At 43.6% G+C, this 288,358-nt stretch overlaps 4 protein-coding genes across 6 annotated transcripts; 2 read left to right on the top strand and 2 right to left on the bottom strand.

Moving 5' to 3' along the window:
- The first annotated feature begins 123,773 nt into the window (after positions 1–123,773).
- Positions 123,774–171,257, top strand: Nphp3 (nephrocystin 3). The gene is made up of 28 exons (XM_041677077.1): positions 123,774–124,155; positions 125,679–125,804; positions 126,865–127,015; positions 128,906–129,058; positions 129,770–129,903; positions 135,590–135,750; positions 139,601–139,757; positions 140,300–140,374; positions 142,368–142,541; positions 144,895–144,998; positions 145,375–145,489; positions 146,906–147,049; positions 147,484–147,581; positions 148,639–148,741; positions 150,163–150,245; positions 152,208–152,346; positions 153,944–154,108; positions 156,403–156,497; positions 157,241–157,363; positions 158,505–158,691; positions 158,845–159,086; positions 160,175–160,250; positions 161,240–161,367; positions 162,276–162,516; positions 163,489–163,614; positions 164,213–164,328; positions 164,935–165,111; positions 171,007–171,257. Exons 1-28 carry the CDS (start codon positions 123,775–123,777, stop codon positions 171,029–171,031), a joined length of 3,999 nt encoding a protein of 1,332 aa, XP_041533011.1. The 5' UTR covers position 123,774; the 3' UTR covers positions 171,032–171,257.
- Uba5 (ubiquitin like modifier activating enzyme 5) lies at positions 168,502–191,109 on the bottom strand. Of its 3 annotated transcripts, XM_041677078.1 has the most exons (12): positions 190,393–191,109; positions 188,017–188,062; positions 187,814–187,903; positions 184,790–184,899; positions 183,481–183,567; positions 182,367–182,451; positions 175,459–175,563; positions 175,170–175,297; positions 171,827–171,962; positions 171,501–171,579; positions 171,194–171,300; positions 168,502–169,744 (listed from the first exon to the last, which is right to left on the bottom strand). In XM_041677078.1, exons 1-12 carry the CDS (start codon positions 190,533–190,535, stop codon positions 169,661–169,663), a joined length of 1,200 nt encoding a protein of 399 aa, XP_041533012.1. In that variant the 5' UTR covers positions 190,536–191,109; the 3' UTR covers positions 168,502–169,660. The 3 variants fall into 3 exon arrangements, with proteins under 3 accessions (XP_041533012.1, XP_041533013.1, XP_041533014.1); XM_041677079.1 differs by lacking the exon at positions 188,017–188,062 and having other exon boundaries at positions 190,393–190,460; XM_041677080.1 differs by lacking the exons at positions 188,017–188,062; positions 190,393–191,109 and having other exon boundaries at positions 187,819–187,903.
- A 122-nt stretch (positions 191,110–191,231) lies between these two features.
- Positions 191,232–267,156, top strand: Acad11 (acyl-CoA dehydrogenase family member 11). The gene is made up of 20 exons (XM_041677237.1): positions 191,232–191,414; positions 202,188–202,287; positions 204,116–204,241; positions 204,790–204,951; positions 206,873–207,037; positions 215,952–216,093; positions 216,433–216,554; positions 217,460–217,566; positions 218,718–218,844; positions 224,612–224,689; positions 225,432–225,570; positions 229,782–229,889; positions 231,722–231,820; positions 250,735–250,801; positions 251,597–251,682; positions 253,439–253,510; positions 254,308–254,462; positions 262,313–262,429; positions 263,197–263,306; positions 266,007–267,156. Exons 1-20 carry the CDS (start codon positions 191,272–191,274, stop codon positions 266,119–266,121), a joined length of 2,340 nt encoding a protein of 779 aa, XP_041533171.1. The 5' UTR covers positions 191,232–191,271; the 3' UTR covers positions 266,122–267,156.
- Ackr4 (atypical chemokine receptor 4) lies at positions 232,809–237,569 on the bottom strand. The gene is made up of 2 exons (XM_041677238.1): positions 237,492–237,569; positions 232,809–234,462 (listed from the first exon to the last, which is right to left on the bottom strand). Exon 2 carries the CDS (start codon positions 234,451–234,453, stop codon positions 233,401–233,403), a length of 1,053 nt encoding a protein of 350 aa, XP_041533172.1. The 5' UTR covers positions 234,454–234,462; positions 237,492–237,569; the 3' UTR covers positions 232,809–233,400.
- Positions 267,157–288,358: the final 21,202 nt, after the last annotated feature.

Genomic DNA, 288,358 nt, shown 5'->3' with positions numbered 1-288,358 from the left:
GAGATGATTAAGTCTACCTACAGAACCCTCCTGAATGTGTTCTTCTAAAGGACACTGAAGGGAGCTGCCTTGCCCTTTACCACACGGAGATGAAGAAGAGACCATCGCTGAAACTGGGAGCAAACTTTCACCAGACACAACCTGCTGGGCCTTCATGTTGGTCTCCTCAGCCCCCAGAACAGTAAGCAATGAATCTCTGTGGATTATCGCTTACATAGTCTAAGAGGTTCTGTTGCAATAGACCAAGAAGATCGAGACACTGTTGTGTTTTGTTTTGTTGTGCAACATCCAGCCAAGGATGGTGTGGTGTACGAGTTGTCCTGTCCCTTTAATCTCCCGTTCTTCATTCTTTTTCTGCCTTTCTAATACCTTGGCATCTCTGAGAGTCTAGGTGAGTGGATTAGTAGAATTCCCCCTCAAAATGGATTTGTCTGGCTGTCTCCTCATAATTAGATTCGGGTCCTTGTGTTCAGGAATAGACTGAAAGAATGAGATCGCCTCTGCATTCTCAAGGTTTCTCGCAAGCCAGACACTGTCCAGCTGTCAAGCCCCCTCCCCACCCCTTTATTACTTTCTGTTCCCCACCTTTGAAGGCCTCGTCAAAGTATCCTATATGCTCAAGCTGCCTCTCTTTCATCTTCTGCACCACCACCTGCCTGCCATGCCCTTCCCCTCCCCTGCCCTCTGCTCAATTTGGTGAGCATACATGCGTGTTATATGTATGTAGCCTTAAACATCACTTTACCCGGGAGTCCTTCCTTGATGTGTGGACCAGCCTACCCATATGCATGTTTAACTACCTTTCCTTTGTTCCGCTGGTCTTCAAAACCTGATCCTTAGATCTGGGGCTCATGAATTCAAACCTATTTTCATGATAATACTCGCATACTATTTCTTTTACTGCAGATATTTTTTCACATTCTGCGCGACAAAATGGAAAGTTTTAACTGAGCTCTTTTGCTGCTAAAGTGGATGGTGAGGTCAGAACGCTGTGTCTGTTTGGATTTTGAGCTGGACCAAGGACTCTTTCCATGGAGTATCATTGTTAGCTGAAGGGATAAGAGGCAGTTAAGCTACAGTTATTGATTTGGCAAATATTTTCTCAAAAATTAACTGAGCCTTGCAGACAAAGACAGCTCTTTCCTTTCCAAACTGTTCAGACTTATAATCACACAAAAACTATATTAATTACAACGCTGTTTAGCCAATGACTCTAGTGTATTCCTAGCTGGTTCTTACATCTTTAATTAGCCCATTTCCACTAATCTGTGTATCACTGGTAAGGTTCTGGCTAGCAGCTGGCGTTTTCTCCTTTGGCAACTACACGGGGACTCTCTGACTCTGCCTACTCTCTGTATATATCTCTGTTCTGATTTTCCACCTGGCTTTACTCTGCTAAGCCATTGGTCCAAACAGCTTTATTCATCGACCAATAAAAGAACCACATATACAGAAGGACCTCCCACATCAGAGCCTGTTGTATCAAGACAAACAACTCACATGTCCTAGAGATGCTCAGTTGGTATGAGACCTGAGTTCATATCCTCAACATACATATAAAAAGGCAGGTGTGGTTGATTACTGAATCCCAGAGCTGGAGGGCAGAAACAGGAGGAACCCTGGAACCACTGGTTAGCCCATGAGTTCCTGGTTCAGTGAGAGAGCCTGTCTCGGGAACAGGAGGAAAGCAATAGAGGAAGACATGTGATGCCAACTTCCGGCCTCTACGTGCACATGCCTATATGTACACATGCATACATACACCACACACACGTGTGTGTGCATGCACACATGCATGTACACCACACACACACACACACACACACACACAAACATGCACATATGCATGCCCATGCAGATGAAAGAAAGGACGGTATAAAGGAGTCAATCTGAAGTGTATCAACCCTGGTAAAATTCATGCACCAAATAAGAATTAGGGTTCCAAAAAGATTGTCTCTATCACAACTGGCTTCACAGTTTCCTGGTACTTGATGGGTTTTCTAAATCAGTCAGTGTTGGTATTAATGAGTATGATTTTAAAATATGGTATAATGAAATGTGTCAACATTGGAAAGTTCTTACAGCTCAGTGAATCAATATTTTCTAAATGAACAATGGGTGTTGTGACAGAAAACACATGTAAAGCGCATTGAAACCACAAGGTGACATAATGAATGCTAATGTAATTTTTAAATAGGAAAAACGTATTGCTGAGGTTTGCAGCCAATCTTTATGAAGTGCTCACCCACTGGACTTCAGAAATACATGAGAAAGAATTTGCAGTTGTCTGAATTGGCTTTTTTTTTATTTATTTATTCAGGATTTCTGCCTCCTTCCCGCAACCGCTTCCCATTTCCCTCCTCCTCCCCCAATCAAGTCCCCCTCCCTCATCTGCTGGAAGAGCAATCAGGGTTCCCTGACCTGTGGGAAGCCCAAGGACCGCCCACCTCTATCCAGGTCTCATAAGGTGAGCATCCAAACTGCCTAGGCTCCCCCAAAGCAACATGGGAGCACCGGACAGAAATCTCAAGGTCCAAATCAGGAGCAGAAGGAGACGGAGCACGAGCAAGGAACTCAGGACCACGAGGGGTGCACCCACACACTAAGACAATGGGGATGTTCTATTGGGAACTCACCAAGGCCAGCTGGCCTAGGTCTGAAAAAGCATGGGATAAATCTGAATTGGCTTTTAAGAGACTTCTCTCTTTTCCAATCACACGTCTGGGGGAGGCCAGATGTCCTTCACCTACTTCATCCAGAACAACAACAAACACAATCTCTCTCTCTCTCTCTCTCTCTCTCTCTCTCTCTCTCTCTCTCTCTCTCTCTCACACACACACACACACACACACACACACACACACACACACGATCCCCCACCTTGTTTTTTATTAAGCTATGCCCTACAGAGGTCAGCAAGCATGGAGCAATGCCATTCTTCCTAACAACTTCCTCTTTGGGGAAATGGAAGATAAGAACACATTCTTTGTATCTCATTACACAAGTTTAAGAAGAGTGGATGAATAATACTCTAATTTCAAGTTGTAATTTCTTCAACTTTTTAATGACTTTGTTGTGAACATTTCAGAGGACGACTTGAAGATGTCCATTCTCTCCTTGCATCACGTGGATCCTGAGGATCACACTTGGGTCTTCAGTCTTGGCTGCAGGGGTCTTTCCTTATTGAACCACCTCACCATTTTCCAAGTTTTCATTTGTAATAAAATGAAAATAGATAGTTACAACCCATATAAGCAAAGGCTCTCTACGGCAGTGTTACAGGATCATAAGACTAAAAGAAGACAGAGGAGTCCCACTCGAGACTCAACTTTGTGAGGGCAGAGCTGGGTTTGCTTTGGCCATTAAATACATCTCCTCTAATGGAAAGTATTTGAAACATGGCCAGTCATGCTTGTTGAAAAGGTGACTGAATTAATGAGAGAGAGAGAGAGAGAGAGAGAGAGAGAGAGGATGACACTTAACCTGAACCTCACAAGGCATTCCAGACAGAAATAAAAAGCTGATTTAAAAACAAAATAAAACAACAACAACAAAAAAAAAAACAGATGGGGTCAGTGGGTCAGCATGAAGGAAGGATATCAGGAAAATTGAGTGATTTCATGTGGCAAACAGCACAGTGGCTAAGGCATAGGCTAGGGAAACAAACAGTTCTGAGTTCAGAAAATTCTGGCTCCAATCCTTGTTGGCAATGTCACTCTGGGCAAATCAGCTACTCTGAGCTTTAGCTGATGAACTGTGTGAATTGGTACAAGTTGCTACCTCTCTGTGCCTCTAGTTAGCTCCAAATAGTCAAGTGCTAAGAGCTACACCATTGCCCATGGTAGGCTGACTGAGAAATTAAAATTGTATTTAATCTTAATTGATTGAAGCAACGCTTCCTGTTTTAAATTGGCAATGCAAGTGAGACTAGAAAATAAAATTTTGGAAAGTTTTAATTTATTCTTTGACAGTTCCATACACTGATCATATCCACCTTCAAACTCCTCCTTCCCACTCCTCCAAACACCCCCAATACAAATGTCCACCTTCATGTCCTCTGCTTTACTTTCTTTTTCTCTTTCTTTCTTTCTCTCTTTCTTTCCCTTTCATTTTGCAACCCATTGACTCCAATAGTGCTGCCTGCGTGGTTCTTGGCTGATCTTACTGCTTAGGGGACCACAGCTGCTGTGAATTCATGAGCGCTTGGACCACAGCTCTTTCATTCTATCCCCTCTTCCGTAATGTTCCTTGAGCGTGTGTGTGTGTGTGTGTGTGTGTGTGTGTGTGTGTGTGTGTGTGTTGGTATCAATGTCCCAATTTTGTTAGAGAACTCTACAGTTATTTATTCTTAGCACTTCAACTAGTTACAGGTCTCTACATTAACTGTTGCCCATTTCAGGAGCTCCTCTGGTCAAGGCTAAAAGCCATCCTAATCCATGGGCATAAACATAAATATTTAGAAGGTAGTTTGATAATGTGCCCATTTAGGAGACAACAGTAGTGGGTCATTACCCTTGCAAGGCCTATGATCTCCTTAGTCATGGGCTTTTGAATGAGTTTACAGTATCAAGTGTGAATTCTCTGCCTTTGGAACTGGCCTCAGATCCCATCAGAAAGTGTTTGGTTACTCCCATAACCTTCATGCCACTGTTGCACCTCTGGGTCAGCTCACCTGGAAGGTTTGTGCTGTATCATTCATAGTTTGCCCCTTAGCAATATCATCAGTGGCTTTTCTCCCACAGGTGCTTGCCTTTGCACCTTCTGGCACTACAGAAGCTAGCCATCAGAGAAGTTTTGGGTCAGCTCCAGATCAACTTCTCTTTGTCTACAACAAAAGCGTGTTTGTCTTCACCACTTGGAGTCTTACCATATAGCTATGGTGTGAAGTGTAAAGCAATAGAAATAGCCTTTGTTCGGGAGTGCTTGCGGCCTTCTTAGCCAGCATTTCAGTAAGAAAGTTCCTACACCTGGCACCAAAGTTTTCATTTAATAACCTGTGTTTTCTGGAGAAAATACCCACCTATGAAAAGGAAATTGCTTTTTGCATCAATTCATGTACTGAAATTCTAAGTGTGTTTGGAATAACAACTTGTGTAAATTATCTACTACTCTTACTGTGCATTTTATGAAAGCTAAGATGCTGATCACATATTTTCAAAGAAAATTAGCATCTAAATTGAGATGTGCTGTAGGTATACGATACCGATTACTTCAAATGACTTGATATTGGAAAGAGGAATAAAATATCTTAGTAATAATTGTATATTAGTTATATACTCACTGGAAAAATAGGTTATTAAAATCAATTGCATCTGTTTCCTCTTTTAATGTGGTTATTTAAAATCTAAAATTAGACATATGTCACACATATCCTATCTGGACAACAGTTTATTATATTTCAAGTATGATATAAAATGTAAACAACATTTATATTATTATTGATATTTGCTTTGATGTGTTTATTTCTTATTTTTATTGTATTATGATTTATGCGCATGGGTATGGGTGTGTCAGGCATCCATTTGGCAGAGGACAACTTTCTGGAATAAGTTATCTCCTTCCATCTATTACAGGAGATTCGTGGATTCCACTCAGGCATCAGATTTGCACAGCAAGTACTTTTACCCATTTAGCCATCTTGCCAGTGCCCTGTTCTTATTATTTATTGTATAAAATCTTATAAAGACGAAATGTGATACTATGGGGAAACTCTCAGTGTGCACTAAGGGCATGCGGTGGTAACTTTGCATTGGTGAATGCAATTCCTGGAACAGTCCTAGTGGACGATGGGATTGGCACTCTGGGTGGGGAAGAGGTGAGGTAAAAGTTTGGAGAACCAGGCAGAGGAGCTGGGGCTTAATTCAGCTTGGAGCCACAGAAGCATGATTGGAAATGTGTTTTAGAACGCTAACTCTGACAGCGTGTATCCTCAGAAGGGGGGATGTGGGCTCTGAGAAGAATTCTCAGGCATTTGGAGCCCAGTCTGCTGAGCAGGTTGGGTGATCAAGCTGAGAAACGCTGTCGGGAGTCACGCGCTGAGTCTCAGCTTGAGTGATGAGTCTAGTTTCATGGACGGCTCCTAATCCAACATTGTGGCTAATTCTGAAAGAGCACTTTTGAAAAGTGACAGCATCGTTGCCTTAAATAAATCACTTTCCACAGCGACTACTGTATGCCAAGATGTGTGAGTGTGTGTTGATGTGTTTAAGCAAGCAAGCAAGTCCACGGTCTTGTCTAGTCTGCTTGTTACAGCAAAGCAGGGGCTCTTACAGCAGAAAACTCCCTGATCTCCAAACCCCAATCTGTTCTAGTTCCTGGTTTTATATTAATGAGCTCACTCTTTCCGAGAAGATCCAGACCACCCACTCAGGCAGAGCTGGCCTGTGTGTTGCTATGGTACGTACACTGTATTTCACCTAGACAATTGTTATCTTGATTCACAGCTTTTGGATAGTTAGGAATGTGGTTCCATAGACCTCCATTTGTGTCCTTGCCTAGGACTCCATGAATATTAGGTATACACAAGACTTTAGTTCCTGATTCTGGGGAAGAGGGGCATTTACCTGTGTATTATGTTGCATTATAATTGATTATAATACAAACACTGAAGCTGAAAAGGATGGGTGAAGGCCCATGGTGGTGGCTTTTAGGATGTGCTCTGTCTTAATGTGTATTTATAGGACATTTCCCAAGACTAAGAAGCCATAGCTATCAGTTAAACACGCGTGCACGTAGTATATATGTATTAGAGTAACTACTCTACTTCAAAATTATTATAGTTTAACTTTTGCTTTACAAAATGAAAAAAATCATTTTCAAGAGACTACAACATTATTGAAAAAAATTGTACAGGATGCACTTTGGGATAGAGAATTATGGTGATCCCTGTCGGTCATCCAGATGGGTTCCTCTTACTGGAGCGGTGTTTTGATGTCCCAGGCTCTTTGGGTATTGGCTGTTGACTGACAGGGGCAAAGTCTGTTCCCTTCTCCAAAGCATCGCCCATGGCTGACAGGATTTAATTCCCCCAAAAGGCTACTCTCCACCCCTATTCCACCCTATAAGCAGATGAAGCGCGGTCCCCTCCTCTGGAGGTGGAACATCTGTGTAGTGTTGTGCTGTACAGTTCCCTGTGGGTAAGAACAAGGCTGCTCTTCATCAGAGACCACACCTTTGCCGAATTCTTCCCCTGACCCACCTTGACTCCCTCTCTTCCCTATGGATTTTTCCTCACGGTACATTCAGTGCATCTGGACACCTGAATTCCTGACAACTGACAAGACCATTAGGTTTAGTAAGGTACAAGATAGGAGTGAGTTCTTCCATGTCTCCATCGGACACCTATTTTGGTGATTTCACACTCTGAATTTAAAACTTCTCCACTAGGTACAAGGCATGCCGAAGCCCCTGCAATGTGGAAGGAAGCAGAGGGAAGGTGGATTTCATCATTTCTCTTCACCTTTTCTTCCACCCACAGTCCTGTTCCAGGCTCCCCATGGAGTGGGATGGACCTAGATAAAGAACAGCAAAGCCTGCCCCTTCATGGATTTAATTGGGGTTTGACTCCACTGTCTCTGGGTGGGAAGGGTATCCAAGAGTTGACTCTCTAGTGACACTGTCTTGGTTTTTGCTTCTGTTGTTGTGTTAAAATATCCTTCCAAAAAGTTACTGGATAGAGAGAGGATTAGTTTGGCACACGATTCCAGGTTAGGTCCATCTGTGGAGAAGTGAGGGGAGCAAGAACTAGTCAGAATCCACCCATAATTAAGAACAGGGAGCAATGAATTCATGCATGAATGTGTGTGTGTTCAGTTCCCTTTCCCCTCTTCATGCATCCCAGATCCCAGCACTTGGGAAGGAGGCTCAGCCCAATAAGAAAAATCCCTCACAGGCAAACTTGTGGGTCTTCCTAATCTAGACAATTCATCATTGAGACTTCTTCCCAACTGATTCTACATTGTGTCAAGTTGACAAAACTAACCACCACAGACATGTAGACACACACACACACACACACACACACACACACCAGGAGTTAAGGGCGGAAGAGAATAGAATGTCTTCAATTGCTGTCCCTTTATGTGCTGACACTCCTGTCCATAACCACTACCCCACTCTCAGCTCCTCTGTGTAGTGGCACCCAGTTCCTTTCTGCCCAGTTCTCCTCTTCCTAGGAAGAATGCTGTTACTCTGGCAGGATGCATTCCTTCTGAGAGTTCTAGGCCTCCTCCCTCCAACTCCACACAGTGTCTTTCCTCCCCGTGTTTCCCTTCTGTTTAGTCTGGTCTGGCCTCTTTGGCTCCAGCACCCTCCTCTAGGTTTTCCCAAATATGTGTGAAGTGTTTTTCCTCAGAGGGCACAGGCTAAGCTCTCTGGGTAAATTACTAGACCATTATTCTTATGTTTTGACTGTGACACTGATGAATCTCTTCTCCCAAAGAAACAGAGGCACTGCAGTCCTGCAACAGTTCTTTCTAAAATCTTTGATGCCCCTCACTTGATTTTCAGCCTTCCTGCATCTAACAGAAACCAGCTCTTGCTGCCTCCTTTTGCAACATAGGTGGTCTGCCCTGGCTAGTATCAGAACTCCTGTTAGGATATGGGGCTCTTGACTCAGTGTTTGGCTTACAGGAGAACAGCCCCAACACCCTAATCTATATGATGATGACAACAGCTCAGCCTGTCTCATGCTTACTACTGCTTCAGATTCCTAATCTCTCCCCGCATCAAATCGCCTCTCTATGCCTAGCTCCAGCTGTCATCTTCATTTTACAAATGTGGAAAACAAGGCACAGAGGAGTCAATACGTCCCAGGGAATAGACTCCAGGTTCTCCATGAGTAGAATCCAGACAGTGGGCCCTGGTTCACCTTCCCTAGGTGACCTCTGAGCTAGTTCGTCCCACTGAGCGTGACCTTCCTGCGAGGTGCCCACAGAAATAGCCAACCATACACTGGAATCCTCCTTGAAACACCCTGCTCCTTTTCCACCTGGAATGTCCTTAAACAAAACTGCCTGTCAGCACTTGGCACACAAAGAGTCGCTACCAGTTTTCCATTAGTTTTAGAGAGTATGTTGAGCTGCCTTGTGAAAACTTTCTTTTTCCAAATCAGCAGCTTCTCTGGGTGATGAATGTCCCTACACCCATATGGTCGCTGGGGTGAGAACCCAGACCCCTGACTACACAGAAAGGGGCCCTCTGCTCTGCAGTTTGGGGTTGGAAAGAAAAGCTGTGCCCTTGGCCAAGGCAGCTGAGGACCTTCCCACATCACAAGGAGAAGACACGTGGCTTTCTCTCCTACTGTTCCTTTTATTCACACCCTCCTGAGCCAGAGAACTCTGTGGCATAAGTACAATGTGAACCAGCTTATAAACATGGCAGAAGTCATCTAGACGTTGAGACAAGAAGGAAGACTTAACAGATATGTAAAGCAACTTCCCTTCAAATTATGCTTCCAATAACCAAATGGCTAGAAAGACAAGTACACCATATAAAAATACATATGTTGGGTTTGTGGGGGGTAGGTTGTTCCTATGTAGCCCAGGCTGGCTTTAGGTTTGCACTGATCTTCTGCTTCAACCTTTCAAGTGGGTGGGATTACAGTTCTGAGGCACTATAACTAGCTAAAACATTTGTTATTGTATATACTAGCAAACTTACATGTAGTCAGATATAATACAGCATGCATATGCAATATGAAATATGCATTGGGCAACAAAAAACAAATATGGCTAGCAGAGTTAAAAATGAAGGCAGAATTGTTGCTTCCCTGGAGAGGAAAAGCTTCAACGAGTCTCTGAGCATATGCGGGAGCTCTATAGGTCTACTCAAGCAGAAACTGAATGATTTGCACCAGTAAATTGGATGAGTCTGAGTTCAGATCTCTGGCTGTCCCAAGAAACAAGATGACTTTTTTCTGTCCTTGCCTTGTGCCATAGGGAGCCTGATTTCAAACCAGTCTAGAACCCGATTGTCCATTTTTTGCAGTGAGGCCTCGATCAGTCAGTAGATACCCAAGGGCCCGAAGCGTAGCATGTTGCGCTTTAACACTCTTCAGCGGGGAAGGAAAACTCACAGGCCAAAGACACAGAAGCAAAAGGGACTGCAGTAGCATGGGAGATGGGAAGTGAAGCTGCGAAGTCTCGGTCTGTGAGGTCCAGGTCCCTGCTAGGCTCTAGGTCTTTATTGCCTGAGCAGGAAGAGAGAGGCAGGTAGCCAGAGTCAGACTCTGGCTGCATAAAGCTCAAGTTGGATGGGCCCATCTGCCCTGTGATCTGGAAGGGAAAATGGCATCTTGGCAGTAGGCTTTCTGTTCCCAGGCCCTGTGTAGAACATCACAGGATAAAAGCAGAACCTAGCCCCGAGCCACATCCCCTAGGACTTATGTGTTGAGAGCTTTGGGACTGTCAGAACCAGCCCCAAATAGATCCCGCTCCAAACAGGATAACCTTCAGGATTCTCGGGGAAGATGGACTCTCTGACGTCTAACTTGATTCTTAGGAGCAGTGCTTTGAATGTGTAGTGGGAGACTTTCTGGGGTTCATTTCTCTGATCTCTTAATCAGCACTGGGTGTCAGGTCCCTTGCCATTTGTTGTCTGAAACCTTTCCGACAATACCATCCTACAGCACACCCTGGACCCAAGCAGTGTGACCTCTTAGCTGCAGAAAAGAAAGCAAGACAAAAGCCTCCACTCTTAGCACCTACCTAAAATCTTCCAAGATTCATTTGGGGTGGAGGGGGTGGAGTTAGAAAGCTTTTCCATATCATGGACACTTGCAACTCCATACTTAACTACAAACACAGGTCAAGAGAGCACAGTGGGAGTGGCTCCGAATAGCAGCCCTGAGACCCGGGTTCTGGTCTGGCTTGGTGATCCTATGGTCGGGGTCAGCACATGGTGACGGTCAGTAAAAGACAGTGTAAATTCTCGTTGTTACTCAGCATACCTGACCAGGTACTCAACATCCCTACATCGTGGTCAATCCCACCAAATCACAGATGTGAATGGGACCCTGCTCCTCTACATGGTGAAGCAGCGTACGCCCAGCCTGGTTACAGGGGGTGTCTAGTGTCATGGAAGACAAATGTCAAACCTTCAGAAGGTAGAGACTAGGTACAAATGTGTTCATTCTGTGCCCTTGTCAATACTTCATATGCTATTGTGCTGTGCCATGAAAGGTATTGGGGCTCTCGTTTATACGAGACTGATAGAAAAGTAAGCGTTAGTTCTAATCATCAAGTACACAATGCAAAATGATAGTCCTGCTTCTCAGAATTTGTGATGGAATGCGATTCAAAAGATCCAGGTAGAATCTCTCAAAGATGAGTTCTTTGCTTCGAAAGCCCTTCTTGTAGATGCTGAGCCCATCCTTGACTCAGACGCTAACCCTCCGTGGTTCTCCCCTGGCTTGGGAAAGGAAATCCGATGCAGTTGCTTCCTCGTGCTAACCTCCTCCCGCACCTCCATCCAGGATCCTGCTCATCCTGCGAGTCGGTGGAGGGGAGGCATCCTTACAGCTCCTTGCCTATGGTGCGCAGCAGGCCTCCAGTGTCCCTGGCAACATGGAATTAACCACCATCTCCTAGCAACCTCCTCAAATGTTGTCCTAAAGATACTTCACAGCAAGCAGGGGAAATGCCAAAGACAGAGGTGAGAGATTACAGTTGGAGGAAGAAATAAAAGCATGCTTAGGAGACAGGCCAGATTAGAGAACGGAAGGCAGATTTTAAAACCCTCCTTCAGCGTAAGACGGCAGTGGGGGTCCACCACAGACTGCAGTGGGGACATACCGCAGCATGAATGCATTGTGTATGAGCATAGGCCCCTTGCAAAGCACTTTGATGGAAGCGAGGTGTGGAGTGATATATATATATATATATATATATATATATATATATATATATATATGATACACACGTGAGCTTGAATTCACCTGCCACAAATATTCAGACACTAGTGAATGTTCATGCTAAACATGGCGAGAGCTGCCTTCTAGATATTCCTCAGGCTTTTCAACCTTAGCATCTTTAAGATCTTATTAGCCTTTATTTGACCTCTGACATTCTGCATTTAATGCCTGGTCAGGACACCACTGGACTCAAATCACCATGGCTATAAAATGCAGCCTCTTGATCATCTGTCACCATCTCCACACCCATGATGGTTAACTGACCTCATCACTACCCAGACTCCTTTTATGGGAAGGTGTAGGGGTATTGGTAGCCCAGACTCTCATCTTTGCTTACCTGACCCCTGTCTGCAATCTGACTCTTCCCTTTCCCATCCATTGTTTACAGAAATCTTTCTAGAGAACAGTCGCTGTGTGTTCAAATACCTTCAGTAAGTGTGTTCTTCCTGGAGTTCTTTCCCCCATGCCATTGCTTAGAATCCTTCACCAGGTAACGTCTGCCCGACCTGTAAGACCCTTCCTGTATGAAACACCTCCAGCCTCCACATCTCCTGGTAAGCAGGCAGCTTCAGGAGCTTCACCAGTCCACACCTCCATGCTGTAAGCACTTGCTCTTTTAAACCGAATCTACTACCAGGGCCAGTGTGTAGACTGTTTACCTGTGAGAAGATGTGGAGCTGGCGTGAGGCTCAATGGTAGGGTATTTCCCTGGCATGCATAAGGTCGTGGGTTCAGTCCCTAATACCGTAAGAAGAAAAGAAGAGACGAGAGTAGAATAGAAGTGGAGGGAATGAGAGGGCAAGGGAGGCAGGGAAAAAGAGAGACTGGGATCAGGTATGTTCCTGTATCTACTGCCTAGCAGAACTGTGGGCTCACAATAGCTACTTCCAAACTTCAATTCCTTCATATTTCCTCAGCTCCAGAAATAGCATCGATCTAGAACAGAACATGACCAGACACCTAAATCTATTTGATGAAGACAAACAGAGGTGGGCAGAGATGGAAGCCCCATGCCCTGGACACACGATAGGGCTTTGGGCTGCAGCTGTATGTGGCCGACGCTGAACTGGGACAGCCAACCTGATATTGACACTGCCTTTGAGGTGAGCCGTTTTGACAGGCATCTCTTTCCAAGTGAAAACTGTCTATGGCAGACGCTGCATTAGGGTAATTATCTTATACAAATGTAATCAATTTCTCTGCCTGCTTTCTTTCCAGAAAATGGTTCTATGCAAAGCAAAGCTGAGTGCTTTGGCTTGACAAGATGCCTTTTTCCAGGATGGCAAAAGAAATGGTCTAGAGACCTTGCCAGAAATCTCCAGGTATCACCACACGATGTTGGTCAGTTTTCATTGGCTCCCACTTCCCCAGGCAACTCAGTTCCCTAGCACATCCTCCCTTATTCCTTCCATCTGCCCACTGAGGATGGATTAGATTATCTCCAAGATACCTTTCCTGCCCTTAGAGTCTAATGTTGCAGGATTCTTCATTCTGTTTTATACCTGATCCCTTGAAAAGTCAGTGGGTGGTACTGAAAAACTGGAAAAATAAATTAATTTGGGGATTATTCTTTGTACAAAACGAATCCTTTTTTGCTTTATAGGATTTACCTCTATATCAACCCCCTGGCTTCTTTGAAATAAGATTTGATTATAGTACTTGACTTGCATATCTGACCTTTTTATACAAAGCAACACTTATTTTCATGACAAGTCACATGACAGGCGGTACTCAATAAAAAATAAAAATGCCAGGTTCTGGTTTGAAAATTAACAAAAGTTTCAGGTTGTGATAGCAGAACATTAACCAAGACAGGGCCTTGTGTGAGGAGCAGTCCCTGAGCGTCTGCCAGCCCTGTTCATCTAGGCTAATCTCTGTAGACTTCAGTTAGGCAGCTAAACTGCCATTAGAAATAAATCTATATGATCATTCCCCCCAAATGCTATGCTCCAAGTAAACCTGATGATTAGGAATAGAAATTCACAGGGTAAGAGCAAGAGATTAAAGTTGGGCCACGATCTAAGCTCCTATATGCACATTCAATAGAGAGCCCTGCCTGAAACCAGCCTTGAGGGTCATGTGTAGCTGGTCTCTCTTGCATGAGTATGGCTGATTCCCTGGATTCTCTGGCCACACGGTTTTCCCCTCAGTAAGTAAGGGCCCTTGGTTTTAACATCAGAAGTCTGTGATGCTCTTTCTGACCCCAAGGCTCGTCTCCTTGATCATGTGTTTTTTATACCTACAGAAGAGTGTTCATGTTGAGTGTGCTGAGCTTATTGGGTTCTTATAAACAGCACGCTGATGCAAACAGACCCAGAGTCAAAATCTAGAAGACCCAGATCTCAAAATCCCATCACGTGCACCTCCAGGCCACAGCTCCTAGCTCCCGTAGGGTGCTAAACAGGCTTTTAATAATCTGTCTCAAACTTGTTCATCGTTGAACTTTAAACACGTTGGATCATGAACTGTGCATGCATCTGGCTTCTCAGGCTTGTATTAGGTTTTATAATCAGACACAGTCACTGTGGGTCCGTGATCCGCTGGTTGCTGAAGTGCACCCTGAGGGCCTCCTACAGGTGATGGATATCCTGATAGGTCTCCCTTAGGGCTGCTCATGTGATTTTGTAACTTCCTAAACATATCTACCATTTCTGATTCTCAATAATTTTATTATGATTGAAAATCACTTTACTTTCTTGGAATTTTTGAACAATGAACTGGAAATGCCTTTATTTGGGATTTTCACAAATCTTTGACACTCGTTCTTTATAACCAAAAGTGAACAATGGGCAGAAGATGAAGTTCTCATTCCTCTCCTTCCTTCCAAAGCTCACATGCTCTATGGTAAGCCTAGAGCTTGCATCATGGTTGCTCTAAGCCGCTATCTCCATCCATTCCCCTGCCCATGACTGGCACTTGTCACAAGACCCTGTTCTGGCCAAGATAATAGGAGGCATGCATCTGGGAAGTCCTCGAAAATTTTTTCACTCAGGTAATAAAAAAATAAATCTACTTAAGGGGCTGCTGATACATTTGTAACTAGAACTGTCAATATTATCTTGTGGTCCACAAAGTTACTGTCTGGAACAAGCCTTTGAGACTCCCCAAGGCCATTAGCCGATCCCAAGCAAGGAGAGACTGAGGCTCAAGACTGCCTGAATCATAGCCTTGTCTTTTGTGTTATGTCAGGTTTATTCCTGCTTCCGAGTGCTCCATCCTACAGCTAGAAGGGAACTGCCCCCCCCCCCTTTTTCCTATTTAAAACTCAAGATTCTTCTCAAATACCCATGTTTTTCTGAGAACCTTTGAAATACTTATGACCTTTAAAAGCACACCTCTTTGAACCTAAACACATTTTATACTGCTTAGATCATTTGAGGTGTGCTAATCATTATGCTCAAGACATTTTTCTGATTTTTCAAAGATTTCTTTGTAATTTTGCATTATGTGTTTGTGGGCGGTGTGTGTATGTGAGTGCAGTTGCACAAAAAGGCCAGAAGAGGGCGCTGGATTTCCCCAAGTGCTGGAATGACGGGAGGTTGTGAGCCAACCAACAGGGATACAGTTGAACTGAAGTCCTTTGTAAGAGCTACGTGCACTCCTGACCACGGAGACATCTCTCCAGTTCCTAAGGCAATTTTTAATTTCTTCCAGGAAGGAAATTACTGTTTGTATGGTTTTAAGATGGAGCTACAAGCCTTGATCCGTCTTTAGACTTTCACATGTGAAGCCCGAAAGGTCTGAAAACGGACTTATTTATTGGTGTTACTGTCCGATTCTGCATGCTGCCTTGTAGTTTAAAAATAATACCGACTGGAAGATGTGTTAGACAGAATTTAATCTTCTCGTTTGTTGTGCTGCATGAGAAATAAGGCAAAGGTTTAATTAGTTTTTGGAAAGTCCTCTCTTTAGATCCAAAACTAATTCTCCCCCCCCCCCTTTCTCTCCCCCGGGTGTGTGTATGTGTGTATATACCTAAAAAGACATGCAAATATACAAAATTACCCAACCTTTTAAAAGTAAATTTTATTTAGCTGAAGAAAAACTGTGAAATATTAACCGCAACTATATCTAGGTGGTTGAAACATGACTCATTTGTAGTTTATCCCTTCTTGTATGTCTTAACTTTCTATCATAATGGGGTTAATTTTTATAATCAGAAATCAAAATAAATTCTTTCGAGATACCCCTGCTTAACTCCTAAAAGAAATGTTGAAAATCTATAGACTTGCTCAAATCAGTTACCACCACTGAAAAATGGCTCATATTACAATGGTAATAGCCACTTTCTTCCCTATATATGACTCAAAATTCATCTCGGATACCAACTTTCTTCTGAGAACCCTTAAAATATTTGTGTAGAGAGAGCCTATTAGAAAAAAATCCCTGTAAATAGTGCTAGGTTGTCAAGTTGTCCCTGAATGGATGTCTTGTGGGCCAAATATTTCATTTTTAGCAACTCTGGAAATACAATTTCCAAAAACACTTCATGTATAACTAACTGTACATATAGGTGAATATGTAACTATTTTAAACTAATGATATCTTAGTTTTCTGAGATGGACTACGTGGGTTTGATTGGGCAGTGTTCCCTAGTTGAGGTTTGTAGAGTCCTTTCTGAGAAGTTTGGCTTCTATCCTTTTAATATCTAAGTCAGAATCTTTTACCCCTAGTGGGGTACACATGAGGAAGTTGTATCGAGCTTATGTGGGTCAGGACTCTGTAATCACAGACCCCAGAATCAGAAAAGCCTTAAAAAACAAAACAAAAACAAAGAAAAAAAAACATTTCTCGTGTCTTCTTTTTCAAAAAGACGTTTCCTGATTGAGACTTATACTCAGCCTGGAAGAGTGGGGGATGGGAATCAGATTCTGCCTCTCATTTGATGAACCAGCAGAGAATATCCAGCCGGGTTTAGATGTCTAAGGTCAGAGGAGCCGCTATGGAGTTTGTTAGGGTCTCAGTGATGCTGATACAGCCATGTCACAGAGAAGGCGAGAGCAAGGACAACAGGCTGTCCACTGAATGGTATGCCTCTTGCCCTGGATGGTTGCCCCTGAGCGCTTCAAGCATCACACGGCCTTGAATTGAACGGAGAGGCATTGGCATCAAGCAGCTCTGAGTTCAAATCCCAGTTCCGCCACTGACCCTTTGAATCACTTTAAGCATTTTGTTGGGTCACCCCACTACCTGGGAGGGTCCAACACTCCTTAAACTCCATAAAAACACACAGATGAGAGATAGCAGCCAATTTTACAGAATTTAAAGAAATTGGAGTCATTCCATGAGCCTAAGTTCCTCAAGAGAGAGGTTATAAACCTCTCTGGGACGTTTAACAAGTTCATAGGCTAACCTCGCAACTCTATATGTTCATCTCTGTTCTGACATTTCCCCCCTTCTATTTCATTACAACTCAAGTTCCATCAGAAACAGTTGAATATCCAGCAGGTGAGATGCACCGTTAGCCATCAACAGTGGATTATACCTAATACCTGTCAAAACCAGTAAGGTTTCCAGAAAATTCTGGGTTTATTGTCATCTCGTCATATTCAATGGATAGGTGGACAAGGTTTAATAGATTCATTGGGAGAACGAAAGTAAAGATAAAACATATTTTATTTTATTCTATTTATTCTTCTCTCATGCAATATATATCCCAACCACAGCCTCACCTCTCTCCCTCTCACCAACCCTCCCATCTCCCCTCTCCCGGAGATCCACTGCTCCTCCATTTCTCTTCAGAAAAGAGCAGGCCTCTCAGTGATATCAACCGAACTCGGCATAACAAGATGTGATAAGACCAGGAATATACCCTTATATCAAGGCTGCACAAGGAAACCCAATAGGAGGAAATAGTTCGCACAAGCAGACGAAAGAATCAGAGACACCCCCTACAACTCCCATTGTTAGGAGTCCAATAAAAACCCCAAGTTAAAGAACCACAGCATGTATGCAGAGGACCTGGTACAGACCCAGGCAGGCTCTGGAGTTGCCGGTTCAGGCTCCACAAGACCCTTGTAAACCCAGTTTGCTAGGCCATGTTCACCTGGTATCCTCAAACCCTCTCACTCCTACAATCCCTCATACCCTCTTCTTCGAAGTTCCCTGAGCTCCATCTAGGGTTAAAGTCAATGGAATGATTCCTAATGTATTCTGCTCTATTCATAGGATTGGTACCTAGCCCAGCTGCCATCAGAGGGGCTTCGGCCAGTAGCTGATGAGAACAGATACAAAGCAAAACATTTAAAGGGGAAATATGGATTATTATATGTTAGCATTCTTTAACATGTGAGGAAGTGCGGAACAATAGGACCAATATTGTGAGGGATATGTCCATCTCAGTGCAAGAACACAGGCTTCACTAGTAAAGAGTAATTGCAATCGAAGGCTCTGTGGTAGTTTGAATGAGGAGTGTGACCCACGGGCTCAGTGCTTTGTCCTTAGTTGAGGACTCTGAGGACATGTAGGAGGTGCAGCCTGGTGGCGGAAGTACACTACTGGGACGGGCTTTAAGACAGCATCTTCTGACCATAACTCTAGTTGGCTCCTCTGCTTTGTGTTTACATATGAGAACAGGAGCTCTCAGATTCCCGCTTCTGCCACCATGGCTGGGGCTTGCCGCCGTGCTTCTGGCCAAGATGAACCCTTACCCTCTAGAACAGTAAGCCAAATAAAGGCTTCCTTCTGCAAGTTGTTTATGGTTAAGGTGTTTTTTTCACTGCAACAGAAAGAAATGACTGATACAAGCCCTCAAGATATTGGACAAGAAGATTGAATTGGTTTCCTTTAACATTTGATCCAGAGTTCCCGTGATGATTCAGAATACCATCTTCCTTTCTTTTCCTCTGCCCTCTGCATTGGGTAAGGGCACATTTCAAGGAACCTTCTCTTCTGTGGCTTTAGCATGGCTATTGGCAGTTCCTAGCACTAACATTTTCTAGGTTTAAAACTATAGGAGATCCCCTGCTGTTTCTCAGAATTACAGAAAAAGTCAAAATCCTCTCAAGAAGACAATAGACATTAAATTTTATATAGAAAGGTTCAAGAGGCAGAAGAGCTGAGAAAAGTTAATAAAGACAAAGAAAGTTGGAAGAATTGCATTATCCACTATCAAGAATTACTGGAAAGTTGCAAAATCAGCACAGAATATTTTGACAAAAGGACAGGAACACAGATCAGTGGAATGGAACTCTAAGGGAGTTCAGAAATAGTCAAATAGGGCTATTTGATTCTTGACAAAAAAACAATGTCAAAAAACTCACCTATCCAAAAAAAAATTGGAATCCAAAATATACAAAGAACCCTCGAAACTTAGCAATAAGGATATAACTCAATTTTTTTTAAACAGACAGAGTTTAGAGATTTCTCTAAAGAGGAAATAAATTGTCAAATAGGCTCATGGGAAGATGTTTAACACCATTATGGAAATACAAATTAAAGCTAATATTCTGACACTAGACGAAAAGAAACAATTGTGCATCAAAATGTGGCACAATTAGAACTCTCACAGGATATGGACGAGAGCTGTAATAGCAACATTACGTTCACGTTCTAGCATGCTGCAGGATTTACAGAAGCATCCCCACTTCTCCCCAAAGCTTCCCTGAAAATCTATGTCAGCTTCTCCTTTGTCATATCAAGATAATGACAGCATCGGTCTTACTGAGTTATTAAGAAAAATATATAAGGCCGGGCAGTGGTGGCACATGCCTTTAATCCCAGGACTAAAGAGGCAGAGGCAGGTAGATCTCTGTGAGTTGGAGGCCAGCCTGGTCTACAAGAGCTAGTTTCAGGACAACTAGGATTGTTACACAGAGAAAAAAGAGAGAGAAAGAGAGAGAGAGAGAGAGAGAGAGAGAGAGAGAGAAGAAGAAGAAGAAGGAGGAGGAGGAGGAGGAGGAGGAGGAGGAGGAGGAGGGACGGAGGGAGGGAAGGAGGGAGGGGGAAGGCAGGCAGGCATGAAGGAACGAAGGAAAAAGAAAAGTGTACACAAATATTCTGGTTCATAACAAAAATGTAAAATTATTTGACTGCCTTGTGTTTAGCAACTTATGACTTGCCTGAACTCTATCATGTCTCCTTTTTCTCTAAGTGTGAGCACTTCCTAAATTTGGAATAACCTAAAGCTGAGAGCAGACAGATCTATGTTTTTAAAGAGAGAAGAACAGGGTCACACAATGTCACAAGGGACACTCCTGGGATGTGGTAGCCTCCAACAAATAGAAAAGCCTGTTTATGAGATATATTTTATTCCTATCATTTAATGTAAATGTCCTCAAGAATTTTTAAGATAAATATATTCTCTCTATATTCCCATAGTTCTATATCCCCAACATCCCATGGTGTGCCTTCTCCATGGATATCATAAGCAGCAAGTGAGACAAACTACACAAAAATGTATTACTTTGGGGAGTTTTTTGTTTGTTAGTTTTTTGTTGTCTTATTTTTTTTGCCATTGTGATACATACCTGTAAGAAACCATTTAAAAGGATGAAAAATGCATTTAGGTCACTGTTTCAAAGGTTGTACTTCAAGGTCAGTTGCACCCTTTCTTTAAGTTTGAGGTAAGACAGACTATCAAGTATGAGAATGCCTCATGGTGCCAGAAATCAGAGCAGGGTAACAGAATGGGGTCAAAGACAAGATACGTCCTTGAAAGCCACAACCAGGAGACCACTTCCTCCACCCAGGCACCATTTAGTTCCACAATTCTGTCACCTCCAAATAGTCTACAAAGATTTTGAATCCATCAATGGATGAAACCATTCACTAGATTAGAGACCTTGTGGTCCACCTGCCTCTGAAAATTCAGAGGCATCGCCTTTGTTAGGGACAGTCAGATCTCCTAAGTGTCTCCCAATCGAATCACATTGATCATCAAGACTGACCATCACCACACACTTGCTCTTTTGTCCAAATACCACTTGCCTACCAGTTGCTAAGCCTCAAATGCAATCCCAGGTATACAAACACAGATCGGTCTCCATCCTGACTCTACCCTGAGAGCACAGTTATGGGCTGTAATATGCCTGTCACTCACAGATTCTTAATAAATCACATGTAAACAAAATGCAACACAAGGGAAAGAAAAAAATGGAGACCCTAGAAGATCACTGGAAAGAACGTAGGTGAGGGACTGTTTGGGACTTCTCGGTCTTCTAAGAGAAGTGTCAGGGCCACTGCAGAGAGGGAAAATGGCCAGAGTGATGTTCCTAGTAAGAGAAGTTGGTCAGGAATGAAGCAGAGACACACAGTAGCAGCAGGGATGGCCTGAGCAATGCTGGACAACATGCCCTGGGATCAGAGCAGCAAGGCTTTGAGCTTCCCTTCAAGAATTTTTGGCAGTCCCAGAAAGCAAGATATAAAAGCTGCTGGGAGTTGCCAAGAGCTGGAGCTGGCACACATAGCAAGACAAGGTGGCACCAACCTTTCTAACCATCCAGCACTCCCATATCCGATTTGTGATGCTCACGGTGTTGGGTGCCTAATGCAGCCTGCTTGTTTACGAAGGATATTCTCAGAAGCCTTGCTAAGGACTGCCGAGGGAAGACATCCATCTCAGTGGTACAAGCCAATATGCTCATCTCATCCAAAGGCACAGACCACAATGTGATGGAAGAACTATTCTTGGAGATCAAGGTCAAAATGTTTACTTCGAGCTCTTTGATTTTCTGGGGGTACATGGGAGGCCTTGGAAGACAGCTGGAGGGAGGATCAAGGGTGGCACTGGTTATCAGTGCCCTACAAAGCCTGGGACACGTTATCTCCCAATTCCTCCAGTTTTATCACAATACTCCTAAAACCTTTGCACCAGCAGAAATACCTTGGATGCTTGTCTAACGAGTCCTCCACTCCCAGCCCAGAGTTATGATTTTTTTAGGTCCTGGCTGGGTCTTGTTCTCTTTCAAATTCATGTATGTATATATGTATATATTAATGTATGTGTGTATATATGTATGTACATACATACACACATTACTAAATACAACCTGCGCAGTCTGTATGTTACTTGTATGTATATTTTCAGGACTACCCTTCTGGTATTGGATAAGCAATCAGTGTACTCTTCCCTGGGGAAGACTATTCCCCTCACTCTCAGCATTCAAGACATTTCTCGAGTGACTTCTGTATGTACTTACTCTGACCCAGGGTAGATACTGCTACCTACTGGGGACACTAATGAGTAATGAGCAATGTGACTGACATAATCCAGGTCCTGATGGAGCTTACTAATGACAGGGTTCAATAACTATAACCACCACCACCACCACAAATTGCAGTGTCTATAAAATAAAATTACAGAGGGTTGTTAAAGGGCCTATGTGGTGATTTGAAAGAAATGCCCCCCCGCAAAGAGAGTAGCACTATTAGAAAGTGTGGTCTTATTGGAGGAAGTCTCTCACTGTGGAGGTGGGCTTTGAGATCTCATATATGCTCAAGCCACACCCAGTGAGACAGACCACTTCCTGGTGCCTTCCAGGCAAGGTGTAGGGCTCTTGGCTCCTTCTCAGCACCATGTCTTCCTGCATGCCATCATGTGCCACCATGGTGATAATGGACTGAACCTCTTTGTAAGTAACCCAATGAAATGTTTCTCCTTTATAAGAGTTGCCATGGTCATGGTGTCTCTTCACAGCAATAGAAATCCTAAGGCATCCCAGGTTATGAAGGCAGGACTTATATGATGAAATGAAAGCGTGAAGTCACCTTGAGGTACAAGGACTTCATAGAAAAGTACAGACCTTATGGCACATACACCTCTTCTTCCCTCTGAATCCCACAGTGTCCCCTGTAGTAGGAAACCAGCAGTGAGCTTTGTTAGCTGATGGAGGAAGGCATGCCAACCAGTGAGAAGTTGGTGGACCTGGGCCAGTAACTGACACTCCTTGGGCTTTAAAACTCTCATCTTCAAATTTCTATAATTGTTTCTGTGATTTCCCTAGGGTCAGGCTTCTGGAGCTTTTTGGGAGCTGGAATCAACCTATTGGAATCTTCTGGAATGATTTAAAAAGAACTCTCTCATCTCCAGATACTGTGCACTTCACCTTGCTGGGTAAATATAGAATATTATGAATATGTTATATTATGAATTGTGAATATAGAATATTATGCAATTTTATTCAACTTGAGCTCTTCCTGCAGTGCAGTGCTCCACAGAACTTGACTATGATCGAAGTTTCTTACTAGAGTCTGTGGGTCCTACTGATAGCACTTGTTATCATTTTGTTCGAAAGTTAGGAGCAGCACAAAGCCAGCACCAGGAGAATTAGCTGAAGACACTCCTCTCTCTGCAGTTTGCCTGGGGTGCTTGTTTTTCAGAGTTAGTGGAAGCTAGAAACTAAAACTTTGACACCTTTTTATTGTGTCTCAGACTTAAGCCCATCCTGTAAATGTTTCCCATCCTGACATGGGCTCAGGTAGAAGTCTACAGTTCCAGGTCATCTGCCACTGGTTAGCTTAGGGCTTAGCCACAGGACTAACCCTACTGTTGTGATAGCTAGCACTGTTTTGCCTTGGTCATAGTGACTGTCCACCTCCTCGCCTTTGTTCCGATCTGACAGTGCTACAGAGTCACATGAGCTTTTACCAGCCAGAGCTAGCCCTCCGCTTAGGCAGAAGAAGACAGTCACTAGGATATTCTTATTTGGTATAAGTTGCACTCTTTAGCCACCTTTTCCAAAGGCACCTTCACATCTTCATCCACCAACAAAATGCATACCTGCCTCAAGCCTTTCCACCAGTTCAGCTGAGAAGGCTGTGGTGCATGAGAGGCTCCAGAAAAACCCTGGACCCTTGGCTCAGATTCACACATTGCCACTATTAAGTCTCCAAGTGAATCAACTCTCAGAGTTGCTTGTCAGTAAAAGTGAAGTCACACCCGTCCACTCCCAGCACTGCTGAGCTCCTGACACAGGAGCATCAGAGTAACCTGAAGAGAGGTGGCACCGTGTCTCTCCCTCACACTCCGAGTGTCTGACCACAGCTCTGGGTGGGAAATGAGCATCTGCAGTACCAACAGGCTCCCAGCGATGCCTCGCAGAGGCCGACTTAAACGCAATAGGTGTTCTTTGCCTTATCCGAAAGAGAATCCAGCCTTCAGAAGATTAGAACAGGGGTTGCACAACCAATCCAATTATTGTTCGCCTTGTTTTAAACTCAGAACTTCCTCTCGATCGTCACCTCTGCAAAGATCATTATATAGGTAAGAATATCAGGTCTTTGTATCATTACACATCTCTTCTTCACCTGCAGATCTCACACCCGCTGCCTGGACTATTCCCTCTTCTCTTGGTCCCCAGACAACTCCATTTTTCCTTCAGACTCCAGCTCAGTTGTTACAACAGCAGAGAAGCCTCCCCTGACCTGCTACCTAGATCAGATTCCATAAGTCATCCTCTCATTGTGCTGTGTGTCCCCACCTTGAGATACTTTGAGTTTGTGTCACATTTAAAGCTTAGTGTAAACCCATACGGTGGAAGATCATAACTATATTTTCTCAAACACTTCATACTCTGTCCTTGGTAGCATGGTATACAGTAAGTACTCAATAAATTAGGACTTCTGATATCTTAGGACATCTGGCATCTTGCAGTAGCATCAGAGGAAGCTGCAGACCCAAGGTGGGGACCAGATGTGGCTCTGGGTTAGTCCATAGGTATGAGGAAAGCGCCGCATATCCCAGCAGCTCCAGAAGTTGGTGCCTACCCCTGGGCAGACTTATCCTGAGCAGCTCAGACCTCATGAGAGATGCGCTGGGTGCTCACCAACACAGACACTCACAACTGGTCCCAGTGCAGAGAAGAGGATGCTCTCAGTCACAGATGGGACATCTATGTCACCTTCCTCTGTAAAGCTCAAGGACCATCACAGGAGAGGGAGTCAGGTAGAGCCAGAGGTCAGGGAGGATCAGAGAGGAACAGTGTTTTCTGGATATGACGGACGTTTGCACGCATGAGCTCACGGCAGCTGTGGTCGCCTGCAGAAGACCTGCACAGGATAGAGCCAGTCAACAAGCTAGCACTGGGGGTGCTCACGAGCCCCCTACTCCTAACTGAGGAACCACTGACAGATAATGGCTTCTGGGGGAAGAAGAGTCAGTTTTCTTTAGTGGTGTGCCCCGGTAGGTTGGCCAGCCTACAATGTATGGATAGCACACATTAGAGTCAATGGGGTTTGGGGGATTTTACAAGAGACATGAAGTTGGGGGTGTAGGGAGGTGGGGTAAATCTAAAAGGAGTTAAGGGGGGAGTTGGAGGTGAAAATGATCAAAGTAATTGTATGAAATTCTCAAAGCATCGAGAAAGGTAGTTTGTTTTAATGGGGACTTCCACATTCGGGATTTTCCTGTTGATTATGAATTGATTCCTCCAGAAGAGGGGCAGAAATACTTTACTTTTCTTGTTATCTCTGTTTGACTAGTGAGTCAGAAGCACCTGTGTATTGGAAACCTGTACAATTAATGCGTGTGGAACTGGACGATCAATCACTGCTGACTGGGTCACAGTGCCCTCCCCACCCCACCTCCTATCTCTATGAGCCTAATAAATCCCTCTGGTAAAAGATAAGACACACTGAAAACTCACATAGAATTGGGGAGACGGTTCGGTGGGTGATGCTTGCTGTGCAAGAGTAAGGACCTAAGGTTGGGTCCCCAGCATCTATAGAAAAGCTGGGCAGGGCAGCAGTCAATGGTAGCATCAGTGCTTGATGGCGGGGGGGGGGGGGTGAGAACAGACAGATCCTGAGGGGCCTGAGGGTGCTGGCCTGCCAATCTAGGGAGCTTCTGGTTCATGAGGTAGAGGAGTGGCTGAGGAACATAGTCAACACCAATCCCTGACTTATATACACATAAACAGTGGGAAGGTGTGGGAGAAATACTCGTGTAAAGTTTTCTAGGAAGAGAAAAATGAAGAAAGGCACGAGCTACAGTCTTTAAGCAGCTGCGCTCAGATGTCTGGGTTGGGAAATGTCAGATCAGAGTCCCCAAGACCTTGGAAAGGACAGATATGACAACCTCCACGATTACATAACCAATGCAGAACTGCGGCCGTCTTTGTTCAGTCTCTCCCTGCTAGAGATAAGCAGGCATCAAAGCAGACTGACGATATTGCTATTGGTTTAAAGCTGGGAGTTTAAGAAGTGGGCGCCTGTTTGACTTCACATAATAAAACATTAATTGAACTTCACAGTTGAGAAAAGCAAGGATACGCTTTCTTGCATAATGAAGGCTGTCTCGTGTCTTCAGGAAATCTTTGATATCAAGACTCAGCACAGGCTTCGTGGGGATGGTGGCTGGACCAGGGTGAGGCTGCTATTTAGGGAAGCAGCGGATTGGGGTACTTTCCCTCTGCCAGCTTCTCTTTGAAAGCGTCAACTGCAGACTTAATCCTGCAGGCTGCTCTGTGCTTATGTTGTATGATTTGATGGGAGAGGCACAGTGTGCCCTAGTTTTGGCTGAAGTATAGTGTCTCAAACTCTGTCTTGGCAATTTCTACTCACCTACAAGGACAATGACATACACTTAGGTTTAATTGCCTCTGTGTTTGTCCAGAACCTAGAGTCTGAGTTTATCAGCAATGAACAGCTCTAAACACATCCTACCTTAATGAATCCTCTCTTCCTTGATTCCTAGTACCCCCTGCCATCTCTACATCCTTGTGGATTGGTGGAATGAGGGCCAAGGCATGGAAAGAACCTCACTTTGGATGAGTGAGGGCAGTGAGAAGTTGGGGTGATCCAAATAGCTGTTCAAACTGCGGGTCATCTGGGTGTGGTGGTGCAAGCCTGTAATCCCAGCACTTGGGAGGTAGAAGTAGGCCAGTCAGGGGTTCAACACCAGTCTTAGGGACATAGAGAGTTGCAGGCCAGCCTGGACTACAAGAGACTTTGTAGAAGAAAAAGAAGATGGAGGAGAAAGAGGAATTGGAAGGAAGAAGGGGAAGGGAGGAAGAGAGGAAGGAAAGGCAGAGGAAGAAAGGAAACAAAAAGACCCAATGACTTAAGCCACCCTATCCCTGCTTGCACTTGACCCTGCAAGGGGACAGTAAGAACCATTGCGATAATTTGGATATTTGCAAACTGAAGTAATAGGGGCGGTGGGGCTGCGTTCCCAGCACCCCGGCCGCCTGCTCGGCTAGCTTATGCCCCAAAATAATTACACAGACCCTGTATTCTTTTAAGCACTGCTTGGCCCTTTAGCTCTAGCACTTACAGGCTAATTCTCACATCCCGATCAACCCATCTCTAATAATCTGTGAGAACCGGTCTTACCGGGAAGATTCTAGCCTAGTCCATCCTGGGTTGGAGCTTCATGCCGTGAGCGGGGCATGGCGTCTCTCCCAGGCATCTGCTCCAGAGAGGAGAGCTGTCGAGACTGAGCTCACTTCCTCTTCCTCCCAGCGTCCTGTTCTGTTTACTCCTCCCACCTATCCTCTAACCAATAAAATGGGCCAGGGCAGTGCCTTTATTAGCCAATGACCTTCCTCCATCATTTCCCCTTTTTCGGTTTAAACAAAAAAAAAAAAAAGCTTTGACTTTAACATAGCAAAATTACATATAACATAACAGTTATCAAGTAAAAGTTACAATAATCTTTATCATGACTAAGGAAAACTATAACTATAACTAACTATTCTTAACTCCATCAAAGACTCCAGAAAGATATAATATTACCTAAGTAAACAAGAACTAAGAAACTTCAAACTCTAGAAATGACAAAGACATCTCGCTGCCTGGACAGTCACCCAAAGTTCCTCTGTACCGTTGGGGCATCCATCTTCAGCCTTCAGGCCCATGGTATCCAGCAGACATTTCCATAAAGCAGGAAAATTCAAAGTCAGTTCAGTCACTATCTGTTGTGTCCTGCAGAATGTCTCACAGACTCTTTCAAAATGAATCAGGAACCCCGAAAGATCATCTCACCTTAGGCAAGTTCAGTAGTCCTCTCTCTGCGGGTTCTCTGTGTCCAGTTTATGCAATAGTCCAGGCAAGAACAGTTTCTTGCCCAAATGGCTATCAAACTCCATAAGGATCCTCTTTGATGCCCATCTTCCTCTCGAAGTAGATTGGTGCTGCCAGGAGCAGAGTGTCTCATTGTCATGAAAAGTCCTCAGTTATTAAAACATTAAATGTCCTATTCTGTAATCTTTGAAAGACATGAAGAATGTCTATCTAAAATATATCTCTATATATCTAGAAAATCTAACTAACATGACTACAAGCTTTACTATTAACGATGATTATCCATTAACAACCTATATTTCTTAATTATACATTACATATTTAAATGAACTACACAATCATAATACCTTAATCAAAATCAGAAACACTTATACATATAACAAAATTGACCTTAAATCTCTATCAATAAAGCAAAATCTATACTAATGCAAATTATTCATACCTATATCATATCCCCCTTTAAATATAAAAGAACATTTATAAACCATATTTGGGAACATGGGCGCAGTTTTTTCTCTCCAAACTGCTTCCTGCTGAATGGGGGCGTCGTTAATTAGGTCTTTCATGGTATAACCTGTGTGCTAGTTTCATCTCAGTTGGTAGTTGAGTGAAGCAATTTTTTGAAGGCGTGCACAGGAACCATTCAGGAGGACGTGGTCCATCATACCAAATCGGAATAGAAGAAATGAACAGCGTCTCATCCTCTGTGAAAACAAAATAAGAAACTCCTTTCCAAAGTATCATATCCTTAGATACAAATTCAAAATATCTATGTTGGATTAGTTCAGCAGTATTTATAAATAAATATCTTTTAGCAGCTGTTGCTCCTTCCTCAGCATTCAAACGATTCAAAGAGAGCATAATAGCATACAGTATCAAGATTCTCTGTGTATTTTCCATCTTTGTTCATTTTATTTTAACCTCTATTTTGTTTATTTTTACTTTTAACTTTTTGCTTTTTGAGATAAGTTCTCTGTATCTTTGACCTGAAGTAACTCTGTAGACCAGGCTTTCCTTGAACTCTCAGAGATCCGCCTGTCTCTGCCTCCCAGGCATTCGGGATTAAAGGTGTACACTACTACACCTTGAACTCACAGAGATCTGTTTGTCTCTGCCTTCTAGGCACTGGGATTAAAGGCGTGTGCTACCACATACAACTCTCTTCCTTTATTTGTTTTTTACTTTAAGAACTTCAACTTTTAGTCTGCATATATTTTTAACACACTTCAAACCATTTAGAAATTTTCTTTGTCTTTGAATCTCTCTTTACTGTATATCTCTCTTTTTCTGACCACACGAGTCTTTAATTTACCAAGCAATATCAGTAGGATTAAAGGCGTGGCTTTGCCGGCTGGATCCAGCCCATTCCTTAGCTTTCCAGCCTCATGGCTGAGGTACTGGCTGTAGCCAGCAAGCAAGCTTCAGCAGCCTGTGCTTGCAAACCGCACAAACCGCCTGTGTAAAAGAGTCAGAGTTTGTCCTGGCAGGACAGCCCAGAAAGCTGGCATTTTTAAACGGCACAGCTTTTTTCCTGCTACGGCTGAAAACCGAAAGGCATGCGTTCAGCTTTTCGTCAACACCGTTTAAGTGTTTCGTGGCAGGACCTCTTAATGAGCTACAGGCTTTGCAGCTAAAGCTGAGTCAGGAAGCTTCTCTTAGAAGAAAGCGCATGCTTGCCTCTAACAAGCAGAGCAGACCCGAGAACACAGCGAGTCTAGTTGCCATCAAACTAATCGTAGCACTTTACTCCAAATGCTCTATTCAAAAGCTCTGTCTCCCGCAGGAGCCAGACAGAGATCGCAATGGCGGCACAGCCCCAGGAAGTCGCGCTTTAAAATGACACAGCATTTTTTCTGCTACTGTTGCTGAATCAGGAAATCTCTCTACAGCACACCACCAACAAACAGCAAAAATCTGTGTTAAACTCTCTCTCCCTTATTTTTAAGTCTTGTCAGGTTTTTTAAGTGGATTTAGTCCATCACGTGGGGCGCCACCGCCCTTACTACTACAGCAAACCTCATGGAGTAATGAGTAAGTTGTTTTAAAGGACTCTGGGAGTTGATCGAGTACGCATATAGCTGTATGGATATTGCTTTGTGGCACATAGACTCAACTCAGAAGAGTAGATGTCAGAGGCACGCAGTCTCAAGGATAATTTTCCCTAAAATGATACAGATGATGAAGATGCTTGTACATAGATCTGTGGGTATATAGAGAAGATAAAAACCAAAGGGAGCCAAGGAAAGCTGCCACACAACTTTAGGATAAAAATTAAACTATTTTTAGACAAGGGTTAATTGCTAAAGTGTGTTCCTTGCTGCTTTCCCTGCTTCCAGTGGGAAATGACTCACTCGAAGCAGCCCGCATGGTTTCAGTGGGGCAGTGGGAAACAGCAACCTCCCAACACAGGCCAATAAGACTTTGTCTTGGGAATCTGGAACCAGAACACAGAGATACCATGTGTTTTCATTTCTCTGTCTTTAGTTGTGACGCAAGCCTGGGAGTTGCCAGTAGTAGCTAGTAACCTTCCATATGTTCTAAAGGACAGAGACAGCTGGGATAAACCAAGTAGAAAAAGAGATGCAGGTGTACAGAGAAAAATAGGGACCTGAGACTGGAAGTTTTCTGGTCCCCATCCTCTTCTACACCTGGATTCCTGAGACCCAACAGTAACCTTGTACTTGGATTCTGTGAAATGCACCTTCTGTCTTTGGGTTCATCCCACATCTGGCCAGGCTGACCTGTGAGCCTTCTTGTTGTAAGCTACACCTATGGAGTATTCTGCTTACATGTATGGTAGTTAAGTACTAGCTACAGTACCAAGAGTGCCCTGTGAAAATAAACCAAGATCATCCTAGTGGGAATCTGAGTCTGTTTATTCACTTTGATATAGAGGGAGCCAGCCACCATCTCCTCAGGCTTCAGAGGCAGACAAGGCAATAGGAAAGCTTTATGTGAAAACAAGATAGGATGCTGTGCTCTGATTGGAGGACAACTTTCATAATTTATATGGGTAAGATTTTTAACTTCCTCTGGTTGGCCCTGAGTTGGAGGATGGGAGGAAAGGGAAACTGGGAGTTATTGAGTGGGTCTTGACAATTCTAGGCTGATTACTGTGGGTAGGAGCTCTACTGTCATTCAAAGTCTGACTGCTATCTGCTTCTGTATTCTGTCTCTGAGGACATATATTCACTGAGTAAGTTTTGAACCAATGAAACAGAAAAATTTCTGGAGGTCCCTGGGCAGCCAGTGTAGCCAATCAGTGAGCTCTAGACTCAATAAGAAACCCTGCCTCAAAAGACAGTGTATAGAGTGTTAGCGGAAGAGATTCAACTTCAACCTCTGACCTTTCCACTCATGTATATGAGCACCCCTGTGCATGTGTGCACATAGATACAGACACTCCCTCACACACATACACAACCATCTGACAGTCTCACAGCTGAACTGGCTGAATATGGGAATAAGTGGGGAAGTCTTTAACAGCAATACCTGATCCAAATTAAACCAGACCCTTTGAGACTACAGCCTCAATTTGTGTTCTATCGCTTTTCCAAACGATTCCAAGGCACAGCCATGGCTAACCAGCAAAGGAATGAAACCTGAGCACACTCTTCAGCAAGGATGCTGCCTTCTTTGCTGACCGCTGCCAAAAGACACATGATTGGCAAGGACTTACAAAAATGCAGCCTGCTGGTAAGACTAAGGGGCCATGAAATGAGGGAAGTGGCTTCACCAGCATGAAGCAAGCTCTTCCTAAGCATGTGCTCCAGAGAGTGCATGCCCCACTAATGCTGTGCATGTATAAGCCTGTTCCCTGGGGAAAGAGGCTCCACGGGGCTCTGAGAAGGAGGTGCGGAGGATTTCACACCATTCCTGTCCTCTGTTCGGCACATTCTGCGGTCTAGTCATTCTACCAAACATTTTTCCCATTGTATACAGAAATGGAGAGGTGACCCTCGGGTACTATTTGTTTCCCATTTTAGATAATTGGAGTATTTAATTAGCGTTCACTTACTTAGCACTCCCTATGTGTCAGCATTCTGTCAAACGCTGGAATATGGGAGTGAGAATGATAGGCACTGCTCTGTCTTCCTGGAATGCTGTGGGATGCTGTTCTCTGAGTATAACAGCATGGCCATCTCCCCCAGAGTGGCTCTGGTGACCTGACCTGTCAGAGACCCTTGAGACTAGACCCACAGACATTACATCAGAAAAGGGAGGTAGGCAAAATCACCCAGCGGGTGGAGGTACTTGTTACTAAGCCTGATGGTGTGAGTTCAATCCCCATGAATGCCCAGAGTTGCCCTTTGACCTCCACACATGCTGTGACACATGTGGTCTAACACATACATACATACATACATACATACATACATACACACACACACACACACACACACTTTACACACACACAAAGTTAAGGGGTTGTAAAGAGAGGCATTAGCTATGGCTGCTCCCTACTACCTACATACACTTTTTCTAGCTATAGGTAACTCTGCCTTACTCACATGTGGTCTCAGTAGATACTGGAATATCTAGAAAGTGAGAGGTTGACTGAAGTTGGGGAGCTCCACTTACACAGCCATGGGGAGGTAACCTCATGCTGGATTAGGAATTTTCAGTGGTAAGAGCTCTTTGGGGTCACCCACACTCTGTAGATAATCCCTCACCCTTGCTCCTAGAAGTCAGGCTAATAAACTCACTGCTTTGCCAAGCTAAACCTAAGTGGAATCATTACTCTGACCTGACATTTGTCCCTACTCTGAATAAATATATGTTTCATGTATTCCAAGGAAAAGTTACACAACGTGGAGCTTAATCTTCAAGTGTGAGCAATTACCATGAATATGTTAAATTTTTGAAGACATTGCTATTTGATTGTCCACAACATTTATAACTCTTCCAATGACCTTCTTACCTCCAACAATCCATCTCAGCATCCCCTGGAAACCCACATCTGAGACTTAATTATTGCCAAACATTTTTCACAATGACTCTAAGCGTATTTGTCTTTATTTATGATATGAAATCAGGATTAAACAGTCTCTGCGGCCACTATTCACTCTGCCATTGTGTTTTAGAGCAGCCATAGGTGATATGTAAATGAGGGAGTGTGGGTGTGTTCCAATAAAACTTTATTTGTAGAGACAGGCAGGCTGGCTGCATTTGGCCCAGCAAAATGACAGAGAGCAAACTTCTCGAAGTGAGAGGAATCAGAAAGAAGGATATGACGTTAGATGTTAATCCCATCTTGCCATTCAAGAACCAGGAGAGTCCAATGAATGGATTTTTCTGCAAACCTAACTCTGAAATGTCAAAGAAAATCACATTATTGTCATTTTGGAACTTTTTAAGTCCACGGTATCTTTAAAGGATCAAAAACTGTTGCATGTTCAATCTTCTACTGTTCAGTTTTAGTCAATTTTATCTAACACTAAGTTGGCTATTACAATATTTTATTTCTATCAAGTATATCTTCAAATAATTCACAAAAGATAATCTTTGCTTAATGACTATTCCATAGATTAATATTTTCATTTCACTTTAGTAATAGGTTTATATGTTTGTATTAAAAATGTATTAAATATTAACTTTCCATTTTCAATCAAATGAATTATTGAAGTAGCTATAACTCATTTGATGCTTATAGCAACCCTATGAAGTGGCCACTAGTATTTTCTCTAATTACAAATGGTACTGGGAACTCAGAGAGGTTAAGAAACTTGACCAAAGTCACACAGAGATAAATGGCAGGAGTTGAGGCTTACAAGCTAGACTTTTGGTCATCATCAGTCCATGTGTTTGGCCACTGTGCTAAGTTGATGTTCTCTGAAAAATAAACAATGATGTTAGGGATTGAAACAAATGCTGCTACTGCTGTATAAGCATTGCTATTTCATCTGTCTGCCGTAGTTACTACATTTGAACTGTGGGATGAGGTTCCTGGAGTCAGGGTAGCCACACCATGTTGAAGATTCTGTGAGGGATTGATTGGGACTTCCTGATTGGGGAGAAATGGAATGTTATGGATCCAGAGCCTAATTATCTTGAGCCATCATTAGTTCCCTTGACAGCTATTCAATGCTCACCACTGTGTTGGACCTTGCATCCTTTGGACATACAGATAAAACTTTTGGAATGTATTCTTAGTCACCAGCTTCTGTCAGCATGGTCTACAAGAGTTAGTTCCAGGATAGCTAGGACTGATATACAGAGAAACCCTGTCTTAAAAAAAACAAAAAGAAAGAAAGAAAGGAAGGAAGGAAGGAAGAAAAAGCAAAGAAAATGCCCTATAAGCTGGGTCTTATGGAGGCATTTCTCAGTTGAGGCTTTCCTCTCTGGTGACTCTAGCTTGTGTCAAGTTGACATAAAAAACTAACCAGTAATATAGCTTTATTTTTTGCCCACACTAAAGCTCCAACTATACACCAACATCATGGCAATGGCCCAGATGAAGACTGTCTTGTTATTATGAATGTGCACAGGTGGCCACCACCAGATGCCTCCTTTCCCTTTCCTTCCGTGGACCATTGGGACTTTCTAATTGGGGAAATGCAGAGAGCCTGGATATCATTGTGTTGTCTTTAAATTTTTTGATAAACAATAGCTGTTGGGAGACATTGGATTGCGTAGACAGCTAAATTAAACCAACCTTTATATTTTAAAAATGTCTTAACTTCAAAATGGAACTCAAAAAATGTGTTGCACTGGAGAAGAGGTTATGTATTGGTTTCCATAGGAAATAAAAGAGTGTGGATTCCTTCTGGGTAAATAGAGATCAGATTTGATTGAGGGGACCTCCTGAGTATCTTGGCTACAAACATGGGGGTGGAAGCCAAGAAAGACTACAGGACAAGTGATGTGTAAGCTGATCCTTCTGCATGGGAACAGTTCAGAGACAAGATGAGACATGATAAATCTTGTTGGCTACAGAGTCTTCGTGATTTATTATTACATACCATCCTTTCATATGGCATGGATAGAGATTTATATTACAGTTATTTATATTGGTTATGCAGTCCAAACAGACTCATAAAATTGACAGATGCCTTTTCACCTGCTCAAACATGAAACAAAAAATTCTTAACTGACTTGTACACACCACACCTGGCATACTTGTGTTAAAGCAAATATTATGTTACCTTTAAAAGTTAGGGTGTTTTCAGAGCAAGGGGACCAGAAACGAATGAAGACAAGCGGCCCAGGTGAGTCAGCCTCTCAGAATGTCTCTGTTATAGTTTCCTCAGAGTTCTACATCCAGAACAGTGTCAAGGCTGCTGGCTGAGATGGTCCAGCCTCACAGACTACTCCAGCCAGGACTTCAGATAAACCTTTCACTTTCCCATTACACAGAGACTAGACAATGAGTGATACAGCTAGCTCTCCTAGGACTTGACCATTATCCCAATCTTCTCAGAGTCCCTAAAGATACCAGTGCCCCCAGACAACAGTAAGCAGTCTGTTCCCAAGAGGTGGGTGGGTGTTTTTTGGTCATTCAATGGGTTAGGAATTTTTGTCATTGTTTAGGTGGTTGGTTGCAAGTTGTCATTGGTAATGGTAATAGTCAGGAAAAGGCTGTACAAAGGAGATTGGAGCCAGAGATCTCATTCTGAAAAGAGGGGATACATATATAATAGGATAAAAGGATAGATTATTGTATTTATATTTAAACTAAACTACTACTCTTTTAAAAATATTTTAAATTGGTATGGATTTTTTATATTGGTACAAATTTAAGTTTATTTTTATTATACTGTATATGTGTTTCTACTCTTGGTTTAAGGTTTTTTTTTATACTGATACAAATTTAAGGTTATTTTTGTTAGAACATACTATACACACATTTCTACTCTTGTTTAGGGTATTGTACCTATGCAGTGCATTTAACAATGTAATATAAATTTCTAGTCCGTGAAAGTTATTATTAAAAACTATTTAGGATAATAAAGAAATTCAGGTTAGTAGTTGATCACCTATAACAATCAAACATGTTAAGTATATTTTCCATGTCAAGCAGATATATTTTAGATAGACAGGTGGTCTTCAAACACTTCAGAGATGTACAAAATGTGACACTTAAGATATTTTAATAACATAAGACTTTTCATGATAATGATACATGTCTCTTCCTAGTAGCTCCCATCTGTCAGATATTCTAGGCCTGTAAGCCAAAGATAGATGCCCCAATGTTACAGAGAAACCTTGGGTGACTATCCAGACAGTCAGATGTTTCTGTCATTTCTATAGTTTTGGAAATTGTTTGCTCTGCACTTCCTGTTTACTTGGGTAACATTATATCCTTCTTGGGTCTCTGATGTAGTTGAAGACTAGATAGTTATAGCTACAATTTTCTTGTTATCAAATTCAGGAAAAAAAACTCATGAAAAAGGTATAAAGTGTATAAGGTTGAAAGACATAAAGACTTGAATTGCTTATCTAAGAAAATGTTTCAAGACTAAAAAAATAGTTTTGGGTTGGTAATAAAAGTTAGTAAAGAAAATGAATTAGGAACAAAACTTTGGACTCACCAAAATAGGATAGATAATGGAATATTTTCTCTGGATTTGCCAAATGCAAATGGAATAGACATTGTAAATAAATTTTTACTTGATAATTCTTATTGTATATAATTAATTTGTTAAAGTTATACCTTTCCTTTCTATTTAGACACTAACTGATAATTGTTTGTATTGTATATAGTTTTACAATGTTAGGAATAAAACCCTTCCTTTTTCTTTAGACAAAAAGGGGTAAATGTTGTGAAATAATTTTGCACACTGTGAAGATGGTGTTTCTCTGATTGGTTTAATAAAAAGCTAAATGGCCCATGGCTAGGAAGAATTTTTGAGGTACAGAGAATGCTAGCGAGAGGAAGGACTGAGTCACCATCTAAACACAGAGAAAGCATGACTTGTAGGAGATGAAGTAAGAATCTATGAGCCATGTGGCAGCATGCAGGTTAATAGAAATTGGTTAATTTAAGTTATAAGAGCTAGTTAGAAACAAGCCTAAGATATCAGCCAAGCTTTCATGATTAATACGTCTCCATGTGGTTATTTGGGAGCTGGCAGGCAGGACAGAGAAAGACTTGCTACACTTCTTATTTGCTGTAGTGACTGCAGTTGCAGGCTGAAGCCCTGAGCCCCATCCTCCACCCACTCACTGCAGCCTGGATCACCTCAATCTCCCACAGGAGATGGGGAGCATCCCTCCATCTCCACAAAGGATTTACTCCAGAACCATGCAATAATTTCCCTTCCCCATCCTGATGTCTTATATTGCCTTGAGGATTCTAATATTTAAATCTTGATTATTACTTTGGGATTAAATCGCTGAAAGTGTGACACTTTATGTTGCACACGCAGCCATCATTCATTCATTTTTTTGTATTCATTCATCAAACATGTCTGTTGTAGGAGGCCACTTGTTTATTCCTGGCTGCTCAGCCCCAGATTAATCATACAGAAACCATATCATTTGCAATACTGTTTGGTCCATTAACCCTAGCTTCTTGTTGGCTAGCTCTTACATATTAATTTAACCCATTTCTATTAATCTGTGTATTGCTACGTAGCTGTGGGTTACCGGGTAAAGTTCCCACATCTGTCTCCAGCAGGGCTGCATGGCTTCTCCTTGACTCTGCCACCTTTCTCCCAACATTCAGTTTAGTTTTCCTCCTGCCTACCTCTATTCTGCCCTGCACAGACCTAAGACAGTTTCTTTATTAACCAATGGTATTCACAACATACAGACGAAAATCCCACAACACGTCTTCAGTGTTTACCCTCCACCATCCTCCCTGCCAGCCAGAAAAGAATAATCCATGCACTACCTACCCATCAGCTCGGGAGCAGACTCCTAAGCAGATCATTAGAACACAGGGACCTTGGCAGTAGGACCACCTCCTGGATTTTGTTCTGATACTTTGCATCAAGCTTCTGTTGAGGTAGATTGCAGTTCAAATTTGCTTTTCTGGCATGTAGGCTGCATTTTATGAAAGTGTTTGTAGAACTATTTATTATCAGAAACCTTGATTTTAGAAAAATTGTTTGCGAAAACAAACAAGCCTTGAAACTGGTTTGGCAGCTGAAGCCAGAGCGATCAGCCACTTAACACCTGGCCAATCTATCATGTCATGGAACAGCTGTGGAGGAAGACGTGCTTGTCTGAAGCAATTAGTGGAACATTCATCTTTAAAAAAAAAGAAAGAAAGAAAATATAAACAATAATGGGGAACCCACAGAGGGGGCCAGAGTAGCAGTTTTACTTAGGTAATTAATAATCACAAACAAGTGAGTTGAAGACTGCCAAAATTATCAAAATAATTCACCTACTAAACAGTAGGCAGCCCAGCTCAGCTCTGAGGTCAGCCAAGCTGCAACGAATGTAACTCAAGAAGCCACCTCCACAGATGTTGTCCAGAGTAATAAGGTTCTATGAAAAGCTTTAACAGATTCACCAGCTCAGCACATTTCTGAACAGTCCAGAGAATGATCTAGGACAGCCATACTTTCTGTCTTGGGTGAGTGAGGTTATCAAGTGGTAGAGCATGCCAAAGTAAAAGAATAAATAGCAAGGGGTTGATGGATAGATTTTTTTCTTTCTTTCAGGATGGTTTCTCTGTGTAGCCCTAGCTGTCCTGGAACTTGCTACATAGACCAGGCTGGCCTCAGACTTACAGAGCTCCTCCTAACTCTGCTTCCCAGGTGCTCAGATTAAAGGCATGTGCTAGAGCTCATCAAATGGGCACTCAGAAGCTGACGGGGGAAGCTAGAGCAGTGAGCTGGAGTTCTGACTGAGCTTTCTCTCCATGGATGAACTTCCGGGGGCTGAATTTCCAGCATCTTTCTCACTGCAGACATTATATCACGAAATAAGCAATACTAACCTCTACTGGAAACACTCTGGCTTCTGGTTGCTCTCAAGGACACAAGACTTACTCTCAGACTGTTTTGCTCTTCTCTTCCTTCCCTGTCACAGAGTTAGGAGGGCTGGCCTCCCCCAGCAAGGAATCTTGGGAAATACTTGACATACATACAGTCTGCTTGGATTTACAGGGGGAGGTTACTGTCCCCAACCTAGCAACCACCATCTTGGGGAATTCAGCTATACCCCCTGCTAAAGGATTATCCCATCTGGGCCTGTTCACTGTTTAAATCCCTCGTGGATGGGTTGGGGCGGGGGGCAGTCAAGAGACATCACCTGAGTACATAGCTGCTTCCTACCACCTGTTATATGCAACTCTGCTTTAAAGGCTTGTGGCCTGGGGTGTTGAAATATGAGTGGCGGGCTACGTTCCTGGCACCCAGCCGCCCGCATGGCTAGCTTTACCCGAAATAATTACACAGAAACTGTATTCTTTTAAACACTGCCTGGCCCATTAGTTCCAGCCTCTTACTGGCTAGCTCTTACATATTGATCTAACCCATTTCTAATATCCCTGTAACACCACAAGGTGTCTTTCCAGGGAAGATCTTAACCTGCATCTGTGTCTGGTGGGAGAATCATGGCGACTCCTGACTCGGCTTCTTTCTCCCAGCATTCTGCTCTGTTTACTCCACTCACCTAAGGGTTGGCCTATCAAATGGGCCTAGGCAGTTTCTTTATTAATTAACCAATGAAAGCAACAGATTAGAAAGAAATCACGCCCACATCACTAGGGGGACGGGGGGGGGGGAGGCTAGATTATATAAACTTGGGGATGACTGGGGCCAGGAGGAGGCTCTGTCTGCAGGCTCTCCTCACAGCTGGATAAAGGCTTTCCAGGTGGTCAGTCAGGGGAGCAGCACCCACACCTTTATAAGTGATCCCTCTCCTAGGCCGTGAGGAAGTCTAGTAAACTCCCTGGTTCCCCAGAGTGAACGGTGGGAGGAATGGTGCCTCCATTTGTCACTGGAACCTTAGAAGGGAGAGACATTGGTGATATCCTTCCCCTCTCAGAAAGGAATTTTAGCAACACAGCCCCACTTCTGGGGCCAGCGTTGCAGTGAGCTCCAATAGTATGTGTCGGAAGCTCACTAATAATGTACGTTACAGGAGGGCCAGTGCTCCTGAGACTTGAGTTTACTCCTGAATCCACTGGTGGGCTTGAATAACATGAATCTCTAGGCTCACCTCCAGAATTCCTAAAACAGCAATTCTGGGAAGAGTCCATCGGCCGTTCTCCTCCCCCCTCCCCCGCCTCCTGCCCCCCCCCCCCCCCGCCAGACACACATTTCTAATGGGTTCCCACATGGATCTGCTGCTGCCAGCCTGGGGCTGTTCTTTGAGGACTGCGGTTACAGACCCCGACTTTCCAGGAACCTCACCTAGAGAGCTTTTAAAACAATGACCAGGCCTTTCAGAACAATCAAATCAGAATTTGCGAGGCATACCATGGCAGCAGTATACTTTGAAAGCTCCCACGTGATCCTACTGTACAGCTGAAGCTTGAGAACCACTAGGTAGTGACTATGCCAACAGGAAACACACCAGCAACTCCTAATTCACGAGAGAATGCCTATATGGCAGAAAAGAACAGCTATGCATTAAAAGCTCCACGTGAACCCAGCTTGACTTTACTACAGCCATCTTGACTCCTAACTGCCACGATTGCCTCAGGATAACCTTCAGCAATTTTCCTTCAGAGTTCCCTAGCAAACCATTAGATGGTCTATGGAGCTTCCCAACTAGGCCCTCCCTAGCTTCAGGAATGTGCCTGACTCACTTAAACTAGTGAACCTGGATCTGGCTGCTTGTCTTTCAGTCCCTCTATCTGTCCTCACATACTAGGAATAAATTTTTTCTGAATCAGACTCAATCAAAACCCCAGGTGGGGCTTTCAGAAGCTGAACACCATTTTAAGGTAATTCTGATTCTCAGAAAGTTCCAAGCAAAAATGTTTTTACTATGGGAGCAGAAAAAGAATTTACCTAAATCTGATTTGCAATGCAAGGGTGTATTAGCTAGGGTTCTCTAAAATAACAGAACTTATAAGGATTTATAAAATGAATATGTATGTGTATTATATATTCTCTATATATGTGTATATATCTAATAAACCCCACATATATATGTATGATATATATGTGTATATATGCATGGGCTATATGATATATATGTATATATAGTGTGTGTATATATATGCTATTTATTAGAATGACTTACAGGCTATGGTCTAACTAACCCAGCAATGGCTGGCTATAAACAAAAAGTTCAAGAATCCAGAAGTTTCTCAGTCCACAAGGCTGGATGTCTGAGCTGGTCTTCTGTATACACTGGAATCCTGATGAAGTAGGCTCTAATGCCAGTGGAGGAATGCACTTGCCAGCAAGACGAGGGCAAGCAAAGAGCAAAGAGTTTCCTTCTTCCATGTCCTTATATATAGGTTTCCAGCAGAAAGTGTGGCCCAGGTCAAATGTGTGTCTTCCCACCTCAAGATCCAGATTAGAAGTGAATCTTCCTACCTCAAATTAAGAAAAAAAAAACCTCACTGGTGTGCCCTCCATTTCTTAATTTTAGTTAATTATAGATGTTACAGATGTAGTCAAATTGACAACCAAGAATAGCTTGGTTCTGAAGTCACACAAAGGGTGCCTTTGTGTGAAGCCATCACAAAGGGTGCCTTTGAGTTTCTATTGCTATGATAAATCTCATGACCAAAAGCAACTTGGGGAGGAAAGGGCTATTTCAGCTTACAACTCAGGTTGTTCTCTGTCTCTGAAGGAAGTCGGGGCAGGAACTTGAGCCCATGGAAGAACGCTGCTTACTGGCTTGCTCCCTATGGCTTGCGCAGCCTGCGTTCTTATACGTTGCTGGACCGCCTGCCCAGTAGGCTGGGCCCTCCTCGTCAGTCATTAACAAGACAATATCCTACAGCCTTGCCTATAGGCCAATCTTATGGAGACATTTTCTTAATTAATATTTCTTCTTCCCTAAACTTGACCTGTGCACCGGGGAGCTGCGGTTTTCAGTTCCTGTACACTCACCCCAAACTGTTGTCTTTGTGCATTGCACATTGGACGAGCCAATTATTAACAAATAGACATTTTCTGTGTATCTAGTGGTTGCTTTGTACTGAGAGAACAGCTTTGAGATGCGATTAAATGGTAAACTCTGATTCTATTTGGGAGAAACAGAAAAGGATACCGTTAATCTCTAGTTAAAATTGAGCATAGTTTCCCAACTTTTACACTGAAATATCATTTCAGGATGTTTAGATAACTTTGTCTTATGTTTAAAATGCTCTCCCTTCCCCCGATATTATAGTTAGTTCTTTGATGCCTTTTACACTTGGACATGATTGCTCATGCTTTAGATTTGCCAAAATAAGTGCTACTGTGTTTCAAACTTAACTTGCCCCCTCCTACTTTGTTTAAAGAGATATTTAAAATCCTAGTTCTAATTCCGAGCCTGTATTTAGGTATTAGGATATGAGATATGCTTTTACTTCACATTAAATGTAGCTGGGTACTTGAGAAGTCCAGATGATGGCCACTGGTGGGTGCAGTTTCCTAGGACCTGACCAGCGCCTCAGTCTTGAACTTCAGACCCACTGCTAGCTGGTGTAAACTTCACCTGGGTGCATGACTGGATACATTTGGATACTTGTCTTCAACATTAAAAACTTAGCATACATTCATTTCTACAATATGCATTCTTGGAGTTGAGAGCCTTTATTGTTAATTTTGTGATATACTAGCTCATACATCATGTGTCATCCTCACAGGTAAAAAAGATTAAATAATAAATTACATAGTTTTTTCACATTGAAATTATAGAAACATTTGCTAAATTTAAAACCTCAATAAAGAGTGAGCATGGCACAGGAGCCACACACCCAGAATGGTAACGAAGGGATGTGTTGTAGCCTGCCAAGGAGAAGAGATACTTGCAAACTCATATGTCACCAAAGTTTCTGATTCTTTGTTGGAGGGTAAGTCCGTTTATCTCAGTTTCCTGAGATTCTCCAACAGATCAGCCCAGGGTCAGGCTGGTAAAACTGTATCTTCCTGGGTCAGACTAGTAAGACTGTATCTTGGCACTGTTGCTATTACTCAAACTGCCCGACTTTTCAAAACCCAGGAGGGGGTTGGGATCAACCACTATTCAATCTGGGGCAAAGAGAGAGAAATTCAATTCCACAGCATCTGGGCTTTATTCCCAGAGATTAACCTGATACAAGTAATCTTTCATGGCTCCATTGAGATGTCTTCAATTTTTTTTTCTGCTTCAAAGAGCTACATTACTTGATTAAAATAATTCAAGTTCTCTTCTCATATATGTCTAGGTTTGTTTCAAGCTGACAAAAACCAACTAGGGCACAGGTGGTGGTGCCACTAAAAGGAAGGTCCCTTTGACCAATTAAATGGGGTAGAGTTGGAATAAAGTATAATAAAAGCAAATTTTAGACTTAACTGCTGCTAAGGCAAATTCTGCCAGCTCCAACTAGTGAATGGGTCTGGCAGAAGTTGTAGAAATTTGTCAGAAATGTCACCAATTTGTCAGAAATGTCAGAGAGGCGAGCCATTGAAGACAGTTTATTTGGCTGAAGCCCAGGCAACTAGTCGATGAGTTGAAGGTTAACTGGTTGTCTACAGCATTATTAGCTGTTTATACTGCTTCCGGAACACCACCAAAGCTCATTTACTAGGGCTGAACTCTGTTGGTCTTTGGGGTCTAGGGCAGGTTACAGGACCAAGTGCAGTCCCTTCCACCAAATGCTGTCTAATACTCCTGTCTCAGTTGGGCTTTCTATTATAAAATACCATAGCCAAAACCAACTTGGGGAAGAAAGGTTTTGTTTCAGTTTCTAGTTCCACATCATGGTCCATCACAGAAGGAAGTCAGGACAGGAACTTGAAGTAGGAACTGAAGCAGAGATCATGGAGGGACACTATTTACTGTTGCCTGTTCCTCATGACTAGCTCAGCCTGTCTTCTTACAGCACCCAGGACTACCTGCCCAGGGGTGACACCACTCACAGTGAGCTGGGCTCTCTCATATCAATAATCAATCAAGAAAATCCATCATGGCTTGCCCACAGGTCAGTCTTGTGAGGGCATTTCCTCAATCAAAGTTCCCTCTTCCAAAATGACCCTAGTTTATGTCAAACTGACATAAAACTAGACAGCACAAGTACTTTGGGTTGATTCACTATAGAAAGAATTACACAACCTAGAAAAAAAGACTAAGAAATTATCTCTTCCAATACAAACACCCACTGGACAGGAGGGCTTGAAATCTTGATTATGTGAACTTGTGGCCTCCCTTTGTAATCCTTACACTAACGGCAATGCCTGTCGCTCTCAGCCCATTCTGCTGAGGCGTTGCTGCAGACGGATGGGTCTATAGAACCCAGACGTCTCATCCTTGGCCTGCCCTGCTCCTCCAGCCCAACAGTTGTGCCTGAGATGAACATGTGGCACAGAGACAGGGTTCTGCCTTGGAGGTGCAGCACAAACAGGGATGCAGGCTCTGCTGAGCCAGTCAGATCTTTCCTTATTGAATTTGGAAACAGCAGCAGCAATAGAAGGCAATTTATGTAGGATGAAAGTGGGCATAGTTGAGAGATATGAATGCAAGAAAAGTTGGGTCTTCACAACTGGACATCCCCGAAAGTAGACTCCTCAAACTTCTTGAACTTCCTTCATCCCTATCCCTCTCCACTTTCTGGATCTAAGACATACAGATTCTCTGGGTGGATTCAAATACAATTGTTTTTCTTTTGTCCCTGTCTTAGTTAGGGTTTATATTATTGTGGAGAGACACCATGACCACAATGACTCTTATAAAGGAAAACATTTAACTGGGGTGGCTCACTGACAGTCCAGAGGTTCAGTCTGTTATCGTTATAGCAGGAGGATGGTGGCATGCCGGAAGACATGGTGCTAGAGAAGTAACTCAGAGTCCTGTATCTTACAGGCAACAGGAAGTCGACTGAGACACTTGGTGGTATCCTGAGCATAGGAAACCTCAAAGCCCGCCCCCACAGTGACACACTTCCTTCAACAAGGCCATACCCACTCCAACAAAGCCACACCTCCTAATAGTGCCATTCCCTATGAGATTATGGGAACCAATCACATTGAAACTACCACAGCCTCCCTCCTCATGGAGCTGTGGAAGAGCAGTCCCTTTTCTGAGGTTACCTTGTGGTGCGGGAGAATTGTCTGTATTCTGTCAATCATATTTTAAATAAACACTGATTGGCCAGGCAGGAAATATAGGCGGGAAAACCAGACAGGAAGAAGAAATGATGTAATGAGAACAGGAGAATTCTGGGAAGGAGGAAGTTGATTCCTTCCACTCCTGCCCAGATCACCAAAGCAGCAGGATGTGATCTGCCCCACTGAAAAAAGGTACTGAGCCACATGGCTAACATAGATCCCAAAAATGGGTTAATCAAGATGTGAGAGTTAGCCAGTGAGAGGCTAGAGCTAATGGGCCAATCAGCTTTATAGAGATCTTTGTGTGATTTTTCTCTGGGACTAAACATCTGGGGGGCCGGGTGGGACAAAAACCACAACAAGCAAGCCAGGCCTGTCCATGTTACAACCTTGTGAACTAGAAAAGTGGCAGGGGCCTTCCATCACACTGACTTCTTTCACATCTGAGACACTGTCCTGTCTTGTGGCTCCTCTCTTGTCTAAGGACCAGATGTGGATCTGTTGAGATTTGAACCCAATCTGTGGTTCTGAGAAAGTTTGTCATTTTTAAGAGTCTCGTTGGGAGTTTTTCACCCACACAAGACTGCGAGGATGATGTGGAAAGTCACCATGAGCCCTGGAAAGGATTACGAGTCACACAAAATACACTCTGGAGCCAGACTCCTCAGGTTCAACACTCAGCTTGATGTCTTCCTTGCAGTGTGGCTTTTAGTAGGTTACTTAATGGCTGGGCATCCAAAGCTAACAACAAAAGCATCCCCATCAAGGTGGGAAAGTGAACTAGCTATGTCAAAATTTAGAACATAAGAATTTTATCAGAGGTAGCCGTTATGACTGCTCAATTACTGGGAAGTATTTACACATGTTTTAAGGTTCTCTGGAGAGAAATGAGTCTGCAATTAGTGGCTGATACAATGCCTGACAACTGGATTAGTCTTACCTACAGGCCTCTTCCCTTTGAGTTAAAATGGCGGCCACAGGAACCTTCTGGAACTTCTACATAAGCAGCAATCGATCATAGCTGGGCCTCTGAAAGCCTGTATGAGCCCTTCATCTAGGAAGCAAGCCTGCCCCCCCCCCAGCAATTAAAATACCACTGTGGGGATAAGAAAAACCCGCTAAGTAACACATAGCATGTGTGGTCACAGGCAGCTGAACAGCCCACCTGTGAACTTACACTTGCCTCATCCTGAGATTTGAAGCTCCTGGTACCTCCTTTCGGGACTTGGTGCAGACTCCTGGGGTTCCAGAAGGGAAACACAAGCGAGAAGCCCGCCAGGCTTAGACACTTTCATCCCAATACCAGCCTCCTTCGCTGGGGAGCTCACACAGTCGGAAGTGACAGACCCTCACAGCTCCTTGTATAGAAAGGCTGGCTGTGAAGAGGCGGTGACTAGAAACTAAAGCAGAGCTGGCTGGATCTCCATCCGTAAAAACTGCTCTTCTAGGGTCTGGTTGTTAGGTGTGAAGGAAGGAGCTGGGAAGCATGGGAGAAGGGCTCGCAGCTGGGCATGAGATAGCCAAGAGGACCACATAGAAGGAAAGAGAATTCGGAGGGTGGGAGGGGAGCAAAGTCAGTCTCCGTAGGCTCTGGCCAGCGCCTGTGAAATGTCCCCCTTCCCAGGAATACAATCAAGTCATCCTTGCCCTTCTCTCGAGTATACTTCTCAAATGTATGGGCAGTCAAGACTTTCTACATTTTCCTGTATCTGATGTATCTAATTGTAACAGGCTGAATTGTGGGTAAGTATCTAGCAAGTCTTCTAACAATCCAAGAAGGAAAGCAGCCCAGAGATAGCGAAATGGTAGTTGAAGATTTAAGTCCAGATCCCAGGGGCGGCACGTCACAGCTGGCTCTGCTGGACTCTCCTCTGCTCTGGAAGACCATTTCACGTCTGCTTCCTCAGCTGCAGAAAGAAACCTTGCCGTCTCTCTCGATCTCCCTGCCCCTGGTGTGAACCCTTCTTCAGGACCACAAGCACTGAGACTGTCCCCACAGTTGGGCTCAGAGGGCAGGAGAGGGGAGGCCATCTCCTCACAGGAGCAGGATCATCCACTTAAAAACTCAAAATGAGGTTGGAAAACGCACAGTGAAGCTGGAGGGACGGCTGGGCAGTGGAAAGCACTGGCTGCTCGTCCAGAGGAACTGGGTTTGGTTTCCAGCACCCGCACAGTGACTCACAACCATTTGGGGATCCAGTCCCAATGAGTACACCGCCAACCTACATGCAGCCACTCATACACAAACAAATGATCAAAAGAAGTCGCCAAATGCACATGTCATCACTTAAAAGTTCAGGCTTCCTGAACAAGAAGTTAAAAAGGCTTTTATGTCTGGGCAGCTAGATAATTAAAATACAGTGACATTCTCAGTACTAAAATTGAGTTGAGTTTGGATCAGTTTTAAAAGGCTACCCAGGAAGATAGAGGCCACACTGGTAGAATAGTCTGTAATAAGATGTCCCCTATCTGCTTAATTCAATGTGGCAGCAAATGTTTAGCAAAATATGACTAAAGTTATTGAGACACTGTATTTTCACAATTTACTTAATTTTAATTAGCTTGACTTTAAACTTAAATAGACACAGAGAACTAGTGGCTGCCACTTTTGTAGATTATAGAGTTGTTGAAGAACGGTCAAATCCAAGGTCACCCAATAAATGGGTTTGTGTCATTTTAGAATCAACACTTAGCAAGAAATCTACTGATCCTTGATCTTCTCAACACACCAAATAAATCTCTACATGATATCCACACATTTGATCACAATCGGTCAACTGAGCTTTCTGATAGGCTCAGATTTCAGCTAAAAGGGGATTTGACATTTTCATAATGATCAAAAGAATATAACATAAGACACAGAATTCTAAAACTGAGAGAATCTTTAGAGATTATGCCGGGTCTACAAAATTCAGATTGTTTGGATGCCCTGGAAGATATTCAGGGCAACTACAAAACCCAAGAGATGGCAATAGTGAGAAGCCAGGTATGTTAAATGTCCTGCCAGACACAGGGCAGTCTCCTGTGTGCCGCTTCATTTTGCTGAGCTGCCAATTATCCCCCCACTGTTAATACTTTCTGCTCAACAGCTTCTTCCACAAACTGAGGATTAATCCCCAGAAGATTAATAGATCCAGTGGCCGGTAAAACTCAGTTTTCTAGGTCATGGTAGGGGAGGTAGGGGAAGCTGAAGCAAAGTGCACTGGATTTCTCTAAGAAATTGATGTTTCTACCCAGCTTGGGATGTTTACAGTCTGAGTAAAACTCAAGGGAAAAAGCAGCCTTCTGGAAATGTACGATGCCTGATAGCTGGTGCATTGGCACCTAGGGAGCGTGCTCTTCCTTAGTGACAGTGTTAAATGTGGTGACAGCTTAAAGAGTCTCAAGTGTTTACTACTTGTCCCTTTTTTATTCCTGTAATTCTAGCACCTGGGGAGTCTATGGCAGAGGGATCTCAAGTTCAAGACCAGGCTGAGCTACATGATGAGACCCTGTTTCAGAGAAACCAAGTGCTGTGGATATAACTAGTGGTAGAGCCATTACTCATCATGTGTCAGACCCTGAGTAAAATCCCCAACACATGCATACATAGAGTTTACACACTGTGATGTCATTGACCAAACTGCACAGCTTCCAAGACACTGGTACAAGAACCGAGGACTATGGGAGCGTGGCAGAGCTCGTACAACAGGAACCGAGCAGAGAGTCCCAGGGAAATAAATAACAGAGGAAGAAGAGTTGGGCAGCAACATATTAACAGATTCAAAGCCCTAACCCTTGTATCTCACTAAGGCCAATAAAGAGATGATGAAGCCAAAATTAGGTTGTTTGAGTTGAGTATATAGCTCAGTGGTAGAGTGCTTGCCCAGCATATTCAAGGCCATGGGTTTGGTCCTTAAAGACTGAGAGAAGAAAAAGCTAAGATTGTTCACATGTGCCTTAAGACCTAATTAGACTGGTGTCCTCTTAAGAAGAGATGAGGGCAAACCCAGAGACACCAGAGAGCCTATATATAGCAGGGAGAGACAGTAGGAAGTGGTCATCCGCAAGCCACGGAGCCATATCCCAGAGGAAAACAGCGCTGCTAACACCTTGGCTGGACTTCCAGCCTCCATACCAGTAAGAAGTACATTTCCAATGTGTTTAAGACTCAGGCTCGAGCGATGGCTTGGTGGTCAAGAGCATGCTGCTCTTACAGAGTGCCAGAGTTCTATTCCCAGTACCTATGTCAGGTGGCTCATGAACTTGTTACTTCAGCTCTCAGGGATCTGACTCCCCTTTTTGGCTTCTGTGGGTACATGCATAGACACACACATATACATATACACAAACACACAAAGATACAGAAGGGGGAGAAGGAGGGAGGGAGGAAGGCAGGGAGGGAAAGAGAGAGAAAGAGAGAGAGAGAAAGAGAGAGAGAGAGAAAGAGAGAGAGAGAGAGAGAGAGAGAGAGAGACTATTATGACCATCCTTAAAAAAGAGGACATTTTGGATCAGAGAGATGAGCATGGGGAGGTCCTCGGGTCCTTAAAGTGAAGACACTTGTATCAAGCAGTGAAACTGTATCATTGGAGCATTAAGAGTGCAGGAGATAGAGAGGGAAATGAGAAAGAAGAGGGACCACAAATGCCACAGTAGTCACTGGACTCCCTGAGCAGAGAGTGAGCTCAGATTTGGCTTCTAGACTGTTAAGCCTGATGACAGAGGAGAGAGGAGAGATGGAAGATCAACAGGGCAAAAAAAATTAGAATTTTTGAGCATGAAATGAGAACATGAGCTATGGTGTTCCCCAAGGGAAGCACTCAGAGGGAACAGACTGCAAGGATTTGCTTGGCCGAGAGCATTCTGTTGTCGAGGATGGAGAAATTGGCACAGCAAAGCTCTGTCTGTAATAAAACCCTGTGGCCAGAAGCTTGACTATTGCCTTTAACCCAACTATGCATCCATCCCTTGCCCCCAAATTATTGGCAATGACATTAAGAAAGACCAAAAAATTATATTGACCTTTTAAGGTGGATTAGAATACTAAATAGTGTAATTTTTGAATTTCTGAATAGAGGGGAAATAAGGTATTTTATAAATGAGAGAAAGAGATGAATGAAACAGCTATTTCAACCTTCTTATAAGAACAAAAGACAGTCCATTGATACAAGTATTTGGAAGTCTTGAGATGATGGGTTTATGACTTACCAGGAAAACAGAGATGGATGGATGGCAGCATTAAAAATGAGCCAGGATTTTATGAAGCTGGCGGGGGAATTTATTACTCTAATATTTTATTCAAAAATTTATTACTCTAAATTTTCAACAGATGCCAGAGTTTTAAATAGTAACATTATTACTGCACAAAGCAGGAGTGTCTCAGCCTACATGGAAGCATTTGTTCTTGGTAAGGTGACAGTCTTGGAAACTGACAGCCTTGAATCCGCAGATTTCATTTCCAGGTGAAAGGGAGCCAAAAGGAAAACCAGCCTGAGGCCTCGTGGCTCACAGCAGCCTCATCCAAAGGCCTCCCACTTCTATCAACCAGCACAGTTCTTTGTTTGGTTCTGCTACAAATGCCTGGTGAGTTGTCATCAGGGATGTGGGTTAGAGGAGAAGCCCCCCACCGGGTTCCAGTTGGTATGACGGGAGGAAACATAACAGAGAAATATCCCATGACTCTTCATGCTCTCATGGATGGAAATCATTGTCCTGAGGTCTTCAGAGTCTCCCAATCATCTCTATATTCTCTGGGGCGTGGGGAGGTGGGGGGGGGGGCGGGGAAGCTCATGAACTTTTTGCAAGGAACCCATCTTAGGTTATCATTTTAATAAAATGTAGAGGGAAGGCATGTAGCAATGTCTTTTAACCATTCATCTATAATCTCAAAAAAAGTATTAATAGCCAAAAGAATAAAAATGTAATTGCTGGCATTTACTGAGTATCAACTGCAAGCTTGCCAGACCCTATTCTAAGCACTTCGCTTATCCCAGCTAATCTCATCACAATATGCTACAGTATTATCACCACTTTATAGGTAAATAATCAAAGGCATATGGAAATTAAGGATTTTATGAAGATTATATCCATATAAGTAGTAAAGTTGAGCATTCAAAGCCAAGCAAAATACCTCCAGGACATAACTGCTTCATCATTCTGTTTGTACAATTAACATTAAGGAATACCACAGTCGGCGATACGGTAAGGGGAGATGGGGAGAGAAAAGGTAGAAGGGAAGGAGGGGGGACTTGGGGAAACAGGAGAATTGGGATAAAGGAAAGGTGGATAGGGGAGCACAGAACCACAATTCTTAGTTAAGGGAGCCACTTTAGGGTGGGCAAGAGACTTGACCCTAGAGGGGCTCCCAAGTGCCCAAGATGAGGTTCCCAGTTAGTTCCTTGGGCAGCTGAGGATTGGGAACCTGAAATGACCCTATCCTAGAGCAATACTGACGAATATCTTGCATATCATCATAGAACCTTCATCTGGTGATGGATAGAGACAGAGACCCACACTGGAGCACTGGACTGAGTTCCCAAGGTCCCAATGAGGAGCAGAAGGAGGGAGAACATGAGCAAAGAATTCGGGACCACGAGGCGTGCACCCACCCACTGAGACAGTGGAGCTGATCTACTGGGAGCTCACCAAGGCCAGCTGGACTGTGACCGAAAAAGCATGGGATAAAACCAGACTCTCTGAACATGGCGAACAATGAGGGCTGATGAGAAGCCAAGGACAATGGCACGGGGTTTTGATCCTACTTAATGTGCTGGCTTTGTGGGAGCTTAGCCAGTTTGGATGTTCACCTTCCTAGATATGGACGGAGTGGGGAAGACCTAGGACTTATCACAGGGCAGGGAAACCGGACTGCTCTGTGGACTGGAGAGGGAGGGGGAGAGGAATGGGGGGAGGGGGAGAAGGGTGGGAGGAGGGGGAGGGAAATGGAGGCTGGGAGGAGGTGGAAACTTGTTTTTTGTTTATGTTTTTTTTAAAAAAAATAATAATAAAAAAATGAAAAAAAGCAGTAAACTAGATCTACAAGTATTAATGTGGATTAATGTCCTTAATTAGATGCTGGCGTCTGCAATGGTTAATCTTGTTGACTCAATTAGACTAAGGGAGATGCCCAGGCAATTAACAGAGGGCACACAATGCTGGACGGGCTTCCTTAGAAGGTAGGTATAAGAGACGGCGATGTAGAGCAAAGGTCAATGGTAAATGAAACCCTGCCTTGAAGATGAGAGGCCCCATCAAGCAGGCTGGAGAGAGCTAGGCAGCGTGTGCAAGTTCCTTGCTTCTTGAACAAGTACTCTCCATGTCACCATCGTCCATGGACATCAGATGCCAGCTTCTTTAGCCCTCGGTACAGATTCACACCACTGGCTCTCCAAAGAGCACACAGGAAGGCAGACTTGGACTGGGTGGGGCTGCATCATTTGTCTCCCTTCTTCTGAAACGTCTACCTTCTTGGGCTGAGTAACTTTGTGGTCTTTGCCTCTCTAGTTCTTTGCCGCTGCTGGTGACCATCTAGGGCTATTCAGCTTCCAACAATGTCTTTTTGTAAACCAAAAATAGCTCTGCCACAAGACCCAGCAGGACCACTCCTGGGTACTTAGAGGACTCCAAGCCAGCACATCACAGAGACACTTACACACCAGTGTTTACTACAGCACCTAAGCCACAGAACCAGCCCAGGTGTCCTTCTACAAGGAAGAAAAGCGGTGTAGGTAGATACACAGTGAAATTTTCAGTCGTAAATCACTGCAAGTGGAGATCGTGGTATCATGCAAATTAAGTTCATCTCAGAAATGCAAATGCTGCGAGATTTCTGCATTTATGGCCCCTAGATGATATATCATATTCATGGGCTGGACAGAGAGTTCAGCGGTTATGTGCACTTGTTGCTCTTGTAGAGAACCTGGGTTTGGTTCCTAGCAACCACATGGCAGCTCACAACCATCTGCAAGCAAGACCAGCTCCAGATGACCCGAGGTCCTCTTCTCACCTCGGTGGGTACCCAGCATGCACACGGTGCACATACACACATCTAGGCAATGCCTTCACCTTACTAATAAACTAGTGGGTCTAACTTTTTAAAAGCATGCATTTATACATGGTAGAAGAGCAGGAGCGAAATTGCGTAGTGCAGTGCTTCTCAGCTTCCCTAATGCTGCCACCCTTTAATTCAGCTCCTCATGCTGAGGTGACTCCCAACCATAAACTTATTTCCTTGCTACTTCACAGCTGGAATTTTGCTACTGTTATGAATTGTAGAGCAAATATCTGGAAATGCAGGCTACCTGATATGCGACCCCTATAAAAGAGTCAGTTGAGCTGCAAAACAGTCGCAACCCACAGGTTGAGAACCACTGGCCCAGAGGAACAAGGAGAAATAATAAGAGAAGGGGAGGGGAGTGGGGTGAAGGAGAATATGATCAAGGCAAGTTATATAATCATACAAGGATGTCCTTGTGTAAAACAACAGCTACAATGGAAACAATGGAGCAGAGGAACAAATGCCCTTTTAGAATAATATGCTGTATGTGTTCTGTTGACCCAGCTCCTCTAGAGAACCCGGACTAACACAACATGCTAAAAGAAAAAAAAAAATGCTCATTTAACCTAACAGTCACTTAAAAAGTTGGAAGAGAGCACAACAAACAACCATAGCAACCAAAGTTAACTGCATATTTGACTGGAGTAGTATTTCAGTAGTAGGGCAATAAAGAGGGGATCATAATGATTTGATATTTCCTTTATATTGCCAACAACATTTCAATATTCACACATTGTCAGAAAATATACACATTGTTCCTGACTTGTTACATCATCTTCATCCTTATAATAATCAAAAACTAGTTTTTTTAACATTCCATTTCCCTAATGAACTATTTAATATCCCAAGCAGCAAATGTATTTGGTAACTTATGTGTAATTTACCTTATTGGTAATAAGGCCTGATTCCCTTAGATCAAAGTGAAAACCATTTCCTGCTATAATCATACAGTAACCCTCCACTTTCTTCCCAGCCCACCCTTCCCACCCTGTCTCACTCCAACATGACTTCTAGACTGCTATCTTGCACAAAATCTGGCTTCAGTTAAGAGGTCCAGTGACTTTTACAAACTCTCCAGACCATCGGGTAAGTTCCAGAGTGTCTGATCCCACCTCATTAGGAATTGAGTACCCGAAAACCAAGTGAGCCCCATCTATCTGCAAGTGGCTAAAACGAGAAGCAAAAAATCTGGGTAGAGCCTATTAGCAGCCATGTTTTCTTCTCGTGAGAGAAGAGCCATCGGGTAAAATAATAAGCTAGAAATGAGGCAGAAAAATAAAGGCCGCCTCAGCTGGGTTTCCATCGCTGTGATAAGGCGCCATGACCAAAAACAACGGGGAGGAAAGATGTATTTCACCTTACCCTTCTAGGTGATAGTCTGCCGTGGAGAGAGGACGGGGCAGGAACCTGGAGGCAGAAACTGAAGCAGAAGATATGGAGGGGCCCTGCTTACTGGCTTGCTCAGCTCTTTTCTTACAGAACTTAAGCCAGCATGTTGGGACCCATTTGGAGTCCTGGCCTCCAGCTGCTCTTCTCTGCTAGAGATCTTTACTTTCCTTCTGATTTGAGCTACTTAAAGCTGTGTCAAAGTTGTTTACCAGCTCTGCTTCACGAGCGCGTGTCGCCTTGGCCTTGAGGATCAGAGGATAAGATTTTCACCTGTTGGCCCACTTGATTGTTGGGTTTATAAGCCTCCATGGTGCTATTGAATAAAGGGCTTCTTGCCGTGTCTCTGTCTCTCTGTCTGTCTGTCTCTGTGTGTTTCAACCTCCAGCCCCTTGCCCGAAGCTCGGAAACTGTGTGGTAGCGCATAGAGCGCAGACGGGTGTTTGTGCGTGGCACCTGACCGTGATGGGCTGGACCTTCACACATCAATCATTAGTCATTAAAATGCCGCACAGGCTTACCCACTGGCTTCTCTGGTAGGGGGGATTTCCCAGGTGAGCTTCCATTTCCCCAAATGACTATGGCTGGAGTCAAAATGACCAGAATAAACTAAGCAGGACAGAGGCCAAAGGTCAAAGGACCTAAAGGATGTTGGCCACCTCCCCCACCTTCACCTCTGTCCTTGAATCTGTGGGAGGACATATCATCTCTGCTTCATTTACTCTACTTGGCTTTCTATTGCTGTAGCCAAAGTCATTGCAATTACTAAACCAATGTCTAAGATTCCCTATGCACGGCTATACGATTGAAAGGTTTCAAAAGGAAACATATGGGGAAGTGTGTATCCACATTTTGCTCTCTCCCATTGGTCAAGGGTGGCTCACATGAAAAAGTAAGTTCCAGAAATCTCTGAGCTCTAGGCTATGATATCAGAAAAGCCGCATGGCAGGGAGCATGACTATAGTAAGAGCCCATAGGAAGGCACCTTCTAACTCAACCTGCTTGAGGCAGATTAAAGTCTACAGGAACTAGTAATCATAAAGGTAGATTGAATAAGAAGTGGCCCTGGATAACCTTTGTAGGAATGCACAAAACCTGGCCATCCTGAATAAGGAGATTTCTTACGAGGCAGTTTCTGGGAATGCAGATTTTGTTACAAGGCATACGTCTGCTCACAAGCATGCTCCAATGTCCTTGTGTTAGCTGAAGGCAGGTGCAGCATTTCCTTGGGGGCTGTCCTTGCAGCAGCTCTCCTCTAGCATGCTCTTCTAGCATCTGAGAGTTTGGAAGGCAGATGGCATTTTTCTAAACTATATTTGATTGTTCGGTGGGAGTTCAAAGACAGAATATCTCAGTTCGGCAAATATGAGATCATGAATGGCTAAAAATATTCAACATCAAACCAAAAAAGGAATTAAGAAGCTCTTGAGTAATGATTATTTTTATAAAGGGCAAGTAAGAGCATCCAGGCCAAACTGTCTTCAAGACTTAAAAGCAATAACACTCCCTGAGGATTGGTTTGAAATGAGCTGTGGACATCTTATTGCCCAGAGAGATGGCTCAATGATTAAGAGCACTGACTGCTCTTCCAGAGAATCCATGCTTGATTCCCAGAATCCCCACACCACTCACAGTGATCTGTAACTCCAGTTCCAAGGGCTCCAACACCCTCTTCTGACCTCTGTGGGTACTGCACGCAGTACATGTGGGTACACAGTGCAGGCAAAACACATAAAAAAAAAATAAGTCTTTCTTGGTTAAAGAAAATATTTAGCATTTGCTCATTTGAAACAAAGCTCTATAGCAGTTGTCTTAGCTGGGGTTTCTATTGCAGTTAAGAGACATCATGACCATGGCAACTCTTTGAAAACATTAATGAGATAGCTTAGAGTTTCAGAGGTTTTATCATTGTGAGACAAGGTGGTCTGCAGGCAGACATGGAACTGGAGAAGGAACTGAGAGTCCTACATCTTGATCCACATGCAACAGAAGTGAACTCTCTCACTGGGTTTAGCTTGAGCATAGAAGACCTCAAAGCCCACCCCCAAAGTGACACACTTCCTTTCTCAAGACCACACTTACTCCAACAAGGTCATACCTCCTAATAATGTCACTCCCTATGAGCTATGGGGGCCAATTACATTCAAACCACCATAGCAGTCTTGAGAAAAAATCATGACAAATACTGGTAAGGATATGGGGGTAAGAAAATCTTTATATATTGTTGGTGGGAGTATAAATTTGTATAGTCACTGTGTGTGTGTGTGTGTGTGTGTGTGTGTGTGTGTGTGTGAAGTCAGCCTGGACCCGCAGTCTTCTTATAGTGCCCTCCATTCCCTTGGATGCCTGCATTAGCCCAGCCAATCTCAACACTTGTAGAACTCAGTGCTCCAGTATTATAAGAAACCAATATTTCAGGATTAAGTAAAACAACATCAGTAGATGAAATTCAACATCCCCGGTGTGATACTTTGAACACTAAAGACATCTGCTCATGTAAATTCCATGGAAAGTTGATATCAACAGGAAATCTTTGTCAATTATACATCTGATAGATTAATAACCAGAATAAAGAAAGAGCCCAAGAGGTGGGTGGTCCTTGGACTTCCCGTAGGGCAAGGAACCCTGATTGCTCTTCGGGCTGACAAGGGAGGGGGACTTGATTGGGGGAGGGGGAGGGAAATGGGAGGCGGTGGCGGGGAGGAGGCAGAAATCTTTAATAAATAAATAAATAAAATAAAGAGCTGGCAAATTAGAAGACAAAAAAAAAGAACTCAAAACACTAAACATCAAGAAAATAAATATTCAAATCAAAAAATGAGCCATGAAATTAAACGGTGAGTTCTCACAAGAAGAAGTGTGAATGACTAATAAATATTTAAAAGTGTTCAACATCATATCAAGTATGATGGCACATGCCTTTAACCCCAGCATTTGGGAAGCAGAGACAGATAGATGTCTGTGAGCTCAATGTTAGCCTGGTCTACACAGCTATCTCTAGGCCAGCCAGGGCTACATCGTGAGATCCTATCCCAATAAAATAAAACAAAAGTAGTTAACTCTTTAGCCATCAGGAAAATGAAAATGACTTTGCTATTCTGTCTCATGAAAAAAAAGTTATAACAAATGCTGGTGAGTATGAGGGGAGAGAGAAACCCTTTTACATGGTGGCTGGGAGTATAAACTGTTAAAAGTGACTATTTAAATCAGTTTTAAAAAGTTAAAAATTGGACCTGCCCTATGATACAGCCACTCCTTGAAAAATAGAGATACCTACAAATCTGTAGTTATTGCTGCTCTTTTCACAAGAGCTTGGAAGTAGAACCATCTTAGATGTCTCAGATGAGAGGACAATAAAAATATAATACACTTAAACAGTGGTATTCTCAGCACTTAAAAGTAAAATTTGCAAAAAAAAAAAATGCAACTAGAAAATTTACTGAATGAGGCAACCTGAGCCCAGAAAGAAAAGTGCTATAGATTCTCATTCATATGCAAATTTTAGATTCACATCTTCAATAACTGTGTTTACTGAAATGAGTATCAAAAAGAGTTTCATACCAAGGGAGGTGCCATGGGAGTTGGGGGGGCAAGGAAGAGATCTGAAGAGAGGTGTGCATAGTAAAGCACATGATATGGGAAAGTGGGGGGGGGGGACACTAGGGGAAGAAAGGCTGAAAAAGGATAAGGTAGAAGAATAAGAGAAAGATGTATTGACTAAGTAGGGCAGTAGGGAGTTTGGGTATTTTCCAGGAACTGTTGGGAAGTCAGCTAGGTAGGAGCAGGCTGAGTCAGAAGAGAGGGATCGACAGGAGCCATTGTGAACCAATCATGGATTCTGAACCAACCTAAGAAATTTGAATTTTATTCTGAGTGACATCCAAAGCTACTAGAGGATTGTGAGTGGAGAAAGTACATGATTGGATTCGTTATTCTAAGGGCTCATTCTGACTTCTGAAAAGAACTCATGGAAGCCTGGAGACCAGTTAGTAGGCTAGCAGTAGTCTAGGCAAGAGGCTTAGTCTAGGTGAACTCAGCAGTAGTCGGGGGTCATGAGAAGCGGCTGGATTTTGCACAGGACCCACAGGGCTTGCAGGCAGATGCGCTGTTGTTTGTTTCAGTGTTTTCTCTTAAGCCAGTGGAACGGAATCACCATTGACCACGACTGAGGTGGCAGAGAGGGCTTGGGAAAGAGCATCGCGAGTGAGTTGAGATGAACAGAGGTGCTGGAGGGACAGACACATGTGTGAGCTGGTGTTTAGGGACAAGAGTTTTCAGAGATGAGGGAAGGTTGAAAGTAGAGCCTAAAGGAGCATGCTTCAAGGAATGGATGTGTGGGGAGAGAAAAACAGCAATGAGACCTCCCGAGCTGATGACATGTGGGTTAAAGTACAAATTGTTGTGGATTGTTGGAAAGTATTTATTCTGTTCTTATTCTGTTGAACATTCCACGCCCTTTCTAGCCTGTTCTTCCTCTACACATCTGCTATGGAGTCTCTTAATTTTATCTCTAAGATGAACACCAGCACGGCATACCACTTCCTCTGGAGACCTCATAGATTAATAGGCACCGAAACCACAACTGGTCTCTATTCCTTTCAACTCTTTAGAAGTTAAGGAGAAGCCATGGAGGGTGGCATAAAAACAAAGACATCATTTGTGGGCTCTTGGATCTTATCAGTGTGAGGAACCTTCAAAGAGGTTCTGTCCTTCTCTGAGAAGAAAAAGTAAGAAGCAGGCCAAGTGCTTTGCTTTAATCCACAACCTTGGGAGCCACCTTCCTCTTCCAGTCAGAGAGATAAAACTTGATGTTGAGTTGTGTGTAGACAGAAATCATCCCCCAACTGACCTAGCTCCCGTCATATAATTCTCGGGTTGCTTGAAAAAGTCACTCTGCGAATAACAGAAAGATGAACCAAAGATAATGTACCTCCTGTACATGTTTATTTTTTCTTAGTCATTACGGCAGTAGGGACTCCGGAACACCTGCCCTCTGGCTAGAGCCTCTCTCTCTCTCTCTCTCTCTCTCTCTCTCTCTCTCTCTCTCCCTCTCCCATTTTACATACTGCTGACTTTCTAGTGCCCAGAATACTTTCTGCCTTATGGGAGTCACATAAGTGCCTAGAACAGCACAACCTGTTCACGACTGAATCAGTAAAGAACTCAGTGCACGGCCAAGCATCACCTGAGCAGGAGGCCGGAGGCCTATGGACTGCTTCAGTGAAGGCACACATCTGTTCAGCTTGGGTCTCAAGTTGCTCTGAAAACTCTCCAGGGTGCAGAACAGTCACAAGACCAGAGGGTCCCAGATTCCTACCCTCCTACCCACCCCACTAGAAGTGAACTCTTTAGTTCCATGGGTCTGATTCTTAAAAGTCCACATTGTGTTTCTGTTTCCTGAACTATAAAACATAATGGAAGCTACTTTTCATAGGGGATACAGCAAAAATTAAATGAGACGCTCTCTCTCTCTCTCTCTCTCTCTCTCTCACACACACACACACACACACACACACACACACGTGATCATATAAGAGAATCATTTTGACTCAGCCTACTTAGCAACTGAATCTCATATATCCGGATTATAAAGAATGGTTAAGCTAACATATGGCCACACAATTGGGCAAAATAACTTGTTAATTCCTGCTGCAAAACATACTCATCTAAAAGGAAGAATGGACAATATTTTAGCACTCCAAAAATCATGGTTATTTTATTTTATCCTGGTAAAAAAAATGTTGAAAGGTAATATTGTAGCAGTCTTTTTAAAGTGGTAATTGAAGCTCAGAGAATTTAACTAACCTGTCAAAATCCAGTCATGTAGTCAGAAATTAGAAAGCTATTTTCAAAAGATCAAGTCATTCTCTTTATATTTTTAAAATTAGCCTCCTACTAATGATTCTTTCCAATGTTTTGATGTTTAATTAAAATTCACAGAAACGAAAGAGTGCCTGATACAAGAGGATATACGCTGTGTAGCTGCATTGCTGCGGGACTGCACTGCTGCGGGACTGCACTGCTGCGGGACTGCACTGCTGCGGGACTGCATTGATGTGAAATTCGAGATGAGCTGTAGTGATCCGTTTCCATGTGTGGAGGAGCAAGGATGGGCTGGGGAAGGGTGAAGTGAACTTCCTAAGGAGACGCAAATATCATACTGTTGAATGTAGGTTATATGATATATGTGTTTGTCAAAAGTCATCAAAGCATATACTAAAAATATGAACATTTCATTGTACATAGATTACATTTCCATTTTTAAAGTTTAGAGCCATAGAGGAGAAAAATGAATTAGTCTTGAATCTCAAGTGAAAAATAATACCACTGTTTTGGGGAGCTTTTATTAAACCTTAGAAAAAGCCAAGCATAAAACTCCTCTTTGCTGGAAAGAAGCTGAAAGATGGCGTGTTGGGTGACTTCCTGGTCAGCACGGTGATGTGATGAGCCTCTGCCGTCACTGCCAAGGGCTATCCTGACAAGGTGAGACTGGAAGACAGTATTTGGATTCAGTATTCCAAACGGTTCTCATGATCTTAGCCTCTGTGGTGTGGGCAAGGAGGCAGCTTAAATGATAGTACTGAGGACAGACTATATTCCGAGAGGTGATTTAGTAAACAGTCACAAGGACTGATGCTAATCTGTGAAGCCGAGGGATAAAAAATAAAGATGAGGTTTTCTTGCCCATGCCACAATATATTTTATTTCTGCTTATTCCTGTTCCCTGCTATTTAGTACTTTTTAAGATTAATCTCATCTTCGGCTAGTCCTAGGAGGCAAACACATAACTTTCAGTTGAAATGAAGAATAAACTTACATTGGGCAACCACAATAATCTATCTTAAGTCATTTCAAATGAACCTCATTCAAAATCTTGGGGAAGCTTTAGCCGCACTGAACTCTGTGGTCTATTTTTGGTGCCCACAAGCTCTTATTTCAGTTAGGAGAAGAGGTAGGAATAAAAAAATGTCACCGAACAGTTAGGAATCTTACAATGCTTCATTTGCCGGCTGCCCCCTTTCTTGAATGATTGCGTTCTCTACAGCTTCCATATCGAGGCAATTTAAATTCACACAACCATGCAAAGGCATGCAAAAAAATAACTCATATGGATCGGGGAAGATACTCACCACTGTAAAGAAACAACAGAAAGTGAATAACAGACTCTTGCTTACCACGCCAGCCTCCGACTCTGACAGGTAAATAGTCTCTTGATGTTTTCCTCAGGCGGCACAATGAACAGAAGGCCATAAGGAGAAGGCATTTATTTGGCTGAATAAATAGTAGAGTTGCAGGATGTGAATCCCAGCCTCTTAATCTGCGGGCTGCAATGACCACATGTGGGAGGGGTCACATAACTGAAGGTGGGAGTGGCCACATGGTTGGCACACGATGACCAAAAATTGATTCAAAATCAAACAACCAATCCAAGGCGTTTCTGTGCCCCTCAACCATGTTGTACCCAGACGGCTCTACAGCCCTTCTTCTGAACAGACAACAGACATGCAATGCCCACAACGCCGCCTGAAACACTTGGTTCAACGGCTCGTACACTGTGTTGTTTCACTGTACAGACAATATGGCCGCCACTAGCCATACAAGCTAGCAGAGCACTTGAAATGTGGCTAACATGACTGAAGAATTAGATCTTGAATTTCATCTCATTTTAATTCATTTTCATTTCATTTAGTTTTGTGCTGACTGACTTCATGTGACTGGTGGCTGTTGAGTTGGGTAGTTATAGCCCAAGAATGTTAGCAGAGAAATTAACAGTTGGCACTGACCTTATGTTCGGAGGAGCCTTAGTATCTCAATCATTTCCCTCATGGACTTTGGAACATTAGAGTTATGTCTGCATGGCTTTAACAAGGCTATTTGTTGATGCCTGCTATTCCCTGGGAGAGACTTCAGCCATGTCTGAGGAGCATTTCCTCACAGTCACGAAATGGGTTGTGACATGCGGAAACATTCTCCTTCTTCCTTCTTTTGAACCAAGAGACTCCAGAGCATGTCCTTATACATACTTGATACAGCCTTTTGCCCGTCTTCAATTCTAAACTATAGAAATAACAAGGTCTCCCAGTGGGATTCTCGAGAAGAAAATAAAGTAGGCCTGACAGCCTGCATCGCTTTGGCAAGAGTACATTGATCTCCCAAGCAGCTTCCTTCTGTGTGGTCATCTCTCCACATGCCACACCGGCAGAACACCACAGGGGTCCTAGGCTCTGCCTGCCCAGCCTCTCCTGGATAAAAGCAGCTCTTGGTGGGAACCGCCTCCGCAATCTATACATGAAATTCCCTGCAAGTGAGTGAAGGATTAACCTTTGATTTTGAACAAGGTCGCAGAATTAGCTAGAGAAGGAACCAGGTTCTGTTGAATTGACTCGTCATGCTGCCTGGATGCTGTAGCCATTTAGCAATGTCTTCCCATGTTCATAGATAAGGATCTATGTTTGCAGCTTCTGTGCAGCCCCTGTGCCTTCCCTACAGGTTGTGATGCAGCAAAGACACACAAGGGAGTGGAACAACGCAAGCACATTGGCTACAAAACAGCCTAAGGAAGCGCTGCAGGGGCCGTAGGAATGGAGAGAGTTCAGAGATCAATTGTAACAGGAAATGCTGTGGCAGCAGCATGGAAAGATGAGGAAAAGGTAAATAAGGAGAGGGAAGGCATGGCCAAGGATAAAAAACACCGTGATGGGAATCCATGGCACAGCTCAGCAGGTAAAGACACGGACTGCCAAGTCTGATGACCTGAGTTCTATTCCCAAGACCCACGAGATGGAAAGAAAGGACCAACAGCTACAAGCTGTCCTCTGACCTAGACAGACAGGCAGACAGACAGAGAGAGATACAGAGAAAGATAGATGACAGACAGACAGACAGACAGACAGATGAATAAGTAAATAAATGTGGTCTTCAAGATTAAAATAAAAAGACACGGTAAGGAACTGCAAGGCTCCGTGACAGAGCCAGAAAGAGTATCTAACAGTTACTTATCTCGTTGCTGTGACAAAATAACCTGAAGGAAAGAAAGGCTTGTCCTGACTCACAGTTCAAGGGCTCACTTCACCTTAGTGCCGAGAGCATGGTGTCAGGAACCTATAGTGGCTGGTGACATCATGACAGTCCAGAGGCAGAGATGGCTACGTGCTGATAGTCACCTTTTATGCGGCAAAGGATCCTGGCCCATGGACTGGGGCTGCCCCAGTTGAGGGCAATCTTCCAATCTCAGTTTAACTAATCTAGAGAAGCCCCTTGCAGACATCTTTATCTCCAAAGGGAGCCCTGGAACTTGATTAATAATGAAACAAATGCTTTTCATCAAAGTTATAGCTAATCCTCTCTGGTGACTTACCTGGGTTTAGAATCTCTCTCAGAGACACACATCTTTGGGCATGTCTGAGAGGGTGATTCCTTAAAGAGGGAAGGAAGATCTACTCTGAATGTAAGAGAAACAAATATATCTTACATTATATTTATATAAGGCAGAGTGAAGACATGTTTTAGTCTAGCTGCCTAAAATATCAGCTATGTGTATGAGATACTTGGAACAGTGGCAGCCACCTTATATAAAAAACAAGATAACAAATAAAGTTTGAATACACACACACATGCACGCTTGCACACATACACACACACAAGAAAATGATAGTGGGGAAAGATGGAAAAAATGAGTCTTTGGTCATGGGGGAACTTCTATTACATGAAATGACAGATTGTGCTTATTAGGCTAATGTTAGTCACAAAACTGTGTACGCTTCCTACACACATACATATTACAGGGAACATGTATGTGTGCATATATGTCAGGAGCCATTTCCCCAAAAAAATATTGCAGGGACCATTGTCCTGGGGAGTTTGCAGAGAGCCCCACACCGCAACGTATTAAGAACTATTTTGTTGGCAGAGCCTACCCCACACCCAACTATCTTGAGAGCTATCTGTTAGCGGAACCTGCCCCACATTCCAACTATCTAGAGAACTAGGTGTGTCAACTCATGACTTCCTGACCAAGGAATCATGACCTGACCGATCGTAACCGCCTGGCCGATGACCTCGTGACCAGCTTGGACCATCTCGCTGCAAGATCCCTTCCTGCCCTGGTCATGCCCCTGCCCCCCATCCCAACCCAAATTCCTCATCCAGGGGCTATATAAGCCGCAACCATGACGCTAATAAACGGAGGCCTTGACAAGAACTCTGCTTGGCCTCGTTCCTCTCTCTTGCCCATGTCTTTTCAGATAGTGCCTCTTCTGGACCCTGGAATAACGGACCTGCCAGGCGGGTTACAACCCTAGACTAACTGATCCACTGGGCGGTTACACATATATTCTATATGTGTATGTGAAAGACCCAAACAATTCCTAAAAACTGTTACTGAGTTTATCGCCCTGCAACAAACATGTCCTAAACTGGGCCAAACAGGACACCATGGTTCTGAGATGCTGGGAACAGGTAGTACAAGGTCCTAATCCCTGAGAAGGAAACCCAGGGCTTTGACTCATTCACCCAACTCTATTTGGTAGTGCTGTCTTGACCTCAGGGCCAACAGATGAAGGGGGAGATGGGAGTAGTATATTACTTTGTTAGGGACACGCAGGCCAGACTGTAGTGTGGCTGTGTGAAGCTAAATTTTTATGTTAATTTGACACAAGCTAGGGTCATCTGGGAAAAGGGAGAGCCAATTAAAACATGCCTAGAGCAGATTGGCTGTAGGCAAGGCTATAGAGCATTTCTTTGAATAGTGATCCATATGGGAGGGTCCAGCCCACTGTGGGTGGTATCTCCCATAAGCAGGTGCTCCTGGGTTGAATAAGAAAACAGGGTGAGCAAGCCTTGGAAAGCAAGCTAGTAAACAGAGTTCCTCTAAGGCCCCTGAATGAGTTCTTGCCTTGTGTTCCTGCCCTTACTTCTCTTCCTAATGGATAATAAGCCTTAAGCTGAAAGAAACCCTTTCCTCCCCAGGTTGTTTTTGGTCATGGTGTTTCATCACAGCAATAGAAAGCCTGAGACAATGACTGAGGGAATTGGAATGGATATCAGAGAGAATAAAATTGTTCTGTTGTGGGAAAGACTCTGGTTTTTTCCTCTGGTTGTTGACTAGACAGCTAGGCTTCGGGTTTAGGATAAGACCTGAGACGCGACGGGAGGCTATGGTTTACTGTTTGCGGTGGAAGCTTTTCAGTGTTGACAGAGGCACTGAAGCCCTGCTAGAACAGAGAGACTGTAGGGTTGGCTACATAGACAAGGTGGGAGAGCACATACCTGACATGTGCGAGGCGCTGGGTTCACCCATGAGCACCACCGAAAGGAAAGAAAATGATGCCGTCAAGACTTCATCTACTAGCGCAAGTGATCCAGACATGTGGTGCCGGTGGGCAGAGAATTAGATCATTGAGACAGGTCAGAAAGTCCGGAAACAGACTACATACTCAGACTCAAATTGATTTGAAACAAAGGAGATAAGATAATTCCATGCAGTACAAATACATAGAGAACTATGAGCAGGAGATGAGTCATAAGCCTAACCACAAAAGCCACCGAGAGACTAGACAGACTGGGGTTGCTTGTCTTTTGAACCGGTTTCCCAGCTTCTGGTCACACCACTGGCCCACAGACCAGCTTTGCCTTTTATTTGAAACAATCTCTTATGAGTGCCAAACTTTTGATCCTCCTAGCTCAGCCTCCTCAGTGCAAGGATTACAGGCATGTGCCACTAAATCTGGTAAGAAGCCACATTTTTCACTTTGACATCACTTCTTTAAAAAAAAAATTTCCATTTATCTGAACGCCTTGACTGCATGTGTATCTCTGTACCATATGCATGCATCAGATTCTATAAAATTGCACCTATCAACAGTTGTGACTAGAACCTAGGTCTTCTGGACAAGCGGCCAGTGCTCTGAATCTCTGGGCCATCTCCCCATCCTATCCCAGGACACAGTTTTTGGAGATGACTGGGATACTGTATCCAGGAGAAATTTATTGCATCTTTATTGCAATAGTGGCATGCCCCAACTCAGAGAAAAGACAACAATGCATTTAATATGTACCCTTGCTTATAAAGAGCATGAAGCTAAGATATTCAAAGTGATCCCTACCCCTGTGACTGTTTGCTGTGTTGCGTTTCATTGGGAAATACCTCTGTTATTCCCTGAGTTATAAAATGCCCTCTGCCTAGAGATTTTTATGTTACTCTACATTTCTTTTTGCCATTGCTGGCTGTCCCTTCTGTGTCGTGTTTAAGTTGTATGTACCCCTGCTGTCTGCATTGCTGTAGGCTTCTTGCAGCAGCAATGGGCTCCAAACAAGGAAGGAAGCAGCCAGAAATGTTAGATTCTCTTGTAGGTAGATACAAAGGTTGTGGAAGGATTGGAACCAGGATATGGCTCTCGGGAGGTCCTGAATTTACATTCTGAGCCACTGTTTAGTGAGAAATGATTCAATCAGCAATCTCTCCTACCACTTTCAGCCTTGGTTTCCCCGTCTGCAGCATTTCTCTCTTGTGAAAATTAATTGAGAAAATGTACAGGAAGTCCTCAGTCTTTGACCTGAGCCACAGTGAGAACTATATTAAGTGTAAGTAGGGCAGTACAGTGAACCAAATAAGTGAACATTTTTATTATTTTCATAGGGGGTTTTTCCTTAGCCAGGATGAGCATTGAGCTGGGGGCAGAGATGACAGGGCATGAGGGGTAGAAAGGGGAGGTAAAGCAATTGGAGAATTGCTGCAGGAATGTGAAGACATTCAGTCCGTATTCAGTTTCAGGCAGCCAGATAGACTGTTTTAAGCACACAGAGACTCGGGGACTGGATTGGATGTGGGCATATTTGGGGCAGAAGAGGATTTTCTAAATTCTTCTCACTCATCTTTAACAAATCACACAGTACGCCTGGAAGGTGACAGCACACACTGTTACTTGATGTCCGAGAAGGCGAGAAAGAGCATATGGCCCCCAGGAGTCCCTAGCTTTCCGCAGCTGACCCTGTGATTGCTGGAGGACAGCTGGGAGAGGTGGTCCCAAGCCAAGTGCACCCAGCACTGAAAGAAGGAGGGGGCTGCTTGCTCCTTGTCTGGGGCAAAAGGAGATCATCTCATACCACCCCACGATGCCCTCACCAGAGAAGCCGGTAGCTGATCATGTGACAGATACTTAAGCTGAAATAGAACAAGAAAGACAAGATGGGAGCCAGTGAAGACTCCAGAGGAACCATTGCTAGGGAAGTCTGCATCGAGCTCTGAGGTTACCTTAAATGCCCTCGGGAGGTACTGGGCCACAGAGAGGCAGGAAAGCATATTCTAGAGCAACCAACGTGAACAGCATGGGCTCTTGATCCTCACTTATGATGGGGAAGAGAGATGGGCTTCCCAAAGCAGCTGCTGGTCTAATGACTGGCTTGTATTCTGAGCCTTCTAATCACGGCGAGGGAAATAATGGAGGGCCCAGCAAAGCTGAGCCGATTTCAGCCAGGCCATGTGGAACGGGGCCAAAAATATTAGAGAGAAAGTGACTTAGGATTTGAAAACACCAGGAAAAAAATCAATAAGACGGAAATGGCTTAGTAGAAATAAAAACTGTGAGGATGCTTGCCTGTGTCACCCCGTGAGAACAAGTTTTCTGCGTTCCAGTCTTCTCAAGGTTTTAATAAGGAAGTAGACTTAAATTATTTATGCAGAATGGGACAAGGTGGAATTTGATGTCTTCCTAAGAAGAAGAAAGGAATAAAAGCGTGATCCATTGAGCCTTCTCAAATCTAGAATAAAATCTGCAGCTGGGGCTCAAGATGATCCTGGGGAGTCCTGTGTCTCTCACCTCAGAAATGGGTCAGAGGTGAACCAGAGCAGAGCCCCGAATCAGGAAGTGGCTTTGAGACCTTGGATAACTCATCGGTCCACGAAGCCATACTTGAGTGGAATCATTGTACCCGTCATGGTACCCTACGAGGCCATCTGACTCGTTCACGTGTCCCCAGGGAAAGTCACAAAACAGAGAAACTGCCATCGTAAATGTTAATGCCTGTTGGTACAAACTTAAACTTACACCATTATGACTTTAAAGACACGGGTGTTCCCGAACAGAAAAGACTAGCGCCCTGCTGGGCATCAACAGAGACCTTTTAGAATGATGGAAGGGGCCTCTCTTACTCCAGAGGGGCTCAGTCCAGTGGTCTCAGGAGTCGGACAATCAGTGGCCACCTGAAGCATGCTCTGAGCTAGAGTCTTCAGAGTCTGTTGTCTCACTTCTGTGACGAATACGGAACATGAGCATGAGAAGGTCAAATTTATTAAGGAAAAATTTTTAAAAAGGGAAAAAGTCCTCAAAGGGAGTCCCAAGGAAGAACCACCACTGGACAATCAGATACGGAAGTAATTTCTGTTGAGATTTGTTAATTTTCTGGGTACATGTTGGGCTAAGCCAGTAGGGGGCTGACACCATGCATGCCCCTCTAGACCAACAAGGGAGATGATTCCACACTGTGTGCCCAGTTAGGGAGCTGCTTGTGTACCGAAGCCCTTCCCTGTCCATTTGTTCACTTATTTTGTTGCCTGTTGTGCTTTGCACTTGTTGCTGGTTCCCAACCTTGGCTTGTTTTGCTGGCTATTAATAAAACTATATTATCTTTGTTCCCTAGTTACGGGATTGACCTGTTACCATGGGCTCTTGTCTGCCTGTGGGGCGCAGACTCTAGCCTCAGCAGGACTCAGAAGGCTTATAACTAGCAGGGTGCAACCTCTCCAACTCCGCCACGTTCCCCACTTCCATCCCACCACAACGGGCTCCAAACCATCCTCAAATGGTCAGAGCAGGTATTCACAAGTATACAGGCTCCTCTGACTCACAGGCAAGGGGATGGTCCTAGTTCCACTTCTTGCTATAAAGAAACACTATGACCAAGAGCAGCCTTGTAGAAAGAGGGCTTTTTTTTTTTGCCTTTACCATTGTAGGTTATGGTCCATTATTGTAGAAAAGTCAAGGCAGGAACTTAAAGCATCATGTCCATAGTCAAGACCAGAAAGACAAATACACCCAGGCTGCCCACCCACTTTCATCTAGCTCTCTCCGGTCCTAAATAATTCAGGGACCCTAACTAGGGAAAGGTGACACCCATGATAGACTGGACCTTCCTACATCAATCAACAGTCAGTATAATTCCCCATAGATGTGCCCACAGGACAATCTGACCTAGATAGACTCTCTAAAACTCTCTAGGTTTTAGCAAGCTGACATTTAAAACTAACCATCAAAGGGTTCATCTAACCTATCTTGACCTACTATACTTTTAAGAATTAATGAGATGCTGTTAATTATATAGAAAGTCCTGGATTATTCTGAGGAATCAGAGGTACCCTGGTAACAGATTTTTCCACTCAGCTAAATTGATTTTCTTACAGACCAAGGGCAAATGTCATCCTTTACATAAGACCCATCCTTTCATGGAGATCTAGAAAAGGGATAAGGAATAAGAAGAGAGTAAGCAAACTGGATAAATGTGGAGGCTCATCTGTAATTCCAACACTCAGAATGTGGAGGCAAGAGGATTGCAAGTTCAAAGCTAACTTGAACTACATAGCAAGTTTTAGGCTAGCCTGGGCAATGTGGCCAGACTTCTTCAAAAAAAAATTAATGAATTAATGAATGAGAAATTATAAGTGTTAAAGTTCTGAAAGGAACTTTCCAAGTGGATCAAGTGATCCAGTGTCTGGCAAGAGTGGCCAGGAAAACCTGCTTGAGAAGACACTAGGCTGAATGAATTCATTTGTACCATAATATGGGGACAGAGTAGTCCTCACAATGACTGGTCTAGGCAGAGCCTGTAGGGCCTGAGCTGTGGTCAACAGAAGAGACCTTGTGTGTAGCCAACAGATCTATCCCTCTTCCCGGGGTTCATACTGAGGACAGCTTGCAGTTAACATATTGTTGAAACATTCTTTCTGTTCCTGTGCTCCCTCTGCCCCCACTGGTGGTTAACTTAGGGGATTTCCCACCTGCCTGGGGGGATTTCCATTGTGTGGCAGATAGGGATATAAGGTTTTTCTAAGCTTGAATAAATGGCATTTGGCATTCTCACTTCACAGATGACCCATGTCTCTTGTGTGTTCCTTTCATCTCCAGGCCCTTGCCCGGCTCACAAATGGTATAGTAGCACAAACTATACTGTAGAGAGTGATGCAGGCGTTACACCTGTTAACTTGGGAATTGGCTGGAGAGTCTGTACAGGGATAACCCGGCATGGATCACAGGGGAAGAAGAAGACAAGGAAGGGAGCAGATGGATGCGTGGAAATGACACGCCAGAGGAGATGGGGTGGAACCGGAGGACACTGACACACAGGTTTGTCTGTCGGCATACAGATTTCCCTACAACTGCAGGATTGCAAAGAGAAACAGCAAGGAGACCTGGAGTTTGAGAAGTATCACCTGGTAAAGAAAGAATCAAAGGGAATTTGCTTTTAAATATTCACTAGGATCAATTTTTAGAAACTTTTTGTCTTTATTTTTGTACATGTTATGTTCCTATATGCAGAGGCCAAAGACAAGCCTCGGGTATCACTCCTTGGGTGCTATCCACCATGTTTTCTGAGATAGGGTTTCCTCCTGACATGGAGTTCACTGGCCAATGAGTCTCAGGAGTCCTCCTGTCTCCACCTCCCAGCTCTGAGACAACAGGTGCATGATACCAAGCCTGCCCAACTTTTAAACATGATTCAGAAGATCAAACTCAGGTCCTGAGGCTTACAAAGCAAGTTCTGTTACTGGCTGAGCTATCCCCACAATTTGCCGAAGACAATTTTTCTCAGACTAAGTAAAGTTTATAGAAAGGTAGGATTCTAAGGAAGATATGGATTACCCTCAGAAGGAGAAATAAATGAGATCTCCTGGGTAATTGAGGGTGGGAATGGGGCTATAGAGTAGAGGGTGGGGGATGAGAACATGAGGGAACAGGACGGGCAAGTTGGGGGAGGGACAGAGAGAGAGAGCAACGAAAGAGATATCTCGATAGAGGGAGCCATATTGGGTTAGGGAGAAACCTGGTGCTAGGGAAATTCCCACGAATCTACAAGGATGATACCAGCTAAGATTCCAGCAATAGTGGAGAGGATACCTGAACTGGCTTTCCCCTACAATCAGATTGGTGACTACCCTAATTGTCAACATAGAACCTCCATCCAGTAACTGATGGAAGCAGAAATATTACTAAAGTTTAAATTGCACATCAAGTCCCACACACTTATAGTGAGAGATTTCAACACCCCACCCTCACCACTGGACAGGTTAACCAAAAAGAAAGTTAACAGAGAAATAAGGGAACTAACCAAAGTCATGACTCAAGTGAGTTGAACAGACATCTGTGGAACATTCCACCCAAAAACAAAAGAATATACCTTCTCAGCACCCCATGAATCTTCTCTAAAACTGACCACATACTCGGTAACAAAACAAATCTCAACAGATATAAAAAAAAAAATGAAATAACCCCCTGTATCTTACCAGATCACCATGGCTTAAAGTAAGAATTCAACAACAATAGTAATTGAAACTGAGAGGCTTCTGTAAGGCAAAGGACACAGTCAACAAGACAAAATGACAGTCCTCGGAATGGGAAAAATCTTCACCAACCCCACATCTGATAGAGGGCTGACCTCCAAAATATATGAAGAACTCAAGAAACTAACCACTAAAATACCAAATAAGCCATATAAAAAATGAGATACTGATCGAAACAAAGAATTATCAATAGAAGAAATTCAAATGGCTGAAAGACTTTTAAGGAATTGCCCAACTTCCTTAGCCATCAGAGAAAAACAAATCAAAGCAACTCTTAGATATCATCTTACACCTGTAAGAATGGCTAAGATCAAAAACACCAGTGATAGCTTATGCGGGAGAGGATGTGGGGGAAAAGGAACACTCCTCCATTGCTGGTGGGAATGCAAACTTGTATAGCCATTTTGAAAATCAATATGGCAAATTCTCAGAAAATTGGAAACCAATCTACCTCAAGACCCAACAATACCACCTTTAGGCATATACCCAAAAGAGGCACACTCATACCACAAGGATAGTTGCTCAGTTATGTTCATAGGAGCATTATTTGTGATAGTTAGAACCTGAAAACAATATAGATGCCTCTCAACTGAAGAATGGATAAAGAAAAGGGTACATTTATACAATGGAGTACTTCTCAGCGATAAAAAAAAAATTAACAGCATCTTGAAATTTGCAGGCAAATGGACAGAAGTGGAAAAACAATCCTAAGTGAAATAAATCAGACCCAGAAAGAGAAATATGGTATATACTCACTCGTGAGTGAGTATTAGGAATAAAGCAAAGGATGGCCAGTCTATAGTCTACAACCCTAGAGAAACTAAGTAACAAAGATGACCCTAAGAGGGACATATAGATCCGCCTAGGAAGGGGAAATAGACATGATCTCCTAAAACCTTCCTCTTACAACTTTTGGAAGCCCACGGAGAGATGCAGGTGCAGAGTGGTAATTGAGGAACTAAGCACTGGACAAAGCTCCTGGAGTCCTGCCACGAAGAGGGAGGAGTGATAACATGAGCAAAGGGGTCAAGACCATCGTGGGTAAACCCACAGATAAAAAACCGACCCAAGTTAGTGGAAGCTCACTGACTCTGAACAGACAACCAGAAAACCTGCATAAGACTGATCTAACCCCCCGAAAGCAAGTGACAGTGGGTGGCTTGGGCAGTTTGTGGGGTCACTGACAGTGGGACCAGGAGCAGTCCCTAATGAATGATTTGTTTTGTTTTGTTTTGTTTTTTGGAGCACATTTCCTATGGAAATGCTTAGTCTAGACACGAGAGGGAGGGCCTTGGTCCTGCCTCAACGTGGTGATAGGATAGAATTCATTGACTCCCCATGGGAGGCCTTACCCTCTCTGAGGAGCAGATGGGAGTAGGAGGAGGAAAAGTTGGGGAAAGAGGGGGAACTGAGATTAGTATGTAAAAAATAAAATAAAAAGATCATGACAAGGAAAGCCACAGAGAGAGCTAGCCTCGTGAGCTCTAGAGCAACAGCTGGGGAGTCTACGTGAGACAGAATTAGGCCTCTGAATGTGGGTGACAGTTGTGTGGCTTGGTCTGTTTGTGGGGCCCCTGACAGTGGGACCAGTATCTATTCCTGGTGCATGAGTTGGCCTTTCGGAACCCATTCCCTATGGCGGAATGCCTTGCTCAGCCTTCATGTTGGGTGTGGGGAGGCTTGGTCCTGCCTCAACTTGATATGCCAGGCTTTGTTGACTCCCCATGGGAGGCCTTACCCTTTCTGGGAGAGGGGATGGAGAGTGGGGTGGCAGGAGGAAGGGAAGGAGGGATAACTGTGGCTGGTATGGAAAATGAGTAAAAACTTTAAAAGAAAAAAAAAAGAATAGGCAAATCCACGAGAGGGGAGAAAAAAAGGAAGGGAGCTAACTTGATCCTTTAGAGCGACAGTTCCCAACCTATAGGCCTCCACCCCTCAAGGCTCACAGAGTAGATAACCTGCATATCAGATACTTACATTATGATCCACAACAGCAGCAAAATTACAGTTGGTGTGTGTGTGGACCTCGCCTGTTGCTAAAGGCCAAGAATGGCATTGTACTCAGGAGAGAGTATGGCTCTCTTTGATAGCTTTTCAAAGAATATTGGAGTTCAGTACGTATTTATGGATCACCCACTTCAGTCCCTGAGTGTGAGAACTGGGGGGGGGGGCACTGAGGGAGGAGGGCATTTCTCTTTCTTTTATTGTTACTGTTTTCTATCTTGTGGTCTTGGATTCTGTTCTCTGGGTGTCTATATGGCTATGCATGTGTGGAAATGGGAAAGAATCCATCAGATCCTCAGAGGCAAGGGCATCATTACTGCAGCACCTCCCAGCCTCCTCCCCAGGCTATGAAAAGCACTGCTCATACCCTGGCAAGAAGGCGGGCATGTTGCAGGGTTCTCTGTGAAGAGTGCTGCCTGCTTAACAACCATGTGCTTAATTGTGTATTTCTTTATCCAGTGAATATTGATCAAATCTGCTTCCCAGATTCTGTGGGTGTTGTAGGAAACATGCAGACAGAGTGACTGCCTTCATTGCATTTGTATTTGCTGTGGGACAAAGCTCTTCAAATATTAACAGATGTAACTTTCTTGCTATACTCACTTTTTTTCTTTCCTTACATCCTACTTGTGTAGCTATGCTGTGATTGTGGCCTTGGGAGAGAGTTGTGGAAAAAAATAGGGACATTTTATGGGAGTAGACAGGACATTCAAAGAGGCTAGAGTATAGCTCAGTGGTAGGGCATAAACTTAGCAAACACAAGGCCCTGGCTTCCAACCTCGGCTCTACTCACATAAGGGGAACGGTACCAGCCATAGACAAAATATTAACAGACAGGGCTTTAGCCTCACCCAGATCCTATTGGAGGAAAGAAAATTCCCCGGAGCTGAAAGGGAAAGATGAGATCCCAATAAAAATATCAGTGAGGAACAAACCATGACTATAGATATGAGTACAAGGTGTACCTCTGCCAAGGACCAGGAAAATGTCCCCGAGTCTCCAGTGAGGACCCAGCAACTGGATGTTACAACTGGAACAAGATTTGCCTGATGTATGCAACTCAGCTCCCACCTACAAATTGTGATTTTGCATTGAGGATTTGGAAGTTGCATTCGGCTTATCCAGGCAAAGTGAAGTAGACAAAGTCTACCAAGTCACAGATACTAAGTGCCTCCAAAACACAGAGGCTGTGTGACTGAAAGTGGAGGCTGGGAGTGAGCCCCTCAAGCAGCTCAAGCCTGGTAAAGTGCTTCGTGATCACCCTGTTTACATTAGATGATGCATCCTGGAGGAGGACATCCAACTTAGAAGAAAAATGAAAATTGTAATTGTCTCTTATAATTTGTACAGAATGTCCTTATCGACTGAATGTTTGCCTCCCCCAAAATTCATAGGTTGACATGCTGCCAACAAAACAATGGTTGGGAGATGGGACTTTGGGGAAGTAATTAGATGTCACTCCCAGCCTCCAGAACTGTGCGCAATAACTTTTTGCTGTTGGAAAGGCACCCAATTTGCGGTGTTTTGTTAGTTTCGCGGACAGACTGAGATATCAAATGACTAGCTCTATTTTTCAGGGCAATTAACTAGAAAGAATGGTATTTAGACACCTTAACACAAAACTTCTAACAACATTAAATATGATTGAAATCCTTCATTGGGAAACTCTGCCCTTCAGTGCTCAACGAGGGAGTCACATAGAGCTGGAAAGTGGATCCCAGGATAAACCATACTTTGAGCTGTCAGAAAAAGAGACACGCCGCAACTGAAGTGTGTCATCTGCAGAAACCAAAGGCCAACTGGTGGGAGCCAACGCTGTGGTTCCTGAATGCTCTCCTGAGAAGAGAATGCTTTAAACTATGATGGTGACAGTCCCCTTTGTGTGCTCTTCCCTTGCCCTAATAGGGAACTGAGCTCTTTTCTTTCTGTAATTTGCTCTTTCTATGTCACCAGATGCCTTGTGATATTGCACTTAATGGATCTCTTATTGGTAAGTTTCCAGGAGCCAAAAGCTAATTAACTCAGCCTTCCAGGTATGGAAGAAGAGAGTGGACTAGGCTTCATTCATGAGCAACACTGACCAACTGCTCCAACGTCCATGAAAACTTCTGAGGCCGTGTGTGTACCTCGCATGTACATGCTCATGTGTGTGCAGGTGCTGAGGCATGTATATGCATGTACCCGTGGAGGCCGGAAGTTGATGCTGGTGTCTTCCTCAAACACTTTCCGCCTTGTTTTTTTTTTTTTTTTTGTTTGTTTGTTTGTTTGGTTTTTCGAGACAGGGTTTCTCTGTGGTTTTGGAGCCTGTCCTGGAACTAGCTCTTGTAGACCAGGCTGGTCTCGAACTCACAGAGATCCGCCTGCCTCTGCCTCCCGAGTGCTGGGATTAAAGGCGTGCGCCACCACCGCCCGGCTCCGCCTTGTTTTTTTAGACGTGGCCTCTCACTGATTCAGCTAAGGTAACTTTCAGCAAAGCCCAGGGTTCCTCCTTTCTCCACCTCCCCAGAGTCGGGATTGCAGGCACATGCTGATGCACCCAGATTTTGCATGGATGACAGCGATCCCAACTCACACTTGCATAACATAGACTTTACCTAATGAAGTATCTCCCCAGCATGAGCAAATCCACATCTTAAAGTTCTGTGCAACTAGCATAAGCTGAACAGTTCTCCCAGCTTCCCTGAATTCTGGAGGTTGAAGATCTGGCCTTAGGGTGCAAACAGATCTCATGCCTGGTGAGACCTTTCCCAGGATGCAAACCTCTAGCTTCTCCTGTAGCACCCCATAGTAAATGGTAGGAGAGCTACCTCTGTGTCCTTTTTTGTTAGTCCCCATTCACAATGCCTCCGCCCCCGAAGGTCCCACCTCCAAACACCACCCCATCAGGAACTAGAGTTCAACACGTGAACTTTGGGGGCAAGTAAACATTCAGTAGATAACAATAGGGAATCAACAATTGTCCGTGAGCTCTCTACTCAGTCGGGCATATTGCCAAACTCCAAGGATCTAAAGAAGTTTGAGAACTAAGTGTTTTAATAATCTGCTTAGAAGGGAGAATGCAAATCTTACAATGAGCAAAAAAAAAAAATCAGTGTGTGTATAAATACATGTGTGTGTGTACATTCATGTGGTATATATGTGGGTGGGGTGGGTGGATGGGTGGAAATTTGTTAGAAATGAAAATTCTCAGCATCCACCCAACAAGACCTGGCTGCCATCACATGCGTAGGCATTTGGAAATCATTGATTTAACAAAGTATTTCTTCCTCCAGCATAAATAGAAAATGCAGGTAAAGGGAAGGAGGGAGGCTAGGCCTGGTTTGGAAAGAAAGCACTGTAATTTGTACCAGTACACAGTTGGAGAGGGGAGAGGTGGGGGGGGGGAACTAGCTCCAGCTCCAGACCACCTGTGGAGAGGATGGCCCCTCTCAAAGATCAAGAATTATCCCTGTGTCACGCTTAGGCTACAAGGCTCCAACTCTATCTGCCGTCTTCTGGCTGTGGGTCTAGGATTCTCTTCCAGAACCTGAACTGTGACAAATTGGAAGCTGCAGATATTAAACACCTGCTTGCTCCTCGCTGGATTTCAGATGGTTGCAGAGGTCACATCTTAGCATATGGCTGTCTATTCTTCCCTGAGGCTCTTGGCACCCTCGCCGCTGCAGTAGAGTGTGCCGTGTCAGCACCAGCATGAGAATTTACTGAGTGCTGTGTGGTGCCAGCCGGTCCATTTGAGGTTTCTGGCAACAAGGACCCTCAAGGGACTCCGGAGAAGGCAGAGCTCTTCAAAACTTAAAGTCATAAAGAAAGGATGGGCCTAAACGCCTACAGTTCCCTAACCAGAGTCTATCATGAGCGAATGACCTAACTCAACTGCTTTATGCTTGTCTGTGTTCCTAGGGTGACTGTTCTTCACTGACAGGCACAGACCGTCCACTTGACTCACAGGTCTGCTCCCAGGCACATACCCTGGCAATACAGGTCACAAAAAGTTCTTGACAAATGCCCCTGGCAGTACAATCGACAACAGCCTGATGTGGGAATGATACAAACGTCCATCTGTGCTGGCTAGTGTTCTGTCCGCTTGTCAAAGGCTAAGAAAAAGCTTCCATCAGGTTGACCTATGGGCACATCTGTAGGGAGTTTTCTTGACTAATGATTGATAGGGGAGGTTGCCACCCACTGTGATAGTACCATTCAGGAAAGGTGGTCTTGGGTTGAATAAGAAAACAGTCTGAGCAAGCCATGGGGAGAAAGCCAAGCCAGGAAATAGCACTCCTCCATGGCTCTGCACCAGTTCCTGCCTCCAGGTTCCTGCCTTGAACTCATGCCCTGCCCTGGCTTCCCTTGAGAGTTTGATGGACTCTAAACTATAAGGTGAAATAAACTCTTTCATCACTAAGTGGCTTTTGGTCATGTTCTTTATCTTAGCAGTAGAAAGGTAACTAAGGGACTGGGGAAATAGCTCAGTGGTTAAGAGCACTGGATGTCTCCTCCAGAGGAGCCTGGTCCAATTCCCAGCACCTACATGGTGGCTCACAAACATCTATAACCCCAGTAACAGGGAGTTTAATGCCCTCCTCTGACTTGATGTACCAGGTACACATGGTGCAGACATACATGCAGGTAAGACACATTCATATAGATGAAATTTTTTTTTAAAGTAAGAGTAGCTAATATTTTCCATCAGTGATAATTGTTAAGCAAAATGTTATTTAAGATAGTGCACAGGCAATGTTCTTCCAAGATAGAAAAGAATAAAGTATACATAAAATGGATGAGCCTACAAAATACTATGTTACTTTTAAGAAGGCAACAATAGAGAAAAATTATTATATAATTCCGTGTCTATGGGTATCTAAAACAGGTCAGCTTATAAAAATCTGTGGAGACAGAAAGTAGATTCATGGACGAGACGACTGGGATAAGTGGATATGATGTGGCTATCTAAGGGTATGAGGTTTCTTTCCGGGGTAATGTAAAGGTCCTGAAGTCAACCGTGGTGGCATTGCATCTATCTGTATATACAGGAGCCCAGTGGATATGGCACAGCTGAAGTGGATGAGTTTTACAATCTATTAATCATATCTCTGACAATACATTTGACAATTGGCTTACAGTCCTAGTGGACACAGTCCAACATGGTGGGGAAGGCACTGCAGCAGGATCATGAGGTGGCTGGTCACACTGCATCCATATTCAGGAAGCAGAGAAAGAGGGATGACAGTACTTCACCTCCATTCTCCTTCCAGCCCATGGGATGGTCACATCCATCAAGTTGGGTGTTCCCTGAATAAACTTCTCTGGAAACACTCTCACAGATAGGCCTAGCAGTTTATCTCCTAGGTGGCTGTAAATCCTGTCACGTTGACAATCAAGATTAACTATCACACTCAACAAAACTATTATCAAACATGAACAGATCTTTCCCGTTCCCTGTTCTCCCATTTCCCCCAGGCATATAATTAACCATCATTAAGACTGGATGAGCTATGACTCTCACTTTGGGAATGATACACAATCCTACCTCAATCATCATCTCAATCCTCAAACAACTTGGACACAGCATAGATTAGGCCATCAGATAATTGTATTTTGTTTTTATTCGAATCTAACCTCTTAACAAATGCTAGAGGCTGGCTTACTTTTTATGATTATAGTAAAAATGACCATTGTCAGTTAATAGCACATGACAAATTAGCATAAATCATAACATCTGTGGAATGAGCAAATGTCTTTTTCAATTTTTCCTTTAATTCTTAAATTCATTAAACATGAATTATAAACATTACTGTGAATTTTTTTAGAAAAAAAGGAAGAAAAGAAACTCTATCCCTCCTGAAGTTCATTTTTAAATCACACACACACACACACACACACACACACACACACACACACTTTGAAACCCTGTACTAAATTATTCATGTGAAAAGAAACAGTAATCTAAGTAAATTTCTGCAAGACTCCAATGATGAGATTTAACGGCCATCATAAGTCAGGACTTGTGGAGCATGTGGAGAACCTGCAGTAACTGCCCCTACCTACTTTATTTTTTCAGGCTTCAGGTAGGCCAAAGTCATTCATTGTGAACGGTTCCACAACTAATTTTTCCTTAATCAAATCAGGAATGTAAATTCCCTTCCCTGCTAGCACAGAGCCAAAGGATATGATCTTCATTATAGAAGGCTCTGCATGCATGAGAACATTCTATAAATCTGGGCCAAATAATATTTTAAGACATCAAGAGCTAGTAAGAATTTGTATTATATTTAACTGCACATTACAGTAAAATGGAATTGCTAAGAAGAGAACACATAAATAGTTAATTCCTGTTAGTTTATTATACCCTTCCTATCAGGCTGCCCAGAAGTTACATCTTTAGAGATGTTCTTTGCATAATTTGAATATTTGAGGAGATGAAGGATTACATTAAGAAGATACTATTTGGGACAGGAGGGATAGCACAGTCTGTATAATACTTGCCACACAAGGACCTGAGTTTGATCCCCAGCACTCATGAAAAAAGCTGGTCAGGTAGCACCTGCCTATAATCCTATTTGTGGGGAGAGAGGCAGGATTCTGGGGACATGCTGGGCAGCAGAGCCAGTGAGCTCCAAGTTCAGGAAAAGATCTCAAGAACTAAACTGTAGAGTGACTGAAGACATGCAATGTTGACCCCGGCCTCCACACATGCACACAAACACACATCTGTATGTACACACGAGCATAAACACACAATAAGAAAGCTTAAAAATGTACAGGCTCCAACCTCATAAAAACATCAGGAGGCAAAAAAATTCATGTAACTTCAAGGACATCCCAGGGAGTTCCAGAGATACCAAGAAGAATCCAAGAAAAAAATTAAAGAACCAGATATACTTACCACAATACACATCTGGGCTACCACAAAGAGGTGACAACACCGGATGTTAGGAAGGATACAGAAACATGAGAAACTGAATTTTCCATACACTTCAGGACACTGATAAATACATAGCATCTGTACTGTGGCCCGATAATCTCACCCATAGGTATCTATTCAAAAGACTGAAGACACATATTCATACGAAGTCTTATATAAAACTGGGTGCATTATAGAATATTTACATAGAAGAAGTGGTTTTCTGCAAGGACAGGATGCGACCCCTGAGGGGCTTGCTTTCACAAGGTGATCACATTCCCAGGGTCCCATATTCTAGTCTGTATGTTTCAGGAGTTCGTAGTCTATGAATGAACATTTCCAGAAAGAAGTACCACCTCACATTATACCTTCTACAAAGCTGAATAACTGATTAGGATGTCAATTATTGGGAAGAAATTTGAATGTTACAAGTCCAGAGCCTAATTATGATTCCTCTTGAGCTATCTTTAGCCCTTTAATAGCCGCTCCTCACCCACCCCACTGTCTGGTCTAATATCAGTGTGACTATCAAGTGAAACTTTTTTGAATATATTAGTTTTAGCAGACCCATAGTTTTTGTCAGTGCAAGAGCTAAGAAGCCACAGGGTGCCCAGGCATTGGCTCACACATATTCTGGCTATCTAGAAGGCTGTTTTAGAATGAGATGGAGGAGGGAGGGCGGCAGGTGTACCTCCATGATGGAGCCTCATCTAGATCAACATTTGACTCAACACAGCAGCTTGCTCTCCCTTACAGCTGAGACTCAACTAGCTGAAAACCAAAAATGCTTGAAGACAACATCAGTGGACAGAAGGCTGGAGTACCACAAGAAAGGCTGATCTTTCTATAGGGGGATAAAACAGCTCCTGCTGCCTGCCTGTCTTCTTTCGGAGCTTCAGTGAGGAAGCATCCCTCTGGGTCTCCAAACCGCTCTGGACCTGGAATTGCAACATTGATTCTCCTGAGTTTCTAGGTTCCCTTCTATTGTTCTTTGAACTCAGCAACAGCAGCCTCCATTATCCCAGTGTGTGTGTGTGTGTGTGTGTGTGTGTGTGTGTACGCGTGCTCATGCATTGGAATGTGTAAATGCAGGCAAAGATCACAGATTAATCTTTGCCTTTCTCCTAAGTTCAGAGACTCTTTTGTTGTTTGTTTCTGCATACTCCAGGCTGGCCTTTGAGCTTTCCCAACAAGTCTCCTGTTTCTGCTTCCTGTCCCCAGTAGGGGTACTTTGGGGTTACAGATGTGCGCACCACTGCATCTGGCTTTTATATGGGCTCTGTAGGTCTGAACTCGGGCGATCGGGACTTGCATGGCAATCACTTTACCCTCCAAGCCATTGTCACAGCCAGAGCTGATTCTTTTTCATGAATCTATGTATGCCTCTGCATTCGGTGCTGTGTCTATGGAGAACTTTGACTACTACAGGGGCTGCGGCAAAGCAGGATGAACCCAGGATGGGAAAGGGGGCACCCAGGTAACCCTTCCTGGTCCAGAGCAATGATGGGGTCACCCGAGGCTTATGAGTTTACTTTATATAGTAATTGGATTTTATATTCTGATTCATCTCCATTTTATATTCCAACCATTTTATGATTTTCATTTTCCATAGACTCCTGTCTCAAAAACCTGAGAATCCTGGGTAAGTTTTCTAAACACAAATCCAGGGTCATTACCACTAAAAGCGTTCCATAGATGGGCTTCTGCTAGTAAATCTCATTAGTCTGTTTACCACAAGGTCAATTGTCTACATGTTTATAAAAATTACATCAGATCGCTTTTTCTTTTTTTCCTCTCAAGAGTGTTGTCCTAGCAACAGAGAGAATTGGACCGTAGGCCAGCTGCTTGACTTCTGCCCATGCCCCAGGATTGACATGAAGCAGCATACTATAGAGTACCACCCTACACGTAAAAGTTCTCGGAATCTCTAGCCACTGGGGGTTTTACATGAGGGGTCTGGAAGGCAGCTCTAAGCACAGCTATTCCAAGGGTTTGGGAATAGAAGCCTTTGTGCCCATGGTGATTTAGGCAGGAGAGCAAGGAACCCAGTGGCACCTAAACAAAGACGAGAATATTAGAATCTCTGTATTAAGTGTATTCATTAATACAAGCTTATCCTGGAGCACAACCTTTATTCCCCGGTGGCATATTTGTGGCTCAGAGTTCAATAACCTGTTCAAGGTCATTTTTTAGGATTATATATAAACCATGCAGGATGCCATCTGTTATACCTAATTTATTTCATTCAGCATGATTTTAAGGTCTATCTGTGTTGTTGTATTATAAACTGAGTCATCATCATTCAGTTTAAGGCATGGTCCATTGCATGGGGACAGCACACATTGTTACTGGTTCATGCACTCATTGATATGTGGGTGATTGACAGTTTGGGTTTATTAAAATGAAAGCTGTTGTCTGTGAATAGTCATGTTCATAAAAAGAAGCGTAGCTCTTGTTTCATTCTGCATTTGGTTTGACTGGTGTAGTCTGTGGTCTCTGCACAGAACTGCAGCTCACTACTAATGCGGCTAAGCTCTTGGCGAGGCTGTGCTTACAGGTGTCACCCAGGCCCCCCATCAAAAGCCTCCAGTGACTGGAGACAGAGAGAACTTACATTCGGCAAGGGTGGACTGTGGTCCTCAGTGTGTCACTTCCTGTCAATCCTGGGGCATGGACAAGCAGCTGGCCTGTGGTCCAGGTCCCTCCTGTTGCTAAGACAACAGTCTTGAGAGAGAAAAGAAACAAAAAAATTGATGTAATTTCCTTATAAACATGTCAATAACTGACCTTGAGGGAAATAGACTAACAAGATTTCCTAAGAGAGGCCCCTATGGATCTCAGCGAGCCCCAGCAATCCATCTGTCTTTGCTTCCTGAATGTTGGGATTACAAACATGTACTGCCCACACCTAAGGCTGGGGACCCAACTCAAGCCGTTTACTGGGTCATCTTCCCAAACCAGGGAGATGTGTAAAACTTTGAGAGACAAATATTCAGACGTGAAGACGAGTGGTAGCCTTTAGTGGCTGAGTCGTCTCTCCAGCCCTCTGAAGGGTGTTGCCTGTCAGTTCCTGATGTTGGGTTAGTATCAGAAAAGATACACGAGTTTGGCCCTGCTCACTTGGGCATTTGATTCAGTGCTTTGTCTTTTGTTGGCTTCTTGTTGTTGTTTGTTTTGAAATTGGGATTTCCTGTGTCACAAGACTGCTCTTTCCCTATGACCTTCCTGCCTTAGACTTTCGTGCAGTTAATGTTTGCCGGTCTCTACCATCATGCCAGGCTGTGATGTGGGATGTCCTTTTGTATGTGTTGTTTTTATTGGTTAATGAATAAAGCTGCTTTGGCCTATGGCAGGGCAGAATATAGCCAGACTGCAAGGGATCTAGAGAGAGAGAGTAGGCGGAGTCAAGGAGACCCGAAGGAGACAGACACTGTACCCTTACCAGTAAGCCACAACCTCATGCCAATACACATATTAATAGAAATGGGTTACTTTAAGATATAAAAGTTAGCCAGTAAGAAGCCTGAGCTAATAGGCCATGCAGTGTTGTAATTAACATAGTTTCTGTGTGATTATTTGGGTCTGGGCAGCTGGAAAATGAACAAGCAGTCTCCGGTTACAGGGCTGGTCTTACTCTTAAGAAACAAACTGCTCGGGAGCTGGAGAGATGGCTCAGAGGTTAAGAGCACTAATTGTTCTTCCAGAGGTCCTGAGTTCAATTCCCAGCAACCACATGGTGGCTCACAACCATCTGTAATGAGATCTGGTGCTCTCTTCTGGCCTGCAGGCATACATGCAGACAGAATACTCTGTACAAAATATATAAATAGATCTTTAAAAAAAAAAAGGAAAAAAAAACAAACTGGTTTACAGAGTGAGTTCCAGGACAGCCAGGACTGTCACACAGAGAAACCCTGTCTCAAAAAACCAAAAAGAAAACAAACAAAAAAGGAATAAATTAATAGACAAAGTATAATATTTGATGTCAGAAGACCACGTCAAGCTCTGACACACAAGTGTATTGTTTGAATGTGGTTTTTTTATTTTTGCTTTTCTTCATTTCATAGTATCTGCTGGTGCTGAGACAGTGTAGAACTCGGCAGGCAGTAGACTCTCAAACTTTAAGTCATTTCATCCATCTTCAGTCTGGAAACTTGATCCAGAGCTTTTCACTCAATGCAAACAAGTTAGAAGATGTAGACCGACAACCAGCTAAGCATCTGCTTATCTGCTTCTCTCCCTAATTATCTGCTTCTCTCCACCCTAAAGTCCAAGGGATAGGAGTGAACAGAGGTGGTACTCTTTGCTCTCTGGCGAGTATAATCTATGTCCCAAACAACACACAGATTAAAATAATTTCAAACAATGGTGAGCAATTTTTGGACAAAAATAAATAACACAATGTTGCCCATGCTTGGATGTGTGAAGAAAACTCATGAGGAGGAAGAATTCAGATTTGCTAGGGAGGAGTTCCAGGGGTGGTGTGTTGGGGGGGGGGATTTGTATATTTTTTAATTATTAAATTAACAGTCATTTATTCATATATTAAGACAGGACACAATGAACTGAGCTTACCTCTGCTGTCTAAACTTAAGGCAGACAAAAATTAAAATCTTTTTTTTAATTTTAATTTATTTATTTATTAAAGATTTCTGTCTCCTCCCCGCCACCGCCTATTTCCCTCCCCCTCTCCCAATTAAGTCCCCCCCCAAGCCCGAAAAGCAAACAGGGTTCCCTGTCCAGACTAGAATGATTCACATGGAGCTATGAATGAGGCCAATAGGTCCTTAAACTCTTGTGGGGGAGGGGGTGGAGGTGGGTTGAGGGGTGGGGCAGGGGGAAGGGGGCATTGAGAATGCTCCTGGAGTGGGATGTTGGGAGATGAATCAGCAGAGTACCTCTAGCAAGCAAATAAGGACTTCCTGATTTGGTTTGGTTTGGTTTTTCCTTCTGGGAATTCACTTTAAAAAAAATTTTTTTTGGATCAAAATTAATTAACTTTCTTGGTGCCAGGAGCATATGAACTGTTTCTTTCTTTATCCCAGGATGACTTTGGCAGTAAAGATTTCCTGGTTAAATCCTCAGTGAAAATTGCGGAAGGATCCCTCCCACCTAACTCAATCCACTAGACGGGGCCGAGGAAATGTCAACTAAGTTCATCGGAAGAACAAATGGTCTAATCAATAAATGGACAAATGAACAGAACAGACAGCTCTCAAACGAAGTACAAACAACCCGTAAATACGTGGAAACGTGTTCGACATCCTTAGCCACGAGGGAACACAAATCAATACAGCATTGAGATTCCCTATCCTCCCAGTCAAAATGTCTGTCATCCAGAAAACGAGAGAACTATAAACACTCGTGAATGTGGGAGGTCTGAAGAGGAAGCCTTACACACTGCTGGTGGGAGTGCAAACTAGTGTGGGAACGAGCACAAAGGCCCCTCAAAACATGAACAGAATTACCATGTGGTCTAGCTCTATCATCATGGGTGTGAGTCCCCATAGCTAAATCCTGCAACCAGCCTGTTAGAAATACTTTCTAACGCGAGCTCTCCGCCAACGCATAATAATCCCAATCAACCCAAATCAGACCAGATTAAAAGATATCCAGGTTTAATTAGACACCTGCACTCCCAAGTGGCCCTAAGGAAACGGAAAATTGCCAACTCGACCACCGGAGAGGAAAAGGGAAAACCACGTGTTTATTTTCTGGGAAGCAGTTTAAACAGTAGCAAGTGGGAGTGGGCTTGACCTTTCCTAGGGAGGGGTCAAGGCTCCAGGGGAACAGGGGAGGGGCCTCCAAAATGGAGGCCAGAGGCTAGGATTTACATTCCAGACTGTTTGTATAAGGGGTGACAGGAAGTTGAGGTGACATTTATGACCAACATTTTAGGCTCTCTTTGGAAAAAGAGGTGTTGACTCAAGTCTGGCTACTTCCTACAGGCATGGGTGACGTGGGGGAGAGGAGGGCTGGGTGTTGGTGGGTTCACACTCAACAAGAGGTTGACTGGAAAGGCATCCTGTTCACTTCTGTTCACTGTCATCCTGGAGATGGCAGGCATCTGTTTCTTGAGGAAGGTAAGAAGAAATAGAAGAATAGAAGAAAAACTATTGTTATAACCCGTCTTGTTTGTATCACCAGAGATGAGTGTGCCAGGTTGAGGAGCAGGTAGGCCCTTCATTGTGGCATCTTAGAAAGCTGGAGGGAGGAAGGTCCTAACTGCTGGACAGACCAAGTGTCCTGAGTAGGTGCCCACTTGAGCCTGGAGAAATGGTACCAGCATGGGTGTCCCAGGAGCTCGGAAGCCAAGGGCATGGTGAGGATTTCCCTGTGAGGTCCTGTCCATCGAGGTCCTGCGGGATTCTGTTCACAGTTGCGACTGCACAGTGGTCCTCATGATTTGCTGTTTGTATTAGCTAATCTATTGCCGTAACAAAACACCTGACATCACCACTTAAGGAAGGACAGGGTAGGGGACTGGAGAGATGGCTCAGAGGTTAAGAGCACTCACTGACTGCTCTTCTAGAGGTACTGAGTTCCATTCTCAGCAACCACATGGTGGCTCACAACCATCTGTAATGAGATATGGTGCCCTCTTCTGACCTATAGGGATATATGTGGGTATAATACTGTATACATAATAAATAAATAAATAATTTTTTTTTAAAAAAAAAGGAAGGACGGGGTAATTTTGGGCTCAGTTTAAGAAGGGGTAGAGTCCATCATAGCACAGACAGGAAGTAAGGTCAGGAGCTAAACCTTTAACCTCTCCTCCCCCAGCCAGTGAGCCACCTCTTCCAAAGGAAGCTTCATCTCCTAACAGTTCCACCACCCCTTAAAACAGCACCACCAATTAAGAGTCGAGTGTTCAAACACATGAGCCTACGGGGAAACATTTCACATCCAGACTGTTACCTGATTTAGGGATCACAGCCTATGACCCAACAAGCCAGGTTCAGCACTAGCCCTCACTAACCCAATTAAAAGAGCCAGATTAATAGTGAAAAATAGAAAAAGGAGATTTGGTCAATGTGGACACGCTGAGAAGAAAGAAAAGGAAGACTCAGTGATTTACCCCATGGCCATCTTCAGGGGCCCCGACAGAGGATAAGATTTAAATAGAAAGCAAGAGGAATGCATGACAATCAGTCCAGCCAGTGTGTGGACCCTGGCCACCACTGCCTCAGCTCCAAGCCTATCCTACAGGGTCATCAAATGAGCTGTGATGTTTGCTCCAGGACACAATCCCCCTCCAGATGCCACCAGGGCTTCAGCCATTTTTCTTCCTAGGGAAGACTGGGGAAAATCTAATTTCTTAGGTTCATTCCTTCAATAGTCTGATAAGGAAATATACCCTTAGGTTATATTCACCCCTGCCAAACAGGTGGGTTATAAAACCACAGCACTTTTATTATATTCTTGCTATTCCTCCTTAGATGGCATTCTCAGAAGATAAGAAACAGACAAGAACTACTGAAAATTAGATGAATCTCACAGATCATAGCATGTGGGGACCATGTCATCTTTCCGCATCCAGTCTCTTTTCTGCAGGACTGGGCTGAAGCAAATGCCTGGCTTATTTGGCTATGCAGTACTGTCCTGGCTTGGGAACTGCTTGGTGAGCAACCTAAACTTGGCTGCAGCAGGATGAGGTCCCAGAACAACCAGTGAGGAGAAAAGGCTCTGGCTGCTGTCTGGGGATTTCCCCCTCTCTGAGATGGAAGAACAATTTAAATGGCAGAACATTTTGAGATGCTTAGGATGCAAACACTTTGAAACCCAGGATAACCGAGAAAAATTCTTGTTTTTATGATTATAGATAAGAGATTAAAAAAAAAAACTAAAGGTATCTTAAAGCCCTTGTGGGAATGGGGAGAGTATAGCAACATACAATGGTAAAAGTGTAAAGAATCATAATGAGCCCCATTATTTTGTATACTAACTGAAAATTAAAGGGACAAAAACCAATGAAGACCTTATTAATAAAACTATTTAGTGATGCGGGATTCCCCTCTGTATAATAAAGAAACTGTCTTGGGCCTGAGCAAGGAATAGAAGTAGGCAGGGAAATGCTGGGGGGAAGAAGGTGGAGTAAGGGAGAAGCCATGTAGCCCCGCTGGAGATAAACACGGGAACTTTGCTGGTAAGCCACTGCCGCGTGGTGATACACAGATTAATGGAAATGGGTTGGGTTAAATTAGCTAGAGATAATGGGCCAAGCAGTGATTTAGTTAATACAGTTTCTGAGTGGTTATTTTGGGGCTGAGCAGCTGGGAACCAACAAGCAGCCCCCTTGTTAGAAGAATCATTTCTAGAAAAATACTTTAAGTAAATGTAATACACACACATATATTATGCTAGACTAGAAACTCCCTTTTAAAAATGTCTATATTAACAACTCAGAAAGAAATAACTGGTGAGAATCATGTGCTCCGGTTGCTTTAGTTCATCTGCATTCATGTTTCAGACTCAAACCTTCTTTTTCTATCAAAGTTCTCAAATGCAACATTCAGATAATCCACAATAAATATTCATGATATCAATCTAGTTTACTTTGTTTGTATGTGTGTGTGTATATATGTGGTATACATACATACATATATACATACACACATATATAGTCCATGTGTATGCACACATGTGTGTGTGTGTGGTTCCCTGGGCCTGTGTGCATAGAGACCGGAAGAGGACATCAGATGTCCTGCTCTGTCACACTCTACTTCAGTCCCTTGAGTTAGGGGTGTGCCACTGAACCTGAAGCTAGGTCCTCATAATGGATTGTGGGATCTCTGAGGCTACAGAGATAGCTAAATAGTCTATCTGAGTTTGTAAACTCCCTAGGTGTCCAGATTCCAAGAAAATGACAGCTGACATGAAACCAGACCTTGGACATCTAAAGGCTGAAGCACATCCCAGCCCATGCTGTGCACACCTGAGGTCCCATTCCTCCACACCTCTGCTGCATCCTCTATATTCCTGCCTCTCTTCCTCACAGCGTGAGACACTCCCTTCCTTCCCTGCTCCTAATGCCTCAAAGTAGGCTTCTTTATTTTCTATACTCCCTCTGGCATTAAGGCGTGTGGCCCCAAGGGGTGATCTTGGGTCTCATGTGTCTGAGACCTACCACCAACAACACCTTTGTGAAGCAGCTATTTCTTTGCTATTTCTGTTCCTGTTCTCTCGTGTTTAAAAAAGAATTCTGACAAAATACTAAGACTTCAGAGTGCCAAATTGCTTGAGTTTGTATCCACTGAGGGTAATAACCTTGCTGAAACACAAGGTTAGTCGGAAATGGAACAATTACCATGTGAATAAACTAAATTGGTGATTGATGTTAGCAGAGTTGCTGAGGGCCTGGCTTTACCATCCAAATGTGCACAACAACCTAAAATAAGGAGTGAGAGAAGGAACTAACTGCAGAACAAACAAGATGCTGACGAGCACATCCTCCCTTCCAACCCAAATAAAGACTTCCATTTTTTTCTCACTCATATAATTATAATTCAAAAGCTCAAAAAAGAACCCTGTAGAAAATACCAATTAATGTTTTTCTATGGATAAATTTTAACTTGGTATTCTGGAAACATGTGGATTGGTTCCAGCAAAATGGTCTCCCCTGGTTGCTAAATTTCAGGCATGACAAACCTAAAATGCAAAAGAGGAGATGAGGATAACTCAGCAAGGTGCCTTTGGCCACCGGGACTTGTTCAGCCCTCAGAATCCCCATAAAAGACAAGTGAGGGAGAGGGAAAGTTGTGTCCAGTCAAAAGAATAAAATCTCTCTGGCTTGACTGGAGACCCAATGTTTCAGTTGGGTTGGTTCTATCACCTGGCCCCGAGAACACCCCTAGGAAAGCAGCTCACCTTGCCATGCTGAAGAAGCGGGTGGAATGATTCATCCTCTAATAGGAGACTGTGCTTTTCCTCCCCAGAATCCACACCCCAGTGCAGCAGCCTACTGGGTCTCAGGACGGCAGTAACACAACCATCATAGAGCTTGCAAGCCAAGCCTGCTGCTCTTCTGAATAGTTGGGGAAACATAGCTTCTCCTTTTCTTCTTTCTACATCTTTCCTAAGTGTGCCTTCCTTAACACTTCAGACTTCCCCCAACATTGTGGACTTCCCCCCTCTTATCCCAAAGCTTCCATTGCTTCCTTAGGCGGCCTGTCTGCCATGTATGACCTCCATGCCAGCTTAAATGCCAGAGTCTTTTCCTTCTCTCCTCTATTGCCCTCCGCCAGCTAGCAGCTGAAATTTAGCTAGGCTTCCCTGGGGTTTTTCTTTCCCTTCATTATTATTTTTAAATTTTTATTATATTGTGTCTATAGATGTTTGGTGGCTGTGCACAGTGTGCATGCAGTGGCCAAAGAGGCCAGAAGAGGGTGTCAGGTCCCCTAGAACTGGGGTTACAGATGGTTATGAGCTACCATATGGGTGCTAGGAATTGAACCCAGGTCCTCTGCAAGAACAGCCGGTGCTCTTAACAGCTGAGCCATCTCCTCGGCCCTAGGATTTTTCTTTTGAACTCCAATAAAATTATCCTTGAGCTTCCATCTGAGTCTATTCTTAAATTCTTTTAACAAGATATAAGCCCCAAAAGGGAACTCTGACTTCTGTTTTATCATCAGCACACGCCTGTAACCCCAGTGCCAGCAGGAATGGAGACAAGTGGATATTGCTGGCCATCCAGTCTAAGCCAAGCTGGTGAACTCTGCATTTGGTGAGAGACCATGTCTAAAAAAGGAATGTGGAAAGGGATTAAGAAAGATGTTGTAGAATGTTATTTTAACAAGGCAATGATGTGTTACAATTAACATGAACTGTGGTAAGGCATGTTACTTTTGTTTGTGCTGCATTTGTTCAACGATGTAAGGATGTGTGTTTAATTATGTAAAGATATGTTGCATTTGGTCCACGTTGTCTGCCTAAGGCACTTGATTGGTCTAATAAAGAGCTGAACGGTCAATAGCTAGGCAGAGAAAGGACAGGTGGGGCTGGCAGGCAGAGAGACTACATGGGAGGAGAAATCTAGGCTAGGGAGGAACGAGAACGGGGGAAGGAGAGAACTAGGGCACTGTCTGAAGCAAGAGGCCAGGCAGATGCTGCCAGCCAAACATAAAGGTGAAGAGAAAATAAGATATACAAAAGTAAAAAAAAAAAAAAGGAATAAGCCCCAAGGCAAATGAAAAAGAGAAACAGGACGATTTAGATGAAAAGAGCTAGGCAGAAATGTGCTCAAGCTATGCCTAGCATTCAAAACTAATAAGTCTCTGTGTCATGTTTTGGGCGCTGATTGGTGGCCCAAAAGAAAAAGCCTTACAGAGTTATACCCAGTGCCAACCTCTGACCTACATACACAATTACACACTTGAATGTGCACTTTTGTGCAGATATGCCCACAAATAAACACATATAAAAGCAGACAAAATTCAGTAGAAATAAATTCACTCATTGTGACATTGGGTGGTAGTCACCATTTTGTTTGCTAAACTCCCAGAGTTTAAACTCTGAGGCGGTTTCTTATTAGAATGCCGGCTTCGCTGACTTTGCAAGGCGCTGCATCTCTAGCTAGAGTTGTGAGGTCATCAGTCAGCACATTCTTCCGATCTTTGTCAGAGACCATCTTTAAATCTATGGAGTATGTATCTGCACCCCCACTCAACCGTCCTAGGCCAGCAAGACCTTTGATATCCTTCTTGATACAGCCAAGATCCCCATTTCATAGAAGTGTCGTAAAGTACTCCCACAAACATTTCTGCGGCAGCCACTCTGCCGACCCGCCCCTTGCTAATATCAAAGCAAGACTGTGGGGTTCTAGAATGTTCTAATATGGCCTGCCTTTCTTTAATTGTCAGTTAAGCAGCAACGGTTCTGGCTTTTGAATTCTCTCTTGGGAGCACTTCCAAATCCCCTGAGATGGAGTGCAATATTTTTCTTTTGACCTAGAAAAAAGAAACTATAAAAGGTTTCCTGCTGAGTTAACTCCCTAAAAAAGAGCTGTTTGGTAAATTTAGCTGTTTAACAACATCTCTGTTTCCATTTTCATTAAGAAAAAACTGTGGCAAGATGAAAAACAAAAAACCACCTCAGTGTGACCTTGCCCAGGATTGGAGTAGCTGAAACCACCCCCCACTCCTTAGCCTGGGGTCACAGGGTCAGCTCGGGATGGTCTCTAGATACCAACTCCATCATTCAATCTTTCCACCTTCCAAGGACTTCAGAGGGACTGTCTGTCATGGCTGAGTTTATCCACCTTTCAGAGTAGAGTAACTCATGCAGATTATCTACACATAGAGACATTGGCTCAAATGTTTTAAAAGTAGACACTTAATTTAGTAAAATGGCCAAAGCAACTGCCTGTACAGGCACTGCAATTTATTCTGTGAGAATCTAATCGGAAGCTTTAATGTTCTGCAGGAGAATGGGATGGGATCAATGGCAGCTTTGCTAAGCTGAGCTCAATGTCCTAAACACCATGGATGAACTCGGAACACAGTTTACTTGGAGTCTCACTTCTCAATCAATTTTCAGAAAGATCCTGAAAGAATTTTAGATCCACCCATGTTCTATTACTTCCCCAGCTTCTGTCTAGGTGGAATACCTTGTCGCTAATCCACAGCTGCTAGAAATGTAAGTTCCTTGGAAGAAATGGGCCTGGGGTCTTATGAAAATGACCATACGATCCAAACCATGTCAACAAGGGGAAAGGTTTCATTCTTGCAGAAGGATGCGAACCTGTGTCAGATCAAAGGGGCAAGCACGCCCAGCATGGATCCGGCTGGGTTTCTCTTCCTAATGCAAAAAGGTCCTCTGCCTCTCTCTGAGTGGTCAGAGCTCCACCTTGAATTCTTGCAAGAGTGGCCGACTTGAAGCAGCACAGCTGATAAGCAGAGTGCAATTTTGAGCCTGGAGGGCAACCGTGAGCATGTATATTTTGATTTCAAGAAATGCTGACCCTGGCGGAATTTGAATTTCTGCCAGGTGGCTTCTTCGCCTTTCTTATTTTTCAGTATGGAGCTTGTCTCACTTAACCCTTGCGTGGAAACACATTTCGTTTTATTTACACTTCCCACATTACCTATCATAAGATACATCTATAGTGACAGGCTTGCACAGGGCTCCCAGAGAGCCACTTGCTCGGCAAAGGTCAGCGGCGCTGGGCCATGACTCCTGCTCGCCGGTAATTAAGAGTGTGGGGACCATGTGGGCACCGTGGTTGTTTCTTCGTCTCAGCTAGACACTTGGGCAGGCAGAACAGAGCGGAGACTCAAGAGCGTAGCACCGGGCTCACTTCTGATTTAAAAGCTGCATGCCTCTGACAGCTCTGAGCGGTGCTTTTTATGGCTTTGTTTACCTTGTTCTAAAATGAAATGACAATTCATTTTTCACAAACAAGCTGAAGACTCTCTGCAGCAAATATTTCCTTTTCTTTGAAGTAAATTTAAGAGAGGCTCGGGGATGAATTTCTAGTTTCTTCTTAGACAGCAAGTGGAAAATCACCCCCAAAGCTTTGCTTTCCGACTTCCGGTAGGAAGAGCCGCAAAGCGAGGTCCAGTCCATGGGCAAACGGACTCGCTTGTTCTCCTTTATAAACACCATTTTTCACATGCTACGTTGTGGTAGCCCGTTGTATTAGTTATTTTGTTGTTGCTGTGATGGTGGTGTTTTTGTTATTGTTGTTGAGAAAGGCTCTCACTGTGCAGTCTAAACTATCATGGAACTATGTTGCCCAGGCTGACCTCAGATCCTCCTGCCTCAGCCTCCCAATCACCGGGATTCCAGTGTTAGTCACCACTTATGGTAAAATCATTATCTTAGAAGGAAAAGACATGTTAGCACTTGGAGTAGTGGGCTGAGTGCTTCACAGTGCGTATTTGAAGCTAAAAGTACATCCATCGTGACTCAGCCATACCACTCCTTGGCATGTGCCCGTTAGACTCAACATCCTGCCCCACAGATCCTTGCTCAGCCCTTGTTCATTGCTGCTCTGTTCAAATAGTTAGGAAGAGAAATGTCCTTCAGCTGATGAAATGTGTCTTGAATGTGTGTACAAACTGCCCTACAGCCAGGGGAGACAGCAAGCAATTCAAGGTTCTGATTAAAACTCAACCAATAGTTTTTAGGTGTTGAAATACGGAGTGGCGGGTTGTGTCCTGCCACCCGGCTAGCTTTACCCAAAATAATTACACGGAAACTGTATTCTTTTAAACACTGCCTGACCCATTAGTTTCAGTTTCTTATTGGCTAGCTTTTACATATTGATCTAACCCATTTCTATTAATCTGTGTAGCCCAAGAGCTGGCTTACCAGGAATGATCTTAACCTGCATCTGTCTGGAGTGGGAGAATCATGGCGACTCCCTGACTCAGCTTCTTTCTCCCAGCATTCCGTTCTGTTTACTCCGCCTACCTAAGGGTTGGCCTATCAAATGGGTCTAGGCAGTTTCTTTATTAATAAGAAACCACTCCCACATCATTTCCCCTTTTTCTGTTTAAACAAAAAAGAAAGGCTTTAACTTTAACATAGTAAAATTACATATAGCAAAACAGTTATCAAGCAAGAATTACAGTTACAATATTTATATCTATTTTATCTTTTATCATAACTAAGGAAAACTATAACTATCTATTCATTCTTCAACTCCATCAAAGACTCCAGAAGGATATAATACTACCTAAGTAAACAAGAAATAAGAAAACTCTAGAAATGACAGAGACATCTTGCTGCCTGGACAGTCACCCAAAGTTCTTTTGTATGGTTGGGGCATCCATCTTCAGCCTTCAGGCCCATAGTATCCAGCAGACATTTCCATGAAGCAGGAAATTTCAAAGACAGTTCAGTCACTATCTGCTGTGTCCTGCAGAATGTCTCGCAGACTCTTTCATGAGTCATGAACCCCAAAAGACCGTTTCACCTTTAGGCAAGTTCAGCAGTCCTCTCTCTGCGGGTTCTCTGTGTCCATTTTATGCAACAGTCCAGGCTAGAGCAGTTTCTTGTCCAAATGGCTATCCAACTCCATAAGGATCCTCTTCGATGCCCATCTTCCTCTCGAAGTAGATTGGTGCTGCCAGGAGCAGAGTGTCTCATTGTCATGAAAAGTCCTCAGTTATTAAAACATTAAATGCCATATTCTGCAGTCTTTGAAAGATATGAAGAATGTCTATCTAACTGAAATGTATCTCTATATAGCTAGAAAATCTAACTAACATGACTACAAGATTGACTATTATTGATGATTAACCATTAACCTATATTTCTTAATTATACATTACATTTTTAAATGAACTACACAATCACAATACCTTAATCAAGATCAGAAATACATATACATATACCAAAATTGACTGTAAAATCCACACCAATGCAAATTACTCATACCTATATCATTTCCCCCTTTAAATGTAAAAGAACATTTACAAACAATATTTTGGGAACATGGGCGCAGTTTTTTCTCTCCAAACTGCTTCCTGCTGAATGGGGGCGCTGTTAATCAGATCATTTAGGGTGTAACCTGTGTGCCAGGTTTATCTCAGTTGCCAGTTGAGTGAAGTAATTTTTTGAGGGTGTTCACAGGAACTTTTTGGGAGGTCGTGGTCTATCATACCATATCGGGATAGATGTAATCCACAGGGTCTGGTCCTCTGTGAAAACAAAAGAAGACCCTTTCCAAAGTATCATATCCTTAGACCCAAATTCTGAAGTCATACCCTCATGATATCCGTTTTGGTTCCACTTGGCAGCCCATAGAATGAAATGTCTCTCTGTACTTAGCTCCTTCACAGTCAAAAATTTTAAAGAAAACACAATGTACATAATCCAGACTCTCTGTGAATTTTCCATTTTTACGTGGCTTATTTTTCTTTATTTCTTTTAATCTCTTAACTATCTGTACTCTGTCTCTTTAAAGACTTTACCTTTTTTTTTTAAACCATTAACTTTATTTTCTATATTCTTTTTCTTTTCTCTCTCAAGTCTATGTGTATTCATCTAACAGTGTGGTCTTTTATGTCTGAATCTGTTTTATTGTGAATCTGTAACATTTTTTAATATCCAGGAACATTTCTTAAAATGTTAAGCAGTTCTTAAAAACTTAAGTTGCGCCATGTACAGGTAATATGGTACCGCCTGTGTCCTGCCCAGTTGAAACCTTAAATGCGCTGTTTTTATGGTAATTACGGTAGTTCCTGCCTGAGACCAGCACAGTTCAGCATGGCAGAGCTGAGCCAAGCCGCTCCTGCCTCAGAGCCATTTGGTGCCCCTGAGCCACACACAGTTCCAGGCACACAGCAGTCCACATTGCCTTCTAGCAAGCCGTAGAGCTTTACTCCAAATGCTCCATTCAAAAGCTCTGTCTCCCACAGGAGCCAGACAGAGATCACAATGGCGGCACAGCCCAGAAAGCCGGCATTTTAAAACAGCCAGTTTTTTCCTGCTGCTGAGTCAGGACAATTTCTTTGCGGCACGCAACCCACAAACAGCAAAAAGCTGTCTTAAATTTTTCTCTCTCCTTTTTAAGCCCTCTCAGGTTTTACGTGGAGTTCATTAGCACGTTGGGTGCCACTCTGTTGAGATACAGAGTGGCGGGTTGTGTCCCGCCACCCGGCTAGCTTTACCCAAAATAATTACACGGAAACTGTATTCTTTTAAACACTGCCTGACCCATTAGTTTCAGTTTCTTATTGGCTAGCTTTTACATATTGATCTAACCCATTTCTATTAATCTGTGTAGCCCAAGAGCTGGCTTACCAGGAATGATCTTAACCTGCATCTGTCTGGAGTGGGAGAATCATGGCGACTCCCTGACTCAGCTTCTTTCTCCCAGCATTCCGTTCTGTTTACTCCGCCTACCTAAGGGTTGGCCTATCAAATGGGTCTAGGCAGTTTCTTTATTAATAAGAAACCACTCCCACATCATTTAGGAAATACTTGTTTGTGAGAAAACACTGACACCCCAAAAGCTAAGCAAGACATCTTCAAATCTTTCAGGTACACAATGAATTTATGATGTCATAATTCAAGGGAAATAACTTTATATGAGTACAATGTTTTCTATATATGATGAATATTTGTGGATCTGGTTTACCTGGCAACAGAGAGAGCACTCATGGTAAGGCTTCAAAGAGTGTGAGTGATGGCTAATCTCGATAGCCAACTTGACATACCTGGGAAGAGGGAACCTCAACGGAAGAACTGCCTCCATCAGATTGGTTTGGGAGCATGTCTGGCAGGGGGGGCGCATTTTCTTGATTCATGTAGAAGGCTCCAGCCTGTGTAGGCAGTGGCAACCCTAGGCAAGTGCACCTGAGCTGTATAAGATAGGGAGCTGAGCAAACCAGAGAGAGTGATAGCAAGCTAGTACACAGCATTCTTCTGCGGCCTCTGCTTCAGTTCCTGCCTCCAGGTTCCTTCCCTGAATTCCTGTCCTGGCTTCCCTTGATGATGGGTAGTCAGCTATAAGCCGAAATAAACTCTTCCTTCACCAAGCTGCTTCTGGTCATGGTGTTTATCACAGGGGAAGGATTAACTAGGAGAGAGCACAGTGTGTCTTCACATGCTAGGAGAGCATAGTGTGTCTTCAGCATGCTAGGAGAGCACAGTGCGTCTTCTTCCTTAATCTTACCTTCTTTCCTTAATCTTCCCAGCCTATTACATACAATGGCAACTAAATCTGGTTTTGGCAATACAGCTTGTGTCATTGGGAACTGCTTTTTATAACTTAGCTATAAACGTGAAGTGATATGTGCATACCTACTACATGTTTATCTCCTACAAAGATGGAAAAGGGAGGAAGTAGGGCTCGCCTCGTGTATAATACGCACTCTAGAATAACTTAAGGAAGAGCATTTTGCATTTAATTATACTCCCACCCAGGAATCTCGTAAATGTTTAATACTGATCTGTATTTCAGACATAGAGAAACAAGCTGAGGACCAACATTAGACCCATGAATATACATACAGCCATTGCTGAGCAGATCAAACACAGAAAGGCCTCACTTTGCCATCCGCATGGTGACACTACACTTCACCTGTTGACCTTCCCCATCTCTGGGTTCTTACAATTGTATACTCATAAGCATCTTCCTAGCACTAGCAAAAAAATTTACTAGGTCCACTAACAACATTAAACACCCAATCTCACCAAAAACTGAAATAAGTGGTTAATATCCTTCATATGTTTCTGGGATAGACTCAAAAGGAGTAAGGCAGGGTCCCTAAAAGTAAGTAATGCCTAAGTGAACAGTACATATAAATGACCCATTCGGTGAGTTCGAGGCCAGCCTGGTCTACAAGAGCTAGTTCCAGGACAGGCTCCAAAGCTAGAAACCCTGTCTCGAAAAACCAAAAAAAAAAACAAAAAATAAAAAGCTTTTCTGATTCTGAATGAGGAAAGTGAGGCTGATAAATCTACTTTAAAACTTCAGTTTGGGGCTGGAGAGATGGCTCAGCAGTTAAGAGCACTGACTGCTCTTCCAGAGAACTCAGGTTTAATTCTTGGTGCCCATATGGCAGCTAACAATTGTCTGTAGCTCCAGTTCCAGGGGACCCTACACCCATGGCAAAACACTAATGCACATAAAAAAAGTTCCAATTTGATAATGGAAGAAATATTAAGTGACATTGCAAAAAATACCTTCTTAAACACATTAAGAAAGGTAACACTTGAAGGCAGGATGCAATGAGCTAAGTATTATCTTATTGCTCCAAGAAATTGATTTTATTAATTAACTAACTAATTGGTGCTGGGGATTAAACACAGTGCTTTGCATATGCTAAGCACACAGTTTACTACCTAGCTACATCCTTCATCCAAGCTGGAAGATATTTAAATGATTAAAATTTTTTTCTGGAATGCATTTGAGAACATGATGATTATCCAGAGTCTCAAGATATTTCATACCATTTGGCCCAGCAATTCATCTTTGAGAAATCAGTCCAAAATGCACATCCATATGCAAAAAAAAATTGTTGCAAATATTATTGAGAGAGAACAACTTAAATATTGCAAAATAAAGGAAGGCTTAAATACATGCTGTCTTATCTGTGGCCTAGGAAGTCAGAACAGCCTCTGCTGCTACTTAGGATGTCTTTCCATCGATGTGTGAAGAGGGAGATGAAACGGCCTCAGGTAGAAGCAAGAGTCAAAGCTTTGGAAATAGGTTTGTTCATATTAAGATATACTATAGGCCTAAACAGACAAATGAAAAAGAACCTCAAATCTTTTCAAAGGAAGCAGAGACAGCGTTTTTATAATGTTATAGGGGCCTTGTAAACAGAATGTAGACAGAGATAAACAAGAGGAACTTCTTGAAAAATTGGATTTCATCAAAATTTAAAACTCATGCTCATCAAGAGTTAGCATAAGAAAAAGAAGAAGCAGGAGGGCTACCTGAAACAAAGGGACTGAGAAAACGCATTGAAGCCTACTGCCATATAGCCCAATTCAAAACTCATTAAAGGGCTGGAGAATGGGCTCAGCAGTTAAGGGCACTGGTGGCTCTTCCAGGGGTCCTGGGTTCAGTTCCCAGCACCTACAAGGCAGCTCACAACTGTCTGTAACTCCAGTTCCAGGGGTCCTGACACCCTTGCAGATGTATGTGCAGGCAAACCAGCAAGGCACATAAAAATAAACAATCTTAAAAAAAATAAGAAAACCATTAAAAAAATATTTTTTAAGAAAAAAAAAGTAATTCAAAGATAAATAACCCTTGTAGTGAGATAATGCTGTCCCTGGAAGCGGTGACACACTAAGCAAAGACCCCAGTCCCTGGTGTGGGCTGCCTTCTTTGGAGCTGTCGACCAAGTGACCCCCAAAGACCTGATATTAGTTCCTTTTCTGTGGCTGAGATGATAACATAACCAAGAGCAACTTATAGAATGGGGAGTTTGTTTGGGCTCACAGTTCCCGAAGTGTGGTGGTGTGAACGAGAGAGGTCTCCACAGGCTCCAATGTTTGGAAGCTTGGTACCCACTTAGGAGAACTATTCCGGAAAGATTAGGAGGTGTGGCCTTGCTGAAGTAGGTGTGGCCTTGTGAGAGGAGGTGTGTCACTGAGGGTGAGCATTAAGGCTTAAAAAGCCCATTCGAGGCCCAGTCTGTCTCTGTCTCTGTCTCTGTCTCTGTCTCTGTCTCTCTCTCTCTCCAACTTGTAGATCAGATGAAAGTTTTCAACTACTGTTCCAGTATTATGCCTGCCTCCCTGCCTCCCTGCCTCCCTGCCTGTTGTCAGGCTCTCTGCCAAGATGATCTTGGACTAACCCTCTGAAACTGTAAGCAAGCCCCTAAATTAAATGCTTTCTCTTATAAGTTGCCTTGGTCATGGTTCCTCCTTACAGCAATACAACAGTTACTAAGATACTAAGTATAGTCCAAAATGATGAAGAAGGCATAGCAGCAGGCAACCAGAGCAGTAGGCTGGCTGGTCACATCTGCAACCACAAATACAAAGCAGAGAGTTCAAACAGGACATGGATGAGGCTATATAGTTAGGATATAAACTCTCAAACCCTAACCTCAGGGGCATACTTCCTCCAACAAGGTTCCAACTTCTAAGGGCTGCATAACCTCCTCAGCCAGTACCACAAAGTAGGGACCAAGTGTTCAATACCTGAGTCCATGAGAAACAGTTCTTACTCAAATCACCACAGGTCCCCCACCAAAAAAAAACAACACAGTTGTTTTCAGTTGGTTACCCGCAAGAACAAATGATAAGAACTCCATTGTTGATGATGTTACATGCCTTGTTCGGAAGACATGAATAAACCAAAGAGCTGGAAATCTCCTTCCTGCTAGCTTTCAAAGTGTGAAAGCTGTTATGCAGGCTAATTAAGAGATTAGTGGTCTTCTGAAGAAATTGGATCTACAAACTATGATATCAACATGCCATGGAATATGCGCTCACACATACAATAGTGGCACCACTGTTTTGAAGGTAACCAACCACTTTATGATTGGATTTGAGGGAGATCTGCCACAGAGGGCACCTATCTTAATAGTGTAAGCCTGATCAAAAACCCATGCCTCCATAGGTCGTAGGTGTTGGGGAACAAGACTATTGACATTTAGCTGAATAGTTGTAAGATCAAGATGTCTTCTAAATATCTGCCTTTACACCCTTAGACAAAAGCTACTCTCAAGAAGCCTCTCTTTGCAGTGAACCGTGGTGAGGGCAGCATTCACAACTGCCCAGTGCTAAGAATAAGAGCCAGAAGAGGGCTCAACCCTAAACTAGTCATTTATACCATCCTCTCTAAGACTCTGGGAACATTACAGAAGAGCGATCAAAAGAATATAAGAGCCAGAAGACAAGGACAGTAAAACACCACCATCTTGACAAGACACAATCAATGTGGTCATGAACTTACAGCAGCTAAGGTTACTTGCACGAGACAGACCCTTCTAATCATGGACGAAAGAGAGGCTCATGATCCCCTACCCCTTAGTGCAAAACTACAGGTGATTGATAGACTTTAGGTGAGAGGGAGCCACTGACTTCAGTACGCACTCTGGTGGACTTGCCAGACTTCAGTGAATAGTTCCAAGCCCATGTCCATATATATAGTCTTGGCCAAACCCAGAGGGGACACAAACCAAACAAAAAAGACATGAATTTTGGGAAGACAATAGGAGATGACTATCCAGGACTAGAAAGGAGATAACAGGGAATAGAAGTAATGACGTTATATACATGCTTGAGATTTTCCAAGAGCAAATTCCGTTAACTTCAAAAAGAAAGGGAATAGGCATGCCACAGAAATACAGAAAATATCCTAGGCCATGAGTCTGACAAAGGACTTATATCCAGAACATGTAATGAATTGCTACAAGTTAATAATAACGATCAATTGAAAATAGGCAAAGATACCAAAGACATTTCACAAAGGAAAATATACAAATGACTAATATGCAAATTAAAAAGTGAAATTAAAAGTCATTTACATCACTTATTATTAAAAAACTATAAGCTAGAATCCCTGTGGAGCATCACCACACAGCCCATGACTAAACATATATGGCCTCTTTTTCGTATGTGGTAAAAAAAAAAATACATACCCAACAATTCAACAGCTACACATTTACCCACGAGAAATCCAAACTTCTGTGTACTAAACAAATTGTAATAATACTCAAGACAGTTTTACTCACAACAACCAAAAGTTGAGCCCACATGTGCCTACAACTCACCTGAGAACAAATAAATTATAATACATTCATGTAATAGAATACTACTGGTCACGAAAAACTAAAGAACTGTTTACTACATAACAACTTAGTCTCAGAGACACGATACTGAGTCAAAGAAACAACAAAAAGTAATACACTAAGTTGTGTCAGCTCTATAGATTTTAAAAAGAGACGACGCTAATATAAGGTGTAATGGTCAGTGTTAATTGTCATGTTGGCAGAATCTAGAACCACCTAAAAGATGAGTCTCTGGGTATGCCTGTTGGGGATTATCCTGACTGTATTCGTTGACAAAGGAAGATCCATCTTATCTGTGGGCAGGACTGTTCCCTGAGCAGGGCATCCTGTTCCCTGAGCGGGGCATCCTGTTCCCTGAGCAGAGGATTCTGTTTCCTGAGCAGAGGATCCTTCCTGTTCCCTGAGCAGAGGATCCTTCCTGTTCTATGAGCAGAGGCTCCTGTTCCCTGAGCAGGGCATCCTGTTCTCTGAGTGGGGCGCCATCCTGTTCCCTGAGCAGGGCATCCTGTTCTCTGAGCAGGAAATCAATCTTGACCTGTACTAGCATGAATGATCGCTTTCTGCTTGACCGGGGATGAAATGTGTCCAGCTTCCTCAAGTTTCTGACTGTGTGGCTTCCGCCATAGTGGACTGTAACCTGGGACTGTGAGCTAAATGAACCCTTTCTCCCTCAAGTTGCTTTCGTCAGTATTTTATCACAGCAACAGGGGGAAAACCTAAGACATGAGATTAAAAAACTAAACACAAACAAAAAACTAAAACACTATCTGCCTTGAAAGCAGAAAAAGAAGGATGGTCAGGGTGGACTAAGATGTCCCTAGAATTGTCTGGATGGATTAATATGTCTCCTAAGATTGTCAGGGTGGACTAAGATGTCCCCTAAGGATTGTCTTGGTGGACTAAAATGTCCCCTAGGAAATATCTGGGTGGATTAATATGTCACCTAGGGATTGTTTGGGTGGGTTAAGATGTCCCCTAGGAAATGTCTGGGTGGATTAATATGTCACCTAGGGAGTGTCTGGGTGGGTTAAGATGTCCCCTAGGGAGTGTCTGGGTGGGTTAAGATGTCCCCTAGGGAGTGTCTGGGTGGGTTAAGATGTCCCCCAGGAAATGTCTGGGTGGATTAATATGTCACCTAGGGATTGTCTGGGTGGGTTAAGATGTCCCCTAGGGAGTGTCTGGGTGGGTTAAGATGTCCCCTAGGGAGTGTCTGGGTGGGTTAAGATGTCCTCTAGTATTGCCTGGACAGGTTAAGATGTTTCCTAGGATTGCCTTGGTAAATTAAGATGCTCCCTAACCATTTGCTTAGCATGTGTCAATCTTCCAGGACTACTGTAACAAAATACCACAGACAGGTAGCGTAAAGAACATCAGTTTATTTCTTGAGTTTTAGAGGTTGAGAAGTTCAAGCTCAAGATGTTGTTTGATGCTGAGTTTCCTTCTTTGAGTGCACAGGGCTCTGTTCTCCAGCTTTCTTCCTGCAGCCCTAAGGGTCAAAACTCAGTCCTTACAGTCTCACAGACCCCTTATCATCTCCTTGTAGTCTCTGGCACAAACACAGTCAGCCTGGGAATTAAGGCTTCAGTAGTGAATCTGGAGTTGACACAATTTAGTTATTAACAGCAAGGCTATACAGATAGCCTTTTGTCAAAACTTTACAGCTAAGGTTTGTTTTTCAATGTTTATAAATTATTTCTTAAATTTTTGTAAAAGTAACAATTGAGGATTAGAGATTGAGTTTAAGACTATGTATAATAATTATCAATTGAAATAATATCCAAATAGTGAATGGTTTTTAGCTTGGATGATGGGGGGGTCCATTATGATACCTACTCCATCTATATAAGTCATTCTATTTACTTTACATATGTTTGAGATTCTTATAAAAGGTTTAATAAAAAGAAAAAAATGTCATGCATGGTAAACAATGCTTTCTTGTTAGAGATGAAAGTTCTATGTGGCATTCTCCTGAATTAAGATTAACCTCAGCTCTGTCTGTAGTGAGTATCTCAGGAAGGGTTCCTTCTGTGTTTGGCTTATGTACTGATTGCTTTTCTATTGCTGTTGTGAAACCCAGGACCACAGCAACTTATAGAAGAGTCTGTTGGTGTTCCCAGTCTCGGGGGGTTCAAGTCCATGATGGTGGGGTGCAGGCACGGTGGCAGGAACAGCAAGCTAAGGGCTCACACCTCGAACCCCAAGCACAAAGCAGGGAGAATGAACCCAAGCCAGCCTGAGTCTTTAAACTCTCAAAGCCCACCTCCAGTGATATCTTTCCTCCAACAAGGCCACACCTCTCAGGCCTCCCCAACAGCTCCACCATCTGGGAACCAAGCACTCAAATGCCCGAGACAATGGGGAGCATCCCATTTAAACCACAGTTTACTTCTCAGGGATGGATTCATCATACAGAGGTATTAAAACCATGCATAAATTATACATTCTGGATCCTTTTCTTTTGATACAGCTTCTTGTCATGACTTTTTACTCTTTTTTATATTAACTTTTACCTGTGGAGGTAAGATTCTGTGGGCCAAGATGGTAATCGTCTCCCGGCAGAATTGTTTTTTAGTGGAAATATTCTGATTCAGTGGGGTTTCTGAGAGATTAATATGCTTAAGAAAACAGATGACAGTGTGGAGAACGTTATGAAATGAAACAACTATTTCAGTGAATTAAATTAAAATTCTAGTACAATGGGCAAATATAACTAAATGAGTAAATCCAATATATGAATTCAATAGATATTTTTAAGGCAAGTAAGATAAATATTGCCAGAAGCAAAGAGAGTTCATTATAAAATATTCAGACTGTAGAACAATCTTAAAATTCTGGCAGGAAAAAAAAAAGCCAAGACAAACAAAATAGAGTTAAAAGGTCACACATATATTTAACCAAAGAACTAGAATAAAAAGAGGTAGGAAATGTAGTAAAGACGGGATGTGAAGAGGAGCTGGCTGAGAATCTGCAAAAATTGTCAAGCTAAAATATCAAACCAAATTCCAAGCAAGATGCCCGTAGTCTGAAAGTGAGAGATAACAAGAAAATTTTCTAAAGCACCCAAGAGAAAAACAAGAAGCATTAGCTTCAGGGACTCAACAGCAAGACTTACAGACGACTATCAAACAGAAGTAATGGAAGTTACAGGGTTGGGACATAGCCTGTTAAAAATAATAAGGAAGGGGGTGGGGGAGAACTGCCTGCAGGAATCCTACAGCCAGCAAAAGCATGCTTCAGGAGAAGTAAGTGAAACAAAGAGAATTTAAGACCAGCGAACATGGATGCCTAGACTGAAATGCTACAGGTACACAGATTTTCAGGGACACAAAGTGACCCCCCAAAAAAGCAGGGAAATGCTGCAAGGAAGGAAGAGCCACAGAAAGAGGGGTGGGGCATAAATATGAATGAGTCTTGACTACATAAAGATGATTACAGGATAGGATTTAAGATTATTAAATGTGCGCGCGCACACACAAGAAAGCAGGGTAAAGAATATATTTTCAAGTTGCAACATTGCTGAGAGGACTTCAAAAGTTGGTAGCTCACGGTAAATTCAAACAAGCCAAGGACACATGATGAGATGCCTGGGGAAACAATGAAAATTGGAAGACAGGAAGGAATGTGCAGCGAGCTAGCATGCAGAGGAAAGGTGATTTTTAGCACTGATGGTTAATCTAGAGGAAGCTAAGGTGTTGTGATGGTTACTGTGGTCAGCGTGACAGAATTTAAGATCACCTGGAAGACAGGCCTCTCAGAATACCTACAGAGGGATTATCCTGATTGCTTTCTTTGCGGTGTGAAGACAAGCCCACTCTGGGCAGTCCCATTCCCACTGTGGGATTCTGGGTCTTGTTGGCAGAGAAGGGAGCTGAGCAACAGTACACATTCCTTGCTCTCTGTCTCTGGGTTGTGGATACAGTGTGTCCAGCTGCTTAAGGTACTGTGTCTACTTCCTTCCCTAACAGAAGCCACGGTGAACTGCCAGCTAAACCCTTTCTCCTTTAAGTGGCTTCTTGTCAAGATGCTCTATCACAGCACCAAGAAATTAAACTAAGCCTGAAGCGTTCCATTTATTAACTTTTTTCTTTTCCTTTTAAACAGAAGCAGAACTCAAGAATTTGTTAGATGTCTGTATGAGAGGAAAGGAAGAGAGAGATAGAGCATTTACCGTTGATAACAAATATTCAAATATACTAATATATTGACTTATGTAAACATTGTTTTTAAATCCATGAAGACACAGAAGAGAAATGACCCATTATAACTTTCTGATAGAGCTCATAATATGTGGGAAATATTTCTAAGAAAAGAAAAGGAATTCAGAAACATAGCTAGTTCTGGGAAAGCCAATTTTCTCCTAAAAGCCAAAGCCTTCAGAATAATTTAATGTTGTCAGGAGGACAAAATTACTTTTCAGGCAATGATGGGAAGCCTGAAGTTTTATTTCTTAAGGTAAAGATGGATCTAATTTACTCAAAGAGTGTTTGTTTCTATCCCAAGGAAAGGGACTTGATAATGTGGTTCTGTCCTCTGAGGCTTCACTGTGGCAATGTTCTACGAAACTGTACTAGAATTAAAATTGCTTGTGTGTTAGTAATTGAATCTCCTAGTATAGAGTCCAAAGGCAAGGTTCTACTTCAATATATTATATAAAAATCTCTTAGAGAAGGTTATATCCCCCTCCCTTGATATGACTGGAAGCAGCTAGCATCACAGATGTTTTACACACTGAGATTTCAAGATGATTGAAAGTTTTCTGATCAAGGACCACTAGTATATTTTTAGAGAAAACATAGCCAAGGAATGTGGTTCACACGTATAATCCCAGGATCGAGAAGGCTGAGGCTACAGCATTGCCCCAAGTCTGAAACCAGACTGGGTAATATAGTGAGTTCCAAGTCAGTCTGGACTATAGTAGAGTGAGACCCTGTTTCGAAAACCCTTTAAAGAAAAAGAACGATTCTAAGCGACGAATGGCATGCCACAGAAGAAAAAAATAGAGATTTTTAAGTGAATCTGAAGTTTCTACTCGGGTGGGTTTGCTCTTGCTTGTTGGGTTTTTGGTTTTGGTTTGTTTCTCTTTTTTTTCTTAATTTTTTGAGAATTGAAAGCATCCACCCTTCCCACAACCACTGTTGGGATGTCGATGGCCTTGATCTCCTGCTATCACCCCCAGTTCCGTGACAGTTTTGCCCCTATCCTCCCTGACCTCTGGCTCTAAAGATCTTTGCATCCTCATCTTCCACTACCCTAAAGAGAATTGCGAGCAATCATGAAGGAAGGAAAACAACCTGTGTGAGGTACAGAAAAAGGCCAGGCCAGTGGACTCGAATCTCCAAAACTCACTCTAGTGACCGGAAATCTCATAAATTTGCAGAAACTGGCATGAGTAGGTGTTACCAGATCCTACTGATTAGGTCACAAACAAGGACAGGCTACTAGATTTGAGGGGAAAGACTGTGGTTGCTATTGGGGGGACATATTAGAAGACAGGCTTTTGTAGGTTTCATAATGTGAGCATAAATGGATGTTTTGTGGAGAGAGGCCTTGGGCAAGGATCAAGATAAGAATGAACAGAGGGATGAAGTTGCCGTAGGTGGTTGAATTCAAATATCACCTGTACACACATTTCAAATATCACCTGCACACACATAGCAGCCGACCTCACCGCTAAAGATAGAACCATACAAAGCCCAGAGGAGCTGAGAAATGCAAAGGGCACAGTTTGGGGGAGAGTTCAGAGACCCACTGAGTAGATAAAATTTTAATTATAGATAATAGAGATTAAGCAAACTATTCCCTAAGGGTTTTTACAACCTGTAATTTTGTACTAGCGATTAATGCTTAAGCATCAAGGTGGAAACCGTATTCTATCCTGGTTGTGTTTCCTCCACCATAGAACATGACCTGTCTTTCCACTTTCAGGGTAGTGGTTGTGTGTGGGTGAGGAGTGTTGCTTGTTTCATTTTGTAGATAGATTTTTTGAGGGTTTTGCTTTGTAGCCCAGACTGGACTTCTGCTCAAGATCCTCCTGCCTCAGCACCCGGAGTGCTGGGTTCCACCACAAGCACACACCCTCACCATAACCTGGCTTGGAGGACTCTGCTGTTGTTTGTATTGTATTCGGCTTGTCAGTCTGTGTACTGGCTACCTTTTCGTTCCTATTGCTATGACCAAGTTACCGAAAAGAAGCAACTCCCAGAGGAAGGGCTTTTTTCGCCCCAGGACTTAGGGATACATGGAATTACAGGAAAAGCAACTGGTCCAAGAAGCAGAAAGCAGGCAGGATGTGAACCCACGCTGTAAAGGAGCAAGGCTCCACCTCCTGAAGGTCTGACAACCTTCCAAAACAGCAGCTCCTGATAGGCTTTGAATCCCCGGTTATTGGATATCTGCCGCCGATGTAATAAGCCAATCAAACTGAATTATTGAATTCAGGTTTAAGAACAGAGCAAAGCAACTCATGGGTAACCCTCAGGAGGGCATGAGAGGAATCACATGGCAAATAGGGCCACCAGGTCTTAAGCAGCCTATAGGTGTAGTCTTGAGCAACCCCCAGGGGAGGAGCTGGCCCTTGGTGGGCTTTTTGAGGGGCGGGGTCTGAAATAGGAGGAGTGAGATATGAAAGTGGAATGGGGCCCCAAGCTGGAGCTCCCCAAACCCATGAGCCTTTGAGGGCAGTTCACACTCAGACTACAATAATTGCTTATGTCTAATAAAGTGACGTTTGGAGGCAGCTCAGATGCTACCCAAAAGAAACTGGAGGTGCTGGGGGGGTATCTCAGCAGCCAAGAGCACTGACTGGGATAGCTCAGCAGCCAAGAGCACTGACTGGGATAGCTCAGCAGCCAAGAGCACTGACCGGGGTATCTCAGCAGCCAAGAGCACTGACTGGGGTATCTCAGCAGCCAAGAGCACTGACTGGGATATCTCAGCAGCCAAGAGCGCTGACTGGGATATCTCAGCAGCCAAGAGCGCTGACTGGGATATCTCAGCAGCCAAGAGCACTGACTGGGATATCTCAGCAGCCAAGAGCACTGACTGGGATATCTCAGCAGCCAAGAGCACTGACTGGGGTATCTCAGCAGCCAAGAGCACTGACTGCTCATCCGGAGGACCTGGGTTCAATTCCCAGAACCCGGATAGGAACTCACACCTGTCTGTAATTCCAAGATGTGGCACGCCCACACAGACATATATGCAGGCAAAACACCATTGCAAAATAAATAAATAAAATTTTAAAAGACGAAATTAGAGAAAGTATAAGAAAAGTGGACAATTACCCTGTGTTCATGGGAATTAGTAGTTACAACGTCCATAATGACAATCTATAAACACAGAGTGACCCCATTAACACTGACTCCTCACACAAGTAGAAGGGGAAAGAAATTCTAAGAGCCATGTCAAACCACAGAAGACCCCCCAAAGGCAAAGCTATCTTAAGCAAGAAGACCAAAGCTGGAGGCATCATGCTATTGGATTTCAAAATCTGCCATGAGGCTAGAGTAACAAAAGTAATTTTTTAAAAAAGGCAGGAAGCATGGTGCTGGCTTAACATTAGGGATGTAGACAAATAGAACAGAATGGAAAGCCCAGAAAGAAGCCCATGTGTTGGCTGTACTGGCTGCTGACAAAAGTGCCTGGAGCATACAGTCGGAAAAAGGCAATCTCTTCCATAATGGAGCTAGGGAAACTGGGTGTCAACACGCAGAAGTAATGACACTGGACCTTGCCACCCCCAAATGTACAGAAATCAACTGGAAAGGGGGAAAGACTAAAATACAAGAACTGAAGTCATACAACAGTGAGGGAATAGGAGGAAAGCTCCTTGATGCTGCCCTGGGCACTGCCTTCTCAGGAAAGGCGCAGGCAACCAAAGCAAAAGCAGACAAAGGGGGCAACTGGGTGGTTTCTGCGGAGCAAAGGAGACCATCAGGAGAGTAAAGAGAACAGCTAGGAGAATCACGTGCAAACTGGCATCTGCAAGAGGCTAGGGTCCTGAATCCATATGGAAGCCAATTCAACAGCAAGATAACGAACAACTTGCTTTTAAAAAGGGCAATAAGCCAAGTAGATATTCCTCAGAAGAAGTCTGATAGCCAAGAGGTGTGCAATAAATGCTCAACATCACTAATCAATAGGGGATGCCAGCAGCAGCGCAGTGCAGGGACATGGCTCTCCTGTGAACTGCGACCGGAGATGGTGGACGGGCGTTGGCAAGGTTGTGGAGAACATGAAGGGCTCACACACAGCTGGCAGGGATGCAAATTAGTGTTTCCATCAGGGAACACGGTGCTGGGGTTGCTCAAAATATTAAAAATAGAATGAACATGCGATCCAGCCACCCAACTATTGTGTGTGTCCCCAAAGGAAATGAAAGGAGTGTGTGAAAGGGACAGCTGTTTGCCCATCTTATGACATTCTTAATAACAGCCTCAAAATAAAACCAAGCGGGGTGTCCATGCAGAAGAACGAGTACCGCCTAGCCTCACTTAGGTGTGGGATCTGAAGAAGAACTAAGGAGAAGTCTCAAAGCAAAGAGAGGAGTGGCCTCATGAAGGCAGAGTCATCGGCAGGGATTAGAGAGTCATTGACCAATGGGTACCAATTTTCTGTTAAGCTGGAGTGATAAATTCAAGAGACCTATTATGTTATGATGACTATAAATAGAAGTGTGTTATATTCTTGAAAATTGCTAAGAGAATAGATTGCAAGTGTTCTCAACACAAAATTATGAATATATAGCCATTCCATAACAGATAGATAGATAGATAGATAGATAGATAGATAGATAGATAGACAGCATGTTAGACAAAGTGAATATACACAATTTTTATTTATTAGTTAAAGATTAAGAAAAGGCAGGCTCTGGTTATTACAAATAATGCTACTATTATATAGTTATATAATTGAGCACATGTCCTTGTGGTATGATTGAACATTGGGGGTATATACTCAAAAGTGTTATTGCTTGGTCTTGAAATAGATTATTTCCTAATTTTATGAGAAATTGCCATACTGATTCCCAAAGTGGCTGTACAAGTTTGCACTTCCACCAGCAATGGAGGAGTTTTCTCTTTATCCCAGTCCTCTCCAGCGTAAGCTGTCATCAGTGTTTTTGATCTTGGCCATTCTTACAGGTGTAAGATGGAATCTCAGAGTTGTTTTGATTTGCACTTCTCTGATGGCTAAGGATGTTAAGCATTTCCTTAAGTAAAATAACCTAGATACCCCTCAACTGAAGAATGGGGGAAAAAATGTGGTACATTTATACAATGGAGTACTACACAGTGGTAAAAAGTAATGATATCTTGAAATTACAGGCAAATGGATGGATCTAGAAAAACACCATATTGAGTAAGGTAACCCAGACCCAGAAGGACAAATATAATATGTACTCATCATAAGTGGCTTTTAGACATAAAACAAAGAAAAACCAGCCTGCCGTCAACAACCCCAGAGAACTTAAACAACAAAGAGGACCCTAGGAGAGACATGCATGGATCTACATAGGAAAGAGAAAAAGGCAAGATCTCCTGAGTAAACTGGGAGCATGGGGGTCATGGAAGAGCGTAAAAGGGGAGAGTAGAGGAAGGGAGAAAATTGTATAGCTCAATAAAAGCAACCAAAAAAAGAACTCATATATACTTAAAAAAAAAAAAAGAAAAGAAAGGCAAGATGGGCAGGGTTGGCACACACCTTTAATCTCAGCCCTGGGGAGGCAGAAGCAGGCAGATCTCTGTAAATTTGAGGCCAATTTGGTCTACAGAGTAAGTTCCAGAATAGTCAGGGCTATATAGAGAAACCCTGTCTCAAAAAAAAAAAAAAAAAAAAAAAAACGAAAGGAAGAAAGAAATGGTGTTTGCTGACTTTTAACCTCAGAATTCAACAGATTCATCTCTGCAGAATGGTCTTTCTTGTGTTCAAAATAGGATAGCCAGAACCAGTAAAGAGATGCTCTTTTAGGATTTGTTGTCTAAGCGAGGATGCAGACACTCCAGTGTCTGTCAAAGGAGCTGGATCTTAGTGAACTGTCAAAGCATCTCAGTCCTCTGAAGATGGAGTACACCTGTCAGTGTTGCCTTGGGGTTTTTCGTGGGGGTTGCCTGGCTAAGCTTCACAGAGAAAGCATGGAGCTAAAGAAACAGGGTTTAGGGTGGATGTTTAGTTTTGGTCTTGTTCTGTGCATCTTCAGGGAACAAGCTAGGACCAACTCCAAGTTCCTGGTTTGGCTGTCTGTAACTGCCATCAAATGAACTATTCTTGTTCCCATTTTCAGAGGAGGAAACGGAAAGAAGCCAAATGACACACACAAAGAACTTGCTAGAATCTATGCCCCAGAAACTGTAGGACAACCTGTTTCCTAGCCTATCCTCCATATTTCCTCCCTATAACAACTGGTGGGTTATACCCACTTACCTATGTAAGGTGTACTCAGTTGTTAAATTTTTATCCTGTTCTATTTTAATGAAATAGGGCCACATGTGATACCAGCTGGTCTTGAACTCACTCTCTGTATACGAACTCCTGGGAAGCAGCTGATTGCATAGGCCAATGAGGGGTGAGCCTTCATGACTATGGGGAGTTTGGGGTGTTCCTATAACCTAATTGCCACTTCTTTTGATAGCCTCCCCCAACATCCTTTCCTTGCCCACCTTCATATCAGACCTAACATTCTAAGAAACAGATAGAAACTTCTGGAAGCTATTAACAGAACCCTATTCCCCACCCATGGAAGGGCTAAGAATGCCATCAGATACCATCTGAGGCCTGTGGTTGAGGCTCGTCGGCCTGACGTAACTGTCCACTTAATGCTTCCGCCAATGCGTTTTTCAAAAATGCCTCAACTTACAGATTCTTTGTTCTGTCTCTATAAAAAACTCCATGAAAACTGCTTCCATGTTGGAGCACTGCATTTGAGAAGACCTAAATATACGTTCCTGGGCCACGGTCACTCATGTTTGACTGTGGTATGAACTATCTTTTATTGCCTTTGAGGTGAAGCTCTGTTTTTTGCATCAACAGTAGCCATGGGTAACCTTTAGCTCCTGATCCACCTCTCTAATACTGGGATTACAGGTATGCACTCCCATGTCCAGCTCCAGTATCCAGGATCTTCATAGAGCCTAGAAGGCACGAACATGGACAAAGAGCTGACTCAGATTTCATACCCTAAGAGCAGATGCATTGCTGGGTTTTCAGAATTCATCTGCAGAAAGCACACATCTGTGCAATGCGGACAGGGATGGAGTTCCAGTGGTTTTCATTCTGCACTTTCTGTCCATAGTAATTATTCAGCTCCGTGCTGAATCAGCCACAGGCTACCTTGCTTAGTTTGGTTTCCCTGGCAATACACTGAGAGTACTAAGGAAGATTATTGGGTTGGGGCCATGGCTCAGTGAGGGCTATAACTCCCATTCCCAGCACCCATGTTAAATAAAGCTGGGCGTGGCAGTGTAGACGGAGAGTTTTCTTCATCCTGCAGTCCTGCAGTACTGGTTTCTCTCCATCCTCGGGGTCCCCACAGACGCTTATGAAATAACCACTCTAAGGCTTATTATCAGTTATGATTGTTTGGTCAATGGCTTAGGCTTCTTACTGACTATCTCTCTCTCTCTCTCTCTCTCTCTCTCTCTCTCTCTCTCTCTCTCTTATAAATTAACCATTTCTACTGATCTGTGTATCACCACATGGCCATGGCATTACCTCTGTTCTGACATCTTTCTCCTTAGGCTGTTATTGGCATCTCTCTTTTTGGGTGGCTAAAGGGGCATCTTCCTGATTTCATCTTCTCTCTTTCCCTATCTTTGTTTTGATTTCCTGCCTAGGTATATTCTGCCTAGCCACTGGCTGAAACAATTTTATTCATCAACCAATAAGAGAAACACATAGTCACAGCACACAGAAGGACATCCTTCATCAGCAGTGTGCCTGTAATCCCAGCCCAGAGGCAGGAGGATCCCTAGGATTTGCCATCCAGCCCATCTAACCAAATTAGCAAGCTTTAGATTTAAAAAAGCTTATCTCAAAAAAGGAGGGAGATGCATAACATATTTTCATTATTTGTTCTTCTGTGGAAGGCTGTCTAGACTGGTTCCTTTCCCTGCTGTTGTAAATAGAGCTGAAGTGAACCATGGGCTTGCACCGCTTGGGTCTGCTGTCTTCGGGGTGTACCGTTCAAAAACACAGTAATGACATCTAATACCTTATATGCTGATTTTTTTTAATTAAAAAATAGAAAAAACTAAGGAGGAGCATGATTCAAAGAAGATGTCTGCTGTCAACCCCTGGCCTCCGTATGCACCCACACACTCACATGTTCACACACACAGAGAAAAAAAATCTTAAATTAACCATCCAACACATAACACACACGAAAACAAAATCTATCGATCTATGATGATAATTATTAAAATTTTAGTCATGAATGGAGACTATCTAAATGATGAATCCTTCATCATTTAAACTCGAAGTTAAGATCAACCATTTTAACACATGCATTACTTGTGAAGAGATTTAGTGTTCATTTGTCTGTTGCAGATGGAGACAGCGGCCAACTCTTAGTATTGTACAGTGGGTGCTATTTGTGACGTTTCCTCCTCCTCTACTGTTTCCTTTGGTCATCTCCCCTTCCAGGAAGGATGGAAAATTGTTGCAGGAGGCTACTCATTTGTTTCCTGGCCACCAGACTCCAAAAATAAATATCACTCAGAAACCATATTATTTGCAATACTGTTTAGCCAATTGCTTAAGCATATTTTTGGCTAACTCTTATAACTTAATTTAACCAGTTTCTATTAAGCTGTGTATTGCCATGAGGCTGTGGCCTACCAGGTAAAGTTCCCGCGTCTGTCTATGGCAGGGCTGCATGGCTTCTCTCTGACTCCGCCTTCTTTCTCCCAGCATTCAGTTTAGTTTTCCCCACCTAGCTAAGTTCTGCCTTGCTATAGGTTCAAAGCAGTTTCTTTATTAGTCAGTGGTATTCACAGCATACGGAGGGGAATCCCACATCAGAAAATAGGCTAGGTTGTGCCAAGGGGGAAGACATTCCCAGTACCAGGCTTTGGACAGACATCTCTCCCTTTCCTCATCCTCCTTGAGACAAGGCCTTGTGTAGCCTATAATCACTGTAGGGTGTGAAATTACAGATTGTGCCACCACACCGTTTTTGAGGTGTAGTTTTTGATCAAGCATGGGGCTTCGTGCATGCCAAGGCTTAACCAAGCACTTAACCAACTGAGCTTCATCCCAGCCCTAAACGAGCCCTCTCTTGAGAGTACCAATAACCGGAGCCTAAGCTTTCTATTTATATCTTTTACATTGTGGGTAGTTATTCAGATACTGAGAATATGATATTATGCCAAGCTGAGCCTTATCTACAGCTCCCCAAGAGACAGTTAACTTTATTTGGGGCTTAATGTTTCCTTCAGTCACAAAGAGGGTTTTTTTTTATTTTTTGTTTTTATTCCATTGTATGAGCACCACTCACTCATAAATATTTTGATCTAGTAAATTCGATGTACGTAAGTTTTAACCAGTTCTGAAAGCCACCCAGGCTTGAGGAGAATTCCCCTCTTCATGCCAGGACTCGGGCTCAGTCCCGCGCTTAACTCAGCCACTCACTTGTGATTGCACATAAAGCTTTATTGGACTATAACCATGCCTTTCTTTTGTCTATCGGTAGGGCCATTTTGTGATATAATGACGAAATTTAATGATTATGGCAGAGACCATATGATCCTCAAGAACTTAAATATTTCTTACCTATTTAAAAAGAAACGTGGATCCCTGCTCTTGTCTGTTTCAAACCTATTGCTGAGTCACGTTATTACTTCTGATGTAAACTAAGTACAGCAGCGTAGTCATTCGTGACTAACACACCACCCTAGCTGGATACCTTCACTTCAGATAGATGATCCTTCCTAGAGCAGGCGAGATGTCTGCCAAGTTGCTTTTTCCTAAGTTAGACTGCCACCTACTGGTAGATGTGTGAAATCACTGATGGATGAAGAAATCCTCAATCAGTGATTCCCCAAATTGGAGTCTTGCTTATGGACTTTGTAATAAGGAGGCCTCGCTTGCGTAAATGAAAAAGACTGAAGTAATTAAACGGTAAGGTTTTTCTCTAGAAAGACTCAACTGTAGCATTTCCAGATCATGAGGTACTTATTCCAAGGTGCTAAGGATGTTTGTGATAAAGACAGGTGCCTCTTTTTAAGGTTCAAATTAAATGCTATTGAAGGCAAAAACTTTTCAGATTCACTCCCTATCTCAAGATGATAAAGAAAGAATATTAGAGAGAATTAAGCTTACCAAAGGGGACTGTGCACACTAGCAATAAGGAGACAGATGGCAGAGATGAAACCATTGATTTTCAACCTGGATTACCAATTACAAGGCTTGTGGAGCTTTTAAGAAGCAATGGTGTACAGACCCCATTCCTTGGAGATCCTGGCTTAATAGTTCTGGGTCGAGGCCTGGACATCAGCTTTCTTTTTTTCAAGTTCTCCAAGTGATTTTAATGAATGATAAGGCTGAGTCTTTATTCCACAGTAGTGTGTCTCAACTGATGGGGTAGATTCCAACCATCATGATTCCCTGTACTTATCCTGTAGAGTGTAATCCATTAGCTCCGTGATGGCATCTGAGCAGTGAATCCCTATTCAGAGCCACGGTATGGGTGCAGTTAGGGAGCTATCCTACTAAACTCAGCAAGGGCGTAAGTCATTCCTACCCATATTTTAATGCAAACTCGGTAGTGCTGAGATTGTAAAGTAGGTGTGTATCACCTGGGAGTAACTGAGCATGAAGGTTTGAAAAGTCCGGTCTCAGAAGCTCAGTATCTATCCGTTTCTAATAAGTACCCCAAGTAATTCATTCATCATTTCTTTCTCTTTGTTCTTCTTCCTGTTCCTTCTTTTTCTCCCTCCTCTCCTCCTCTCCTCCTTCTTCTTGGGTGTGTGATAGCCTAACACTGAACTCAGGTCAGCCTGGACTCATGGCAATCTTCCCACCTCAGCCTCCTTAGCTAGGAGATCAGTGCTAAGCCACCACACTCAGCTGTCCCAGGGAATTTCAAACCAGAATCTGAGAACCAAATACATGGTGTCATTTCTTCCGAGTCCCATTTTGAAGAGCAGCATCGCTGTTTGCTCATCTGACCTGTCACTCAAATCAAATGAAAGCATTTTCTTTTCCTTCGGGTGTGAGAACAAATTCTTCCAAAAGGTGGTGGCTGGAAGGAAGAGCAGTTTCGTTATATTTCTGCCTTCCTTAGTTGCCAAGTGGCTCTGCTCACTGTGGGGTGCACTGAAGTCACTCGGCACCCGGATACTAAGTGGGCTGCTCAAAACTGAAAAGGTGGCTTCATCACACGTAGTTGGGAAGGGTCACTGGAAGTCTGGGCTCAGCTGAGACTGTCACTGGCTCATGAACTCACAGGCCTGCCAGTCTGTGTATAGTCTCCCAGGGAGTTCCAGGATACTCTAAATGGAGTGGCCATTCTCTCGGAGACTCATCTTAGAAACTGCAACAATGTCACTTCTGCTACAGTATTTTGGTCAAAGCAGTGGTAGCCTCATGTGACCCCATGAAGACTTCCATATGCTGGTCCCCAGGGCCCCACACTCAAAGGGCTGTACTTTGGGGCTAAGACTCTGATGCTGTTGCTTGGAATTCTTCATGCTTTTTTAACAAGGGCAATACATTCCCCTTTGGCACTTGGTCCCACACACATAGCCCCTTCTTGTTGTAAACTGTATCATCTTTCAATGAGCAAAGTGTTAAAACTGTTTGTAACCAGGGTAGGCGTGGCGATGCATATCTGTAATCTGAGCACACTGGAAGTATGGCCTGGAGGAAGCGGGTTGAAGACCAGGCTGGGCTACAAAGTGAGACCCTATCTCAAAAAGACCCTATCTCAAAAAGTACCCACTCTTATGCTATCTTTTTTTTTTGAGACAGGGTTTCTCTGTGTGTCTCCGGCTGGCCTGGAACTCACTCTGTAGACCCTGGCTGGCCTGGAACTCACAGAGATCCAGCTGCCTCTGCCTCCCTGAGTGCTAGGATTAAAGGCTGTGCCACCAGCGCCTGGTTTATGCTATCTTTTTAAATTACCCCGTGGCATGCATTTGTGAGTCAAAGAACAACTTTCAGGGGTCAACTCTCTACCTCTATGACATGAGTCTCAAGAACTGAACCTGGGCCATCAGTCTCAGCAGCAAGGAAGGGCCTTTGCCATTTCTCTGTCCCCAAAGCATCTATCTGTAATCAGTCACAGGCCACCTGCTAGATTTTACTCCTCAGTGCATCTTTCTGTTCAGTGCTATACTTTGAAAATGCAGAATCAGGTAGGTAGGTTCTATTAAGCATTAAGAAGAACAGATGATGAAATTGAGATTAGACTATATTTTTTTTACCATGCTTTAGGATTAATAAACTCAGTGGAAATCTACTACCAGCCCCTTCACATGGTCATCTTTGAGCTCATTTATTTGGTTTGCCTATCTTGGCATTAATGTATGCTTATCCAAGGTGAACATGAATGTATGTATAGTTACTTGATGAAAAAGATGATGTCTTTGTCATTGTCTCTATAGATGCAGACAGCTTCAGGGTCTCAGCAAACCCAGATTTGTGTCTGGAGAGTCTACAAAGCCATTTGACAGTCTTTGAAGATGGTAGTGACAACTAGTCTTGTCCATGAGCTCTGTGAGAACTGAGGGCATATGATGTGGGAAGTCCTTCAGCATGTGTGTTGCTTTTATTGGTTGATGAATAAAGCTGTTTCGGTCAATGGTTTAGCAGAGCAAAGCCAAGTGGGAACTCTGAACACAGATATAGAGAGTAGATGGAGTCAAGGAGATGCCATGTAGCTGCTAAAGGAGAAGGATGCCACTGACACCTCACCAGTAGACTACAACCTCGTGGTGATACATAGATTAATAGAAATGGGTTAATTTAAGATGTAAGAGCTAGCTAGGAGTACACACAAGTCATTGGTCAAGCAGTGTTGTAATTAATATAGCTTCTGTGTGATTATTCGGGTCTGGGCGGCCAGGAAACACTTGAGCAGTCTCTGGCTACAGTTGTAATAGGTCTTCCCAGAGCGTCAGTTATTTGTTCTACTGCACATGCTCAGGAGAGAGCCCATAACATCTGGTGCAGCAACAATAACAACCAAAAGTTACAAAATAAAAATCCCTCCTAGTTAGCAAAATGGTGTGTTAATTTTCTCATTGCCATGACAAAAAGTAACTGAAGGAAGGGAGGGAGAGAGGGAGGGAGGGAGGGGAAAGGAGAGAGGGGAGGAGAGAGGGAGGGAGAGAGGGAGGGAGGGGAAAGGAGAGAGGGGAGAGAGAAAGGGGAAGAGAGGGAAGGAGAAAGGGGAGGGAGAAAAGAGAGACATGAAGGAGGGAAGTGAGGGATGGAGCGAGAGAGGGAGGGAGAGAGGGAGGAAGGGTAGTTTTATTTTGGCTCACAGCTTGAGGGTATAGTCCGTCTGTCAGGAAGGCAGGAAAGTTGTTCACATTGTAACCTCAGCCAGAAAACAGAGATGAATCCTGACTGTCCAGTTGCTCTCTTCTGTGTACTCACTCTGGGGCCCCAGTGGGAAGAATGGTTGTGCACACTTCACTACTGTCAGTTAAACTTCTCAGGAAAATGCCCTCACAGACATGCGTGTGTCTTCTAGAGGATTTCGAATCCTGCCAAGCTGACAGTGGAAATCAGTCCACACAAACGCAGAAGCAGCTGATGCAGAATGGAGTTAGGAAGTGGTTCTTGCACAGGGTGCACCATGATTGCTAGAACTGCTGCCATGAGGGTGAACGCTCAACAGAAAAGCTCATGCAAAACTCTGGATAACTATCAGAGAAGGACACCACATTCTGAAGAAACGGGGTTAGCAGTGAGTACCACAAGGAAACAGCAGCCACATAAGAGGCAGAAGGAAAGTGGCCCAACAAAGGTGAAATACATGTCAAACAGGGTTCATCACCAAAGAGGTGAAGGGAAAAAAAATGGTTGATTTGGGGCTCTTAGTGGGATCTAAGCTCCCATACTGTCATCAATTAGTGTAGCTCTTTTCTGTCACTTTTTGGAAGGGGTGGGTGATGGCACACTCATAGATGTCTTCAGCTGAGCCACATCCCAAACATGAACATTTTCAAGCAAATTGTCAGGTATCTAGAGAATGGGACAGGGACGTGGAACAAATCAGTTCTGTCTGGCAAGCATGCTCTGCTTAAACATACCATGGTGGCATCTAGTGGTAATCACAGCACCTGGGAGGTGGAGGCAGGGAGGATCAGGAGTTTAAGGTCATCCTTGGCTACAAAGAAAGATTGAGGCCAGTCCGAGCTATGGGGCACCCTGGTTTAGAAAGAAAAGGAAAGGAGGAGGGAAGGAGAAAGAAAAGAAATCTGGAGAATGGTTCTTAAATCTCTGATCTAAGTTGATGGAACTGACATCAGAAATTAGCAACCAAAGAGAATTTGAGAATGTAGGGAATTCTTTGGGTTTTATGGCAGAGGAAATATTTCCCCTGAAAAGTCTCATGGTACTACCTGAAGAAATTAATATGTAACCCTTCAACTCAGAAAAATACAAAGGCCAGCAGAAAAGATGACCAGCTACTTCGGTGGAAGGAGTTCAGGAGCAGTTATTGTTCATAGGTTGGATCGGACCGGCATTCCCAAAGTTCTCTGGAGGAAAGACTGTTTGCTATGCGGTAGAGGTGACTGACGGATTCGACTTCAGCCGCTAACAATGCTGTGAGCAAACCACTCTCAGACATCAGTCTCCCCCAGCTAAAGAGAACAGATGACTAGATTAAGCGAAGTATGAAGTCCTAGCCCCCAAACCAATTTAGAACAATCTACGGAGCCATCCCAGCTTTTACAATCTGTGCAGGACAGCCGAGGTCCTTGTCGGGAATGCGGCAGAATGCAATCTCTCCTTCTGCCCAGTCTCCCTGCTTCCCTTTTCCTGTCGCAGGTGTCGGGCCCAGTGTTTCACTGTAGATGTCTTGTATGGTTATCTCAGCTTTTCAGGAAACCTGACGGTGTCTGTGAGTCAGATGGGACCCTATGGTCACGCGAGTCACCATGCAGGAAGCTCTGCAAGGACACATGCTTAAAATGCCACTAGTTTCCTTGCAACCAGGGAAGGAGTAAGCAAAAGCTGAAATAAAATTATATCACACTTGGGCAAGGGAATTTCCAGTAATCAGAGAATAATGGCAGATAGGAGAGAGTGGCTGGCACTTTAAAGAATTTCGGTACTTCCTAAGAAGGAAAGGACATGCATAAAGAGTACCAGCTCACAGCTCACAACAGTGTCAAGCAAAGACATTTCTGCCCTTTTTGTCCCCTTTAACTTTGGGCACCAACCTGGAGTGGGTAGGAAGACAAGCTAACAGACCAAGGGCAACCAGGAACAGAATCTAAAATGATAGCAAGTGTTCCCTTCCTGCAGACTCTATAATTGTAATAATTTCCTTTCGTCTAGTCTACGATCCCCAGCGTCCCAGGTGCCTTGAGTTATAAAACCTGATCTTATCAAAGGATGGACCCCGTGGTCTCATGTGGTGACGCTTTAAAGTTCTTTCCTGGACAACATTATTTGTTACATGCATACTGAGAGACACAGTAGGCCCTGAACTGCCTCTAGGGAGAGGAGACCCTAGTTTGGGGCAGCAGAGACAGCAGCGGTGGAGCAAGAGCAGGTGGGTGTGGGATCTAGTTCTCGCAAAGTAAGCGAAGCAGCGCCCTTCGCCCTTCTCGCTTTTAGCCTAGGTCCTAGTCTGAAGTCCTCCCTTCTAGACGTCCTGGAGTATAGCTCCTCTCCTGGTCCTCCCCACCCCCCCACCCCCACCCCGGCTTGCCCAACTCAATCCTGCAGCCTGTTACTGAAAAGCCAGCTCTCAGGCCGGACAGCTCCGGTCCGTGTTACCAACTCCGCTCTTCCCCCACGCTCCTTTCTCGCAACCCTGCCTCGTCCCGCCCCTCTCTGCAAGCCGCTAGCTCCCCAGCAGAAGCTCCAGCCCCACTAGAACGGCCTTGCCCCTGAAACCTGGCTCCGCCCTCTGGGTGCCGTTCTTTTCTCCTGCAGATACCCGCCCCCACCCCAGCTGTCACGCCTGGACCCTCCCACTCTGACTCTCCCCGGCTGCCACAGCGCCTCCCACTTACCCGGTCACGTCCCCAAACCCCGGCCCCACCTCCACTTCGGGCCCTGGCCTCACCTGACCACGCCTCCTCTCGCTGCCACGTCCCACCCCTCTCTGCAGACCGAGTCCTCTCCTGCAGCCGCAGCACGCCCTGCTTGTTTGTTCACGCCCCTAAGGCCTGGCTCCGCCCCTCCCTGGACGCCTTGTCTTTGAAACCACGCCTCCTCTCTGTGTCACTTTCCTCTCCCCTTCTCTCCAGGCCCCACTCACTACTGCTCTGCTCCTCTCTCAGCCCCCCTCCGCCCTCCCCGCTTCTGCACCCCGCCCCACCATTCGGCCACGCCCCACCATCTGGACTCCGCCCCTCCTGGCCCCGCCCTTGCCTCCTGGTCACACCCCCTCGCCGCTGCGCTCCGCCCTGCTTTCCAGGCCCCGCCCTCTTGGCCCCACCTCCTACTGGGACCCAGCGAGCCGCCTCGCCTGGCCGTGGGCACCATGGGGACAGCCTCATCTCTGGTGAGCCCTGCTGGTGGGGAGGTGATCGAGGACACGTACGGGGCGGGCGGCGGCGAGGCCTGCGAGATCCCGGTGGAGGTGAAGCCCAAGGCCCGCCTGCTGCGCAGCTCGTTCCGCAGGGGAGCGGGAGCCGGGCCCGGGTCGCTGCCTCGCGCGGCGGGCGGCGGCGGGCTGCTGGGAGCCAGCTTCAAGTCCACCGGCTCGTCGGTGCCAGAGCTGGAGTACGCGGCAGCCGAGTTCGAGCGCCTCAAGAAGGAGTATGAGATCTTCCGGGTCAGCAAGAACCAGGAGTTGCTGTCCATGGGTCGCCGAGAGGCCAAGCTGGACACCGAGAACAAGAGGCTGCGGGCGGAGCTGCAGGTAACGCGGGACAGAGTGTGTTGTGAGCGGGAAGCGCTGTTTGGGAAACTGAGACCCGGGTGTGCCGCTCAGCCACTTGGTGGCACCACCATCCTGCCCCAGCCTACAAATCTAGTTGTTTTCCAAGTTGGACAGAAACTTCTCCTTGTTTACGAGGAATTATTTGAATCTAAACTAATTTCTTATCAGGTTCTTTCTTCCCCCTTTTCAATTTCCGGTTCATTCATCTAGACACCTTGAATCAATCATCCCAAGTCCTGAAGCCACAAATGCCACACTGTGATGAAACTTCATACAACTCCTCCCCATTTAACATATCTCCAACATGGAGCGCTTGGCTCAGTTTCTTTGCGACGTCCTGAAGTTTTGGGTTTTAATGATATGACAGGAATTTTTATGGAAACCTCCTGGTTTCACCGTTTTTAACTGCTGTGGTTGAAAACCTTCCTTGAGAGTACTCAAATTCCCGTAGTCCATTTGGCTAATGGACTCAATCGTTATTTTGATGCTTTGTAGGCCTTATAACAGATCGGCTTTAGTTCATTCAGATAGTAGGTAAAGCAAAATTTCTCAGAGCAAAAAGTCTGGGACTTGATGCCAGGGGCCCGGAGCCTCTCTGGTGGTCGTATGTTTACTCCTTTCTTTTCCCTGGGTGAGATCTCTGATAGCCCAAGAGCTCCAGGGCCCATTGAAGTAGGCATTAAATAAATAGCTCAGGCTTTACATAAAAGAAGGCGCCTTCTTTTAGTCAGGCTTCATTTCCATCATTATCTAGTATTCCATTAGCATATTCTCTGGGAAGATGTTCCTCGCTGCAGCTCCTGCTGCCCTCGGGTTCCACTGGCTGACCAATGCACTTGCCCATATAAGGTGGACCTGTGCATTTCCGGTCTGATTTCATGTGCGTGCACTACTGCCAGCTGAGAGTCATGTGGATGGCAGGTAGGAAGGGGCAGGATGAAGAAGCCAGCTTAGAGAGGGCTGACAGACCCAAAGTCACAGGTCACTGGTCAGCAATCCCACTTCCTTATATAACCTGCTGTTCTTTTCTTGCCTGTATAATCTTGAGGAAATTTTCCCACATTTATTTCACTCAGCTGTGTTGACATTTACTGGAGGCCCGCTGTGGAATCAGACTGAATGGCTCAGCGGACAATAAAAGGATTAATCTATATTGTCGCGGAGCATGGAAACTTTCGTAGTTAATTATTCTTCAAGCTGAGCCTTACAAATTGCATTTCTTAGTCTCTTAGAAAACCTGAGGCATAGAAGACTTTGGGAGCTGGTGCAGTATTTCAAAGAAAAGGTGTTCATGTACATTGAAAGCTCATTGCTGCAGAATCTGCTTGCTAGGATTCAAACATGTTTGCATTTTTTTCTATTTTGCATGAATAAAATGATGACATAGACATGCTTGATAGTTGATAAAAATAATGAGTAGAGTATTAAATCCTAACACGTGTAACATATATATCAGAAGGCAAGGCTGTTTTTGTTAAGAGATAACAGGTGAATTATTCCAGGCACTTCAGAAAACTTATCAGAAGATACTGCGGGAAAAAGAGGGGGCCCTGGAAGCAAAATACCAAGCCATGGAGAGAGCAGTTACATTTGAACACGACAGAGACAGAGTTAAAAGGCAATTCAAGGTAAATTCCTTGTATTTCTACACGCCTCCAGTGTCACAGATTAAAAACTATTTTTTTTAAAAAAGTGTTCCTGCCGGGTGGTGTTGGCGCCCTTTAATCCCAGCACTCGGGAGGCAGAGGCAGAAGGATCTCTGTGAGTTCGAGGCCAGCCTGGTCTACAAGAGCTAGTTCCAGGACAGGCTCCAAAACCACAGAGAAACCCTGTCTCGAAAAACCAAAAAAAAAAAAAAAAAAAAAAAAAAAAAAAAAAAAAAGTGTTTATTTGATCCAGATGTAGCGGCCCATGCCCTTAATCCCAGCACTCTGGAGACAGAGACAAGCAGATTTCTGTAAATTCAAGGCCAGTCTGGTCTACATAATGAGAACTTGTCTTGAAAAACACAACAGAAAAAAAGTTCATCTGCTATCATGATGAACAGAGATAAATGAAGTAACACGTATGAAGGTCACAAGAGCTGGAGAAGAAAGTGTTTCGTGTTTTCAGTTGGGTGTTGTTTATTTGATAGAGAGATAATCTGGAAAGTGAACATTTTAGATGAGATATTGAAAGATTAAAGAATGAATTTTTATTTCTATTTTTAATTGTGTGTGTATGTATATACAAACACACATGGATGCAGTGCCTGTGGAGGCTGGAGTCATAGGATCTCTTGGAGCCAGAGTCACAGGCCAGTGTGAGCTGCCCAACATGAGTGTTAGGAATCAAAAGGAATCAAAACTCAGGTTTGCTGCAAGAGTAGCATGTATTCTTAGCCACTGTACCCTCTCTCCAGCCTCTAAGAATGTGGTTCCTTCGTGAGATGGAGCGTTTGAAAATGTTTGGTATTTGGTATGAAGGAAACAAATTTGTTAGACGTCACATAAGACTCACCTTCATGCTGCTAGACTTCCAGTGGGTTCAACTGGGAAGCAATAAAAGGTCTGAGGACGTCATCTCAGAGGAGACTAAGAACCAATAAAAACTGACTTTATGAATGAATGGGTTTCCCCCCTGAAAAGTTGGTGGCACAACTTTGTGATTATAAAAAGAGTCTCAAAATTAAATTCTACGTTTTAAAAGATTTTTAGGGAGACCAAAGAAAATGAAATCCAGGACTTACTGAGGGCCAAGCGGGAACTGGAGAGCAAACTTCAAAGGCTGCAGGCACAGGGTATCCAAGTTTTCGACCCTGGAGAGTCTGATTCTGATGACAGCTGCACAGATGTCACAGGTAAGCGCATTTCATGTTCACGTTACCCTTTCTGCAGGGCCGCTGTGATGCTCAGAACCGACTGCCGTATTCCCTTTGCTCTCTGTGTGCAGGATTAGTGCGTGCCATGCTCTTACACACAGAAGAGACCTTTTGGTACTCTCTTAGCTGCTAGGACCTCCTGTCCTTGGTAGTTCTGGTTAGACTTTCTCTTGTCCTCATGCTCTGCCAACCATCCTGGTCCATGGTGTACATGTGCGCTCTCTCTCCACACGCCAATCCCCACCCAAGGTACCCACGGCGAGTCACACCTACATTTTTCTAGCAAGAAAGAAAAATCTGTAATCACAGAATTCAAGACATTTCCCACAATTCAAGAAAGTATTAATGAGCTGTGATTAGTACAAGGTAAAGGAAAAGCTTCCTGTAGGTATAAGGAGATGTTGTTGTGATCCTCCTGTTTATAAGGGTGGTATTATAGCCTTACAAAGGGATGCACTGGGGAGTAAGATACAGCACCTGGCTGTCCCTGACTTATTTTCATTTTATTCTCAATGGTTGTGAGCAGCATTTTGAGAAAAAGATGCAGTGATCCCAACTGACCAAGAACAGCCTCCTGTTGTCACATGACTTACTGACTGCTTCCATTCCATATTGGCTTCTTCATATGTATAATGTATCAAAGTTACTGTAATGTCTTGGCAAGTTAAGAGACACAAGCTAATGCTGCCTTCTTGGTCCTTCTCATTGATACATCAATTTAAACCTGAAGGACACAAGTTATCAATGCCCTGATAGTCTATGTTTAAAGCCCCTTCAGAAGCTGGGCATGGTAGCATATTGTAGGCAGAGACTGCTCGTTTGTTTCCCAGCACTCAGACCTGAATAATCACACAGAAACTATATTAATTACAACACTGTTTGACCAATAGCTTAGGCATATTTTTAGCTAACTCTCACATCTTAAATTAACCCATTTCTATTAATCTGTGTATTGCCATGAGGTTGTCACCTACCAGTAAGGTTCTGGGTGGCAGCTGGCATCTTTCTCCTTTGGCAGCTACATGGCATCTCCTCGACTCCACCTACTTTCTCTATATATCTCTGTTCGGATTTCCTTTCTGGCTTTACTCTACTAAGCCATTGGCCAAAACAGCTTTTCTAATAACCAATGGTAATAAAACATATTCATAACATACAAAGGAGAATCCCACATCAGCATATGCCATGAATTTCAGCACTCAGGGAGGAGAGGCAGGTAATCTATGTGTGTTGGAAGTCAATCTGGTCTACATAGTGAGTTCCAGGACAGCTGGGGCTTCATCTTGGGGGGAAAAAAAAATTCCTTTACATTTTAACTGATGTGTAAATGTCCATTTGCAAGTATATTTTTAGACTTGTTTGTGGTGTTTTTAAACTGCCTCTTTTTCATTTCGTTTATTTATCTTGAGTATATGTATGTGGGTATGTATGTGTGTGCATGTGGCTGGAAGTGCACGCGTGTGGAGGTCAGAGGATAATCTGAGAATCAGTTCTCTTCTTCTGCCAATTGCACTCCAGGTATTGGACGCAGGTCCTCGGGTTTGGTGGCAAGTGCCTTGGCCTACTGAATCATCTCACTGCCCTAAACTGCCTCTTACTAAAATTCCTTTGTCTCTTTTTGACTTCCTTCTTTCCTATTTTAATCCTTTCTTTGAATTTGAGATGATAACCAGAATTGTGCTAACCAGAACTGAAATGCTTTGCCAAAAGTCAGTGCCAAAATATTTTGAAAACCATTATTTGAATGTTTGTTTTATTTTTAAATAGAACATCTTGACATGAGAAATACTATTATTTGACATATGTAGTGAGTTTTAAAATATTTGGTAGCTTGGTTGTTTTTGAAATTCCAATTCCTTGTTGCAACAGCTACTGGAACCCAATGTGAATACTGGGCCAGCAGAGCCTTGGGAAGCGAGCCTTCCATAGGCAGCATGATCCAGCTTCAGCAGTCCTTCAGAGGCCCTGAGTTTGCCCACAGTTCTATAGATGTGGAAGGACCCTTCGCAAACATCAACCGAGGTAACCAGCCCCTTGCCTGTGACTGTTCGTGCTCTAGAATCTTGTGCATATGAAGTTGGTGTTCTGGTATATTCCATTGGCAAGCCAGCACGCACAGAGGCTACGACTGACCAAGCTGAGGTGACACACTTTTCATCAGGATAACATGGCCCTCCTACTATCCTGGCCACCCAGGTTCTAGTAGCTGTGCTATTCTCAGAATTCGCAGGTGCTTTTGTTGAGCCACAAGCATATGATGTAGTTTAAGTGAGAAACAATATTTTTATATTTGTTATTGCCTGGTATTTCATAATTTTTCCTTCCCACTAAATAACATAAAACTACTTTTCGTTTTACACCATTCTCAAACTCTCTTTTAGCTTCACTGGAGTTCAAGCATAAGAAGGCAAAATGGCACATCACCCTGGGAAGGCAGACTCCCTTCAACTAGCAGAGCAACCGAGTGGCTCATGATAAATAGAATCACAGCCACTATCCTGGGGATCCATTGTCTCCAGGGGAGACTACTGACCTTCATTACCTCAAATCCCAGAGGAGAAGTTGAGGCTAGGAATTAATTACTTTCTAATACATGGTTCCAGCTTTGTTGGTATTAACACGACGGCAGGTTCTAGTCTATGTCTGTTATTTTTTTTTCAGACTTCCTTGGCATTATTTTGTCAGGGGTATGGTGGTAAGGTTTTCATCGATTGATGGACATTTTACTTCCAGATGACTGGGACACTGCCGTGGCTGGCTTATTGCAGGTCACGCCCTTGTTCTCACGTTCCCTGTGGAGTCACTCTGTCAGATGTTACCTCATCTACACAGCCGAAACCCAGCCTGAAATGGAACTTTTTCTGAAGGTGAGATATTCATAAATTGTGTATTAACTCATTGAGAATACAGAGTCTGGGGCTGGAGAGAGGCTCAGCAGTTAAGAACTTTAGCGGCTCTTGTAGAGGACCCGGGTTTATTTCCGGCACCCACACAGCAGCTAACAAATGGCTATAATATAATATAATTCCTGTCACAGGACAATGGATGCCCTCTTCTGGCCTCTGTGGGCACCAGGCATGCTCATAATGCACATGCAGGCAAACACCCATATGTATAAAAAAAATTTTAAAAAATCTTAAAGAGAGAGAGAAAGAAAAGAAACTGCAAGTTAATAGCTGAGGTAGTGGCACATATCTGTAACCTCAGCACTCAGGACAGAGGTAAGAGGACTGAGGTGAGTTGGAGGCTAGCCTGGACTACATAGTGAGATCCTATCTCAAAACACAATACAAATTAATGTTGTATCCAGAATATAATTGCATTTAAACTAAGTAGTTCACTATCTATGAGATTATCCAGCTGAAAAAGCTGAAAGCATTAATAAGGCTTTGCTTATGATGCACTTTGGTTCCGTATTCACATGCGTAAGCTAGACATTGTGATTGTGTTAAGGCTCATAGTTTTCATTTAATTTACTAGTAAAGCAAGGACAGGAGCGAAGGCATGAAGACGAAACTAAGATGTTGGAGCATTCTGGCTACTTTCTATTTATATCTAATTTTATACCTAAAATAGATCATTAAGATTCTGATGTCTTAGTGGTATACTCCTTTAATTCCTGCACTTGGGAGGTAGAGGCGGGTGGAGCTCTGTGAATTCAAGGCCAGCCTGGTCTACAGAGTGAGGTCCAGGACAGCCAAGGCTACACAGAGAAACCCTGTCTCATTCCACAAAACAAAACCAAAAACAAACAACAAAACAAGATGCCAATGTCTTAATGTAAAAGTACAAAATATAGTTAAGAATCTGTGTATTAAAATGGCCTTTTCATATTTGATTAGCTATTGTCTTCCGTGTTTGAGCCCTTCGTTGGCCTTATCTGATGTAGTTGCTGTCCTTAAAGCTGTTTCAGATAATACTAAAGTTTAATCCTTATCATGACTTTGAACTTCTCAAGGCATCCCATGGAGTTATTCAAAAGCAAAATTAGAGCTCCATGGACTACAGCCTGTGGCCACTTCTGGCTTGCTACCTGAAGTATGACCCAGAACTAAGATTTGTTTTTATATTTTAAATTTTAAATCAGTGGTTCTCAGCTTTCAGTTCTTCATGTTGTGTGACCCCCAGCCATAAAATTATTTTTGTTGCTACTTTTGTGAATCATAATGTAAATATTTTTGGAGATAGAAGTTTGCTAAAGGGCAACCCACGGCTTGAGAGCCACTGTTCTAAATTATTGGAAAAAGGAAACATAAGAAGACTATTTTGTTAGGTAAAAATTATATGAAATCTACACTTTAGTATCTATTTAAAAAAGTGTTATTGGAACACTCCCAGGCTGTGGTGTGTGTGTGTGTGTGTGTGTGTGTGTGTGTGTGTGTGAGAGAGAGAGAGAGAGAGAGAGAGAGAGAGAGAGAGAGAGAGAGAGAATGTAGTAATAGGAGCGGCAGGGCTGCGTCCCCGGCACCCCAGCCGCCTGGCTAGCTTATGCCCCGAAATAACAACACACAAACTGTATTCTTTGAAACACTGCCTGGCCCATTAGTTTCAGCCTCTTAACCCATTTCTATTAATCTATGTAGCACCACAAGGTGCGCTTACCAGGAAGATTCTAGCCTACGTCCATCCTGGGTCAGAGCTGAATCACGTCTGTGCCTCAGAGAGCAGAGCTATTGCATCTGCCTGGGAGAGGGGAGCATGGCGTCTCTGAGCTCACTTCCTCTTCCTCCCAGCATTCTGTTCTGTTTACTCCACCCACCTATGTTCTAACCTATGTGGCCAAGCAGTTTCTTTATTATAATTAACCAATGACCATCCTCCATCATTTCCCCTTTTTCTGTTTAAACAAAAAAGGAAGGCTTTAACTTTAACATAGCAAAATTACATATAACAAAACAGTTATCAAGTAAAAATTACAATATTTACATCTATTTTATCTTTATCATAACAAAGGAAAACAACTTATCTATCTATCTATTCTTCAACTGCATCAAAGACTCCAGAAGGATATATTACCTAAGTAAACAAGAAATAAGCAACTTTTAAAACTCTAGAAATGACAAGGACATTTTGCTGCCTGGACAGTCACCCAAAGTTCCTCTGTACTGTTGGGGCATCCATCTTCGGCCTACAGGCCCATAGTTTCCAGCAGACATTTCCATGAAGCAGGAAATTTCAAAGGCAGTCACTATCTGCTTGTCCTGAAAAATGTCTTGCAGACTCTTTCATGAATCAGGAACCCCGAAAGATCATCTCACCTTTAGGCAAGTTCAGTAGTCCTCTCTCTGCGGGTTCTCTGTGTCCAGTTTATGCAATAGTCCAGGCAAGAGCAGTTTCTTGCCCAAATGGCTATCAAACTCCATAAGGATCCTCTTCGATGCCCATCTTCTTCTTGAAGTAGATTGGTGCTGCCAGGAGCAGAGTGTCTCATTGTCATGAAAAACCCTAAGTTATTAAAACATTAAATAGCATATTCTGTAGTCTTTGAAAGATATGAAAAATGCCGATCTAACTGAAATATATATCTATATATTTAGAAAATCTAACTAACATGACTACAAACTTGACTATTATGATTATCTATTAACAATCTATATTTCTAATTATACATTACATTTTTAAATGAACTACACAATCACAGTACCTTAATCAAGATCAGAAACACATATACATATAACAAAATTGACCTTAAATTTAAATCACTAAAACAAAATCCATATCAATGTAAATTATTCATATCTCTATCATATCCCCCTTTAAATGTAAAAGAACATTTATAAACCATATTTGGGAACATGGGCGCAGTTTTTTCTCTCTAAACTGCTTCCTGCTGAATGGGGACGCTGTTAATCATTTCTTTCATGGGATAACCTGTGTGCCACGGTCATCTCAGTTGGCAGTTGAGCGAAGCAATTTTTTGAGGGTGTTCACAGCAACCTTTCAGGAGGGCGTGGTCTATAATACCATATAGGAATAGAAGCAATCCACAGACTCTCACCCTCTGTGAAAACAAAATAAGAAACTCCTTTCCAAAGCATTGTGTCCTTAGATCCAAATTTCAAAGTCAAGGCATTTTCAAAATATCTATGTTGGATTAGTTCAGCAGCATTTATAAACAAATATCTTTTAGCAGCTGTTGGTCCTTCCTCAGCATTCAAACGATTCAAACAGAGCATAATAGCATACAGTATCAAAATTCTCTGTGTATTTTTCATCTTTGTGCGCTTTATTTTAACCTCTATTTTGTTTATTTTTACTTTTTATTTTTTGCCTTTTGAGACAGGTTCTCTGTATCTTTGACCTGGAATAACTCTGTAGACCAGGCTGTCCTTGAACTCTCAGAGATCCGCCTGTCTCTGCCTCCCAGGCATTCGGGATTAAAGGCGTGTGCTACCACACCTTGAAGTCACAGAGGTCAATCTCCCTCTGCCTCCCAACTGTTGGGATTAAAGGTGTGTACTACCACACCCAACTACTCTCTTTCTTCCTTATTTTTGTTTTTTACTTTAAGAACTTTAAATTATAGTCTGCATATATTTTCAACACACTGTAAACCATTTAGAAATTTTTTTTGTCTTTGAATCTCTCTTTACTGTATATCTCTCTTTTTCTGACCACATGAGTCTTTAATGTACCAAGCAATATCAGTAGGACTAAAGCCGTGGCTTTGCCAGCTAGATGTAGCCCATTCCTTAGCTTTCTGCAATTCCAACCTTGTTGCTGAGGTACCGGCCAGAGCCGCATTCAGTGCTACAAGTCTACAGTGTTTCAAGGTCCTTGCCATCAAACAAGCTGCAACAGACAACACTCAAGTCCTCTCTCTGTAGCTGGCCCTCCTGCCTCCAACAGTCAGAGTTTGCCCTGGCAGGACAGCCCAGAAAAACGGCATTTTAAAACAACACAGTTTTTTTTTTCCTGCTACTGCTGAAAACAAACAAGCATTCAGTCAGCTTTTATCAACACCATTTAAATGTTTCGTGGCAGAACCTCTTAAGAGCTGCAGGGTTTTACAGCTGAAGCTGAGTCAGGAAGCCTCTCTTAGATGAGAGTGCTTGCTTGCTTCTAGCAAGCAGAGCAGACCCGAGAATTCGCTGCTACCAAGAAAACATGCTTTACTCTTTCCCAAGCTTTCTCAGGCTTTCAGTGGATACAGTTGTCCACACGTCTGGGCGCCATTCTGTTGTAATATGAGCGGTGGGGCTGCGTCCCCAGTACTCCGGCCGCCTGGCTAGCTTATGCCCCGAAATAACAACACACAAATTGTATTCATTTAAACACTGCTTGGCCCATTATATCTATCCTCTTCTCTGCTAACTCTTGCACCTGGACTAGCCCATTTCTAATAATCTGTGTAGCATCAGTTTTACCGGGAAAGATTCTAGCCTACGTCCATCCTGGGTCGGAGCTTCATCGCGTGTTCCTCAGAGAGCAGAGCTCTTGCTTCCACCTGGGAAAGGGAAGCATGGCGTCTCTCTGAGCTCACTTCCTCTTCCTCCCAGCATTCTGTTCTGTTTACTCCTCCCACCTGTGTTTTAACTTATCAGGGCCAAGCAATTTCTTTATTGCTTAACCAATGAAATCAACAACTTGATATATGACACTCCCACATCGAGAGAGAGAGAGAGAGATCCATAGCTGCACTACCAAAGCAGTTAACTGGGACAGAAACCAAATATTTAAAAGGTCCCTACTAAAACAGATGAATTATTGAGCATTATTATTTTAAAAAAATATTTACAACTGACCTTTTGTAAGAGAACTCTATCTCTACTGTCTCAAGTGAATTTCAAGTACATCTTCATGCCCAAGGATAAACCTGCTAAATCCATGGTCTACAGACTGTTAGTAGATTTACTTAACACTCCTTTATGATATTACTCAATCTTGGTAAAATTCTAGAATATTTTATAGTTCACAGCTTCCATCTCGTAGTTGGATATAAGTTCCTCCCAAAGACAACTAGAGGCATCTGACTAATTCCTTTAATAAAAATCATCATTATTTGCTAATATTCTTTGTTGTAGACTGATTTTTTTTTCATTAAGATTTTTAACATTTTATGTTTCTGCATTGAAATCTCGGGCTTTTTTATGCAAGGCAAGCCTGCTGTCATTGAAACTGCGACTCCTAGCTCAGATCACCGTATTCCACACGCACACAACACACACACACACACACACACACACACACACACACACACAAAGAGATTTACCTTTGAATCCTTTAAAACAAGAAAGCAAATTATCCCTGATAAAAATAATACCAAGAAATACCAAGTCAAACTAACCTACTACTTTCTTCTGTTGCTTGATTGTGAAATAAATAAATCATTATATGAGCTAGAAAATAGTCATGTTATTAAACTATTAATTTTTGTGCTAGAGAGAAATTTACTTTTGCTCTGTAATATTTTCTTTAAAATGTGATCTTTTTGTATTAGGTTACTGCTTAGAATACAGGCTGTTTAAAATATGTCTTTTGAGTAATAAGATCCTCTCTGTACCACTATCAGTTAAATATATCATGCTTTAATATATCCTAATTCATTTTTAGGACCATTCACCTAAACTTAAGAGAATGTGCGAGACCATGGGATATTTCTTCCATGCCATTTATTTTCCAATAGATGTTGAAAACCAGTACCTCACCGTAAGAAAATGGGAACTCGAGAAGAGTTCTCTAGTTGCTTTATTCCTTCATTCAAAGTTACCAAGGTAAGCTGGAAAAGATCTCTAGTTTACTGTCACATTAGCTGTAGAGATCACTGCCAAAGGAACTTCAAAGGACTTACCTAATTCCATTCTCATAGTCGAAAGCAGTGTGTGAAATCTAATAAATATTATAACTCCCTCACACTCAAATAAAAAAAAAATGTAAAGCTTTATACCATTAGATCTATCAGCATCATTAATATAAGAATTGCTTTGGGCAGCAGTTGGCAACAGTGGCCCAGGGCTAACCCTGCCCATTGTCAGCTTTTGTAAATAAAGTTTTATTGGAACACAGTCACATTCACTGATGTTTTTAGTAGCTGCTTTCATACTATAACAGCAAAAGGGAATGTTCACAATGGAAACTGTCCTACACAGCCTATTGTTTATTGTCTGAATTACAGGAAAAGCTGGTGGCTTCCCATATCAGTCCACAGGCAACCCCGTTGTTGTCTTTCTTAGGATACAATTTGAGAGACATGAAGTTTCAATGTGAATATTATTATAATATAATGAATCTTACCTGTGGGTGTTTTTAATCAATCAAATATAGATGGTGTAGATAAAAGACAAAATGGGACAAAAAGGGGCGTGAGCTGTTCCATCTAGCCTTGTTTTCTGACTGGGTTTAGCCTTGCAGAGTGAGTTGCCCTTGACTTTAATTGCCTTAGATGTCCATTTTCACCACTTTCCCTGCAGTAAATCCTGTCCTTGTCTCTAAGACTCTGCCTTGAGCTGGGCCTCTCAACTGCTCAGCAAACTGACGCAGGATTGCAAGTTGCAGCCTAGCCCAGGCAACTTAGCAAGATCCTGTCTCAAAACAAGAACTCAAGGTCTAGATATGTGGCTCGGTTGGTGGAGGACTTTCCTGCCGTGCACAAGATTCTGGGGTCAGTCACCAACACCTCAAAAAATCTGGCATTGTGATGCACGCCTGTAATCCCAGCACTCAGGATGGGGAGGCTGGAAAAAAGGAGAGGAGAAAACTCAGTGGTAGAGTAATAATTATTTTGTGTGCATAAAGCTTTAGATTGAATGCTGAGTTACACACACAGAAAAAAGAACCACATATACATACTCACACCAGACACACACACACCACACACTCACTCACATATACACAACACACACTTGTTCACACACCCATACACAACACACACACTCACTCACAACACACACACTATACTCATACACAACACACACACATCCCCACGCATACAAACACACAAAAGAAAGAAGGGGCCTACAGACAGTTTAGCGGCTAGGTGGAGAAAACTAACAGTTTCTCCAAGTGTGTCTACAATGCCCTTCAACTGGTTGCCCTCAGCAGAATCCCATTTCTCTCCTGTTCTCTCCTTGCTTTTGTATTCATTAAGGGTGTATCATTTTTAATACCTGATGTTGGGGTTGTATCTTATGTTATTTGGTAATACATGTCCTTCATTGTTAAATTACTCTTTTTAATTCTTATTCTTAATCTGCTTTTTCTTTAAGACATTCGCTTGTTTAAGATAACTCTCCTCTTTATGCTTTAGCATTTGTTTTTGTCTTCCTCATTTTAAACTTGAGTTCCCCCTTCCATTTATTTTCTATTATTTGTTATCTCCTTTAACTAAAATTTTGATTTTCTTAAATGATTCTTTTAGTCAGGCAGTGGTGGCACACAGCTTTAATCCCAGCACTCAGGAGGCAGAGGCAGGCAGATCTCTGTGAGTTCGAGGCCAGCCTGGTCTACAAAGCGAGTTCCAGGACAACCAGGGCTGTTATATGTTACACAGAGAAACCCTGTATCGAAAAAAAAAATTCTTTTTAAATAATCAGAATTTTAATTTCTTACATTTCTGCTTCAGCTTCATTCTGCTTGAATTTCCCTCATTTTATTGCATTCTTTCCTCTGTTCCTTTGGACTATCGTGGTGGTTGGGGCTGCGAGTGCCGCTCGGTGGTACAGCACTTACCTTGCATGCACGAGGCCTGGGTTCAATCCCCAGGGAGCTTCCCTCTCCATGAACAAATACACAGAAGTGTGACAGGAGCAATGAGCATCAGGTCACAGATACAGCTGCTGGGGCCTTTGTTCTTCTCAGATTACTCTGCTTCTGATTGGCTGACTCTCGCAACTTCCCAAAAGACGAATCTAGGAAGAGCAGCCCAAATAGCTTGGGAGCTTCATAGGGGAGTACCTTCATGATCAATAATTAGTTGCTCTGTACATATGGGACGCACAGAGTTACTTCAAGATGCCGTTCGTTGGCTCTCACGTCATTCTGTACTCTCATAAGAAACGCTGTCATTAAAACTTCATGGTCTTTAGGTGTGAGGTGAATGAGTTTCATGAATCTGCTTCATTATTTTTAGCCATGCACAAACAGTATTTTTTTTAGAATTTGTATGCTTAAAATAAATCAATCATGAAGCTTTATAGCTTAAGGCATAATTTATAGGTCTTATTCTCTGGCTAGTGAACACACTGTATTTTTAAGACCATGTTGTAGTAATAAGGGCGGCGGGGCTGCGTCCCCAGCACCCCGGCTGCCTGGCTAGCTCATGCCCGAAATAACAACACACAAACTGTATTCATTGAATCACTGATTGGCCCATTTCTATCTAGCCTCTTCTAGGCTAATTCTCACATATTAATTTAGCCCATTTCTAATCATCTGTGTAGCGCCCCTAGGTGCGCTTACTGGGAAGATTCTAGCCTATGTCCATCCTGGGTCGGAGCTTCATCGTGTGCGTCTGCCTGGGAGCTGGGAGCATGGCATCTCCCTGAGGCGTCTGCTCCCGAGAGGAGAGCTGTGGAGTCTGAGCTCACTTCCTCTTCCTCCCAGCGTTCTGTTCTGTTTACTCCTCCCACCTATCTTCTAACCAATGAGGGCCAAGCAGTTTCTTTTTATTTAACCAATGACCTTCCTCTATCACCATGTAAGAATAGTAGACACAGACTCGGAAGAGCAGGAAGATAATGCCTGACATGAAGAACACACTGCTGACCCTGACACTGATAAAAAGGAAAGAAAAAAAATGGTCAAGGAAGCCCAGAGAGAGAAGAGGAAAAATAAAATTGTGAAACATATGAAAAAAAGAAAAGAATAAACAGCCAACACCGAGAAAGGCAAATAGAATGAAGAGCTGTGTTGTGGGCATTCCTCAGCTACTTTTTAAACCCCAAGTAGAAGTTGTAGCTGGAAGATGGCTTCTTGACTGTACCTGAGTCTTTACCATCTCTCTGTTAAGATGACTGCAGTGTGGTCATGTAATTGCTCCAAAAGCCCAAAGCCCATAATGTCGGGATCCAGCCACTGGTTCTACTTTTAATAGATTTATTAAAGTACTATTTTAATGAGAAAAAAAGTACTGTAAAATGACCCAATTTTGGAACTGGAAAGATGACTGAGTAGGTAAAGTGTTTGCTATACATACATGAGGACCCGAGTTCGAATTCCTGTACCTACATAGAAGTTGGATGCTATGAAGATCTATAATTTCAGCACAGGGGAAGGAGAGAGGAACACATAGATCCCTGTGGCTTGTGACCAGCCAGGCTTGCTGACTCAGTGAGCTCCAGGTTCTGCAGAGAGTGGCACTGGAAGACATTTGACACTGATCTCTGGGCGCATACGCGCGCGCACGCGCGCGCGCGCACACACACACACACACACACACACACACAGAATGAGAGAGAGAGAGAGAGAGAGAGAGAGAGAGAGAGAGAGAGAGAGAGTTTGAAAGCTTTTTTCCCTTTGTATCTGAGCCCTTTCACTATGGTAAAGTCCATTTGGGCACTTAGACTGGTCACTGAGAATCTGCTGCCCAGTACAACATAACTCTAGAGATGATGATTTCCAATCTAGGTTTCTACTAGAAGACTGCGAAGAAGCCTTTCTGCAGAACCCAGAAGGAAAACCACGATTAATCTACCATCGTTTGGAGGATGGGGAAGTCATTTCCGACTCCGTCCAGCAGTTCCTGGATCAAGTTTCTAACCTAAGCAAGACCAACAAAGCCAAGGTAAAACACAGAACATATGTCACAGAACATGCCTGGCAGAGTCAAGCCAGAGCCAGGAGGTGGATGAGCATGGGAAAGGAAGCCAGCATGTCCAGAGAGGGCACATACAGCAAGGTGGCCCAGTTAGATCAGTCCTGAAATACCTCAGAAGCTGTTTAAAGACCTGGCGTTTTCCGTTGGGGTGGGGCTGGGAGTATTGGTTGGCACTGAGCAGAATGTCAGGGCCTGGTGTGAACCTCTGCCAGTGATGTCCATGGTTTTGTGAGAATAGAGTAGTCTGGAGGGTAGCAGGCGTCTAGATGAGAGATTCCGGGGGTCCTAACCCAAGGGAGAGGTTGAAATGAGACGCCCCCACCATATTCCTGTGTGGCTTCAGACCAGCCTTTTAACTTACCTCGGTTTCCTCTTCTGAACAAGGTTACAATCTAGTATCTTTGTTGTAAGGAGTTTGCTGGGATAAAAAAGTTAAAATGTTGAAAGACTTCTCCTTCTGCTGCTGCAGTTACTGCATGTCCATGTTACTTCTGAGCCCTTTTCCCTAGATCATCCATCACTCAGGAGATCCTGCGGAGGGAGTGTATAAAATTTACATCAGTGTTGAAAAGATTATTAAACAGGTAAATATGCTTTTCTCTGTAAGCTTTCATCTAAAATACCCTAATAGTATTTTCTTTAGTTTTCCAGACAAAGCTACTTGTGTGTCATTTTTGAGACTGGCTCCCCAGGAGAGCACTATTGTTCTTTGGGAGTTGGTCCCTGGGTGAGACCCTGATGTTGTCAGGATGTGCCTCACAGAGCTGGCTGCCTTCAACACCTGCTAGGTGTAAACATATTGCGAACACGGAACTCCAGAGGAGGCATTTGAGGACAAATGGGCATTGTACTCCTCAAAGAGGCTTCTTGTGATCTTTGTGGAGTTGGGTTTTTTACATATTTGAGATGCCCCCCCCCCCACCTTGCCATTTCTAACAGCAGAGAGGACACATTTTGGGAGAACAGGATATGAAATGAACCATGGAGGCATCTGGAGCTAGAAGTTTCGTTGAAATCTCGTATTTTTTTTAATGCATATGCTTTCCGTAGCTGCTTGGTCTTGTGCCTGAGCTTATTCTTTACGCAAAAAATCATTTCAGAATTGTTTCAGCAAAAGCACCAATAACTAATATCAAAAGGCTGGCAGCACTGTTATCTCCAAGTGAAAGGAACATGATGGGAAGGTGTACCATGTTGGCCTAAGGATGCTCAGCTCTTCCCTGGAGCCAGAGACCTCACCGGAGAAGGAGGGGGTGTCACATCATCTTCTGTTTTGTTTTTTGACACAGAGTTTCTCTGTGTACCAGCCCTGGCTGTCCTGGAACTCACTCTGTAGACCAGGGTGGCCTCAAATTCTTAGAGATCTGCCTGCCTCTGCCTCCCAAGTGCTGGGACTAAAGGTGTGCTCTACCACGTTCAGCTTCATATTTTCTATTTAAATTGGATTACAGATATGGAGATTTGTCATCAGAGAAGAGTGAGCCCAACACGTAATGAGGCAACCTATGGCAGCGCATTTGCATGCTGATCTCGAGTAGAAAGATTGCCAGGATGATTCTGAGCTTTTCAGTCTTACAAAACTTAGAACCAAGATAAGTAAAATGAAATAAGCCCTACCTATCATCAATATATTTTCAGTGATCTACTAGAGAAATTAAATGTCATGGTAGAGAGGCCTGAAGTCAAGAAAGTCCATCTCATGCCAGGCGGTGGTGGCGCACACCTTTAGTCCCAGTACTTGGGAGGCAGAGGCAGGCGGATCTCCAAGTTCAAGGCCAGCCTAGTCTACATAATGAGTTCCAGGACAACCAGGCTACACAGAGAAACCCTGTCTCGAAAAACTTTTTTAAAAAAAGAAAAAGAAAAGAAAGAAACTCGATCTCGGAAATTCAGTCTTATACTGTATTTCTTAGGCATTAGTGTGGCCTTTGAAATTATTCAGTAGTGGGCTGAAGAGATTGTTCACTCTGTAGAATGCCTGCCTCATACACATAAGGACCCGAGCTGGAGTCTAAGCACACACTTAAAAATACCAGGCCTGATGGTATGTGCTTGTTATCCTAACACGGGATATGCAGACAGAAGGATTCCCTTAGGCTCTCTAGCTAGCCATGGTGAGCTCTTGCCAGTGAGAGACCCTATCTCAAAGGTGGTAAGTATTCCTGAGGATGATGCCCAAGTTAGTCTTTGTCTCTTGGACTCCACACTTACGCACACACATACACACACGCACGCGAGCACACATATACACACACTTTTTAAAAAGTGATTCTCTAGCCAAACATAATTACAACTATTACATGGCATTTTTCAGAAAACAAATCCCATCACACAAATAGTACTCTGCTTTTATTTTTAGTTGAGAAGAACTCTTAATCTTTATATTTTAGTGTTTTTATTTTAAACTAGGGTTCTTATGGTTGCAAATTTATTCTTGGGGGTACTTTTAATAACTCTTGTTCCTCAGAGCCTAAGTCTGGACTTGCCCGCCCTCGGCAGGTAAGGCCCAACAAGCTGACCCCAGCTTCAAAGTCTCTGAGTTTTATTTGTTTTCCTGTACTTGTTCTTTGTGCTCAGGACATCCTCGGCCTTGAGATCACAGACGTGGAGGTGAAGGATGCAGGCAGTGAGGATTCCACTCCAGAAGAGGACGATTTGGGGGATGTGCTGTGGGACATACACGATGAGCAAGAGCAGATGGAAGCCTTTCAGCAGGCTTCTAATTCAGCCCATGAACTGGGATTCGAGAAGGTAAGCTTCTGAGACACTGGTCCTATCAGCGATCAGGTGCTGGCCTGGGGGTGGCACAGCTGGGAAAGTTCTTCTCACGTAAGCATGGTGGCCCAAGTTCAGATCCCAAGACCCATGTTAAAAGTCCAGTGTGGTGGCTCATTTCTGTAACCCCAGTGCATGGGGAGGGCAGAGGCACAGGACGATCTAGGGAGCTCATTGGACAGTCAGCTTAACCAATCAGTGAACCTGGGCTCAAGGAGAGACCCTATCTCAAAAAGTAAGGTGGGGTGTGATAACAGAAGACACCAGATGTTCGCTTTAGGACTCCACATGCAACTGCACACACACATACACATGCACACGCACACATACACACACAATTAAAAATAATAAAAATAAGTTATGGCTTATAGGTTGTCATCTAACAATTCTTTCACCTGAGTATATTTGGGTTGGTGACTGTGTTACCTTCTCTCAAGGCTGGATGACCCATGTTGGAATGCGCTTAGATTTGTATCACGGAAAGACTATGTGACTTTGACATGTATTATGAACACCAATATTGCTAAAGATGAAGATTCATCAGCCACGCACCCATTATGCTGCCATCTGTGACTCCCCCAGATCAGGCTAGGGAATGTGATGGTAGCAAAGCCAGGCTGTTGTTCTTCCTAACTGTTAAAGAGCTAAAGTGCCAAATGTTCAGAAAATAAACTCTGGTCGATCATTCAATAGGCAGAGCAGCCTTCCACTTTTGGTCTAATCAGCATTTATAAGGATCTAAACAGATTAACAACTTGACATCTAAGAAACATGTCCAACTTAAAAAACACCGAATAATATCACAAAGTAATGTACAAGTCAATTTTTAAATTTAGGTGACATTATGTATTGGGGGGCACACATGCCGTGGTACATGTGAGGCTATCGGAGAACAACTTTAAAAAGTTGGTCCTCTGCTTCCACCATGTGTGCCCAGGGAATGAAGTCAGGCCATCAGGCTTCATGGCAAGCACCTTTAATGGGCTGAGCCATCTCAACTTGAGTCTACAAATTAATTTCCAAGGCTGTCACAGAAGTTAATGTGAGCAGACATATTTTTATAGAGTTCTTAGAATTTAGACTGTGCTCATTGCTTGGTTCTGTCAAATCTCTGGTCACTCTAAACTTGACCTTCTTATCCGCAAATGGAGAATAGCTAGTGTTCCTTCTCTCGCAGGGCAATGTTGCAAATATTAAGCCTGATGACACCCCTAAAACAGACAGCAGCTGGCATGAGGGTAATATTAAGTAGTGGTTGTTTTAAGAGAGATACTGATACTGCGGTATAGAAGAAGAAACTGAAGTCTGACATGATTTCCCCATGAGCATACATGGAATAAACATGAACTGTAGTCCACATTCTTGGCAGCAAGAAGCCCCAACATGGGACTCTAGACCTTTAAGTGGGTTTCTATAGAACCATGGACCGAGTTATTGGGATAGTTAGGGTAATAAATCAACAAGGCCTCCCTCTGTTCCTTCAGATGCAACACCGCTCTGAGCCATTGGGGATCCTTGGCAATTGATTCGTGTCTCGGTACCAATATCTACACCACAGATGTTTCCCTGCAGTTGAGATTTTACTACTATAAAGCCATCCCAAAGCCCACCACAAGCTATTATGAGTTTAAAACGTCATCAGCAGTCATTAAGATGTTGGTAGACATAGCAACACTAAGCTGGCTCCGGGCACTCCTAAGAAGTATTTTGGCGTTTTACTTTTCCAATCATAGCCTTCCTGGTCTGAGCATGGTTTTGCATGGCTGGGAAAGGCCCGGAAAAGATGTGTTTTTGGATTTTGCAAAGATTCAGTTTCATGAAGATTTCAGACAGCCTGACCGAGCTTGGCTCTCCAGGGCAGCCTGGAAGACTGGGGGGAAGGGGTTCAGAAGAAGCCTGAAGCCTCCTTTTATTTGGACCCCTAAGCCCTGGAAACTGAGGCAGGCTCCGAGTTCATTCTTCTGCTGAGGAAATCTAGGGTTGCTGCCTGGGACTGCACAGCATGGGGACACTTCCTGTGGTCGAGGGGCTCCGGTGTGACCGATGTCTTCTCTGCAGCGTTTCACCAAACATCTAAACATTGTGAAAACCCGCCACAGTCCATACTCTCCCTCACTCTGTTACAGCAAAGCCACGGGGCTCATTTCCTGCTTTAAGCAGCCATGTACAGAACAGCAGCCACGCGTGCTGTTGGCCCTCCGCAAGTCTGTTTTCTCAAACAGCTTCCTCTAGTGTCTTCAGAGGACCTACAGAAGCTGAGTGCCAGTTCTGCTTAGTGTTCTCAGAGACGTGTGCAATCTTACAGTGTAAATCCTTTTTTTGTTTCTAGTATTACCAGCGCCTGGATGATCTGGTGGTGGCACCAGCCCCGATCCCACCCCTCCTGGTGTCTGGAGGACCAGGGTCTGGAAAGTCCCTTCTTTTATCAAAGTGGTATGACCCAATGCTACTAAACCATTCTTTTCACTGTCTTATTTTTTTTAGAGATAGGGTCTCATGTAGCACAAAATGGCCTGGTTTCAGCCTCGCTGTATAACTAAGGATGACCTTGAACTCCTCACCTCCCAGTATCCACCTCCTCTAACAGCCTGCGTTTAGTTAAAAGTCAGTGCCCCTTTTATTAACATTTTATGTTAATTAACATAATCTGCTAATTAAGATGAGGCTATTAGTTTAAAAGGTTCTAAAAACAGAGTGGAATCACTAATCTCCTTATTTAATTAAGGACACGGGAGCCACAATTGATGTCTGGCTCTGTGTGTATTTGTTGCTGCAGAGAGTTTATAAAAGTCCCGTGTCTTTCCTTCAGGATTCAGCTGCAGCAGAAGCATTTCCCTAACACGCTGATCCTGTCTCATTTTGTGGGGCGGCCCATGTCAACCAGCTCGGAGCCCTCCTTGATTATCAAGCGGCTGACCCTGAAGGTATGTCAAGCGCGTTCTGAAGCCACCTGGATATTATGCAGATTCTGGGGCTCTTGGGGCTGAGACAATAATAATAAGCATGTTTTCAGGATTGTAGGTAGAACATCACTAATTTGAAATCGGAGCTGCTAAAATCTGAAACATTTTGGTAGTTGTGGAGATTGAACACTGGATCCTGCTAAGCTTGCAGTCGTGCATGCAAGGCAGGCTATTCTGCCGCTGAGCTACAGCCCCAGCTGACATCTGGAGCTTTTTGAGTAACAACATGACAACTCGCGTGGAAAATTCCACGTCTCATCTTATGTGACGTGTCATGGTTAAAACACTGGCTCGCTTTGGGAGGTTTAGAATTGCCCTCAGGCTAATTGTAGAGGGCGTTATGAATTTCATATTTAGACCTCAGTCCTGTTCCCAAGATCACTCACTATCATATGCAAACATTCTCCAGATCCCCACAATCTGAAATCTGAAACATTTCTGGTGCCAAACATCTTGCATGAGGGATATTTAACCTGTGACGGTTATTTTAGTTTTGTGTAAGGTTTAAAAAGTAGTCCTTGGGAGCCGGGCGGTGGTGGTGCACGCCTTTAATCCCAGCACTCGGGAGGCAGAGACAGGAGGATCTCTGTGAGTTCGAGGCCAGCCTGGTCTACAAGAGCTAGTTCCAGGACAGGAACCAAAAGCTACAGAGAAACCCTGTCTCGAAAAAAAAAAAAAAAAAAAAAAAAAAGTAGTCCTTGGGGCTGGAGAGACGGTTCAGTGGCTAAGAGCACTTTCGCCCTTACGGAGGACCCAGGTTCGGTTCCCAGCACCCACCTCATAGCTCATTTCTATCTGCAGCTCCAGTTCCAGGGGATTTGACACTCGCTTCTGGCCTCTGTAGACCCTGTATGCACATGGTACCCAGATGTGCACATAGCATAAAAGTAAATAAATCTTTCAAAACTATGTATGATTTACAGGCTGCACAGATGATCCAGTCGGGAAATGCTGCCATGCACATAGAAACCTGAGTTTGCAACCCAGCATTCATGTAGACACTCAGGCATGGCAGCATGCATGTCTCTAACCATAGCACGAGGGGGTAGATGGAGACAGGAGGGTCCGTGGGACTTTCTGGCCACTAGGCTAGCCAGTCAGTGAACTCCAGGTTCTGTGGGAGACCCAGTCTGAAAAGATAATAAGGTAGAGAAGCCACTGAGGACACCCAACGTCACCCTCTGGCCCTCACATGCAGGTGCACACATGTACACTCACACGCACACACACACACACACACACACACACACACTAGCACTTGACACCACCACCGTGGGGAGTCAGCGCTGATGTACACAGTGAGGCTGAAAGCACTCTCTGCTGTCATGGAGAACAGCTGATTTACTTTGCACGTGGTGTCACCTTGTCACTCCGCAGCTGATGCAGCACTTTTGGGCCGTTTCTGCACTGACACTGGACCCTGCTAAGCTTCTGGAAGAATTTCCACACTGGCTGGAAAAGCTCTCTGCTCGGCATCAGGGCAGCATCATCATCATCATCGACTCCATAGATCAAGTTCAGGTGCTTCTCTCAGTGTGTTCTATTAGCAGATGCCTTAGATGACCAGAGTACCAGCAATGTCTGCAGCAGGCATCCCAGTTCCATGCTGGTGGAAGGGAATGATGCTGTTCCATCCAGTTCCACTTAACTGTGGGGGAAGAAGTGTCTGAATTAAAATTTACACTGTATTTTCACAGATAGTCGCATCAAGTAAATCTACATACTTAGCAAAAAGTATTTATTTTGACATATTTTTAAGGCAAAAATATTTCCTTAGATGTTCAGAATTCAAATTTGGTGATAAGAGTGTTTTGCCAACCTAGGATCAACCCTTCCCAAATAAGAGTTGTGTCCTTAGTAAGGATAGTGTAAAGAGAATGGTACCCTATTGGAGAACTCGGGGATTGCTCTGAAATGCTGTTGTTATAACCTGACTTCCGCTGTCTGTTCTTAAGCAAGTGGAGAAGCACATGAAGTGGCTGATAGACCCCCTGCCGGTGAATGTCAGAGTCATCGTCTCCGTGAATGTGGAGAGCTGCCCGGCAGCGTGGAGGTAGGTGAAGTGCGTGGAGTGGGTCCCTCAGAGGGAGAGTCCGGTCCCTCAGACGGAGAGCTGTTTCCTGGACAGGCAAGGGAAGGTCCTTGGTGTGCATCCTCAGTGAGGCTGGGGAGAGGTGGGTGACCTTCAGGAGAAGGCACCACCTGCAGGACTTGGGGGTGAAGTCAGAGCTGAGGTGGGAGGGAAAGGGAGGAAATGGGAATGACTGCAAGTTGTCTGAATGAAGAAGTGAAAGCTAATTGTGACTTCCTGGGCTGAAAGGGAGACACAGGCTGGGCATGTTTGCAGGGAGGAGCTAGTGGGTTTGTTTCTTGGGAGAGTGTAGTTTGAATTGTGAATTGTTAATCCAGGTAAGGCCACCTATAAGCAGGTGAATTTGTGGGTGAGGGAGGTGGACAGGGGCTTGAGAATTGCGGTCTAGAGACCCGCTATTCTAGAATGCAGGCTCACTTTTATTGACAGCCCTCAGAAAAGTCATATAAGGGTTGAATTCTGGAGAACAGTTCCTTAACTTATATATATATATATATTTTTTACCCAGGGAAAAACCTTGTAAAGGTCCTTTCCTACAAGAAAGCCTTTTTCCACCAATCAAGCCTTTTAAGAAATGTTAATGCTGTGTGTATGCACTTATGTCCGTGTGCATCTATAAGCATATATGTGTGTATACTTGTACTTTGTGCATAAGATCTTTCCTATCCCCAGTCGGTTGCCCTATAAGAAGCTGAGTGCAGAGACCGTCTTGAACTGCTCCTCCTGAGCACTGTGCTAGTTTAACGCAAGTTCTGAAGGTAGAAGTAGAGATGTTCCCTACTTAGCCAGCGAGTATGTAGCTTATGGCACTCTGCTTTGATTATTGGTCAATGTAATGGTAAACCTTAGAATGAATTAAGCAACAATTTAATGGGATTAGCAGATTCCATTAGCTTATTTTATAAAATCGCATAAAAACAACTCATCTAATGGTTTTAAATCCACGGGTTTGTGGTGGATTATGGTCTTTGTTGCATTGTTAGAAATTTGTTTTCTTTTTTTCCTCTTTAAACAAAAGGTTGTGGCCTACACTGCATCTCGATCCTTTAAGCCCCAAAGATGCAAAATCCATAATAGTTGCAGAATGCAGCTCTGTAGACACGACGCTGAGCAGAGAGCAGGTGAGCATTCCCACTCCACTGCTTTCTCTACTGCCAGACTTCAAATTCAATAGAAGAGCTCTGTTCTCATGAGGAAATCTGGATTTCTGTGATTATTTTGGTAATAATTCTTCCCTTTAAACTATGTGTGTGTGCTGTGCATGTGTATACCTGTGTGTATGCGGGTACATGCATCCATGTGTATACCTGTGTGTATGCGGGTACATGCACCCATGTGTATACCTGTGTGTATGCGGGTACATGCATCCATGTGTATACCTGTGTATACCTGTGTGTATGCGGGTACATGCATCCATGTGTATACCTGTGTATACCTGTGTGTATGCGGGTACATGCACCCATGTGTATACCTGTGTATACCTGTGTGTATGCAGGTACATGCACCCATGTGTATACCTGTGTATACCTGTGTGTATGCGGGTACATGCACCCATGTGTATACCTGTGTATACCTGTGTGTATGCGGGTACATGCACCCATGTGTATACCTGTGTATACCTGTGTGTATGCGGGTACATGCATCCATGTGTATGCATGTCTATACCTGTGTGTATGCGAGTGCATGCACCCATGTGTATACCTGTGTATACCTGTGTGTATGCGGGTACATGCACCCATGTGTATACCTGTGTATACCTGTGTGTATGCGGGTACATGCATCCATGTGTATACCTGTGTATACCTGTGTGTATGCGGGTACATGCACCTATGTGTATGCATGTCTATACCTGTGTGTATGCGAGTGCATGCACCCATGGGTATGCATGTGTATACCTGTGTGTATGTGGTGCATGCACCTATGTGTATACCTGTGTATACCTGTGTGTATGTGTATGCATATGGAGGCCAGATTGGAGTCAGATGTCATCCCCTATTGCTCCCCATTTTATTGTTTTGAGCCAGTCTCACTGACCCAGGTGCTCAGCATTTGGTTAAATTAAATGGCCAACAAGCTCCAGAAGCCCGCCTGTCTCTGCCACCCCACCCTACTTCTATCCCACCTCCCACTGCTGGGATTATAGGCATATACCCCCACACCCAGCTTCTTTATGTGGGCTCCTCAGGATCTGACCTCAGGTTCTCATGGAACAAGCTATTTATTCCCTGAGCTACCTCCCAAGTTACCCCCATTCTGTTTTTAATGACAGACATAGAAGAAGCAACCCAAATATTTTGGCACTTAGGAAGAGTATGTAGTGTTAAGAAGGTATTACAAAATGAAAAGTGTTTCTCTATTGGCTGCATCTTCCTTCGGCAGCTGGAAGTCTGGCTGTAGCCAGGCTCCCTCCGTTACACCTGTGACATCAGGGTTAGCAACAGAGACAGTGTCCTTCTGCTGGGACAGCTGTGGCTGGCCCAGGAGCAGTGACCCCAGGCTGCTTTTCTTACTTCTGTTTTGTTTTCTTTGGAAACTGGTGTAGGAGAAGCATCTAGACCAACACTGCCGTTCCGCCGCGACCTGCAACGCCCTCTACGTCACCCTTTTCAGCAAAATGATGGCGTGGTGAGTGGGCGTCTCCCTTGGTTCTGCTGGGGTTCATCTTGTTCGTGTTGCTGCAGTCCACTTTCTCTGCAAAGTGATGGCTGCTCAAACTAGCTTCACTGGCCTCGGATGTCCCTCTGTTTCCTGACGTGACACTCACACTCACTCGGGAGACTGTGGCTCAGTGTTGAGGACGGAGTGATCAGGAGGGGTTTTCCACTGTCTGTTCTAAAGTCTAGCCATAAATAGCTATTTTCCATACCAGGCAGTAATCCACTTTTCATGAGCACTGGATGGCTGGACTTTGGTGTCTTCTTCCATTCAGCCTCACTCTGCATAGTCCTCAGGCAGAGATGTAAGAGGACTATTTTTTAATATTTGTCATAATAGAAATCATCTAGCCCAGCCTTGTTTACAGACACTGAATCTAGCATTCTTGTCTTTTAATTCCACATTCTCATTTTGAACACCAAATCTGAAATGAAAAGAAACTCGTATAAGATTGAGTTTCCTATGACAAGCTCTCCTGTCTTTCCATTGTTGCTTGTGGCAATACAGTGAGAACTGTAGAGAATAGAGAGCCTCTTCCATACAAATGTATGGTGTTTGTTACAAGAATCTATTTTCCCATTCATTAAACAGATTCTTTCTTACACAATATGTTGGAATACAATTTCCCCTCCCTCTGCTCTTCCCAGTTCCTCCCCACCTCCTCTCCTATCCAGATCAATCCCTTTAAGTCTCTCCCTAGAAAAGAACAGGTTTCTAGGTGATAACAACAAACACAGCAAATATAATAAGATAAAGCAAAAGCCATCGTATTGAAGTTAGACAAGACAAGCCAACAGAATAATAAAGAGAAGAGAAGGCACAAGCATCAGAGACCCACGCATTTAAACATTCCGGAGTCCCATAAAAGAATTAAACTGAAATCAATAGTATATGTGCAGAGGAACCAGTGTGCAGACCTGTGTAGACTCTGTGCTTGCTGCTTCAGTCTCTGAGTTCATGTGAACTTTGCTCGATTATTTTAGAGGGTCTTGTCCTGTTATCCTCCATCCCCTCTGCCTCTCCACCCTTTCTGCCTCCTCTTATTGGGATTCCCTAAACTCTGAGGGGAGGGATTTGATGGAGACATCTCATTTAAATCTGTGTATTCTAAGATCTCTCTCTCTCTTCTCTCTTTGATTTATGTCCGAAAGCCAGTTATGAATGAGTACATATGATATTTGTCTTTCTGGGTCTGTGTCACCTCACTCAGTACAATGTTTTCTAGCTCCATCCATTTGCCCACACATTTCAAGATGTCATTATTTTTTCTGCTATGTAGTACTCCATTGTGCATATGTGTGCACATGTGTGTGTGTGTGTGTGTATCACCTATTTGCTCAGTGTATTTATTTTGCAATACTTAAGTCTGAACTTAGAGCCTTATGCACACTAGACAAATGCCCTCCCTCTGAGATGGGGTCTCACTAAGTTGTGAGACTGGCCTTAAACTTACTCTGTACCTAAACAAGTCGTAAGCCTGGGATGTTTCCCCATTGCTGGGGTTACACGCTTGTACCACCAGCCCTGGCTTTTTTTTTTTTTAACTGAATTTCTTTAGTTTACCCTGGTGTTCTCAAGACCCTGGCTCCATACAATTTCAGCATGCATGGCTGTCAATGCTCATTGTTATCTCCTGTGTCCTGCAGGTAGGTGGTGTGCAGGAGGATAAGAGCCAACCCTTCCTCAGTTTTATGTTCCACAGTGAACATTAAATTAACTCTCAGCACATATTCTTTGACATGGATTAAATGGTATAATAAAATAAACCCAATGACTCCGGCAGTCCCAGAAAACTATCGTTTCTCTGTATTTTTATTGAATTCCCATTATAGGTTATAGTGCAAAAATAGAGGTCATTGTTTTTATGTGCCCCAGATTCCTCACAGATATCGGCAGCCTGTATGAGATTCGGTCTGTTCTCAATTCCCACAGTGCCGGGAGAGCAGGCAACTTAGATAAAACCCTTCATCAGTGCCTGCAGTGTCAAGATACAGTTTCCTTGTACAGTCTTGTGCTCCGCTCCATCCAGGAAGCCATGCCAAGTGATGTGGATAAAGAGCTGATGACGCAGGTGAGGAACGGTGCCCCCACCGGAGGGCAGCACCCGCCAGAGGGCAGCACCCGCCAGAGGGCAGCACCCGCCAGCGGGCAGCACCCGCCAGATTATCACTGAGATTTTGCTTTCATGGTTATTCATTGTCCCGTTCCTGCTGTTTTATATGACAGGGTTGCTCTATAGCTCTGGGTGCCCTAGGACCCAGGCAGGTCTCAAACTCACAGCCATCCTCCTGGGCCAGCCTTCCAAGGGCTGGGATTATAGGTTTGCATCACCATGCTTGACTTTTACTCCTTATTAAATTAGGTTTCTGATTCGTCTGTACTTGTTTTTCTTTTAGGATTCATTTTGATTTTTTTTTTTAATTCTGTGTATAGCTGCATGTCTGTTGGGGTGCATAGGTGAATGGTGGTTCCCCAGGAGACCAGAAGAGGGCTCTGGATGCCTTGGAACTGGAGTTACATGTGGTTGTGAGCCTCCTAGTGTGGATGCTGGGAACTGAATGCGTGTCCCCTGAAAGAACAGCAAGTGTTTTTAACCACTGAGCCAAATCCGACTCCTCGTTTTCTTTTCCTTATTGGTCTGAAGTTCTTAAATTTTCATATTGAATACAAATTATACATCCTTTTCCTTTGTGTCTTGTCACCTTTGGTGGTGTTTATTTAAATTTTCATTTTGGTAAAATCAAATTTACCAACAGTTCTGGTCTGATGTGTGTTTTAAAACTTCACTGTTTTAATCTCTTCTGACTTGGAATGCTGCCTGGTAGATATCAAGCTCACGTGAAATTGTGGGTCTGTTTCTAGGCTTTTCTATTCGGTTTAGCTTTTTCTCCAATGATATATTGTCTTAGAACCTTAAAACAAGCTTTGACATTTCATTGAGCAAGTTGTCTTTTTCTGTTATTTCTTGTGATTGTCTTGGCTAAGGGGTGTGTGTGCATGTGTGTGTTTGTGTCTCTGTGTGTGTATGTGTGTGCATGGGTGTGTGTATGTGTGTGCATGTGTGTGTGTGTCTGTGTGTGTTCGTGTGTATGCACATGTGTGTGTCTCTGTGTGTGTATGTGTGTGCATGGGTGTGTCTCTGTGTATGTGTGTGCATGGGTGTGTCTCTGTGTATGTGTGTGCATGGGTGTGTGTGTCTGTGTGTGTTCGTGTGTATGCACATGTGTGTGTCTCTGTATGTGTATGTGTGTGCATGGGTGTGTCTCTGTGTGTGTATGTGTGTGCATGTGTGTGTGTGTCTGTGTGTGTTCGTGTGTATGCACATGTGTGTGTCTGTGTGTGTGTATGTGTGTGCATGGGTGTGTGTGTGTCTGTGTGTGTTTGTGTGTATGCACATGTGTGTGTACCTGGGTGTGTACCTGGGTTGTACCTGTGTATGTGTGACATCTGCATGTACTTACAGGTGTATGTGGGAACGCACTTGCTGGTTGGTACACATGTGGACGTCAGAAGTTGACATCAGGATGACTTCTTCAGTTACTTCTCTACTTTCTTTCTTTGAGACAAAGTTTGGATAAAAAGTTAATAAGTCTTAACGAGTTTTAGAAATTCTCAGCTTTGATCTTTGAAGTGCCCTGTGGTCCCTGTGTGCTCTGCTCTCTGGTTAGATTCTCTGCCTCATCAACGTTAGTCACAATGGTGTGAGTGAGTCGGAGCTGATGGAGCTGTATCCAGAGATGTCCTGGGCCTCCTTGACCTCCATTGTGCATAGTTTACACAAAATGTGTCTGCTGACTTACAGCTGTGGCTTGCTCAGGTTTCAGCATCTGCAGGTAAATATTATTTCAAACATCTTTTTAATGCAAAGGGTTTTTTTTTACTTGTAAGTATTACTGTAGCACTCTATAATATATTATACTATGTTATGTTAAACGTTTCCAATGTTAGCATCAGAAGCCAAAATTTGGCATTACACTTTAGTTTTATGCGTTGGCTTTAGATTGCATGTGAGCCTCTCTGACACTAAGCATTGTCTAGTGCCTTCAGGAGGCAGCTGTTGCTTCAAAGGTGGTGCCAAGGGGCTTTAGTTCTAAAGATCTGCTGCAAAATATTGTCTCTGTCGTTTACAATGGTGTATTGTACACTTACAATTTTACTAAAAGGAACCAGGCTCAGGGGCACATGCCAGCCATTATTCCAGTACATGTGATGTAGATACAGAAGGATCAGGAGTTCAAGACTAGCCTCTGCTATGTAGTCTAGCCTGGGCTGTATGAGATCATGTCTCAAAACCTACAACATTTATTAAGAGGAACTGGGTATGGTGGCACAAGCCTATAATCCTGAGAGGATGAGGAAGGAGCTTTGTAAATCCGAGGCCAGCCTAGGCTACATAGCAAAATGCTGTGGGTCTCAAAAATCAAAACAAAACAAAAAACGCAATTAAGAAGTTATCTTTCATGTTACATGTTACACATAGAATGTTAAAAAAAAAGAAAGGACCCAAATTCAAGTCATAAAACACATGAAGCAAAATCAGGGAGTTTCTTCCTAGGGATGCAAACATGAGGAGAATCAGCCCTCTTTTATAGCCCTTCCGCCCAGCTGAGAAGCTGTTCTGGGCTAGCCCCAAGCTGGGCAGACTTTCCAGCCTCTCACAGGGCTGTGAAGAGACTGGAGAGGTCCTTGAAGGTGTCAGACTTGCTATGGGCTCACAGTTATAACTCTTCAGAAACCGCTGACTAGAGAATCCCTTTCATATGTCTGTCATAACTGAGCAGTGTAAGAATTCTTTCACCCGAGGGTGCTTCATCACATCCGTCACTGTAAATGTTTGTCATTCCACAGCTTTGCTCCTTTGTCACTGTCTTAGTTAAGGATTTATTACTGTGAAGAGACACCATGACCATGGCAACTCAACACACAGGCGTGCACGTGTGTGCACATACACATGGGCACACACACACCAAAACAACAAAGACAAAAACCTCTTCAGTGTAGCCTCAGGCATACTTTTTAGACAAGGGCAGAAAGCAGCCACACTCTTAACCAAAATATCCCAAGAGTGTTCTCTAGGCCAAATATTACATTCTTCTCTGAACCTACTTGAGCCAGGTCCCCACAGTTCAAATCCCCCAGCACCACTGTCTTCCATGCTCCTACTAGTATGGCCCATTAAACTCCATTTAGAGCATTCAACTTCTTTTCTAATCCACAGTCCCAAGGTTTGTAGTCCTCCAAACAAAAACATGGCCAGGCCTCTCACAGCAATGCCCCAGTTCCTAGTACCAACCTCTGTCTTAGTTAGGGTTTCTATTGCTATGAAAAGACACCATGACCACAGCAACTCTTGTAAAGGAAAGCATTTAAGTGGGGCTGGCATACAGCTTGGAGGTTTAGTCCATTGTCATCATGGCTGGAAGCATGGCAGTGTACAGGCAGACATGGTGCTGGAGAAGGAGCCGAGAGTCCTATATCTAGATCCATAGGCATCAGGAAGAGGAGACAGTGAGCCACTGGGCCTTGTTTGATTGTCTGAAACCTCAAAGCCCAGCCACCAGTGACACACTTCTCCCAACAAGGCCACACCTCCAATAATACAACTCCCTGCGAGTCTATGTGGACCATTTTCATTCAGACCACTACAGTCACACATGACTTGGATATAATTTACTCTTTTGAGTTACCTTTCAATCTGCTTTAAAAAAATTTTAAACTTTATTTTGTATTTTTTTACATCATATCTCTTTGTGTAGTCCAGGCTGGTCTAGAACTTACTATGTAGTCAGGAAACCTCAGACTTACTGTCTAGCCCAGGTTGGTCTAAACAAATGTTCTTTCTGCTTTTACCTTTGTGTGATGGATGCACTATTACATACAGTTTTCTGGGATTTAATACACACACGCACACACACACTTTTTTAAATTAAATTGTGCTTTGAATTCTTAATTTTTATACTAAACTGAGTTTATGGCATTAGCATATCCTCAATTTAAAAATATTGTAGGGCTATTTCTACTATATAACTATAAAACTGAAAGAATTAGAAATTGCATTTTGAAAATCCACTGTCAGAAGTACAGTGACTTGAAACAGAATCGGGTGTCCTTTTCCTTCTCTCTCCAGGCCTGGGAAACAGTGAGGCTGGAGTACATGGCAGACCCTACCCTCATCTCTTCATACAGGCAAAAGTTAATCAACTATTTCGCTTCCCAGCTCAGGTACCAGAAATGTCCTCCCTGTTCTTCTGCAACACACTCTGCCTTTGAGTTCTTGTTTCTCTCTCTTAGCTTCTAAGTTAAAGTGTAAAATTCAGCCAGGTCAAGTGGCACAGGCCTTAATACCAGTTTCTAGGTAAACTGAGGCAGGAGGAGTGCAGGTTTGAAGCCTGTCTGGGCTACTGAGTGAGTTCAAGTCTAGCCTAAGTTTAGTGAGACCTTCCTTCCCTATCTCAAAATTAAATAAGTAAGTAAATAAATAAATAAACAAATAAATAACATTAAAGGCGAGAAAGTAGTCCAGTGTCTACCTAATATCAAGAAAAAAATGCCATTTTATGGACATCTTATGATAAAGGTTAAACCTTGGATGACATTGATACAAGATCAATTTGTTAACTTTTACTTTTATTCTGTTTAAATAACTAAAATATATACCATACATGTGCATGCTCTCTCTCATGTGCACACACACAAGTACATGGACCTCTGTGTATGTGTATTAGGTCTTTTGAAGGTTTTTTGCCTTAGTTTAGGAAGAGACCTTTGGCCTATGGAGTTTGAATGCTCTGGGGCTTTTACTTTCCCAACCCTTTCAATGTTTCAGTGTTTTATTTCTTCCTCATAGTGGCCTGGGGAAGAGTCTGCTCCAGAATATCAGGGGTTTATCTCACAGTGGGAATGGTAAACGTTCCTGGTATTGGCGTAGCTGAAGGTCTCACCGTGTGACCTCCTTTCTCCCGCAGTCAGGACAGAGTGACCTGGAGAAGTGCAGACGAGCTCCCGTGGCTTTTCCAGCAGCAAGGAAGCAAGCAGAAGCTGCACAACTGCCTCCTCAATCTCTTCGTGTCTCAGGACCTTTATAAAAGGTCCGTGGCTCCTTCTACATCCTCTCCCCAGAGGGCGGATTTCAACAGTTAGTGGTTCTGCTTAACAATGCTGACAAAATGGAATTGTTTTTACATTTAAATCAGAATAGTTTCAGTAGCACCTGAAATACAGACAGTGGGTGGGGTTCAGGGGATTCCATGACAGTTTATAAATTGTCAGGAGATCTTGTGTGTCCAGGAGGAAGTAAGTTCTGCTTTACAAAAGTCAGCTGCAATGACCCCGGGGCAATTTTGTCTTATTCTTGCAGTTAAGCAGATTTGAAACAATGGGGAGAAATTATTCCTACCATGAGCTTCTTGGGGCTCCAGGCCTCTCACAAGTGCACTTCAAGCCAGACTGGGGGCTCCCAGTGAAACCCGACCAGTGCTAATGTCAATACTGCTCCGGTTTGTCAGCAACTTCTGCTGCCCCTCTGGATACATTTAAATGTGTTAGTGGTGTGACTGCCCTTTCATTAGCCCCGCTTTGAACCTACTAAGCCTCAGAAAGGATTTTTTGGTTGGTTTTTTTTTTTTTTCTGTCTCACTTAGGAATTTAGAAATAGACGTATAATTTGGTTTGCTTCTGAGCAAACACTCACAAATTTCATTCTTGGATCTGTTGAGCTCCATGCCAGCTGCTTATGATTCCTTTGAAGTCAGGTTTGTCTTTGGCCTGGCATCTCTCTCACCCTCCTCAGATGAACACGGTCACACACATGCACACACACACACATACGCATGCACACGCTCACACGCACACGCGCGCGCACACACACACACACACACACACACACACACACACACCCATGTAGAGGCAATCACAAGGTGGATATGCAATGGGAGCTGATCAGCTTCGCTAGTGACGGCTGGCAGCTTGCAAAGGCCTTCCCGTCATGCTGTGCACTCACATAGCAGGTGGGGTTGACATCCCTTTCTGTGCAGACAATGGTGAGGGGTGTGGGGAGGTCAGACAGTCTCCTCCAGGCCACAGCTGGGAGCAGTGGGACAGATTGTCACTGTGCTATGATTGCCCCTGCACAAACTGTCATCAGCTCCCTAGAAAGGAATTCCGGCATTTTTATTCGCTGTAGATTTTAAAGTACGGTTTCCACCAAGTTAACATTGTCTGTTGGAACAGAGGACACTTTGCCGAGTTGCTGAGTTACTGGCAGTTTGTTGGCAAAGACAAAGGTGCCATGGCGGCCGAGTACTTTGAGTCCCTGAAGCAGTATGGGAACTGCGAAGGCGAGGAGAACTTGCTGTGCCTAGCTGACTTGTATGAAACCCTTGGCCGGTTTCTAAAGGATCTCGGCCTTCTCAGCCAGGTAACCTCAGTGATTCAGAGGCAGGGTGACTCTCCCTGTTTCCAAGTTTATATGTCTCTTCTTCCCAGCCGTTTTCTTTCCGGTGCTGAGATCTGTGGGGTTTGATTAGCCCTTTAATTGCCTCATCGATCAGCCTCTGTCCTTTGTTCCCAGGCTGTGGTGCCCTTACAGAGGTCCCTAGAGATTCGGGAGACCGCATTAGATCCCGACCACCCGAGAGTAGCCCAGTCCCTCCACCAACTGGCCAGTGTGTACGTCCAGTGGAAGAAGTTTGGGGATGCAGAGCAGCTTTATAAACAGGCCTTGGAGATCTCGGAAAACGCTTACGGCGCCGACCATCCCCATGCTGCCAGAGAGCTCGAGGCACTCGCAGCCTTGTACCATAAGCAAAATAAGTAAGTCTTCCGTGGTCACACGCTGACATCATGGAGGGGGCGGGTGTTTCTAATGCACGGAACTTGCTTTGGGGCCCTTTATCCCATGCATCATGTTCAGGTGGCATTTCCTGGTCTTCCTGGGATACAGAAAGAAAATTAGAATCTCCGGGTCTTTGGTTTTGGGTTTTCATTGAAGATGCATGAGGGATAGAGTGTGAGTGTGGAAGTAATGTCGTTTGAGGTTTGAACTCTGACTCTTCCACCAGCCATCACTGTAAAGCTGAGCACATCACCACTTCAGGGACCGTGAGCCATTGCCTAGTGGCCAAGTCCAGTTTGGCAAGAAGTTTTATCGACTCCCAGACACATTTTTTTATTTAGGTTTTATCTGTGGTCGACTCTGTGTGGCTTCCTTAGTTTTGGCAGAGGCCACGTCCACACAAAGCCTAAACTATCAACTACAGACCCTTTATAGGAAATGTTGGCTGGAGGAAGTATAATAAAAAGGCTGTCAAAACGAGGGTATACGTCAGCAATAGAGCATCTGCCTAGCTTGTGTGTGTCCCCAGGTGTAATCCCTGATGCCATTTGACTAAGACAATATGCTTTTTTCGTAAGGCTTTTCTACCTACGAGGCACCCGCTGAGTGGCCTCTCTTCCTCTCTCAGAAATCCTTTCTCTTCCCCCACCATTGGAGGGGCTTTCTGGAAATTTTTCTTTTGAACGTCTGTAAGTATGGCTTTACACTAACTTTGTCTGGAGTTTTGCATCTATAGCTAACCAAAAATTAGCCTGTCCAGGTAAAAGGTGCCTACTGCAAACCTAAGTTTGGGATTTTTCAGTGATTTAGACTGCTAGAGATTCAGACTGCATTAAATCAGTTTAAAACATTTCAATGTGAGCCTTATAGAGGACTCTGTGGGTTTCCTCATAGATTTTGAACTGCACGAGCTGCCACTAGACTCCTGTTGTTTTAACAATTGAAACCACTCCAGGCTGTACCAGAGTGTTTTTGTCGCCCTGAATCATGACTATGCTCTTGGAATGCTCTTTTCCCTGACTCATCATTTTCCCTCTCCCCCTCCTCCCTCTTGTTTTTTTTAAAGATATGAACAAGCTGAACATTTTAGGAAAAAATCCGTTACAATCCGTCAGCAAGCCACAAGGAGAAAAGGCGGCCTGGTAATGAGACTGCGTCCTTGTTGTCCTTTGAACCCGAGGGGAGGATGAGACAGGAACTCATGAGTGCGTACACCTCACGCTGGAGAGCTTCAGGTGTCCACAGACTTCAGGCGAGGCCCTGACTGGCCATGTCCTCTTATTTCTAAGCACAGATTGAGAGTGGTGCTGGTGAACAGCCCAACCCCCAGTCGGGCTTTTAGGTTAGAAAGCTCAGCTGAAGGCAGACTCTGGGAGGTGCTGTTCAAGCTACTTTGACTCTTTTTTACAAAGTTAGGGAAGGAAATAGAAGTTCAGCATCTTCTGTGAAATTCAAACGAGAAAACTGTTTCCCATAAGCAAACATAATGTTTTAAATGTTTCTAGGTTGCTGATAGAAACCTAAATATAGCATGTTTGGCTTAAAGTTCCCTGTTCCTGGGTCTGAGGAAATAGTGAGCAAAATGCTTGCCGCACCAACATGACGACCTGTGCTGGATCCCCACCCTCACATTAATAAAATCAAAGGCAGGCCTGCTGTCATTCCTGTAATCCCAGCACTGTGGAGGTAGACACCGGGGGATCACTATCACTTTCCTAACCTAGTTGGTGATCCCAGGTCCCAGTGAGTGACACCATTTCTAAAAATAAGGTGGGCAGAAATTGGGAGTCAACACCGAGGACCTGCCGTAGCTGACAGCTGGCTTCTGCCTGCATGCTGTGCGCACATGCACGGTTATTGCAAACTGAAAGGACCTGATGTTTGTATCTGTAGCACCAGAGTTGGTAAAGATCAGCGAGCTGTTTCTAGTCTTTTCTGAAGTGCTTTGACATATACCATGCTAAAATACCTCATAAAGTTGAATGAATTTGTGAGCAAGATTCCATGTAGAAATAAATACACGTGCTACTTAAAATAGCTGCCATCAAGACGAAAGAGAAAGTTGTTAGGACACCAGTAGATGCTTCCAGAACGAAGGTTGGTGCTCAGTGGTTACGCTTTTGTGTTGCAGTACGGGTTTGCCCTCCTTCGCAGACGGGCTCTGCAGTTAGAAGAGCTCACACTAGGCCAGGAGAAGCCTGAGAATGCCCGCACCCTCAACGAACTGGGTGTCCTCTACTACCTTCAAAACAACCTCGAGTGAGTACCAGGGCATTCAGAGATTAAGTACTCACTGTGGCTCTTTGGTACAAAGCTGTTTTACATGTCAATCAAATCCAAAGTTAGGGAAAACAAAGATTTAGACAAGAGCTCTGCCAGCTTCCTGTTTGATGGTTGTGAAAAGTGGGTGCTCATATATGAAATCTCAGAGGCAACTACAAACTGTGAGGGCCATGGTAGAAACTGTGGCCAGCTGCTGCCTTACCCTTTAGTTCACGTGAAGAGAAGAGCCTCCACACACCTCTACCTCCACTGTCTAAAAGCCACCTGTCAGAAACAGCCAGTAAATTTGAAACTTCAGAAAAGTCCAATTCTCAGCTGATGCCACACTAGTTCAGAATTATTTATGATAAAGGGGTATTTATTTAGGAGTAGACTCACAGATCATAGTCCTAGACTATAGTCCTCTGCACAAATGGGGAACAGGAACAGAGTCTAGCAGCCAGAAGGGAGAGCTGGAAGCCAGAGAGCGAGTGCAGACTTTACTGCTGCATTTATAGTGTAAGAGACCACGCCCAAGTGGGCTGGTATCTTAAAGGCTATTGGCAGCAGAAGGAGTTCCCACAGCATTCATCCACTTCACTTAAATTCTGTTTACTAACAGGTTTTGTTTTGTTGGTACTAACTCCTAAGGAAAAGGAAGGGATGCCAATGTCTTTTATTGGCACAGGTCTGATCACTATAAAGATTTTAGGATTTTCTGGGAGAAGTAGAGGGTAAACTGATGCCTCATGGGAAACAAAGACTGGGGAAGGTGGAGGGCTGGGTTTAGCCTGACTCCTTCACTTTGGTGTGTCTAGGGAGAAACAGGTTTCTGTTCTCCACATCACTAGGGCTTAGGACGCTTAGAGAAGAAATTGTTTAAGGCATTTGGGGGTTTGTTCCAGAACGGCAGAGCAGTTTCTGAAGCGTTCCTTGGAGATGAGGGAGCGGCTTCTGGGGCCAGATCACCCAGACTGTGCCCAGTCCCTGAATAACTTGGCGGCTCTTTACAATGAAAAGAAGCAGTATGATAAAGCCGAGGAGCTCTACGAGCGAGCCCTGGACATCCGCAGACAAGCCTTGGCGCCTGACCACCCTTCCCTGGCCTACACAGTGAAGCATCTCGCTATCTTGTATAAGAAAACAGTAAGTCCCCCCCACCATGCCTGCATGCTTTATAATGTACCAGAGAAGCCATGACTGCTCCAGCTAGTTAGGTTATCCTGATGGGAGGTTATTTCAGGTGAGCTTTTTAAAACAACATTGTTTAATTTCTAGCAGATGAGAATGTGAAGGTTTCTATTGTTTCAGATTTAATTCAATTAAGATACTGATTTAGTTTTCGGAAAATACATTCCAACTACAAATCCACCAACATTGTAGATGAGTTCCTTTCAAATACAAACTGTTTTATCAACATTATGAATGTGATCTCTTTTTATATTACATCTCAGGAATTTTCAAACCCACTAACTGTTCTTGCTATTAACAAAAACACACCAAATGGCCAGCGGCCAAGGCTGCAGATAGTGCCTTATTATTTATTTATTTTTACAAAATTTTTGTTTTATTTCAATCCTCTCTGAGTTTATCAACAATTAAATATCAGCTCTTTGCCTTGGGGGTAAAGTTTGGGTTCTTGTATCTGTGCAAAACAAAAGTTGGCCACAGTCTGCTCTGAGTGGTGCAGTGGCAGAGCAGTCGGCTCTCTTGAGAATTGGGTGGCTCCCTTGCTGGTGGCCCTGGCACCGAAACTCATGTAGTGAGCTCATGTGCTGTCTCTCAGGCCAGCTTCTGTGGCTGAGAAATCCCAGAAACCCCAGAGGGGACTTGACAGTTGGGAAATGGTTTTATTTTGATGCCTCCATGAGTTAAGTACAGCAACAGATCTACGCCATTGGGCTTTTCTCCCACTGCAAACACTAAAGAGTAAATAGAGTGTTTTCCAAGTTATCAGACAATGGCTGAGTTCCCAACAGCTCCATTTGGTCTATTGGGTTTTCAGCTGTAGAAAGTGCTTCTGCATCTTTGTTTGATGCATTTATTTCTGGGGAGAGCTCTGGTCAGACAGTATCTATTATAGCTCTCATATTGTTAGATTACGTTCTTGTTTTTCAGGGAAGAGTTGACAAAGCTGTACCTTTGTATGAATTGGCTGTTGAAATTCGGCAGAAATCCTTTGGCCCAAAGCACCCCAGTGTCGCTACTGCCTTGGTGAACTTGGCAGTCCTTCACAGCCAAATGGTAAGCATCTACATTTTCAGCTGTTTACAAATGAATGATCTGAAGGTTATATATCACATATATGTGTATATATATATGGATAAATATAATATATATGGATAAATATAATATATATATATATATATGGATAAATGCTAGTTAATGGCACAGTAAAGAAAATAATGCTTTTTACCATTTAATGCTTCTCTTTTAAATACCTCAAACATTATTGAAGTTAGAATTATAAGCTGGGTCTCTGCTAAACACCAGCTGACTGCTGGGTTCAGGTTTGCTTTTCACCTTCTGGGGACCCCTGTCACCCACAGGACAGTCTCTGAGCATCTGCCTAAGGACCTGCCGGGTCACGAGCAAGCTTGTGCTTACATTACGGATTCAGGTTAATTGGTACTAGGACAAGTCTAAAACTTAAAGGAGTTTTAACTTTCTAGTGTACCGATTCTCTAGTTAAAACTGGTCATAAAATAATGTTAACTTGCATCTCATAGGAGGATATTAAGATTTTTAAAATGCTGACCAAAATAGGTCAGCTCAATCTAGAATACATTAATAGTAATTTCATAAACAGTATGTTTAAGCGAGCACTATTTTTTTTAATAAGAAAAAGCACAGTGAAGCCCTGCCACTTTATGAAAGAGCACTGAAGATTTATGAAGATAGCTTGGGGCGGATGCATCCTCGGGTTGGAGAAACATTAAAAAACTTAGCTGTGCTCAGGTAAGAACTTTCCTGGCTTCTCATTTATCCCAGTTCTTGAATAGTTTTGACTTGTCACAGAACAGCATGAAACATTCATTGCTGAGAAGTCTTTCTTGGAGAGAGAAGTAGTTGTTTTTGTCTCATGTAGCTTTAGATACTCAAGTGATACTCAGAATCAGGGTGAGGTGGGCTTACTTTTCGTGTATTGTGGCCACTAGTGAGGATGGCTTATCTGGCTACTGCCTCTGGCCTGATAGGGCCACTTACATCAGAGCTGATGAGGTAAGTGTGTTGAGTTTTGCTCACTCCTGTGTGTTCATCTCGGGATACAGATGATAACACTTGTTACCATTACACCATTACAACATGATCTTAATGGTGCACATACAAGAGACATAAAATTCCCCAGTGTACATAGGTGAGTTTGGGAACTCGGGCTAACTGGTCTACCTGAGCGAACACACACACACACACACACACACACACACACACACACACACACGGAGAAAGAAAGTGCAATGGGAAATTATTTGCAACGTAGTTTTCTGTGTCTAGGATGGCTGTTTAGAAAGGAGAGCTGCTTCATGCTAGTAAGCCTATTTCTTGTGTCTTTTTCTTTGAAAGCTATGAAGAAGGGAATTTTGAAAAGGCTGCTGAACTATACAAAAGGGCAATGGAGATAAAAGAAGCAGAGGCATCACTGTTGGGTGGAAAAGCTCCTTCAAGGCAGTCGTCAAGTGGGGACACATTTATCTTTAAAGCAACGCATTCACCTAATATTTTCCTTCCCCAAGGACAAAGGTAACAGTGCCAATTTTTTGCAAGAATACCTCAGGATAAAACAGACATCTGGAGCATTTGAATTCAAAACAGTATTTTTAAAGAAAATCATTTTTCCTATTTAGTGTTATTTAACTGGTATTTGTATGAGGTTATATTGAATTACAATGAATTATTGTGTCCGGTTTAATTGATTAAAGAATCCATTTCCCATGGGATGAGATCCAGGGTGTAGAAATCAGCACTCTAATGACTTGAGGAGTGGGTTGTCTCTGGACAAGAGCTGGCAGGAGCCCAGAGTTTAGGAATTCCATGATTAGCCCTGTCTGCCAGTCACTGGTGGTGTCCCCAGCAGGGCTCTGACCCTGTCCTCTACCTCAAACAATGCCCAAGGACTAAAGGGATATTTATGAAAGATCTGAACAGTCTTCAGAGAAACCAACTAGGTGGGAATTCTTGTTTTTCTTTTTCTGGGTTTGTATGTGAGAATATGCACACACATGTACCTGTACATGTGGAGATCAGAGGTCAGCCTTGTTTTTTTGTTTTTGTTGTTGTTTTTTGTTTTTGAGACAGTGTCTCAGTGACCTGGTGCTCACTCACTTAGCTAGGCAGACTGGCCTTCCTGCATCCTGGTAACCTAACCACCTGTCTCCACCTCCCGAGACAGGATTACAAGCCTCCATCCCTATGCCCAGCTTTCTAAAGGGGGTTCTGGTATTGAACTTAGGTCCTTACGCTCCCATGGCAAACGCTTCACCGAGTATCTCCCCAGCCTCTTACGGGGTGTGTGGGTCTGTGCAGCTCAGGTTGATCATCCCTCCTTGTCCTCCTGGGTGCTGGGATCACAAGTGTACACCTGGCTTTGCTTTCCAGTCTTCCTTGCCGCTAAGCTGCTTTAGTCAGCCCTTGCTTTCTGCGCTCTCTCCAGTGAAGCTTAGCACTGTGCCGCACTGCGGTGTCTGAGGGCAACCACAGGCTCTGTACCACTCTGATCTCACTGTGGCACAGGCCAGGCCCGACTCCCAGCTGCTCACAGGCCTCGGAGTTCTCAAGGACAGACAGAGCCAGCTTAGAGTGAGTTCAAGGCCAGCCCGGGCAACTTAGTGAGACCTTGCCACAAAATAAAAAAGTAGAGCTGGGGACATGGTGGCATCAGCCCGAGTGTAGTCCTCAACATACAAAAAGAAGTCATGACAGTTCTCTTTCCTTCTTAGGTGGTCTAAATCAATCTTGCTTTACCTCAGTCAATTAGCTGTCACTTTTATACTGAAAATTAAATATTTTTATAGATTTTTATAAATATTGCCACATTAGTTTTTATTTGTATATTTATAGTAAAATTTTCATCAATTTAAAATTTTGTAAGATCTCAATAAGTATTATTATGAAGATGATGCAGAAATTGTATTCCATTGTTTTAAAATAAAAGTACAATTGCTAATTCCTCTTTTTTTGCACTCTGTACTAAAGGGCTACACTTTGCACAATTATTTAAAAATAAACATTGAACATGTTTTAGCAGACTTGAATATTGGCCAAGTTTACTCGGTACTTTGACCAAGTTGAAGAACTGTGGTGAGCGCAGGCTGGGCCAGCGCCATTGCCATCCAGAATTGACAGACTGCAAGGCCTTGCCCTGAGCCACTCAGAGGCAGCCTGAGAGCTGGGTGGCCAGGTGACTCCTGAGCCTGTGAGCTTGAGAAGCACCGCTAAAATCTAGACACCATTATGGCGACTTAAACTAGACAGGGATGCACAGAAGAGGCTCAAGGTTCAGGAGGAAAAAGCTAAAATATAAGTATGACTTATCTTTTGGGGTTTGCCCGTTTGTGAATTCACAAACAGATATTGACCTTACAACTAATTTATCAGAGCTTAAAATCTGATTATTTCATGATTAATACACTAAATGTATTGTATTTACCACCTTCAAACAACTTCAGTAATGTGTGATCAGTACTCTAAAAGAATCTTCAAAAAAGCATAATATCCTTTGATCTTCCAAAGTTTAGATTTGATAACTCTGAAGTGTTGGGGCTGGAGAGATGGCCTAGCGGGTAAGAGCGCTGACTACTCTTCCAAAGGCCTGGGGTTCAATTCCCAGCATCCACATGGCAGCTCACAGCTGTCTGTAACTCCAATTTCAGGGGATCTGACACCTTCACACCAATGCAAAGGGATTTTTAAAAAACCTAAAGTGTTGACTTTATGGCACACATTATAACTGAGGTGGTCACTCATATATATATTTCAAATTAAGTATGTAATAAAAATTATTTTATCTATTATTTTTATCTCATTATTTACTAGCAATATTTTTTGCTTTCATGAGAATGCCTAAAACTACAACAAACATTTGTGTAGATCTGCAATCTAAACAGTAAGATTATGTTCACAGTAACATATCCGATTCAGATTACACTAACATAGATGTGAGTCTCAGATCATGTCATTAACATACACCCCACAGCAATGGTAATTTTCAGACCAGTCCCTCATAAACAATTGGTAGGAACCAAGTTTTGCTATAACTTATCCTCAGTACTTTACAGAAAGGGAAACAGGAAAAGCGAAACTGTGATCTGAAGCAATCAAAGCTTCTCCGACATAGTCTCAGAGCTACTGCCTTTTCCTTTTGGCTCACATTTGTGGGCGTCAGCGAGTATTTTCATGAGAAAATACAAAAACCTGAGCAGAACCAGATTGCCATTCTACTAACAACAAGAAACAAAGTGATGACCGGCTTTACTACATCTAGACTCTGGGTGTTAAGACAATATTGGGACTGCTCGCCTTTCTCATTAGGAGAGTATTTACAAATCTGGCCAAACCTCTGTGGTAATTCACAACTCAAGTGTGTTAATTCTTATCCACTACTTGCTACCCCTTAAGTCTCTGTGGCTACAGACTATGGGGTGAGCCATATGGGATCAATTGGTGCCTATTTACTGCTGTATTTTATTTTTACTTATTTTTGAGATGATAATCCAGTAGTTTCTAATGAAAGATATTAGCAAAGTGAGACACGTTAGAATCTGGTACAGCCTAAGAAACCAGAAAGAGCAGATCTGTAGAAGACGGTGGATCCTATGCTATGTATTGTGCCTTAACCAAACCTGAAAGTTAAACAATTTCAAGTTAACCTTAGAGAATTCATGGGCCACTATTTCTAAATATTCTGAAAATAAATTTCATTTTAAAATTTAAAACATGTCTAGTGATTTGAAAAGTTATTCTCCAATCTAATATGCTAAGTTCTGTGAAAATATTTATAAAAATTTACCAAGGTAATATAAATGTTAAGTTTCAAAGTTAAGCATACTCTCTTCCTGACTTCATAATAAACATGAAAAAAATCACATTTAATCCTAGAATCTCAAAGTTAGTACATTAAACTGATGCCTAGACTTGGTCTTTACAACTTTATTTTAGAAATAAGGAATGATACTTTTAACTTTTGTTAACATTTCTCAATACACACAATTTAGACATTTACAGACTCAATTATCTTAAAGGTAAAAATCATCAATGATTCACATCAGTCATCAGTTTACAATTTAAGTGGTCACAGTTGGAAATGGAACCCCTTCCAGGGAACAAATACCTGTCATTCATTACAAAGGCAATTTCGAGTTCATTTTGCCCACTACTCAGAACAAGCCTTGCTGACATCTCACTGTTTAGGGAATCAAGTTGAAGTGTTCAGGAGCAGCCTATATGATATATACAGTCCCTTTGATGTACAGTCTCTATGATGTACACAGTGTCTATGATGTAGTCTCTATAATATACACAGCCTAATGATGTAGTCTCTATGATGTAGTCTCTGATGTACAGTCTCTATGATACAGTCTCTGTGATGTACACAGTCTATATGATGCACACAGTCTCTATGATGTACACAGTCTATATGATGTATGGCACTTGTGCCTGGTATTCAGTAACATGGCGGCTCCAGGCATTTCTGTTCCAGAAGGCAATACCTTTTGGTCAGTGAAAATTAGAATACAATTGATGTTTTTTCTTGAACGTACTTGTCTGTCCACAAAGACAGCTTGCATTTATCTGTGCTTTGTCTTAAATATTTAACTCACAGGTTCACACACTGCCAATGAAGAAGACATATCTCACTGAGAAACATCTGAAGGGACGTTTTATTCTATAGGCTGACTGTGTGAAGTCACTCCTGGTCAGATTAGTAGTAGTGGGTAACTGGTAGGAAGCTATTCAGACACTCAAGACACTTGCTGGCCACAGCCGCCAGGCTAAACATCCCAACCTCCATCTGCACTACTTACAGTCCAGGGCCTCAGTACATAAACAAGGAATTAATTACTGTAAAGGAAATTATGGAATGGGATTGGCCTCTCCTCTCCTTTCTGTGGGAGCATTACCAATTCAGCTGTAGAGGGAAGCAAGAAGCAACCACTAGTGTTCCATACAGCATGATAACTCAGTAAAGATCCACATGCCAGTTAAGGCGGCCCTAAGTTTTATTAGTTTTAATTATTTTAATACCAAGGGGATAAAATAAGTACAGAAAATAAACCAAATGCTAGTCCATGATCTACATGTTCTTCATCTTGGCCATGAGATCTTCCAAGCTTTCACCAGAATCTTCCACCGTTACCTCAGAAACAGAATCCTCTTGCTGTCAACAAAAGGGGGAAATGCAATGAAAACAGAACCATACAAAACTGCATGTCCTTAACAGTTTGCTTTACCCATGCTCAACATGTTTAAAAAGCTTATTTTCTCTGATAAATACATTTTGAAATATTTAGGGGAAATGCAGTTCTTTATATTTCTCACCAAAATTTTGTTCAGGAGGCAGCAATTTCAATATTCTTGACATTTCTACTGAGCGCATTTTTAATATAAAATTACTGTTATATATAGTAGACCATAAAGTTATGGTATGTGTATATACTGTGTGATGTTCACCAGGATAACCATTTCTTTGTAATGAGAACATTCAAAAATCACTCCTTCTACCTAACATACAACAGTGACTACCTGCAGCTACCCTTCTGGACAGGCACCAGAGCTTAATGTTCCTAGAAAGCTGTAACCTACAAGCTACTGGCCAGCCTTCCTCCCTCCTCCCCTACTCACCAGAAGCACTACTCCATTCTCGACTTCTATAACACACGAGTGAGATCATGTGTCTGTCCATCTGTGCCACTCTTATTTTACTTAATTACGTCTAGTTCCATCTGTCTTTTTCACAAGTGACAGGTTGCCCATACTCTTATGGCTCAATAGTGTTCTATTGTGTGTGTGTGTATATCTTTTATTCATCGGTGGGCATTTTGGCTATATATACTTTTGATACATACCGCCCATGAGATCACTGGCTCACATACATCACATATATGGTAATTCTTTTAATTTTTTGAGGAGCCTCCACCATTCTGTTTTCCAAACCAGAGGCACTGCTTTCCATTCCTGATGGCAGTGCACCGCTACATCCCCGGCTCCCTCTGCGCACATCCTTGCCAGCACTGACCTTTCCTCTCGAAGTGGCATGCACCTCACTGTTTTCATCTGCGTGCCCCGATGATTAATAGTGTTCAGCAACTTTTCAATAACGACTGCCTAGCTATCTATCTTTTGCCTGGTGAGCCCAGCCCCTGCTCTGTCTGTATTTCTGTAGGTTTACTTGTGTGCCTGCTCTCTTTCTCGCCTCCCTATCCATGACCTCTGCTTCCAGGTCTTATTACACACCCAGGTGCATCTCCAACTGCAAACCGTTGCCTGCTGTAGCCGCTTATGTGCAGGGCCACAGGCGCACACCGTCACCCTTTTCCAAAGGAATTTTCCATGGATTTGTGGCTAAAATTATCAGGATGTGAAAGTAATATTTTAATTTAAACTAAATGTATTATATTGGATACATCGTGGATTTTTCAGACTCTCCTTTCTCAGTTTCCAATGAGCTGTGCCTGTCTCCTTGGCGACAAGAGTACTTCTCAGCGCCTCAAGGCTGACTGCATACATATCTAGAAAGGAAACACCTCAATAGCCTTCCGATGGAAGATGAAGCTGAAGGAAGATACCTATTTTCTCTTCTCTGATATTTACATATCAGAGTAAATACCTTCTTTGGGACTGTGTATGCCACTGTGATTCCTTCAGGTAAGGTGGGAACGGGACCTGAAGAGTTCTTCAGTTCCTCTTCTGAAACCTCCGACACCAGCTCAATACCTGGAGGATTAAATGTGACCTGTGCTCATTCTCAAGAAACTCTCAGAATCACTTATAGCTCTGTATACTCTTACAACCCACCCCACCCCCGTCCCTGCAGAAAACAGTCTAAGAATTATCTGAAATTTTGTGTAGTCTTATTCTCCCTCCCAGCAAAGAGTGTGCTTCCAAAGTGAGGCCGGGGCACGAAGGCTTCCTACCCCACTCGTTGTCTTCGTGGACTATCTCCTCCTCCTCCTTGGGTACAGCCTCCTGTGTGGGCAGGGCCGCGGCCTTCTTCTGTAGAAAACAAACAGCACCAAACATCGGGATTTCTTCTCAGTTCTCTGCAGCAGCACTCCACAAGAATTCACTTTTATCTTACCGAAAGCAAGAATGGGTGTTATTCTGAAGTATGAGAAATTAACTATAAAACTATAAAAATCCAGAACCATTTATATTATATTGCGAATCTGTTTCTTTTCAAAGTTACTGGCCTTGCAATGTGATCCTCAGACTTCCTAACCAATCAATTGCTTGTGTATACCTTGTATTCTTCTTGTTGCTTCCTGCAGTTTCTGTCATCACACTGAGGGTTTGGCTTCATGGACATGGTAGGGAAAAAATCCTGCATTGCATTGTATCCAAGGTAAAAACTGACAGTGCCAAAATTTAACAGAAACCTGGAAAAGAAAATCAAATTAGCGAGGCACGGTGGGACATACCTTTAATCCCAGCATTTGTGAGGGAGAAGCAGGCAGGTCTCTGTGAGTTCCAGGCCAGCCAGGGGTATATAGTGAAACCACATCTTAAAACACAAAAGAAAAAAGAAAATCAAATTATACTTAATAAAGAAAAAAAAAAGTACTAGAAGTGAATTTCTACAGAACACTTTGGAGTAGATAATGAGTTTTCTAACAAACAACCTAGGAAACAGCAACTTTCTCCACCTTATTTATAAAACTCGGCTCACAGTGGCTGTTTGAGTGATTGCGGAATGAAGAAGGAAAGGCAAGGTACTACTTCCCATCACGGATAATGAGATATTATCTTTGAGCCTCTAAAGATAAACTGCTGGTGAGTAAAGTACGGCAGCTAAACCACAGAGCAGCACACGGATCTCAGGGAAACTGCAGCATGAGACATGTGTTTTTAAACCTGAGCTATCGGGGCTTGGGAGATGGTTCAGTGGATAAAGGACTTGCTATGGGAGCCTGGGAGTCTGGCTCTGGGTCCCCAGCAGCCAATAAGAAGGCAGCCATGGCACCATGAGCTTGTAATCCCAGACTGAGATGGGGAGGGGTGGAGACAGGCAGATCTCAGGGCTTTGCTGTACAGCCAGTGTAGCCAAAATGCTGAGTCCTAGATCAGTAGGATACCGTGTCTCAGAAATAACATGGAACACACCTTCAGTGCAAGGCATAGAGAATGAAGCTGGAAGTGAGCTGAGCCTCTTCCCATTGGCTAGCTTTTGTAGGGCCAGAAGGTGCTCTACAGGCCCCTGTGGAAGAAAAGGCACCAATTGCCTTACCTAGTTGCAATCCCTACATTCAATAATACTACCCTGCCAGGCAAGATGGGCCCACGGGTGAGGTGATGGCACTGCTGTTGGCAGAGGTGTGGGTGAGAACCACCCCCTCACTGACTGGATTTGAGGCCTGCTCCACAAAAAGGAATTCAAACCTACTACCACAAAATGCAGTCAGAAACCTGTGGTTAAAGTCTTAGGCCCTATGGGCAGATTACTACTGCTGTTTAGGTAGCCTAGGCAGCAGACTGTCTTCTAAGTATTTAAGCTTATACCCATAGACAGATGCTCCCCAACCTTCCTGGGAAAAGCCTCTCTACAATGAACAGCATTGAATACAGACACAGAGCTGGTCACGGTGCTGAGGATAAGTGAAGGCTGATTGCTCGGTCCTCAGTAGGCCATTTATACTGCTCTATACTGCTCAGGGAACACTGCAGGAGACAGGGAGAAGGGCTGAAAATACTGTCTGCTGGCAGGGCACCCACAGCAGCTATGGCTATTTGCAATGGGTCTAAACAATACCAACAGTCAGTCATGGGCCAGGAAGGGCTGATGGGCCTATCCCTCTCCCCTGCTGAACTGCTGTCTACGGGTGGGTTCTGAGAAGGGTAGTCGTTGTCTTCAGCTGTGTTCCCACTGAGTGCCCACCAGGCACCAGCAGACGTTCCAAACCCATGGCTGTAGAGACCCTGGCTAAATAACAACAAAGCCATGGATGTGTGGAGATGTGTAGGGGTGACAGTGGAGAAGGAGAACAGAGAAAACGGAGAAGAGGTTACAGCAATCAGACTGCACTTGATACATGCATGAGACTGTCATCAATGAGGTCAGTAAAAGTCATTTTAAAGGTAAAGAAATAGAGGAAGACACAACAGTGCCCTCTGGCCTTCACACACGAATGCACAAAAAAGCATACTTGTCATCAATGAGGTCAGTAAAAGTCATTTTAAAGGTAAAGAAATAGAGGAAGACACAACAGTGCCCTCTGGCCTTCACACACGAATGCACAAAAAAGCATACTTCATACACATGTGCACACATGCATAGCGCCCTTCACACACAGACAAAAATCTGTGTCATACTAAATCTAATTTTAAAAACTGGTATTACTATCAACTATGCAATTTTAAATGCAGTAAACGTAAAGCTAAACTTAGTCACTGATGTAAGTCAAAGAGCATTTCCAACACCCATGGAGCTCCATTGTGACCTCTCCCTGTCAAACGACATTCTAGAGAAAAGCTTCTGTCTTGGTTGGGTTTTTGACACTTAACATAACCTGGATCATCTGGGAAGAGAAAACGCCTCCATCACATAGGTCTGTAGACAAGTCTGTGGGGGCAGTTTTGTGATCAATGATTAATGTAGGAGTGTCCAGCTTACTATGGGTGGTGACACTTCTGGGTAGGTGGCCCTGGACTGTATTAAAAGTAGGTTAAGTAAGCAGTGAGGAACAAGGAAGCAAGCAGAACTTCTCCACAGCCACTGCTTCAGTTCCTGCTCCAGCTTCCTTGAATTCCTGCCCTAAATTCCTTCAATAATGGTCAAAGATGTGGAAGTGTAAGCTAAATAAATCCCTTCCTTCATGAGCTGCTTTTGGTGATGGTGTTTTATCACAGTAACAGAAACTCTATGACAGCTTCGGTATATTAGATTGTGCATAAAACTGAATGAGAGCTGGGAAGATGGTTCAATGAGCAAAGGGTTTGCCGTGCAAACATGAGGACCTGAGTTCAGATCCCCAAGATCCACGTAAAAGCTTGCCAGTTGTGCGTGACTGTAATTCCGGTGTTCCTACAAGATGGGAGGCATCCAGGAAAGTCCCTGCAAGCTCACAGGCCAACTATCCTGGTGCAAGCAAAGGCAAACAACAAAAGACCCCACCTCAAACACTGTGGAGGACTACCGACTGAGGCCATCTACTGACTGTCCCACAAGCAGAACAGTGCACTCCTGTACACACAATCATGAACATATGCATACCAAAATACCTAATGGTACATTCTCATAATTTAGCCTTCTTGCCCAGTGTTGTTCTGCCAATGCTCTGGGTATATAGAATATTCTGTATCTTTTTTTAAAAAGTTATTCCAAATGCAGGAAGTAACTGACATTTAAATAAACATGTATGCGTGCACATACTCACATACATACATACATCATGAATGTGCACGAGTGCATGCGCGCACACACACACACAAACACACACATAAAAGTCCATGTATGTATGATAAACTTAAAAGAAAATTTAAGTATAAGATAACTACTTAGTTGACAATATCAATTCTTGAAGTATTTTATGAAATAGATTTTAATCAAAAGTATACAACACTATTCAGAAAAATCAGCCCTTACTTACTTTAATACATTTTGAACCAAGATCCCTGCAACCACTCCCATGGTAGTGGGGAGACTGGCTGCGCAGACGCCTTCTCGTTTCAAGGTCTTTTCATCAATATTTGCAGCAACTACAAGCGGTGGCGCACACTACATGAGAAAGAAGACAACAATTACAAACGAAATAGAGTAAAACAATCTGAAGTGCTCCAGATAGTATCCCAGCACACTCCTTTGCTCCTCTGACTTAGACACCAGTTACAGGAGATCACTGATGTCCACCAGTGACAGTGAGCCAAGACAATGCCTACCGCAAAACACGCCGACTCTCCGGGGATCATGAGCTGGATGTGCCCGGAAACTGCATTTTCACTGACCCCAGATTCCATCCACGTCTGACCAAGTTCATTACAAGCCTTAACAGGAAAAGGGGAAAACACAAAACAGCACGAATTACTGCCATCTTCCTTTGTGGACTATCAGGTGTTATCTAAACGGATCCTGAGGCTTCGCAGTCCAAGAGAAGAGTTGCAATAATTGAGATACAGGGGCCATATTCCAGACACAGGATGTTCCATTCCTTACACTGAACCATTGCTTCCTAGATTTCTTCAGACTAACAGAAAAACTTACTTTTCTAAATCTTCAATACAAAAATCATAAGAATCATTTAAAAGTAATTCAAAAGAAAAATATTTTATCTTTGGGAAATGTTTTCAATTTACATATTTAATCCTAATAAGACAAAAAGACAGAGCAGACGCACAGAGGCGGAGCGGCGGCTCGGCCAGATGCACAGAGGCGGAGTGGCAGCGGCCAGACGCTGCAGAGCGACATCGCATACAGGAAGAGGCTTTCGGGGACCGGCGCAGCGGCAGACCCAAGCGGCAGGGACAGGCGTGCAATAAGGAGAGCAGATCGCCCTACTACAATTGAATCAAAGAGGTAGGCCTTTGGTTGGCCAGGTCACTGGCACACGGGGAGCCTGGTCCTGTCCTGAAGATCCTTCGGAGGGGTGAGAGGGTTCTTGGCCTGCAGCAGGAACCACGAAAGAGAGTGAGGGCATTTTGTAAGCGGAGCCCTTGGCCAGCAGGGAAACCTGATCTGGTTTTTAAAGGACCCATTGGATAGGATCAATAGGAGGAGATGGGCAGGCGCCAAGGCAAGAATTCACCCAATAATCTGAAAAACAACATGAAAACACCAGAACCCAATGATCTTACAACAGAAGTATTTGAACAACCTAACACAGAAGAAGTAGAAAAAAATCGACTTTATGAAGACAATAGAGTCCCTTAAACAACATGTAAAAAATACCCTTATAGAAATGGATGAGAAGTATAACAAAAAGTTTGAAGAAATGAGTAAATACGTACATGATAACTTGGGAAACCAAGAAAAAAACGATCAAACAGGTAATGGAAACAGTTCAAGAATTGAAAACTGAAATGAAGGCAAGGAAGAAAATACAAACTGAGGACCAGCTGGATATGGAAAATCTAGGCCAACGAGCAGAGTCTACAGAAACAAGCATAATCAATAGAATACAAGAGCTAGAAGAAAGACTCTCAGATGCTGAGGACACCATAGAGAAAATAAACGAACAGATCAAAGAAAACAGCAAAGCCAACAAATTCTCAACACAAAACATTCAGGAACTATGGGACACAATAAAAAAAACCAAACCTAAGAATAATAGGAATAGAAGAAGGAGAAGAGTCAAAGCTCAAAGGCCCAGAAAATATTTTCAACAAAATTATGGAAGAAAACTTTCCCAACTTAAAGAAAGATATTCATTTAAATATTCAAGAAGCATACAGAACACCAAACAGACTGGATCAAAGAAAAACATCTCCTTGCCATATAATAATCAAAACACAAAATATACAGGTTAAAGAAAGAATATTAAGAGCTGCAAAGGAAAAAGGACAAGTAACTTATAAAGGTAAACGGATCAGACTTACACCTGACTTCTCTATGGAAACTATGAAAGCCAGAAGGTCCTGGATAGAGGTTCTGCAGAAGCTAAGAGACCATGGATGCAAACCCAAACTACTATACCCAGCCAAGCTATCGTTCATTATCAATGGAGAAAACAAGACATTCCAGGATAAGAACAAATTTAAACAATACGTAGCCACAAATCCAGCCCTACAGAAAGTAATAGAAGGAAAATCGCAACCCAAGGAATCCAACACTGCCAACACTGCCTACAATAACCCAGGCATCTAATGACCCTTCACGAGCACATCTCAAAGAAGGGAGACACACAATCTCTACTACCAAAAGCAATAAGAATAACCGGAGTAAACAGCCACTGGTCATTAATATCACTTAATATTAATGGGCTCAATTCACCTATAAAAAGGCACAGGCTAAAAGATTGGATACGAAAACAGGATCCAACATTCTGCTGTTTGCAAGAAACACATCTCAACCACAAAGACAGGCACCTACTCAGAGTAAAGGGTTGGGAAAAGGTGTTTCAAGCAAATGGTCCTAAGAAAAAAGCAGGTGTGGCCATACTAATTTCTAACAAAACTGACTTCAAACTAAAATCAATCAGAAGAGACCGAGACGGTCACTTTATACTCATAACAGGAACAATTCATCAGGAGGACGTCTCAATCCTGAATATATACGCCCCCAATATAAAAGCACCTACTTATGTAAAAGAAATATTACTAGAACTCAAGGCAGACATCAAACCACACACACTAGTAGTAGGAGACTTCAACACACCTCTCTCTCCAAGGGACAGGTCAATCAGACAGAAACCTAATAGAGAATTAAGAGAATTATTGGAGGTAATGAAGCAAATGGACTTAACAGACATCTATAGAACATTCCACCCAAATAGGAAAGAATATACCTTCTTCTCTGCAGCTCATGGAACCTTCTCAAAAATTGACCACATACTCGGAAACAAAGGAAACCTCCACAGATACAAAAAAATATCAGTGTCCACCTGTGTCTTATCAGATCATCACAGATTAAAGTTAGAAGGCAACAACCACGCTGCCCCCCAAAAACCGACAAACTCATGGAAACTGAACAGTCAACTACTGAACCACACCTGGGTCAAGGAAGAAATCAAGAAAGAAATTAAAGTCTTCCTTGAATTTAATGAAAATAAAGGGACAACATACTCAAACCTATGGGACACAATGAAAGCAGTGCTAAGAGGAAAGTTCATAGCACTAAGTGCCCACTTAAAGAAAACGGAGAATGCATACATTGGGGACTTAACAACACACCTGAAAGCTCTAGAAAAAAAAGAAGCAGACGCGCCCAGGAGAAGTAGAAGACTGGAAATAATAAAACTGAGGGCTGAAATCAACAAAATAGAAACACAGAAAACAGTCCAAAGAATCAATGAAACAAAAAGTTGGTTCTTGGAGAAAATCATCAAGATCGACAAACCCCTATCCAAACTAATTAAACAACAGAGAGAGAACACGCAAATAAATAAGATCAGAAATGAAAAGGGGGACATAACCACAGACACAGAGGAAATTCAGAGAATCATTAGAACTTACTACAAAAGCCTGTATGCCACAAAACTGGAAAATACAAAAGAAATGGACATTTTTTTAAATAAGTACCATATACCAAAGCTAAACCAAGACCAGGTGAATGATCTAAATAGACCGGTTACTCGCGAAGAATTAGAAATGGTTATCAAAAATCTCCCTTCGAAAAAAAGCCCAGGACCAGATGGTTTCAATGCAGAATTCTACCAGAACTTCCAAGAAGAACTAATACCTATACTCCTTAATGTATTTCACAATATAGAAACAGAAGAGTCATTGCCAAATTCCTTTTATGAAGCTACAGTTACCCTGATACCAAAACCACAAAAAGACCCAACCAAGAAAGAGAATTACAGACCGATCTCACTCATGAACATCGACGCAAAAATTCTCAATAAAATACTGGCAAACCGAATCCAAGAACACATAAGAAAAATTATCCATTATGATCAAGTAGGCTTCATCCCAGAGATGCAGGGCTGGTTCAACATACGCAAATCTATCAATGTAATCCACCATATAAATAAACTGAAAGAAAAAAACCATATGATCATTTCATTAGATGCTGAAAAAGCATTCGACAAAATTCAACACCCCTTTATGATAAAGGTCTTGGAGAGAATAGGGATACAAGGGTCCTACCTAAATATAATAAAAGCTATTTACAGCAAGCCAACAGCTAACATTAAATTAAACGGAGAAAAACTCAAAGCCATCCCACTAAAATCAGGAACACGACAAGGATGTCCACTCTCTCCATATCTCTTCAACATAGTGTTTGAAATTCTAGCAATAGCAATAAGACAACATAAGGAGATCAAGGGGATTCGTATTGGAAAGGAAGACGTTAAGCTTTCGTTATTTGCAGATGATATGATAGTGTACATAAGCGACCCCAAAAATTCTACCAAAGAACTCCTACAGCTGATAAACACCTTTAGTAATGTGGCAGGATACAAGATCAACTCCAAAAAAATCAGTTGCCTTCCTATACACTAAGGATAAGGAAGCAGAGAGGGAAATCAGAGAAGCATCACCTTTCACGATAGCCACAAATAGCATAAAATATCTTGGGGTAACTCTGACCAAGGAAGTGAAAGATCTACTTGACAAGAACTATAAGTCTTTGAAGAAAGAAATTGAAGAAGACACCAGAAAATGGAAAGACCTCTCTTGCTCTTGGATTGGGAGGATCAACATAGTAAAAATGGCAATTCTACCAAAAGCAATCTATAGATTCAATGCAATCCCCATCAAGATCCCATCAAAATTCTTCACAGATCTGGAGAAGACAATAATCAACTTTATATGGAAAAACAAAAAACCCAGGATAGCCAAAACAATCTTATACAATAAAGGATTGTCTGGAGGCATTACCATCCCTGACTTCAAACTCTATTACAGAGCTACAGTATTGAAAACAGCTTGGTATTGGCATAAAAACAGAGAAGTCGACCAATGGAATCAAATAGAAGACCCTGACATTAACCCACAAACCTATGAACACCTGATTTTTGATAAAGGAGCTAAAAGTATACAATGGAAGAAAGAGAGCATCTTCAACAAATGGTGCTGGCAGAACTGGTTGTCAACCTGTAGAAGAATGAAAATAGATCCATATCTATCACCATGCACAAAACTCAAGTCCAAATGGATTAAAGACCTCAATATCAGTCCGAACACACTGAACCTGATAGAAGAGAAAGTGGGAAGTACTCTATAGCACATGGGCACAGGAGACCACTTCCTACGTATAACCCCAGCAGCACAGACACTAAGGGCATCATTGAATAAATGGGTCTTCCTGAGGCTGAGAAGCTTCTGTAAAGCAAAGGACACTGTCACTAAGACAAAAAGGCAACCCACTGACTGGGAGAAGATCTTCACCAACCCCGCAACTGACAAAGGTTTGATCTCCAAAATATATAAAGAACTCAAGAAACTAGACCGCAAAAGGCTAATCAACCCAATTATAAAATGGGGCACTGAGCTGAACAGAGAATTCTCAACAGAAGAACTTCAAATGGCCAAAAGACACTTAAGGTCATGCTCAACTTCCTTAGCGATCAGGGAAATGCAAATCAAGACAACTTTAAGATACCACCTTACACCTGTCAGAATGGCTAAAATAAAAAACACCAATGATAGCCTTTGCTGGAGAGGTTGTGGAGAAAGGGGTACACTCACCCATTGCTGGTGGGAATGCAAACTTGTGCAACCACTCTGGAAAGCGGTGTTTCGGTTTCTCAGGAAATTCGGGATCAACCTACCCCTGGATCCAGCAATACCACTCTTGGGAATATACCCAAGAGGGGCCCTATCATACAACAAAAGTATATGCTCAACTATGTTCATGGCAGCGTTGTTTGTAATAGCCAGAACCTAGAAACAACCTAGATGCCCTTCAACGGAAGAATGGATGAAGAAAGTATGGAATATATACATATTAGAGTATTACTCAGCAGTAAAAAACAAGGACTTCTTGAATTTTGCATACAAATGGATGGAAATAGAAAACACTATCCTGAGTGAGGTAAGCCAGACCCAAAAAGAGGAACATGGGATGTACTTACTCATATTTGGTTTCTAGCCATAAATAAAGGACATTGAGCTTATAATTCATGTTCCTAGAGAAGCTAAATAAGAAGGTGAATCCAAAGACAAACACATAGGCATCCTCATGAATATTAACCTTCTTCAGGCGATGAAAGGAGACAGCGACAGAGACCCACATGGGAGCACCGGACAGAAATCTCAAGGTCCAAATCAGGAGCAGAAGGAGACGGAGCATGAGCAAGGAACTCAGGACCACAAGGGGTGCACCCACACACTAAGACAATGGGGATGTTCTATTGGGAACTCACCAAGGCCAGCTGGCCTAGGTCTGAAAAAGCATGGGATAAATCCGGACTAGCTGAACATAGCGGACAATGAGGAATACTGAGAATTCAAGAACAATTGCAGTGGGTTTTTGATCCTACTGCACGTACTGGCTTTGTGGGAGCCTAGGCAGTTTGGATGCTCACCTTACGAGACCTGGATAGAGGTGGGCAGTCCTTGGGCTTCCCACAGGTCAGGGAACCCTAATTGCTCTTCAAGCAGATGAGGGAGGGGGACTTGATCGGGGGAGGGGGAGGGAAATGGGAAGCGGTTGCGGGGACGAGGCAGAAATCCTTAATAAATAAATAAATTTAAATATATAAAAAAAAGATACTTTAAATCACACATAAAAAAAAAAAAAAGACAGAAAGTGAAAACCAATGGAGAGCTGGCAGGATGGCTCAGCTGGGAAAGATGCTTGCCTCTAAGGCTCATGACCTGAATTTAATTCCTAGATCACACACGGGCTCATCCCACAGAGATGCCCTCTGCAAGCTGCCCTCTGACCTTCACAGGAATATGGTGGTACGCGCACACACACATGCACACACTCTGAATGTAATGAAAACCCACTGGTGACTAGAATAAGCATCATAAAATACTCATCTACTTTAAAACCACAGAGCAGAAACATCTGCTACTTTATACACAAGAGTGTGAGACATCGTAACACGTCACAGGCCAGGCCAGAAGCTCTCATCACACATTTTAAAGCAGGCTGCGCAAACAGAGTTTAAACCTAGAACTACACTCAGCTAGAACACTCAGGTTAGAGCCAGGGCTGCGACCCCTTCCGTAACACTCACTGTATTGATGGCCATCCGAGCTTCAAAGTTGTCCACACAGCTAAGAACTAGGTCAACAGGCTTTCCATCTTCTAAGCCACCATTACTAGAGAAGGAAAGTAAACTGTATTTGAAAAACATGGAGGACACAAAATACATTTCTTTTGTTCTAAGGGTTGGTGGCCAACACCTGTAGGCCTAGCACTTGAGGTTGAGGCAGAAGGACTGTCACTGGTTCCACCATTCATACAGTATGAGATCCCACCTCAAAAAAACAACCAAAGGCAAACTCAAATCCCATGGCCCAAATGAACCCCCACTGATGCTTGAAGCAAGATCTCAAACTGTGATCCTCCTGTTTCCGCCTCCCAAGGGCTGGATTTACAAGTGTTTACCACCACACCCAGTGGAACACAAGGCACACCAACTGAATTTTATTTGTGCAGTCAGTTTTCTTTCATAAGTGTTTGAACACAATTATAACATAGTATTTAATGATAATGACCTCACATAAAGGTTAGAGCATTAATGACTACATTACTAGTAAAGGAAACATGAAGTCTATTCATGGGGCTGTCATCTCTCCAGGGGTTCTCACAGATATTTGTTTTGGTCCAGTTTTTTGGTCCTGTTGGGACAGAAGTCAGGGCCTCAGGCATGCCAAGTAAGTGCCCTGTGAGATACATAGAGGGCTATCTTATTTTATTTTTTTATAGTTTTGAGAAAGGGTCTAGGTTGCCCAGGTTAGCCTCGAACTTATGATGAGATTATAGGCCTGTGCCACTGAACTCAGGGAGTTTCACTGCCTTGTTTAGGCTTCCCTACAAACATACACGGAATAAAGCTAATTGAATCATTACTTCAGGGGTCCCAACAGACTGAAGACAATGACTTTAGAGCACAGAACACAAAGCTGAGGGCCGCCTGTTGAATCACTGTCATTTCAGAGGGATTTTTCCCCCAATTTTATTTTTTGGAACATATATTTGTTTGTGTATAGACTACAGTCTAATACATAAATGTTACACAAAAATTACTTTTCCTAAAAGCTGAAAAAATTGTCAATAGATTTTTCTAGCCTTTGTTTAACTGAGCTGAACATCAGGACGTTACAAAAAACATTCACAAATTTCACCTTATTCTGCTCATGAAGTGCTCAAAGTGCTCCACGGTGGTGATATTGTAGTTGTGAACTTCAAATGCGACATCAGGATTAATGTTCCTGAGAGGGAAAAGCAAATATTCCTAGTAAGAAGAGGAAGGAAGGACAGAAAAGGCTTTTATTTACCAATGTGAGGACAGATGGGCTAGGGTGACACACCTGCACACATCTGCAGACGGCCAGTGCCCGGTGACACACCTGCACACCATCTGCAGACGGCCAGTGCCCGGTGACACACCTGCACACCATCTGCAGACGGCCAGTGCCTGTGACACACCTGCACACATCTGCAGACAGCCAGTGCCTGGTGACACACCTGCACACCATCTGCAGACGGCCAGTGCCCGGTGACACACCTGCACACATCTGCAGACAGCCAATGCCTGGTGACACACCTGCACACCATCTGCAGACGGCCAGTGCCCGGTGACACACCTGCACACATCTGCAGACAGCCAGTGCCTGGTGACACACCTGCACACCATCTGCAGACGGCCAGTGTCCTGTGCTGTTTCTGACAAATAAACAAAGGAAAAGCAGAGGAGAGGGCTGAGGCAGCAATGAGGATTTAAATGGTCTGAAGAAGATCCAAAGTCGTCCTCTGCTGCCGTTGTTGCACTTCCTAGATGAAAACACGTGCATCATTTGGATCCAGCCCTCTGCCCATGTGCTGCAGCTGCTGCAGACGAGCTACAAGAGCAGCTCTACACTGCACTTGTGACTATGTCCTGCTCAAGGCCAATGTTGGACTCCCTAATATGGACTTCTCATAAAAGATTTCAAGAATGCTCCCATTCTAACCCAGAACAACCTCTGTGCTGGGAACAAAGCCTTAGCCCCAGTACAGTCTGAGAGTTTCTTTATGTCTTTTTCAGTTTAGTCCAAAAATGTTTGAAATGTTTGGGATTTGCAAATCACAGCGTATGAGCCAAATCTGGCCACTACCCAGTTTGGTGTGGCCTTAAAGACTAGCCTGGCTTGGGTTTTTGTTGAGTCTATGCCTTGCCAGGCAGCCCTGGTTGGCCCAGTACTTGCTCTCCAGCACAGGCTGTCCTCAAATTTGCACCACTCCTCACATGGCCTCAACTTCCTGTGTGCTGGAATGTGCAGCACAGGCCGCCATATGCCACTAAACAATTCTTAAATGCTTGGAGGAAAATCTTTCTCAGAGTTTAAGTAAAAAATTCATTTTCTAATAAGACCCCACTGCGTGTGGCCCTCTGCTACAACTGCAGCTAACAGGACCCCATTGCATGCGGCCCTCTGCTGCAACTATGATTACCTCAAGGTGTGTTCTGCGGCTTCAACTTTACTCAGTCCTGCTTGATGAGGCTGGAAGAAAAGTCTATTCATGTTGGCCAGTTCCACCTTGTCATAGTCAAAAAGCAGTAACTAAAATGAAAACAGTGGTATTTCAGTGAAAAATGACATGAAACTAGTGGATTTTTCATTTGATAGGCTTAATGGTGGTGGTCTAATAACAATAGTTAATTCTAAGGCACCCGGTGCCTTACAGAGATTTACTAAATGTTCTGTGAGGAAAATGCCCAGCATCTTCTATCCTCAGCTCAGTGACAAGGCGACTGGGGCCTTGCTGAACAGCGCTCAGCTGATGCAGGGCTCTCCCCGACCCCATGCTGTGCTGCTTCTACAGCTCAGTGAGAAAGGGAAGCCTGCTCCATTCCCTTGACTCCCTTTGTATAGCACACCACACAACCAAGCTGAGGCTAAAAATCATTACCAAAGAGAATTAGCAACCAGTTAATTATTCTTTCCTGTTTCTTTCTTTCCTTCCTTCCTTCCTTCCTTCCTTCCTTTCTTCCTTCTTTTTGAGACAGGGTTTCTCTGTAGCTTTTTTGGAGCCTTTCCTGGAACTAGCTCTTGTAGACCAGGCTGGTCTCGAACTCACAGAGATCCGCCTGCCTCTGCCTCCCAGGTCCTGGGATTAAAGATGTGTGCCACCACCACCTGGTTCCTGCTTTATTCTTGTCTACTTCAGTGTTTGCCACCGTACACACATCACCTAAAATGAGCAGATCACATTTCTCTTCAGTATGAAGAGGTCAGTTTTTTTGTTTTTGTTTTTTTTTTTTTTTGGTCAGTGCTGGGGATTGAACCTGTGACCAAATCCATGCTAGGTAACTGCTCTACCACAAAGCTATATCCCCAGACCTGATTTTATGCTTCTCAATACAGAAACTTAAAACAAACAATGACAATACCCAGAGAACCTTAGTATCTTGCAAGCAAAGATACCACTTAGGCCCTTTATAACTCCAAAGTCCCTAAACTATGGCTCACTCAATAATACTTAGTAGGTGAGACAGAGTACTAAATCTGAGTTTGTGGCTCTTATTTGGCTTTGTGAAAAAAGTGGACACTGTAACACTGTCGCTACTTAGCTTAGGTCAACTTTCTGGAAAGCAAAGCCGCTGATGCAGACTTAGTCATCCAGGGAACTGCAGCTACTTGCAGAGATAAGAAATGGGCTCTGGGTTTTCTAGGCACCATTACCCCCCTCCAAACTTAATCAATTAGCTTCTTGCTTATCCGTTTTACAGAAAGGAGAAAGAATTCTGAAACTTAACTGTTTAGTCTGGTTTATAAACCTGGGTATACAGTGGGATCACGAGAAGAGTTAGCGGAAACACAGGTGTCTGCATCTCACTGCCAGAATTCCTAACTGCCTATCATGGGAGTAACTGGACATGGTGCTAGCCAGGTCTTCCTGGTGATGCTCATTACAGCAGTCCTCGGGAATGACTGCTGCGGCCTCATCTAGCAGCTTCTGACCACCTGACGCCGTTACTGGGGCAAAGAGCACTTCCTCAAGACTAACATGCAGCGTCTACTAAAAGATGGATTCTGATCAGATGTATGCACTGCACCTTAAGCCTTCCTTCCTAGCGAATGCCCAGGCAAAGCCCCCAGTGGTTCTCAGTGTTTAGTTTCTGCACTGTCCGGATTGCCTGGAAATCAGTATGACAGTTCTCAAGCTCTGACACCTGCAGGACTAAAACCACAGAACAGGTCTGGCAGTCTGCTCTAACATGGCTGCCACTGACCTCGGGCATCTCCAGCATCCCACCAATCAACCAGGTACTCAAGCCATCAGCAACAATATTTTGGCCTGCTTCTATAAACCACTTCAAAGATATTAAGATTATAATAAGCATTTTAAGTATTTTGTTGGCATCACTTTTATATTGATAAACGAGGGCCAATTCTGCAACTGATATCATTAATATTAAGTTATTAACAAAGATATTGGAGAATGCATGTTTTATGGAAATAACATAGGGCAGATAATTGGGGAAAACTTCTCTATTCAACTAAGTAATATCAATAGTCCTTGGCTTTATACATCTAGGACTGAAATCAAATTCTGGATGAAAGGTTCTACAATTCGAGTCTGTTTTTAAAAGAAAACAAAATGGGCTAAATAAAAAAAATCTAAAACATCCCCGGTTCAAATTTAGTGCTTTCCACTCTGTGTTTAGCCGAGCACTTCATCTGCACTTTTTGTCCACTTAAATGTCCTACAGTCTTTTTATCAAAGTGTCAAATAAGACAACACTGTTTTTAAAAAACTGTTGTGTGTCGGGGGACTTGGAGGAGTGAAGAAGGGGAGGCTGCAGTCAGGATGGATTGAATGAGAGGATATATAAAAAGTAATAAGAACTTTAAAATATATTGTAAAGTGGTCACTTGGCAGAAATTCAAATTCCTCCAGAGTCAGCACTTCTTGAAATCAATATACGCTCAAGGTTGTATCCCGTTCCCAAAAATTGTACTGTGCTCATCAGCTGTGCTATCTGGAGTTAGTAAGCTATGTAAGAGTGTGGGGCTGAACTCTGAGTGGGGCACAGGAGCCCTTACATTAGAAATAAAAACCTAGCAGAACCCCCACTGGGTGAGCCTGCCTGCTTGACTTGGCATAAGCTATACACCCTCCAGCAGAAGTAAAATTTTTGCCTTGCTAAAATACTAGGAATCTATGGGGGGGGGGGGGGGGGACCCTGAACCATTTCTAACAGGTTCTGTATCTAAAATAATTCCAAATTAATTACACATTACACTACCCTAAACAAAAGTTCCTGAACACAATTAAATGCCCTTTGTTTAATTAGCAATAACATGAGCCTTTGTTTGGAGAGGGCTATGACTCAGCCTCTTGAGAAGAGCTATTCCATAAACAAACAGAAATCAACAAAACACTGATTGAGCAGAAGAGGGCTAACTTGTACCTGATTTGCTGCAGGGGTCAACAGTTCCCTACTGGACAGGCAAAGAGAAGTCTTTTTACCTTACCAATGCCACATCTTGTCAGCATTTCGGCAGTCACACTGCCAACTCCACCAACACCTACTATTGCTACAGCGTAAGTACGAATTTTCTGTGAACACAAAATGATACGTGTACTGGTTACTGCTCTTCATTTGATTATTCGCCAGAAATTATTCTCATCCACCGCGATTGCGTTCAGAGGCTGGTAAAGGTTTAGCATACCTCATAGTCACCAACAATCCCCATCCGCTTCAACGCCATCAGACGGCTTCAAGAAAAAAAAGAGGTTCAGAGCTCTTGCAGTCCTTTTTATTTGTATTTTTCATATGTATGAGTAATTTGCTATTATGTGAGTATATGTATGTATACATGTAGTACTGAAGGTACATACAGTGCCTGCAGAGGCCAGAAGAGGGCATCAGATACCCTGGGGACTAGAGTTAAGGATGGTGAACTTCCCTGTTGGTGCTGGGGATCAAACCAGGATCCTGTGGAAGAGCAGTCAGTGCTCTTAACCACTGAGCCATCTCTCCAGCCCCACACTGTAGTGATATTTTGTTTGTGCTCTAACAAATAAAGCTTGCTTGAAGATCAGAGTGCAGAGCTAAGCCACTAGCTAGCCTTAGAGGCCAAGCAGTGGTGGCACACACCTTTCACCCCAGCACACAGAACTCTGTGACAACCTACTGACCTTAAAAGCTAACTTTTACTAGGTAGGAATAAACCACTCGGTAGGTTTAAAAACATGGACTTTCCTGGGCGTAGCCTGTGAAACATTTTTCTTCTAAAGAACATTCTTTATCCTAATGTATAGACAAGATCTACACCTAATAGTTTAATTGTTGAGGGACAACATGAAATGTCATAATTTTCCCGTGCTGTATTAGTATATAGAGAGTGAAATAAGCTCATGGTCTCTGTTCATGATGGATGATGTCTACTTTTGGAAGCATCTGTTGTATCCCAAGGATTCTAAGCACTTCAGCCACTACACATCTGCTCTATTACCTAAGTGTGTGTGTGTGTGTGTGTGTGTGTGTGTACTCTGTGCATGTGTATATATGTGTACACATATATTATGTACATAAAATGTGTTATATAGTTTGTTCTTGATGGCCCAGGTGGATCCAGGGCTGTTAGAAAGTCAGCAGTCCTCTGGCTGGCCCCCTTCTTCCCACTTTCAACTCGATGTGACTGTGTCTATAAATGCATACTACTGCAGTATTTTCACCACTTGCTTTTCAGTCTTCTGAAGATTTCACTGGTAAATGTCCATGACTGCTACCAAATACTTCCCTTGCACCCCTGCAGCTTGGCCATCTTGGCTAGATCATACATGTGCACCGCTGGGTGGCTGCTTTAGAGCTCTCCCTTGCCTCCCTAGCCTCCAGTCCTCAAGGCAGCAACTGTGTCTTCTACCTGCTCTCCTCCGTGCTTTCACTTAGCCTAGCCCCAGCAGGCCTCTAACACGCCTCTGCAGACATTCACCTGCACGAGTTTCCGATGTCAGCACCTGAGAGTGTCTCTAGACCCACTGCACACATTGCTCTCTTTCTAGAACTTCACTTACGTTAAAACCACCCAGTTTCTATCCACACTACTTACAGGCTTACAGACTTATGGGGGAGAAACCTAAGGCACCCAGATCCTATTCTCTACTCCAATCTATCTAAAGCAGCTCTCTAACTCTCACTTCTCTCACCTACGGAATGAGCTCGAAATCACAGCAATCCCATAGGGCTACGGTGAGAAGAAAAACATGTAACCCAAAGGTCTACCTGCCTGCTCCTGAATGCAGTCTTGTACGAGGCTTGCCATGTACAACTGCTATTTTAAGAACTTCACGTAAACTGACTGTTTCAGTCTTCATAACTATGACAGAAACGGGCATTCTTATGGTCCCACTTCACAGTAAGGAATCTGAAGCAGCTTAGCAGCTGTTAGAAGTTACTGGCTATTTGGTATGCTGAAAATGAATTCATTCCGCCTTGATGCTGAGACCTTCTTCCCCTTAACCACTGCTCTGTATTCCCCCTCATAAACTAGAAAGTCCTTTAGGGACAGAAGTAAGCAGGCCTAGCAAAGTCGATAGTCAAAGATGTTTCTGAGCCCCCTAGTAACCAACTCTCCCTCGCCCTGCCTCATCTAAGTTATACTGAAAGGTCTTTCAGTAACTGTAATTTAGCCTTGGCAGCTTTACATAAGAAGTCATGTTCTGACAGAGCTCTCTAGCAATCAGCCTTATGCAGAGCGAGGCAGACTAATAAAGAGTCAAGGGTGACAGAAAACTGGGCATTGAACAGCGGGCACAACAGCTGAACCATATGGATGCCTGCCTTGGATTCTCTTTGAACGAGAAAGGGGTCTCACGATACGGCCCAGGCTGGCCTGGAACTCGCGACAACCCCACTACCTCACCCTCCCGAATGCTGGAATGAATCGTGAGCCACTAAGCTCGGCAAGGATTATCTTCTGACTAGCGCTAAGACGTGGCCTTGCCCATCTAGGGACAGGACAGCCACAACAAGAAAGGTGCCGCAGGTGGCCTGCTGTTCCCCTCAAGAGGAGCGTGGACCTGCCCGCCCCACCATGGATCACCTGTAGGGATTGGAGTCCACCACCTCGGAGCTCATCTTCTCGATGCGGGTCCGGCCGCCCACAACCTGCCGGCTTCTCTCCCGGGAGAGTTCCCGTTCCAGCTCCTCAACCCTCTGCCGCAACCGCTCCACCATCTCGGCCATGGCTGGACCCCCGGCAGCCGCCGCTGCCAGCCTGGGCCTCCGCCGCCGCCGCCCCACGCTGCTCCGCTGGGCCCACGAAGTGCAAGTGGACTTCAGGGTCCCGACAGCCGGGAAAGAGCCTGCAGGCAACCCAGTAAGACACGTCTCCGCCACGCCCGCCGGTCTTCCGGGCGCGCAACTTCCGGTGCGCCACCGCCATGGCTCCCCCAGGCAAAACAGTCCTCAAAACAGTTGCAGTTCTCCTCTAGAACCGCTAAACCAGGTCGCGGCAGGGCCAGCGTCTTGAGTGTCCAGATCAGGCCGACAGCGATTCTGTCTTTCTAATCTAGGAGGCCATGAAGAACACCGAGGTCTTTACTCCGGGACCCCAAGGTCGTGGGGGACCCTCTTCTTAACCGGACCTCACAGGGTTTCCACCTGGTGTGTCATTAATCTCGAGTGGAGGATCTCCCCCGAGTGACGTTTGTGACCTTGTTTTTCCATAAAATCTAGGCCTGTAGCTTTGACGCTGATAGAAAATTCTCATTTGGGGCCCAGAGCAGGCGCTTCCTTCTCCTCCAGACCCCAAGTCACTAGACTCAGCCGCCCACACTGCTTAGCAACGGCGCCCTAACGGTGATTGGCTTCCGCTAAGCCCCGCCCTGGCCACGCCTCTGAGCTCTAAGTGTAGTTCCTACCTCCTGGCTGCCACTTCATTGTCTGTGGATTCTGCTTCACCGTGACAGCAGTGGCAATCATGGAGATGGATGTCACCAGTGACACCGTGGAAGTGCTGCCCCAGCACAAGTTCGATGTCAGGTCCCTGGAAGCCTATCTGAATCAGTATTTGCCTGGCTTTGGGACAGAGCCCCTGGCAGTGCTGACTGTTACTCAATACAGGTATCTATCCATAGCCTTCGCCTTCAGCTAGAGCAAGTCTGTGCTTGGTGCTTTTCTTCTTTGGGCCCTGGGTGGGTTTCTCATTTGCCCAGTCGCGATTGGTTTCCCTGCAAAGACGCTTCTCCTGTATGGCTTCTCTCCTTGAATCCCAGGCTAGTCTGAATTAGAAGGCAGTAGTAGAGGCAGTGTTCATTATGCAATGCAATCTTGTTAAGGACTAAAATCGTTTGCCTAATTGACTGAGATGGATGAAGCTGGACACTTTTGAAGAAAAAGATGCTTTCTGTGACCTTTTGTGCTACAATCTGAAGATTATTTTCTGGAAGACTGGTGCCATTTTAATTGACCGTAGTCACTTGAGGCTAGGTTAATAACACCACTTGAAGTATTTAGGCCCAAGTTCTTGAAAGAAGGGAATTAAATTGGATGAGATGACCCTGAGGTTGCCTTTCCCCACTGGCAAGTGAATCTGACTTTAATCTGATGTTTTGCAATAAATAGTTTTCATTTTTATATGATTCCAGTGTAAAACCATTTTATATGGTTCCACTATAAAACCATTTTATATGATTTTATGATGCTCCCAGTCAATTGTGTGTGGCCTTTTTCTCTGGGGATTTAACTGTAACATAAATTCTGAAACCAAAGTTTCTTTCTTATAATTTGCTCGATCCCATTTGTCTTGGTAAGGAAATCTTGAAGTATGATGAAGTAATGTAGGTGAGAGGGCTTGAGCATTGACATATCTGTATAGAGGTGAAATAAGGAATAGTTGACTCTTATGCTTTGTGTTTTAAACAGACTGAAACAGATCAAAGTTTAAATTTCAGTAGTTAGTCCAGTCCGTGTGGAATTTGGCCAGCTTGTTATCTGACCATCCCATCCTACTCTGAGATAAAGGTCATATATTCTCAGGCTAATGTGGTCCTGTATTATCTTGAAAGTAATTCTTAATTAAGTTGATATTCATCAAAATCATGGTCTTGAAATGAAATTAGGTGTGAAGCAGAACTTATTTCTGAAACCAAGTCTGGTGCTACTGGCTTTAATCCCAACACTTGGAGGCCAAGGAAGGATGATAGTAAGGTCAGCTCAGACTATGTAGTGATCACAAGTCTCAAAAACCGTTTTTCCAGAACCGTTATATAGGCTTGGTTTAACATACATGCATGGAAGTACAGATTCAACACAGAAGACACATTCATTTCCCTAGATGAAAACATTTTAAAATTAAAAATATACTAGGCCACAAAAGTATCAAAAAATCTTTTTGAACTTTGGGCCAGTGAGATGGCTTATCAGGTATGCACCTACTGCCAAGCCTGATGCCCTGTGGTCAGTCCTTAGAAACTGCATTGTAGGAGAGAGCCAGTTCCCGAAAGTTGTCCTCTGACCTCCACATGTGCCCCACATAAGTAAATACAAAAACCCACACATTTTCACAATATAAGGACAAGCTTTTTAACAGGACAAAAACAGCAAACAAATACCATGTAGAAAGTAACGTTCATATGCTGGTGAGTCAATGAGCAACATGGTAATAGTTTGTTAAGATAAATATATACACCACCTGCATTTCTATATCTTAGCAACAATCAGAGTATGACATTCAAAAAGCTCTGATAAGAACATGTTTTAAGGGGGCTGGAGAGATGGCTCAGTGGTTAAGAGCATTGCCTGCTCTTCCAAAGGTCCTGAGTTCAATTCCCGGCCACCACATGGTGGCTCACAACCATCTGTAATGAGGTCTGGTGCCCTCTTCTGGCCTGCAGACATGCACACAGACAGAATATTGTATACATAATAAATAAATAAATATTTTAAAAAAAGAACATGTTTTTTAAAAAAAACAATTACCTAAACACCAGGCTAATAGGTATGCAAAACCTTTGTATAGAACATGACAAAGCCTTATTAGGAATTTTTCAAGAACTTTAGAAATTTAGAAATAACATACATGAAGAGGAAAAGTCAGTGCTGTAATTTTTCCCAACTGATCTAGTATAGGTTCAAACAATGCCAATGAAAATCCTCTGTTTTTCTCTAATTAAAAAAAAAACTTCTAAATTTTCTGCAAAAGACCAAAGGGTTACTAGAAGCATTCCTAATGAAAAACAAAATGGGAGGTTTGGATTAAGTAGCATAGTATTAGCACACAAGTGATTAACTGTGTCGGTGAGGCAAGGTTCACAAAGGACCCATGTTTATAGAACTGGTGTGAGAATGTTGACTCAGAATCAGCTTGGGAGAAATGGGAAGAGCCATAGAAAAAGGCTTTTCAGGAGTTTGTGGTGAGAAAACTACTATCCCTATGAAACATTGCTGGGGTCTACCTCAGTAAATAGAGTGCCCCCTGGCATGGATGAAACTAAGTGTTTAACCCCAGTGCCACATAAACCAGGCACAGTTTGTGGTGCAAACCTGCAGTCCTAGCACAGAGAGATAGAGACAATAAGAGTGGGCGTTCAGAGCCACCCTTAAACAACTTCACACAATTGTCCTCTGGCCTGCTTTTGCAGATGGTGGTGTGCATGTTCACACACATCAGGTACGTGCATGGTTAAGATATGAGACTTTAAAGACTCGTTAAAGTATGAGTCACTGTAACTGCCCTTGACCAACCTTTGACATTATTCTGTAAAACTGAGATTGAGAAAACATGCATGCCCTTTGCCCCAGTGATCATTCTTTCTTAGAATCAAGAAAGTATTTTTACCAGGCTATCAAGAAGTCACCTACAGACTATCCATCGTGTTGCTTATAATGGAACAACTTTAAAACGATAATATTAGTAAAATGAAAGAATAAATTGCCCATGTGCATAGTGGACTGCAATACATTAGTGAAAATGATTCCCCCACAGTTGTACATAACATATATAAAAGCAAGGGACAAATATAGAGCATGTGGCTTAAGGAGTTAAACTTCAAGAGAACAATAAGCATGAAATTCAAGGCAGAGCTACTCAAAGGCCTGGTAATTTCTTCAAGATAGAATATGGCTTTGTTTGCTGTAGCTATTCTGTGCCTTCTAGGTTTTGTAAACATTCTTTTTAGTTATGAAAAAATCTTAGCTTTCAAATATTAAGTCATTTTGGGAATATAAAATATAGTTAAACAGCATTGTAAACATTACATAGCTTGACAAAATAAGCTGGGTGGTGGTGGTGCACACCTTTAATCCTAGCACTTGGGAGGCAAAGGCAGGTGGATCTCTGTAAGTTCGAGTCCAGCCTGGTCTACAGAGCGAGTTCCAAAACAGCCAGAGCTATATAAAGAAACCCTGTCTCAAAAATGAAAACCTTCTGTCTTGTAGCATTGTGCCAAATGTGTATCTAGCTCTGTTGTTGGTCTTCAGCATGCTCCACTCTACATGAAGCAGAGAGACAATAAACATGAATGATTTCTAAGTATTATTTGCAGGTTTATGCTATTTGCAGTGTTATGGGGTGCAGAAAATGTTGAGGACAAAGCAGGAAGGCTACACTGAAAAGGTAGCAGCCCACAAAGACTAGAAGGGGTTGAGGATGAGACCATGGAAGCTTTCAAGGCACAGGGGACCACTGAAGCAAAGGCCAGGTATGGGGAGTGTGGCTCATGTGTCAAGGAACACAGATGAAGTACTGTAAGCAGGGGTAACAGAAGCCCTGTCGACAGCCATAGGGACTTTGCCCCTCACTTTGAGTTGAAGTGGGGAAAATTGGAGATTTTTGAGTAGAGGAGGAAATAATTTGCTGTCCTTATTGTTTTCAGCAGAAACTCTGCTGTGTTGAGTTTGGATGCAGAGAGCAAAGTTGGAAACAAAACCAGTATGTTAGAGTTCCTGCAGAGGCGTTTGTGGCACAGGCCAGGGTGGCGGGGTAAACCAGGTGAGATCAGATCACAGTCTAGGTAGATTTAGAAAGAGCGGCTAATAATTAGATGTGGGTTAGGAAAGGGAGAGATGTAGTTGTTCTCGTCTGGCCGTGCTACCTGAGCGTGGGGTTATCATGAGCTAAAACAAAGGTGAACATAAAAGATGTCACGGTTTGAGGGATAATGTCCCTGCAGGCTTATGCTTTGAACTCTTGGCCCCTAGCTGGTGGAGCTTCTTCAGTGGTTGGTAGAACTGAAGCAGGCAAATGTAGGCAAGACTTAGCCACTTGGCACTCTGAGTGGAGACCCCCTTTCTAATCATGTTCTTCGCACCTGGGAGCCCTACCTGAATAAAGCTGCATGGACCTTCTGCTCCAAACAAGGCAGTAGGTCACTCCTGCCTCGGGAACTCTTGGGTGACTGGCATGTTTTGTTTGGTGTCCATTCGTGTGTGTCTTGGAACATACTGAAAATATCCTGGAACTAGATGCAAAAGGCCAATCTGGTCTGCGTTCGTCTTGGGGGTATAAATACTAAAGCGAATTGTGTTCTCTGGTAAACTTTTAGACTTGTATTTACCGTCTTATGCCTATGCTTGGTTAGGCATGTGTATGAGTAAAATCAGGTTCTTCATGGGAAAGGACATTCACAATAAGCACTTACATAACCCAAGCCTGTCAATCAAAAGCAAAGCGCCCACATTATGCCCCTTAGCAACTAACTCTTCCTTCTCCTGGATCCCATGGAAGAAAGTCCCAAAGAATAACCACTGCTTTGTGGCATTCTTGCTCAAGTAGCCCACCATTTCTCTGTATTAGGCCCAGCGCCATCTCTTTACATCAAACCTCTTGGGCCTTGACATTGATGTGTGCTTTTTCAGTTTTTGTGGGTAAGACACCCCATGCCTGGAAACACCCAGACCACTGACAACAGAACCCTTGGGACTTGTGGCTTAGCTTATAGAAGTGGGGTGTAGGGGACAGGCCTTGACGGTCATGTGTGCTTCTGATGCCACCTGGAGCTCTCTGCTTCCTGGTTTGCTGAGAAGTGGGAAGCAACTGCTGCAATCTCTTGGCACCATAAACTGAACCACTTTGACATGCTTTCCCCCATTGAGACAGACCATATACCCTGTAACTGGGAGCCCCCCAAAAGTGTTTTTCTGTCTATTGCTTCTGGCCGACACTTTATCATAGTGATGAGAAATGCTAGTCACACGGAGGAAATGTGAAGGCAGTTCTGTGCTGTGACTTTGAGGATGGTTCCTAGACACTTCAGTGAATACGTCGGAGTGACCAACTGGATATAGATCAGGGCAGAGGCCTTGTCTAGGCATAGGTTTGAGAGCTGATAGAGAAGGCATTGGAAACCACAATGCAGAAAGGCTTACTTGGAAAAAGAGTCTAAATAAATTGGAGGTTTGGGGTTCCAGCCACAGCACCCCAGTAATAAGAAGTTGGAGAGTTAAAGGGAGAAGGAGTGGCCAGACGGTAAAAGAGTGGCATGGATTGTGCTAGTGATCTTGAGAAGGCGATATCAGTGGAAAGGTGCGGAGGAAGCTTGATTGGAGTGGGTTCAAGGCAAACTTTGATTAAGACAGTTGCAGTGGAGAGGGATGAAGAGGAGCCAAGAAAAGGTTTCGGGAAAAACCAAATAACCAGTGATTAAGAATTTGTGCAAGAGAAGATTCTAGAGCAAAGACCTCGAGAAGGAAAAAAAAAAAGCTCTGGAGGAAAAGTTATCCTGTTGGTCAGAAACCAGGCTTCACCTACAGTTCTGATAGAAAGGTATCCTGGATGTCAGAAGCCAGGCTTTACCTGTAGCTATGAAGGGAATGGTATCCTAGCAGTCAGAAGCCAGACTATACCTACAGCTTTGATGGAAAGGTATCCTGGCTATGTTCTGGTGGGGGTGGTTTCACTGCAGGAATGTTGCAATCCTGCTCCTCTCCAAGAGGAACTCTTACAGCCCAGCTCTGCTCCACCCTGCTGGGAGAGTTTCCCCACAGATATACCCATTGCTTGTCTGCTCCTGCTCCACTCAGGGAGTTTCCCAGCAGAGATGCCCATGGATTCCTTGCTCCAGCGAAAGTTGTTACTTCTCTGCCCCACTCCACTCTGGCAAAAGAAGATTTTCACTCAAAACTCATTCAGGAGTGGCCACCTCTGCCGGGGTGGAAAAAGGCAGCTGCCAACTGAACAGGCACAGGCTTATATGGGGCTTCTTAGGGGCAGTTTTTCCCAGGGTGGAGATTTTCAGGGTGGGACTTGGTTGGATTCCAATCCCTGAGTTTGTATAAGCTCAGAAATGAGCTGGATTTCATGCTCAGGGGTTGGTTGGTTTTGTGTTCGGAGATAGGCTGGTTTTTCTGCTTAGAAATTGGTTGGTTTTGTGCTCAGTTGGTCAGGGGCAGAATGTTTCTTTGACTCTGGTTTCAGGGCCAAACTAAGTGTGTGTGTGTGTGTGTGTGTGTGTGTGTGTGTGTGTGTGTTTTGGCTCTGGCTTCAGGGTCAGAGGGTGTTTCTTTGGCTCTGGTTTCAGAGCCATCATGTGTTTCTTTCACCAGCTCTGGTTTCAGGGCCAGGGTGTTTGGTTTTTGGCTGGCCCTTTACCCCTATACCTTTACCCCCTGAACCTTCTCTCCTGCCTTGTGTCACTCTCTTGAGAAGCTATCTCTGGACTGTCAGAGCCTCCTTTGGCCTGAATGTTGTATCCAAGGTGACACTGAGCCAGTTTCAGGAGAATAACACCTGCACCTTATTTGCTTCAGACAAGACCACTCTCAGGTGGAGAAGTGTGCAGAGTTCACCCCATGTCCAACTCCCACTAAGTAACTTTGTCTAGCAGTGTACCCTTGCGTGGCTTCTTCCCCTCCCTGAGATCTGCCTTGCCCCCTTCTGTGTGGGGATATAATGAGAGGCACCATTTATAAGGAAGCAGGTCATCGCTGCACACCAAGTCTGCTGGCCCCTCCGCTGTGGGCCTCTGAGACTGTAGAACCATGAGAAGTAAGCTTTTGCAGTTTATAAACTACCCAGCCTATGGTGTTTTGTTTATTGGCACACGCAGACTATGGAAGGCTTCTCAACCAGGATAGGACCCACACACTCACCCTTTGCTCCTCACCTGTCACTGCAGGGGTACAGGAGACGAAGAACAAACCCTACATGTCTGATGGGTTACTGCAAGAACTCTGAAAAAATTCATATGATTCTCTCCTGTCTGTATGATATAACTTATCTTTATTTGCTTCTAAGAGGGTAAGGGTGGCATATTAGGGTCTTGTGATATTAATGGATAGCCAGGATTTTATCAAAATAACCCATCCTAGCTGCCTACCTAAACAGAAGGATTCAGTTCTTATCAATAGTCAAAGTACCATGTCTTACAACAGACTTCACTGAAGTAATAAGGGCGGCGGGGCCGCTTCCCCAGCACCCCAGCCGCCCGCTCAGCTAGCTTATGCCCCGAAATAACAACACACAAACTATATTCATTTAAACACTGCTTGGCCCATTCTCTTCTAGGCTAATTCTCACATATTAATTTAGCCCATTTCTAATCATCTGTGCGTAGCACCCCAAGGTGCGCTTACCGGGGAGATTCTAGCCTAGTCCATCCTGGGTTGAAGCTTCATCCCGGGAGCGGAGCATGGCGTCTCTCTCTGAGGCGTCTGCTCCCGAGAGGAAAGCGGTCAAGTCTCTGACCTCACTTCCTCTTCCTCCCAGTGTTCTGTCCTGTTTTCTCCTCCCACCTATCCTCTAACCAATAAAATGGGCCAGGGCAGTGCCTTTATTAGCCAATGACCTTCCTCCATCATTTCCCCTTTTTCGGTTTAAACAAAAAAAAGGCTTTAACATAGCAAAATTACATATAACAAAACAGTTATCAAGTAAAAGTTACAATAATCTTTATCATAACTAAGGAAAACTATAACTATAACTAACTATTCTTTACTCCAAAGACTCCAGAAAGATACACTACTACCTAAGCAAACAAGAAAAAAGCAACTTTTAAAACTCTAGAAATGACAGAGACATCTCGCTGCCTGGACAGTCACCCAAAGTTCCTCTGTACCATTGGGGCATCCATCTTCAGCCTTCAGGCCCATGGTATCCAGCAGACATTTCCATAAAGCAGGAAAATTCAAAGTCAGTTCAGTCACTATCTGTTGTGTCCTGCAGCATGTCTCGCAGACTCTTTCATGAATCAGGAACCCCGAAAGATCATCTCACCTTAGGCAAGTTCAGTAGTCCTCTCTCTGCGGGTTCTCTGTGTCCAGTTTATGCAATAGTCCAGGCAAGAGCAGTTTCTTGCCCAAATGGCTATCAAACTCCATAAGGTGCCTCTTCGATGCCCATCTTCCTCTTGAAGTAGATTGGTGCTGCCAGGAGCAGAGTGCCTCATTGTCATGAAAAGTCCTCAGTTATTAAAACATTAAATGTCCTATTCTATAATCTTTGAAAGACATGAAGACATGAAGAATGTCTATCTGAAATATATCTCTATATATCTAGAAAATCTAACTAACATGACTACAAGCTTTACTATTATCAATGATTATCCATTAACAATCTATATTTCTTAATTATACAGTACATATTTAAATGAACTACACAATCACAATACCTTAATCAAAATCAGAAACACTTATACATATAACAAAACTGACCTTAAATCTCTAACAATAAAGCAAAATCTATACTAATGCAAATTATTCATACCTATATCATATCCCCCTTTAAATGTAAAAGAACGTTTATAAACCATATTTGGGAACATGGGCGCAGTTTTTTCTCTCCAAACTGCTTCCTGCTGAATGGGGGCGTCGTTAATTAGGTCTTTCATGGTATAACCTGTGTGCTAGTTTCATCTCAGTTGGCAGTTGAGCGAAGCAATTTTCTGAAGGTGTTCACACCAACCCTTCAGGAGGGCGTGGTCCATCATACCAAATCGGGATAAATGCAATCCACAAGGTCTGATCCTCTGTGAAAACAAAAGAAGAATCTCTTTTCCAAAGTATCATATCCTTAGATCCAAATTCTGAAATCATACCCTCATGATATCCGTTCTGGTTCCACTTGGCAGCCCATATAATGAAATGTCTCTCTGTACTTAGCTCCTTCACAGTCAAAAATTTTAAAGAAAACACAATGTACATAATCCAGACTCTCTGTGAATTTTCCATTTTTACGTGGCTTATTTTTCTTTATTTATTTTAATCTCTTAACTATCTGTACTCTGTCTCTTTAAAGACTTTACCCTTTTTTTTAAGACATTTACTTTATTCTCTATATTCTTATTCTTCTCTCTCTCAAGCCTATGTACATTCATCCAACACTGTGATCCACTGAGGTCTGTTATGTCTGAATCTGTTTTATTGTGAATCTGTAATATTTTTACTATCCAGGAGCATTTCTTAAAATGTTAAGCACTTCTTAAAAACTTAAGTTGCACCATGTACAGGTAATACGGTACCACCTGTGTCCTGCCCAGTCTAAACCTTAACTGTGCTGTTATTATGGTAATTACGGTAGTTCCTGCCAACCAGCACAGTTCAGCAAGGAGCAGCCGCTCCTGCCTCAGATCCATTTGGTGCCCCTGAGCTGTGCACAGTTTCAGGCACACAGCAAGTCCTCATTGGAGCCGCACTCAGCAGTTTAATTTTGAGACTGAGCATGCAGCACAGAAACTCTTTTTATCCAAGTTACAACCAAATCTGACACGCAGAGCAGTGCGCAGTCTGAAAACACGTCTCTTCCACCATGCTCTTCCGCCTGCCTAAGCCTGATTCTGCCATCTGCCCAGGTGCAGGCGGGGAGCGCTGAGAGCACTCTCCTTCCGATCCCAAGCGGGAACACAAACATCCAGTCCCATAAAATCCATTGAAATGCTTTAAAGCCAGAGTTTGCACTGGCGGCACAGTCCCAAGAAGCCGCACTTTAAAATGACGCAGCTTTTTTTTCTGCTGCTGTTGCCGAATCAGGAAATCTCTCTACAGCACGCCACCAACAAACAGCAAAAATCTGTGTTAAAGTCTCTCTCCCTTATTTTTAAGCCTTCTCAGGTTTTTAAGTGGATTTAGTCCATCACGTCGGGCGCCACTCTGTTGTGTTACGAGCAGCAGGGCTGCGTCCCTGGCACGCGGCCGCCCGCATGGCTAGCTTTACCTGAAATAATTACACGGAAACTGTATTCTTTTAAACACTGCCTGACCCATTAGTTTCAGTTTCTTATTGGCTAGCTCTTACATATTGATCTAACCCATTTCTATTAATCTGTGTAGCCCACGAGCTGGCTTACCAGGAAAGATCTTAACCTGCGTCTGTTTGGAGTGGGAGAACCATGGCGACTCCCTGACTCAGCTTCTTTCTCCCAGCATTCCGTTCTGTTTACTCCGCCTACCTAAGGGTTGGCCTATCAAATGGGTCTAGGCAGTTTCTTTATTAATAAGAAATCACTCCCACATCACTTCACCAATTTCTTTAGCACCAGATATCTTGTTCAAGTTCTTAACTCAAGTTCTATGAGCTCAGTGGTTTGCACCCTGAGGTCATCAATGCTTCCCCACTGCTGGGGTCCTGCTGGGTGGGGTGGGAAGATTTAACCAGTGCTGTGTTGAGGTGGTGATAGTCCCCAGTGCAGGAGGGCTTCTGCATTTGTTTCCTTACTTTGTCTTTGTCAGAACTGGAGGAGGCATTTCTCCTGTTGCATTAGCAGAGTCCTCAGCTGCCAGCAGGCTGCCATCTATTTAGTGTCACCACGAACTCACCCTCCTCCAGCTGCTCGGGGCACCCCTGGGGCCAGCCCAGCCTTGAGATACATTTATGTTTGTCTCTTGTCTTTGCTGACATTTCAGTAGGATTTCAGAAGGAAGGAGACAGTTTATAATTGACCTTTTAAAAACCTTTTTCTCTAGATCAGGACAGTCCAACCCAACCTTTTTCCTCCAGAAAGGACCTCGAGCCTATGTTCTCAGGAAGAAACCACCGGGCTCTCTTCTCCCCAAAGCACATAAGGTAAGGCACAGACACACAGCGGGCAGTTCTTCCACCACAAGAAACTCCCTCTGAAAAACACAACTGCCATTCAAACTGCATTTGAAAGTCTTCTCAGGACTGGAGAGATAGCTCAGAGGTTAAGAGCAGTGGCTATTTTTCCAGGGGTCCTGAGTTAAATTCCCAGCAACCACATGGTGGCTCACGACCATCTCTATGAGATCTTTCACCCTCTTCTGGCCTGCAGGCATACACACAGGCAGAACACTGTATACATAATAAATAAATAAATAAATAAATAAATAAGAAGGTCTTCTCACCATTACTGACTAGTGGAAATGTACTTCTCTTTTAATTAAATATTCGCTCCATTTGTACACCCTCCTGTTTGAAAAAGGGTGAAACCTAAAGCTGTGTTGAAGCTGTCACCCTGAACCCCTCCAGGTCTCCTGTGGGCTTCATTCTTCCCTGTGGATATGATCATTGCTACTCCTGTCTAGATGATCTGTTTTCCCTACAGACAACAAGTGTCTGTAATGACAATCTTTGCCCGATGAGTTACTATAATGTATTTGCTGTGGACATCTTATAATAATCATTCAGTGGTTTAAAAATGACATCAGCAATCATTTATAATAGACTCATCAGGGAGAACTATAAAAAATGTTTGTTACAAATTAAATTTTCTAATTATTCTGAGTTGTTCACTACCTAATAATATCTACATAGACCAAGTTATCATACTGTTGTCGGGGTTTCTGTCCTGCCCCGTTCCTGCAGTCGTTAAGTCCCAAAGAAATCACACAGAGGTCTACATTAGTTATAAACTGATTGGCCCATTAGCTCGGGCTTCTTATTAACTCTTATAACTTATATTAACCCATTATTCTTAGCCACGTGGCTTGGTACCTTTTTCGACTCAGCAGTCACATCTTGCTTGTTCTGTGGCTGGGTCATGACTGCAGAGGAATGGGCTTCCTTCTTCCCAGAATTCTCCTATTCTCCTTGACCCACCTCTACTTCCTGTCTGGTTGTCCCACCTATACTTCCTGCCTGGCTACTGGCCAATCAGCATTTATTTAAAATATAATTGACAGAATACAGACCATTGTCCCACACCATCATACTATATTTTATAAATACATACAAACACAACTTATTAGTTAATTTCTAAACTAAATTTTCCTTTTTTTTTTCAAAAACAGGGATTATCTTGGCATAGTTAGAGAACAGGAGAGGACATAGATCCAAGTGCTGGAGAACATTCTAAGTACTCTATGTGTGTAGATGGTACTGTAATCATGTGCTTTTGTTTATTTCTTTGTTTTCCAAGACAGGGATCCCTACAACAGGCCATGTTCCTGTAAGGGTCCCCATGCTCCCTCCTTAGAAGCATGCTTCTCCCTTGATGTCTAACAGGGATGGGTGATTTTTTTTTGTTCCCACAATCAACACCCACCTCTCCCAGCTCTTATTTCTGACTAGAGGAAACCCATCTTGAGCCTCTTGAGATGTGTGAAGGGAGAGCCAGCAAGCAGGGAACAGGAAGGGAAACAGGATTCTCTAACAAAACCTGTGAAATACAGCCAGACCGTTACCCTCATGCTACAAGAACCAGTACTGAGCCCTATGCAAATGCCTGTCCTTTCACCCCCATTAAATGGTCATGCTTTAGGGCTTCCTACTTTGTAACTGTACTGATCGAACGAGTGTCCTCTGAACAGGGAACTATTACTGTCAGCCCTGGGTTAGTCACTGGCACAGTTTTGTAACCGATAACCTTAGTTGCGATTAGCTCACATGTAGTTATAAAATTTCTATGTTTCTGATTTTTAATAATCCTATCTAGATTGATAGAGAATTCAGAGTCCAGAAAGCCTTGTTTTCCATTGGATTCCCTGTTCCCGAGCCTCTACTGTACTGCAGTGATGCTTCCATCATAGGAACGGAATTTTACGTGATGCAGCATGTGCAGGTGAGTTCACAGTCTTACCCAGTTGTTGTTTTTTTTCAATTATGGGGCTAATTACAACATGACATTAGTTGAATGCTATTATAGTCATAGCTGATGTTGTTTGCTCCACTTTTTAGTACAGTTCCTTTCCAAGGGCTTACAGTTTTGTTTCAAGTACATACAATGAGGGAGAACAGAAATGGACTAGGAGCAAATTTAGTAAGTAGCTCTCGATAACTTGTTCTTAAACACTCCTCTAGGTGTCAGTAAAGAGCTATCCACAACGGCAGTAGCCAAACAGGAAGGCAGATTATGTATGCATTGTGTATGGCGGAGAGGCTCTTCCACATAGAAAGAGCAAGTCATTGAGAGCAAATTCAAATTGTTTTTTAACTTAGAGATGTGGGTTATAACCAGTTTGAAGCCTTCAGGTTCATCCTGGCATGTTCTTGTATTTTGCCTTTGGCATGTAGCCTCTTACATATTTCACAAAAAAAGCTATGCCTATCATACTCTGTACAGTGTATGTTTTGCATGTCAGCTATTTCAACTGGCCATTGTGATCATAGGGTCGCATCTTTCGTGATTTTTCAATTCCCGGAGTTAGCCCAGCAGAACGCGCAGCTATATACGTGTCTATGGTAGAAACCTTGGCGTGGCTCCATTCTCTGAATGTGAAGTCACTGCGGCTAGACGGATATGGTTACGGAGTCGGGTACTGCAAAAGACAGGTAAGCTGTCTACATTAGAATGTACGTCAAGCTCCCAGAAATAGTACGCTGTAAGTGGCTAGTCACAGTACACCCCGTTATTGTGTGGCTCTCTGAAATCCTGCCATTTTAACATCATACTTGGTAATATATCCAGATATATTTTAGCATGAAATAATGTTGTTGTTGTTATTGTTGGTAGTGATGATGATGGTGTGTGTGTGTGTGTTTTGAGCGGGTGTACATGTATGTGCAGATATACATGTAAGTGTGTGCACATGGATGTGGAATGGAGGCCAGAGATCAACCTCAGGTGTCATACTCAAGAGACACCCACCTATGTTTTTGAGACAAGGTCTCTCATTGGTTGACCTGGAACTTCCTAGTTAGTTCAACTGGCCAGTGAACTTCAGGGTCCTCCTGTGTCTACACCTCAGTTCTAGAACTCCAAGCATGTACCACCACACCTGGCTGGTTTTCTTCGTCTTCCTTCTTCCCTCCCTTCCTTTTTTATTTTCTCTTCATGTAGATTCTGGGGATCGTGCTTAGGTCCCCCTGATGGCCCAGCAAGCCCTTTACTGTCTGCGCCATTTCCCCAGACTCTGACTTTATTTTTTAGTTAACTTTTGTTCAGTAAAAGCTTCTGTTTTAGCTCTTCCCTTGGTTTGTCAATGGATTTTCTACTTGGTTTTGCCTCTCTGAGTTGGGCAAAGCAAATATGTCATGTGTTTAATACTTGTGAAATACTTTTTTGAATATCAAGAAAGCAGAAATAGATTTTTGCCCTAAAGAAAGTTGTGGTCATTTTTGAGAGACCCATTCATGAATCGTATATAAACGAAGCTGAGAAATGGGCTATTTCCCTGAGTGTATTACCTGTTTGAAAATTGTTCATTGTTCATCCCAAGAACTGCACGTCCAAGGCATAGAGATTGACATGCCTTTGCTTGGATGGGAAAAACTCTTCAGGCAAGAAATAACATCGAGTGCTAAGAACAAGATGGTGACTCTTGCCCTCAAACACAAGTGAGACCAGCGATGTATGGGCTGCATTCCTTATTTATCCTTTGAGGGTAGGATGGGGAGAGCCAGAGTATATTCGCTATGTATTGTGTCGCAGGCTAAGTGAGCTGTGGACATTCTCTTTTAACTCTCTGCAAACCTCACAAGACATAGGTCTTATCCTCATATTGCAGATGAGGGCTCTGAGGTTTACACTGACCCAATAATACAGAGGTAAGTACTTAGGCATAATATAAACCTCAGTCAGTGAGACCCCATTGTTGAAGACCTTTTCTGTGTTGTGCTAAATTGAGCAGATGTACATTGGGCAATGGAGAGAGAGGAACAGCTCATAATGTGTTCTTCTTTGTAGAGGACTCTGAGAATAGGTGGATTTTGTTTGCTCTTAACTCTCTGAGCAATACAAAGTCTGATCGTTTTAAAATACCTGTACATTTAAAATACTCTGTGGGTGTAGGAAAGGATGTTAAATGGGAAAATTTCTGTCTAGCCTTCAGGTCCCCTTTTCAGAAAGAAACTGTGTGTGTGTTTGTCTGTCTGTCTGTATGTATGTATGTCTGGTCTCTCTCTCTGTGTATGTGTGTCTGTCTGTCTGTGTGTCTGGTCTCTCTCTGTATGTGTGTGTGTGTGTGGTTTGTACGCACCTCGTTACTACACGAGAACCATTCCTGACAGCTATACCAGCATTTATATTTCTTGTCTGATAAAGGCCTAGGCCAGTAAAATGGAGCTAGGGGGAAAGAAACTTAAGTGTTCAGGATTTTAGGCTTTCAGAAGTGTTTCAGGCCTCGGGAATTTCAGCTGGCGAATGTTTTAAGTGTTTAGGAGTGAAGTGGACTTTGGCACAGGAGAACTGGTTTTAGAGTCTCTGGCCCCACATTTCATCTTTACTTCTGCCACTTTCTCATTTGTCATTCAGATAGCCACCTGGACCAATCAGTACCAGGCTGCGGCCCATCAGGACATCCCGGCCATGGACCAGCTCTCCAAGTGGCTAATGAAGAACTTGCCAGAGAGTGACAGCGAGGAGAGCCTGATTCACGGAGACTTCAAGCTGGATAATATAGTTTTCCACCCCAAAGAGGTAGTCAGCTGTGTTTGTGATGTGTTGCTTAGGTCTGACCTGAGTCTCCAGAAGGAAAACGTCCCTCAGCTACCCCCCAGAGTGCTAAAGGAGCCCAGATCAGTCTGTTCCTCCCCACAGCGCAGACTGTCTCCAACTTAAAGCCTCTGAGAATGAGTCCTGCAGATTTTATAGCATAGGATGCTGTCTGCTCTGGGACTGGTCTTACTATCACAGCCATCACGTGAGCCGGACTTGGAAGGTGCCCTGTGTCACTCTTGTCAAAGATTTCGGTCTCCTGAAAGTGCTTAGCTTGCTCACATTCTAGCCCTTCCTTCCAGTTCCCTAACACTGCTTTGAGTTCTTCTGTCCTGTGTCATGAGAATCTTTTATTTGTTTAGTATAAACTCAGGGAGAAATCCCAGGCGCCCCCTTGGGGCTTGCATCAAGGAGTTACGTGAGATTAACCTAACCTTTCTCTGTGTAAATACACACAGTGCTGCTTTGGGTAAAACCCAAACAAATGAGTATTTATAGTTTCCCAAGTCTTACTTCTTAGAGGAAGATTTTCTAAGCTGATTAATTTTCTCAGTGTTAAGTGTTTGTAGGACTTGTATTGCACATGTCCAGGGTTTCTTACTTCCTAGCTCTTCCCTTTAGGAAGAGGACAGAAAGAAAATACTATATAAATTGTATGACAGGCATAATTAAAATTAGAACTACATTAACTGACTTTTATAAACACATATAAGCATATTTTCCAGCAGGACAGTTAAGTTTTCTTAGAGAAACCAGCTTGGATGTGGTTTTATAGCCCCTAACTATCTTACAGGAGGGATATAGCCTGATAGCTAATAGAAGCTGAAGTAGCCTAGTTTGAAAATAAATTTAGAATACCTGATCTACTGAGCATTGTTATTAAGCAGTACAGTCCTCTCTAGAACGTCAGTTGCTTACCTGTGTGTGGTGTATGTCTGCCCAGCATGACAAGAAAGTGCAATGCCTCAGATTGCTAGCAGGAAAGATGAAAGAAGTGTGGTTTATACCGAGTATAAATGATCTCCGTGCCACTTTACAGTCAGAAAACCATTGTCTAACCATCAAATGTAGTGTGTGTGTGTGTGTGTGTGTGTGTGTGTGTGTGTGAGAGAGAGAGAGAGAGAGAGAGAGAGAGAGAGAGAGAGAGAGGGTCTTAGGCACATACCAGACATTTCTGAGGAGGTTAGGGAAAAAGACGCTCACATACTCTCTTGATGGTTTCCTTCAAACCTTTTCTTTAGTCTTACTTTGCATTCTCTATTCCTTCTCTCATTCTTGATGGTTTCCTTCTAAATCTATCTTTCTTGATATTTTCCTTCTTACCCATTTTAACTCTTTCTAATTCTATCTCTATTCTTTCCCTTACAGCTTATATACCCAGAAAAATCTTTCAGGCAATATAAAAATTACAACTCTGCTTTTCAAGTGAATGATTTCAAGTAAAACCAGCGCATGTCTTCCATGTCCCCCGTATGATTAAACATTACATATTACATTATGTATTACAGGTGAAAAACCAATTATTCCACGAACCCAGGTATATCTATACCCAAGCAACTTGTTACAGATTAACTGTGGGGGCAAGCAAGGTGTTCTGGTCAGGTATTTTATTGACAGGTTGCACTTTGCAGTTACAAAGAAAGGGCCAATTACTTTATAATGTTTTATTATCTTGAAAGGTAATCTCATAAGGAATCTTAAAGGAATCACACACCTAAACTTTTATATATGAAAAAGAATCAGTCATCTCTACTTTAAATCTTTGCGGAACATACCAACTCATCAATATTTTTTTTATATCAGAAGATTGAGGGCAGAAATGGGTATAGGGAAATAATTTTCATCTTTGGTCATCAGCCAATCCTAGCACAGAAAGTACATCAGCTAGTAACAATTTGGCTACTTTGTGTTTTTGACCTCAGCTGTGTCCAAGTGAACTTTGGATTGTTTTCTAAGGTTTCTCATCTCAAAGCTATTATCACAGCGTCTGACCCAATCTGAAGTGATTTTAAAACTTTGTTTCAGCTGATGATTCACACTGAGCCTGTGGCTGCATCTCTCAGCATTAAGAGAATTAGGGCCAGCCTGGCTCGTGGGGCTCAGTTGTTTTTCTCAATCATTAACTTGAACTACAGTCTATGCAGCTTCTTAGGTGAAACTCACAGGCCCTGTGTAGCATTTCCTTGTATTTGTTTTTATCCTTTAAAATTCTGTATAAGCTAATGTTATTATTACCAATTAGACAGTACAGCTTAGCGAGGATTCATCCTCATGACAATCAATAGGTAAAAATGCCCATTAAAATGGGATTCTCCATGAGATAAACACAGTACATTACAGGCAGTGGGGGTCTTCACACTCACACCGTGTCAGATACCAGAGAAAGATTACAGTAGCAAACATGTTAAGGCACAGCAGAAGCAAAAGACATTCCGGGGTCTATGGTGTTGGGAGCCTTGTCTAGCCGAGATTGACCTATCAGAGAGTTTCTTCCTGGTGGGCTGACACCTTGAACTTCAGTTACCACCTGCTGCTCCTCTGACACAGCCACCAATGTGTGTGTGTGTGTGTGTGTGTGTGTGTGTGTGTGTGACTTTTTATCAATAGCACTAATTTCTGATATTAACTTTGACAGTTCCCCACCTTAAGTTTAGGAAATAAAGCAGTGCTAATTTTGCCCTGGAGAAATATAACAGCTTATCCCCTAAATCATCAGAATCTGATCCGTCTTTAATATGTATTATTTGATTTATTGATATTTTAGAGCCTGTCTTCCAGTATGCAAGCGTCCTCTAAGGTCTGTAACCCTAGGGACTTTTAGTTTTCATTTAAGGCATGCAAGAAAACAATGTTTTTGACTAAGATACTTAAATTTTAGAATTAGTCCTAACATACTGAGTCTGATAGTAAATTATAGTAAATACTAGATTGTTTTCCTCTTCTGTCACTAATCTCTGACTTTAAACCCATTTATTAAAGACACAAAACACCAAACAGGCATCATCTGTCTTCAGAGCAATGAATCAAATGTCTGGGAAGGGTTTGTTTTTAAAAAGAAAGCAATGGGGATCTGGAGGGATGACTGGGCAATTTCTGCACTGTGGCTGCTCTCCCAGAGGACCTGAGCTCAGTTCCCAGCACCCACTTAGGGAAGCCTCCAACCATCTATAATTCCATTTTCAAGGGAGCCAACATCTTCTTCTGGCATCTGTGGGCCCTGCAAACAGGGCACACACATACGTATACACACACACACACACACACACACACACACACACACACTTAAATAAATAAATATAAAAAATAAATCTTGTTTTTTAAAAAAGAAAGCAGATGCAGATTTTATTTATTAAGCTGCAATCCTAATTTGTTAATGTGTATCATTTCCTTTGAATGTTTTCAGGTTATATGGTAGTTAGTAAAAAATTTTCTCTATCTTATACATAGTACTCTCATAATCATTAGTTAAACTGAATTTAATCAACTTCTGCCACTAGTAAATAGTGTTACTAATTCTTCGTGGAAGTAACATATGGTGGCAGAATTCAAGTCAGCGAGCACTCCCTCGTTACCAACTCTCCTCTGATGCATTCACAGGAAGGAAATAGGCGCATAAAACACAGGTGGAGAGAAAAATAGCTGAGAAGCAGCACCTGACACAAACTGCCCGGCACACACTAAAAATGTTGGAATGGGGGGGGGGGGTTATAAGAGACCCTTAATGGCACTGTAACCGTTCTGTAAGGTTTAAGGTTTGTTTTTAAACTAGTGTTATGTTTTTGTCATTAGAATACTGTGATTGGGAAATAAGAGAGAAACAGTTTTTGGTGACGAACCTCCCAGGAATGTGTGGGGTAAATCAGAACAAGCTCATTACTCAGCCTTGCACGCACTGTGGTTACTCTGTGCAAGGAGGCACAGTAAAGAAACTGCCAACATGACTTCTGTTATTAGGGGAAGGTTTCTATTGCGAATAAGAGATAGAAAATATCCAGAGGCAATTGAGAAAATCCAGAGCGGAGAGAAAGAAATCGTCTAGGCCCCTATAGCGTTATAGACTTAGGGGCTTGACCAGCAAACAGGCATGTCTCACAGTCCTGCGCTGAGGAACCCAAGATTAAGATGCTGGGAACCAAACCCAGGTCCTCTAGAAGGGCTGCTCGTGCTCTTAACTGCTGAGCCATCTCTCCTGCACCTTCCCGTAGCTCTTTCTACCTCCTTTGAGATGCTGCAAATTGCCCCTTCTTCAGACTCTGTGATTCCCAGACGACTTCATTTGACTTTTTACCATGGAGGGGCAATGGTCACAATCTGTTATTTCAAAAACTGTTGGCTTTAGAATTTAGTTAATTAAAATACATAGACTGGAGGTATGTATGAAAATTAGAACATTTCCTGAGTATAGGATACTAAATATTTAAACCTTTCATTAATTTTTCTCTGCATAATATCACATGGGCTATAACTTTATATCTTAATCAAATAAGACTTTTTTTTCAGTGCCTCTGGTTTGAACCTAGATCCAGGCAAGCTCGTTACCAATAACCTGTTTCCCATTCCTTTACTTTTTTTTTTTTTGAGACAGTATCTTTACTCTGTCACCTAGGCTCTGATTCAACCATAGATCTGTGTGATGCAGTTTCCACAATAGCCCGCAACACTACAATGGTGTGTCTGCGTCTTTTCAAAGAATCAAGGGGATAAAGCCACACACACAGGTACTTGGAGGCTTGGCGCCCCCGACTCACACTGCTGTTTCATCTGACAGTGGATCATTTGCCTAAGTCATTGTTACAGTCCCCTCAGCCTGCCATAGAATAGCATGTGAGGTGACTCTTTCAGAATACAAGTCACATGACATCATGCCGCTGTATAGAATCCTCTGAATTGAGGTGTCACTCTCTGCTTTTCACCCCCACCTCAGTTATCCCCCCCCCCCAAGACAGAGTTTCTCTGTGTTACAGTCCTGGTTATACTGAAACTCAGTCTGTAGACCCAACTGGCCTTGAACTCACAGAGCTGAACTCACTTGCCTCTTCCTCCCAAGTGCTGGGATTATAGGTATGTGCTACCACCGCTTGGCCAACCTCAGTGCTTTTAAGTAGGGCATTGCTATTAGTTTGGTGTGTATCGTTTCAAGTTGTAAGTTTATTTGGCAACCTTCAACATTTTTATAAACTCTATTTTCTTATCTTGTGGTGAGCTTGGGGCACACATGCCACTGTGTGTGTGTGTGTGTGTGTGTGTGTGTGTGAGTGTGTGAGTGTGTGTGAGTGTGTGTGTGAGTGTGTGTGTGAGTGTGTGTGTGTGTCTGTGTGTGTGTGTGAGTGTGTGTGTGTGAGTGTGTGTGTGAGTGTGTGTCTGTGTCTGTGTGTGTGTGTGTCTGTGTCTGTGTGTGTGTCTGTGTGTGTGTCTGTGTGTGTGTGTGAGTGTGTGTGTGTGTGTCTGTGTGTGTGTCTGTGTGTGTGAGTGTGTGTGTGTTTGTGTGTGTGTGAGTGTGTGTGTGTGTGTCTGTGTGTGTGTCTGTGTGTGTGTCTGTGTGTGTGAGTGTGTGTGTGTCTGTGTGTGTGTGTGTCTGTGTGTGTGTCTGTGTGTGTGTGTGTGTGTGAGTGTGTGTGTGTGTGTAGGTCAGAAGACAATTTGAGGGTGTCAGCTCTTTGCTGATTAGTTTATATAACTTACTTTAAAATATAATTGCTGTAATAATATATTTATTTTATAGCTAGATTCATCACCAGAGCAAATGCTTCCTTATACATTCTTTTTTATTTAAAAACAATATTTTTTCAGTTTACATACCAATCCTAGTTCCCCCTTCCTCCCCTCCTCCCACTCCCCATATTTCCCTTCCCCATCCCCCAGCCACTCCTCAAAGAGGGTAAGGCCTCCCTTTTGAAGTCAACAAAGTCTGACTTATCACTTTGAGGCAGGATCAAGGTCCTCCCTCTATACAAGGCTGAGCAAAGTATCTCTCCAAAGAGAATGGACTCCAGAAAGCCAGTTCATGCACTAGGGATAAATCTTGTTTGCTTAGGGTCTTAGCTGGAGTCAGCCTTATAGTTTCCTGGGAATTTCTCTAGGGCCAGGTTTCTGCTAACTGTATAATGGCTCCCACAATTAAGCTATCTCTTTCTTGGCTCTCATCTCTGTCCTTCCTCCATCTCGACTATCCCATTCCCTCAAGTTCTCCTCAACCCTCCTCTTTCACCTTCTACTCTCCCTCCCCCCCACCCCCATACTCCCAATTTTGTCAAGGGCATTCAAATTGGAAAAGAAGAAGTCAAATTTTCATTATTTGTAGATAATATATACAAGTGACCCCAAAAGCTCTACCAGAGAACTCCTACAACTGATAAATACCTTCAGTGATGTGGCAGGATATAAGATCAACTCAAAAAAATCAGTAGCCCTCCTTGCTTTTGGTATGATTGCCATTTTTACTATGTTGATCCTTCCTATCCAAGAGCATGGGAGATTCTTCCATTTTCTGATATCTTCTTTAATTTCTTTCTTCAAAGACTTAAAGTTCTTGTCAAATAGGTCTTTCACTTCCTTGGTCAGAGTTACCCCAAGATACTTTATGTTATTTGTGGCTATTGTGAAAGGTGATGTTTCTCTGATTTCCCTCTCAGCTTCTTTATCATTTGTGTATAGGAGGGCTACTGATTTTTTTGAGTTGAGTTTGAATGCCCTTGATCTCCTTTTGTTATCTTATTGCTATTGCCAAAACTTCAACAACTATGTTGAAGAGATATAGAGAGAGTGGACATCCTTGTCTTGTTCCTGATTTTAGTGGATTCTCTTTGAGTTTCTCTCCATTTAATTTAATGTTGGTTGTCGGCTTACTGTATATTACTTTTATTATATTTAGATATGTTCCTTGTATCCCTGATCTGTCCAGGACCTTTATCATGAAGGTTGGATTTTGTCAAATGCTTTTTCAGCATCTAATGAAATGATCATATTTTTTTTCCTTTAAGTTTATTTATATGATGAATTACATTGATAGGTTTTTGTATGTTGAACCAGCCCTGCATCTCTGGAATGAAGTTGACTTGATCATGGTAGATAACTTTTTGATGTGTTCTTGGATTTGGTCTGCCAGTATTTTATTGAGTATTTTTGCATCAATGTTCATAAGTGAGATTGGTCTGTAATTCTCTTTCTTGGTTGAGTCCTTGTGTGGTTCTGGTATCAGGGTAACTATAGCCTCATAAGAAGAGTTTGGCAATGTTCCTTTTGTTTCTATTATGTGAAACACTTTGAGGAGTATAGGCATTAGCTCTTCTTGGAAGTTCTGGTAGAATTCTGCACTAAAACCATCTGGCCCTGGGCTTTTTTTTGGATGGGAGGTTTTTGATGGCAGCTTCTATTTCCTTGGAGTTTATAGGTTTATTTAAATTACTCACCTGGTCTTGATTTAATTTTAGTATATGAGTTAGATATGATATCTATCTAAAAAATTGCCCATTTCTTTTACATTTTCCAGTTTTGTGGAGTATGGGTTTTTTGTAGTAATGGTTCTCTGAATTTCCTCAGTGTCTGTTGTTATGTCCCCTTGTCATATAATAATCAAAACACAAAACATACACAATAAAGGAAGAATATTAAGAGCTGCAAAGGGAAAAGGTCAGCTGTTTGACTGTTTTTTCTTGGTTTTCTTTAAGGGATTTATTAATTTCTTCCAATTTTTTTGTCTGTCTTTTCCTCCATTTCTTTAAGGGAGTTTTTAATTTCCTCTTTAAAGTCTCCATCATTTTCATAAAGTTACGTTTAAAGTCATTTTCTTTTTTTTAAAATTTATTTATTTATTTATTAAAGATTTCTGTCTCTTCCCCGCCACCACCTCCCATTTCCCTCCCCCTCCCCCAATCAAGTCCCCCTCCCTCTTCGCTTCTTCTGGATTAGGATGATCAAGTCTTCCTGTTGTGTGACTACTGAGTTCTGTTGTTATCATGTTGCTTTTTAGGTTGTTGGAGGAATTCTTGCATTGTTACTTACCCATCTTTTCCTTCAAATGAGGCCAGCAGTGTCTTTGCATCTTGTTCCAATCTTTCCAGTGGCTGTGAGTGTTCGGGAGTTTTTCTTGGTCTGCTCTGTACTGTCAATGTCTGTCTCAGAAAGCCTCTGAGGTCTCTATAAGCCTGCTCTCTTGGTCTTCTTTCCTGGTTCATTCTCTGGGTGCTCTCTCTTGGTCCCCTCAGTGTTGTAGCAAGCTCTTTGTTCCCTCAGTATTGGAGCAAGCTCTCAGCTCTTAGGCAGGGTGTTGCTAGTAGCTTGGGGGGCCCAGTGGATAAAGTTGGGTTTTGGGGAATCCTACCCACAGGAAACTCCCTGCTGGCTGGCTAGAAAAGCCAAGGGAGTTGGGGGAGGGGCCTGGGGTTTGACCCACTGTGGAGGTCCTAGAGAGTGGGGTGTCCCACTGTGTGGCTGTTCACTCACCTCTTAAGTCCCCTCAGTATTGGAACAAGCTATGTTTCGGAGTTCCACTGAGGTTGCAGGTGGATAGGCGAGTTTGGGGGCAGGGTTGGGCTAGTAGTTTTTAGGGGCCCCACCCACTAATTATTAAAATATAATTAATCATTAGAATTTCTTCTTTACCACAATTCCTCCAGCTGGAAAGTTTCAGCTATGCTGCATCTGTCTCTTGGAGGAGATGTCAGGGAAGAGCACAGGAGGACGGGCAGCCCCCAGTAGAACCAGAGGCCTTGGCTCTAGACGATTGTGACTGGCTGGCTTTCAGAAATGAGATGTGCCACCGTGGGAAAGGACTCAACTATGGCCTCACGTTGCACATTGGTGGAAATGCGGTTGTTGACTGTTCTATGTCCTCTGCCTCCTTACTCTGTTTGCTTTCACTGCCATGTGTCAGAGGTCTGTGTGCATCTTGTTGCAGAGTCGGGTGATCGCAGTGCTGGACTGGGAGCTTTCCACCTTCGGCCACCCTTTGACGGACTTAGCCCATCTGTCCTTGTTTTACTTTTGGCCCAGGACACTGCCCATGCCAAACGGAGGCTTTCACATTCAAGAGAACACAGGTACAGAGGCGCAGCTACCTAAACTGCTTTTCATATTAATCCTCTTTATTACTGTCGGAGTTGAAAGACATAAATTTCTTGCAGGTTTATGAGGATTGTGCGCCTTAAAACTGTCTCTAATTCATCTCGCTGGTTTTCTGAACCTAACATTTCACTTTTCATAATTTATGACAATACACATTTTTTGTATGTTATTTAGGGAATCAGTATTAAGAACAGGCTTATTGGTGACTGTGTTTGCATTACAAGCCATATTGTATCTTCTGTGCTGTCTTATGCCATTCTGAAGTGTTCACTGGCATTGTTTTTAAAGTTTATGCTCTGTGCTCTTTTTTATAGGAATACCATGGATGGAAGAACTGATTTCAATATATTGCCGTTGCAGGGGAATTGATCCTAATCTTCCTAACTGGAATTTCTTTATGGCCCTTTCTTTTTTCAAATTGGCTGGAATCGCGCAGGTAATTATTTGAAGCAAGTGTTTAACCATTTCTTACTGATGAACTGTGAACAATGTTTTCTGGTTCTGGTTCTTAGGCTACTGTGCTTTTCCAAAAACACATGAGTCAGATATGAGTAACATATAAATTTAGAATTACAAAAAAAGACTTCAGTGGGAAGAAAATTTGAGGCTCACCTGGGCCGTGGCTTTTTTGTAGAGCAAACAAGAGGGACGGTGAAGGAAGTCTTATGACGATAGCATAGGGAGAAGCACATGGGAGCAAGGGCCATTGTGAGTGTCTGCTGTAAAAGCAAACTAAAAGTCTGTGTTGAAGATGCAAAGTCTTCTTCCCTTGTTTAGTCTGGGAACCGCCCACGGCGCCACCTCTTTCTAGAAATGTACTCACAAACACCCAGCAGTGTGTTCCCATGGTGATTCTAAACTGAGTCAGCCTGACAGTGAAGGTGAGCGGTCACGTGGTAGAAGTGGTGTGTTATGTCAGAAGATGTGGAGAGTTGTGAAAAGGCTGATTGGCATTCTCTGACGCTGCTCAAATTGGGAATCAAAGTGGTATTAAACATCTCACCGCCTTCTCCTTGGTTCTAGCATTTGACTCATTTCAACAGCTCTGAAGGGAAAGCAGCGGTCATTACAGATGATGTGGCCTACAGGTCGGCTTTTTGGCAGTGATTGGGGTCATTTTCAAACTTGGTTTGAGTTATCAGTGACACGTCTGCCTAGATTAGTGTCAGAACTATGTGATACGAGCGTGACTCAACTCTGAGTCTGCATGTGAGTTTGCAGGCTTCGTGGCCTGGTTGACATCTCTGGCTCAGTGGGTTTAGCTCATCATGTGGAGGACAAGCTGGAAAGACTAACTGGATAGTTGAGGCCATTTTCAATAGATTTTTATTGTCCTTGTAGGGAGTCTATTGTAGATACCTCTTGGGAAACAATTCATCTGAGGATAGCTTTCTGATGGCCAATATTGTGCAGCCCCTGGCAGAAACCGGATTACAACTCTCAAAAAGGTAAGGAAAACAGAGTCTTTTGTTAGCTCAGTTCATAGCCTCTGTTAGCTAGGTCTCATACATTCCCAGAAAACCAGGAGACAGCCTGGGGACTTCATTCTTTACTTAAATAGTTACTGGAAATGGGAAGGTTAAAACTTTAAGGAAATGGAAAATTATATCTCTGCCCAGACTAGAGCTGCTATTGCCAATCAGGAGAATGTTCTAATTAATCCCCGTATACCTAAAAATAAACTGACCGAGAAATATAAATAAAATGCCCATACTTGTGATGAAATGTATTCTTTGCCAAATTGGATGTATAACCTTTTAAGTATATAGATGAACATGTTTCCTTATAATTTTTGTTACTTACGTGTACCTATTTAAATGGTATTATTAGGTTATTTATTAACTTAGCAATACTACTTTTCCTTTAACATTTTGCAAGTGTCTGTGAAACTATGTCTCTATGAGGGCAGCATTTCTGAAGAGTCTAGCACTCTTTTCCAGTCATATACCTGTCTCTCCTATAATGTATGTGCAGTGCTACCCCCAGGAGCATTTCCTAGACACCCTTACCCTGACACAACATCGGGACAGTTATCCTTCACCACTCATTTCTGGACTGCTCTGTGTTATTTTCCAATAGAATAAGGGACTAGATGTATTTCTTTTTCCCCCCTCATCTTCAGAATGCCCGTGGTCGTTATCTAAGAGAAAAGTGTGGAGAATGGTTGTCAGATTTCTGCACACCTTCCTTTTTTCTTTGAGGTTGTGACAGCTGATGTCACTGAAACTAGCACTGTTTGAGGCGTGTGAAGCTTGTGTTTTCCCAAGTAGCTCGTTAAGCATCCAAGCTTAGTGTTCAGAATAAAGCAATTCTATGTTTACTCCATACTCCAAACAAAACAAGAAAAGGTCCAAGGCTGTAGCGCAGCAGTAGAGCAATTGCCTGGCATCTGCAAGGCTCTGGGTTTCTCCCTTGAGCTGCAGATAGTAACAAGGCAGAATTCAACAACAATAAACCCAAGCCTCCCAGATAAGGCAGCTTCTCCTGAGGATATTTTTGGTTAGCTGGGGGAGATTTTGCCTTGTTTTAAGAAACATATAATAATGCCTTTGGTCATCTTTGTAACCTCCCGGGTTTTGTTTGTTTTCCTTTTGCCAAGGACTTTGAGTACTGTGCTGCCACGGGCCGATCCTAAGAACCAGCTCTTTGCCCAGACTAGGCGAGGCCAGGAAGTTCTTACTAAGGTGAAGCAGTTCATGAGGCAGCATGTCTTCCCTGCTGAAAAGGTAGGGTGTGAAAGGGTGTCAGCGAGCCCTAGCTCCTGGTGGGCAGACAGCCCTCCATCCTCCATGACCCTTAGAGCCAAGCTCTACAGACACTTAGAGCTGAAATATGCCCGGGGGTGTGCATATTTCACACGGGGCCAGAGGGAGCAGGCAGTGAGGACCTGAAGATATGAAGTAGGACCTTACATCTGGGTGCTTTTTGCTGAGGCAGTGACCTTCAACTTTTGTTATTTTACATCTGGATGCTTTGAGAGTTTGAGAACTGTAGTCTCCCCAAATAAACATGAACATGATCTTTGGACTGTCATTCCAAACCACACCAGTCCTACCCTTTCTTTCCCCATAAGCTATTGCTGCAAGGGGTCACATAGAGGTTCATGGGTTGTAGTGAGGCAACATCCGTTCAGTGAAGAAAGATATACTAGGCGCCTTGTGACAGATTGGACACCTGGGGCACAGCTAAAGACAAACAGGGCTTATGCCCTTATGGAGAGATAGGCGGTAAGAGAGGACATGTGCCATGTAGGAAAGGGAGAAGGGAGAAGCACTTTTGAAGGTATGTGAGAACACAATGGCAGGGCTTGGCTCTGCCGTGTCTGCTGTGGGTTGGTGGCCTTTGCTGGTATGTTTGTGTGGCCTAGAAGTACAACAGCAAATCTCATTGTAGCTACCTGTGGTTCTGGGGTTCCAGATGGGACTGGCAGAGTCAAACGGTGGGAGGAGCACCAAAGAACAGGATTCTCCCAGCAGTGCTCAGGAGTAAGATGTGTTTTTAGGGACATCAGTGTTATGAGTTATATGAGCAGTTGTATTGGCAAATATCTGGAGTTGAACATTTAGCATAGAGTAGGATATAGTTTCTTCAAAAATACTGAAGTATTAATCCTAAAATTGTCACCTCTCACATCCGGTGACGTGGAATACTCTGTGTTCTAGCTAGTGTCTGTCTGAACTTGAATTTTAAAATTAAACTTCTGTGTATCAAAAGGGGACAGCCACCCTTTTAATTCAAGATGGTAGTTGGAATTCACCAACTCCCTTCCTCAAATAAAATCCAATTTTAAACCTTTAGGACAATGAAACAATAGGGGGATGGACTAAGTCAGTGAGGGCAGAAAAGGGGTACACCAGGGAAGCGAATGCAAATCAGATTTGGAAACAGTGGTTATATCGAAAAGCAGATCATCATAGAGGAAGAGACATCTTGAAAGAACTTTGGAATGAAAGTGGGCTTTTTCCATAGCAGTGAGATAGGCGATTGGCTGATGAGAAGAGCAAGGGGCAGAGAGAAGTCAAGGCGCTTGAAGTCTTACCCAGTGTCTAGGGCTGATCCCTCAACCACACCCAGCAGTAGTATTTGTCCCAATCCCAAGTCTAGAACACTACTTGAAAACAACAGAACCCTTCATGTCTTACAGAAGCCAGGGCTTCAGCAGGAAGGTGGATACGCTAGAGCAGCACCCGCTACTGTTAGGCGTTGTGTTTGTTTTGTGGGGTTTGGATGGAGAGCCCAGCTCACCTATCAGTTCATCTAATCCTACGTGCTCACACTAAAACAAAGTCTGTCTCCTGCGTGCCCGTGCCTGCCACTGGCCCATGATCCTAAGGGCAAGTCGAGATGGGCAGAAGGAAGCAAAGGGTTTTCTCTTTCACCGGGAAATGTGAGCAGGTGCTCCAGGGACCCTGTGGCAGAGAAGGGAGGGGTCAGAGAAAGATTGTGGTGTCTCTGAACTCAGTGCCTCAGCTGCTAAAAATGTGTAAAAAAAAAAAATCACAATAAAAGTAAAAACAAATAAAACCCAGACAGGCTGTAAAAAGAGAAGTTTGCCCGAGCTTGTGTGGCAAGGAAGCCACCTGGTGTTGGCGGAGCCTGCAGATGGTGTTCCTGCATCTGATGGTGTGCACGACTTCTTCATCCAAACATGTGTGCCAACGTGTGTACTTTATCTTATAGAGAGAACTGATCAGTGCTAAGCCCCAGATGTAGGATGTACACATCTGGAATTATTTGTAGAAAAGTAAATAATTTTTCTAAAAATAAAAGGGAGAAAACCCTAAATTCTACTAAATGTTATTATAACTGACTTGCCAAACCTAAATGGTCATGTCTAGAAAATAAGATTGTATCATAAACTATAGCAGCATTTTACTATCATGTGTCTTTAGCTTCTAAAGCTCTTTATTTAGCTACTAAAATTACTTTTTCTTTATGTTATTATGTATTTTCCAAAATGAAAAAAATTAATTTGGCAGGACTATTTCTATGACCTTTGGAAACTCCTTGGATAGCATAAAATGGCCATAACCCATATCTCTGAAAATGTGCCAAGTCGGTTCTTCCTCTTGAAAATCTGTGAAAAACACTAAAACACACGTGCATGACAGGAACAAGCAACACAGTGTAAGGAGCACACACGGTCACAGTGATAATGTCACAGTGTTTGAGGAAGTTCCCTCATGGTCACCAGATGATATGGGTGACCGGAAGGCCCCTTGTGGGGTTCACAGTCTCATTCTTAAAAGAATGTGTAAGAAGAGACTCGGATGAAAGCTTGGGGGCAGTTTTATTAGACTTAGAAAGGAAAGCATCCCAGGGCAGTCACATGGTACATCTCAGCAGCTGCCCAGAGAGAAGAAAAGACATGCCATGACACTTGGGACAACATAGAAGTCAGCCACATGGTCAGACAGCCACATGGCAGGGAGGAAGGCAAGAGAGCAGAGAGGAAACAATGTACCAGAAAAGGCATGCTTAGGTTTGGGCCAGCATCTGAAGAGAAGGAACTGGCAAAGTTGACTCAGAAAGATGGGTGGACCCAGCTGAACCTCAGCCATGGCTCAGCTCATGGGGATTTGGGCTAGGGGCAGTTAATTCTGGGAAGAAGAAATATAGTAGTTCATTACAGGAGCAATTAATTATTCCTCCTATCTTCTGAGTGTGGCTTCAAATGAAGCCGCCCTCCCGGGGCATGTAAGCACAGGTATAATTTGATTTCTCAGAACTGTGTATCATAAAGAGATCGTCAGAATGGGGACATCATAAACATCTTTCATAATATATTTATTACCAAACACAATAGCATTTACTTTTTATGGCAACTCTAGGAATAGAAATAAGATGCAACCTTAAACAGGAAACCCGATTTAATTGACTTCGTGACAGACGTGACAAGTGCTCTCTCCTGGAGCCTTGGAAAGTGCAGACCTCTGCCTCACACAGCACTGCACCCCAGACCAGCCCTGCGTCCCCAAGAGGAATGTGGTCGTCTGGCCGGAAGCAGCGCATCTTAGAACGGTCTACCATAACTGGGTGATTGATACACGTGAAAAGTTTTGACAATACCCATGGCCCTTAACCCGGTAATTCTCTTAGCCAAAGTGTAAGGAAAGCAGTGATATCAGGATGCTATAAATATTTATAAATGCATCTCTAGACTGTCAGTAATGGTCACACAGTGTTTTCATTGTACTCTTTCAGTTGTACAAATCAGAGGTTAGCGTTTGGCCTAAATAGTGTTACTTAGATTTACCCGTGTTGCTTTTCCTTTTCATTCATTCATTCTTGCAACGTAGATGTTTCTCCTGGAGCCTTGTGCCTTTGCTAAGAGTCGGCTATTGTTTGTTTGTGTGACTGATTTTTGAGGGGATAAATAGTACCTTGCCTATCGATGATACTTTTATTTTGTCCTAATTCTTTGAAATTTGGTGTTATATTTTGAGGCAGGGTCTCCCTAGTTATATATCAGTCTAGCCTCAAACTCGTAATCCTCCTGCCTCAGCTTCTCATGTTTTGGGTTGTACGTATGTGCCACCACCATCCCCAACCAAAAAAAAAAAAAAGTTAGAATATGAATTCTAGGTTGTTAATTACTTTCTCTTGGTAGTTGAAGATATTCACCCATTAATTACTTTTTAACATTATTAATTCATTTGTTTGTTTGGGGCGTGCACACACAGAGGTCAGGTCCTAGGGACTGAACTCAGATCATTAGGCTGACAGCAAGCATCCTTCCCCTGAGCCGCCTGACTGTCCTCTCCCTTTGATTTCACTGTTGCCATGGAAGTAAGCGCTCAGCCTCCATGAGTCTTCTTTAGCTCTTCCTTCCAGTGTTTTTTCTAAGTGTTCTCAGGCCACTTTTCAGCTCTCCACAGACCGGCCTTAGCTAACTCTGGAGAACGTGTTAAATGCATGGAGAGCTTTTAAAGAACAGAAGCCCAGACTCACCAAAGTAACGTAGAAACTGCACACCTGCTCCACTGGACACCGGCTCCATCCGTCCCGGGTCCCCAGGGCCTTCGGTCACCAGTCTTTGAGAAGTCTTGGATGGTACCATTCTTAAGCTTAGTTGCTAAGGTTTTTGTTTGGGTTGCAGTTTGTCCTGTCAGTTTTACTAGCCCATTGTCGTACTTGTAATTCCTTCCTATGTTCTTGGAATCTACCGCCCACAGATATGCTGTGGTGTGAATTCAGTGAGCATTATCGTTGTTTCGAGGAAGCGTGATTGCTTTTGTTGACCCACTCTTTTTGCTGATTCTTGCCTGTGGTGGCTGGTTTCCCGGAGCGATTAGTGATTTGTCAGGGTGGACAGTGGGGTGAAATTTTTTTCTAAGGACTTAAGTGAGCTTTCCTACAATGCTCGTCCCTCCAGGGGCCCGTTTTGTTTCTGCCAGGTGCTGGCAGCTGCTGTGGCCAGAGTATCGTAAATTTGATTTGGGCTTGAGGTTTGGGGGCTGACAGGTTTCAGGGCACGACACTTCTCTTTTCTGTTTTACAGACAATTGAGAGATGTTTCGGTGTGGTGGGAGGCAGAGGGGAGTTTGTCCTCATGGTCTACCTCCAAGGGTACAGATTATTGTGTGTTTCTCTGTTCTGTTTGTTCCTTACTTAGGTTTTATTTCTCCACCGTCCTGGCTTTGGTGGGATGGAAAGATCCCCATGCTCCCTTCTGCTGTTTCCAGCCCCTGGCCTTATCACCTGTGCCCTGCTGCTGTAGCCCTTTGAGAGCCTAAGCCAGCATCCACAGCCCAGAGGGCAGGCATAGCGCCCATCCTGTCGCCCAGAGGGCAGGTTAGCGCCCATCCTCTCACCCAGAGGGCAGGCTTAGCGCCCATCCTGTCGCCCAGAGGGCAGGCTTAGCGCCCATCCTGTCGCCCAGAGGGCAGGCTTAGCGCCCATCCTGTCGCCCAGAGGGCAAGCTTAGCGCCCATTCTATTTATTACTCAGAGGGCAGGCTTAGCGCCCATCCTGTCGCCCAGAGGGCAGGCATAGCGCCCATCCTGTCACCCAGAGGGCAGGCTTAGCGCCCATCCTATCGCTCATCTGAAGGGTAAAGCTGTTTTATTTTCTCTCCAGAACAACTGCACTCTATGTGATAGATCTTTAATTGGTAACATTTCACCCAGCAGGTTTAGTTGAAGGGTTTCTATGCCCATTGGTGTATCATGTTGCTAGAAGCAGAACACTTAAATCTTGGGTATAAGATTATTACTGTCTAATATTGAGGCAGCATAATTTTTTGAGGAGTAAACAATTGGAATTTTTGTTATTCTGCATCTAGTATTAAAAAGAAACATTACTAACCAGGGTGATGATACCAAAACCTGTAATCCCAGTGCGAAGACAGCTGATGTAGAATTTCGAGTTCCGTCCCAGCCTGAGCTACATAGCATGACCCTGTCTTGAAATACTACACACACACCACGTCACGCATGATGTTGTTTATTTCGTATTAACTTGGCCTAATCATTTTCCTTTCACTGTCTTAAGGAAATAGCAGAATACTATGCTCAAAATGGAAACGCAGAGGCAAGGTGGGGACACCCCTCAGTGATTGAAAAACTAAAGGTAAGACAGACAAGAAAGCACTCGACGCCAGAAGATGCTCATGCGAGGATTTGTGAGGGGGCGGGGAGGGAAAGGGAAGGGGAGGGGCAAGGCAGGGGAAAGGAGGGAAGGAAAGAGAAGGGAAGGGAAAAGAGGACCAGCTACTTGGGATCCTGACTGTGGTTCTGATGAAGACAGCCTCTTTATACCGCTCCTTGCTGTCCATCACTGAAGAGAAATGAAGCCGGAGCAGGGCAGTGAGATGTGGAGGCTGGGCTGTATCTTCCTGGAAGAGCTCTCCTCGTGTGATGCAAGGCCCTGGGTTTGTCTAGCAAGGAACAGGGTCAAAGCAGGATGTTTGTCCAGTGTATTGTCAAGTCACACTCCATGTTTTCAGTTCTTCCCTGCAGCACATGTAAGGGGCCGCAGCACATTCCACGCTTGGCAGAGTTACACTCGCTGTGTGTGTGTGGGGGGGGGGGGGGGAGAGGCGGTTGTAATCATTCTGATTGAATGAGAAGCACCAAAGTATGCAAATTTAGTTTTAGAGCCAAATCTAAGGAATCCTGGAAAGCAAGGTATTTCCTTAATTATTAAAAAACTACTGCCTTAATGAGTTAGTACCATCATTTAACATAGTACAGAATACAATGAAATAACTCCATAAATGTTTTTAAATTTCAAAAAAAATTAACAAAATATTTATTTAAAAATAAGCTACTTTATTTGACATTTTTTGATCACTTGTCCATCCCCTTGACAGGAAATGGCCAAAGCAGAGGGCCTGTGGAACTTGTTCTTGCCAGCTGTGAGTGGTCTCAGCCAGCTGGACTATGCCTTGATTGCTGAAGAGACAGGAAAATGTTTTTTCGCTCCAGATGTTTTTAACTGCCAAGCACCAGGTTACTACAAGCATTTTTCTCTGATTGTTTGAACAGTGTTTAAAATATCTTTATTATAAGGAAATTTTCCTATACAAAGTCATTTATTTACAGATTTTTGCCATAATTTTACATCTGCTCTGAATGCAATATAAAGTGGATTTGGATTTCTCAGTGGCTGTCATTTTAATCAGTATCATTACATTAAGAGTGCCAGCAGACGAAAGTAGCCACCAGGAGAAGTGGTTATATAAACACCCACTTCCTGACCGGGTCTGGGTATTTCTATGGCTAGTTGGAAGGGAGAGGCATTCCAGGGCTCTTTGTTAATCCCCGATCTCTCCATCCTGCAAAGCTCTTTCTCCCAAAAGGCTGGCTTTGTTTCTGCAGGGACTTGCGGCTGTCGTTGCCAACACATTGTAAATTTAACTGGCAGGATATCCTATAGTTCCCGTGCTCATGGGTCCTCGGGCTGCCTTTATTGTGTGAGCTGGTGCTAAGGCTCTCCCAGAGGGTTAGTGCCCTGTGGAGCAGACAGAGGGCTGTGTCAGTGTAGTGCCTTTCTGAGAGAAGGGTCCAGGTCTAACCAAGTGGCTCCCTGATAGACTTTGACTTGCTTGCCTGTGAAATTCAACATAGTTCTTAGGCTTCTGGTAATGGTGCTTATCCTGGCATGGTTTCCCTTCTGTCTATACCAGTTTATCACATCGCTGTTGTCCTCCACTGTAATCCTGTCAAGAGGCTGTTGTAAGAGAAACGTGTCCTCTGTCTGAAGAGCTTATCCCGAGTCTACGATGCTGTTAGGACACACTGCACATGCTGTGTGATTTTACAGAACAGGAATTGAACTGCTAATCCTGACGTTCAACGCTCTTCTTCCTGCTCTCGCTAATAAGACATAATTTATTTGCAAATCAATCTGTAGCTTATATAGTTGCACACATAGGTTTGTAGGTGGCGGGATAAATATCCCTCTGTGTTGTTGAAACACAGGACCCATGGAACCCGCTTTCCTTACCACACATAGCATTCAGATATTTTCTAGACCTGGCATCTTCTGTATTGTTTTATTTTTGTTTTTATTTGGTTTCTTTTTCAAAATTTATTTGTATTTTGTGTGCGTTAGTGTTTTGCCTGCATGTATGTCTGTGTGGGGGTGTTGGATCCCCTGGAACTGGAGTCTCAGACAGTTGTAAGCTTCCATGTGATTGCTGGAAATTGAGCCTGGGTCCTTGGGAAGAGCCACCCGTGTTCTTAACCCCTGAGCCATCTCTCTAACCCCCTTGTTATTGTTGTCTGAGGCTCCGAGTCAACCCAAGAAGACACAGAGGTTACTGAAAGGCAAGATTTAGTGCAGGACAGTACAAGAGAAGGGGGCATGAGGAGGGCCTGATCCATCAGGGCTGCAGAACAGAACAGAATAGTGGGTCACACATAGCGCAGAACTGTTCTGTGCCCTGTGACCCCGAATGCCAGTTGAAGCGAATATTTAAGCACAAAAATCACAAACATTTTTTTTGCCAAGGAGCAGTTACAATTTTCACCAATCAGATTAGGGGCTTCCTGGTGTGTTCCATCATTGTCAGCCCACACACATTGCAAGCTTTCCGTCCAACCTGTCAGATTCATTTGTGCTTTCTGTTGTTAGGAACAGCACAATAGTTTAAAGAACTAAGGGGCATAACAAACCATTTCCATTGTTTAAGGAGGAGCTTAGTCAGTCATTGGAAGGTTCCCAGTTTCACTAGGGCTTGGGAACCTGAACTTTGGTTCACCCTACAGGTAAAGTGGAGTCTAAAGTCATTAGGACAGGTGCTTTTATATTATTTTATTTTATTTTATTTATTTATTTATTTATTTGGCCTGTTCCCACCATCACGTTTTTAGCGCGTGTGAGCCATATTCTGTTAAGTAGATGTGTGGCACAATAGTGGGTCCCACATAGCGCCGCTAGGCTGCGGGAAGCTGGCTCGCTGCTCTGCTGTGGCTGCTCCGTTTCACTTGTGGAGGCACCAGACGCTCGAGGAAGATTTCCTAAGTTCCATGACTCTGTTTTTCTGTTTAAATAATACCACAAGATTGTTGAACATTTTAGATTAGTTTTTGACTAAGAAATGACTAAGCAACTCTCTCAAATAGAAAGAAGGAAAATCAAGAAGCCACGAGTCTCCCTTTTGTGATAGAGCTATTGCAAAGGCCTGGCACGCTATGTACTGGGGTGTGTTCCAGGCAGACAAACAGGGCGTTGTGACTGGTGCCAATGACATTCTTCGGGAGTATTCTTCAGTCTGAGTGATTCATTTCTACCTAGGCTCTCCAAAACACTGCAGTTATCAAAGCTTAATAAACATATGTAGCCTTCTGGTGTGTCTTTCTGCTGTCTCCCTTCAAAATGTCAGACAATGTTGGATATTAGAATACTGAAAATAGCTATTTTTAATTTCTAAGCCTGTCACTAAAATAATTTAGAGCCTCTGGGATGAAATTATTTAGGCCTTTCCCTAAACCATAAATAAAAAATTGGCCAGTTTCTCAGAGTAAAGATGATAATTTTAGATTCTTTCTTTCTCTTTTAAGTAAGGTCTCACATAGCCCATACCGTCCTCATGTAGTCAAGGATGACCTTGAACTCTTGATCCTCCTGCCTCTGTCCTACCCCCACAAACAAGTGCAAGGATTATAGATGTATGCCATTACTCCCAGCTTAATTTTGAAAAGTTTTAATTCTTCATTTTGTTTGAACTATAACAAGCAACTCCAAATTTCAAAAGAGCAAACAAAGCAAATAATTCATTTTGTTAACTATAACCGAGGACTTCTTTTCTCCCTCACTTGTTGGGTTTGTATTGATCTACTAGGAATTTTGTGCCTCTCAGTTCAGTATTAGTATCTGAACAGAGTGCAAAGGTCTATTTTAAAGCATGGTTTTAAGATGTAAAAACATATATGTGTGCGAGTCTCCTGAAGAGGATGTAGGATCCCATGGAGCTGGAGTTACCAGCTGTTGTGGGCTGCCTGAAGTGAGTGGTGGGCACTGAACCAGGTCCTCTGCCCTTACCCCCGAGCCATCTCTCCGGCACTTACAAATCTAGCCTGACTTGATTCCAAACTGTCAGTTTTCATCAGCGTTTGAGCAGCCGTCCTCCAAGTCACAGGAGGTTGACACTGCAAATCTTCCTTAAAATCTCTAAAGGATTCAAGCAGAATTCAGGAGATATTACAGGCATGGAAATCAGAGAAAAGCATCTCGAACTTTCGCTCACAATAAACAGTGTGCTTTTCCAGCTGCAGAAGCTGGGGTGTGGGGTGGGCTAGACAGCACCCCTCAGGACTGGAGTGGATCCGTGAGGGTTTCTGCTTCTTTACAAGGCAGGGCTTCTGTCATTCACAAAGGAATGGGGTGCACAAATTAAGATCTGTCTTAGGGCACACCTGTAATCCCAGCATTCACAAGACAGAAGCAGGGGTTTGATGACAGCCAGGACTACCCAGAAAAAAAACCCATCTCAGGAACAAACTGAATCAACAACAGAAACAAGCTATGAAAGGTGAACGAAAATTGCTGTAGCTAAGAGCAAGGAGGTCTTTCAGAGTGGGTAAGTGGAGGTTCTTATGGAGAACGTAGCTCGTGAGCAGTTTCCTTACCCACACCAGCGGACTTTCACAAGGCCTGGCCCAAGCCAGCTTGTGTGCCTGGGGAGCAGCATGGGAGCTGGAGGCTCCTCTCCAGGACCGTGGAAGTCACTCCTGACATAGCATACAAGCACAGCAGGCAGAGTTTAAACCAGGAACAGCCACTTCAGTCCTAACTGAGTCAGACCTCCTTAAAACTGTGGAGGGAACTGGGCGAGCACCCAAGAGTCAAAAAAAGTTAAAGAACTGAAGAGCTGAGTGCCATAGACCTGTACAGCATGCCCTCATTGCATGTTCAGTTTAATGTACGTTTCCTAATATTTTCATCAACCAAAATTTTACTTCAAAAGATATAGTCTGAGCTGGGTGGTAGCGCACGCTTTTAATCCCAGCACTTGGGAGGCAGAGGCAGGAGGATCTGTATAAATTTGAGTCCAGCCTGGTCTGTAGAGCAAGTTCTAGATAGCCAGGGTTACACAGCAAAACCCTGTCTTGAAAAAAAAAAAAAGAAGGAAAAAAGCATCATTTGTATTATCTTCATACATGTGGATTTAATACTGGTAGTTTCAAATGTCAAGTAACACTTTCTTCACATGTAGACACAGGCAACATGGAGGTATTGCACCTGTACGGCAGTGAGCAACAGAAGCAGCAGTGGCTGGAGCCCCTTCTTCGTGGAGATATCACCTCTGCGTTCTGTATGACAGGTAAGAGCAAGCCCCAGCCCTGTCTCCTGGCATCGTCATCCTGGGGTTATCGCGGGTGGATCACCTGAACAGTGTGGGGTGTAGCCAACTGTGCCCACGGCCTGAATGTGTTTGTTTGGAGCCTGGTTTGAAATGCTGGCATCCTTGAATGCTCAGTAGAGACACCCCTGTCCTGTGGGGTGGCTCCAGATGCATTCTGGTAGTCTTCTTCAGCATCAGCAGCGGGGTGATGGCTTCTAAATTGTGCTGTTTCTACAACTGCTGCCCGAGAATATTCATCCTTGAGATATTTATATGACTATAAGCTACTCAGCTAGTCCATAATCCTAGAAAGCCAGAACGTAAACCGATGGGACTATCGCCGGAAGCACGGAGTAGGGGCACGATGACGGCAATGGTGTTGGTGCGTTTGTATATTGGAAACAGGGATTTAACCTCCTTTAAAGACAAAAATCACATCTCAACCTGAGTTTAGAATTAAGTTCAATTTGATTTGGTCATAATGTGAAGTTCATATTGACCTTTCTCTCATGACCAGATTATTTATTTTTATTTATTTTAATTTTGATTTTTCAAGACAGGCTTTCTCGGTATAGCCCTGGCTGTCTGGAACTCACTTTGTAGACTAGGTTGGTTCAAACTCCGAGATCCACCTGCCTCTTCCTCTTGAGCCCTGGGGTTAAAAACATGCACCTCCACCACTCACTAGATTTGATTGTTTTTTTATATAATATACAAATATTATACACACATATATAACTGTTTATATAATGACAAAAGTTCTTTCTACTCGATTCATCAAGAGGTGTTTATTGAACGCCGGCAGAACGGTGTGATGACACAGAGTTCCCACAGCACCAGCCTCAGGCCACAAAATAAGTTCGCCATCCCTTCTCTGAAACCAGCTTCTGGAGCTTGAAAAAGAATCTGTGAAGCATCCCAAGGACCCAGTGAAGAGAGCAGAAAAGGGGCGGGGACACGGCTCAGTCTGTAAAGTCTTTGCCACACAAGCACGTGGACCCGAGTTCCATTCCCAGCATCTTCACAGATGTCACATCTAATCTTACAAGTGCAAGCACAGCACTGGGGTTGGTTACAGGAAGATCCCTGCGGCCCCCTGGCCAGCCAGGCTAACCAGTCACCACCGAGTATCAGGATCATACCAGGCCAAGCCAATGAGAGAGCAGAGGAGGAATGACAACCGAAGTTGTCTGGTCTCCATATAGACACATTCCAGCGTGTGAGCACACATACACGTATAAACATACAAAATAAAAACAAGGACAATACAGGAGCAAGGTCAAAGCTGATTGGTCCCTATATGCCATGCAGTAAAGAGAATCTAAGGATATTTACAGGTGTTGCACAGAGAGCGTTCTGGAGACCTGAGTGTGGAGAAGATCTGGATGTCGCTGGCAGATACATTCCCAGTAGCACCTTCAAGGCACAGGTGGAAGTTGTTGGTGGGAGTAGAGAAACCCAGCCTGCCCTCAGTTAAAGCAGATTCCCACTGGGGAAAGTCAAAGGCAGTATTATCTGGTTTGGGTGACTGGGAAAATACTGAGTTGAATTGTATATGGACTCAGACATCAGCAAAGCCTCCAAGGACACAGTTGTCAGTACTAATCCTACTCTTCATCCCTCTGTCTTCCAAGTCATATTTATCGAATGCTTACAGTGTGTCATTAAGAAAGGACCGAGTAGAAAGGGGTAGAGTGGATAAAAACCCAAGGTGCCTCTGTCCTTGACGAGCTTGCCTTCTCTCGCCCAAGCCTCTCTGGCTAAAGACTGATTTCTGCCTGCCTGATGATCAAGCTGTTCTTCCTTTCTAGAGCCCAATGTCTCATCAAGTGATGCCACGAACATTGAGTGTAGCATCCAGCGAGATGGAGATGGCTATATAGTGAACGGCAAGAAGTGGTGGAGCAGCGGTGAGTGTTCTCCGTGGTTCTGCTACCCCTTTGCCAGAGCAATGCCACGATTCCCGGTCACTGCTTTGCGATCACAGCTTTAAATCAGCCTCTGAAACGCTATCAGAGTTAGAAACAGTACCAAGAGAAAAGGTAATTTGATAAGTTGTGGAGTCTGGGGTATAGTTCAGTGTCGCTAGAACACAGGCTGAGCATGTGTTTGGGGTTCATTCATAAGTGTCAGTAACATGTAAAATCAATATAGTAAATGTATTGATTTTATTGCCTAAAATATGCATGGTTAAATGAAAATTAAGCTTTATATATAGGATAGTATATTTGCTCATCAGTTCTTAGTAATAGGCCAACATACATGGAGAAATTCTTTAGGAACTTATAAAATTAGACTCTAGATAACTATGATTTTTAAGGCTTGCTTCTAGAATGTGCATAATGAACCCAGAATGTATTTGGATAATTTTCTTTGGTGACATCATCAAACCAAATTGCATTTATAGGCACTTTCCAGAATGTGTGAACATCTCAGGAAAGTTTATGGGTTTGGCCTTCTTTTAAAGGTTGGGATAATTGCCATTTTATATTTTATAAAATCGCTTATGAATTATGAAACCAAAAAATTAGAGTAAGTTTGTTGCAATTATTTAAATATTGGAATTTTGCAGAAAAATATTCTTATTAAAATTTAAATAATTACAAATACTTATAATTTCCTCAACATATGTTTTTTTATTAATTGGTTTTAGATCACCTGACTCAGAGCATGATGGGATTTTTTAACTTTTGATTTAAAGTTGCTATCTAGCCAGGCGATGGTGGCGCATGCCTTTAATCCCAGCACTCGGGAGGCAGAGACAGGCGGATCTCTGTGATTTCGAGACCAGCCTGGTCTACAGAGCTAGTTCCAGGACAGGTTCCAAAGCCACAGAGAAACCCCATCTCAAAAAACCAAAAAATAAATAAATAAATAAAAAATAAAGTTGCTGTCTACTCAAAGGAAGTTACAAAATAGTACAGGATGGTCTTGGGGGCTCTTTACCTAGTGACTTATCACACGGGATGGTCCCGGATAACCCTTACCCATGACTTATCACACAGGATGGTCCCAGATAACCCTTACACAGTGACTTATCACACAGGACGGTCCCGGATAACCCTTACACAGTGACTTATCACACAGGATGGTCTTGGATGCTCATTAGCCAATGTTTTATATTTCATAATTACAGTTGCTATCAAAAGTCGGCAGTTGAAATTCCTATGTGGCACACCTAGATTTGAGTAGCCACCACTATAGTCAAGATGAAAACACCCCACTGCCATAAAGGCTTCCTCTTTAGAGTACAGCGTTTTTCTCCTTCCCGCCATGCTGTTTTCCTGTAGTAACTTTAATTTCCAGGTTCTGACCATTTGTTGTTTACTTTCTGGTGTCTGTCTTCGCCACACCCTCACCCTTTGTTATACATTGCAACAACAGTCTAGTGTTGGACATTTGAGTCTCAGTGTAACACAAATATTTTATTTGAGTAAGAAAGCTCACGTGTGTGTGTGTGTCCAAGCAAAAAGCAGAGAGCATTGTATATTTAAATGGTAAAAGAACTGGTTGGATCTGTAGGAGCCTCGGAATCAAAAGGAATTTCCTCTGCGTTCTGTCTCTGTCTTCTCCAGGTTCCATATTTCTTGGCCACTTTCATGATATAGTTTTTGAAGGAGGCCCCCATGAAGACATACAGGACAGGGTTGAGGCAGCTGTGGAAGAGTGCTATGCTCTCTGTGACCTGGATGGCGACATCCATGCGCTTGCTCATGTCACAGTTGGTGATCAGCAAGTAGATGGCATCTATGGCTTGGCAGAACTTGACAATGTTGTAAGGCAGCTGGGTGACAATGAAAACTACAACCACCGTGAGCAGAACCTTGAGGGGGCGAGACTTTTTAATATTGGGCATCTTGACGAGCGTCCTTGCAGTGATGGCATAGCACACCCCCATGATAAGAAAGGGAACCACAAAGCCGATGCAGATTTCCAGCATCTGAATGGATGCCTTCAGGGATGTTCCCAGGTGGTGGGGGAAGATGGGAGTGCACCTGGCATTGTGATTCACGGTATAAAAAACCAGCTGGGGTATACTCAGCAAGGTAGCAGCCACCCACACACAGCCACATATGATCCAGCAGGGTCTCCCCGCTCCTGATTGGCTGGGAGCCTTAGTGATTGCCCAGTATCTGTCAATGCTGATACAAGCCAGGAACTGCATCCCAGAGACGAAGTTTACCGTGTACAGGGCCGAAGTTACTTTGCACATCATTTTCCCTAGAATCCACCCATGGACTGCGTTAACTGCCCAGAAGGGCAGTGTCACCAGAAGCAACAAGTCTGCCACAGCCAGATTCAGGATGTACACATCTGTCTTGGTCCTCTGTTTCTTGTAATAGGCGTAAATTGCCACAACTGTGGAATTCCCTGCCAGTCCGATGACAAAGGCTATTGCAAAGAAGGCAGGGAGGAAGACTTTTGCAAACTGCCTGACCTCTTCTTTTATGCAGATCGTTTCATACTGGCTGTAGTCGTAAGTGTCATTCATTTCGTTTCCCTCGTAGTAGTATTCTGTTGGCTGGCCCTGCTCTAGAGCCATGGCACTGAGCTGGATGGCAGGAAGAACACAAGACACTCACTTGAGCATTGCTTAAAAGGAAGCAGTTTACCCAGCATATGGTTTGTGTTTTCTCTAGAGAATAGCTTGTGGCTATCACATGTGTGAGCCTGGATCTCACTCTGAAAACTTTAATGGGGGCCACATTGAGCCAGTTCCCCCATCCTTTGTTCTTACACGTCTGTGTGCAGGAACTGGCATTTGTCCATGGCCAACAGACAATATCCTAAGGGATTCCCTTAGTTATTACTAAATCCTAGATAAAGTTGAAGACTTTTAAGTAAATATAAGTTGTTTAGTTTTTGGGATTTTTTTGTATGTGTTTGTATGTGTGGTCTGCGTGCATGTGGGTGGATGTGAGGGCACATGTATGTGCATGTATCTACAGGTTGGAGTTGGCATTAGGAGTCATTAGATTACTCTCTACCTACTTCTTGAGGCAGAGGTTAGACCCAGAGCTGACCAGCAGAGCTGTTCTGATAGCCAGCTTGGTCCACACATCCTTCCTCTATCTTCTGAGTGCTGGAACTGTAGGCGGGCCGCAAGCCCACGCCTCATTTTCATATGTGCTAGGGACCCAGACTCGAGTCTGCATGCTTGGACAGCAAGCATTTTAACCTCAGGGCCATCTACCCAGTCTGGTTTTTCGAGTTAGGGTTTCTCTGCTTTAAAGTCCTAGCTGTCCTGGAACTAGTTCTTATACACCAGACTCAGTCTGGTTTTTATAATAGAAAATTTCATCAAAGAACAGAAGAAATGTTGTAATTTTTACAAATAACTTGTCTTGTGGAGTTAGCTATAATAAATTAAAATAAGTTAAGTTGTCTTGCTTGAAAAAAGGAATGTTTTAATTTTTATTCTACTGTGACTATAAATTTAAATAAATTAACTTGGCATTTGTAGAGCATTAATGTTGACTTTTCTACAGGAAAACCTCATTTAGTCAGCTTGCCTCCTACGCCTGTAACTACTCATGTCCCCTGGTCCCTCTCGTGTCCCCTGGTCCCTCTCGTGTCCCCTGGTCCCTCTCGTGTCCCCTGGTCCCTCTCGTGTCCCCTGGTCCCTCTCGTGTCCCCTGGTTCCTCTTGTGTCCCCGGTCCTTTGAAGCTGAAAATTGGCACTGTCCTGGACTTGTTGCTTACCTAGATCCCCTTGTTTCCAGTTAGTCTATAAGCTTGTTCATTCTTGTTTTTGCTTGCTTTATTTTGATTCTTTCCCCTGAGACAGAATCTCACTCTGTAGCCCAAGTTAGCAATCCTCCTGCCTCAACCTCCCCAGTACTGGGATTATAGGTGTGAGCCACCACACCTAGTTTGCATGTTCAGATTTTACCTTGCAAATGGGTCTCAGATCTTCCTGCCCTTGCGGTCTTTAGACTTGTGCCATCTGCCCACTGGGCCCTTCTGATTGTGTACGTGCACGCACGCACACGCACACACACACACACACACACTGCACTGTCTTCTTAGCTGGAATCTGACTGTTCTTCATCTTTCTCACCAACCTTCCTGTGAAAACCGTTCTTACTGCCTGTCGGTATTGTACCTCTGACTTGCCAGTCAATGCCCCCTCATCTAGCTCTGCACCTGGAAGCACCTCCCTTCCTGAGAAAGAGACAACACAGGATCCACAGAGTGGACTTCAAGGCTCCCTCCTGCCTTCTCTCCCCTCCCTGTCCCCACACAGTAGACAGGAGTGTGCTCCGTTGCCAGCTCTTGGCAGACACAGGCTGCTCTGATGCGCATCCCCATCGTTCCCGCCTGCCCTTTACCCAGCACTATTTTCTGCCTTCCCTTTAAGAGTAAGTTAGCTTGGGTTTTCCTCCCCAGAAGATTCACCCTCGATCAAGGATGTGACTCCATCCTGTGGAGAAAATGTATTTCCCAGCTCTAAGTTCTCTGCAGTCTGAGCAGTTTGATTTCTGGTTGTGACTGAAGCATTTATTACATACCAGGCACATGCTAGCTGCTCACTAAATAGCTGTCAGGTCCTGACACAACACAACAAAACATACGGAATGGATGTCGGATGTGTAAGGGGTCTCCTGTCTCAAACTCAGGAATCACGCGCTGGCCAATAGCACTGCAGGGTATCAAGAAAAGCTTGCACTGAATTTACAAATATTACTATGAACATTACAATGACTTTCATTGTTTTTATTGCCTTTTCTTTCTTAGCTTCTCTATCTTGATTGGCCATTTTTGTCCTTCAAAAAATCCCAGGTCTTACAGAATCACTCGTGAAAACAGCATTTTCAAAGCAGTACAGGAAAGAACGTGAAGTTTCTAAAGAGGTCTTTAACTTGCTAACTCTTCTTTGGATGAATAATGTAAAGGTACCCCTTAGGGAAGGTGCTCCCTGAGGCAGGTGCTGCTGAGGGGTTTTCTTTATCATGCAGAAAGCAAGCAGCAACAGTCTGCAGTGGCTACTTTGTTGTAAAGGCGGTGCAGAAGCTGCAGTGGCAGCCTCCTATAGCCTCCACAGTTTCTGCATTAATTATTAACACAATATGACTTGGTTCTTTCCTCTCTGTTATCACAGAAATCTAAAACTTGATGACAAAGAACAACAGAACCAAATAAAATATAGGGTGAATATTTGAAAGTATGACTTTTCCAGCAGTATAAGAAAATCAGAATAGGAATAGAGATTATTTGCAAAAATTACCCTTCTGCAGATATATAGGAAGACTTTCAACTGTTTTTTAAATTATTTTCAAAACAAAAAAAATATTTATTATAATTAGAAGGAAGAAATGATCTGGTAAACTCTATTAGCTCCCTGACAAACCAGCAATGGTATTGAAAATAATTTATTTTTCTTGATATATTCATATTTTCACTTCAAGGTTAAAGTGTAGAGATGTTCTTAAATAGCTTTTTTTGGCCCATGTAAATGTTTAAACTCTCATGCACCAAGCCCCCATCCCTCACTAAAATAAAAATGCAAAATCTTTGGGCTTAAAAATTTTTTTAAATGCATATTTAGGTCAAAAGGAGAAAAAGAAAGAAGGAACCAACCTGTTTGAGCTGGGATTCTGCAGTCTTGAGTGAGGAGGAGAGCGAAGGACCTCTGACTCACAGGACTCTTGTTTTCCCTTTTTACACCCCGCCTTTATCTCGGATCCAAGAGGGCTTTCCTGAAATTTAACCTCTGGAGCACTTGATTAAGTACTCTGTAAAGCCTTCCTGTGGAGTCCAGCCAAATTCTTAAATGTCTGGATACAGATGGAAGGAATTCCAGTTTGGCTCCCGAACTGCAGGATTGTCGGGTCCCACTGAGCTGAGGGGAAGAAGAAAGTGCCTGTAGCTCGCCAGCTCCTGCTCAGCCAAGAGGGGGACACTGAGAGCCGCACCTCGAGGCCAAGGGCGCTGTTGGGGAAAGCTACAGAAACACTTGAGAAAGTTACTTTGTCTAACAGAGGTAACTGAAATGATTTAAACCCCGAAAGTTATCCTTTTGAAACCCAAATTATGTAAGATTAAGTTCCAGGCAGTCCCAGCAGAACTTACTGTTTCCCTTCAGCAGGAGTGCGTGCTTTGTCTACTTCTGCAGTAGGCTCACTGTGGTGTTCTCTCCGGGGTTCAAAGTGTGACTCTCGTGGTGGCTTTCTCTTGTTTTTCTTAGAACCTTTTCATCAAGGGCCAAATACAAGCCTTCAGAAAACCTCTGTGTGGAGAGGCTGTTTTCCCGGGCTGCCGAGCAAATGCGCGGAACCGAAGCGTGTAGAATTGTCCTCCTGCCCTGTTTGACCTCCGCTCACTTCACATTTGCATAGCATTGCCTCGTTTTCTCCTGCACAGCCAGCCCAAGAACCCACCTGCGGAACTTATTTTAGACCCAGGCCCTTTTTGTCCTCTCAGTGTTACAGCTTCCGCGTTGATTCGTGCAAAAAGAGACTCATGTGTATCTGCCTTCAGCCTTATTTCTCCCAGGATATGTCTTGGGGTCAAGGTAGACCTCCTACCCTGCTACCTCTCTTTGAGGAGGCATCATTTATTTGCATGCAGCAAAACCAGCTTACCACTAATTCGTGCCATTTGCCACTTTCCATGGTGTAAGCATTCAACCATAGCCAGTCTGAAGAACCAAAGTAAAGCTACTGAATGAGAAGTCACTAGCAGAGGCACGTAATCAGCGCTTCTGAGCAGGTGCTAGCACCCTTTGTTCTCTTTGTTAATGCTTGTGGGTGGTTTTGCCCGCCTGTATGTCTGTGCACCACATTCCTGCAGTCAGGTCTGCTGGAACTGGAGTTACAATTGTGAGCTGCCATGTGGGTGCTGGGAATTGAACCCTGGACCTCTAGAAGAGCAGCTAGTGTTCCCAACTGCTGAGCCATCTCCTCAGGCCCAACTAGTACTGTTTTACTGGGGAGATAGAAGCACATCAATGAATAGGTAAAGACAATGTACACTTGGGAATGTAGCTCAGCTGGTAGGTACAAGCCGAGCATGGCAGAAAGCCCTGCCTCGGTTCTCAGTCCCATGCAAGGTATCCTGACTTACATCTGTAATCCCATCTCATGAGCCTGAGACCAGACTGGCCTGGGCTATATGAGCTTTGACTAAAAAGAGAGAGGGAGGGTGAGGGAGGGGAAGAGGGTGGAAGAAAAATATATGATAGGTATATAGATATGTACAGTGGACTTCAGTGCTGCCATGAAGAACAAAAGTCTGTCATTTTTAGGGAACTGGATACAGTTATGATCATTTCAAACAAAATAAGCTAGACCTAGAAAAAAATATATATATACCACTAATATATATATATATATATATATATTCTCTTATTTATGAAAGCTAAAAGTCAAAGGGGTGCTAATTGGAAGGAGGAAGGGAAAGGGGGAAAAGAGTAAAGGAAAATGGGGGATGTGGTCAAATACACAATAGACTTGGATAAAGATGGCGTCACACAACCCGTTCGCTTTGTAAAATGTACATACCTGATGTTTTAAAGTGTTCTTTCCCACGGCTGGTCATTCTTCCAATCTCTCACCTCCTTCAAGAGGACACTGCCTTTCTTGCTCCCCTGCCTGGCCTAGTGTACCTGGCCTCTCTTCCCTTTTCTCTAATCTTGTCCTTCTGTATACCAGGGATAGAGAAAGTAGGCATCCAGCCCTCCACGCAGTTAGCAGTGGCTTACGATGCCCCTCGGGTTTGCCTTTTCCAGCCCTTCACGCCCCTCACCTCATCCCAAACTGCTCACTCCTTCGCCTGCCGTGTCTCTCTCCTGGCTGTTACCGGGCACGATTCTAAGGAGGTCTCTGTACTGTCTCTCCAATCTGTCTACATGTGCCTTCTCTCAATATCTACAAGGCTCACGCCCTCGTCCTTAGCTCCCTTTCTTCTACAGTCCAGGACCGTCTGACCAGGGAATAGTGCTGCCCATCGTGGGCCAGACCTTCCTGTATCCATTAGCAACCAAGACAATCTCCCAGAGACATGCCCACTTGCTTGTTTTAAGCTGATCTTGGAAATCTTTCAATGAGTTCCTTCACATATGACTCCAAGTGACAGTTAAAGCTGACGAGGATGCTCTCATCGACCTCACGGCCCACTCTTGGGACTGTGTGATAGTTCCTGTCTTCCACAGCTGTCCTGTCCATTGTGTTTCTCCAGCATTTATGTTGCTATCTTAGTCATGATGCCAGCCTGTCAGATAATAACCATATGGATCAGTGTATCAGTCAGTTTATGCAACATCCTCCTTAGAGGTAGTTTGATACCAGGATTGAAGTTCTCTCTTCACATACGCAATGTTAGACTTTCCCGTTTTACCATGTTATCTCTGACACATTTCTGGTATTCCACGATGCTACCTGTTATGTAATCCTAATATTGCTTTATGTATGAGGGAATATATCCCCTCCTTCTTCTTGTTTATCCTACCTTAAGAAACTACATATTTTCTTATGAATTGGATTCTTATCTTGTGAACCAGTTGTAAGTTTATAATAATCTGTACAGCTTTTGAATTTAAAAAAATCATTTTTTTCAAGCATAAGTCCTCAGGACATAAAGGGTGCCAGGACTGAGCTGGTACTTCTGGCATGGTGCCCTGGGCTCCGCCTCATTTGAGTCATGGTTAATAGACCCTTGGCTATGCCATGCTTTCATTTCTCCAGATACAGCTAGGATTGGTGGTAACGGGAAATTTGATAAAATATGAAAGGCGGCTGGGTGTGGTGGCTCAGGCATGTAATCCCAGCTCTCTGGATGCTGGGACGAGAGGATCATGGGTTCAAAACCAACCTAGGCTATACAGCAAAGCCTGACTCAAACCAAACAGCAGATAAATAAATTAAATACATTAATAAAGAAGGAAGGAAGAACTGGTAGTCACATGAACTGAGGACAGAGCAAACGAGGACGACTTTCAGAGCACTTGATGCATATTCTGTTGGTTTCTTCCCCCTTTAGCCTCTCTTCCATTTCTTCTCAGAATCTTTATGATTCTCGTTTTCTTCAAATGGACTGTAAAACATTATCTCCTGTCTTAACATAGCTGTGCCTCTGGGTTCCCCAAAACGTCTGTCTGCATCCATTTCTGGCTCTCCTGCTGGTGGTACCACTTTGCCTGCTGATAGGTGTTTGACTGAACTACATGCTACCTTGTCACCTAGAACGCCACTGGTGTTGGGCTGTGCACTGAGCATTGCTGAGACAACCTTAGCTCTTCTTTTCTAGTGTCCATATTACATGTTTAATTCATATTATAGGCATTTTTAATGTCCCATTTTTGCTTAAGCTCACTATCAATGAGCTTCAGCAGAAGTAATAAGTTTATTGCGTGATTACCATAGTTTGCTTTATTATTTCTTTAGGAATCTTGCATTTTTTAGTGTTATAAATCACATCTGCAGAGTGATATCTTTGTAGATAGTGCAATGAAATGAACTCAATCATAAGAACTTTGAAGACTGTAATGAGGTATATATACATTAGTCTCTTGTCTTTTATGCCAAAGAGAGTGTCAGCATGATTCGCTTGTATTCATGATCTTGAATCCTTGCATGTTGGTGTGTAGAAAACTCCCATGTTGGTGTGTAGAAAGCTTCCATGTTGGTGTGTAGAAAGCTCCCATATCCCATTAGAGGCCTGTGTTGTGGACATAGCACAGCAAGTTTCCATAGTCCTGTTGTACATTGACTGGACACGCTTCACAGTCAATACTACTGCAGTGAATATTCACGTGTCCCTGCCATTCCACAGAGGGACAGCCATACATTTACAGGATAGATAGATGATAGAAGTTGGGTGGGGGAGCCAGAGACTGCGTGAGTCTGTAGTTTTGGTGGGGTTTGCCAGTTGTGTTCCCTAGGAATGGTTTTACTTTGTTACTCCACCAACAGTGTGTGGAAATGCCGGCTTTCCTCAAAGCCTCCACAATAGACCAAGGTGTAGTAACCCTTTCCTTTCTACCATGCCCAGGCCAGCCCCGTGTGAAATACCAAGTCAAAAGCTGCTGTAAATAGTACTTTTGACATTTAGCTAGAAAATGGTATTTCATTGTTGCTTTATTCCGCTTTGATTTGGGGGACTGATAAAATTAAATGCTGGGAAAGTCTCTTTTAATTCTTTAATTCTTCTCTGTTCCTTTTGTGAATTTGTCCTTTGCTCATCTTTACAGTGGGTCTCAGATATTTTAATGCTCTAAGAAGGTATTAAATATTTCATTTAAAATGCTGAAAGATTTTTCCAGTTTTCTGATATTTACCTTTATCTCTTAATATAAAATAACTTTATATTGACAAATAATTCGATCCTGTACTTTCACTTATAGTTTTGTGGGATTGTTGATTTTGTTTGTTTGTTTTTATCTTTCTCTGTTTTTTTGGGGGGGATTGTTTTGTTTTTGTTTTTTTTTTTGTTTTTTTTTTGAGACAAAGAGTTTCTCTGTGTAGCCTTGGCTGTCCTGGAACTTGATCTTCTGTTAATCTAGGCTGACCTTGAACTCAGAGATTCACCTGCCTCTGCCTCCCTAGTGCTGGGGTTAAAGGTGTGTGCCACCATACCTGGCTGTTTTTTACTTTGGTTTGGCTTTTGTGTTTGTTTGGTTTTACTTTGGTTTGGTTTTATTTTGAAGAAGGGTCTTAGGTAGCCCAGGCTTTCCTTGAACTCAGTGCATAGCCAAGGATGGCACTGAACTCATGATCCACTACCTCCATCAACTAAGTGCTGGGATCACAGGCACACACCAGCACACTTAGCCTCATTTATAGTTTCGATTTTAAAATTCCAACCCAAAGATCTGTGAATATTATTTTTCACTGTTGTTTGTGGGTTGATTCTTTAAATGTTTTGAAAGCTTCAACCCTAGTCTATGTGGAGTTCATTTTGATCTGTTTCCAGCAGCATTTAATACTTAACAAGCATCAGTCTTGCCAAGGCTGACTTAACATGTGCTGAGGGCTGATTGCCCTTTAGAAATGGCGTGAGCTCTGAGAACACACGTTGGATAATTTCCCCCTCAATCATGGCCTTGGACGATAAGCTTTCCCAAGAGGGAATTTTATTATAAGAAGGGCCTTATCTCACAATGTCTTCATCCTAATTTGAACCATTAGTATTAGAGCTGAAGCCACATTAAGTATAAGCGTTTTCACTCAAGCAAGTCCGTATTGGTAGAAGATATAACCTCGAGACCTCCTGGGTGGCTGGCTATGCTCTGTGAGGTACCATGAGTTTATGTCACTTTCTAGCCGCATACACAGTGGTCATGATAATTCTAGTTGCCATTTTTCCTTCTGTGAGAAACTGATCTTTGATTGATAAACATGTGAACTGGGAGCCTCTGAAGTTAAGCTCCTGAGCAAACGTCAAGGGATAGAATTCATAGTCTGACTGGATGCTGGCAGTTGAAACGTCTCGCAATACAGTCTGCTGCGCTGAGAACAAACATCCTTATCTTGGGCATCTGTTTTCGTTCACAAGGCCTGTGACCCCAGATATGCTGGCGTGTTCTCTGGACTCTGCCTTTCCTCTGGCCTGTCTCATTCTGACATTCTGTATCCTGTTCAGTAACTAAAACACAGAAAAGAGGGGATTCTCTTTTCTAGAAGGGCGTTCCAGCTGCTACCCCTGCCAAGTTCTGCCTGGAGCTCGGGGAGCTTGATATATTTATGAGGATTTGCATCTCGTTCTTCTGAATCAGCCAGGTTAATTGCAAAACATTGCAAGTTTTATCAATTGTGTATTCCCCGTCTTCCTCTACTTAACAGTCAGCAGAAGAGCCAAATTAGATGTTTTCTGTTTTAGAATCTGAATTATTCAAAAAAGAATCTGAATTATTTTCCATGTGTTAATGGAAAAGATAAAAATTAAAGAATTGTTTGCCTAATGTTTTGAGGTTTGTTTTTTTTTTTAAATCGATCTGTGATCTATTGAGGGGTTAAATGAGGAAGAGCCTAAAGCATTTTCATTCTGAAAAGCATGGTTTTAGAAATTCTCATTCTAAATAGGAAAGAAAGACGGTTGTGAGCCCCAGTTCCAAGAATGGTCGAGGTTATGCTTGCTTGTCTCACTGACACATAGTCTCCTGTAGCCCAAGCTGGCCTTCAACTCAATATGAAGCTCAGGATGACCTTGAACTTCTGAGCCTCCCCTCTGCTTCCCTTCCCAAGTTTTATGATTAGGGCATACTGCTACTCCCTGTTTTGTTGTATTTATTTATTTATTCATTTATTTAATGCAGTGTTGTGGGTTGAACTCAACTTCACACAGGCTAGGCTAGCACTCTGCCTGCCCCTTCCCCCACCCCAGCCACAGCTCCAGCCCAGGTTGTTCTTCTGACGGCATCAGCTTCTTATAGGACTTGTAATGAAAATGACGTCGGTCTGTCCAGATCCAATCTCCAGCAGTGTGCTCACCAAGAAGGTGCTGTGTTGCATGGGGCATGGAGAATTAGCCTTGTGGCTTATGGGCCTCTAGGTTCTAGCTCTGACTAGGAAAATATTATTGAGGAGTTCAGAGTGAGTTGTTATATTTAAAAAATTTTACTCTGCAATTTCTAAGAAAGAAAGCATGATGTCATAGGGCCTGGAGAGACTGCTCCAGGTTAAGAACACAGGACTGGAATTCAGTTACCGGCACCTACACTGGGCAGCTTACAATCCAGGGGGATCTGTGGGTGCCTGCACTGCACTCATGTGCACCCACACACACACAATTTAAAATAACTTTTAAAATCTGAAAAACAAAGCATAACTTCAGGTGATTACAGAGTCTGTGCAAATCAAAGGGGGACAATCTCCCAGATGAATATTTCCCAAGAAGGAATTGTAGCTAAGGTCCACAATGAAAGAGATTGCCCAGAAACAGTAAAACTCCTCTTTCCTGTTGGTTTTGTTGGTCAATTGTCTGTCACTAAGCTAAGGCCTTGAACTGATTAACATGGAAGAAAGGTTTGTTCCTGCTCAAGGCTGAAGAGACTCTGGTCAATGGTCAGATGGCCCTAGTGCTCTGGACCCCTGGAGCAGATGCTCAGTGGCAAGGGAAGGGGCGCAGAGGTGGCATGGGGACATAGCAGAGCAGAGCACTTAGCCATAGCCATGAGGTAAACAAGGAAGAAGAGAGAACTGAGTCCGTGGTCCTCTTTCCAGGCATATCCAACATGACTTAATGTCTAAGCCCCACATCCCAGGGCTCCACTGCCTCCTATTAGTTAGTGCTCCCCGGCAACAGTCCTTTTTTAACACAGGGACATGAGGGGACATTTAACGTTTAAACCAGGGCATTGGTGACATAAAGCAAGCGTGCTCTGCTGAATTGAAGCCCCTGTTGTGCCATGCCAGCACTGACCCAGCAGGCTACAAACATGGCGATGTGTTTTATTTCAGTAACTTCGTGTTTTCTCATATTTATGCTCGTACAATTGCTTCGTTTTCTTTTAATGAAAAACACGCATTCCTTTTTAGTGTAATAGTTTCCATTTCCCTCTCTTTGAAGCAATTGGATTTAGTAATAAGATTATGTTGCAAATGCCCAGCAGGGTGGAAAAACGATTCCACATATGATTGCCAGTTTTACTATTTAAATTTCCCGTTTCACTTAGTTAGGAGACACCTCCCTTCCTAGTCATCCATAGAGGTCACGTGTACACACCTCTGCGTGTTCAGACAGTTCTGGTGGCCGTTACTGTGGAGACATCGGAGCTATGATTCAGGCACAGCTGAGGTGTGCCCTTGACTTGATGCCAGCCTGAGAATGAGTGGAGGCGCCCACTTTATGCTCACTGCCTTCTCCCCAAGCCTTCCCTTTCATGGAGAAAAGCGATTTTGTGGGTGTTTGTTGTTGTTGTTGTTTATTAAATATTTTTTTATTATTTCACATACCAACCACAGTTTCTCTTCCCATTTCCTCCTCCCCACCTCCTTGGTACACCACCCCGCATCCACTCCTCAGAAAGGCAGTGGTGGTACAAGCCTTTAATCCCAATACTTAGGAGCCTGAGGCAGGAGGATCTCTTTTTGTTTGAGGCCAGCCTGGGCTACAGAGCTAGTTCCAGGATAGCCAGGACTGTTACACAGAGAAAATCTGTCTCGAAAAACAAACAAATAAACAAAATTAGACTAGTTTGTATTTTTAAAATCCATTTAAATGTTTCACTAAGCAGAGTGTGCATGTATGGTTTCTGGAATTACACATAATCACATGTGAGGAAGTGGCCCTCTGTAACAGGAGATGCTCTCCACTGCTTGTGGGTTTTTTGTTCAGATTAAAGAAAAACAGGGAGGGAAAAATGAAAACCACATGCAGCCTCCCTCTCCCAGCCGGAATCTATAATCTGTTTATAAGATGGCAGGCTTGGCTTTGCTTTCCTCCTTTTTGTGGTGGGGATTGTTGAACAGAGTTTGACTCAGTCAGGTTAGGAACTCAGGATCCTCCCACCTCAGCCCCACTCCCCACACAGAGTGCTGGGATGGCAGGCATGTGGTGCCGCACCCAGTTTGGCTCTATACCCTGCTTAGTTTTGTAATATTTTTTAGTTCCTATTATCTAGTTGAAATGGTAACAAATAAGAGCAGCTCTAGCAGCTTGCTCATCCCCACCGCACCAGGTGGCAGTGCCATGCCCTGGGGGACAGCAGTGGCATTCAGTTTGATTCAAGGTGGCCAACTTTTCCCTCATTCTCCATCTGATGTGGGTTTCGCTGCCTGGGGGATCAGCCTCCAGCAGGGCAGGGCTTAAAGTGACTCGGTTTTTGTTTTTTTTTTTTTTAATCTGAAGGGGTTATGGAAAAGACATACATTCCCTTGATGGTTTCCTTCGTTCCTTCAAACCTTTTCTTTATTCTTCTTTTGCATTTTCTATTCCTTCTTTTATTCTTGATGTTTTCCTTCTAACTCATTTTAACTCTGTCATAATATTCTTTCACTTACAGCTTATATACCCCCGCAAAAACTTTCACATAATATAAAAATTATAATGTGGTTACATTCTGTTTTTCAAGTGAATGATTACGATGACTACAAGTAAAAAATAGCATGTTTCCATATCTTTTACATGATTAAATATTTTATGTATTGCAGGTAAAAACAAATTACCCCAAGAACCCTTGTACATTCATACCTAAGCAGCTTGTTACAGATTAATCATGTGCCAAGCAAGATATTCTTCTCAGTCGGGTCTTTTACTGGCAGACTGTGTTTTGCAGTTACAAAGAAAGAGCCAATTACTTTATTATTTATATTGAAAGGTAATCTTATAAGGAATCACAAACCTAAACTTTTATACATAAAAAACAATCAATCAGCTCGGTTTTAAATCTTTAGGGTGCATACCCCCTCATCAATAGTTTTTATATGAGGAAATTGAGGGCAGAACTAGGTACAAAGAATTAATCATCACCTTTGGCCATCAACCAATCCTAGCAAGAAAGAGCCATCAGCGAGTAATAACTGGGCTACTCTGCTCTTGTTTCCTGACCTTAATGAGTTCCTCACTCAACCATGTGCCTTTCTAAAACTTTAGATTGTCTTCTTGGGTTTCTTACCTAAAGCTATTATCAAAACATCTGCTCTAACTTGAAGTTATTATAGGGCTTTGTTTCAGCTAACAATGCATAGCAAAACCCGTGACTTCATCTTCCAGCATTCGGATTAGAGGAATTTGATCCAGCCTGGCTCCTGAGATTCAACTGCTTGTCTTAATTATTAACTTGCAACTGCGCTCTGCGTGGTCTATGCAGCTCCTTAGGTGAAACTCACAGGCCCTTTCTTTGCATTTATTTTTCTTCATCAATACTCTGTATAAACTAACATTATTATTATCAATCAGACAGTACATCTTAGGAAGAAATCATCTGTATAATAATCTGTATTGGTAAAAATGCCCAGTAGAACAGGATGTTTCTGTGAGATAAACACACTATATCACAGGCAGTGGGAATCTCCCCGCTCCCATTCATACCATGTGTAAAGGCAAAAGACATTCTGGAGTCTGTGGCCTTTGACCTTATGTATCCAAGATTCACCCATCAGGGTTTTGCCTCCTGGTGGTCTGACACCCCGAAGTCAGTTGCCATCCGCCTCTCCTCTGACATGGCCACCAACTATAGTGAGCACAGTACTTCCGTCCTCCAGTCTGTCATTCTTATGAGAATGCAAGCTGCTCCATTTAGTCCTTGGCCACTTTCATGTCCTCCTTTCCCTGTCCCTCTGCAGGACTCTGCTGTCTCTATTTTCCTGGTGTTCTTGCCCTCACCCATCTCCCAGATACTATTGGAATCTCTCATCTCTCGGTGGCCACCGACATCCCAACCCTGCTTCACTTCCTCTTTTTCCTTTTCTCGACAGTTTTACCTTCACTGTATTTTGTCATCTCTGTCTCAGTGGGCATCTCAACAGTGTTGGGAGGTAGACACCGTTCTGCATTTTGAATCCTTCCGGACTGTTTTTTAGGAAAACTATCGGCTCAATTTTTGTGTGTGGGTCGTTTCTGGTGTATAGTGTCCTGTTTCCCTGGTGTCTCCTCAGTTAGATTGAAAACCGGCAAAGAGCTACCGGGCTGTACCCACTTTATCCTGCTGCATCTCGAGAGCCACAGACCCAAATGTGAGGCGTTTCAGATGGTGTGAAAAACAGATTGCCTCCAAACCACCCCACCCCTTTTTCTCTCTTCACCCTCACCTTCCAAAGTCTTTTCCCTTGTCCCCTCTGCCTTCATCTTTCTCCCAGGAATGTTTAGCATCTTCTCTGCATCCTCTCCCAGCCCTCTCCAGCCTGAAGAGGGAAAGCAACTGTTTCCGGGGACAGTCTCCACTTGCTGTTCCCAGGCCCCCCACGGCAGCAGCACACTTCTTCCTAACCCTGCCGCACATGGTAATCCTCTAGGAACTGGTGTTGAGTAGTGTTGAGACTTAATCATTTCCAGTTCACAACTAGGCTTGCTTTGTCTCTACTCCCATTCCTTCCTTTTCCAGATTATTTTGAAATAAATCCCAGATGTCACATGATTTTCTCACAGATGTTTTCGTGTGTGTCTCCACAAGGGCTCTTCATAAATATGACCATAATACCATTAGCACACCAGAGCTACTAAATGCTCTAGCAGATCCAGTGAGTGCAAATGTCAAATCGTTTCATAGCTGCCACTAATATTCTTGGCTTTGCTGCATCGAGCTGGGATCCCAGTGAAGCCCGAAAGTCACTGTTGGTTGATGTGCCTTTTAAATCCCTTCTAAATATACAAGCTACATCTCCATCTCCTGGAATTTTATGGATTTTTCAACTATTTGACATAATTCCTTACATGTCTCACTAAATGTTTATTTGATTTGAAATCTATTGAACTCTCTTTGTGGAATTTGATCATCTGAGAGTCGGATAGATATGGTCAGCAGTCTGATACAGTTCTCTTTCACTGTGTGATTAGAAAGTCAGCCAGTTGGTAGTCTCCTCAAGGGACCAGGTACAAAGAATTACAAAGTGTTCTTTCTTAAGAATCTCATTTATGGCCAGGTGGTTGTAGAGCATGTCTTTAATCCAAGCACTTGGGAGACAGAGAGAGACAGCTGGATCTCTGTGAGTTCGAGGGCCGCCTGGTCTACAAAGAGCTAGTTCCAGGACAGCCAGAGATGTTACACAGAGAAACCCTGTCTTGAAAATCCAAAACAAAACAACAACAACAACAACAAAAGAATTACTTTTATTTTGCAAATGAATGCAAGTGTGTGTGTGAGTGTGTGCATGCATGTGAGAGTGTGTGCATGCATGTGAGAGTGTGTGCATGCATGTGTGAGTGTGTGCATGCATGTGAGAGTGTGTGCATGCATGCGAGAGTATGTGCATGCATGCAGGATGCGAGAGTGCGTGCATGCATGGAGGTCAGAAGACAACTGAGTTAACTCAGATCATCAGTCTCGGCTTCCCCCTTACCCTCTGAGTCCTCTCCCTGGCCCTTCAGTGTGCTTCTGCAAGGTCCTAAGGGGGAATTCTCACCAAGCCTGAAGTGTGATAAAATAAGATTTTACATTCAAAGTAGAATAACTTTATGGTGTTTAATTTTCACCCTTAGTAAACCTATAAATAACCCTACCACCTGAAGATGGAATCAGAGCCTAGACGATATTACATCAAACTAATAAAATTTTACAGCCTTTCCTGCGAGCGAATGCCTCAAGTGGCGTGAATGAGAGCGAGGCCGCTTTGGCCTCGCCATCACAGCTGTTTCATGTGGCCTCGCCATCACAGCTGTTTCACGTGGCCTCGCCATCACAGCTGTTTCACGTGGCCTCGCCATCACAGCTGTTTCACGTGGCTTTGCCATCACAGCTGTTTCACGTGGCCTTGCCATCACAGCTGTTTCACGTGGCCTCGCCATCACCGCTGTTTCACGTGGCCTCGCCATCACCGCTGTTTCACGTGGCCTCGCCATCACAGCTGTTTCACGTGGCTTTGCCATCACAGCTCTTTCACGTGGCTTTGCCATCACAGCTGTTTCACGTGGCCTCGCCATCACAGCTGTTTCACGTGGCCTCGCCATCACCGCTGTTTCACGTGGCCTCGCCATCACAGCTGTTTCACGTGGCTTTGACATCTGTGTATTTTGGCACAGCAGCTTTCATTGATGGAGTCCAATCTTGTCCTTGCCTCATTCTTCTTGAATGATGCACAGCATGGACGAAGTGTTATTTTAATGAATCAAATAATTGCCCCCTCCCCTTTTGACGGGAACTGAACTTGCAGAGAGTAGAGCCCTCAGAGTGAAGTGTGAAATAAGAGCTCTCTCTTTGTTCACTCTGCTCCTTTTCTCCTGGTCTTAGGAGCTGGGAATCCCAAGTGTAAAATCGCAATTGTTTTGGGAAGAACGGAAACTGCTTCTGAATCCAGGTAACAAAGCGATTCTGACGGAGAGGGCCATGAAAGTGAGCCAGGTGTTCTTTATGTCCATCTAGTCACTTAAAGTGTGCCACGGGGGCGTCCTACCACAACAGGAGATATGTTAATAATTCATGTTGTAGACCTGCATCTCAATTGTTTTACTTTCAAAATCTATCTGGGAAGCAGTTTAGAGAGTGAAGCTGTGCACTGTACAGGAGTGGCTGCTGCAGTTGGTAGTGCAGGCCAGTGACCTAAATATTCAAGAGGTCACAGAGGCAGCGGATCAGTCGAGTCCAGCCTGTTCCACACAGCATGCTCCAGATCAGCATGTAGTGAGACCGAATTGAAAGGGGGTGGGTAGGGAGGGAGGATAAAGTGTTCATGAACCTTGAAAGATATTTGGATAAGGCAACTAGAAATTGAAATTTTTTATTGCTCAGTGGCAGAGAATTTACCTGTCGTGTCCAAGGTCTTGGTTCAGTCATTGGTACTGTAGAAGAGAGGGAGAGAAATAAAAATGTTCAGAGTTGTCCGAAATACGGAAGCCTTTGGATGTATGTATTAAAGACAATTGTCTTAAAATGTTTGATTTGGGATGTCAGTTGGCCTTTACCATTGTGGAGTAGTGAGGAACCTCTGGGTTTGTTCATTTGTGAACCCTTGTGTCTGTCCCAGTTCGCAGCCTGGGACAGACTGGGCTAAGCACGTACCATTCCAGCCGTCCTTGCTCATGTGATCTCACGTCAATAACAATCGTCTCAACTCTTAGCACCATTTCCCTAATGCTGTCTCTCCTTTCTGCAGACACAAACAACACAGCATGATTCTTGTTCCAATGGACACACCTGGAGTAGAACTCATACGGCCTTTGCCAGTGTTCGGCTACTTGGGTGAGCACTCATAAACAAGCCTGGGTGTCACATGCAGGAAGGTGGAGTCTGCAGAAGCGCGGAAGGGAGGCAGCAGGGCTGCGAAGCAGGCCCGAGATGAGCCCTTAGGAGTCCCTCCAGCCCCATCTGCTCTTCATTGTGCTAGGGGAGGTCCAGACGGAGCAGAAAAGGAGCAGGCTGTGGCAGCACAGCTTCCTGCCTCACTGCTTACACTGTGGAAAGGGCAGGTTGTCCTCAGGATGCAGTCCTGACTGGCAGCCTACTCTTTAAGTGTGTTTGTATACTTAGAAAAGAAACCTCAATTGTGGTTAAAAAAAAAAAAAGAGTCCACATTTAAAACATTGAAAATGAGTAAGCAGTGGGAGTTTCTCATCTTCTCATCCTGGAAATGGATGCCTGGTGACACAGTGGGTCTCTTCTAGGGGAAGAATGAAACATGAATAAACCAGTTTGACATGATCACTAAAATGTTTTATTTATTTTTTTGTCTCTGTGTTCAGTTCTCTTAACCCATAAGAGTTGTTCGTAAGCCATGTGATGGATTTTGATTTATTTGAGTGCAAAACACTTCCCTTGATTCTGCCCTTGGGTGGAATTTCTAAGTAAGGCTACTTGTTCCCTGCCACCCATCCTGAGCACACACCCTGTACTTGTGACACTAAGGTCATCCACTCATCGAGAGCTTTTGTGACTGCAGTAGATCAAGGTCCTTCCACTTGGGAGCTTACACACTGGGGGGATGAAAGACGTGAAGACGAGAAGCATCCCGGCTTATAAACTAGGACCTCACCAGTGCAGACCAAGGGTGGTAGACAGAACAATGACTGTATTTCTGCTTTGTCACCCACTGAGCCTGCCTGTCCCCTTGACCAATTTCCTTGGCATTCTTGAATATCAGTTTCCACAGCAAAATAATAAACAGACAAACAAACTCCAGAAATGTTACTCGCTTTCATGATTGGAGGGTTTTAATTTTCTTAATTTAGTTTCTGTGTGTGGAGTGTATCATGCCTGTGTGCATGTGTATCTGTGCTGTGCATGTGGAAGCCAGTGTTAGCATCAAATGTCTTCCACTACCCTGCTCGACCTTGTCTTTCAAGGCAGGCTTTCTCACTGAATCCAAACTCTGACTCTGCCTGTCTCTGCCCTACCACTGCTGGGGTTACAGATGTCCACGAACATCCCTGGGATCTATGTGGGTGCTGGGGATTTGAACTCAGGTCTTCATGGCACTGGGCAGACCCCTTTATCAGCTGAGCTGTCTCCCCAGCCATCTGTATTGGATTTTTAGATTTTCTTTGAATCTTTTCCCCCCAAACCAACTGACCTTTGGGTCACATGAATGGACATGTGTGCCATGGAACCTTCCATTTCCATAGCTTTACAACCTCAGATGACAGATTACAAACCTCTATCAAATGGTTTCTGAGACTTCTTCTAACTCCAACAGTTGCGTTTGCTGTGACATCGATTGCTGTGTCCTGAGGGCTGAGTTCTACCCTGGAATGTCCACAATATATTCATCTTTGAAATGCTACTTTCACTGAATAATTATGATTCTATTATATAATTATTAACATAATTAACATAAAGTATAATTGTGCAATATAAATACAATAAATATAAATATGTGGTAATATTATATAACTATACCTTATATAATAATGTAAAATATAATTAAACTTTATAGCAGAGTCACTGTGACTTCTTTGCTCAACTTATTTTGTATTTTAAATGATCATTTTCTGTTTTGTAGATAATGAACATGGTGGTCACTGGGAGGTCCATTTTAATCAAGTGCGAGTTCCTGCTACCAATTTAATACTAGGTAAGTATTCCCCCCCACACACAGTATTGTGTATTTCTATTCCCAGATCTGAATCTGTAAAAGATATACATCATTAGTTTAGATACCTCCCATCTTATTCCAATTATCAAGGAAAATGTTCATTCTGTGTATTTTTCTTCTCTAAGTTGATATGGTTTTATCTGAGTGTTAAATGAGAGTCTTGTGTTTTATAACAGCTGGAAACATAGCTGAATACAAACATTATCCAACTGAGAGCAACATGCTTTTTCTAAAGCGAGGTCATGGGCTCCCTACTAGTTCTAAGGAAATGTCAATACTTGCATTGAATTCGGATCCAAGAGAGAATAGACGGAATAAAATTTTAAATGTTCACTACATAACTGAGATGATTTCATCTCTCCATTCACTGGAAACCTCCCAACCGTCACAGAGTGGTTTTTCCTCTCATTTCCACCTGCCCACCCACACACACACAGACCCTGGGATCACAATGGAGGACAAACTGCCCCTCCTTTGCCTTTCTTTATCTCTCTGTGTCTCCCTTATTCACGGCCTTTTTTCCTGGACTCTACATTCCTAAGGCAGGGACAGCGTCTCAGCTTTCTTTGTAGCCATTGGCACTTTACTCAGGGACAGTCCTTACATTAGACTGGAATCCAGATTCCCCTACAGCCTAATGAACTTGATTGCAAACTTGACTCTTTCCTCACCGGAAGATTGTTTATAGTAAGGACAGCTCCGCCTTTCCTAGAAGTCGTGTAGATAAAAGGGACTGGCTGAGTCACCCTCACCACGTTCTGCTTGCCTTCTCACAGGTGAAGGCAGGGGGTTTGAAATTTCCCAAGGCCGCCTTGGACCTGGAAGAATCCACCACTGCATGAGAAGCGTGGGTTTGGCCGAGCGCATTCTGCAGCTCATGTGTGAACGGGCAGTACAGAGGGTAGCCTTCAAGAAGAAGCTGTACGAGCATGTAAGAGGACCTTTCAATGTCCGGGAGCTTGCTGTAGCCTGCTAACCTACTCTGACCTTAGTGAGAAGAGCCTGTGTGCTGGAGTGGTTTCCTCTAAGTGAGCTGAAGAATCTCTGCTGAGGGCGTGGTCACGTCCTACGTGAGAAGCTGCTTTTCCCCAGCATAGAGAGTGTAGAGAGTGTAGAGGGCCTAGGACATCACAGCTCACTGAGGACTTGGGGGGACTGTCATAGAAAAAGAACTAGCCTTTTCCTTTGGGTTTTGGGAGGGAATTAGAACAGATAAGTGTAAACATAGAGGAAAACAGTACATTGTAGGGAGAGTTTTTCATGGGGACCACTGGTCAGCTCTGTCCCACCATCTGACTCCCAAATAACCACACAGAGTTATTGTTAATTATAAATGCTCGTCCAATAGCTTAGGCTTATTACTAACTAGCCCTTACATCTAAATTAACCCATATTTCTTATCTACGCTCTACCAGGTGGTGGTACTTTATTTCAGCAAGGCAGTTTCATCTCCTGCTTGATCCCACCCTTCCCCCCTCCCCTGTACTTTCTGTCTGCAAGTCTTGCCTAACCTCTTCCTGCCTAGCTATTGGCCAGTCAGTTCTTTTATTAAACAAATCAGAAGGCACCTTGGCAAAGACACATCTTCACAGTATACAAAAAGATTATTCCATAACAGTACACAATTTAGAGAAAGAAGAAATATTCAATGATAGATTAAATAATGGGATGAGCTGACTCTGGAGGAAGCCAGTTTGCTACTGATGGAGAAACATAAAAATGGAGCCAGCATTTAATTGGTGGTACATGGTTTTTGAATTTTCATCTATAAATAATATACTGTTGTGTCTGTTATTAACAACCCACTATGAATATTGTTATAAATATACAGAAAAATTAAGTTGTGTGTATCAGGAGAGGGAAGTGGGATAGCTGCAGGCCCTGGAGAACCTACAAGAGAGATGTTCTCTTCTAATTTTTAAGAAACAAGAAACTTAGTATTAGGTGTTTGATCTTACTGCTGCTCAATGCTAGTATTAGGTCTATCCTGTGTTGACAGAGGTATTGTGCTTGCTGCACACATGTGTTTTATTGCATGAGTCCCCTGCACAGCTATAACCTCAGAATGTTTCACAGCAGCTTTTCTTTCTTTCTTTCTTTCTTTCTTTCTTTCTTTCTTTCTTTCTTTTTTTGTTGTTGTTGTTTTGTTTTCCTATATGGTTTCACTGTGTAGCCATGGCTATCTTGGAACTCAGTTTGTAGACCAGGCTGGCCTCGAACTCAGAGAGCTATCTGCCTCTACCTCCCAAGGGCTAGGATTAAATGTATGCACAAGCACACCCAGCTTTCCCAAAGGTTTCTATAAGCTGTGTTTGCCTTGTGAAGCACTCCATCTTCAATGTTGGTTTTGAGAGCAATGCTTGAAATTACCTGGCATGAGTGAGAAGGAAACACGGAACACACAACAAACCTGCTTAGGAGTTTATTAGAGGGGGCATGCACAGGCCCGGGGAAGTCAGTGTGCAGAGAGAGGGAGGAAGGTGGCATGTCCAGCTTTTAAAAGCTGCCTAGCGCATGCGCACAGGGGTTGATGTGGCTATGTCATATGCAGATGACGGGGCTCACGCATGTACACAAAGGTCTAACTGAGTCATACGTGGATGATGTAATCCACACCACACATGGCTCACAGGGGGCCCTTTAACATCCCTGGGGGCCCTTAGGCACTTCCTGCCTGAGGGCTTGTCTGCACATGCATGGCCCCTAGAACCCGGAAGTATCAGCCTGATGTGGCTGAAATCATTACAATGCTGGTACAGATATAAATACAAATGCTAACAATAGTAGCATTGTAGCAGAGGAGAAACTGGAAGGAGGGGTCTGCAAAATACAACGGCAATAGTTACTTAACACTAATATTTGTGAAGTGTTCGTGCTCACTCAACATGGGCATGGTTTGTTCACAACACTGTTTTTAAGAAGAAAGCAGACAGCCTCATACACCATATGCAGTAACGATTTGGAGGAAGCCCCTTGGTGTATAGGAAGGACAGGAATCAGCAGTTGAGGAGCACTGTTGGAAGATACAGAGGATCATGATGAATATGGCCCTGTTAATGCCAAAAAGGTGACTTCTGAGTTGCCGACGGCACTGGCCATGACTTCTTCCCAGTAGCTTTTTGAGCTTGTCATGTAAGCGCTAGAGGACACGCTAGGGTATAAAGTGATAAAGTTAAAGAGAGAACCTGATGGGGTGTCCAGCAGGCCCCCTGATAAAGGCAAGGGAGGACACAGTGGGGTGTCCAGCTCTGCCCCTCTGCCCCTCTGCCCCTGCCTCCCAGTGCTATAATTAAAGGCATACACCAGCACACCTTGTAGTAAGTGGAGCGGCGGGCTGCATTCCGGCTGCCCCAGCTCCCGCATGGCTAGCTTATGCCCCGAAATAATTACACAGAAACTGTATTATTTTAAACACTGCCTGGCCCATTAGTTATAACCTCTTATTGGCTAGCTCTTACATATTGATCTAACCCATTTCTAATATCCGTATTGCCACTAGAGTATGGCTTACCGGGACGAGTCTAACGGGCATCCATCTTGGAGAGGAGAGTCATGGCGACTGCTTGAATCTGCTTCTTTCTCCCAGCATTCTGTTCTGTCTACTCCGCCTACCTAATTTTCTGACCTATCAGGCCAAGCAGTTTTCTTTATTAATTAACCAATGAAAGCAACAGATAGATACAAGACCCACCTCCATCAACACCTGACCTGAGTGGTGTTTTTTTTAATTAATTAATTAATTTTTATTTTATATGCGTTGGTGCTTTCCCATGAGTATTGGATCCCCTGGAACTGGAATTACAGACAATTGTGAGCTGCTATGTGGGTGCACGGAATCAAACCCAGATCCTCTGGAAGAGCAGTCAGTGCTCTTACCCACTGCGCCATCTCTCCAGCCCCCTGAGTGGTGTTTGAATGCTGCACCAGGGAGGATTCCCCCCACCCCCCATCCTTTAATGTATCCTGCTATGCCCGTGAGGGCTTAAAATGTGTCTCCATCTACTGGACCCCTCTCCCATCTGGCTCAAATTAATGGAACTGGCAGAAGCAGAGAGAGAACGTGAAGGCATGTTACAAACAAGAATCCACTCCAGTTCTTTCCTTCAATTTGTAAAAATGACATTTTGTTTCCCTGAATGAGGAGACTCCTTCCAGCTGCCTTCTAGATTACTCCAGCTCTGAAATAGAATTTCATCTTAGTCAATACATCTGGGTATTTCCCGGAGCGGTCAATGTCCACCCCTCAGTGCTCTTCAGCAAATCTGGGGTCTGAGGAGACCCAGCTGGGAACTCGGTCCTTCCTTCTAAAAGCTAAGAAGGAGGAACATTTAAGTCTGTTCATGAAGTTGTGAGTTCCCTGTTTGCCATTCATCAAAAAACAAACAAACAAACAAAAAAAACCTTCAGCTTCTGGCAGCCTGCTTGGAATTAGTTCTGAGCCTGTTTTTACCCACCAGGCCAGTCCTGACCTGAGTACCGGGACCCCAGACCAATGCCATGCTGAGTCTGTGGCTGCGGTTTTGGAAAGTAAGAGGCAGCAGATGAAGTTCTTTCAAAGAACATTTTAACCAGGTGTGGTGGTGCGCGCCTTCAGTCCCAGCACTCAGGAGGTAGAGGCAGGTGGAGCTCTGTGAGTTCGAGGCCAGCCTGGTCTACAGAGTGAGTTCTAGGATGTCAGGGCTGTTAGAGAGAAACCCTGTCTCAGAAAAATAAATATTTTTTTACTTGACCCAATACATGTGATCACAATGAAATCAATATAAAAAATAGGATTAATGAGGTAGTTTGCGTTTTAAAATTGAGTGCATATTTTACATTTTGTGTTACATTTAGACACACTTCAAATCTTAGATGCCACAGGAGGCTGAGGAAGGATGGCTGAGCATAAGATGACTGTGGGAGATTCCCATGGCTTGAATCAAGCGCTGTAATTGCTGAGTAGGCTTAAGTAAGCATCATAAACAATAGTTCTGTGTTTAAAACTGGGAACCCGGAAAAATCCATTTTGATCATCTGGGATCATTTACTATGCCTCCTGGACTCCCATGCTGAATTATGAATATCCAGTTGCTTCTGAGATGATGTTGATGTTGTCATGGATATTGTTAGGCTACAGATTTCCCATCAGCATAGGCTCATTTAGACTGTCCTTTCATGGAGCAAACTCACTTCCCTCTCAACACCACATCTTCATTGACTCCTAGCAACCATGACCTGCTCCACTTTAAGTCCTCTTTCATTCCAGACATGGGATTATATAATATGTAAGCATTTGGGGGTTGACTGTCTCCCTCAGTCACTGTTCTTTGGACAACCACAAGCTGTGTGATTCAGTAGCCAGCAGTACCGCTGAGCATCATCTCTTTGCATAGCCTCTGAACATGAGGGCCTGCTTGTTGGGGTTTCTGTCCTGCCCAGTTCTCACAGTTGTAAGGTCCCAAAGAATCACACAGAAGGTCTACATAAGTTACAAACTGTTTGGCCCATTTGCTCAGGCTTTGTATTAGCTCTTATAACTTATATTAACCCATTATTCTTATATATGTTAGCCACATTTCTCAGTACCTTTTTCAGAGGGGCAGGACACATCCTGCTTCTTCGGTGTCTGGGCAGGACTGCAGGAGGAGCTTTCTTCTTCCCAGAATACTCCTGTTCTCTTTATCCCACCTCTACTTCCTGTCTGGTTTTCCCACCTATACTTCCTGCCTGGCTACTGGCCAATCAGCATTTATTTAAAATATAATTGACAGAATATAGAATTGTCCCGCACCAAGCCTCACTACAGGTGAGTTTTGCATCTGCTAAGGGACACCTGCACTATTTGTGGTTTTATGTCTTGGGTTGTTATGAAGCTGGTAGTGGATGAATACTAACATCATTTCCATGAGATGCATGCCAAGAGAATGGTTTCTGGGCAATGTGTCATTGTCTGTTCAGCCCACAAGCTGTATGTGAGGGGTCCAGTTTCTGTGCATCCCCACCAGCATGTGTTGGTGCCACCGTTTTCTTTATGTGGGCATTCTGATTGGCTTATACTGATATGTCAAATTCTTTATGTCACCCTTATAGGGACATCTTGTCATTATTTGCCACATCCTTCCTATGGGCTTGTGTCTGATGTCCATTGTCTACCTCGATAGTTTGATGTTTTCTACTGAGTTAGCTTACATTCTGGGCACTGTACTCTATCAGCTCTGTGGTTTTCAAGTATCTGCCCCCCCGCCTTGGCGTTTCCCCCCATCCTTTAACAGGGTCTTTCATGAAGCAGAAGTATCTTGCTGTAGTGACCCTCACTTGTCCTGTTGTCTTTGTGGCCTATGTTCGGGCATCAGTCTGAGGGCCTTTGTTTTGCCCATCTGTGCTGAAGGTTTTATCTGACTGTTTTCCCAAGATCTTGCACTTTGTCCTGGAGAACAGCAGTCATAATGTAAGGCATGGGCCTTTAGAGTCCTGTTCCTGTCTATTTGTTTGTTCCAGCACTTGCTGGAGAAGTGTCTTTCCTCCATCTAAGTGCTCTTGTGCCTCTACAGAGGTCAGTCGCTGCTGTTTTATTTCTGGTTCTCATATGTCTGAACTCTCTGTGAGTCTTTGTCTACCAGCACTGCACATTTTTATACAACTTGTCTCAAAATAAGCTGGTCTAAATTCTCTCACTTCACCCTCCTCTTTAAATGTTCCAGGTACTCTAGACCCTTTGCTTTCCCACGCAGTTTTGCTTTGAAGTTCACTTTCCATGCCATCTGATTATGTTTGTATGACACATCTTTTCCCCTTTGTTTTGCATTTTTTGCTATGTCATATTTCAAGAACATTTCTTCAAGTCTTGTAAGAACAGACTTACCAATAGCAAATAAATACATCAAAGGAAGATCAAAAGTGCCAAGAATGCAGGCTGGTACCACTGTGAAATATCTCTGACTAAAAGATTGCTAACAGTACCCAGTGCTTGGGAAACATCTAGAATTGTCAGTTAGCAGTATAAACACTACCTAGTACAACCACTTAAACCAACTCTTTATCTATCTATCTATCTATCTATCTATCTATCTATCTACCTATCTATCTATCTATCTATCTCCTTTTCTTTTTGATTTTTAAAACATGATTTCTCTGTGTAGCCTTCCTTGCCTGTCCTGAAATTTGCTACCAGGCTGGCCTTGAACTCAGAGATTCGCCTGGCTCTGCCTCCCGAGTGCTGAGATTAAACATGTGCACCTCCACTGCCCGGCAGCCAATTATTTCTTATAAATGTTATCCATTGGCAAACAATTCTACTTCTGGTGTTTGCTTTTTAAAACAATATAATGAGGAGGCTGGAGGGATGGCTCAGCGGTTAAGAGCACTCTTCCAGAGGACTTAGGTCAATTCCCAGCACCCACATGGCAGCTAACAACTGTCTCTAATGCCAAGGTCTGACACCCTCACACAGACATACATGGAGGCAAAATACTAATGCAAATGAGATAAAAGTAAATAAATTATAAAACAATAAAACGAAGAAGTCATACTCATCCCAAAGCCTGTATGGAAAGGTTTACAGAAGCTCCGTCAACCAGAAGTTGGCATGGCCCCAGTGTCCCTCGGCAGATGAATGGGCAAGTAGACTGTGCTCATCCCCAGAACAGAGTCATTCTCAGTAACAAGCATCCCTGACAGTTAAAGAACAGATGGACTTGGGTAGAATTCAAAGCATTACACTGGGTGAAAGCAGCTGTTCCCCGTCAAAACCTTGCCAGATGATCTCACTGCACAGCGTTATACACCCTGGAAAAGGCAAAGCTATGGGGCGACCTGTCATGGGGGTTGGGAGTGTGGGGCTATGAGACCAGCACACTGCTGCACTGGGGAGCTTGAGGGATGAGACCTGTGTGTTAAACTCTCAGAGCGGTTCCCATGAGGTCTTCCCGCTTGTCTGGGGGTGGGCTCTGTTTGTTTGTTATGTGTATGGGTGTTTTGCCTGCACTGCATGTGAACCAGAAGAGAGCATCAGATCCTCTGGAACTGGAGTTATAGATGGTTGTAAGCTGTTGTGTGGGTACTGGGAACTGAAACTGGGTCCTCTGGAAAAACAGCCAGTGCTTTTAATCACCAGGCCCTCTCTGCAGCCCTGATTGTTTCGTTTTGTTGACAGGGTCTCATGTAGCCCAGGCTAGCCTTGAACACCTGATTCTTCAGCCTCTACTTCCTGAGTGTTGGGGTTATAGGTACAAGACACTTCTTTAAGGGGAAAGGTCATTTTTAATACATACCATCACAGTAAAGGGGTGGGTCGTCCTGAAAGTGTGCTGGGAATGATCAAGTCTGGTTAGAACCAGTTCCTCCGTTGTACACTGCAGAACGTCAATGGGGCTGTAATTAGTGTTCACAAGGACCACAAAGGGTGGTGTGGCAGTTCAGCCATCATATAACAGCAGAAATTCAGATACCCAAAATAGGCATCTGCCACCGTGCCTGACAGCCTGAGCTTGGAGATCGTGGCACAAGATATGCACACATGTGCGCGCACGCACACACACACACACACACACGTACACGTGCGCGCGTGCATATGCACATATTCTAAAACACCCAAAACAAATTATTTCTGAGCAAGCAACAGTTCTACAGTCTTCTCATTTTAACTGTGGTATTTCACAGGTTTGTAGCTAGGCTGGTGTATATCAAGAGACTCAGATCTATATACAGCAAAAACTTTACAGCAGGGCTTGTGGGCTACCACTGGCCCAGAAAAAGTTGATCAAACTACAAGACCGCACTGATCCTCCCCTCGCTCTCCTCCAGGAGGTTGTGGCTCACTGGATCGCTAAAAGTCGCATAGCCATCGAGGAGGTCCGCTTGCTGACCCTGAAAGCAGCGCACAGTATAGACACCGTGGGCAGTGCTGCAGCCAGGAAGGAGGTGAGCTGCCCACCCACTCCACCCCTGCACCACCAGCTGCAGGGTCCTCTCCGCCTCTCCCACCCACTGGCTGTTTCAGGGTCTGTGACCCCGATGACACTCAGATTACAGGAAGTCTCCGTGTGGTTTTGGTTTAAAGATTGACTGTTTGTCACCTGCTGGGAATGGCTTTCAGGATGCAGAGCGCCTTAAGTCCTGGGCTGTCTGCATACGTGGAATCGATGGTGCCCACTGCACCTTGTGTCCAAAGCGTCTCTAGTATCTCTCTACCTTGGGCATCAGGCTAGATAATGGAGCATATGGGACAATTCCCCCACACTATGAATTCCACCTATTGTTGCCTGCCTTCTCACGGATCCAGCTGATCTGGAGTGAGGGCGTTCTTATTTTATTCTAAAAACTCATAATATTTCTAAGAAAAAAAACCCTGATTAATGGAGCGAAGACCATGGACTTTGTGTGAACACAAACAGTCTGCATATGATTTATACGTCCGCCTGAAATCCCTTTGGAAACAAGGCAGCTTAGAAACAGATGTCGCCTGGAAGCAAGATCCCTTCCCAGAACATCACCGCTGACTGAAATAAAGCCCTTGCTTTAACTCTGCGGCCTTCTGTTGGCCTCCAGCACAGATCCTGTTTAGTGGTGACTCGGGTGTGGGAACGTTTCCTTGTTTTACTTCACAGAGAACTGCCAAATCTCTCAAATGCTGGCACACTGTGTATAGTCTGAGAGACGAACATTCTTTTCCTATCTTGCTTTTGTAGATTGCAATGATCAAAGTGGCTGCTCCCAAAGCCATCTGCAAAATAGCTGACCGGGCCATCCAGGTGTACGGAGGGGCGGGCGTTTCCCAGGACTTCCCTCTGGCTCGAATGTAAGTCATCTAAGAACATTTACACCGGGTGTCGGGAGAGGATTTGGTGGAGGAAATGCTCTCCATGCAGGTGTGCGATCCTGGGTTTGAATTTCAGGCGCCCAGCTAAAGGTGGGTACAGTGTCTGTAGTTTCACTGCTTCAAGCTGGGAGGCAGAGGCAAGGGGAGCTAGCCTGGTTTCCAAAACAGTGAACAAAGGGCAAGGTGAGGATCAGTACCCACGATTGTTGTCCTCTGATCTCCTCATAGGCACCGTAGTGTGTGTGCACATGCGTGTGTGTGTGCACACGCATGTACACACACCATACACAAAAATTTTCAAACTAATGTACTTGAAAATATGAAGATTGAAATAAGTGTCAATCAAAAGATAAAATCAGTTTTTAATCTACAGATGCTTTGATGGTAATTGTTTAGGAAAACAATAAGGATGCTTCCTGTATGTTACTGAGAGTGCAGTGACCTGGGGGGTTACAGTGGACTTCGGCTCTAAGAAAGCTGCTCTTAGCGCAGCTTGGTTAGCTTTTGCCTGAGGGGTGCACTGAGGGCTTCTGTGCTCCAACATGGAGTTCCACCTAGAAGCAGGAAGAAGGGGAGGACCCAGAGTCATGGAGGGACCCAGAGCCACCCTGTGTCCACCCACCAAGAGGCAGCAGCTGAGTTTGCAGTGTTGGCGGCAATGACCGTCTCGTGCTGGCTACTGGGGGACATGATGGAAAGTTCCCTGTTCCCCATTGCCCTTCTCCACACCGGCACTGTGCCGTGTTCTTGTCTCACCGTGGGGGCCATCTTCTACATGTCCATCTTTAACCTAAGGAGCTAACTGCACCGCCATCCTGTCGGCTGCTGTGGCTGCCATCAGAGCTCTTGGTTCCCGTCACGTCAGATAGCGCAGCAAACCACGCGTGAGAGCAGCCCACTTAGGCCTTGTAAAGTTTCGCCCTTTGGCCAGCGTGGTGGCACCTGTCTGAAATCACAGTCCTTGGGGGTTGGGTAGTGACAGGAAGACTGAGAGGGATTTCCGCCTGGGCCAGGTGACAAGTTAGAGACCAGCCCTAGCCACACAGAGAGGCCCTGCTTCAAAACCAAACAGAGCATTCTGCTTTCCCGAGTTGAGGCTTTTATTTAGTAATGTGTTATCTAGTTACATGTGTTAACTGTATATACAGTAGACAACGGAGTTCATTATGACGTTTCCAAATATGTATGCAGCCTGCAGTGATGGATGGGAGTTTTTTAAAAAATATTTATTTGTTTGATTGGACTCTCACTTTTTTTGTTTGAGATAAAATCTCCTGTAGCCCAGGCTAGCCTTAAACTCAACTTGCTCTGTAGCAAAGGAAGACCTTGAACTTCTGATGATCCTCTTGTCTCTAACTCCCAAGTGCTAGGATTATAGGCTTGTGACATCACATCTGGCTCTGATGCAGTGCTGGGGATCAAACTCAGGGCCCTTGCATGCTAGGTGAGCACCATGCCGAAAGGGCTACCCCTAACTTATAGAACTGCTTCCTTTCTCTTCTGGGTGTAGGACTCCCTGACACTTGGTTTGTAAGCCTGTCTGCTGGGCATGGTCCCCAGATTCTGCTTGTTGTGGAAAGCATCTCCCTTCTGTTTCTAAAGGCTAGCGCAGCCCGGTGCTGTGATCCTTTCACGACTGGAATACATCCTTCCTGGCCTGTGGTTTTATGCTGAGGAATCTGTGGATAGTCTGAAGAGGATAGCCCTCCATGTGGCTGGGTACCATTCTCTTGCAGATACAATTCCTGTTCCGTCTTGTACTATTGGCAGTTGCACACAGTCTGCAATGGTGATAGCCTCTCCGGTCATGTCTATATGAGGTCCTGTCTCTTTACTGTTTCACTGAATGGATTTTATATCCTCTGAGCTTTTTCCCCTTGCATTGTATTCTGAAAATGTATTCAGTGGCATCTCCAGAGCCCAGAACTCTCTCTCCTTCCTTTGTATGTCCTCTGTTTGATGGAGCAATACAAAAGAGAGTCGAGAGGAACTTTCCTTGGGTTCGGTTCCCTCCTCGGCTTGCAAGAGTCACAGCTCTGATATCTGGTCTGCTCCCACCACCACACCTATGTGGTTTCTCCCAGTTCCCATCCCTGTGCCTTGTGCTCCCACACACTATTGTCAGGGGCAGATATGAGAGTAAAGAGAGGGTTGATGATCCTGCCTGCCCACATGCAGCATCTGCCCAGGGACCGCTGACTGCTCAGGTCTACACACGCCCGGCCCCTCACTGCTGAGGGCAGGGACCAAAACTAGCAGCAACCCTACTCAAGGAAGTTCCTTCTCTCCCAGTTTAGATCACAGCTTAGGGTTATTGCTCCCGCTGTTGGAGTAGCCACACAGAAAGAAGCCCACACCCAGTTCTGTCTACACCATTGTCTGAACCGCCACAGTGTCCCCACTCCTGCATGGTCTGTGGAGACAGTGGATCAGTCTGATTCTGCCACCAAAGTTCTCAGCCACAGTAAAGAAGTTCCCCTCAGTCCAATTATCTGCACCTCTGGGCAGCCATCTTGAATCTTCCTGAGCTGGGAACGTTAAAATGGCAGCTTCAGAAACCCTTGGCTTTCTCGCGTCGTGTTCCTTGTATTCTTTCCTTTTCTTGGATTGGGGTGAACATGACCTGATAGTATCGTGTTCTTTGAAAAGTCTGTGACCCCCACTCTCTCACCCTTCCAGGTATGCTACAATACGCACCCTGCGCTTAGCAGATGGACCTGATGAAGTGCACCTCTCTGCAATCGCCAAAATGGAGCTTCAGGAGCAGGCCAGACGGTTGACGGCCAGGATGTGAGGGGAGCAGCCTGCCCCATCCCACCGCTGGAGAGGTTGAACTCAAGTCTCCATTTCTGCAGGAGTTTGAGTGCAAGGCTAATTATTCACTGTGGTAAAGATTTTAGTATCTGTTTTGATCATTGGGTTTTATAATGTTAAAGATCACACAGATGTGAGGTAAATAGGAAATTCCATCGCTGTCATCATGGAGAGTAGTACCTAATGGTTTAGTATTTGCCTTATACACGTGACCTGTGATGACCTGTGATGAAGTCGTACAGGGAATGGCAGAGCTATTGCTGGATTGTGAGCATGAAAAGCGATTTGCTTTGACTTTCAGGAACTAAGCCGTGTGAATAGACACCCAGACCCTTTTCATGTTGTCCTGAAAACATATGTCGTGGTGTCGTCCCTTTTGAATAATGTTCTGGAGGTTCGAGTAGCACCTCAGAGAAAGACATAGCTGGAAGTTCTTCCGAGTTCCCCTGCAAAGCCTCTTCCTAACCCAGCAGGAAGCAGTTCTGATTAAAGTTCACAAGAAAATGTAGCATTGTCAGGGGAACACACAATCAAGAGCGCTTAAGTTAAACAGAAAACACCGCCAAGAGCCTTCGCCAGCTGCTGCCGCATCAGAGCTCTTCGGTCCCGTGAGAGCCGGTCTGGCCAGGTCAGCCTTGGGGCTGGTCCTGTCAGAGCTGCCCCTACAGTGCAGCTGTTGCCACCATGGTCCTCTGCATTGAAAGTTTAAATACATATTTTCAGTTCGGTTGCTGGGAAGACCGTTAAATATAGCCAGGTGTTACGTATATAAGGCTCGGGTGGGTTGATCTACTTTTTCAAGTGTGGATGTTTTGAACTCTCAATACAAAGAGAAGTATTTTAAATCAAAATTTGGTATCCAAATAATCACAGGAAGTATAAAATACATATTGGATTTTGAAAACTTAACTGAAAATAATTTAAAATATCTCATGGATAAATACCTTTCTATATTGATCATATATTGAATTATATTTTGGAAATATTAAGTTGAATAAAATATACCTAAATCTTCTCTGTTTCTCATTGCCATTTTATGGTGTGAATACCACTGGAAAAACAGCTGGGATATTTTTAAAATTTTCAAACCAAAGTATTTTCGGTGGTAAAATCATTAACCTTTTCATCAGCAAGTGTGCTCATGGCATTGGATTGTGGATGACTGGAGACGCTGTCTGTTGTGGCTGAGTTTCTTCTAGGGGGCGCTGTGTAGGGGAAGCCGGGTCTGCCATAGACCTGGGCTGGGAGCTGTGTCACGTGGACTTTACAACTTCTGCCTCTGTGCCCTCAGCTCCCTCTGACTCCCTTCCTTTACAATACAGTGGGATCTCCTTTTTAATCCTGGGCGCTTGTTTCCTGAGCTACTGTGAGAATCCCAGGCGCCATGGAGGAGCAACTTGAACCTGGGACCACGGTAAAGCACTTTAAAGTTTCCCCGTCTGCAGCTCATCGAATCTTAGCAGCAAATATACGTACTCTTCACTCGTTAAAGTTTTGGTTTAGGAGATATCAGGGGGATTGTTTGTTTGTTTGGGTACCTGGCCTTGAACTCCGAATCCTCCTGCCTCTGCCTCCTGGGATTGTGAACATATTATACCACCATGTCTGACCTAGGGTTTTCCTCTGTTGGCTCCATTTTGTTTTTTAGCAATCTGAATTAAGGTTCGTATATTAAAGTCTCCTAAGTACTTTCTCTGTCTCTGAGGGAATCCAGCTGCATGGCTGCAATTCATTCCAGCTCATTTATTGTCTTCTTGACACTTTTCCTCAGCCAGGTCACCGCTTGTGACCCACACTGTACACAAAAACCCAATCCAATGTAAAACTGGTAGTTGCTTTCTAAAAGTCGATCCAATAATCTACCTTTTTATCTTATCATATCTGTATCATCCCTTTTTTCTTTTCAGAGTAGATTCTGCCCTTTTATCCTGTCTGTATATTTTAGTAAATAAAGCTTGCCTGAAGATCAGCGAGTACACCCACACTGGTTAGCCACACAGACCAGGCAGTGGTGACACACACCTTTAATCCCAGTAGCCACACTAATTTACCATGGAAGCTGGGCGGTAGTGGTGCACGCCTTTAATCCCAGCACTAGAGAGGAATATAAAATGGGAGGAGACAACTCTCAGACACAGTCTCATTCTGAGGATTCATGGCGGCAGGATCGCCATTTCAGTTTGAGGTAGAGGTAAGAGCCAGTGGCTGGTACTTTGCTTTTCTGATCTTTAGGATGAATTCCAATACCTGTTGCTGGGTTTTTGTTATTTGTGTTACACCACATCTCTTTCCTTACCTTTAATTTACTCAAAAAAAAATCACATTAAAATGATCAAAGGAGCAAAGCCAATAAGATGGCTCAGTGGGTAAAGTCACCTGCAGCCAAGCCTGGTGACTCGAATTCAGTACTGAGACCCACGTGGTGGAAAGAAGGAATCCCATACATACTCATACCACACACACACACAGAGTCATGCACACGCCTGTGCATACACACACAGAATAAATAAATGCAAAAAAATGTCAGAAAGAAACAAGAATTTTTTAAGTGAAAAAGTCCCATTATAAAGTAAGAGTGAGGGACCCCAGGTGTGGTGGGAGAATGAACTTATGATAAGCTTGTGCACTTTAAGCCATCTCTAGGATGCTGTCCCCACCTCCCCCCCCCTCACCCCCACACAACACACGCACCCGAGGCAGTCACCAGAAATCACCATGGCCCTCCAAGATTTTTCCCGTGTGCTTGGTAGCAGAAGAGGATGGGAAGACATGAGCTCCGTGCGGAGAGCAGGCACAGTCATTCTCCTACAGGACACAGAGGGATTGCTGTGTGCTCCCAGGGGAGCAGCCAGTTAAGTTCCTCTGCCCTGCGGACAACATGGAACGGCTACAGACAAGCTGAGCTCTCACCAAGCTGTAGCTATTTAAGAAGGCGTTGCCACCATCAGTCCACACCCACCCCGTTGGTCCTCAGTTGGACTGTACTTAACCTGCCACAGGCACGCTGCTATTTCCCCGGTGAGAGCAGGCAAGTCCCGTGTGAGAGTGTATTCATGCTTGTCTTCATTTATCATCCTCTCCCTTATTTGAGTCAGGGTCTCTCATTGAACTGACTGATCAGAGAGCTCCAGTGATTCACCCCACCCCCACCCCAGAGCTAAGGTTATAGTCGTACACTGTTGTGTATATGATCACATTCTGACAAAGTTTGCTTTGAATCAGAGGGAGGAGCTAGCTACTAGCTGACCAAAGTTAACCATAGAGGTGTTGTGTTGTCGGAGGCTGCTTCTTCGTTCCCGATGCCCAGACTCAAAATAACCACACAGAAACTGTATTAATTAAGTTACTGCTTGGCCTATTAGTTCTAGGTTTTACTGGCTAGCTCTTACATCTCAAATTAACCCATTTCTTTTAATCTGTGTAATGCCACATGGCTGTGGCTTACCGGCAAGGTTCTGGTGCAACTGTCTCCTCTGGCGGCTTCATGGCATCTCTCTGACTCTGTCTACTCTCTTCTGTATTTTTGGAATTCCTGTCTTGCCCTATTCTGCTAAGACACTGGCTGAAACAGCTTTATTCATCAACCAATAAAAGCAACACATAGACAGAAGGACTTCCCACACCAGTGTTAGAGGACTGAGGACTTTTAGAGAGTCAGGAAGAAGTAGGATAGGACCTAGAGAGGATCTGACTGATTTTGGATGGAGGAACGGAAGAGATAGGTGGTCATGGGTTGCTTCTCCACTGCTTCTCCGACCATTCAGGTTCTTACCCCAATATCTGACGCCCGACTTTTTAATGATATAGAATGATTAGATAAACGCCACAGTACCACCATGCCCGGCTTCTTACATGTCCTCATGCTTACACAGCGGACACTTTACTGACTGAGTCGTCTCTCCAGCCCCCAAATGTTGGTATTTCAATGGGCACGAGACTTGCCAACAACTACTTTTCTTCCTTAACCAAACTATGGCATTCTTTAGAAAGCTCAAAAAGACGGGGGGTTGAACCTGTGACATTCTTTTTTTTTTTTTTTTAAAAAAAAACAACTTTATTTAACCTTATTTCATGCACATTGATATAACGATGTCAGATTCTCTGGAACAGGGGTTACAGACAGCTGCGAGCTGCCATGTGGTTGCTGGGAATTGAACCCAGGTCCTCTGGAAGAGCAGTCAGTGCTCTTAGCCACTGAGCCATCTCACCAGCCCCCTGTGACATTCTTAAATAAAGCACATCGTCAAATGAAAGACAGTCACGAAAATGTCTGCTATGATGGATACCGTGCCATTGCATCCAGCCAGGTCGTCTTGCACAGTTTCTCCATTTACAAGTGGAAGGAGGTGGTCCTCAGGGAGGAGCAGGGTGCCAAGGATACGGAGCTAGACAAGACTGGGGTTTCTGGCTTGTCCATCCCTGGCAAGTATTTTTTCACCTTCTTTTGGCCTGGGTTTCTGCAGCTGCCTCCCAACTAAACATGCAACCACAGCCTAACAGTTCGCTGCTGCAGCCCTTGTGAGTGTGTGTCTGGCTTCCCCCTGACCGAGGAGAGTTCTCACTTTGGCTGTCTGGATTTCATCAAAGCTTGTCCAATCCTGAGACCTCATCTCCATTGCCTGGCCCATTCTAGCATCTTCTCCTGGTCTCTGTAGCAGCACACTTGCATACCCAGGCCCCAGAGTCTTGGCTCACGCTGCTTTCTATGTTTGGAAGGATTTCCTGAGATTTTCCAGAAGACCTGTTCAAAAGCCAAGTGTTCTCTCTTGGTCATTGCCCTACACTGGCTCATCCCTCATCTCGTTCCTTCTTTTCTACTCGCGGGTTAGCTCACTCCTATCATATTTGTTTATGGTCTGTTTTCCACGAGTGTATGTGGGCCCCCATGCTCTTCCCCCAAATGTATTTATTTCATGTGTGTGTGTACACATACGAGTGAACACGAGTGTCTGTACGTGTGTGTGCATGCCTGCTCGTGTGCACCTGGCGTCGCCACCACTGACTTGTGCCCAGAGTTAGGCGTGAAGATAAGGCAGGAAGGCCATTCAGAACATGCTGAGGCCTGAAGAACTGCGGTCTGAGCCCCAGGCCAGAAGCGAACTTGGGCAGCTGACCTAGACCGACTTGAGTAGTGAAGGAAAACCAGCCCTAGGAAACAGCAAAACACCAGTGGCCAGAGTCTGGGCAAGGAACTGATGACACAGCTATTAAGTGAGCAGTAACAGCCAAGGGGACATGTGCTTAGCTCTTCTCTTAGTATCTAGTCAGCCTGAGGGCTGCAATCCACTCTGGATACAGGGGAGTCAGGACACCGAAGAGAAACAAAAGAGGTTCTGGTGACGGTTGGAATTCCCCAGGTTCACAAATAAGCGGAATTCTGGCAGAGCCATTCCTTAATGCATTGCAGTTAATAGTCCTACCATATTTCTCATGGTGGCATTTGCGTGTCCCTTTTAAGATAAACCTACTCACAGCTGAGTACGGGCAGTTGTCCGGCTTGTTTTTGTTCTCTGCCTTTCCTTTATGCTGACTGGCGGGTGGACCCAGGGGGCAGCCTGAGCGAGGACTGGCCAGATGGGGGACTGCTGGGAGACAGCTTGAGGCCACCATCCTCCTCTACTTAGGCTGATGCTCCTGATGAGGGAGAGGTGGAGACTGCAAGCGCCGCCCTCCAGTCCCTCTCGCTGGGAAGTCAGGGTCGGTGCTCTTTTTCCTTCCTCTGCACCAGCTGGATTAGCCATCTGTGGCTCCTCCAGGGTCCAGATGTTGCGGGATAATCTTTTTGTACACCATGAAGATGTGTCACTTGGATTGGTTTAATAGAAGTCTAAACAGCCAATAGCTAGGCAGGATTTTCAGTGCAGAGAGGATGCTGGGGGAAAAAGGGAGGTGCTGCCAGGCACACAGAGCCAGCAGCATGGGCTTTACATAGTAAAGGTAACTGAGCCACGTAAAAGAAAGTAAATGAATAGAAATGGGCTAATTTATGTTATAAGAGCTAGTTAAAACCATGCCTATCTATTGGCTGAGCTTTCATAATTAGAAGACGTCTTCATGTGGTTATTTGGGAGCTAGCAGGTGGGATAGAAAAATCTGCCTACATCTGGGCATTTGCTCACCCTGGGGTCTTTGCCGTTTGTTTACCTGAAAGCTTCCCTTGTCCCATTCCATGTGCTCAAGGATTATTCCTGTCCTGCAACTGTGACCTTCCAGTTACTCCTTCTATGGCCTCCTCTCAAACCCTCCCAAACATGTCCATACCCTCCCAATACATGTCCATACCCTCCCAACACATGTCCATACCCTCCCGACACATGTCCATACCCTCCCAACACATGTGCATACCCTCCCAATACATGTCCATACCCTCCCGACACATGTGCAAACCCTCCCGACACATGTGCATACCATTAACCCCTTTCCTTTGGGTTTCTTACAACTTCCCTTCATCGTGTGCACTCTGGATGCTTTTCTTGGGCTTACTAAAGAGTGCATTCTTTTTTATCCTCCCCTCCAGGATCTTGTGATGCCTCCAAGGTTAGCCTTGAATTCACAATCTGCTGCCTGATAAAGTCCTTCTCTTGCCTGTTCCTGGGATCTGAGAAAGTCCCCAGTTAGTATGTGTGTCATGAGTACATGAGGGCTCACCAGCTGCAAAGAGACAGGATCCTGGGGGGTGTCATCAGCCTCTGCAGGAGAAGGGCAGCGTCGATAGGTTCATGTTTTTCACTGGCCACACAGACACTAAATGTTATTTTTTATTATATTTTTAGAGAGGAGAAAAGGAGGGGGAGAGAGAGAGAATGTGTTTGTACACATGTAGAAGTCAGAGAACACCTTACTAGAGTTTGTTCTCTCTTCTACTAGGGACCTAACTAGGTTCTGGGGCTTGGTGGCAGAACACCCCCCCCCCCACTGAGCCTTTTTCCAGCCCCCAGAGCTGAGTATCAGGGTTGCCTGAGGAGCCTGACATACATAAAGCCCTTCCAGCCTCGGTGACTGCAACTTTGGCAGTAACAAGATTCATCGGGAGTCCACTGACACCAGGGTTGAGGTCGAGACTTGAACCCTGAATTTCCATCGTGTCTGTGAGGATGTTTAACCAAGCAGGGACTGGATAATGGGAGTCAAAGGATTAGTGGGGTGGCTATGGGACAGGAAGCTAAGGCTGGGACAGGCAGGAGCCAGGTGCCTGCAGGTGGGATCAGTGGGAGCCCCCTCTGAGGTGAGGACCTCTATCTGCCCAGTCTACCTGAACCATCTACCCTTGTGCCTTGCTGAGATATGAGCACAGTACTCAGTCACATGACTGACAGTCCAGCCATGAGACTTTCTGAGGAAATAATTTGTCCTGTGCTACAATAGGAATATAAAGCAAACTGCACATCTAATTTAAAATTGTAGGTGACATTGTCAGGGAAAGGAGTGCCCCAGAATTTTATGCCTCCCTCTTGAAATTTTCATCCAGGCTTCACATCAAAATTACATTAAACAGTTTTTCCATTAGTCTCAATTTTCCACCCTTGATGAGGTGTTATTTTCCTCTGGGGTAGGAAATCTTTCATGTGGAATTTTTATCTTCTTAAAAAAAGAAAACAAGAAGCAAAGGCCGCGATTATTCTTTCATCTGCTTCTTTCTAGTGGCTCTCGTTCACGTAGTAAATATGTCAGCGTACGTGCTCTGAGGGCTTCCGTAGACAGAGGTAGAGCTGCTTAGACCGGTGGCCAGTGGTTCATGTTTTGTTATTTCATCTTATTTGGGGATGAGATAGCCAGTTACAAATTAATTTAATTTATTATTGCTTTGAGAGTGTAAAGTATCTAAGAGATTTGGGTTATGATTTTTTTTTCCCCTACTACAGACTGAACCCAGTGTCTGGTACATGTTAGGCAATCACTCTATCACTTAGCTGTATCCCTAGCTTGGGGAAATTTGGGGGGGGGGCAGGTTGAGACAGGGTTTCTCTGTAGCCTTGGAGCCTATCCTGGAACTAGCTCTTGTAGATCAGGCTGGCCTTGAACTCACAGAGATCCACCTGCCTCTGCAGGAAGGGAGAAAGTGGAAATATCTGTGTTTGTACATGATACACTTCTGATATGTAGAAAAATCTGAAGTTGTAGATGTATTTTTCTTTTGGGCAATCAGCTCATAAAAAAGCAACATAGAGACTTATTACTAATTATGAAAGCTTGACCTTAGCTTAGACTTGTCCCATTAGCTCATATAATTTAAATTAACCCATATCTTATATGTTTTTATATGTGGCTTTGATACCTTTACTCTGTAATGTTCATCCTGCTTCCTCAATGTTGTTGACTGAATTTTCTGTCCTGCCTGGTTTCTGTCCTCCCACCAGGTCCCACAGCCATTTAGCCCCAAAGAAATCACACAGAACTCTATATTAATGATAAGCTGATTGGCCCATTAGCTCAGTCTTCTTAGTAACTCTCATAACTTATAGCCCATTATTCTAGTATGTGTTAGCTACATGGCTCAGAATCTTTTTAAGTGGGGTAGGTCACATGTTCCTTTTTTGGTGTCTGGGCAGGACTGAGGAGGAATGAGCTTCCTCCTTCCCAGAATTCTGTTCTCATTGTCCCATTTCTACTTCCTGCCTGGCTACTGGCCAATCAGCATTTATTTAAAACATAAATGATAGAATACAGAATTGTCCCACAGCACTTCCCCCTTGTGAAAATCCCGACAGTGATGGATGAGCACACACACAAACACACACAATCTGAAGGAATTTAGTATGTGGTGGTGGGAAACGTAGATACTCATGTGCGTAAGACTGATACTTCATTCTTAATTAGCAGTAATTTTTAGGTCAAAATGGATCAGGTAGCCAAATAGAAGACTTGAAACTGGAGGAGGGGGCAGATGGATGGCGCAAACATGAAGAATCTGGCTAGAACCGCAAACCAGATGGAATGACAAACTAAAAACTGTGCAGCTAAGAAAACAGCCAATGGGGTGAAGACACAGCCTGAAAAGTGGAAGACATATAGGCAGAGCAGTCACCGAGCAGAGGGTTCACACAGGGTTTAAAGACTTGAAACAATCAACAAAAAAAGGAGAAATGGTCTATAGAAAAGAAAAATGCAGATAGCTGACAAATATGCAAAAAACACTCTCACTATTAACATCTGTCAGGGAAACACAAATTAAAATTACACATTACTACAACTGGGGAGTTAACTTGGCAAAGAGCTTGCTCTGCTCTCGTAGCTTCCAAAGGTCAGTTCCCATCACCCACACCGAGTACCCTACAACAGCCTGTAACTCCAGATCTAGGGATCCAGCACCCTTTCCTGTGGGCACCTATGCTCATGTGCACATATGCACACACAGGCAAACACATAAATTACTATGAGTATGCCATTTCACTCTCATTAGAATGGCTATTCTCAAGAGATAAAAAGAGCAATTGAGCATGATGGAACAGACCTGTACTTCCAGTCCCTCAGAGACTAAGACTGGAGGATTGCTGAAAATTTGGGGTCACCCTGAGGTAGGTAGTGAGAATCTGGCAAAGTAGGTAATTGATATTGAGACAAGATACTGAAACACTTTCAAAAACAAAACAAAGAAACTGAAATACTAGTGATGATATACAGAGAAAGGAATTTTTATGCAATATTGGTAGAAATGCAAATGAATACAGCATTACAGAAGACAGCATAGGGATCCCTCAAAAACCTAAAAACTACAAGATCCAGCAATACCACTTCCAGGTGTGTGTGTGTGTACATGAAAAGAAACCATCATAACACAGAGAGCATGCTCATGTTTATTGAGATACTATTCATAATAGCTAAGACATGAATTCAGACATATATGCATCACTAAATGCATGGGTATAGAAAACATCATATATAAACAGCATTCAACCACAAAGAAAAAGGAAATGGCATCATTCGTGGTAAAATGGATAGAAGTAGAGGATAATAGGTTAGTGAAATAAGCTAGACAGAAAGACAGCATCATGTGAAAGCCAAAAATCTACCTGAATATAGAACAGTGGTTAATAAAGAATAGAAAGAGGGCAGAAGTCAAAGTAGGAAGAGAATGGTTAGATTTGATCGGTGAACAACATAGACATCTATGAAAATATTACATAAATGTGTGTAGTTTATAAATTAATAATTTATACTGCACTTAAAATTATCTAGTGCTGTATTAAAATATAAAAATTATTTTCAATCTTATTTAACCCAATATGTCCACATATTATGTCAACATATAATTAATATAAAAATATTTTACATTTTTCCTTAAATTCAGAATGTACTTACGTTCCTTTTCATTTAAATATTTCAATGGAAATACTTGTTCTGTAAAAAATTAACTTCAGATTTCATAAAATTTATAATAAAAATAGGTTTTCATATCTAAGTTGTTCTGGATATTCTTAAAAGTCTCCTAAAACTTAAACTGCTGGTTTAAAAATTTATACATGTTAATTAAAGTAAGTTATTAATTTATTTCCTCAGGCATGTTTAAATGTGCATGAGTGGCATGTGCCCAGCCATATGCAAATGCCTTTGCCCTTGGTTTGCACAGCCTGAGAGGTCATAGCAATGTGAAATCACTCAGTTCCAGTAAAAGACTTGCGGCATCATTAGCATGGGGAAATGATCAGGCAAAGCAATAGTCCATGCTAGTCACTAAGGGTGGAGAGTGATCTGTATCCCTGTCACTTTTGTTTGGAAAAGACTAGAGCCCATATTTTGCATCTAAGAAAGCAAAAATTCAGCTCAACAGGAAGTTGCTAAGCAGGTCTAGTTTATCAAAGACCCAGCTTATAGCCAAAAGCCTGTTGGAGGTCATCTGAGGGCACAGTAAGATTGGTTCATGGTGATAAATGACAAACAAAGCACCTTGGCTCTGATGTCGAGAATGGAAGCCTATGAAGTCTGTGTCTATGATATCATGGTCGACGTAGGAGCCAGAGTCCTCCCAGCTCCATGGGAGTTAGTGATGATCTTGTCATGAGAATAGAGGAAACAGTCTTATAAACGTCAAAACTGTAATCATTATTCTTTCTGAGTCTGTTCTGGGGAAATGGCTTAAAATGACATTTTTGGCTTGGGGGAATTGGCTTCAGAGGACTGACTTGCTGTGTTATTGCGTTTAGTGTAGGCCACACTACTCATCTCTGCCTTCAAGACACCAAGTCAACTTCCTAGTATGACTAAGCTATAGGTGGAGACTATTCACTCACTTCCCGGCCACTCAAACCCAAATAATTATACAGAAACTATAATGATTACAACACTGTTTGGCCTATTAGCTCAGGCTTCTTATTAACTAACTCTTACATCTTAAATTAATCCATTTCTATTAATCTGTGTATTGTCATGAAGTTTTGGCTTATCGGGGAAGGTTCTGTTCTGGCATCTTTCTCCTTTGGCAGCTACATGGTATCTCTCTAACTCTACCTACTCTTTCTCTATCTTTTCCAGCCTGACTATAGTCTACCCTGACATAGACTGAAGCAACTTATTAACCAATGGTAATAAAACATATTCATGGCATACAGGGGAATCCCACATCATTAAGCTATAACACAAGGCTGCTCTTTAGCCATGTAAGCCTCCCCACAGAAGAGCTAACCTTTCCTCAGGAGTGAGAATCAAATAAGCTTCCTTCCTCACTGTGGCCTGGCTTTTGCATGCCAGGCTGGATGAAGGGAGATGTGTTGGTCTTAGCATGACAATTCTACTAGGATGGATGCAGGATACTGAAGGAGCTGTCTTGTGACTTGTGAGGCCCATAGGCCCTAGCATCTGGCAGAGTTAAAGGGATAGCTGATAACCCCTAGGACAAAATGGTATTTCTACAGTAACAGTAGTTATTGTAGAAATGTGGGTTCTGGGAATTTGGAAGGACCCAGTGTGAGTTCAGTCTTTGGAACATGGCAGTCACTGAGATAAGCCAGCTGCCCACATTGGATGTGAACCTGTGAAACACTGTGGAATACTGTAGTCAGAGCTGGTGGCCTCTAGGTGTGGTGGCAGTTTCCTTTACTGTCAGTGGTGTGGAGTTCATGCTGGCCCACTACCCCAATCAGGATTGAAGTTACAATCTGTTTGATTTCCTCTGTGACAGGGGAATACAAGCTCCTCCATCTTGTATTCTTGCTGAGACCATTCAGGCTTAACTAGAATTAGACGTCCTTGATGGAGAATCCCCTGGAAAATTTCCCAAATCTATTCTAGGAACCCAAGGTCAAGATGCTCCAGCTAACTTATCTTAGAGTCTATTAAATGGCCTGACTGTGCAAACCTCCCTCTTTCAGTTACTGATTAACTTGCTTTATGTTAAACTGCATGCTTGAACAAACTTCCTCTGGTAGCTGCTGAGATAGATAATAGGATATAGTTTTTGCCTTTAAAAGTCCCTTGGTCTAAATGCTCAGAGCTACACTTTGGTCCCAAATACTTGAGTGTAGTCCCAGACAGAATAAAGACTTTCAATTGACTTTACACTGTGTATGAGTGGTCATCTCTGGTGGGCTCTCCATAACATTCTGGAGGCCCCAGTAAGATTCCCAGAGAGAGGATCCCAACACATAGGGGCCTTAGGACTCGCAGGAGCAGGACAGAGTGTACTAGCTAAAAAGAACTATTGGGGTGTGCACCCTGAGATATTCAAGGGCCCCAAGGAAACTCTCTCTGACCAAATGGCCAAACATTCTGAAGGCATCCTGACACTATTGCCTTCCAAAATAAGAAAAAGTCATCTGATCTGAATATCTCTGAAGGTAAGTTTGGTCTGTAAGAGGCACTATTTGGAGCCAGGCAGTGGTGGCGAATACCTTTAATCCAGTACTAGAGAGACAGAAGAAGGTGGATCTCTGAGTTCAAGGACAGCCTGGGTTACACAGAGAGTTCAGGACAACAACAAAAAGGCATTAGGACTTAAGAGGAGAGGAGATCGTATACAGCTGCAGATGCTATGTCCAGGATCCATGTGAGATGTTACCAGACTCCCCTGGTATGTTCAGGTGCATGACATGTGGTGACCACCCCTGGTTGTCTTTATTATGTGTCTCTCTGTATAACTATGTCATGTGTTGTGTGTTCCTGTTAGCTCTGTTGGTTGGAAAAACATCTAAAATGGAAGGGGAAGTGAGCTGTTCTGGAATATTCAGTTCACTAACCTGCTGCCCCCAAGGCAGTGGATGATTTCCTGTAAGGTCCTGGGCCATGCTGGGCTGTGGGCTCCTCATAACACCTTCTCTAGTTCTCTCTGGCTCTCACACTCCTCTGTGCTGTCTAGGGTGCCCACAGCCCCTCATTCACTTCCAGATATCAAACTCAAGTGCTCAGGGTTGGTGGCAAACACCTTTATCCACTGAACCATCTCACTAGCCCACAGACGTGTAGTGTTGCTGTTCTCCTAGAGCTCTGTCTTCTAATATTTAACACTAATATATGTTTGTGCTGTCTTCATCTAAAACTGCATTGGTGTTCCCTAGCTTCGATAGCAGACGTGGGAGTTTAGAAGATCAATTTTGAGTAGCAGACGTGAGAGCTTAGAAGATCAATTTTGAGCATGCTTTCCCTTTATTTTCTAGGTAGAGCCTGTTTGTTTCCCAAGGCTGAGGAGAATCCGCTCTATCTAGTAAGGAAGGGTGGGGTTGTTGGACTGAGAGTCCCAAGGACAGAGACAGAGCCATTGTCACTGAGCTTCCTCCATGGGCATCAGCAAACAGTATCAGACTGGCTGGTCCCTAGTCTATATTCATTTCCTGTTGTTTCTCCTCCTGTCTGCCTGTATTGTGTGACTTCATCTGGAATAAAAAATGTATTCATTATAACAGACTTTAAGTAAGATTCATGAGGCAGCAAAGATACCACAAAATGGGAAGGAAACGGCTTGAGTCCCACCCATGCTTGACCCTCCAGGAACTAGGGAGGTCTCTTTCCTCATCCATGGCCTTGGGCTATAACTGCTGGTGCAGGATTCTGGCTTCACTAACCCCAATCGACTGGGAGCTGAGAAAGGTCTCAACCACGTCTGTCTCCTCAGACACGGCTACCAGGCCCCAGTACCACTACCACTCATCCCACAGTGTGGCAGGAGAATTGAGACTGGAGATATCTATAAAAGAACATAAGGGGGCCAGCAAAATGGCTCAGCAGGTGAAGGCATTTGCTACTGAGCTTGACGACCTGAGTTTAGTTCCCAGGACCCACAGGGTGGAAGGAGAGAACTGACTCCCACAAATTATCCTCTGACCGCCACACACACAGTGTGGCACAGGAGCACACATGCATACAAATAATAAGAATGCAATAAAAAAATCAATATAAAATAAGCCAGTTGACATTGAGACTGACAACTCTTCCCTACCAGGTCTGCAAACAAGGCTCAGAGCCTGAATAAGAAAAGCCTGTGATTTACAAATGTAGGAGAGGGGGTACTTTATAAATGACCTATAAAGGTTTTGTGGCTCCCAGCCTTGTGCTTTTGGGCTTTTCCCAGAACTTACAAGCTCACCCCCACTCACTGGAACGCTTCCCTTTTCATAAAACTCTGTCTGTTGTTTTAGTTCTGTGTCTCTGGTCCAGTTCTTTGCTTTGGGATAGAAGAACCACGAAGCCCCATCACAAGTGACATTCAAAGTCAGACCTGTGCTTATAATAGGCTGTAGGAAAGATCTCCCATTGGACGAATGTCCTTGGAATTATGCTTGCTGGTGCCCAAAGCACCTGTCCCACAAATAAATCCAGGCTGGCAGCTTCCAGCAAACTCAACACCACCTGCCCTGACCATGCAAACGTCCAAGAATTACCCAGGTAAAGGTCTCATCCATGCCACAAGATTCTACCATCAAGGTTACCAACACCACAAGCCAGTGGTTGAGCTCTGGTGCTAGGGATGTTCTTTTCAGACTCAAGAACTTCAGATAACAAAGCTCCAAGCTCCAAAATCACTCCTGTTCAAGCTGTGGGACCCATGCTGCCACAGGGGCCTGGAGCTCCTAACCTCTACAATTTCTACTGGAACAGACAGACACTGGCCAGGGAATAGGCTTGGGAAATGGGGTACAGATAGCACACCTCACAGAAAATTCCAAAGTTGGAAGTAGTCTCTGGGGCGTCTATGGGGTGGCGGGTGGAGGATTCCTGCACTAGCACACTAAGCCCCAGGCTGGGAAAGGTTCTTTGTTCGGTGACACATCCTTTGAAGGACTGCAGAGCTGAGTACAGCTCTGTCTTCTGGTTCGAGATTTTCCTTTGGCCTGACCTCCGTGTCCCTGTTATCTCAGCAATTTTGCAAGTGGGAAATGGTGATGGGTAAAGGGAGGAGGAAGTGTCTCTGAATGCCTCTTGCTGGGCCAGGAGATTAGGAGACAGTGTGAAGTCTGCTCGGCCAGGTCGCCAGCTCGGCCAGGGCTTTGTTTACATTGGGTATCAAAGTCCAGCAGAGGGTGGTTACTCCTTCCTGTGAGGCACACAGCTCCTTCCCTGTGGATTTAGTTTTATTTTCTCTCTATAATTAAGAAAAATGTGTGTGTGTGCTCCACGTATTCTGAGCGTTGAGTGTGGAGAGCTGCTGGGTCTCTAGTGTCTCAACCTTGCTGTCTGAAGACAGTGTCTGAGGCAACCCTAAGTTAGCCATTTCAGAGAGGCTGTCAGGCCAAGGTGCTCTTGGGATTCACTTGTCTCCGCTCATTACTGCCGGCCTCCCAGTGAAGGCATTACACAAGGACATGTGATGTTTGGGTTTCTAGAGATGTAGACTGTGGCGGAGACCCTCTCCAGCTGTAAGGAACAGACAAAAGATGCACCGAGAGCTGGGGAGATAGCGCAGTAAGAGCATTTGCCCTGGCAGCATTAGGATTGAGGTCCAACCACCGGTACCCTGTAAATCAACAGCTGTGTGTGGCTATGCATGCCTAGAGAAACTCTCCTAAACAGTCCAGCCTTGAAAGGAGCCAGTGTTCATGAGTCACTTGCCTTTGTCCCTTGGGACCTGAGAAAGGTACTCTCTGGGTCTCACAGATCTGGGAAAGCACTTACTCTTTCATGTTCAAGAGGATCTATACTATGACAGACACAAATGCCCCTGCCATATTGTCCATACGGCTCTACCTGTCTCAAGGACCCCAACACAAAGGCTGGGGCCACAGTTAGGTGTAGAATGCAGAATCCAGATCAAAGTGTCCAGGGTAAGCCATAGAAGGACCGATTTCCCCTGAAATCTGTTATCTGCCAGACCTCATTAATCAGCCCTCAGAATTACAGGACATGGCCTAAGATCCGGAACAGCCCACATTCCCTTCCTATTAGGGACATTCTGAGCAAGGCTCAATGCCATGAAGGGGGTAGATGTGACTTATCTAGGGCTCCTTTCAGCAGAACTAAAACCCTCCTAGGACTGTTGCTCATTGGGTTTCACTGTTCACATTCAGGGCTCCCTCAGCCTCAGTCACAGCCAGATAGCATCCTAGAGGACAGGAGCACTGAGAAGTTTCTGCACCCCAATAAACCTCTCTGCCGGCGCCATAATCCAAATCAGTCCAAATCAAACCAAATCAGAAAAAGCCCAGGTTAATTGGATGCCAGTCCTCCCGGGTGGCTGGGGAAGGAAGACAGGAAAACCATGTGTTTGTTCTCCGGGGGGGGGGGGGGGGGGGCATTTAAATAACCCATGGGAGTGGTCTTGAGCCTCTCTGGGGAGGGGTCAACATTTGACGGGCTTTCTCGGAGGTGGAGTCTGGACTGAGGCAACTCCCAGAGCAGGGGGCTCGGGATGGAACTTTCCACCCAAACAAGCACCAGCCCTTTCCCCATCAGATTATTTCCTTTCCTTCCCAGGGATGTCTCAGTAACGTCCATCTCTCCCCTGTAGCTATCACTAATACAGCTCCTGCAGTCTATGGAGAGAAGCGTTCAGGTGGGTGCCACGCTCTGTAAGACCACCAGAGAACTCAAGGTCATGAAACACACCTAGCCATTGCACACTCAGTGGTCACCTAGGTGGCTGGAAATATTAAGGAAGGAATAGCCTTGTGGACAGTCTTCTTGATCTAGAATCTTTAGAGCAGTCTTTATGGATTAGGACCAAATTTGCTTAACTGGCACAAGACGTTGATAAAATTAGAAGCTTTGAAATGTTCACCAAACAACAATAGAGAAACCATTGTCACATGAAGTCCAATTCTCAAAAGGCTGCTCAGGTGGAGCAGTCTGGGTAGCTGACATCAGCACTGCCCTCCCCCAGCTCAAGCATCTCCCAGGTTGTTGATAAGTCTAAGCAGACCCTCTCTCATTGGGGCAGTCCATAGCCTCCTGGGTTCTCGGTGAGACGAATCAGAACCACCCAGTCTGGACAGAGTCCTGGCCATGGAACTCTGAAGGCATCACTCCCCGCGTCTCCTATGACACCCAGTTCCCAGCCGCCTATAACCCCCTCATCTCCTATGACCCCAGTTTCCTATGACCCCCTCGTCTCCTTTGACCCCCTCGTCTCCCATGACCCCCCATCTCCATGATCCCCACATCTCCTATGACCCCGTCATCTATGACCCTGTCTTCTATGACCCCCCATCTCCATGACCTCCTCATCTCCTATGACCCCACGTCTCCTATGGCCCCCTCATCTCCTATGACCCCGTCTCCTATGACCCCCCATCTCCATGACCCCCTCGTCTTCTATGACTCCTTCGTCTCCTATGACCACCCATCTCCTTGACCCCCCCAGTCTCCTATGGCCCCCTCATCTCCTATGACCCCATCTCCTATGACCCCCCATCTCCATGACCCCCTCGTCTTCTATGACTCCTTCGTCTCCTATGACCACCCATCTCCTTGACCCCCCTGTCTCCTATGACCCCCTCATCTCCTATGACCCCCCATCTCCTACAGCTCCCTCGTCTCCTAGCTTCTGCCTTCATTGAGCCTACAATGTTCATCTGATGCTCTCTCCTTTCTCTCCTCTGTGCCTAGAACTCCCTAAAAGCTCCTAGGACTTCCTTGTCTCCACACTAAAACTCCACAGTGTGCATTTCTGAAGATTCAAGATGCTCCATTATGCTGGGTCCTCCCTTCTGGGAAAGTGTTTGATCTTGTTTTTTGACCCCTTTTTCAAAACTAGTTAGTGTGTTTTTCTCAATCGATTTCTTTTGGCTTGAGGGCATCCTGGGCTGGACTTCTGTTTAACTTGTCTCAATTTTGGTATCTCTGTCTCTTTGGTTTTGTTCCATAACCAGGTAGGTGTGTGTGTGTGTGTGTGTGGTCTTCTGTGTGCAGATGTGTTTGCAGGTGTGCATGCATATAGATTCTTTTTTTTCCTGTTGTTTTTCAAGACAGGGTTTCTCTGTGTAACAGCCCTGGCTGTCTTGGAACTCACTCTGTAGACCAGGCTGGCCTCGAATTCACAGAGGGCTAACCGCCTGCCTCTGCCTCCCGAGTGCTGGGATTAAAACTGTGCACCACCACCTGGTGGCTGCTATCTTTTGATTGCTCTTCCTTTTCTGTTCTTGAGACAGTCTCTTACTAACCCCAAAGCTCATCAATTTGGTTTTAGGAACTGGCCAATGAGCTTTAAGGATCTGCCAGTCTCTGTTTCCTCATTTCAGAATACTAGGAGACACCTGTCACTCCTGTGTTTGTTTTCTTTTCTTTCTCTTTCTTCCCTTCCTTTTTTTTTTCTTTTTGAGACAGGATTTCTCTGTGTAGCTTTGGAGCCTGTCCCGAAACTCTCTCTGTAGACCAGGCTGGCCTCAACCGCACAGAGATCCGCCTGCCTCTGCCTCCCCAAGTGCCGGGATTAAGGCATACACTGCTACCACCTGGCTTGTCTCTTTTTAAAATATAGAAATTTTATTTGTCCGTTGAGAGTTCCATGCATGCCTGCATAATTATATTGAAACATACTCACCCCCTCACCTCCTTCTGGACCCCCCCCCCATGTTCTCTCCCAAGTTAAAAACAAAAATGTAAGAAGCAACCTGAGTTCCATCTGTCCTGCTCATATATCTGGTGTGAGGCTGCGCTGACCTTTTGTGGGTTCCAGAGGTCTAAACTCAGGCCCTCATGCTTGAGCGGCAGGCACAATACCTAAGCCATGTCTCCAGCTCTGCCTTGTTTTGAGACAGCTTCTTACTGAAGCCTACACTAACCTGAAACCCGTAAGCCCTGCATTACAGGTATTGCTTCCACGCCTGGCTCATGTGCTTCTTGGCAACTTATCTTTCAATAGAGTGTATTTTCACTGCTGCTATTTTTTTGCTCTTTAAAATGTATGCCCTGGGCCAGCAAGATGGCTCAGCAGGTAAAGGTGATTGCCAAAGCCCAATTGTCTGCGTTTGATCTCTGGGCCTCATGTGATAGAAGGAGAGAATCAAGTGACAGCTGTCCTGAGCTCTCCACTTGAGTGCTATGGCACACACGCTCATAATAACACACAAGAAAACAAAGATAACCTAAAAATTGTAAATCCGGATTTTAACTCAGAACAGGAGAATTCTGCTTCCCAAAGTGGCATCCTGTTGTCTGGAGGATAAAAATGTTCTCCTCTGAATGACGGATTTTTGTGTGCTCTTCCTTCGTTGTCTGCTACCCTGCTTCCGCAGCAGTCCCTTCCTGTTTGGCCCAAGTCACATTCAAGCTCTCAGGCTGAAGATACACCTGTCAACACTCAGACTAGGGTCTTACTGCAAAGCTCTTCCCTCCTGCCTTTAGGAAAGTCCCCACGTCAGGAAGGGCGTGGCTATCAGATAAGGGCTTCTGCTCCCAGTTCCAGCTCTCAGAACTCTGACCTCACCTTGATCCTCCCCGGGGGGCTCACAAGACAGGTCAAGCTCAGTCTTAACTTTGATACTGCCTGGAACTTATTCCACTTCCTGCCTTGGGACGCTGAGACTCCAGAGAGATGCATATGAAAGGGGCTTGGGGAATCACGTAAAATAACGGATGACTGGTAAAATCTCTAATTGAAATGGCTTTCCTGAATTTAGGCAAAGCTAAATATTTATAGAATTACTTGCATCTGGCCTTTCCTTCTAAAGGCAAATGACTCATTCCCCACTGACTCAAACCACGTCTTCATAAACTGTTCTCCGAAATAAACAAACAAACCAAAACCAAAACCAAACCAAACCAAAACAAAACATGGGTGCAAGGCTCCTTTTTTCCTTTGTTTGGCAGCCATAGAGCGAGGTGGTGTTTTTTGCCGGGACCATGCTCTGTGTACACTACCCTGAATTACTGAAAACCCCTGCGTGCGATAACCACATAAACCTGTGATAGAAACCGCGTGCTTTTGCACAGTTAAAAATGTCCACATTCTTATTTGTGCATGTAACCAGATTTTCCACAAGCAGTTCTGGGACCTTTTCTTTTATACAAACAATGGCAATGTATGTATCATCTTTTATGAGTTTGATAGTAAAAATGTTTTTAAACTTCCCACCCCCACTTCCTCTACTCACCATGACCCACCTCTCCAGTCTCTGAATTAAAACGTTAGTGGGCATCCACGAATAAAAATGCCAATCAAGCTCTCTGTTTTTCCATCTTGAATAAGTATTAAACAACACACCTAGGAAGCGCAGGGCGAATGCAAAGGAACTGGACAAGTCTCAAGATGTTTCTACTGTGAGGGAGAAACCGAGTTCCCTGGCGTAAGGATTTTAATGGTCAACTTGACCCACTCCAGAATCACCTTGGGAGTTTAGTGAGGGATTGTCTAAATCAGGTTGACCTGTGGATGTACCTGGAGATTGTCTTAAGGCAAATGATGTGGAAAGATCCAGCCCACTGTGGCAAGGGAATTGTATCAACACACCTGTGGGGAGTTTATAATTAGGTACAGCAAGATTAGTATTATAATATGCTGTGATAATGTTGTGGACATGGCTGCTCACAAAATATTATAGTTTTATCTTTTCACTTAAGAGTAGTGGTTCTCAACTTGTGGGTCAAACGACCTTTTCACAGAGGTTGCATATGAGATATCCTGCATATCAGATAGTTACACTACAATTCATGTAAAGTAGCAATGAAATAATTTTATGGTGTGGGGGGGGTCACCACTGTGGGGCTCAGGCCACACAGCTTCCAATACAGGCAGCACCGGGTTCCAGGAAAAGCCATTAGCTGGCACCACCCAGGAACAGATCATCCAACAGAAATCCCCAACGTTCCAACCATTGTAGATACATCACCTGCCAACACACACTCATTGCTTTTCATCAGGACTCCCCTAGACAAATGTCAGCCAACTAGGGGTCCTGAACCTTAGAAATCCCTCACCCCCACTTTTATTACTATAAAAACCCAACCCCAACAGAGCTCGGGGGTCTCCAATCATGCCAATACTTTGGACACACAGAGTCCGAGTTTACAAACTTGTGTAAGAATAAAGGCTCTTTGCTTTTACATATAGGACTCGGTTTCCTAGTTGGTTTTGGGGGGACTCTGTGAGCTGGGCATAGCACCATAACATGAGAAACTATATTAAAGGGTCACTGCGTGAGGAAGGTTGAAAACCACAGTCTTGGAAGTGCTGTGTAACTTCTATGATGTATACTAACGTGCTTTGGGGTAAGAGCTCTGTCATACTTCAATAGTCATGTGATTACTAAGACAGTTACTGTGCAGTTAATGGGTGGGTACTACACGCAGTGTGGATATTCAAGCTGAGGATTTGAATTCCATTCAAGGGCAGGACAGAGGAGGTGGGTGTGAGACTTTGCCATGTATAAATGACACTTCATTTTTGTTAACTCAGTGGGATCTACAATCACCAAAGAGAAAGCCTGTGTGGGATTTTTCAAGTTTAGGTTAATTAAAATGGGAAGGCCTAATGAAACTGCGAAAGGTCTCATTCCATGGCCTGAGATTCTAGACTGCATAAAAAAAGATGAAAGTGAGTATTGGTGCGTGTTGCTCTCTGCCTCCCAGTTTTGGACACAATGTGACCTGTACCCTCGATTGCTCAGCCAAGACAAACCCTGCCATAAATGATTTGGTGAATTATCTTGTCACAGAGACAAGAAAAGCAGCTACCATAATACATCAAGTAGCTCAGGAAAGCGTTCAAAGCAAAACCTATGTGTCTATTTCTGTAATTTTCCATTTGGTATTTCTTGGTCACAACTGATTCCAAGTGATTGAAATCGCAGATAAGGTGGGACTACTTTCCAAGAGGCCATACATACCCTTCCCAAACTCAAAACAGTCAAGTTCCAAGT

This window comes from Microtus oregoni, unplaced genomic scaffold (genome assembly GCF_018167655.1).
Source record: "Microtus oregoni isolate MIOR12 unplaced genomic scaffold, Mior012 000028F_ref0000031, whole genome shotgun sequence".
Taxonomy (NCBI): Eukaryota; Metazoa; Chordata; class Mammalia; order Rodentia; family Cricetidae; genus Microtus; species Microtus oregoni.
Note: the sequence above shows the minus strand (reverse complement) of the source record. Positions and strands in the feature narration are given on the sequence as shown.

What these genes read in the sequence shown, in the direction of transcription:
- Ackr4 (XM_041677238.1), bottom strand. Translation starts at nt 234,453, where the DNA reads ATGGCTCTAGAGCAGGGCCAGCCAACAGAATACTACTACGAGGGAAAC.
- Nphp3 (XM_041677077.1), top strand. Translation starts at nt 123,775, where the DNA reads ATGGGGACAGCCTCATCTCTGGTGAGCCCTGCTGGTGGGGAGGTGATC. An exon ending in CTTCGCAAACATCAACCGAG is followed by an intron (nt 129,059 to 129,769) that starts GTAACCAGCCCC and finishes TTTTACTTCCAG; the next exon opens with ATGACTGGGACACTGCCGTG. An exon ending in CAGTCCTTCACAGCCAAATG is followed by an intron (nt 163,615 to 164,212) that starts GTAAGCATCTAC and finishes TTTTTTAATAAG; the next exon opens with AAAAAGCACAGTGAAGCCCT.
- Acad11 (XM_041677237.1), top strand. Translation starts at nt 191,272, where the DNA reads ATGGAGATGGATGTCACCAGTGACACCGTGGAAGTGCTGCCCCAGCAC. An exon ending in TTCTCCCCAAAGCACATAAG is followed by an intron (nt 202,288 to 204,115) that starts GTAAGGCACAGA and finishes AATCCTATCTAG; the next exon opens with ATTGATAGAGAATTCAGAGT. An exon ending in GAAACTGCTTCTGAATCCAG is followed by an intron (nt 250,802 to 251,596) that starts GTAACAAAGCGA and finishes TCCTTTCTGCAG; the next exon opens with ACACAAACAACACAGCATGA.
- Uba5 (XM_041677078.1), bottom strand. Translation starts at nt 190,535, where the DNA reads ATGGCCGAGATGGTGGAGCGGTTGCGGCAGAGGGTTGAGGAGCTGGAA. An exon ending in CAAGATGTGGCATTGGTAAG is followed by an intron (nt 184,900 to 187,813) that starts GTAAAAAGACTT and finishes TTTTCATTTTAG; the next exon opens with TTACTGCTTTTTGACTATGA. An exon ending in CACTTCATGAGCAGAATAAG is followed by an intron (nt 182,452 to 183,480) that starts GTGAAATTTGTG and finishes TTCCTTCTCTAG; the next exon opens with TAATGGTGGCTTAGAAGATG.